This window comes from Drosophila sulfurigaster, chromosome 2R (assembly GCF_023558435.1).
Source record: "Drosophila sulfurigaster albostrigata strain 15112-1811.04 chromosome 2R, ASM2355843v2, whole genome shotgun sequence".
Taxonomy (NCBI): domain Eukaryota; kingdom Metazoa; phylum Arthropoda; class Insecta; order Diptera; family Drosophilidae; genus Drosophila; species Drosophila sulfurigaster.
Window position 1 is genome coordinate 25,793,095 of NC_084882.1, and position 258,550 is coordinate 26,051,644.

The 258,550-nt window shown below is 38.5% G+C and overlaps 3 protein-coding genes and 5 long non-coding RNA genes across 12 annotated transcripts; 3 read left to right on the forward strand and 5 right to left on the reverse strand.

Moving 5' to 3' along the window:
* The first annotated feature begins 13,494 nt into the window (after positions 1–13,494).
* On the forward strand, positions 13,495–14,656 carry LOC133839276 (uncharacterized). The gene is made up of 5 exons (XR_009894086.1): positions 13,495–13,545; positions 13,608–13,843; positions 13,904–14,068; positions 14,139–14,304; positions 14,362–14,656. It is a non-coding gene; the product is annotated as an uncharacterized LOC133839276 (long non-coding RNA).
* Positions 14,657–33,350: 18,694 nt separating this feature from the next.
* On the reverse strand, positions 33,351–34,153 carry LOC133838360 (uncharacterized). The gene is made up of 3 exons (XR_009893938.1): positions 33,953–34,153; positions 33,708–33,875; positions 33,351–33,635 (listed from the first exon to the last, which is right to left on the reverse strand). It is a non-coding gene; the product is annotated as an uncharacterized LOC133838360 (long non-coding RNA).
* A 44,041-nt stretch (positions 34,154–78,194) lies between these two features.
* LOC133835894 (homeotic protein antennapedia) lies at positions 78,195–198,524 on the forward strand. Of its 5 annotated transcripts, none has more exons than XM_062266056.1 (7): positions 78,195–78,819; positions 110,644–110,734; positions 183,934–184,173; positions 184,225–185,024; positions 185,148–185,186; positions 185,301–185,526; positions 196,476–198,524. In XM_062266056.1, exons 4-7 carry the CDS (start codon positions 184,365–184,367, stop codon positions 196,724–196,726), a joined length of 1,176 nt encoding a protein of 391 aa, XP_062122040.1. In that variant the 5' UTR covers positions 78,195–78,819; positions 110,644–110,734; positions 183,934–184,173; positions 184,225–184,364; the 3' UTR covers positions 196,727–198,524. The 5 variants fall into 5 exon arrangements, with proteins under 5 accessions (XP_062122040.1, XP_062122036.1, XP_062122041.1 ...); XM_062266052.1 differs by having other exon boundaries at positions 184,243–185,024; XM_062266054.1 differs by lacking the exon at positions 78,195–78,819 and adding an exon at positions 110,432–110,563 and having other exon boundaries at positions 184,243–185,024.
* Positions 105,197–106,787, reverse strand: LOC133838804 (uncharacterized). The gene is made up of 2 exons (XM_062270030.1): positions 106,491–106,787; positions 105,197–105,945 (listed from the first exon to the last, which is right to left on the reverse strand). The coding sequence occupies exons 1-2, from the start codon at positions 106,707–106,709 to the stop codon at positions 105,862–105,864; spliced, it is 303 nt and encodes a 100-aa protein (XP_062126014.1). The 5' UTR covers positions 106,710–106,787; the 3' UTR covers positions 105,197–105,861.
* LOC133837543 (uncharacterized) lies at positions 116,332–117,392 on the reverse strand. Its single transcript, XR_009893818.1, has 2 exons — positions 117,129–117,392; positions 116,332–117,073 (listed from the first exon to the last, which is right to left on the reverse strand). It is a non-coding gene; the product is annotated as an uncharacterized LOC133837543 (long non-coding RNA).
* Positions 198,525–219,549: 21,025 nt separating the features above from the next.
* Positions 219,550–220,006, reverse strand: LOC133835898 (uncharacterized). The gene is made up of 3 exons (XR_009893654.1): positions 219,921–220,006; positions 219,661–219,858; positions 219,550–219,597 (listed from the first exon to the last, which is right to left on the reverse strand). It is a non-coding gene; the product is annotated as an uncharacterized LOC133835898 (long non-coding RNA).
* Positions 220,007–222,689: 2,683 nt separating this feature from the next.
* On the reverse strand, positions 222,690–223,721 carry LOC133835897 (uncharacterized). Its single transcript, XR_009893653.1, has 4 exons — positions 223,411–223,721; positions 223,199–223,343; positions 222,935–223,135; positions 222,690–222,883 (listed from the first exon to the last, which is right to left on the reverse strand). It is a non-coding gene; the product is annotated as an uncharacterized LOC133835897 (long non-coding RNA).
* Positions 223,722–242,307: 18,586 nt separating this feature from the next.
* Positions 242,308–244,260, forward strand: LOC133835896 (segmentation protein fushi tarazu). Its single transcript, XM_062266058.1, has 2 exons — positions 242,308–243,182; positions 243,287–244,260. The coding sequence occupies exons 1-2, from the start codon at positions 242,351–242,353 to the stop codon at positions 243,838–243,840; spliced, it is 1,386 nt and encodes a 461-aa protein (XP_062122042.1). The 5' UTR covers positions 242,308–242,350; the 3' UTR covers positions 243,841–244,260.
* The last annotated feature ends 14,290 nt before the right edge of the window (positions 244,261–258,550 follow it).

Here is a 258,550-nt window from a genome sequence, read left to right on the forward strand (position 1 = left end):
ACAGATCTGTCTGCCCTACTGTCAGACACGTTTCGTTTTATATTCATTTTATAAGATTGGCATATTCAAAGTATAAAGTATACATAAATTGATTTTGATTTTCAGAGTGAGTTGATTCGTCACTTGCGTGTTTGACATTTTTAACTAATAAAAAACAGCATCTTGTTTTTCAAATTATTGGCAAAGAAGAAGATTTTAGATATAGATCGATACATTTTCTTTTAACTTATAAAATAATTTAAAACAAATTGTCTTCCTGAAATGTGAAGAATATTCGATTAAACCGCTTGCATTTTAATTTGAGCTTGAAGGTTAAAATATACTTTTAAAACGGTTTTAGAAGATGCCTTTATTTTGTATATTAAAATAATAGTTTGGCGATCGGAGTTTTATGGCTTTTATCAGTATTTGAAAAAATATCTAACTTTTTAAACTGTTTTGCTTTGTGTTTTATGATTTGTATGCTAATTCGATTCGTCATAAAAGCGCCCTATAGCTCAATCATATTATCTATAATTTCAATTCAAAAGTTACTTTTTGTATATAGACGCTTTTATAACTTAGGTAACACACGTTCGAAGTTTTATTTGCCCTTATTCAAAAACTCTTCGAAGTAGAATAAATACTAAGATCAAATTTAATTAATATATTCACAAAGGTCAGACCTATCTGTCCTATAGTCAAACACGTTTCGTTTTATATTCATTTTATAAGATTGGCATATTCAATGTACAAAGTAGTCATAGTTTGATTTTGACTTTCAGAGTGAGTTGACTCGTCAAAGCGCGTGTTTAACATTTTGTAAAATGTGCTTAACTAAGTTTGTTTGGTGTTTCATACTAATAACGGCATTTGTAACCATTACTATATGTGCAGATACCGCGGTAAATAAAATAATTTGAACAAAATATAATACTATTTCATACACAAACTATTAAGTACTCTTTTAATATTTTAGATCTGCATTTCACATTTTAAGAACAACACCGAAAAATTGAAAAATTGAAAAATATTCAATTAATGTTTTAATTTGAACTTGAAAGAAAATTGATTCCCTTGTTTTGTATATTGAAATAAATGAGTTTGGAGATCGGAGTTTTATGACTTTGACCAGTATTTTAAAAGCTTTTTTTGCTTAGAGTTTTATGATTTTAATGTTAATTTGAGCCGCCTAAAAACACTTAAGCATGTTATGTATAATTTCAATTTAAAAGTGACGTTTTAAATAGACACTTTTATAAATTAGGTAGCACACGCACGAAGTTTTATTTGTTCTTATTCAAGAAACTCTTCTAAATCGAATAAATACTAAGATCAAATTTAATTAATATATTCACAAAGGTCAGACCTATCTGCCCTACTGTCGGACACGTTTCGTTTTATATTCATTTTATAAGTTTGGCATATTCAAAGTATAAAGTATACATAAATTGATTTTGATTTTCAGAGTGAGTTGATTCGTCACTTGCGTGTTTGACATTTTTAACTAATAAAAACAGCATCTTGTTTTTCAAATTATTGGCAAAGAAGAAGATTTTAGATTAGATCGATACATTTTCTTTTAACTTATAAAATAATTTAAAACAAATTGTCTTCCTGAAATGTGAAGAATATTCAATTAAATTTTAATTTGAGCTTGAAGGTTAAAATATACTTTTAAAACGGTTTTAGAAGATGCCTTTATTTTGTATATTAAAATAATAGTTTGGCGATCGGAGTTTTATGACTTTTATCAGTATTTGAAAAAATATCTAACTTTTAAACTGTTTTGCTTTGTGTTTTATGATTTGTATGCTAATTCGATTCGTCATAAAAGCGCCCTATAGCTCAATCATATTATCTATAATTTCAATTCAAAAGTTACTTTTTGTATATAGACGTTTTATAACTTAGGTAACACACGTTCGAAGTTTTATTTGCCCGCTTATCCGCGTGCGAACCGCTTCGAAGCGTGCGAACCGCTACTAAGATCAAATTTAATTAATATATTCACAAAGGTCAGACCTATCTGTCCTATAGTCAAACACGTTTCGTTTTATATTCATTTTATAAGATTGGCATATTCAATGTACAAAGTAGTCATAGTTTGATTTTGACTTTCAGAGTGAGTTGACTCGTCAAAGCGCGTGTTTAACATTTTGTAAAATGTGCTTAACTAAGTTTGTTTGGTGTTTCATACTAATAACGGCATTTGTAACCATTACTATATGTGCAGATACCGCGGTAAATAAAATAATTTGAACAAAATATAATACTATTTCATACACAAACTATTAAGTACTCTTTTAATATTCTAGATCTGCACTTCACATTTTAAGAACAACACCGAAAAATTGATTTCGAAAAATGATTCAGGTTTGTACTGTCAAACGCTGCAAATACAGTACTAATATTAATAGTGTTCACTAGATCAATTAAATGAATATTGGCCACAGTTGGAGAAACAAGTTGAAATATCCAAGCAGCTGAGAGTGTCTCCAGATTTGGAGGAAATTAAAATGATTTGCTATTGGCTCTTAATTTGGCATTTCCAAAAACACAATTGGTATTGATTTATTTGGATCACGTATGACTGGAGTTGGGAATGAAAATTAAATAACTAATAATAATAATAATAAATAATAATAAATAATAATAATAATAAAATTTAATAATAATAATCCGCCTGCGATCCGCGTGCGAACCGCTTGCGATCCGCTTGCGATCCGCTTGCGATCCGCGTGCGAACCGCTTGCGATCCGCGTGTGATCCGCTTGCGATCCGCGTGCGAACCGCTTGCGATCCGCCTGCGATCCGCGTGCGAACCGCTTGCGATCCGCGTGCGAACCGCTTGCGATCCGCGTGCGAACCGCTTGCGATCCGCGTGCGAACCGCTTGCGATCCGCGTGCGAACCGCTTGCGATCCGCGTGTGATCCGCTTTCGATCCGCCTGCGATCCGCTTTCGATCCGCCTGCGATCCGCGTGCGAACCGCTTGCGATCCGCGTGCGAACCGCTTGCGATCCGCGTGCGAACCGCTTGCGATCCGCGTGCGAACCGCTTGCGATCCGCTTGCGATCCGCCTGTGACCGCGTGCGATCCGCCTGCGATCCGCTTGCGATCCGTGTGGGATCCGCCTGCGATCCGCGTGCGAACCGCTTGCGATCCGCTTGCGATCCGCGTGCGAACCGCTTGCGATCCGCGTATGATCCGCTTGCGATCCGCGTGCGAACCGCTTGCGATCCGCTTGCGATCCGCCTGCGATCCGCGTGCGAACCGCTTGCGATCCGCGTGCGAACCGCTTGCGATCCGCGTGCGAACCGCTTGCGATCCGCGTGCGAACCGCTTGCGATCCGCGTGTGATCCGCGTGCGATCCGCGTGCGATCCGCTTGCAATACGCGTGCGAACCGCTTGCGATCCGCGTGCGAACCGCTTGCGATCCGCGTGTGATCCGCGTGTGACCGCGTGCGATCCGCTTTCGATCCGCCTGCGATCCGCCTGCGATCCGCGTGCGATCCGCCTGCGATCCGCGTGCGAACCGCTTGCGATCCGCGTGCGAACCGCTTGCGATCCGCTTGCGATCCGCTTGCGATCCGCGTGCGAACCGCTTGCGATCCGCGTGCGAACCGCCTGCGATCCGCGTGCGAACCGCTTGCGATCCGCGTGCGAACCGCTTGCGATCCGCTTGCGATCCGCCTGCGATCCGCGTGCGAACCGCTTGCGATCCGCGTGCGAACCGCTTGTGATCCACGTGCGAACCGCTTGCGATCCGCGTGCGAACCGCTTGCGATCCGCGTGTGATCCGCGTGCGATCCGCGTGCGATCCGCTTGCGATCCGCGTGCGATCCGCGTGCGAACCGCTTGCGATCCGCGTGCGAACCGCTTGCGATCCGCGTGCGAACCGCTTGCGATCCGCGTGCGAACCGCTTGCGATCCGCGTGTGATCCGCGTGCGAACCGCTTGCGATCCGCGTGTGATCCGCGTGCGAACCGCTTGCGATCCGCCTGCGATCCGCGTGCGATCCGCCTGCGATCCGCGTGCGATCCGCGTGTGATCCGCGTGCGAACCGCTTGCGATCCGCCTGCGATCCGCTTGCGATCCGCGTGTGACCGCGTGCGATCCGCGTGCGATCCGCCTGCGATCCGCTTGCGATCCGCGTGCGATCCGCCTGCGATCCGTGTGCGATCCGCCTGCGATCATTCAAAGTAGATTCAAAGTATAAAGTATACATAGTTTGATTTTGACTTTCAGAGTGAGTTGACTAGTCAAAGCGCGTGTTTGACATTTTGTAAAATGTGCTTAACTAATAACAAGTTTGTTTGGTGTTTCATACTAATAACGGCATTTGTAACCATTACTATATGTGCAGATACCGCGGTAAATAAAATAATTTGAACAAAATATAATACTATTTCATACACAAACTATTAAGTACTCTTTTAATATTCTAGATCTGCACTTCACATTTTAAGAACAACACCGAAAAATTGATTTCGAAAAATGATTCAGGTTTGTACTGTCAAACGCTGCACATACAGTAATAATATTAAATGTGTTCACTAGATGCATTAAATGAATATTGGCCACAGTTGGTAAAAGAAGTTGAGATATCCAAGCAGCTGAGAGTGTCTCCAGATTTGGAGAAATTAAAATGATCTGCTATTGGCTCTTAAATCGGCATTCCCAAATAATACAATTGGTATAGATTTATTTGGATCACGTATGACTGGAGTTGGGAATGAAAATTAAATAACTAATAATAATAATAATAAATAATAATAAATAATAATAAATAATAATAATAATAAAATTTAATAATAATAATCCGCCTGCGATCCGCGTGCGATCCGCGTGCGAACCGCTTGCGATCCGCGTGTGATCCGCTTGCGATCCGCGTGCGAACCGCTTGCGATCCGCCTGCGATCCGCGTGCGAACCGCTTGCGATCCGCTTGCGATCCGCTTGCGATCCGCGTGCGAACCGCTTGCGATCCGCGTGTGATCCGCTTGCGATCCGCGTGCGAACCGCTTGCGATCCGCCTGCGATCCGCGTGCGAACCGCTTGCGGTCCGCGTGCGAACCGCTTGCGATCCGCGTGCGAACCGCTTGCGATCCGCGTGTGATCCGCGTGTGACCGCGTGCGATACGCTTTCGATCCGCCTGCGATCCGCCTGCGATCCGCGTGCGAACCGCTTGCGATCCGCGTGCGAACCGCTTGCGATCCGCTTGCGATCCGCGTGCGAACCGCTTGCGATCCGCGTGCGAACCGCTTGCGATCCGCGTGCGATCCGCGTGCGAACCGCTTGCGATCCGCGTGCGAACCGCTTGCGATCCGCGTGCGAACCGCTTGCGATCCGCGTGCGAACCGCTTGCGATCCGCGTGTGATCCGCGTGCGAACCGCTTGCGATCCGCGTGTGATCCGCGTGCGAACCGCTTGCGATCCGCGTGTGATCCGCGTGCGAACCGCTTGCGATCCGCCTGCGATCCGCGTGCGAACCGCTTGCGATCCGCTTGCGATCCGCGTGTGACCGCGTGCGATCCGCCTGCGATCCGCTTGCGATCCGCGTGCGATCCGCCTGCGATCCGTGTGCGATCCGCCTGCGATCATTCAAAGTAGATTCAAAGTATAAAGTATACATAGTTTGATTTTGACTTTCAGAGTGAGTTGACTAGTCAAAGCGCGTGTTTGACATTTTGTAAAATGTGCTTAACTAATAACAAGTTTGTTTGGTGTTTCATACTAATAACGGCATTTGTAACCATTACTATATGTGCAGATACCGCGGTAAATAAAATAATTTGAACAAAATATAATACTATTTCATACACAAACTATTAAGTACTCTTTTAATATTCTAGATCTGCACTTCACATTTTAAGAACAACACCGAAAAATTGATTTCGAAAAATGATTCAGGTTTGTACTGTCAAACGCTGCACATACAGTAATAATATTAAATGTGTTCACTAGATGCATTAAATGAATATTGGCCACAGTTGGTAAAAGAAGTTGAGATATCCAAGCAGCTGAGAGTGTCTCCAGATTTGGAGGAAATTAAAAATGATCTGCTATTGGCTCTTAAATCGGCATTCCCAAATAATACAATTGGTATAGATTTATTTGGATCACGTATGACTGGAGTTGGGAATGAAAATTAAATAACTAATAATAATAATAATAAATAATAATAAATAATAATAAATAATAATAATAATAAAATTTAATAATAATAATCCGCCTGCGATCCGCGTGCGATCCGTGTGGGATCCGCCTGCGATCCGCGTGCGAACCGCTTGCGATCCGCTTGCGATCCGCTTGCGATCCGCGTGCGAACCGCTTGCGATCCGCGTGTGATCCGCTTGCGATCCGCGTGCGAACCGCTTGCGATCCGCTTGCGATCCGCCTGCGATCCGCGTGCGAACCGCTTGCGATCCGCGTGCGAACCGCTTGCGATCCGCGTGCGAACCGCTTGCGATCCGCGTGCGAACCGCTTGCGATCCGCGTGTGATCCGCGTGCGATCCGCGTGCGATCCGCTTGCAATACGCGTGCGAACCGCTTGCGATCCGCGTGCGAACCGCATGCGATCCGCGTGCGAACCGCGTGCGATCCGCGTGCGATCCGCCTGCGATCCGCTTGCGATCCGCGTGCGATCCGCGTGCGATCCGCCTGCGATCCGTGTGCGATCCGCCTGCGATCATTCAAAGTAGATTCAAAGTATAAAGTATACATAGTTTGATTTTGACTTTCAGAGTGAGTTGACTAGTCAAAGCGCGTGTTTGACATTTTGTAAAATGTGCTTAACTAATAACAAGTTTGTTTGGTGTTTCATACTAATAACGGCATTTGTAACCATTACTATATGTGCAGATACCGCGGTAAATAAAATAATTTGAACAAAATATAATACTATTTCATACACAAACTATTAAGTACTCTTTTAATATTCTAGATCTGCACTTCACATTTTAAGAACAACACCGAAAAATTGATTTCGAAAAATGATTCAGGTTTGTACTGTCAAACGCTGCACATACAGTAATAATATTAAATGTGTTCACTAGATGCATTAAATGAATATTGGCCACAGTTGGTAAAAGAAGTTGAAAGAGAGCTGAGAGTGTCTCCAGATTTGGAGGAAATTAAAAAAAGATTAAATGTGATCCGCGTGCGATCCGCGTGCGATCCGCGTGCGATCCGCGTGCGATCCGCTTGCGATCCGCCTGCGATCACCTTGCGATCCGCGTGTGATCCGCGTGTGATCCGCGTGCGATCCGCGTGCGATCCGCTTGTGATCCGCGTGCGATCCGCCTGCGATACGCGTGCGATCCGCCTTCGATCCGCTTGCGATCCGCGTGCGATCCGCCTGCGATCCGCTTGCGATCCGCGTGTGATCCGCGTGTGATCCGCGTGCGATCCGCGTGCGAACCGCTTGCGATCCGCGTGCGATCCGCGTGCGAACCGCTTGCAATCCGCGTGCGAACCGCTTGCGATCCGCGTGCGAACCGCTTGCGATCCGCCTGCGATGCGCGTGCGAACCGCCTGCGATCCGCGTGCGATCCGCTTGCAATCCGCTTGCAATCCGCGTGCGATCCGCTTGCAATCCGCGTGTGATCCGCGAGTGATCCGCGTGCGATTCGCGTGCGATCCGCCTGCGATCCGCTTGCGATCCGCGTGCGATTCGCGTGCGATCCGCCTGCGATCCGCTTGCGATTCGCCTGCGATTCGGTTGCGATTCGGTTGCGATTCGGTTGCGATTCCTTGCGATCCGGTTGCGATTCGCTTGCGATTCGCATGCGATACGCATGCGATTCGCCTGCGATTCGGTTGCGATTCGGTTGCGATTCGGTTGCGATTCCTTGCGATCCGGTTGCGATTCGCTTGCGATTCGGTTGCGATTCGCCTGCGATTCGGTTGCGATTCGGTTGCGATTCGGTTGCGATTCGCATGCGATTCGGTTGCGATTCGCCTGCGATTCGGTTGCGATTCGGTTGCCATTCGGTTGCGATTCGGTTGCGATTCGCATGCGATTCGCTTGCGATCCGGTTGCGATTCGCTTGCGATTCGGTTGCGATTCGGGTGCGATTCGGTTGCGATTCGCTTGCGATTCGCATGCGATTCGGTTGCGATTCGCTTGCGATTCGGTTGCGATTCGGTTGCGATTCGCTTGAGATTCGCCTGCGACTCGCCTGCGATTCGCCTGCGATTCGGTTGCGATTCGGTTGCGATTCGCTTGCGATTCGCCTGCGACTCGCCTGCGATTCGCCTGCGATTCGGTTGCGATTCGCTTGCGATTCGCCTGTGATTCGCCTGCGACTCGCCTGCGATTCGCTTGCGATCCGCGTGCGATTCGCTTGTGATCCGCGTGCGATCCGCTTGCAATCCGCGTGCGATCCGCTTGCGATCCGCCTGCGATCCGCTTGCGATCCGCTTGCGATCCGCGTGTGATCCGCGTGCGATTCGCGTGCGATCCGCCTGCGATCCGCTTGCGATTCGCCTGCGATTCGGTTGCGATTCGCATGCGATTCGGTTGCGATTCGCTTGCGATTCGCATGCGATACGCATGCGATTCGCCTGCGATTCGGTTGCGATTCGCATGCGATTCGGTTGCGATTCGCCTGCGATTCGCTTGCGATTCGGTTGCGATTCGGTTGCGATTCGGTTGCGATTCGCTTGCGATCCGGTTGCGATTCGCTTGCGATTCGGTTGCGATTCGCCTGCGATTCGGTTGCGATTCGGTTGCGATTCGCATGCGATTCGGTTGCGATTCGCCTGCGATTCGGTTGCGATTCGGTTGCGATTCGGTTGCGATTCGCATGCGATTCGCTTGCGATCCGGTTGCGATTCGCTTGCGATTCGGTTGCGATTCGGTTGCGATTCGGTTGCGATTCGCTTGCGATTCGCATGCGATTCGGTTGCGATTCGCTTGCGATTCGCTTGCGATTCGGTTGCGATTCGGTTGCGATTCGCATGCGATTCGGTTGCGATTCGCCTGCGATTCGGTTGCGATTCGCTTGCGATTCGGTTGCGATTCGTCTGCGATTCGCCTGCGATTCGGTTGCGATTCGCTTGCGATTCGCCTGTGATTCGCCTGCGACTCGCCTGCGATTCGCTTGCGATCCGCGTGCGATCCGCTTGCGATCCGCGTGCGAACCGCTTGCGATCCGCGTGTGATCCGCTTGCGATCCGCATGCGATCCGCCTGCGATCCGCCTGCGATCATTCAAAGTAGATTCAAAGTATAAAGTATACATAGTTTGATTTTGACTTTCAGAGCGAGTTGACTAGTCAAAGCGCGTGTTTGACATTTTGTAAAATGTGCTTAACTAATAACAAGTTTGTTTGGTGTTTCATACTAATAACGGCATTTGTAACCATTACTATATGTGCAGATACCGCGGTAAATAAAATAATTTGAACAAAATATAATACTATTTCATACACAAACTATTAAGTACTCTTTTAATATTCTAGATCTGCACTTCACATTTTAAGAACAACACCGAAAAATTGATTTCGAAAAATGATTCAGGTTTGTACTGTCAAACGCTGCACATACAGTAATAATATTAAATGTGTTCACTAGATGCATTAAATGAATATTGGCCACAGTTGGTAAAAGAAGTTGAGATATCCAAGCAGCTGAGAGTGTCTCCAGATTTGGAGGAAATTAAAAATGATCTGCTATTGGCTCTTAAATCGGCATTCCCAAATAATACAATTGGTATAGATTTATTTGGATCACGTATGACTGGAGTTGGGAATGAAAATTAAATAACTAATAATAATAATAATAATAATAATAATAATAATAATAATAATAATAATAATAATAATAATAATAATAATAATAATAATAATAATAATAATAATAATAATAATAATAATAATAATAATAATAAATAATAATAAATAATAATAAAAAATAATAATAATAAATAATAATAAAATTTAATAATAATAATCCGCCTGCGATCCGCGTGCGATCCGTGTGGGATCCGCGTGCGAACCGCTTGCGATCCGCTTGCAAACCGCGTGAGAACCGCTTGCGATCCGCCTGCGATCCGCTTGCGATCCGCGTGTGATCCGCGTGTGATCCGCGTGCGATCCGCGTGCGATCCGCTTGCGATCCGCTTGCGATCCGCCTGCGATCCGCTTGCGATTCGCGTGTGATCCGCGTGTGATCCGCGTGCGATCCGCGTGCGATTCGCTTGTGATCCGCGTGTGATCCGCCTGCGATACGCGTGCGAACCGCTTGCGATCCGCGTGTGATCCGCGTGCGATTCGCGTGCGATCCGCCTGCGATCCGCTTGCGATCCGCCTGCGATTCGGTTGCGATTCGGTTGCGATACGCATGCGATTCGCCTGCGATTCGGTTGCGATTCGCATGCGATTCGATTGCGATTCGGTTGCGATTCGCATGCGATTCGGTTGCGATTCGCTTGCGATTCGGTTGCGATTCGCATGCGATTCGGTTGCGATTCGCATGCGATTCGGTTGCGATTCGGTTGCGATTTCGCATGCGATTCGGTTGCGATCCGGTTGCGATTCGCTTGCGATTCGGTTGCGATTCGCATGCGATTCGGTTGCGATCCGGTTGCGATTCGCTTGCGATTCGCTTGCGATTCGGTTGCGATTCGGTTGCGATCCGGTTGCGATTCGCTTGCGATTCGGTTGCGATTCGGTTGCGATTCGCATGCGATTCGCTTGCGATTTGGTTGCGATTCGGTTGCGATTCGCCTGCGATTCGCCTGCGATTCGCCTGCGATTCGCATGCGATTCGATTGCGATTCGGTTGCGATTCGCATGCGATTCGCCTGCGATTCGGTTGCGATTCGCTTGCGATTCGGTTGCGATTCGGTTGCGATTCGCATGCGATTCGGTTGCGATTCGGTTGCGATTCGCATGCGATTCGGTTGCGATCCGGTTGCGATTCGCATGCGATTCGGTTGCGATCCGGTTGCGATTCGCTTGCGATTCGCTTGCGATTCGCTTGCGATTCGCTTGCGATTCGCTTGCGATTCGGTTGCGATTCGGTTGCGATCCGGTTGCGATTCGCTTGCGATTCGCTTGCGATTCGGTTGCGATTCGCCTGCGATTCGGTTGCGATTCGCTTGCGATTCGCCTGCGATTCGCTTGCGATTCGGTTGCGATTCGGTTGCGATTCGCATGCGATTCGGTTGCGATTCGCATGCGATTCGCCTGCGATTCGGTTGCGATACGCATGCGATTCGCCTGCGATACGCATGCGATTCGCCTGCGATTCGGTTGCGATTCGCATGCGATTCGGTTGCGATTCGCCTGCGATCCGGTTGCGATTCGCTTGCGATTCGGTTGCGATTTGGTTGCGATTCGGTTGCGATTCGCCTGCGATTCGCCTGCGATTCGGTTGCGATTCGGTTGCGATTCGCATGCGATTCGGTTGCGATTCGGTTGCGATCCGGTTGCGATTCGCTTGCGATTCGGTTGCGATTCGCATGCGATTCGCCTGCGATTCGGTTGCGATTCGCTTGCGATTCGGTTGCGATTCGGTTGCGATTCGCATGCGATTCGGTTGCGATTCGGTTGCGATTCGCATGCGATTCGGTTGCGATCCGGTTGCGATTCGCTTGCGATTCGGTTGCGATTCGCCTGCGATTCGGTTGCGATTCGCTTGCGATTCGCCTGCGATTCGCTTGCGATTCGCTTGCGATTCGGTTGCGATTCGGTTGCGATTCGCATGCGATTCGGTTGCGATTCGCATGCGATTCGCCTGCGATTCGGTTGCGATACGCATGCGATTCGCCTGCGATTCGCCTGCGATACGCATGCGATTCGCCTGCGATTCGGTTGCGATTCGCATGCGATTCGGTTGCGATTCGCCTGCGATCCGGTTGCGATTCGCTTGCGATTCGGGTGCGATTCGCATGCGATTCGCTTGCGATTCGCCTGCGATTCGCCTGCGATTCGCTTGCGATTCGGTTGCGATTCGGTTGCGATCCGCCTGCGATCCGCCTGCGATTCGCCTGCGATTCGCTTGCGATTCGCCTGCGATTCGCTTGCGATTCGCTTGCGATTCGCTTGCGATTCGCTTGAGATCCGCCTGCGATCCGCCTGCGATCCGCCTGCGATCCGCCTGCGATTCGCCTGCGATCCGCTTGCGATTCGTCTGCGATCCGCTTGCGATCCGCATGCGATTCGCTTGCGATCCGCTTGCGATTCGCCTGCGATCCGCCTGCGATTTCTCGCCCTGCGATTCGCATGCGATTCGCCTGCGATTCGGTTGCGATTCGCATGCGATTCGCCTGCGATTCGGTTGCGATTCGCCTGCGATTCGCCTGCGATCCGCTTGCGATCCGCCTGCGATTCGCCTGCGATCCGCCTGCGATTCGCTTGCGATCCGCTTGCGATTCGCATGCGATTCGGTTGCGATTTTTGAAAAAAAGTTCAAACCTTAGTTATTTAATAATACTTCAATTATTATATTCAAATATTTAAAAAATATAACATGAGTTGTGTTTTCAGACATTTTCTCGCCCTGCGATTTGCATGCGATTCGGTTGCGATTCGCATGCGATTCGGTTGCGATTCGCCTGCGATTCGGTTGCGATTCGCATGCGATTCGGTTGCGATCCGGTTGCGATTCGCTTGCGATTCGGTTGCGATTCGGTTGCGATTCGGTTGCGATTCGGTTGCGATTCGGTTGCGATTCGCATGCGATTCGGTTGCGATTCGCATGCGATTCGCCAGCGATTCGGTTGCGATTCGGTTGCGATTCGCTTGCGATTCGGTTGCGATTCGCATGCGATTCGCCTGCGATTCGCATGCGATTCGCCTGCGATTCGGTTGCGATTCGCTTGCGATTCGCCTGCGATTCGCTTGCGATTCGCATGCGATTCGGTTGCGATTCGCCTGCGATACGCATGCGATTCGCCTGCGATTCGCCTGCGATTCGCCTGCGATACGCATGCGATTCGCCTGCGATTCGGTTGCGATTCGCATGCGATTCGGTTGCGATTCGCCTGCGATCCGGTTGCGATTCGCTTGCGATTCGGTTGCGATTCGGGTGCGATTCGCATGCGATTCGCTTGCGATTCGCCTGCGATTCGCCTGCGATTCGCTTGCGATTCGCATGCGATTCGGTTGCGAATTGGTTGCGATTCGGTTGCGATTCGCTTGCGATCCGTGTGGGATCCGTCTGCGATCCGCGTGCGAACCGCGTGCGATCCGCGTGCGAACCGCTTGCGATCCGCGTGCGATCCGCTTGCGATACGCGTGCGATCCGCCTTCGATCCGCTTGCGATCCGTGTGGGATTCGCCTGCGATCCGCGTGCGAACCGCTTGCGATCCGCTGCGATCCGCGTGCGATCCGCGTGCGATCCGCTTGCGATCCGCGTGCGAACCGCTTGCGATCCGCGTGCGAACCGCTTGCGATCCGCGTGCGAACCGCTTGCGATCCGCGTGCGATCCGCTTGCGATCCGCTTGCGATCCGCGTGTGATCCGCGTGCGATCCGCCTGCGATCCGCTTGCGATCCGCGTGACTGGAGTTGGGAATGAAAATTCTGATATAGATATTCATGTGGAACTTGGTGAGATTAATAACTATTATTAACTGGCGATTCTCTAATAGTTCAAATTCACATTTAAACAGATAAGAGTCCATGGAGAACATCACACAATATAGCAGTCGAACATATTTATAAGGCAGCCGATGTGCTTTACAGAAATTTTAGTGAAACTTGGGTCTCTGTAGGCACAATTACTAATAAACTTATTCCAATTATATGCTTAATTCATTCAATATTGAAGTCGATGTTAATTTCTCAGATCGATTTTCATCACCGCATGATGATTTGCTCAATTATTTCTTTGATTTGCAGCCCATTGGTAAGATACGCATTTGGAAAGTTTTAAAAAAATAAATAACTAAATATTTATGTTATACAGCTCGTTATATGATTCACTATTTGCGTCGTAGAACAAGAAGTCTTGAACTTCAGCAGCATCTTCGTAGTCATCATCACTCTTTGATGGTTGTCTATTTTCTACAAATCAAAAACCTCCTTCTGCAAGTTGTGACAATGGGTGAAGACTATGAGATAAATGTGGAAAGTAAGTTCCAAGGCTATCCAGTATATTCTTTAACATCGTTTAACAATTTTTGTTAAATTTATTCTTTTAGATAAATTGAAAATAAAAAGACTTGTAGCCAACACCAAAAATACTAAATACATCTTAAAGGAATATTTAAAATTTTATGCAAACTTCGATTATAATAAATAAGCGATTTGCCCTTATTATGGGACATGGATAACTAGAGCAAAACTGACGCATTTAATACCAAAGTCGTGAGTATTCTATTTTTAAACTCTTTAAATACAATTAAATTGTTTATTTGCTTATAGCTTCGATTTTAAAATTGCCTCATTCATTAAGCCAATTGTCATTCAAGACATTTTGCAGATATACTACAATAAGGCAAGGAGTATCAAACTTGAACATTTTACGAAATTCTTATTAAATACAGATTTACTTTAATGCTTTTGTTAATATAAGATTTATGACTAGTCTTGTGTGGAAATATCAAGTTCTATATGAAATCAGCTCATAACCAAAATTTGTTGCATACTTTTATGAGAAGCGCAAATGTTTTAAAAGATGCCGAGAAGTAGGCAAAGTTTTTTGTAATTGTTTTGTAAACGTACGAAAAAATAAATACATATGTAAATAAAATAGTAATCCTCATATTTGTGTTGAGGTTTGGTTTATTTTTATATATTTGATACTCCTGTGATGTTAAGGTACTTTAAATTTGCTGTACAGATTCTTCACTTAATAAAAAAAAAATCGCAGGCTCCGCGATTTATTCTTTTTTTATTTATTAATTTAGTTTAAATAATTTTTTAATTATTCAAAATATTTTAAAAACATAACATAAGTTGTGTTTTCAAACATTTTCTTCAAGCAACTTAAAATAGGGGATATTTTTCTTGGTCAATAGAATATCATAGACGCACTTGGACAAAATATTGAAAAAAACCTACTTATTCGCCTCGCGATTTATTCGCGCGCGCGATTCGCCCCGCGGTTTATTCGCGAGCCGCGATTATACTTCAATACTTTAATTATTATATTCAAATATTTTAAAAATATAACATAAGTGTTTTCAAACATTCGCCCGCGATTCGCCCCGCGATTTATTCGCGTGATTTATTCGCGAGCGATTCGCTCGCCATTTTTTCGCATTATTATTTAAATGATATTAGAAAAAAAGTTCAAATGCAAAAACCTTAGTTATTTAATAATACTTCAATTGTGTTTTCAAACATTTTCTCGCCCCGCGATTTATTCGCGCGCGATTCGCCTGCGATTCACCCGCGATTCGCGCGCGATTATTAGTATTTAATAATACTTCAATTATAATATTCAAATATTTTAAAAATATAACATAACATAACATAAATCGCGGGGCGGTTTCGCCCGCGAATAAAACATAACATCCGCAGGCGGATCGCAGGCGGATCGCAGGCGGATCGCAGGCGGATCGCACGCGGATCGCAGGCGGATCGCACGCGGATCACACGCGGATCACACGCGGATCGCAAGCGGATCGCACGCGGATCGCACGCGGATCACACGCGGATCACACGCGGATCACACGCGGATCGCACGCGGATCGCAGGCGGATTATTATTATTAAATTTACTCGCCCTGCGATTATTAGTTATTTAATAACACTTCAATTATTATATTCAAATATTTTAAATCCGCCTTCGATCCGCCTTCGATCCGCCTGCGATCGCGAGTGAATCGCGCGCGAATCGCGGGCGGATCGCAGGCGAGTAAATCGCGGGGCGAGAAAATGTTTGAAAACACAACTTATGTTATATTTTTAAAATATTTGAATATTATAATTGAAGTATTATTAAATAACTAAGGTTTGAACTTTTTTTCAAAAATCATTTAAATAATAATGCGAATAAATCGCGAGCGAATCGCGAATAAATCGCGGGGCGAGAAAATGTTTGAAAACACAATCGCGAGCGAATCGCAAGCGGATCGCGGGTGAATCGCGAGCGAATCGCGGGTGAATCGCAGGCGAATCGCGAATAAATCGCGGGGCGAGAAAATGTTTGAAAACACAATCGTGAGCGAATCGCAGGCGGATCGCGAGCGAATCGCGCGCGATAACAAAATAAAAGTTCGCTATATGCAGAGTGCATATGTAAATGTATGTGTGTGTATTAGAAATGGAGCATAATATTTCTTAAAAAAATACGTATCAATGCTTGCGGCAATTGCTCTGTGATAAGGCCAAATGGCTGTAGAAACCGTGAGTGGTTTTGGCCCTTTCACGGATTAGAATCCATTTTCTGTACCGTCTGTAACACACACTCTCTCTCACACACACATACGCATATTACTGTCCTGTTTAGGTGTAGGTGATATTTTGAAATGGGATAAGGAGACAACAAGTCCGACACACCCGACAAGCGTCACCATCTAACACATTGTGTATGTGTGTGTGTGTGTGTGTGCGCGTTTGTTGGTGTCTGTATGGGTGTGAGTTTGTGTGTGAGTTGGAACATCCATAAGTGTCATGTTCGGTATCCTCATTCATCCTTGGCGTGCACGCACGTTTTTTGCGCCCTTTTTGTTTTATTATGTGCACGAATTTCTATATATGCTCTATATATGTATATACACACACACGCACACACACAACAGTATGTATGTGAGTGTGTGAGAGTGTGCGTGAGTGCGAGCCAAATAAATTCCGTAGCGCTAGAACCAAAGATTTATTATCAAATTAAATTTCTGACACAATTTATTGCTTTATCTCTCGCCAAACATAGTTCTTTTGCCTCTCGGCAGCAGCAGCAGCAGCAGCAGCAACTGCCACCGCATCAGCAACACCAAGAGCAAACACCACCAACAACAGTCGCCAACATACATCCAAAAAATACCCATCCGAAAACCCATACGAAACCCAAAAAACGAAACCCCATGTATTGAGTCCTGTTTCCCGAAAAAACCTTGCCACTTTCAAGTCCATATCCTGCATATCCAGGATACGCTTCCGCTTTTCCATGCTATTTCTCCGGTAAACAAGCAGCGCAAATTTCATTTTACGTACAATTTTTGTGTTGTTTGCTGTTCTTGTTGTTGTTTTTTGTGTTTTGTTTATAAAATTTATAGAGAACAAATTTGGACAATATGCGCGCATTATTCTCGCGTGTTTCCAACATTTATTTGCTGTTGAGAGCAACACACATGGCACACACACATACTGTGAACACAGTTCATAAAATGCGCCGTCGCATTGCGTTTCGCGCTGAAGTCGAGGGAAGAAGGGCGTCATATAAGACCTGCTGCCTCTTTCCTCATAAATATGATTAATTGAGCTTGCCGCATTTTCATAATTAAGCAGCAGCAGCAGCTTCTTACAAAGTGAGAGAAATGCTCCTTACAAAACTGTATAGTTTATTTTCAATTAGGAGTTTGGAAGGATAACACTTAAAGGAATTTATTAAGAATTGAAAATTTGTATTACAATATTTGTAAATTAGTTTATTCTTATGGAAATGAGTCTACCATTTTCTATTAGATTTTAGAATTTAAGCTGGTTTTAGAATGTTCTGACAATTTATATTGTTGTTGTGGAAAAAATATTAAAATTATAATTGTTTTTGGCTATCGAAATTGTATGCAAAGAGTAATACAATAATTTACATTATATTATTGCGCAATGCCATAAAAAGAGAACTTACAAATAGTGTTTTATGAATTTAAGAAGTATGATGCTTGAAATAATTAATTACGGATTGAGAATGTAATTACAAATCTTTGTAAGTTTGATTTTTGTTGGGGAAATGAAAATAGTATTTATATATATATATATATATATATATATATATATATATATATATATATATATATATATATAAACACTATAAAATTATTGTGAAAAAAGAGTAATATGAAAATAATGATTATTTTTATGTATCAAAAATGTATGCAAAAACAAGTAAGAAAGTTACAGTCAAGTGTGCTCGACTGTGAGATACCCGCTACCCAAATTTAATAAAGTTCATAATATTGCGGTATCATTTTCAAAATATACCGAAAATACTAAAAAAGGCTAAAAATATACCAAATGATATGTTTGGTATATCGATATAGTTCACCATTCAAAATATACCATAGACGGCACAATGTACCAGATTGTCGGCCAAAGCAACTCAGACCCCTAGTAAGTAGGCGTTTTTTCCATACAAAACTATTTCTTTAATAACTTCCACAAATTTTATCTGATCGCAACCAAATTTTCAGGAATCATAACTACTATAGTAATTATTGTATAAACCAAAATTCGCAACTTAGCTTTAAAATTAAGCTTGTTATTCGATTTTTTGATTTGCGGGGCGGAAGTGGGCGTGGCAAAAATTTGAAACAAACTTGATCTGCGTGCAAACATAACAAATGCTGTCGAAAAAAAATTATAGCTCTATCTCTTATAGTCTCTGAGATCTAGGTGTTCATACGGACGGACGGACAGACACACAGACGGACAGACGGACAGACGGACAGACGGACAGACGGACATGGTTATATCGTCTCGGGTGTTGACGCTGATCAAGAATATATATACTTTATTGGGTCGGAGATGCCTCCTTCTACCTGTTACATACATTTCCTGCCGGCACAAAGTTATAATACCCTTCTACCCTATGGGTAGCGGGTATAAATATTACATTTTTTGATATCATTGCTCAAAGTCATAGAAAGAGAGTATAAGAAGGATAATGGTTAAAAGCATTCATTTAGGATTAAATCTCATTATTTATCATGATTTAAATTTACTAATAATTTTGTAAATTACAAAATTGATGTAGAATTAAGAGTATCTTTAACATAATTCTTGTTTTACGTTTCCAAAATGTATTTTATTGCACAAAGTCATAAAAGAGCAGATCAGAAATAAATGCTTTTTATACCCGCTACCCATAGGGTAGAAGGGTATTATAACTTTGTGCCGGCAGGAAATGTATGTAACAAGTAGAAGGAGGCATCTCCGACCCTATAAAGTATATATATTCTTGATCAGCGTCAACAACCGAGGCGATCTAGCCATGTCCGTCTGTCCGTCTGTCCGTCCGTCCGTCTGTCCGTCTGTCCGTATGAACACCTAGATCTCAGAGACTATAAGAGATAGAGCTATAATTTTTTTTCGATAGCATTTGTTATGTTTGCACGCAGATCAAGTTTGTTTCAAATTTTTGCCACGCCCACTTCCGCCCCCGCAAATCAAAAAAATCGAATAACAAGCGTAATTTTAAAGCTAAGTTTGTGAATTTTGGTATATATACTAATAACTATAGTAGTTATGATTCCTTAGTTGCGATCAGATAAAAATTGTAGAAGTTATTAAAGAAATACTTTTGTATGGGCAAAAACGCCTACTTACTAGGGGTCTGAGTTGTGCCGTCCATGGTTTTTTGAATGCGGTACTATATCGATATACCACATATACCATTTCGGTATATTTTGTATATATATATTTGCATTATATGTGGTATATTTTGAGAATAATACCGCAAAATATATTGCTTTTAATCAAATTGGGTAGCGGGTATCTCACAGTCGTGTACACTCGACTGTAGCTTTCTTACTTGTTTAAAAATTGATTTGAAGAGTAATACGATATTTGACTATACTTTGCTTATCAATAAAATAAGAAAGCGACTTACATATAATGCATTTGTATGCTCAGCAATAATTAGAAGAAAAAACACACAAATACATATAAATAAATAAAATGAATCTATAAATATCTAGAGAAGAACCTTGAACCTTGAAAATGTGTAGTAGACGACACAGAAGATGCTTGTGTTTCATCGAGTCAGTCGAGCTGCAATTGGGCTCGTTAATTCACGCGTTGAGGGTATAAATTATATAATATGCCCCGGGGCGGGACACCCACTAAATTAAAAATGATATAACGATGCCGCGGGTGGCAAATAAAAGTGCCGTCGCGTCGGTCTCTCTGAAGGCAGTTGAAGTTGCCTAATTAATTTCCATTACAACGTGCCACGAGTTGCAAATTTGCAACGCACGCTGGAGACACACAACAAAGCAGCAAAAGAGAATATAACAAAAAAAAACCGAATTACAAATGAAAAACTCGCGACAAAAATCCAAAAATACATATGTGGGTGTGTGGGAAGAGTGAGGAGGGAAGCTTGAGAGCAAGGTGGGGTGTGGTTGAGAGCATGGCGATTAAATTAAGTGGCGCATTAACAATTGCAGTGGCAGGGAGTTAAACTAAATCATTTTGACGCCACTCGCGTCGCGTCACAATTCACACAAAAAATTCGTGTAGTGAAAAGTTGCAGGCTGCTTTTTTTTTGGGCCAATTTGTCAAGTTGGCAATTGGCCGCACTTTGAAGGGTTGATGGGGGTTGATGCAACAACAACAACAACAACGTGGCAATGGCAGCTTCTTCTTTAGACCAAAACGTGGCACTCAGTAAAATTGGCTCATTTGCATTCGAAATTTAAATTAATGCAAAACCGCTGAAAATGGCAAAGTTGGGCAAAACTTTTACTACCGGCCGCTGGATGCCGCTGCTTGCTGCTCGCCACTTGCCACTTGCCGCAGTTGCCTGTTGGCTACTGCTTTCTGTGTGGCGGTGGCGGTGGCGGTGTCGGTGGCGGTGTGAAGGGACGGCGATCATAAATATTCGCTGGCGCTCGTTAGAATGGACGCGAAAGCGAACGCGACTTCCTTACTAACTACGCACCGCAGGAAAATCAAGTGGGGAAAATGCTGCGGCAGCAGCTGCTAGCGCACCAGCGGAAAATATGTGGCCAGGGCCAGGCGGCAACTTTCTTGCCGCAGTTCCTTATTTCTTATTCCCAGGAGCCGCAACGAACGTCCATGCCCCACCATGCCCCACTGCCACCACCAACAACAACAACAGCAACAGCAACACGAACAAACAGCACAACATTAGGAGCAGGGTGGCAGCATCAGCGACAACGGAAAGAGGGGGGAAAGTGGAGGTTGTGTGTAAGTGTGTGCGTTGAGAGCGCGCGTAGAACATCTTACTCGCTTTTTAAAATGTCCAATAAAAATTGCCGACACATTTCGCCCATATTTCTTCGGAATCCCATATAAATCACGCGCTGTAATCCCTCATGCTATCGCCGCGTCGTCTTTGGCTGCTGCCGCTGTCGACTTTGCCACAGCACCAGCCAGAGACGGGTCTGCGGGTCTTCTGCGACTGAGACTCAGTCCGAGTGATGCTGCTGTGCGGGGGAAAAAGTCAGGGGGAAGCTCTTTGGGTTCGGGTCTGAGTTTGGCAGTTTTGGCAATAAGAAAGTTTTTCTTTTCTTTTGGTATGGTTGGGTCTTTCACTCTCTCTCTCTCTTTCTCTGCATTGGCTTTGTTTAGGTCCCGTGCCTCCTCCATGAAGTTGGCACTGTGAGTGGGTCTCACTTCGTCTCTTCAACTGAGGGTTGCTTTGGGTATGTGTGTGTGTGGGTGTGTTTGTGTGCGTGTGCTCCAAGGCCTCATTATGGAGCCTGCGATTATTTGAAATTGCAAAAGTTTATTCATTGTGGGCGGGCAGGAATGTGTGGCATACGTAAAATTGGAAGATGTATGTGTTCAACACAGATAAATCAATATCAATACATGTGCTGAATTCAGATTTAAATGTGCTACTGTTCTGCTCGAAATTATCAGTGCCATTAAAATGTATTTTTACGCACAGAAGATATATTATATTCTTTTTTTTTTTGAGGGAATATTTAAAAAACAAAATTGCGGCAATTCTTCAAGGATGCAAAAAGGATTTGAATATAAGAATTATGTGAGTTACTTGAAGTATTTTATGTTTGTTAAAGTTACGCAAATTTGCTAGAATTCGAGTTTATAAATTATTAAGAAAACGTCTGTTTTCAATAGTCTTCATAGATATTATTTAATAATATTATAAATTTTTTTTTAATTATTTTACATTTTTTAAAACATATTTTATTCTTTAAAAAATGATGAATATAATACTAAATATAATTTTCAACTATTCAAAATTTTTGAAGAAAATTTTTGAAATTAATTTAAAAATGTAAAAGGATCTGTTAAGTTATATGAAAATTACTTTGTTCCTTACCAAGTTAATTGCAGTAAAATTCGAATGTATTTATTTTATATAGTGTTACTGATATTATTTATTTATATTCGCGTTTTTCACATTAATTTGTTTTTAAATAGTAAAATAATAATTTATTATTTTGTTTACAAAATGTCTTGCCGTATAAATCTATGATTTGAAAAGCATTTCCTTAGCTGGCCTTCTATTGTAAGAGAACAAAGTCGAAGGACATTGTTGGCAATACTTATCCACAAACAATTGACAGGTGAAAATGATTTGAAAAAGCATTGAAAACAATCAGTGACCTTGACCTTAATGGGAAAGTAAGTCGCGTTTGCCATTATCTGACCATTGTCCACGGTCCGATAGAAATTATAGACATTACGCGTTATTGGGTCACAGCCAACACACACACACACTTTTACTTTTACTTTCCGTCTGCTCTCACAGGTAGTTCCATTAATTCGGCCATAAAACAATGTACAATTCTCCAACCCAAAGGCAACTGTCGACCGGAAAGTGTCGCGCAACATTTTGAATGCTCGAGACTCATTGAGGAGGCAATAAAACTGAGATTTTCCCTGCTGCTGAGCTGAGCTGACCGTGCGGTGAGGTCATGCCGAAAATATGCATTACAGACTGCCATGGAAAGGGAGAGAAAGAGAGTGAGAAAGATAGAATGAGAGAGAGAGAGAGAGAGAGAGAGCGAATGCAGGACTGCGCTTTGAACGAGAAGAAGGCGATGCCAACATTTCGATAAGATAAGTGGACGTTGCCAACTAAAATGTCATAAATCTCGGCGCTAAGGATGCCTGTTAAAACGCAGCGAGGAAAGAAAAATCAGAAGAAAGCACAGAAACAAGAAGAGATGCCAAGTGAAAGAGTTGTCGCTGTTGGCTCGCGTCGCTTAGGTGCTTCGACTGCTTTGGGGAAGAAGCTTGGCGGGGTCAGCGACGAGGTCCAAAAATACACTTGACATACACGAGTATCGTGTTGTGTTCGCGTATGTGACACACACACACACACATACACACAAGAGTGCGCTGATTTATTTTCCCGTTTTGCAGCAGATTTCTTGATGCAGTATTCGTAAACTCGTAAGCAGACGGCAGGCGGCAAACAAGATGAATGCGATGAATGGCGACCAGGCGACTCTTGGCCATTGGCATAGCCTTTGAATACCCAAAAAAATACAACGAAACACACTCACACACACACGCACACACACAAAATAAAACTAGATTCCAACAATGTTCGCGCTTCAATTGCACACAGTCGTAATGAGCACAGTTCACATTGTGATACAAATACAATCTCTATAGTGATATAATAAACCTGAAACTATAACATTTTTTATACAAGCATTACACAAATATTTAATTAAATAAATAGATAACATATATAAATAATAGTTGTAGTTTGCTTAAGCTGAAAGGCAAAACTTATGTAAAAAGTACAGAATCCAAAGTTTTAAAATATTTTATATTATTTTTGAAATAAAAAATAAAATAAAAATGAAACAAAAACACTGAAACATAGAATAAGAACCAATATATGTATTTTAAATAATATGTAGAATACAATAAATATATATATATATTATTATATTTTGATTTTTCTGACATAAATGAAAAAAATACAAAGATAAAAAAGCTGAACTATATTTTTGGCAACATAAAAATAAAATATAAATATTATTAGAAGCACTAAAAGTTGTTATACAAAAATTATACTATAAGTGTATACTGCTTATCCTGTAAAAAATAAACTAAACCTAAACTGTTAGGTTAAAACAAAATCAAATTTCAAATAATTTATTAATACTGTTACAATATACATATATCAAAATGTTTAAATAGTTAGATCCCGCTGAAATACAAAACATATGTATGTGGAAAGTGTAGAAATAAAATATGTAATTTAAAATAATTTTTTAAAGTAGAAATTAAAAAATTAAATTTAAAATTAATTTTGATTGCATTTTTATTTTATTATTTTAAAATTAATAAACAAACTTGAAACAATTAAAATGTTTTTTACAACCTTTGTAAATTTACGCTTTAGCTTCTAAAGCATTTTAATTATATTCACTGAATTTCAATTGATGCAGCCTCAGATTATAGAGTTAGACTATAAAAATGTGTTAGCTTATTATATGAAATCGATGGTGTGAGTGTACGTGTAAATGTAAGTGTGAGTGTGTGTGTGTGTTCCACCCTCTATGGAATAGAGCGCAGGCAATGGCGGTAACAAGAAGAAGAAGAATAAGGGCACTCGACAAACGACGCCATGGAAACCCTTAATACCCATCATAGATCAACCATTTTGGTCGTAAATTACATTTGGAAATCTCTAATTTGTTTTGCTCCGAAAGGTGAAATCCTTTCTCAAAATCCCTTTTACTGACTTTTTACTTGTCGCTTTTGTTGTTGATTTCGAAGTGCGGCGAATGTAAGATTAAAGTGAAATGGATTTTGTTTTGATCCAAAGAAAACTAATCAATAAAAAACAAACACAACTTTTTTTCCAACTATGTTTTGCAATAAAGAATATCTTCATTGTGGCACTTGAAAAGTGAATTTAAATATGAATGTCGGCAGAGTGAATTAATTAACAAGCAGCTCACGTTGAATGCAACGAATTAAAAGACAATATCATCAATTATGTTATTACCATGAAAAGGCATTTGGCTGGCAAGGTCTGTTCACCTGTTGAATTCTTTGGCATTGCAGAACTCTGAAGAATTCGCAAAAGGCCTAAACTAAAAGTAAAATTCGCCGACTTTGGCATAATTCACAGTGTGCAATGCGTGTCTCGCATATTGCAGACAAAAATGGAGCCAGCTATGCATAAATAAAGAAGCGGACATGCTAAGGATCGCTGAACATATATCTCAGTATTGTACGATCGTGAGTTATGGGTTGTCACCTGTCTGTCGGTGGCTGTCAAATTGAAAGTGGATTGAACCACGTTGTGTTCGCTGAGTAATCGTAATCTCTTATCGATTGCCGATAAGAATATCAATTAATGTCAATCGCTAACTGACTTTTTGTGTGTCCTGTGTGTCCTGTGGCCGCACACTAAACACCCGATCAAACGCATGTTCCGATCAACCAGATTGTTGATCTCGCAATCTCAGATCACAGATCGTGTGCTGCAAGTTCTTTTTACAGCTTTGCGATTTTAATGAAAATTAATTGCGCCACCAAAGTCGTGTGTTTTGGTCGCATTTAATTGCATTTTACACTCGCAACGCAACGCAACGCAACGAGTTAAGACGATGCCAGACAGCAGCTCGCACCTTCCTTAACTCGACGGCTAATTTATCAAAATGCTAAGAATGTACGCTAAACCCAAAACCCCCGACCAACAACCAACTCTTGTATGTCTGTAGGAACAAGCACATGATTAATTTCTGACAAATGTGCGACACAAAAGAGATGTGACACACCTCGCGGTTGGACCACAAGATGGCTGCACTGGCCACCACAAGCTGCAACTCTTCCCGGCATTTTGATCACTTCTACGAACCACACAACCGAGTTGGTTGTGCCTCTCTCTCTCTCTCTCTTTATCTGTGTGTGACAAACTGGTATCCGTTGCGTCTCCATCGAGCGAGTGACTTGAACCTTGCCTCTGGCATCACGTTGCCTCACACAGACTGCACACGCGCTTCGAAATGATCGATTGCAGCTGCCCCAACAGTGCCACAGTCAGAGTCACAGTCGGAGTCAGAGTTGGAGTCAGAGTCAGAGTCTAAATGAGAGAGAGAGCGAGCGTCACGAGAAGGGAACCCGAGACCTGCGGCGAAGGTTTAACCAGCATACTTACATATATCATTCCCTTATCAACTAGACACAACTTTCGCACTAATTCGTACGCATTTTTTATTTCGAGCAAAGCAAACTGATCTGTCGCAGCCCAAAACAAATATAATAAAACAACAACTTCAATGCCAGTTTATAAAGGAAACATGAAATGGGTTATGAACATGAAATGACGTAAAAGTATTAGTAGAAAAAATACATGACGAAAATTTTTTTAATGTATTTTGTGCTATTTAATAAGTTAATAAGAAATATTTTACAAAACTATTATAAAAGATATTACAATTTTTTATAAAAAATAAAGATACATTTAATTGAAGTATTTTCGGATTTTATCACTAGAATTTAAACACTTCTCTTACAAAAATCAAGAACTCAATTATTTATATGTTAATAAGTCACATTTAAAATAATGGTAAAAATAGTAAACGGATATTTGTCGAATAAATTGTAATGGGAATAACATATTTCCGACATTTTTCTAGCGAATTAATTAAGTCTAAATACAAGAGCACTCACAAAACTCAATTAACAATCATATATGTATACTTCAAATTTTAATAATTCTTAATATGTAAACAAGTTTAATGAAGACTTTTTCCCAGCTAAGTATTGAACTAATAATTTACATTTATAATTTACATTTATTCGTATAAATAAAATAAGCTACTACTAACAAAGATAACAAAAGATATAAGCAACATACATCTAAATGCAAACACCGAAGTAAAATAAATAAAAATGTATAAGAACATTCTTTAATAAACACTTCAAATTTAAATATTAATTTAAACCCTTAAAATGTATTATGCTCAATTAGAAGAGAATAATTTATTATTTGAGCATTTAGGAATTTAAAAAGACATGTGTATTATTATTTGGTTATTATACCAACAGAAAAAAAGAAGGCAACCTGCTATCATTCATGGCACAAACACTAAACGAGACAATAAAGATAAGTCCAAAATGGAGCATATTAAAAAAAAGTGTACGCGAGGTGAGAGCGCAACAAGCGTTCACATATGTCTGAGTAAAATGTGCTGCCTAAAAAGGAAATTCCCAGACAACCAAAAAAACAACTCATATTCATCTGTGTGGGTTTGGAGGGGTGAGTCGTTGGTCAGCGGACGATGGCCGATGGCCGGTTGTGCGGTCAAGTCCCAAGTGGATGTTTGCCTGACCTTTTACCGCTTAATTGTGCAACATTTGCTGGCCGGCAATTATTTGATAAGCGCCTCACATTTGAACAGAGGCAAATAAATTGTCTTGCCGCAAAATAAATTCAAAGAAAACTGGCAAATGTTTAACTTTGGCCTCTGTCCTGGGTAAGTTTTGTTGCAGCCAGTGCACTTTTGGGGTCTCCCACAAGGACAGCCTTAAGGAAACTCGGCATTTTGAGTACATAAATTTAACTCTCTCTCTCGGTTCTGCTCTATTCTATGCTGTTTTGTTTGCAGTCATAAAACTACAAAACAATTTAAAAAATGTTGCAGCAGCAAATTAATGAATGTGCGTCTGCGGCAGCAACCGACTTGGCTGCTTCACTCGTTAAGTCCTGCGAGACTGCGAGAGAAAGTTCTTAAACTTTTCTTTTGCCTTTTTGGCAAAATCTCATTTGACTATTGTTAAGCACAAATCGAATATATGCAATTATTTAAGTTACGAGTTAATTTTGCTGGTGCCAATAAAGTCCGTAGTTGATATTCTACATAACAGACAGCCACATGAACAACTTGGCCATAAAACTTAAAACATGGCCAAATGAGGAACACAAAAAACCACTGAAAAACAAAAGTAAAATAAAAACTACATACAAGATGAAGTTTCTTGGCTCAGAGTGATGTAGTCAACGGAGAAACCCAAAAAGCCAGTCTAACCACAAGAAGTAAAGTTTTCATTTTTGGTCCAAGCGAATGTTGTGGGCACTCGGAGAGCGAAGGATGTAGAGATGTGGGGCGTTGGGTTGTTTTTCATGTGTTGCCCTCTCTTCTCTCTCTCTTCCCACGCTCTCCCTGTTGCCCTTGGCGTGTGACAAACTATCTTAATGGCTTTTCGCAGCTTGGCGGCTGTTAAATGCGAATTTAATTAATTGGACACTTAAGTTAACGACATTTCTTTGCTCGCTTCTTTGACTGACTCCTTCGACTGCACACGGCGACGATTTTGATTAATTGGCCCAAGGAGCACACGCAGACTCCACATGAAGGCGAGCAAGAGCAACAGCAGCAGTAGCCCCAGCAATTGCTACAGAGACAACTCGGTAAACTGAGCCCAGTCAAGGTGTTGGATGCTGCTGCAATTTTACAAATGGCCATTGTCAACTTTCTGTACAAAAAAATAAATATTTACGATATATAACATCAGATTATTTTACCTTACAGTATAGCAAAAAATAATAAAAACAGCAATACATTTTCAGCTCAATTTATACTATTTTGTAATGCTCTCTTTTCATGTACAAAATAAAATAATATATAAATATAAAATATTATGTCAGTAATATTGAACAAATGTATATATCTATATTTAATTTTATTAAAAAAAATATTGTATAAAATACATAAAAAAGAAAATTATTTAGTCAATAGTATAGAATAAAATATATATCCTTATCCAGTGCTATAAACCTAAGTAATATATAATGAAATAAAATAAATTGGTTCATTTCAACATCAAATAAACTATAGTATTTAATGAACATTTACAAATAATATGTATTTACTTTTCAGGGACTAAAATGTGTCACATCTACTTAATTATTATTCTGCTGCAAATTCCAAACTCATTCTCCCTTTCGACTGCGTAAATGATAAATGAGTTCTAATAGTCGCGCTTATTCCTTAATGATTAATAAAGCAATTTTCAAGTTCAAATACAACATAAAGCGCATGTAAAGAGCCCATGGCAACACCTCCACTCATTGCGTACTCTGTGAAATGCAGAATGCAAAACTCTCACTCAGAGCAGCGAAAACGATGTGCTCAAAAAAAATCAACTCGAGTGTAAACTCAAGAGCAAGAGCTCGTAAATTTCGTAAGCGCTGGAAAAGTAAACGCCCATAAACAAAGCAATTTGCCCAGTGCCGCAGAATCAGTTTCTGAATGAAAAGCCACGTGTAGCCATAAATTTGACAGTGCTCTGAACCAGTTCGCAATGCAGCGCGCTCTCCTCTAACAGGTTTCTCATTATGCCAGTGCTGGGTAAGGCCAGCGAGGTGCGAAGGAAAATGCATAAATATTTGCTTGTATTTTGGCAGCTTTTGAATTGTTAGCGGCTTTGTGGCATTTTCCAACACGTGAAATGGGCGGAGACTGATTGGCCGCCTCGCTCACACTGCAGTGTGAGGGCGCCCGCGTTTAATTACTTCCCTTTCTTTCTGCCGCCAACAACACAACTCAAGCATATGCTTGACACAGAAACAGCTGCTCTCTCTCTTTCGCTCTCGCACGCTCGCTCTCTGAGAGAGTGCGCAGTGCCACCCTGTATGTGTGTATGCGTGTGTGTGTGTGCAGGCAGAAGATGAAGTTGCCAGCAATAAACCATTCCCGGCAGCTATAAAGCATTGCAAGCGAGACGGCGCTATGGCGGCGTGTGTGCACAAACGTGATGCAATACGGCAGCTGAGAGAGCCAGCGACATCGTAAATTTGTGCGCGTGTGCGTGATTTATATCGTGCTGCTGCTGCTCTGCCGCTGCGCTGCACTGCTCTGCCGCAGTTGCTGTCGCGTCGCAGCCATCATGGCCGGGCAGAGCGCAGACTGCGACTGCGCTCGTAATTCTCCCGCTTAATGGTTTGTTTACATCATAAATAAATATGGCTGTGCTGCGAGAGCCGAGTCTGCGTGTTGGGAGCATCGCTGCGTTTTGGCGCGCGTTCTCAGCCAGGTTGATGTTGTCTTGTTGTTACCAAATTTTGCAGCAGCTGTGACGTCAGCGTCAACTACTATTGAGCCGAAGTCGAGTTCAAAGCAAAATGATCATCGTTAACAGGTAATTACAATTGATATTGACAACGATAATTGACAATAAACACCTGGTTTCTTATGACAAGAATATCTCAATTCAATAATTTATAGATTAGTGATCAGTTGTAAGATATAGAAGTAAATAATAGTGGGAACAAATTGGAATAATTGGAAAATAATTTATCAATTAATTAGCATAGAATTTTTTTTATAAAAAGACCTAATTAATATAATTTCCACAGAGAGAAAAATTATGTTCTTCGAACTCAAATAAATATGTAAAGTTTGAGAACATTTCAATCTTCCTTAAACATCTTGAAACAAGAATTCCAGAATGAAATATTCTTGTAACAAGATTCCAATCTTAAACTTTAAATTTAATATTAAAACAATCTTTTTTCAGAATAAAATTTTGCTTCAAAAATTCTTCAACCTCCTTAGAAATATAAAAGTTGATAATTTGATTTTATTTCTTTTTAACATTAGAGATAATAATATATATTTATCTAATAACATAAATAATAATAATAGTTGACCATTAAATTCTGGGCTGTAAAGCTGAAAGAACAGAAAGATGATTACTTGAGTTATTACAACAGATTCCATAGCTTAACATATGAATTATAGAATAGTATTAAATATTTACCACAGTTTGATTAGGAAATGTAAAAGATGATGATATCAAATATACTATAACTTATAAAAATGTATTGAGTTGAGCAAAAATATTTAAAGTTTTATACTTATAGATATTTACTTTCAAAGTATGGATCGAAAATGCTGTATTTCTCAATTGAGGAATGTACGCACAGAAGGATTATGAAGTTTTCAGTGCTAAAAATAATTATAATTTACGTCCTTGGCAAATAAAGAATATTCAAGAAATTATAATTATAATATAAATAAAGTAACTAAAAAGACGTTAAATTCCTAAATAGTATCATATAAATAAAGCATTCCCGCAAAGTTCGATTTTTACACTAAAATATTCAAAGGATTCATTGAGATACAGCTGCGTATTTGCTCGCCAGTTGCCGTCGGGGTTGCAGCCGGCGGCGTCTGTGCGTGCAACATTATGGGGCAGAGTATTAACCAATTCGTAGGCTGAGACATGGCCGTCGATGCTGTGAGATATAAGGGAGGTGGGGAAATGGGGAGGTGGGGAGGTGGGGATGAGAAAGGCAGCATACAACCACTTGTGGCGCTTTACTAATTTCACTGCCCTAAAAATGGCACGCTCGATGGTCACACAATTACGGACGTAATAAAGTAATTTGCCGTAATTGCAATCGAGCCGAGGTGCGGCAGCTGCGACAACGCCCAACGTACAACCAAATAACATAGCTGCCTGCCACTGCGAAAAGTTTGTCTTTGAGTTCGCAGGCTGCTTCAATCTTGCCACACAAACCCACACATACACACACACACACACATACACACCCCTTTGAGTCGTCTTTGTTTCTCAAGTTCGCGTTGCCGCCACCTGCTTCATCTTCTTGGATAATGTGTGACAATGTCTTGGGCACTTGCCGCGCACAGAGGGAGATTTTAATTTAGCCAGGATTTACCTGACAACAACAAAAGCTGAGTAGAGAGAGGAAGAGAGAAAGAGATAGAATGAGAGGGAACTCTGTTCCAATTTTGCATAGAAAACTACTTAATTATTGCGCCCAAGCCCAAAGTCGGTTGCGAGTTCGTGTTCGTGTCCGTTTTATCCTTTCAGCAGCCTGTGAATTATGATGTCTTTATGACGCTTTTGTCTGGCCAAACCAACAATGTTGTTAGTGTTAGACTCACACAGTTACAGTCACACTCTCGGTCTCAGTCTCAGTCTCACTCTAAATATCCTCTACAGCTATCCCTGTGGCAATCCTTTGTGTGTTGTTGCTGGGTAATGAGCAAGTTAATTCTTATTATTATGGTTATTATGTGTGCAGCATGACTCTGAGTTACACTTATACTCACTCACTCACTCACATTCGTATTTGTACTAGTCGTAAACATGGCCCGTCCTCAACTTAACGTAACGTAACAAGTGTTGAGCAATCGAAGATGAGCAGCAGAAGCAAATAAACAAACGCCACTTCGTGTTGAGCACATAAAATGAGTCTATAAAAACAAATAGTGGGGCATGTGGCAGCCAAGTGTCGACCCCCTTTGGATAAACAAACGCCGCCTTCGAGCGCCCCCTCAACATATATCGTGTGGCACCTCAAGCAAACCAACAAAACACAAAAAAAAAAAAAAACGAATGAAGTAAAAACATAAACTGGCAGCCATTCGGTCTCCTAATCTCCCAGATCACGCCTGCTGCGAATATTTCTAAATGTTGTTTTGGTTTTTCAAGATTTTCAAACGCTAAACAAATAAACAAATCGTTCGATGTATAAAATTTGATGCTTTTCACATTGTTTAATTATTTATTTTGAAAATAGCGGCTGAATTTTTTAAATCGCATGCAGTTCGAAAGCAAAAAACCATTTAGCATATGGAGAATCTAAAATCGATTGTATTATTGTTAATTGTAGGCAGTTCTTGGAAATATGTTTACACAAAAAAAGTGCCTAACAACACTTGATTAAAGTGTTACATATATTATATATTTTTTATTTACTTGATCCAATGAATTTTGCCAATTGTTCTGCAAAATAAAGTGCGCTTACTATAGTAAATTTAAAATATGTTTTTCTTTTGCAGAGCTAAAAATATGATATATTATTTTTATACAAAATATTCTATACAATTCTCTCTCTCTATTTTTCTTCGCTAATTTGATATGGTAAATGTCTTCCCTGTCAAAGGGCAACTCTTGAAGCAATTCAATAATTATAAATCAATATGAATTCAATAATGGGCGCACACAATTATTATCTATAAATGTAAACTAAACACACACTCAAGCACCAACAAATGGGAAAGCACATTCACAAACGAGCAGCAGAGATAGAGAATTCAAACAATTTTCAAGTGATGCCAACTTAATTAAGTCACTAAATTTATGAGCTCCTTCTGGCTGCCAATGATTATGGACACACGCACACTCACGCACACACACACCCCGATACTTTCAATATCGAATACAAATATGCGCGGGAGCGAACACACAACTCAATTGACACGCGTCCTCTGAAACATTCGCTTTGGGCTCCAAACTCCGCAAATGAAGCCGTTCGTTCCCCCCAAGTGAATGTGAATCTGAATGTGAATGAGAATGTGAATCGTGGATGCTGCTCGCTGCTCGCATTGACGACAATCGACGACGATCGATTTTAACGATTTGTTTTGATATTTTTACGATTATGGGGAATCGTTTGCACAACATAAATAGAACATAAAACTCGCATCACAGTTGCCAGCTGCCAGTTGGAGGAGTTTCGTTTTCCATTCAATTAATAATAAATTAGCTGCAAGTGGCTTTGATGGCGTGTCTGTGTATGTGTGTGTGGAGAAATCTCAATGAATATTTCCCCATTTAACGATGTATGAATTGCACTTTGGTGGCATTATCGCATCGACTTTTAATTGCCCACCGCGGTTCCGGATGCGGATGCGAATGCATGTGGCACTTACCCATCGACCGCATGCTAGGCATCAGCCTCTCAAGTATCCTAAGCTCACTTCGTCCTGCTGTTACACAACTTGAGACTTGCGACCAGCGACTTGCGACTTGCGACTTGAGTTGTGTTGTGTTCCGTTTGCATCATCATAAATCATAACTATACGCCGCCTGCGAAGCGACACAAAAAATACAAAAATGCAAAATTGCATTTGCTTTTAATTTTTTTGTAAATATTTTCACTGTGTGTTGTCCTTGTTGTTTTATGATGCGTTCGTCCTGCGTCCGTCGCATATGCAAAACTACGCACTCCACGTGCATTTTCGCAAGACTCTGCCACACAGCCTCAGGGCTCTGCCTGCCTCTCGAATTCGAGTTGCTCGGCTGCTTGTCCTTAGTGCGGCGACATATCTGGAGCAAAAAAACATAATTTCGGTTCTATATTCCTTTTTTTTTGTTTTGTATGTGTGTTGTTGTTCTTTCCTTACCTTATGCCTGGCGAATATTTTGTCTGCTTTTATGATTTATGACATTCGGCACAGGATGCTTAGACAGCGGCAAGTGTGGCATGCAACACAAACTCAGCATATGAACCACTCACATGCCGTAGGAGAAATGAATATTCAGATCGATACAGCAAGACATGTGTTGCCAATGTCAAACTCTACGGGTTTTCAGCTGAGTTTTTGAAAAAAATTCAATCAATTGCATACAATATTCGCTTTTTAATGAAGTTAAAAAAGTTACTTTAACTACAAATTGTTTTGAATAATTTTATTCTTGTCAATAAACTTCCATTTATGTGTTTAAAAATGTATCTTTATATTTATTTTACATTAGTGATGGACTCTTCATTTCTAAGCTCCCTGTTATAAAAAACTCAAAGATTTCTAGGATTGAATAAAGGTAAGAAATAAATATATCAGAAAGTATTTAATAATAACAGCATTATGTATTTCATTGACTTACAGATATCATTTAATTTAGTACTTTTCATATTTAACATTTTGAATTGTAACTCAAAAATATATTTTAATGTATTTTCTAGTTATTCCCAAAGTTCCATAAATTGTATTTTCATTATGAAATGGATTTCAGAACAAAGAGTTTTGTTTATACTTAGACATCTAAAATATTGGTGTTTCAACAGAGTTGGTTTGATTAAGTAAATTTTAAATCGAAATATATAAAATCTTTTAAATTAAATTATATAATACTAAAACTGTGTCACTCCTATTTTGGAATTGTGACACTTAAACTGAGCTCAATCTTATTTTAGTCTACATTCTAAAGAATTTGCCTAAAGTCACGTTCGGAGTGGCAAGTTGAATGCATTTGTCATATGGAAATAGAAACTGCCAGGCTTGACTCTATTTTTTTTTCGTCTTCGACTCCCCCATTTCAAGATCCATTGCCATATGTCGACAATCAAAACAAAATGGCGTCTATCCGCTGCGGAACATCCGCGTTTTTGGCTGCAGCCGGTACTAAGCACTCAACAGTCGACAGTCCTCCGCCTAAATTCACAATCCAAATCCAATTCGGAGTGCTGCTGTTGATAGATATGCTGGCAACCCAATTTTCTCGCACGATGCTCCAGCGTGTCCTTTTGGCAGGAGGAAGTGTTTGCCTAAGCCAGCGTTCGCTTCGCTGCAGCCATTTTGAGCAGTAGGCGTAACGGCATTCAATTGTGCATGCTGCGAAGCATTTCCCCCAACCTCCAGCTGCTGTTGATAAGACTCGAAAATCGAGCACAAATCGATTGCCAGAGAACGCACTGCGTGTGCAAGATGATAAATGAGTATGTGTTATGCTCCTTTATAGCAGTTGTCAGTTGCAAAGGAATACCAACAATTTTCCATCCTCGTCTCGTTAGTATCAGTCTGAATCCCACTTTCAACTCAATTGGAACGAAGCTATTTACAGATAAAATAACTGCATGTCTCGTCTTATCTAATTTGGAAGAACAACAAAGTCAATACTTAACGATAACATGAATACATTAAATGTTATGCAGCAAATAACTATAAATTATAAGAAAATTAAAAAAAGATAAAAGTATCTCAGCTACTACACAACTACTAACTAGATGACATAACTAAAGTGTCCGTCCATCTTATCGAGTGTATTGCGCTTCATTTCTGCCCCCAAGGTCTCATTCATCTTCTGCTCAATTCAGCAAATCCATCATCTTGGTGTAGGAAACACGCATCATGGGCGTGTCTGCGGTATGACGTTGCTTGATGACTTCATAGTTGTCCGAGAGTTGCTCATCGTTGAAGAAGATTTGATAGTGAATGCGGTAACCAATTAAACAGGTAACCTTGACCTTGATGGCTGCCAAGACGCTGATGCTTAAGCTAATATTCTTCAGAGTGATATTTCCCGCTTTCTATAGCATTCATCTCTCCATTGAGTGAAATGGTTCCGATCAAAATATAATGCGTTGGCCTAAAATTTTAACTGATCATACAAAAATCTTAAAGAAAAGTACTTTCGATTATTCATTATTGGTGTGAAAGTCCAAAAGTATAGTAACAATTAGTGCATCTAATCAAGATTCAAATGTTCGATTGACGCTTCATTGGTCTATTCTTCCTGAGCTTCTTCGTTTATGTTAGAAAGAACCAATCTTAATCGCAGTCTTATCATTAGACTCCTTTATGACAGTGAGGATTACCTAAGAAAGCAGTTAGACATCACATCAATGTTGCTTTGTTTGGCCATATGAATTAAATATTCAATAAATAGTTATTGAATTTGCAACTTAAATTTTTAAATATTTTAGGAATTCAAAAACATGTTATAATGAAGTAAATAATTAAATTTCCCCATTTGTGTAAGTGTCTATGCTCTTAGGCAATTATTGAAAGATGTTAGCATCGTTTTATTTACTTATTCTATTTTATAATAGTGTTTTGAAATGTGAATATAAGATTGCTAATTTTTTGTTGCCTCTAATATTGTAAACATTTCTTTTATCGTGGAAATTTTAGTCATCTAGTTTATAATGGTGACGACCCTCATTGTAAAGTTTATCTTTAACTTTCGTGAGTAGGTAGATACGCCTTTACTATTTTAAATCAACTAAAGTGACTTGATGTAGAATATGGGGGATCTACTTGTGAGGGATGTGCAATATGCAGACTTCTGCGAAACGCTTTTACCGTCATAGTCACACACGGAAACGAAATAAATCGAGAGCGAAATGAATGGCCTCAAAAGGATGAATGGTCAGTTTTTGAAGGCAAGGCATAAAAAACAATACGACAACAACACTAACAACAACAACAACTGCAACGGCAACAACACCAACAACAACAAACTAGCAAGAAATATTGAAACGAAAAATACAACTGACAAAATTTTATTTCGTTTTATTTGCAAAGCGGAGCACTCCATAAATTTTCGGGCGCTCAATATTGTTTCAGATCATAAATCATGGCTGCATTTGCGTACGGACGTACATTTCAAACACACACACACACTCGTACGCACACAAACACATACAGAGAAATGTGAGTGTGCACACATGAGCTGCATTCGAGGTGGAGGAGTTTGGGAACTCCGACGCAGCCTGCGTCTGCATCTGCATTGCCACAGACAGAGACAGACGCAGAGACACAGACACCGACAAAATGTACCTTGTATCTGTCATTGGGTTGCAGATGCAGCGCAAAAAACGACCAAAAGGCCAGCAACAACAACAACAGCAACAAAAACAATAACAACTGGAACAACAACAATAGCAACATGCACTCATAGTGCATTTGTTAAAGTCAATGCCGCTGCACTTGTGCCCATTGCATTCACATTCACATTCACATCCACATTCGCATCTGCATCACATCGAGAGGCTCACACACCTCAGACTCAGTCTCCCTAAGCCAGCGACCCTCGAACAACGTACACTGAGACAACCACAAAATTTAAACAATTTAAGGTCGAAGTTATTGAACATTTTCTGTAGTTGCAACAAATTTGAATACATTTACATAAAGGAATAACACCAAAATTGGCATGGCTTGAAAAGAGTTAAATATCAATCTTTTTATATAGTTAACATATAAGCCAAAATATTGAATACATAGCTTTTACGAGATCAAAAAAATAATATCTTTTTATGTGGCATTTAACGAAAAGAATTAGATATTAAATTTTTCATATTGTTATTAGTTAGAATCTTGACTACATATTTTGTTATAGTTACTATTAAACAAATGAATAAATATTGAATATTATTTAAATCAATAGGCTAACTTTACTTTAACTTAGAGTTCAGAAATGTTGTTTTTACCTTTCAAATTCTTGTAGATGTTTCTCTCTGGCGGCAAAAAACGCAGAAACCTGATTGTAAAAAAACTTAAAAGTTGTAGATGTTAAAGAAAAATTTCATTCTTATATTGTCAATAATTTATTGTATTTAAAAAATTATGCTGTTCTTTTAAATGTATAAACATAAAGCAAGTTAACGAGTTCTATTTTAGATCTTTGATTCCTTTTTTTTACATTAAATCAATTGATTTCTAACATTGTTTATTTAAAAAAAAATTTACTTTATTTTGTTGTTCATTTACATTACTTCTAAAATTACCAATTTTTCAAAGATATATTACAAATTTATGAGTACTAACTTTAGTATATATTTCCGATTAAGTTTATAGTTTACTTTAAGTATAAGAACTGTTTTGCTAGTCTTGGTTGCGCCAGCGAAAACCTAAATAGAAATTTTTTTAAAACTATAAAAGCAAGTTACTTAAGATTAATGTAATTAAAAATGTCATCCATTCACATTTGACCCACTATGCGACTATGCAAATGCAAACTGAAAGCAGTGCGCCATGGGGCAGTTGCAAGGGCAAGGGCAACGGGGGAGGTTGGAGGTTGGCGGTGGGGGTCAGAGAGGCGACCAAACTGAAGTGGTCTGCAAATTCACATTAACGCAAATTCCGTAAGTGAAGTATGTTGCATTTGCCGCACGTAAATTTAAAAAGCGCGGCACAATAACAAAACATTCGCATTCGTTTTCGTTTTCGTATTTGCTTGCAAAACTCGCTCTCGCTTATTTACAGATACAAATACAGTTACAGATGCGACTCTGACTCTGACTGCATTTGGCGTTGGAGTTGGAGTAATTGAAGCAGTCAGCGTCGCAACACTCTCTCCTCTCCTCTCCTCTGCTCTGCTCTCTGTCCCCCTCTTCTCGCTTCATGCCACGTTGCTGCCATGCTGGCTACAGCTGGCAGTTGCATAGGCATTCGCATTTGCACTCGCACACACATATTTGAGATACATAAATCTTGTGGATGAGCGTGCAGCGTGCGGCGTGCAACGCAGCTCCTGGCCTGGGTCTCGCCTGGCCTGCCAAGTGGGCGGCACGAAGTGGAGGTTAGTCCAACAGTACTACACTTCTACTCTGCCACTCGGCTTGTGATTGGGGGTCAGCAGCTGTGCGACAGTTGGCGCGGCCCAAAAATATTGAGAAATCGTCTATGGCATATAACAACGAGAAGATCCTTCAACAGAGAAGGAAAGCGATATAGATTCGCTAAAGGACAGTCCAATAGTTTAAATAACTAAACTAACTAAATAATCCAATGAATACAAAGTTATTTTTCTATTGCTGATGAGTAAGTTTTTCTTCAATGCGTTGTTTTCTTTATTCCGTTCAACGAAGAGATCTGTCCCGCAAATATGTGATCAATCTTTTTTTCTAAAGATTTCATATTTTCGCTTTTTTTTTATTTTAAAATATTCAACTTATATTTTCTCTTCAATTCATAGTTTCTATTTTACAAAATTCATGTAATATTATCAATTTGTATAGTATACATATTTTTTTTAAGGTTTATTCATTAGAGAAGGTGACATTAGTCTTTCCCATTAAAAGTATTTCTTTACTCAAACTTTTAAGTATCAATTTTAGTAATATCAATTAAAAAAGCCTTTCGAATCTAATATTTATGATGAACCTTTTATATTAATTATTTAATATTTTCTGTACCATCAATTATATTTGCTTCTCTAATATCTAATAATTTTCTCTTTTATTTGATATAAAAATATCTTAGAATTTTCATAAATCTATTTTTTTATATATTTTGTATTGAGTGTATTATTTCTCGCAAATTAACAATTTTGTTTCAATTCTACCAAGGGATCAGCCATTCTAATATTGCTTATAGTTATTTTTATCCTATTTTATATAATTTTCTAGTTTGTCTAGATTTTTTTTAAAATTATACATCATGTTTTAGATTTTTTCTTTTAAACGAAGAAACTTCCCATGTTTTTATACCATCAATTATATTTGCTTCTCTAATATCCAATAATTTCCTTTTTTGTTATATAAAAACATCTTTGAATATTTATAAATCTTCTATAAAATCAATCCAATATAGCTAAGCAAAGGAACAATTCAAAAACATTCCAGGAGATCATAAATTTTGCTATGCAAAACTGCAATACACGCCCTTTCAACAACACAACGCGAGGACGATGTCAGGACAAGACAATCCTTTACCTTTAACTGACTACAGATGGCGCTTTAACGCGATGGCAATCCATCTGCGGCACTAATAAAAGATTTCGCTAAATTGATACTGTCGATGGAGTAATTAAACTGCAATTTTTATGAGACATGTCGGACAGAGGCCGTTGCTATCACAGATCGAATAAATTATATTCGCTTGGCTATTGGACCCTCGCACTGCTTTTCGCACACGCACACATCGAGAGAGCAACTGTATGTGTGTGTTTGTGTCTCCTGTGACTGCAGACTGTGTATGTATGTGTTTGTGTTTGTATGTGTGCATTGTTGGCCGTATCCGTTGGCTCATTCGTTTCGACGGTAAATTTTCCGACGCAATTTTGCCACACTCCGGTTCCGGCTGCGTCGCAGTTGCCTTTTCTCTTCCACCTCTTCTTCCACCTTGCAGTTGGTTGCAGTTTTGCTTTTACTTCTGCACTGTTTGTTGTTTTTGGCACGCAAATAAATTTTCAGGAAAAACTGTGCAAACTTTTGAGCCCCTCGTCTGATTGCATTTTAATTTCGCTCGCACAGTTACAGTTGTTCGTTTTCATATTGAATTCGCTTTTGAATTTGGCACGACAACTTGGTGCGACCCTCGCGATTGCCAGCTAATGATTGTCGCCTCCATTTTGATGTCCCTTACGGGTTACTGCTTCCCCTCCCCTCCTCCCTCTGTGCTCAACAATTTTCCTTGACTTGAGTCGAAAGTGTGGCTGGCACACATTCAAATAATTTCAATGCAAATGGCAGCAAGCAGCACAAATAATATAAAAAAAAAAAGTAAAGGAGAAAAGAGAAGATACTCTCTATCCATGAAGTTGTTAATTTTTATGACGTCATTACTCGCCTCGTAAAATCCACTCAACAGTTGGTTGCTCTACTCCAGGAAGCAACAGGCTACCAGTTTCAGTTTCAGTTTCAGTTTTATGAACATGTTGAGCTCAGTAGCAACAGCAACAGCTCAGCGACTGGGACTTGAACTGAAAGCGGGTCTGGAACTGGAAATTGGCGAATCTCGGCAATCGTCGACTCTGACTGACTTCGCAAAAGTTGTGAGCTTTATTTGCAACCGGAATTTTTATTGTTATTGCGCCATTTATGACTTTTACGAGAATTTACTTGGTTTCGGCTCCACTTCTAATTTGGGGTCCATTGTTTTATACGTTGCTTTGCTCACTTGTCACTTTGCAAGTGAATGAATCAAATCTGTCCTTCTACATTTATACTTATTTGTTGACATTTGAATTTGAGCCACAAAAGGTTATAGTTTTTTGTAGTAGGTGTGAAAACTGTCAGCTTATGACCTTGTTGCACCATTAATTGATATTTATAATGGGAATACTACAAATTATTGTTTTATATTTTTTAGCTGAACTCTCTAATTACTAATGTGTATTTATTTGTATATATAATAAAAAGATTAACGAAATAATTTCTGTAAGTCTTATTGCCAAATCAATTTCAACGTTATACTGTATTTATTTTTCAGGCTTTAATGAACAGTATAGATTTATAAATATGTACAACAAGAAAACTGCATTTATTATAACTAATAACTTTTAGCTCAAAATCATAAATAATAAATATTAATTCGATTTTTAATAAATTGTTTTTAATGGGTGAATGGATAAAAAAATAACAAAATTAATGATTTATTTTCTTAATGTACTCTTAAAGTATTAAAAACAATAAATACACATCAAAATAAATATGCACTAAGTTAAATAAATTTAGATTAAACTTATCTATCTTATTTTAGTTCTCATGCCATTAGTAATAATTGTAATTGATATTTGAATTCGTAAGTTCTACAATCAATTAATTTATATTTTATCCAAAAATAAATATAGAATTTATATAACGTAATTGAGACATTTATGTTTGTTGTTAATTAAAATGTATTGTTTAATTTCGGCTTATCTGTTTTGAAGTTACGTTTCATTTTCGTATCTGTCGGAAGATTGAATTTCTGGTAATTTAAAACCTGCACATTAGATGATTGCGAACGAGGTGAAATTGAGGTGGTTTGGCTGTCATTCAATCTTCTTGCTTCCACCCGCTGAGCTGAACATTTATGCGCCATGTTCTACTTATATTTTTATGGCCGCTTCTTGCAACTCAAAACCACAACCACAGCACACACTCACACACACACACATTCACATTGAAATGCACACACTCACATTCACACGTTCTGGAGGCAGACATTCACCTCGAAGCACTCGAAAAGCGAACGAGGAGCATATTTTAAACATGGATTCTTAATTAGTAGCAAATGTATCCCATTTGTTTTTTTACACCTTGGCTTGCCAACGCGATTCACGTACACATGTATACACAGAGGTATAGCCAAACTACGGTCTATGAGCTAGTTAACACCCCCCAAAATGCTACTGTGCCCCCCATTTGTTTCTCTCCACCCGAGGAGCATGTTCACAGGCAGCAAATTAGTCGAGTGGTTGCTTCATCTCCTTTGCGTGCTTCGTGCTCCTTTCCTTTCGTTTGCCATGTCCCCATTCGATGTCGACAGTGCGTCTCATAATGCGCGCTAATTAATCCTGCAAGGATCGGATTTTCCCGACGTAATTATATTTACAGCCGCCATGCGAGCTAAGCAGCAACAACACAGTAGCAACAGCAGCAGCACGAACAATACAGGATGCTCTCATCCTTGGCTTGGGCTTAACAATCGCTTGCCGGTGTGGAGAGCGGAGTGTTGAGGAGGATTTTATGATATACAGCGGCGTTTTGTACTTGGGTCTCGTTGAAATTGGGAGGAGCAGGAGAATGAAGCAGCAATGGTGGCAGCCTGGCAGCAACCTGGCAGCATGACGCAGGAACATGCGAGAAAGGATACACAAGAATATTAAATTAATTTTTAAGTGCGTGCAGAAGACGATGCAAAGACGAGCGAACAAAGCAGCAAAGCAGCAGCACAGCAAAAAATTAATGCGCTTTTCTTGCTTACGTCTATTGTCTGGTGGCAAAGAAAACTTTAAGCATATTTCAGTGCCAAGCTACAGGGTGATCAAAACATAAATAGAACGAATGTAAATTTCATTTGGTAATCTAAGCAAATTGTATTAATAAGAATTATGAGCTAGAAATTTAGAATAATATCTAATTATGAGGTAATTTTATAACTTCTAATTTCTAATTTGAATTTTGAATGATTGGAATTTAAGCACCATTTAAGTAAAGTAAGTAAATTATATTCATAATCTATAAATATTATTTTCAGGCTACAAAAAGATACATAAATAAACATTATTTTTTACAATCTGTTCATTTCATACTTTTAAAGGTTATATCATTTTTATAAGCAAAGTATAAATATGTGATTATAATTTCATTAGTAAAACGAATGAATTATATTCATAATCCCTAGAATGTACTTCAAGCTACAAATATGTAGGTATAAATATATATTTTATTTCTAATAAGCAGTTAATTTGAGAATAGTCTAATTTTGTGAGTAATTTAATAACAATTATAATAAAGCTGAAATAATTCATAAACAAACATTTTTCTAATGCTCATTGAAAAATATTATAAAGAACATAAAATTCTTTAAATCATGTTATTAACCACTGTAAAATGAATCCATTATTATACAAAATAATTCTTAGATTATAATAATCTTTCAATGTGAAAATAATAACCCTGTATATCGTGAAGTTTTTGTCTCACAGATTGTTTCCATGATTTTTATTCTTTTTCGTCGCGAATATAAATAATGAGTACATTTTGTTTATTTAAGTTTGTTATTCCTCTTTTTTGCTTTTCTGCTGTTGCTTTATTGCTTTCCACGCGGGTGGCTAACTGGCAACTGCCAAATGGCAAAGCTGGCAAATGGCTGAGCTGATGATGGGAAGCTCGTGATGTTGTTGCTTACCAGAAGATCCGCCGATATGTTGGCAAATTAGTTACAGCAGTCTCGTAATGAATCCTTTTTGTGCCTTCGCTATTGGCGAACGATGATTAAGTCAGTAAACTAGCCAAAGACTTTTCGACTCTACGCGCGAGTATAGAAAAGTTAAGTGATTACTTTTTGCTCATCCTGGCGTCCTGGCGTAAAGTTCAGCTCGTAAATTTATTAAGCAAAAACTTGGAAAACTTTGTGTTTGGACAATGCATACGCAAGTTTTGTAATTGTATTCATTCAATGAAGTCAACTCTAGTCGACTCTCGACTCGACTTAACTCGAACTCGACTCGGTTGTCCCACTATTTTATGCATTATTCATGAGTCCTTTTGTGAGATGAGAACTCGAACTTAATTGGGACGCTCTGTATGTATGAAGTGTTTCATGGACTGTGAATTTGCCAAGCTGAGATGTGCTGTGTTTGCTCTGATAATCAAGATATATGTTAACAAATTAGTTTGCGATAAGATAGGCTTCGACAATGAAGGCGAAAGAATATTATACTGAATTTAATTCAATTCTATTGCGAACTTTCTTTCTTAAAAGTCTTTTCGCATTCTAAGACTGTTCTTAGCTTATAGTTCTGATAAAACTAAATAAGTTGTTTGGCATTTAACGAGCTATAAATGCCGCAATAGTCGTTGCATTCAACTGACAAAATTACCCAGAGAACGTGGCCAGCAGATTGCAAATGCATCCATAAGATACGAGTACGAAAAGATTCATAAAGAATGCATTGGCATAAAGCACACCTCGCAGCTTAGTGTGGCAATGAATGGATTTATAACTGAGTGCGAACAGGGGCAAAACCCCTTTTGGGTTTAGGAAGGTAAAAGGTGCTGTCGGTTCTCGTATCGCTGATAATGATAATGTGCTCGTCGTCGTCGTGGTCGTCGTCAGTGTCAGCGTCATTGGCGATGCACTGAATGCATCGATGGGATAAGCTGCCCAGTGTCGGTGGCTCAAAGTGCCGCCATTATGCTCATAGAGGCAAGGGCCATTGCAATCGAATACGACTCTATGCAGTGGACTTTACTTCACTTCACTTCACTCCACTCCACTCTGCTTCACTCTAAGAACAACAACTGCAATAACAACGGCAAAGGCAAGCGGCAGCTGCAATGGCACTGGCAAAGACTTTTTGGCTGCGATTCAAGCATTTGGATTCATAAATCAAACATTTATATGCGGCACAGCTTCGGCGTCGTTGCGACTCACATGTGGAGAGCGCATCGCTTTACTTCTCGTTGCTGTTGGTTCTGTTGGTGGTGGAGCAAAAGGGGCACTTGAATGTGATTACGCAGCAAGAGATTGCAGCAGGCTAGCAAAGCTAGCTTCTTGCAAGATGGAAATGGAAATGGAGACGAGACTTTATGCTCCGCACTCGAGTCGTCACACACATAAGCAGACAGTTCGCCCATTCCCTGGTCCTGCTCCTCTTTCCTACACTCTGGCTACACTCTGAGTCATGGCCTGGGTTTTGGGGCATCAAAGGCGTCTCCGACGCGGCATGCACGCTGGAAATGAAGACGATTACTGAAACTGCGACTGCGACGGCGACTGGGATGCGACTGCAATGATGGATATTATTCCTAAGGCGAAAAGTCTTCGCCCAGCGGTGCTTTGCGACACCAAAGCGATTTGCGACGTGATTGATTGCTTCATTGCGGCACAACACGCTGTCCAGGATTTGGCAAGGATTTGCCACATAAATATTACTTATTTTCAACTTAGCACAACATTTCTATATAGACTGCAAAATTCAATTGTGTTTATTAGTTATAATAGAAGTATGTTTCAAGAATTATTTGAAAAGTATTTACTACAAGTTTTCCACCGAAGTATTTCCAAATTCGCTGCTTAGTTGTTTAAATGTTAGAACACTATTCGTAAGCAATAAACCAATATTCAAACAACTAAGAAAGCTTATCTTGGGTGTGATCGATTGTGAGATATCCGTTACTTATCTTAAATAAAAGCAAAACCGCGCAGTATCATTCTTAAAATATACCGAATTAATATACCAAAAATACTAACAAACATGCCGTTTGGTATATTTATATAGTACTGCATGCAAAATTTACCATCGATTGTTAAATATACCAGATAGTCCGCCAAAGCTGCGAAGACAAATTCAAAAGAATTTATAATATTAAATAACTTCTACAATTTTAATCTGATCGCAATCAAATGTTCAGTATTGTACTTACCAAAAATCGGCTCTAGCTTTAAAAGTACGCATGTTATTCGATTTGCAGGGGCGGAATTGCGCGTGTCAAAGTTTTGGAACAAAATTGAAAGCAATAGAAAAAGAATGATAACTCTATCTCTTAATGTCTCTATATCGTTTCGGCTTTTGACGCTTATCAAGAATATATTATATATACTGAATGTTACATACATTTCTTCCAGGCATAAAATTATAATACCCTTCTCCACTGTAATATTCATATTCTAATAGAACTTTTTATTAGCAATATCAAAGAATTATTAGAAAATTATTTGCCTCAAGTTTCTCCTCGAGTATATTCTACTTCGCTGCTTAGTTGTTTAAAGAACAATATTCATAAACAAAACTTTCATTAACTAGAACCCCTAAATATAATTCTTTGTCTTTCTATGTTGAGTGTGGCCTAATAGAGTGGCGACTTTATTGCATGAAAAAAGACTTCAAACTATGCACTACACAAATAAACGCCTTGCTCTAACTTCAGTTCAAAACACAGTTCTTGATCCCAGACACAGCAACATTGCCATGCTGTCTATGCAGCTGCATTGAAATGAGGGCAAAACTTGTAATTTGGATGCGTTCCAATGGATACTCGACAAAAAAAAAAACAAAGTTTTAGCACGCAGACCCACGAAACTCAGACTCAAGTACAAAATAATTCTAGTTTGTCCCTTTTTGGCAGTCTCAGTGTCGTCTTCCTCACTCAACCTCTTATTTGAAATGAATTTCGCCCTTTCAGCTCAATCCACAGTCAATACAAGTGCCCACAAGTACCCGCAAAAAAAAAAAATGGAAAAAATAAAAGAGTGCGACGGAAATGGTAGAAAAATCAAAGGCGCAAAATATATGCGCAAAAATTATATGGAAAACATTGTAATCTTTTCTTTAGTTCGCTGGGGTTTTTTCTATTTCTGCCAACTCGGCGTATTTGTGCTAGTTCTTTTTGTCCCAGGCTAGCTGAAATTTATTTTTTACTTAAAACTTTCTGTTGTAAGCAATGAAAAATGGCAAAACAAACTTTGCTTTGCTTTCAGCATTTGGGCAAAGTGAACTGAATTTTGTTTTTGTTGAAAGTATCGAATTGATTTCAGTTGAGGAAGTTTCGAATTTTCAAATGCAAACGGCTAATTTATGCGAAAGTTCCGCCTTTCAAGCTTTGCTCTCCCCCCAACTACCACAACTTAATTTATTTACTTTCCTTTAATGCTGGCGGCAAACAAAATAAATAAATGCATAGAAAAATATAGGAAAACCAAAGAGCATACCAAATAAATCTGATTTAGAATAACGAAAATATTTCATAATAATTTAATATAACTATCTAACTAATAGCAAAATAGATTGGCTTTTAATTCAGTTAATCATAATTCTTGAATTTAATATTTATTTATTGTGCGAAACAAAAAAGCCCGAAAAAAACACTTTTGTCGAAAAAGTGCATGTGCTCATGCTTAATCCTTTATTAAGCTCGAATAAGTATAATTTATATATTTGTGAAATTTATTGTTTTGCAAATCAAATTATTTGCCAAACTTGAGTCAACAGCAGAACGACGCCACAAATATTATTCATTTGGCCAAACAGAAGCCGGAAAAAAGACCGAAAACCCCAAAGAGGGAGAGAGGGCGAGATCATGCGAGTTCAACTGCAAAAAACAGACGACAATATTTTAATAGTTTAACGCAAAACAATAAATAAAATAAAATCAATTGCCGGACGATGGGGCAGAAGAAATGGGGAGTTTTGTTTGGCTATAAACGCATTCATAGCTCGCTTTCTCACTCTCTCGTTCTCTCGCTTTCTCTGCCAGCTTCTGGGCTGATTGCTGAAACAAAAGGCAAATAACCAAAATCGCAAATAATACGACATGTTATACGACAACAAAAAACAATAGCTTGCAGTATGCAACAACAACAACGACAACAACAACATGAGGAACAGCAATTGCAATTACAACAACAATTGCTGTAGTAGTAGCAATAAAATCGTTTGTTTCCGGCTGCTGGCTATCAAAGCTACTGGAATTTATTTTCGTTTTCGAACAACAAACATAGAAACAGAAACAACAACTGCAAATCGCAAAACCAAAGTGCAAACATTGCTGTTGTAGTTCTTGTTGTGGTTGTTCTTGTTGTTGTTGCTGTTGCTGCTGTCTCTCGATGCTGCTTGACTATTTGCTAAAGTCATTGCGGTGCTTTGGTCCCCTCCTCCCTTCCCCCCGCTCTATACTCTACACAAATTGCCCCCCGAGTCAACAAGCATCCCAGGGGCATGCGGCCGACTCTGCACAATGCCAACGACAGCAACAACCAACAACAGCAACAAGAGCTGCAAAAACAACAACAGAGGCAAGTGCAACAACAAATTTTAGTAATAATATTCACATTTATGGATTTGTAAGTGGTTCCGCATGACTAGCCCCGCATCCTTTCTTTCCCTCTCTCTCTCTCTCTCTCCCTTTGGATTTGTTCTTCCTCTTTGGCTCCTTGGAGTCGGCACACGACTACAGCAGAGCTTGGCTTTTGCTTGTGTAGGGCATTAAAGTTTCAATAAGGTTGGCTCTAATTTGGCTTTGCATTTTAGAGCTGTTGTTTTTGGCCTTCTTGCCATAGATTCTCCAGCATCCTGTGGGTCACTTTGGGCTTACAATTCATAAGTTACTCCGCACAGCTCAATAAACTTTTGTGCCATGGGAAGCTTTGGAGCAAATTGTTATTGACTCTCGACAGTGCTACAAATTTAACTAACCTTTACATCGAGTGAAATATTTGTTAAGAATTTAGTTCATTAGTCAACAGTTCGATGAATTAATAAACTTGATAGCTATTTTAAAAACTGTAAATTTAGACTCTATTATATTGATATAACCGTTACCTTTACCTAACCTTCACATCGAGTTAAATATTTGTTAAGAATTTAGTTCATTAGTCAACAGTTCGATGAATTAATAAACTTGACAGATATTTTAAGCCCGTAAATTTAGACTCTATTATATTGATATACTTTATCTGTGTAAGTTGCTTATACTAAATAGGAAATATAAAATTAAGTTTTAAAATCTTCATAGTTAGCTACCAAAATATTACGTATACGTAATGCAAAGAAGTTACGCATGAAATGCGGAATATTCAAATAATATATGATATATTTGATTGCAACTCTTTAAGCTTTTAAAATTATAAGTATTTTATGCGACAATTGCAATTGAATTGAAAATGGAGTCGATTTCCTGCACAATGTGTCATCCGAGTAGAAAGAAATGCGCATCTCTCACACAAGAATTTATGTGGCGAAATAATTAATTCTGTCAACGGCATTTGCTGCAACAACCGAACAGAACAGAACAGAACACAGAAATTGACGGGATATAAATATGTATAGGAGTGAGTGGAGAACACAACAAAAAAAAAAAGAACAGTGCAGGGAATGGAATCGTTTTTCGATTATGTTAATTTAATTTCCATTGCTTGGGCGACACATGAGTGGAACACATGCCGGCAATATGTCCAATGGCGCGGCGGGAATAAATCCAAATCATGCGATCCAATGATCACATTGTGCCGCAACTTGAGTTATGGCGCCGAGCAAACATTTCCACTCACACTCGCACACACACGAGCTGACAAAGCGATTGGAGAAACAACATCGATGGTTGTTGGCAAATAAACTGCAGATGTGAACAGGACAAATAAACAGAGAGAACAAGCAGCAATACAAAGGCATCCTTTTGATTAAAGCTTGAGAAATTTAAGACAAATGTAGAAATGAATTCCAGTTGTTATACAGAGTGTGCGAAAAATGACAGAAAATTAATATTTATTTAGTACTAAATAGTAAAATATGAATTGAATGTGTTATAAAATACTTTTTGCTTAATTACAATTTATTTAAATAAGATTAAAAATATGTAAAACTATAATAAAATATAAAGGCAATTAAAATCAAAGCAAAAAATAAATATACTTTTAATAGTATTCTTTGATTACAATTTATTGGATGAATACTATGGCTAGTTGATTGTTCTCTGTTCTCTGCCTCTTTAGTCCAACATCTGTGACATATTGGCAGACTGCCTGACCGACTATCTATCGTCTCTGTTCTCTGTTGGCTGACTGAAAATCATGATGAAGCATTTGCGGCGCTCGTCTGTTTTGTGTCTCGGGACGCATACACACGAAAAATTGTCTTTATTTCTGTCTCCGATTTGAATTACGTACGATGCATGCGATTTCTTTTCCAAGAGTGTGTGTGTGTGTGTGTGTGTGTGTGCGTCTTACAATTTTGAATGCTATTTGTTTTATATGCCGTAGACTTTTTTCTTCCAAGTGAAATACGTTTTAATTTATGGGCCTTCTGCGTACATTATAAACTCGTGTATTTTACAAGCACTTGGCAGACTCCACCAGGATATGTTGTATTACAATGAGAATTAAGAATGTTGACGCAAAACCCGAAGAGGGGAGCTTTGAAAATGGAATTGCAGTTTTCTCTTTGATCAGTTGCGTGGATAAAAACTCTGCAGTTTTCATTTGAAATATATATTAAAGATCAAAATGAAATTCGTAAATCAAACAAACGAATTTTAATCTGTGGGAAATAAAGATCTCGAAATGAAGTCAAAGAAGTTACTAAATTCGTTTTAGTCATACTGCCTAACACTTGATACATTCATTATAATAAAATATATATAACGCTATGAATCAATCTTGACTCTGACAAGCGCTAATTAATGCCATTGAGTTTAACCAGACGATGGGAAACTGAATGTGAATGTGAATCTTTGACCAATATCAGGCCACTTGAGTGCGAATCCGTAAACCGAACCCAATGCTACCCTGACGAAAATTGCTTTCCACCATAAATTGCCAAAAGAAATCGAAAGGAAACCGTGAACATCGTAAACAACATTTGCAGTTTTTTCCATTGTTGTTGTTGTAGTTCTTTTTCCCCTTGCTAAAGCAATTTGTAATTTTCCGTATTTCATTCGCATACACTTCATTAACATCCCCTCAGAGCCTGACGTTGGCTGGCCTGGCTGGCTGGCTCCAAGGAAGAAGAGTTTGTGTTTCACTTCGCTTCAATGGCTGCTAACCAGGCTGCTGTCAAGAGGCAGCAACTGGATGTGAGGGGGTGGGATGCATCATTAGAGTCGTTGAGCATAGTCGTGCCTTGAAATTTACGTCCTTTTTTGGCGAAGACCTTCTCTAATTTCTTCAAGGATCCGCTGCCAGCCGCATGTATGTTTGCCTCTCTGTCCTGTGGCTGACTCAGGACTTAGAGCAGCACGGGGGGGAAGTCGGCTCTCTTTCGCATCAGCGACAACGACACAAAAAGTCCTTGGCCAATGACAGACGCTGCCGTAGCTGTGGCAGATCCAAGAGTCAGGAGCTAGGAGTAAGGAGCAAGGAGAGCTGCGGAACAGGGAACCGGGAGCCAAGCCAGGCGCAGGCTGAGACAGGAAAATGTTTTTTCACGATAAAAATGATGGATGACATCATAAATAACGTTGGAGTGCGCCCAAACAGAGGGTTTCCAGTGGTTGTTTATTTCGATATAAATGAAATTCTTCTCTTTTTTTTCGCCTTTTCTGCTGCTTATTTTTGGCCAGCAAACCGAACAAATAAAAACTTTCTGGGGCCCCCAAACAATTTGGCAAGAAAAATACACACACACACACAATCGCTCACACTTAACATACATCTTATACTAGCCAATGCAAATGCCGAACTTTTAATGCCCTAACCCGATACTGTCGTTGCCGTTGCTGCTGCTGCTGCTGTTGATCCCAAAAAGTTCTGCACATAATCAATGGCCATTAATTTGTGGGCGGAGCGTTGTTATTGGGTGGCATTTGTAATCACAGTTCCACTTCCACATTGTATCTGAGATGTTTCCCGTCATAAATATCGAAAATTATTATTAATGTGCCCTGATGTTGCTTAGGCAGCCAGTCAGCAAGTCGAGACATCGTTGACTGAGCTTTTGTAAATTTACCGCACTCGCACAATGGGCATCGAACATAAAAATGCCAAATTTTACAACTTTTCGATTTTTAAAAATTGTTGCTATTATTTCAAAGTAAACTCGATCTTCTAAATTTCTATTTAAATTATTTCAAATTCTGTTTAGAAAATTTAACAAACTTATTGGCAAAATAGGATATTTTGGTACAAAAATTTCACCTAATACTTGTAATTGCCAAATAAAACGTGAATTAAATTCTTCAGGTTATTAATCTTATGTGTTAATCTTTCAAATTACCTTTATGAGCTATATTAATTGATTTAATAAACTATATGACATTATTATGAATATAATTCCAATTCAAATTAACCATTATTCAAATATTCAAATAATATTTAATTTTCATTATATTTTCATATCTTTATCTATATAGCTGATGTCAGCTTATCATCGAGCTTTTTAATGTTAGAATTATTTTGAATCACTGAAATAGTACAATATACTTAAATGTAAATAAAATTATATTTGATTTCAAAATTTTTGGTACTAAATAATGAAGTTTTCTGAAGAATGTTTTCAATGAAATTTAACAATTATAATAATTAATTAGCCTTAGGACTTAACCGCTCTGGATTATCTCATTGTAATTCGTTATTTCAATAAAATAGTAACAATAATTAATAACAATGATCACTTTAAGAATATTCGCTTATAAACTTTTTGGGATTCATTAATTTTTTTCTAAGATGAATAAAATAATTACCAAGAATATGCGTATTTAATTTCAAGTTTAAGCTAATTGAAAATTCCCCCATTGTGCTTTTGCAGTTTGAAGGACAAACTCCAGCCGCACACACGGACATAGATTGTATGAAAGTGAAAGCCTGCCAAGATGTTTGAATGTATGTGTGTGTGTGTGTGTTGGTGCGCTTTAATGATATCCTTATAGCCTGCTAAATTTATGGCAAAGCCGCATAAATTTAGACGCGTTTTTTTCACGCTTTCACTACAAGGCAAAACCTTATCGTATTTTTATTTTAATGGATTTTTTATCTGCCGCTGCTGATGATGACGTTGCCAGCGTCTTTTGGGGCATCAGGCGGAGGACACAAACAAACACACAAACATACACAGGACATGCAAGGAACAGGGATTGAGGGAAAACCGCACTGGCCAAATTGCTGGGCACATTTCTCATTTTATTTAACTGTAACTTGATGCAGGGAAATGGGATTTAATAAGCCAACATTTATTTTAGACATTATTGATGGCGGTTTATTTATCGCGCCGCCTCCCTTTGCCTTTGCCTAGCTTTGGGCTCTCCATTAATGTGACTTTCTCTGCTTGCCCCGCCGTACGCTACTTATGCGGCAAAACTCAAAAGGATTAAGTCACACATAGAGCGAACACAAAGGCACACAGCCCCTCCAAAAAATAAAAAAGATTCACAGACGCCGCACAATGCAAAAAGAGCAGCTCGACATGGTTTTGTGCTTCAGCTCCAAACTCCAACTCCTTTCCCTCGCTCTCTGCACTCTTTCCTCGTGTTGTTCGACGATTATTCAAAATGCAAGTCACAAGATCAAGCTAACGTTTGAATGTGTGTGTGTGTGCTTGAAAATCCTCGCAGCCATGTTGGCGTCAGTGCCACAAGCTCCTCTCGCCTTGCCTCCTCTTTTTGCCTTAGCTTTAGGATTTGCTGCCGCGGCTGCTGCTGCTTTGGCTGTTGCTGCTACACCTACTGCTGCTGCTGTTGCTACTGCTGCAATTGCCGCATGTAAATTCTTAAAGTAGTACTTAGCGCTATTATTTATTATATTCCAACAGTTTCAACACCTCTCAACAAGTAACGAGCCGTCGAAGGGGCGTCGAGGAGATGCTTCCCAGCTCTCAGCTCTCAGCAATAGCTGCACTTTCCTATTGTTGCGCTCTGTTCGCATTGTTGTTAGAGTGCTCCGCTTCCTCCTCCGGCATCTCCTCATGCATCCGTCTTCTGGTTGCTGTTGCTGCAGTTGTTGCTGCCGCTGCTGTTGCTGTTGCTGCAGTCCTCGGCGATGTTGTGCAGAAATTTATGAATATTGCATGGTAATAAAGCGAAGGATTTCATTACTTCTGCGTATGCAACTGTATGTGTGTGTGAGTATCTGTGTGTGTATGTGTGTAGATGTTGTATGTTGTTGGGAGTGCTTCGTTTTTGTGAGTGTTTGAATGATTTGAGTGCCTTTAATATGAATCCCTCTCTGTGTTGTCTACTCACTAAAGAGCTCAAAATGTTAGCTAAGCAATGCAATTGTTTTAAATACTAGAAATTGTGCAAAATATGAATATTTTACATTTAAATATGTATTACCAACTTATCATCCACTTTCTTAGGTTTTTAAAGTATTGTAATCCTTTAAAATTACATTAAATAACATCGTTGATATTCATTCATCGATATACCATATATGGTCTTTGGTATATTTTAGTATTTTTGCGATATATTGTATGGTACATTTTAAGAATTCATCGACATACCAAATATGACCTTACATATATACCTTGCAGTAAATGTATAGTATATTATTCGGTATATTTTAAGAATAATACCGCACTCTGAAAATTTTGAGATATAATACTATTATAAATAGTAAATAATATAATAATTATTATTCCATATATAACGTCGTAAGTATTGGTTTAATTTCAAAATTTGTTTCTTCTTTTCTAAGCTTAGAAATTTATTATTCGCTTTCAGCTTTGCCTTACATTCCGTTTAAAAATACTAATCGTAGTCCGACTGGCATACTCAACAACTGAGAGACACAGATTACGTGATTCACAGTCTGCAGTTATTGGATAGTTCTTTAAATAGAACTCACCTTAATTCAATTACAAATACCATAAAGTATCTATTTTTAAGCCCATTGCGGACACGAAATGCCACCGTCAGACCGCCAGACTGCTAGACAGGCAGAGTTCCATATCAATGGGTGACAAAAGACAAAGACAACGACAACGTATCCGCATCAACTGTGAAAACCACCAAAAGATTTATGCGCCACATAATTCTGAAATGAAGGGAGGCGACAAGCAGACGTTGCGAGTGGTGGCAAGTAGAAGGAGGAGGGAGGGGCGCGACACTTACAACCGCCATAATCATTTCAACAAGAATAATTTAAATAATTATTAAAACGATTGCCAAGCGCTCGTCGACAATTACAAACGCCTCGAATTCAAAAACTTGCGCTACGGCGCGAGGACATTTGCTGTCTGGCAACAGGCTCGTTGGTCGTCCTCATCCTGTGCCCCTTTTGCCACATCCTGTCAGCTGCGCGTCTGGTTGACTTTTGATTGCCTGTAGAGTGCATTCATATATTTTTTTGTATTTATATTTGTGTGGTCGTGTGGTTAAAAATTAATACGCGGAAGGATATGGCAGGCAATTCGTTTTCTGCTTCTGCTGCAGTTCCTGCTCAAATCAAATTGCAGACGAAATTCGGCAAGCGCATTTCATTGGCTCATGAAAAATTTACATTTGAATAGACCACTGAATATTATTTCAAACTGGAATGAGAACGTGAACTGGAAACTGTAACTGGGAGCATCGCAGGACAGCTGGCGCAGCAACAATGCTGCGGCTTGCGAACCGCCAGGAAACTGCGCCAACAATGGCCACTGGAAGTGCGGCTCCGTGAGCATTTATGTGGCGTATTGTTTTAATTTTTCGGCATTACGATTATTTTAAATTATTGTGAATGCCTTCAACATATACTCAAAAAACATGCAGATAAAATTAATTAAAAAAATCAACTTTGTCTGAGTTAAATGTTCATATAAAATAACTTTTTATTTATTGAATTTATTTATTTTTTAATTTTAAAATCACATTATTGATATTCTTAAAGCCACTGAATAATTTCTTTGTAGGAATTTATGCTACGCTTTTTATTCTCTCTATATAAATTTATAATATTATAACAATATTTTGTAAACTCTCAATATTTTTTTATTCATATTTTCGAGGTGATTCTAAGAATAATTTAAAAAATCGATGTATGTTATTTGAAAACTATTGGTCGAATTATTTTGCAACTTTCAATACCTTCAAAAATATTTAAAAATATGGTAGATTTAGCTATGGAAAGAATTTTGAACTTATCACATCAAAAATGTGCCAAACGTTATGTTAGTTATTTTACTATTGGCTGGATTTAATATAAATTAAATTTATTTCATCTCTTCTCAGTACTCATTTTAGCTTCTGTGAATTTTTATTTGTGATATTAGCTAATAATGTATTGAGTCTTAACTAAATATAAAGTCGTTCGTTTAATAATATTAAATTTAGATTATTATTAGTTTTATGCTTTTATTATCATTTATTTAAATTTTTAAATGGATTTTGTATCATATTTTTGCAGTCATGTTTCTACGGCATATTTCAATTTAGATTCTTATTTGTTTTGTGTTTTCTTATTATTTAGTTTAAAAACTAATAAATTATTAATTAGATTTTTCGGTCGCATTCCATAACAATTTTTCAATTTAATAAATAAATATTTCTTTGGTCAACTAGTTTTCATTCGACTTTTGGCTTAAAGATTCCACAAATCCGTTGAAAAATCGCATCGAGCAACACGCATTGCAAACAGTTTTGCAGTTTGTGTCGTGTCACGTTCTGGGACAGATTCAGAGTCACAGCTTGTGGCTGGCGCGTGTTTAGGCCATGTTTCGCCTCCCTTTACCCTCTTTCTACCCAATCCCTCCCCTCCCTTTCCGCACTCCTCGTGTACAGCCCTTTGGCAACCGCTAATGGCGCTCGCGCACTTTTGGCTACTTGCGCTGGAGCATTTTGTCTTCCAAATTAATTTGGTGTCCAGTCCTACTCTGTGGTCCTTTTGCTCACCATCGAGTGCAAAAGGGATAGCAGATAGAAGAACAGGACCAGCATCAGCAGCAGCAGGACATGATTATGTTGAACATTGCAATGCAGTCAGCAGGCAGGCAGGCAGCAGGCGAATCTGTGAGTCAGTGTCCATGTCCGCACTGCGCTGCTTCGATTCAATTAAAAGAAGAACCAGAATGCCAACGAAATTGCGAATGCGAATGCGAATACAAATGGAAATGGTATTGGACAGGCTCTGAATTGGGATTGGGTTAGAGGTGCAACAGAGGAGGTCCGAGGGGAAGTGACAGAGAGAATGATGTCGCCGCTGCACTTAATGCATAAATTCTCTGCTGGACATCGCTCATGATAAATTTGATTATTTGCAGCAATGTTGGCGATTTTCGTGTTTCTTCTGCACTTAATCGATGCAAATATTTCCAGTTTGCAATGCCATGCGATTAATTACGAAATGGACCTGTTATATTTACATAACGATTAATGGGATTTTGTGTCTAAATAATGTATTACAGAAAAGGAATAGAACGAGTTAAATAGTAGTGGAATAAGAATACCAATATATTAAAAGAATAGAAAGTTTTGTTTATTATTATTATAGAGATAGTAAGTAAGGTACATACATATATTCAAAGAATAAAAGTAGTGTAAGAGAAAATAAATGAACATCGATTATAATCTAAGATTGGTACATATAAAATATTTATTTTCATACTTGAAATAAGTTTAACTTTTTCTATGCAAAATAAATTATGTCATAAGACAAAAGGGTTAAAAAGATTTCTGAAACTTTGAAAAGGAATAAAAATAGTTTTTAAACTATTAATTTAAAATCTAAGTAAAGTACTTATAATATATTTATTACGTTTCTTGAAAATTCCTGATATTTTGTTGTTTACTTAAAATAGTTTCAACTGCTTCCATTTCTATTTGTATGCAAAATAAATATGTTCTCCAGAGCAGTTCGAAGGCCAAGTGTGGAGCACATTTGGCAGTTTGCTGTCTGTCGATATAAAAGCCAAATGCTGTTGGCTTTAAATTGTTTAAACATTACGATGCATTGGGGAATTCAATGCAAGTGGCTCGAAAAAGTTTTCACTACCAAAAAAACGAAAAACGCAAAGAGAGAAACGAGAAGGAAAGCCGAAAGAAAGGCGCAACGTGGATGGGCAGTGGCAGTGGCAATGGCAACATCCAATTATTTTTCGATTAGTTTCGCTATCATTCTTCAAAAACAACAACAGCAAACAGCAGCAGTAGGAAGAACAATATGTATTTGGCGCATCTGAAAACCGAAACCTAGAACGAAAACCCAAAACACAAAACTCGAAACTCACCCCTCAGGCTAAGGGTAGAAAGAAAAAAAAGTAACAGGAAGAGGAGAGAATGTATGCGAGTGAGTGTGTGTGTATGGTGGGAGTATCAACAGAGAGCGGCAAAGTCGAATATAAATAAATAAAACATACAAAATGGAAATAAATCTAACTGAAAAGCCATAAAGCATTTTCAGCATTCGCAATTTAATATGTTCGAGGGTATTTTTCTCGCACGTAGCGAAGATGAACAACACCCACCACCACCAATTCCTTCTCGACGACGACGACGTCGCCACCACCACCATCAGCATCAGGAGCGGCAGTTGATGGTATGAGCAGGCATCAGCAGAAGCAGGAGGAGGTGGAGGAGCGGGGGCAGCGCAAGATGGTGCCTGCTGGCATAAGAAGCACGCAGGACGACGAAGGACGAGCAGTACGGCAGCTGGACGAGCAGACAATGGCCGAGGCAACAGCAGCAACAGCAGCAGCAAAAAGAAAAAAAATACAATGTGAAAGCAAGAAAGAAGAGAATCGCATTTGGATTCGGATTCTTAGTTCAAGACGCTGGCAATGTAGATGAAAATGTTGTCTGAGGGGAGGGAGGGGAAAATGGGGTGCCGGAGGGAGGGAAGGAGGGGAGATTCGCGAGCGCGCTAAGTGTGATATATTTCCTAAGATTATATAAAATGTTTTATTTGTTCTTCTTGTTGCTACTTTTCCCTCCAACAGTTGTTGTTGTTGTTGCCAAGCAAATTGCGTGCGCATCAACAGAATGAGAGAGTGGGAGGATGGGGGAAAGATCCATGTGAAAGTGCGAAAAAAGGATATTAGGTGTATATCTATATACATATACATATATATTGTATATGTACATTTAGTTGGAGGAGCGTCGCAACGAGCGAATGAATTATTTCTTACCCTCATCTAAATTCCAGGGCGCTTCGTCTTCTTCTTATTTTTCTTCTTCATCTCCTGCTCTAGGATTTCGTTAAAGTTGTTGTTGTTTTGGGAAAATTGCAAAACTGGAAAGTTTTAGGCATTCGGCGCAACAACAACAACTGAAGACAATATGCTATGTTTTAAACAGTGGACAGAAAAAATGCCATATACAAAAGTACATCTGAGAAATGCTAAAAAAGTTTATAAAAAAATTTCTTTAATTTTAAGCAAAATAAATATATAAAACAAAGAAAATATAAAATAGAGAAGAATTCTTCGGAAACATGCAAGTTAAAAATAAATTAAATTTAATATGATTCACTTTACAATATTTTCAGATTCAAAGTATAAAAATAAAATTCTAAAAAATTATACCTTTAAAATAGAATTAAAAGAAAATTCTACAAAATTCAATTCGAATTAAATGAATCACTACTGATGTATTTATTTAAATTAAAATTAAATTAAAATACTAAGAAAGATAAAATTTAAATAAAGAAATTTTCTGCAATACTTATATAATTATTACTATTAGTTTTAAAATTTGTTGCGTACAAATTAATTAAAATATTCAGCAACTACTCGTATTGTTATTGAATATTAATAGAATTGAAATTTTACATAATAAAATAAAAATTGTATTAAACTTGTTGCAAAAAATTAATGAAGATATGTTTTGAAATATTAGTAGCATAATTCACAATTTTTACCACTGTTCCCTCATTCGTCAATTGTGTCACATTGGGTACGAGAAAGTAGGCAGCATTTGGGCATAGGAATTGAAGCAGAGCGAAATAAAGCTGAAGATGGCACCAGATGTGTCCAAGTTAAATTCTTAAGTGGTCAGGACAGACAAGCACAAATAAATGGCCCAAAATGGGGCGTTTAGAAATTAGTCGAGTATTTTTTTGTTTGTTAATTCTCGATTGACGCGAGCTCAGATGAGACAACAGAAAAAGAGCCTGACTGACGATGGCTAAAAAGAAGCAACAAACAAAAAAAAAAATGGTATAACAATTTTTGCAACTTTATGCCAAGTTAAGTGGGTGATGCCTCTCAACTTGCGCACGCTCACAACTTGGAGGAGAGGGGGAGGTGGCAGCAGAAGGGGATGTGGAGTGGCAAGTGGGAAGTGGGGAGCCGGAGATGGTCTGAAGATGAATGTGCCGCAGCTCTATAAATATGTATGGGATGCTATATATTAAAACCGACTCGACTTGACTCAACTCAACTCAGTTCAGCTCAGCTCGACTCAGCTTTGGAGTTGGGAGTCAACTCGACTCGACTCGTACAGAGCAAAAACTAATTTCGAAAAATGCCAAAAGAAAACGCAGCAAAATGAAAATAAAAGAAAAAGCACAACAACAACAACAACCGAGCTGAGGGCGGCATGAACAAGAAAAGGACATTTGTGCTTGCCTTTGCTACTTTGGCGCACGGATACGCAGGAGTTGGAGGCAATGGCTTGGTTTTGGTTTGGGTTTGGGTTTGGGCTTGGGTTTTGCTTTGGGGGTTGTTGTGGAGCCAAAGTCCTGGAGCCAACACAGACTGACAGGCAGCTGCTGCTGCTGCTGTTGCTACTGCTGCTCCTGGTGGGGTACACGAGGGTAATATAACACAACAAAATGCAATAAAGCATTTTGTGGCAAGTTGAAGATGTGAGCAGCAGATGCTGATTAAAGGTGTGCGGTTCAGGGCAGTGGGTTGTATGTGGGTGGTGGGTGGTTAGGTGGTTGGGCAAAGACACTCGCATATAGATGAGCACTGCAGAGAACAAAAAAAGAAAAAAGAAATGGGAAAACTCATTTGCCGGTAGCAAGAAAAAAGAGGAGGAGGAGAAGGGCGTTTGGGGTTCTTTTGCTCATTTAAATTGCGTGTACATTTGCCGGGCACTTCACACTTGAATACGAAAGTAGATAAAGTAATGTAGGAAACGACTGGAAGTAATTGGCTGCTGCCAGTAATGAACGCACTCACACACTCACACACTCCACCTCCACCTTCGCTTTGTTTTCCCCCCTCACTCTGACTCATTCTCACGCTCTTCATTTCGCTCGCTTCAAGTAGCCAGTTATGCTTAGAATACAATTTCATAATTGACCATAAAATAAATGAGCAGTCGATGGAGCAATGTCAAAGAAATTAAGGAAACTTTCTGAAATTTAGAAATGAGATCAAAATTACAACATCAACATGTTAATTTGATGAATTTTCAAACTAAATTAATTAGAATTATAAAAACTAATTAATTACTAGTACTGACTTGATGTTGAATGTCTTATGAATATCTTTTTTTATATCAATAATAGATCTGTATTCCTACTGTATTTGTCAAATAACATTTTTGAAATAAATTTCTTATTTATTTGTTATTGCATTATATACAGAGCAACTGTTTCTCAAACTATTTTGAAAGTATACTTAATCCACATAATTTTCAAAGAGGCGGAGTGGATTGATTGTTGGAAGAGTTCAATCAAAAAACATGTATTTTGCCAACATAATTCTTGAATCTCTTACACATACTTTACTACAAATTTCACTATTCACAAACACTTTGGATATACACGACAAAGAGAGCGATTAATATATTAATTGCTGGACACTCAATAATACTTGCTTTGCCCTTTGGATTTCTCAAATATGAATAATGCAAAATACCGCGAGGCACATTTGCATTTTCGTCGTATTCACGATTTAAGCATTCACTTTTCAGATTGACAACATAACGTAGTGAAAAGTTGAAACAGTGCAAGTCCGAATGATCAAATCGAATTTTTCTGAATTTATCTTCGTTTCTTTTTTTACCCTTCAGAAAGCGACCGAAGGGCACAACAGTGACAGCTTCATATCGAGTGATTGGCGATTCAAAAAATGACACCAATATGGGGGAGTCTTCATTGCCTTCTTCCTGCCACACTGTATATGAAACTGATTTGGCAACTCTAAGATCCATCCAACGTAAATACAAATCGTTTGTTACTTCACCACTACACAATTGCCTAAACTCCAGTCCCGCGGCATATTGACATTTTCCAGTGCTGTATCCATATCTTAGATGAACTCCTCTGATCAAAATGCTCGAGATTATCAAGAGCTGACAAAGATGATCCATTGCATGTTTTTTTTGCTTCTTATAAATTCAACAAAAAGCGGAAAGTATTTTCAAAACTTTGACAAGAAATTCATTCTACGATAATATAGTATAATATTATAATAATTTTGGGGCAGAACTATAAAGATCTATAAGATCTTTATTAAGTTATTGTATTTACCATATATCAATTTTTTTAATTTTAAATTTATTAAATATTGAGACATCCTTCTAATGCTCCATCATTTAATCAACTTTAGAATTTTTGTGTTCTTGTTTTAAATTCTGCAAAAAAACTGAATATATTTCTAAATTTTTGACAAGTTTTCATTAAAAAATAATAGCAATTCTGTAAACGACTTTTAAGAAATTTATTTTAAATATAGTATTTTAATAGCAAATACTTTGCTGCTTAGTGCCTGAAGTAATTCCAACGAAAAATAAGCATAAAAGGAAGTTGCTTATCCTATATAGATCTCTTTAGGTTATTCCCACTCTGTTTGTCTACTTGGGGCTGCACTTGTTATGTACCACACCGCTCAATAAGTTCCCGGCTTAAGAAGGAAAATCAAATTTTTTTTTTAAAATGTAGTTTTATTCATCAATATATAGTTTCCATCTACGGCTATACGCTCAGTCCAGCGCTTCTCCAACCTTTCATTTTTCTAGAAGGATGAACTCTTGCCCTCAAAATAAGCCTCAGTATCGACAATCACCTCCCCTTATTTGATCAATATCTCTTGCCTTGGAGGTTTTTTTTGAGATACGTAGTAGTTCGAACCTTCGCTCAATTTTAGCATTGTTGCCATAGACTTGTCGCACGGTGCATTATCCTGATGAAACAGCGGTTTCTTTTTTGTCATATGTGGACGCTTTTTCTTGATACCTTGGTCCAGTCGATCGGTTCTATTGCGCTTTAACATGCTTAAACACGTCCCTGATGCATCGATGCGTTGTTGCTTTTGGTCCGGTGCTAACAATCGCGGCACCCACTTTGAGCAGAGCTTCCTCATATCCAAATGTTCATGCATTATCCTAAACGCACTGCCTTCTGATATATTTGAGGCATCAGCTATCTCTTTTAATTTCAATTTGCGGTCGGCCAATACCATTTTTCGGATTTTTGCGATATTTTCTGGAGTAACTGCTGTATTTGGGCGACCGTAACGCTCAGCGCCTTCGGTGACCACAGGATCACGTTTAAATTCATTGCACCAATCCTTAATGGTTGGTTTTCCTGGAAAAGAATCCGGGTAATGCTTATCAATCCAAGTTTTGGCTTCTACCGTATTTTTTCCAATCGAGAAACAGTATTTAATGAGGACACGAAATTCCTTATTTTTCATATTGTAGAAAAACTAAAAATTGATAACTTAAAAGCACGAGGTCTTAGAGTTGTAAAAGAGTTTATGATAATCGACACAACTGATAAAAACTATCGATGTTTGCTTACTACTGCCCCTTATACGTTGGGCCGGGAACTAATTGAGTGGTGTGGTAAGTCCCATTGCCCAGTAGGTGCAATAAAGAGAGTCAAGTTTGCGTTGTGTTGTGCTATGTTGTCGCTACCTGTTTGTAGCTTAACCTGTACTTATCGGATATGTCTTTTAAATATAGCGAAAGCGTCGCGAATCGTGATGAGAATTGACTAAATATATTAGAGAAGAAGAGGATGGAGGGGGGAAGAGAAGAGGGACCCAACATTCAGTTCTTGGCAAGCAAAAGCGTCCTCCCTGTAAAGGCTTTCTATGGTCGCTGCTTAATGACAGTTTCGACAGTTTTGGTTTTGATTGCTGTCGCATAAAAATGGAGTCCGAGATCGACGATGGGACTGCGACTGGGCATGGCGAGGCATGGTAATGTGGTTGTTGACACTAATTATAACTGGAATTGCATGTGGCTCTCAACGTTGGGGCTGTGGCTGTGGCTGGGGCTGGGGCTGGGGCTGGGGCTGGGGCTGGGGCCTGACTTGGGCGTTGCGTTTCCACCTGCAGGCAACTCGGTCAGTTTTTCATTATTTTCATGCTGCATTTAGCTCACGTTTTAATTAAGTCGTTGGCTGTTGTCGTTGCTGTTGCTGTTGCCGGAGTCGAGAGTCGACAGTCGACAGTCGCCAGTTGTCAGAGAGCTGGCGACAACGGGAATCGAGGCATGTGGATGGACTTGGGGCATGTGTGTGCTCATCATTGTTGATGGCATATTACAATGCAATGTGCTCCTGCTTCCATCCCTTCTCCTCCCCTCTCTTTTTCTATGTGTCGCCAAATGCAAAACGAATGCAATTTGCAGTCGTTGCGTCTCCGAGTTGCAGTTGCAGCCTTTGGCATTGTTTTCTTTTTATGGATTTTCACTGGATTTGTGACTTGTGTCCGTTGACACGTAACGTTCAGTTTTTGGAAAATGTTAACACATATTTATCGTTGTTGTTGCTATTGTTTATGCTAATTTGCTTGTTGCTGTTGCTGCTGCTTCTGTTGCCAAATTGCAAAAATGCTTTGGAATTTTTATTGTACTACGCTGTTTGCTTATATAAGACACAACCGAGAGTCTATCTACCTACCCAACCTAAAGATAGAGATACACGGCAACAGATGCCCAGTACTCGAGTCTGAGAGACCTACCGCACACACTCGGCTAGAATTCTGTAAGCTTTGATCTTCTCTGTCTGTGAATTATAAATAAAGATTTCATCATCTAGCGGGCGTTACGCGTTCCGTTGCCATTTACGAGAACGAGAGTGAGAGAGGGGGAATAGATAATTGGATTATATAGGAAGACATTTTGAAATAGATTTTGTAATTTGGAATACCTGACACGCGCCGCAACACAAATGCACTTGAGTCGCGTTGCTGTTTTGCAAATATGACCATCTTGTGTTTGGAATATCAAAAATGAAACAAGCGACAAATAAGGAAACAATTCGAAAAAAAATCATAACATAAAATTATATTCTTTTCCTGGCACATTTTCACTTTTTTTTCTAGAGAATACATATTCATAAATCTTAATGTTTGCTGCCCTTCTACGCATCACTTTTCTCTTTAGTTCTTTGGGGCATTTGTGTGTCATTGTAAAGGCATGTTATTGCCTTCAATTGGTGAGCAATCAGCAAAATGGTAGAATGCATTTGATATTTGGCACAATGGCAAATGCCAAGCGTACTAATTGAGGTTGCATGTTGCGAATGTAAATGAAAATTGGGAATAGTCAGTGGTGCACAAATCAAAGTGGCAATCAGATAGAACTACAGATTGACATCTGTCTGATTTGCATCTATCGAATACGACTTGGGGTAGCTACCAACAGGACATCTCGCCATCGATGTCCTCTCTCTCACACAATCCCCGAAGACTCTTCAGTTGTCGGCCATAAGCGATTAGGTTTGTTGGTCTCCGGGGAAGCAAATAGCAGTGAGGGCTGCGAATGTGTTGATATTTTTTTGGTTGGTAGCTCAAAAACATTTTCGGAATTGAGTGAAACCGATTTCCCACAGGATTCATATATGCCAATCTTTCTCTATCTGCGCGTGTATGTGTGTGTGTGTGTTTTGTATCTCTGCGAAAAGTTTCGCTGTCAGTCAGAGCAAAACAAGTTGGCATTCAGTCTCCGGACTTGTTCTCGATTCACAAACCTCAGGCCAAGACCAACCCACAATACTCGAAATGAAGAAAATGTGGTTTCGGTTACGGTTTTTCACTGTTTTTCTACCCACTCGAAACCCCCCAAAAAACGCCACCCAAAAATCATTCCCCATTCACTCCCCAGCTAGTCAAACTCCTCCCTCTACAAAAGCCAAACGCTTGTTTTTGCTGCTGTGTTGTAGTTGTTGTTGTTGTTTTTCTTTTTATGGAAATTCACGAAAAGTTTTCGTAGGCATTTTGTTTATTTGAGTTTGCTGTGGCGGCTGCTGTGCTGTGTTCTGTTCTGTTCTCTGCTGTTTTGTGGGACGAAGTTTTGTCTTGACTACCATTTGGATGGCCTCTTTCATTGCGGTTCCTGCTTTCTGGCTTTCATTTGCTGATGTTGCTGCCGCTTCTTGTTGTTGTTGTTTATTTTATCATTATCATTGGCAATTTCTTTTAAGTGGTGCCAATCTTTTTTCACTTGTTTTGCCCAACTTCGAGGGGATTACCCTGGCTCTCTGCGTGAGTGTGTGTGTGTGTGCAAATTTATTATAGTCATTTTATTCAATCGACAAATCGGAAGTGATTTTGAATTCATTATAGTGGGTGGACACTCAACTGTCCTTCCTTGCTACATAGTTTTATTTTTTTTCTTCTTTCTTTTTTGTCAGACTTACTTAAAGATTGAGTTGCGAGGAAACTCAATCGGTGATATTTTCAATTGGCGTAGAAGTAAAACTGATTTATAATTTTATTATTTAAATACGGATTATTTAAGTTAATGAAATCAGGAATTGAATATTAGATTAAGTGCTTCCCTTAGATTATCCATAATTATATGTGGCACAGAAATAAATAAATTTCGTGCTTAACACATTTGAAAACACATATATATAATAATATTCAAACAACTAACTGTCTATATCATATCTTTAGTGACTTATTTTCTATTTATAGTTAGCTATTGCTTTAATTTATTATTATTTGATGATGTGCGAATGTTATAAAAATATATTTTTGTCATTAGAATGATGTATAAGAAAAGATATACTTCTACTTAGCCATAAATGTTTCATGCTTTTTATGCCTTTTTTTTGGTTTTCTTTTCATCCTTTTTAATGACCTTTTAACCTCATATTTGATGTGTAACCGCACAAGCAGCTGATAAGCCTTTCAGACCAGGCCAGTTGACTTTGGCTTAAACTTAAAGGCAGCGCCAAATGAGCGCGTTGACCTCATAAATTTCCCACACACACACACACACACACACGAATGCATTGTTTAACTCACAGTTAAGATGCAATGCAGCCAGCAAGCGGCCGGCTTATGGCATTGGCGGGGCATGCAACTTCATGGCACTTTTGGTGGCATGGCATTTCCCAGACACTTGCCACTTGCACTTTCTCTCCGCACGCTTAATGGACAATTAACCTTGATTCCTGACTGCGGTTGTTCTGCGCTCCTGACCTTGCACCACTAATGTCATGCCACAAGGCCGTGCCGCAATCGCACAGCACTTGCCCAACAGGCAATTGCAACAATTATTGCATTTTATAAATGCCAACTGCAGTCCTGCTTCTACGACTACAACTTCAGCTTCGAGTTCTTATGCATTATTGCATACACACGCCAACAACACACACTCGGCGCTGGGTAATTAGTGACCCATCTACTGACCATCGACCACCGCTACCACCACCACTTGCCTCATATAATAATGTTGCACCGCAGTTTGACTGCTGAAATTCCTAATGCTCAACCGTTCCACTTGCCGCATTTTTACTGCCAGCAGTTGCTGGCCATTGGCCTCTTTTGTTCCCCGGCCATATGCTCATTTCAGGTGTGTCTCAAAACAAATCGTTTACTTTCGCTTTTCACGCTCACCTGGCGGCAGCTCAAGGCTACGCACAAAGTCGAAAAAATAATGCATTAAATGCTTGAAGGTTTTTACTTTCTTTTGAATACTGAAACTTTAATTTGACTATTCTTTATTAACACAAAAATTTAAATATTTGTAAAAAGAACTACTTTGAAAAATAAAAAGAAATCTGAACAAATAAGTTCTGTTAATAAACTAGAAAAATATATTAAAAATATATATAATAATATTTGTGACACTTTCACCGAATATCGATAAAAATCGAATAAGAAACGTAATTTTAAACTAACATTTTTGATGCATACAAAAAACTATATTATTTATGATTCCTAAGAATTGCGTTCAGATAAAAGATGTAGAAGATGGTATATTTTGCATACAGCACTATATAAATATACCAAGTATAGCCTTCAGAATATTTTTGTATATTTGTGGTATATTAATGTAGTAAGAATAAGAAGAATAATACGACACTGTTTTGCTTTTGCTCATAGTCTTCCACATTCGATTGTAGCTTTTGTACTCGTTTAAATTGAACACATGGATTTAGTATATAAAATACTGTATAACTTCAACAATCACTTATTAAAAGCACCTCCTACTTGATCTATTGCTGAAATCAACTGCATTCCACCTGTTGTATACTCAATCATTGTATACAATACAATTTAATTGCATAATATTATGAGCTTATTACTTCTAATGAAATTCCCAATAATGCCTGAATACTCCAATACAACAATAGCAGCTAATGTCCGAATTTGAGGCTTAGGATTTTGCGCACAAAGCCAAGATATATGAGGCTCATAATGAAAAATGTAATGAGGGGCATTTATCAAAAATCGTTTGTGTGAGCACAAGAGATATAGCGAGCGAGAGTGCGAGAGCATATACCGAGTATCTTGTATCTTTGTATCTGCAGCGGCACATATAAGAAAAAAAAACCGGAAAAAAAACAAAATAAATAAAAAATGAATATGTATGTATGTGCGAGTATTTGATAATTTTTGTGGTGTATCTTGGCCATGAACATGAATCTTTTTTTTTGGCTCGCAGAAAAGCCAGTCAGCCAACCAAAACAAAACGGAAAAAAAAGAAAAGAGAAGAACAAAAAGCCAAGTCAAAGACGTCGAGTATGCGGCATGGAACTAGGGGATCATCTTCAAGTCTTTCTTTCTTCTTTTTTTTTTTTTGACCGACCGACCGACTGGCCATAAATCTTTGTGTATATTGGACTTTTAGACGATATCAATGAAATTGTATCTCTTTATCCGCATTATTATAATATACGGATGCGAATGCTTTCGCGCCCGCCTGCGAAATGTCCCCCCAGCTCTCTACCACAACAGGGCCAACAGAGCCCCACATGGCCCACCTGCCCCTGCTCCTGCTCCTGCTTCTCTGTGCTCTGTTGTGTTCTGCGCACATTTGCAGATACTTCACGACATTATGAGATATTATTTATATACTTTTTCTTTGGCATTCGCCTCACTGTTCACTCTTGTTTTGGTTGGGCCTTTCTAAATACTTAGTTATGTATATTTCATTATGGGACCCGGCTGGCCAGGACATGCCAAAGAAAGCTTTGGCCTGAGAAATTCTCATTTTGATTGCAGGACAAAAGGCATTTCACGTGCGGGTGCCACAAGATAGATTGCCCCGGCTGCATATTTATGTGCGAAATATCGTTGATACAGCGCACAGCTCCTTATGCTGCGCCACATGGCAAGTTGCTGCCTTCATCTGCCTCTTTCAGTTTTCCACTCCTTTGGCGGCGCATCCTTGAGACGGCTGCCGAAAAATTCCATTAAGCAGCCAAGTTGCTTGGAGTTTACCCTGCAACTATGCAGCATACAAAAGGGGTATCTTTTAGTCAGGCAAACTAAAAAAGAAATTCAAATTTTTATTTTTTATGATATTGACTATTATATCCAGCCAAATATATAATATTTTATTTGTAAATAGTCTCATTATTATCAGAAGATTTTATAAGTTCTAAAACATTATATTAATTATATTGTAGTATTTAAAATGCTCTCAATATATTATCCATTTCAATTTTAAGAATGAGATTTTCAACTTACTTGTTAGCAAAATAAAGAAATAGGTATATATTCGTACTGAAAGTTTTGTCATTTACTTAAACTTAAACTATTTTTGCAGGGTATCACGCAGTTAAGTGCTTTTATCATAAACATTCACTGATGTTGTCTTCCTTTCTTATTTTTTTGGAAAAGCCTCTGTCGCTGGGTCTTGAGGCTCGCTGCGGTTACAGGGACAGCTGGGGATGATGCAGCCACTCAGCCACCCAGCTTCTTTTGGGCCCACTCATTGTCAGTGGCGGCAACAAGAGCAACAACAATTGACGACACCCAGAATCACAAATCATATAGATAAGAGCACACAAAGGAATTTATTTCTATTTTGGCATTTTTCGGTCTCTCATTTTGCTTGTAATTTTTTTTTTCTCTTCTGCTGTCACTGTTGTTGTTGTTTTTGTTGTTTTTGTAGTTGTAGTTGTTGCTGCTGTTGTTGTGTGTGTCCTCCTCCATCGATATTTTCGGCTATTTTCACCCCAAAGTTATTGCGTTTTAGATTTTTTTTCTTCTTTTGCTGAGCTTCCTACCGCCTTGGGCCGCCTTCGAAGTTGGCGAATCCTCACAATGTGGGAGGACCAAGGGGGGCTGGGTTCGTGTCCCGGTTCGGGCTCGGGCACGCACCGGAAGCGCCGATAGCGCCATGTGTCGAGTGCGTGCGTGCGTTGCTCGCGTGCGTGTCCAGGGAGAGGCATTGCGAGAGGGAGTCTCTCGATGTATGTATGTGTGTGTGTCTGGTGGGTGTGCATGCCAGTGGCGCCTTAGGGTGTTGCCACATCGTATTTCACCACCCAGCACAACAGCAGTTCCTCCCCACCACATCCCCCTTCTCTGTCCCGCTGTCTTTGCCCACTCCCATCCATCCAAGTTGTAGGCGTTCCGCTTCTTTCATTTTAATGGCGCACACGCATTTGCTTTCGATACAATAGATACGAACACACACTCACACACACACACACACATCGCTATGGGCGTAGTCGTATTTTATTTTCACTCTTTCTGTGGCTTTAATATTTTTCATAATCATATCATTAGATGCACCCAATGGGCATAGTTTTTGACCCACTCGGGAATTTATTTCCCCGATAAGATAATAATAACACAAATAAATATTAACACGCACACTTGAACAAGGCTGCGTCCAAGATTTTTACACAATTTAAGCCTATCGACCCGAACGAAGAGACACCTTCACCTTACACTTGTTCATGAAGTTACCATGTCAGCTTAAGCTAGTAATAATGAGCATGATAAGACTATGAATTATGTGACCAAGGATGCATACGATGCTGGATCATAACGAACATGAACATAACAGAGTGTTAAGTTCATTTACTAAGTATTATATAAATATTTATAAAATGCAGACTGAATTAACAACATTACTTGTGTAAGACATACTATAGAACGCATTACTTGAAAAAACAAATGTACATTCGGGCTGTTCGCCTTTGAAATCAGTTACCACATGACTTTAAAATACATTACAGCTCAAGGAATAAAAACCAAATAAATAAATTATTTAATTACATTTTATCTTAATAATAAATACATTTGTATTTTTCTTAAGCACTTTTATAAAACTGCACCAAAAATAATAGTATTTTATTCTCATAGTTTTTTTTAAGTCCCATCAAGCCTAAAATATCCCTTTTATTTCTCACAATGATCCCTTCACAACAACAAAGATCTATAAAAGCAAAAGCTGCAAATTGAGAGCATAATTGCCAAGAAAAAATCCTTTTCTCCTCAGTCTGCTCACAACGAAAGAGCTACGCAGATGCGGAATGCAACACCTGCGTATTAAGTCGGTAAATCGGTTTAAAAAGTGATAAAAGAGTCAAAAAAATTGTGAAAAATTCTAATTAGAATAATTTTATTATCCGTTGGTTAGTAAAACATATTTTTTTTGTTGTTTTTTTGATTGTGTGTAAAGTGGAAAGTGCTACATAACCTCACATATAAATTTTCATAGAGCCTTTTATGGCCATGTGAAGTGTAAAGTGATATCAAAAGGTATTGCGTCTCCTTATATCAATATGGCGATGTAATTAAAGGCATATACTCGTAAAACCTTGGTGGCCAAATAAAAATCATTGTGCGCGTTTTTCGTCGAATAATTAATATGAAAAGGCTCGCTTGCATATTTTTGCACATTCACCGTTATATATTGTCTTCTTCTTTGCGATTGTCTTTCTGTTCGTTGCAAGAACAGCTTTGAACCTTGAGCATCGGTAAGTGACGTTCATTTGAGATGATGAAAAGCTCTTATTGTCTGAGCTTTGCAAGCTCGAATTGAGCGAGTGTGTACACTCCTGAGCTTTTACACAATATAATTGCTCGCTACAAATCAGTGTTCACATACAAAATTATAAAAATGGATTTTTAATTTCCACTTTCTTTATATGTATGTGAATTTATGTGAATGTTAGGCAAATCTAATTTTTCGTTTGCGTTTTTATGTTGTATTATGAATTGACATATTGCTTTCAAAGAATAAATATAAATATGTATTATATTCCCAGAAATAATTTATTTGACAAATTTAAACATGAATATTTATTTTAATTACATTCCTTAAAATAATTTACTGCACTCGCCAATATATTTTATTTAGCATTTAATAGAATTGGGTTAAGATTTCTAACAAAAGTTTTTAACTCAAGGATTTATTATTTTGTAAAGCGCACAGTCAATTCATTTCAATTTGTGTCAATTTCAAATGTCGTTATATGAATTGTCACGCCTGGGTGATATGAGATTTGTTTCGAGTTCGAGTGATCCATTTGAATTGTTATGAATGGAAATGTGTGATTCGTGTTATGCCAAAAAGACGAAAAACATCCGCTTCACTTCTATTTGTTGTCGCCTGTCAACTCTGCCAATTTGATGGCTGCATTGTTGGTAATGTAATGCGGCCCAAAACGAACCTAATCAAAATTGTTGACGTTGACGCTAGGCAAAAGCAACGACGCCCACAACCACGCCTACTATATGAATTACTCACACACACACATACACACAGCAATTGATGTTAGCATTAGCTTGGCTCAAAAGACAAATTATGATAAACGACCATTAAAATGTTGTCATATGTTCACATATGTCGACTCTCTGTCTGTTTGTCTGTCTCTGTACTCCTATTCTCATTGTTGTTGGCGGCTACCGTGCGCCGTCAGTTGCCGCTTTATTTATTGACTCACCTGATCAACTTGACTGATTATTCGTATGCATGCACAAGTCGGGGGGCACAAAGCCAACAACAACTGCAAACAATAACAACTTTAACTTCATTCAGAACAATTGCTAAAAAAAAAAGTGAACAGCTAAACATGGAATTGTGAAATACTTTTAACCATATTTGACAAGCAATTAATTAATTAAAGAAACTGATGATTGTCTTCTTTAATTAATTTGTTTTTTTTTTTTAGAAATAATAAAAGTAATTGTATTATGTTTAACTTAGGTACATGTATTCTTAAAAGGAAATTAGATTTTGGCTATTACGATCTAAATATTATTACATTATTTTTAAATATCATTTAAAATAGAAGCTAGTCAATTAGTAACAGCAATAGGAAGAACACGAGTGATTTATTTATCGTATTTATTTAAATTAAATTATTGTATTTATTTAAATTTATATTTAATTTTAATGTATTCGCTTAAAGTAAAGCACTTATAAAAGAAATTCAATGTTGGGTATTAAGAGTACAGCGGAGAATAAAAGTAAATTTTGTTTTCACTTGAAATTTAGCTGAATACAGAGATCAGAGCCATAAGATGAGCAAGGGATTAAGGGGCAGAGGAAGGTGGAAGCAAGAGGATGGAGCTGAAACAGGGACAACTCCACTCGAAGGCAAAATCGAAGCGACATGCGAAACAATTCAAAGTTTCACGTCGTAAATTTGGCGGCGGACTTCATCGATCACTTTTGGGCTGTTGCTGTTGCTCTTGCTGCAGCAGGTTGACTTATTTGCCCGATTGCCGAGCCGAAAGTCGACAACGAGAATGTGGATGTGGACGGGCTGCGGGGCTGAACGAGGTCCCAGAGTCCACCGCCTGAACGGCACGCGCGTCTTGTTTTTCTGAATGTCGCTATATCTGTTATTCTTGTTATTCCTGTTGTTGTGATTGCTGTTGTTGCAGCAGTTTGCTGAAGCGGAAATGGATATGGAGACCGAGGGCGCCCGTTGGCGGCATGTGAAAATATTTTCCAAGGTGAACGCCACACAAAAAGGACAAAATCCAACGCAAAACGAGCCGCAGTCAGAGCCACAGCGACACGATTCCAGCTGAGCCCCTTTTTGCCAGAGCACCTTTTCGATGCGCCCACATCCCTGTGTCCCCCTGTTGCCACCTTCCCCCGCCGTGCTTGCAACCCAATTGAATGATTTAGGAGCGCACAGTTGTCAAAGAGCAGCGATGCGTACGGGTCTACAGCCGTGGACTGTGCGGACTCTGGACCATGGGGCACAGCTTTTGGTCCTGCCAGAGAAGCCTCGACATCCACATTCACATTCGCATTCACATTCACATCCGCATCCACGTGGTTACAACGTTGGTGGGGCGCCAAGCGTGCTTTTAAAACCGATTCATCCGCTCTTCAGATATTTATTGCTTCACATAATTGAGTGTAAAATTGTTCGCAAGAAACTTAAAAACAGCTGCCAAACTCGGAATCCCACAATGAAATTGGGAAACAAATATTATTAAATTACCTCCGCAAATTACAAAAATAAAATTAGTCGAAAAATATATGGGAATTTCCATATACTTTACTATACAATACTCTCATCAATGAAATATTTTAATACAAGAATAGAAAGAAGAATATGATTTGAAGTAAAACATTAATAATATGATTTTTATTTTATGTAATTGTATTAAATCTATGGTGTTTTTGTAGAGTGCATTTATATATAAATGCGCAAAGATACGAATGATAAATAAAAATAAAAATATTCTAAAATACTACTCAAAGTAAGTACTACTCACATGATTATATTTTAATCATGATGTCTATGTTAGTTGAATATTGGTGATCTTTAGGAACTGACCTGGCCTATTATTAATTTCTATGATATTATATAATCACAACTTGCATCTTTTTTGCTTCAAAGTTACGACTCCGTGCAATCTTAAGCATCTTCTTAACTAATCGCAACTTTTTTTGCTTTTCTTAACTATATGATTTCGGGGCATATTAATATACAAAGGTATAATCAATTTCTTCCAATTTTTATATTTCTCGCAGCTACTTCATTTTAACTCATAAAATCTTTTCTGATTTACTGATCGTTCATGTTCACAAATTTTCTTTAGCTTAACTTGAAACTTCTTTTTCTATAGGTGATCATTTAAAACTTGCAAATCTTCTTCCACTTTAAATAATTTATTAATTTTTTTGGGAGTAAAAATATAGTATAATTAACTTAAATAGTATTCAATTGCGCAGTTTATATGCCATATTTCCCCTATATAAAGTCATTCAAATAATACGCTGTTTTAGCCGCTACATTCCTCCTCATGCATAGCTGACGGCAAATGGCCAAATGATTCCAAACACACTGAGCGAAGCCGTCGGACGACCGACAAACGAACGTTGCGACGTCGAAGCTACAGCCACAGCCAACGCAGAAGCCGAAGCCGAAGTCGCAGTCGATGCCGACGTCGAGTCGGTTTGTAGGTCTGCTCGGTGTGTGCTGCGTAAATTTATGTGAGAAATCCCATTGAAAAGAGCAACGCGGCCGCTCACGACACAATAAAGCAAAATAATGGCACATTCGTCACACTTAACGCGGTCGCATGTTGCCGTCCTTGTTGCGCATGCGATGCGATGGTGTGTTGTGCGCTCGCTTGCACGCACACACAGTGAGCGTCAACAGCAACGGCGTCATCCATCTTGGAGGCAAGTTGCTCTCCGGCAGGCGGTCGAGCAAGCGACAGCCGAGAATGGTTTATGAGCGCGCTGCATGCCGCAGCGGCTCCTCCCTGTTTGCCGACGCATTGCCAATTGGTGGCGTCGACAGCGGCAGCATCGACTGCGACAGCGACTGCGGCAGAGGCAGAGGCAGCAGACCAAGGCAGTGCAAAGTTGGCCAACTTTTCGCTTGGAGCTGTTAGTGAGACGAGTTGGGGGCCTTTTTTCCAGCAGCATGTTGCACGTGGTGCGTCCCAGCAGCTGCTTCTCTGCTTCTTCTTCTGCTCCATCATCATCATCTTCTTCTTCCACTGTTCTCTGCTGATCTCATGCTCTCACGCTCTATGCAGCCAACAGCTGTGGCCATCCAAAAAAAAAAAAAAAATAGAGAGCACGAAGCGAGCAGAGAGCAAGAAAGAGAGAGAGATGCTGAACTGGATTCGCTCATTTAGGGTGGTTCTGCGTTAAGTGTGTGCGTGCCTGTGTGTGTGAGTGCGTGTGAGTGTGAGTGTGTGTTGTTTGTGTTTGGTTGAGATTGAACGCCATGATTGTTGTGCCGTCGGCAAATGATGAAGCCCAGATATACGGCAGCCATAATTCTCCCTTGCAAATCGCTCAATTTGGGAAATATGTTTCACAGCCATTTCTACAATTATTATTACTCGCTTCAAGTTTATTTATTTTATGTGAGACTAATCAAATAAGTGTTAAAAATGTTTGGTAAATTTACGGTATTTTATTTTTCAAAATTTAAACTGTTAATAGAAATATATTTTTGTCTACTTATTTAAATATTTGTATACAGCTATTTTTTTTAGGGTTTTTTATATCCAGATTATTAAATTAGTTTTTCATTATATTTATTTTGCTATATATTAGTTAATATGAGTTTTATATGTTTAAAGAAATAAATAATTTATTTCAGAAGAATTTTTCATAGATAAAGAAGGCAGAGAAGCATAAAATAGCATTTAAAAGTGTGGGAATTAGAAATTTTATTTATTTTAATACGAATATCTTTTGCTGGTTAACAATATTGCCTATTTTACTATGGTAACATTTTTGTTATTTAATTTTTATTAAGGTATTATGTTTATTAGGCTTGCAAAATGTCGACAATAACAATTAGAGTTCAAAATGAAAAGTTTAAAAATAAATATTAAAATCCGAAGAAATAATAAACATACCGAAAGCAAAATTCAACTCAAAAATCGCGCATTTTCCAGAGTGCTGCAGCTCAAGGGCAAGTATTGCAGAAGCCGTCGCAAAATGGTCAAGTGGCCGCTGTGCGAATGTGCGGCAGCAAACACAACTGGCAACTAGCAATGGGTAACTGGCTGTGCCACAAGCTGTGGCAAGCTCTCGCCAAACGTAAATTTCGCACTCACTCACTCACTAACTCACACAAACAAGCGCCCGGCTGTGAGCGTAAAATGCGAGCACAGAAGATACATTTTTTTGTTGCTTCGTACTGACTGCAGATACTTTATGGGCAACGCCGACGCCAGACGCTGACGTTAGCGTCGACGTCGCTAGAGCAGCGCAGTAGCAGCAGACTCGTAAATAACGTCGACTGCGCGGTTGCGGTTTTAGTCTCGCTCTCTCTCGAATTCGGTTTCGGTTTCGGTCTCCGTCTCTGCCGCAGTCGCTGTCGGCGCGTGAGTTTCTTATAAGATTATTTATATACTGTTTTTTGGGGGGCGCTGCCAGAGCGCTGACGTTGGCACTGGCTGCGCAGCTGGCGTCAGCTGGCGCGTCGCTTCTGGATTAATAAGGAGTTCTCGCTTGGATTTTCACATGTATATGCTTTGAATTGAATGCTTTATGGGTTTAGTTTGATAGAAGTCGTAAAGAAATCAACATCACACAATACAAAACGCACCCGTGCACTGCAAACCGTGTATGCCACACGTTGCCCGTTGTCGTTGTCGTTGTCGTTGTCGTCGTCGTCGTCGCTGTCGCTGTCGTAGTAGTCGTAGTCGTAGTAGTCGCTCTTGTTCACGTTCTCGTCATAGCTGGTGTTGTTGTTGTTGGTGTTCTTAGCGACGTTTGGGGGCATCATCATCATCATCATTAGCAGCAGCAGCAGCAGCCGCAGCGGCATCTTTTGGTTCTGTTTGTGCCCCAAAACTATTCGGTCGCCTGCGGTCGTCGTGGTCAGCTCGTCGCCCGCCCGCCTGCCTGCCCCAAAAAAAGAAAAAACAAAACAAAAAATAATATAAAATAGAAACCAAAAAAAAAGCAAAACAAATTCGCCACGTACCGGCCAATTGACAGCTCGTAAAAATCGTAAAAATCATAAAAATAATCATAACAATAATCGTAAAAAATTAGAACCGCTAGGCAGTCGCACATTGGCCACAGCCAGACGCAGACTCATAATAAAAGAAGCAACGCAACAAAATATTCGCAGAACTGTGTGGAAGAAACCGCGCGCGCTCTTCTCTCTCGTTTTCTTCTCGCTATCTTGTTCTTTCGGCCAGCGTTTTTTTATGATGTTGACCCACGTTGTAGATACTTAAGAGCCCATCAAAGCCCGTGTCTATGTCTGGCAGGTGTCTCGGCTAAACTCGGTTAACAAAAAAAATTGTGCAATAAGTGAAGTTGGTGATGACTACACTCGTTACACTCAACTACAAATTCAAGCCAAGTTGACGAGTGTATATCAAGTTCATAACATTTCTAGTCTCAAAAGAAAAAAAGCAAGCAATATTTACACAAAAACGTAGCGAACAGCCAAATATTCAACAACAAAAGTGCATAAAGAAAAAGAAAGAAAAAAAAAACAAACAAAGAAGGCAAATCAGAGAAATAAAAGTATAGAAAAAGTTGCAAAATAATTCAAATAAAAGTTTTGTGTGAGAAAGTTTTGCGCACGTTGCACACAGCAAAACTGCAAGTTGAATTCGTAAACCTCAAGGATTTGGCGAGTCAAATTGGATTAAAGCGGTAAGTTTGCCGCTCTTTTTGTGGCACCCAATATTCAACACTTCATAAGTCATAACTGCTGGTGGTGGTGGGCCCTGGACATCAGTCAAACTGCAAACTGTTGACAGGCTTATTAGACATTTGCATAAATTTCGGAGCTCCTACTAGCTACTAGCACATAGCACATAACATAGTTCAGTCCAGTCCTGGAACTGGAACTAGAATCCAGAGTTGGGAGTTGGAGTTGGAGTTGCTGAACTGAAGCTGGCCACGAGTAATGGCCGCTTTGAACTTGGAATCGTTTTGAATTATTGCACATATCCTGGGCAACATAGTTTCACTTCCGCATGCGGCAGCCATTCCACAAACACACACGCACACACAAACATGTATGCACTCACTCACACACACACACACACACAGACGAACTGCCTTAGCATAGAAAATTTATGCGGCCATTGTTGCGGCGCATTGTCCTTGTTGTTGTTGTCCTAGTTGTCTGGCTTCTGCATATTTGTCGCACTCTCTGTCTGTTGTCGCTCTCTCTCTCTCTCTTTCTCTCTCTTTCGCTATGTGTGTCTCTCTCTGAATCTGTTACCATCTCTCTCACTCTCTTTTTTAGTCATGCAGTTGCGCTCAGATTTATTGCATTCCGTATTTAAAATGCAATTTTTTACAATTTTAATAAATATTTATTTGATTCGTTGTTGATTTGTTCAATAAGCTTTAATGAACATTGTCCACATTCAACGGCCTCTTATTTTATTTGCTGTTAACGCATTTGTACTCAACTATATAACGAGTCAGTCCATTTTATTCTACCAATTTTTGTCATCAGATCATATTATTTTCTCATAATTTATCGATTTAATCAGCTGGAAATGTTTCACTGCTGACAAAATCATAAACTCTCTGCTCGTCTCTATCTCTTTCGCTCTGCCTATTTTTGTTTGCTATTTCTCTTTCTGTTTACATTGCAAAAAGTTCATGATTTATGAGTCACAGAGACAGAAGGACACTAGAGAGACCGAACTAAAATTGTACATTGATGCACTTTGTATTGTCAGTAGCTTCGGTCAGATTCATGCTTAAATATGTGCTTTGAAAATATCTAAAAGTATTAAACATTTCTAATGGACTTTCTAATTTTAAAATTATATGAATTTTTTTTAAATTTAACAAATCGATATTTCTGTTTAATGATTCACAATATTTTAATGGCTTTCCGAATTGAAATATTTAAAATTTAATTGAAAAATAATTACTTTATAATCACAATGACACATTTCAATGAAAACACAAATAAAGCAAATACAATTTTTAAACCACATTGAATATCTTTATTTCATTCGAAAGTGAATTAGTTAGAACTTCCCTTTGTCAGTCCGAAGACCTCACAATATTGTGTCTATATTTTTAATCAAATTCACACATTTAGACATGATTTATAAGTTAAATAATCCCCTATAAAAATGGCGACAAAGTCTTTTGTAAAAACATTAATCAACGCCGTTCGCGCGGGAGAAGAAAACCAAAGTTAAGTCGAAAAATCTAAAGCTACAAAAGCGAACGAAATGTTAACGAAACCGATAAATGTATTCACAAAAGCCCAAAACGATTCGAAACAAAGAGCCTCTGAGAAGACAATAAACAAAACTTGTTTAGTTAAAGCAGATGCCGTGCATTTGAAATTAAAATTATTTTCAAAATCAATGATAAATGGCGACATGAAGCGGCTAATTAATCAAATGCAAAAACCTAAAACAGAAACAAAAATAAAATAAAAATGAAATTTCACACACATTAAATACAAATACAAAATGTTACGGTAATTTCCCAAAAACAAAAACAAAAGGTTTATTTTGTTGTTAAGCAACAAAATGGTGGCATAAAATCACGATAAAAGTTTTCTTCTGAAATGCTGTCAAAATTAATTAGATATTTGTATATTAAAAACTTTTCTTTTCTTTTTTTATTTGAGATTACATTTATCTTTCTTATGTTTATCACATAGAAATTCCAAAAAAAGATCTATCTTATTCTCAACACTCAGATTACGTTTAGTTGAATTTAAAAGCTTTGCTTTGCTCTTAAATTTTGCAACTGCTGACAGGACTTCTTTTGCCAATGTTGCAGAAGATGATTTTACTTTATTTTTTTTGCTTTTCTTGGTAAATTCTTTGCCAACGTTTCTCAAGTTCTTTTTTATGCATTCAACCAAAAACGATTTAAGCCAACGAATTTCTAGCGGATTTCCACAGTTGCTTTTCTTCATCCTTATATATTTTTTTGTGTTTTTTTTTGTGGCATGCCACTTGTTGTGGTCTTTTTGCTGTGCTATTTAATTTCTGTGCGGATTTTGATGTAGCTGCAGTAAAAAAGGACTAAACAGCACCCAGTGGCAGTGGCCCGGCATTGGGTGGCAATTTGCTGTGACTGCAGTTTGTTTGGCATTTCTCAGCAGTTCTCTCTCTTTCTCTCGCTCTGTATTAGTATTTGTGTGCGCTCAAGTATGTGTGTGTGCTGTGGGTTTTGCGTTTTTGGAGCTAGCTAGCAGTGAGTGCACTCGAACTGTTTTTGTGGCACCAGTTTGGGAGTTGCAATCGGAGTCGTAGTCAGAATCAGAATCAGAGGCGAGGTTTGAGTTTGAGTTTGGGACACCGAAGCCTCTCAGCCCAGCGGGGTGCTCTCGCAGTGACATTGCGCCGAGCGGGTGACAATGATTTATGGCAAAGAGATACGCGACAACGAACGCAAAAAGTCCGAATACTAAAAAAAATTCAGACAGAGAATAGGAGCACGAGAGAGAGAGTATCAGAGAATGAGAAAGAGAGAGAGGAAGTATTTGCAGTTGTGAGTTTTGAGTTTCTGGCGTAAAATCCAAGTACCTGATCTAATAGTTTGCACTGGCACACCTTTAAGATTGCAAAATTCTCCTTTTTTTATGCACAAAATGTCCTTGAAAATACAACAACAACAACAAGATTCCAGTCGCAGCGGAAAGTGAAAACCTGCTGTGTGGTTTTTCAAAATTTTCATCTTTGTGTCACTTGCAATTTTACTTCGTGCACATGTCATAAAGAATTTCCAGATTTCAAATTATCATTAGGCATTTAGGAAGTCACCTTGCGAAGGCCGCTGAGTTCGTTGTGTCTTCTCACCTTCGCTTCTCAGTTCTCGATTCTCTGTCTCAGGTTATGCAATAGTCATTTTCTACGGCCATAAAAATTAATATGCGTCCTTCGCTGTGGCAATTTGAGGCGCATATCTCAGCAAATGCATCTTTTTTTTTTGTTATTTTGTTCAACTTGCCACAGCATTTGACTTTGAACCGATGCGCTGCCCCTGCTCTTGCCCCTTGCCGAGCACCGGACATGACTTTTGGCTTGACTTCGTCTCCGCGCTCTCCGCCGTCTGCCATTGTCTGTATCTATGTGTGTGTGTTGAAGGTTACCTGTTTTTACAGTTGGCCCTGGTGCTCGTCTTCTACTTCTACTTCTTGTTCTCTTTTTCAATTTTTTGTTGTAGATTTTGAGCGCGAGGCAGCCTGAAATTATTATTTATGAGTTCGCATTGTTGTCGCCGTTTTTGAAAGTGATCTGAATCACAGAGGCAGAGGTCCAGATCGGTCCATCGGTTAGTTGGCTGAAGAAGATAAGCCGAGTTCATTTGTTCATTTTTACTTTCAACTGAAAACGAAATTTTACAATAAATCAATTCATTTGTATGCAGTTCAATGTGTCATTTGGCTATAAATCAATTTGTGACTCTTTAGAACCATGTGATGTTTGCATTATGCAAAGGATTAAGGTAAACGTAGGGTAAAATATGATAAATTTAATATAATAGATACTTTCCAAGAATATATCAAAACAATGCAAATAATTCTCAGTGAAATAAGTTCTAATTTAAACTAATTATAAAATCATTTATTTTAATGACACCGCGATATATTAATACAACATTTTTCTCCTGTAAAATATATTTGCCTTCAATTCCGAAGATCCGTTTAAGATTATATATTAAATTTACGATGCTTTCCGCTTTTACCGCAAACCGATCAAATGACATTACAAAAAGCAAATACAAACACTTCAGAATGGAGAGAATTTTGTGATTTATCTGTGTGAAGAAGTCAATAACTCATAAAAAATTGAACATAAATCTCTGTTAGCATTCGACGGCGTGGCAAAGAGGCAAAGAGCAGCAACATTGTGGCAGAGACTGCAGACTGCACCAATAACAACAACAACAACTACTGTTGCTGCTGCACACAATTGTCTCAATTTTCAGGGGCGGAACCGTTGAGGGATTCATGGGTTGACATGAGCTTGATGACGACATATGTTGCATAACATTTGCATATTGCAACTGCAACTGCGGGAGTTCCAAGGAAGCAGCGTGCGAGAACGCGGGCGATCAACATACAACATACAATGTACAAAACAATTCATTGTCGCAACGGTAGCCGACGGCAAGATGTCCAAACAATGACAAATATGAATATCAATATGGAAATATTCCGGAATTTTTTTTGCTTCCTTTCTTTTTTTAAGCAATTAGTTGCGCTCCATATTCGAGAGCCTTTTTTTGGGTTTTCAAGATGAGTAACTTATGCTAGTTTCAAATGTCGATGAATTTCAAACGCACAAGCCGCGTCCATCTAGAGCAAAACATCAAGAAAAAAGTCATTGTTTAAACAGCACGAGAAATAATAAAAACAAGAATACTCGTAATAAAAAAAAAGAACCCAAAACTGAACTGAATCGAGAAAAGTTGCCGACTAAAAGCGAACCAAATTTGCAAAGATGAAACTGCGAAACGTTGTTCAAAGTTGGGCGGTGAATTTGCAAAAATAAAAGGAAAGAACTTCGGAGAAGTTAAGGCTAGAATATACCCTGCTTTAAATAAAGAAATTCGAAAATGCAAAACTTTTGTATGAAATAGATGTGCTAAAGAAAATTCTATTCATACAAAAAGTATTGAATTAAAAAACGCTATAAATTGATGAGAATTTCCTAAGACTCTTCTCAACTTCCCAAATACAGGGTATTAAAACTAAGCAAAGGCCAAGCAGTGAGGTTTTATATATGTATGTGTGTATGTACATATATGTAGATGTCGACATATCTGGTATCTAAGTATCTGTATCTGTATCTGCATTTGTATATACATATGTATCTCTATCTTCAACTTACTAGCCATGGGCAAGTTGGGCAGTTGCCGTGCTTGTGTGAGTTTCGCATACGAAGTAACGTGAAAAAAAGCTAAAAAAAAAAAAAAAACATGAAATAATTCGTTTTGTTTGCCGTTGCCAGACCGACAAACTACACGAAAATGTCGCTAGCAAAACTCAGGCAGAAACAACGAGTAAACGAACGAAAAAAAAACAGCGAAGAAAAAAAAAACAATGTCACACATGTCAAAGTTGTCGCAGAATGACACAAATGTGGCTCGGATTGTTCACTAGCCAGCAAAGACCGCCCCTCATCCCCTGGGCCTCCATGGGGACCATTCGAGAGCTCTCAGCGTAGTGCTTGGACCCCACTTGGACCCACGTCGTCGTCGTCATTGTCGTCATCATAGCTTCGCTTCGTCTGCTGTCTGCTGTCTGGCGGAATCGGAATCGTGTCAGCTGCAAAACACGAACTTAGAGACCAAGTCCGAAAAACCAGTGACTCGCATTTCGTGGAAATTTCACAATTAAAAAGGCACAAAAATCTTAGGAAAGAGTTAACCGGAATATGAGAAATCGTGTCAACGTCAAACTCCAACATCAAACCACAACTCCAAGCAAAAAAAAACCACAAACCAAAAACCGTCGCTGATCTGATTTTTCTTTGCCGAAACTAGAAGCAAAACGAAACGAAACGAGCTAAAAAAAAAAAGGGAAAAGGGCAAAAGAGATTTACCCATTAAATCAGTAGATAAATGAATCGCTTTTGATTTGGAGTAACAACATTTATGAGCTGATGTGTTTGATGATGTTCTAGAATATTTTATCGACTTCAAAGTTGTTTCACAAGAGTTGTTTGATTGGAGGAAAAAAGGTATTTATTAGCTGTGAATATAGGATTTCATTTAGTGAGTTTCCTCTTGTGTTTTTAATGGGTTAATCACAAAGATAACTTTCTTTATAAATCTTTTATAATACAGTACATTTTATTATTTTATCAATTGGATTTATTACTACTCTAAACTATGTTGCAGTTGCATGACAAACGCCATGTCAAACAGCATCAATATCGGCAACCATAATGCCATTTTCCTTTCCCCTTCCCCTTTGCAAGCCATTGCTTGATTTTGGTGGAGGATGAGTCAATGAGAGAGAGGGAGAGTGTGAGAAAGAAAGAGATGCAGAGATGTTTAGAAACATGGTTGAACAGATGAACAAAAAGAAAAGAGAAAAAACTGAATGCAGTAAAGTGCTGAAAACTATTTGGTAAAATCGAAACTAGCGGGTGAGAGACCCAGAAATCCAATACCACTACAAATTTCAGATCCTCTCATATGTGAACACACACACATACACACACTCATAGCGAGTGAGAGAAGAAGCAGCACAGGGCAATGTCTACATCGACGACGAACAAAAATTAAAGCCCATTAATCATTTTGACTTATTTCTTTCCTTTTTTCGTCTAAAATTAATCTTGATGCCAAGCGTTGCCAGGCAACGCGCGGGCAGCCCGAAGAGAGTGAGAGAGGGAGACATTGTGTGAGCGAGACAGCGAGTGTTGTCGCAAGATGGAGCGAGCGAGAGAGGGAGGGATTTTGTGCTGTTGTTGTTGTTGCACGGACGGATTATAAGGGCAGCGCACTGACAAACACACAAAACAGAAAAAAAAACTGAAAAAAGAAAACACACAAAGAAAAACAAAAATATGAAAGCCAAAAAGATGCGGATGCATAAAGCCAACCCAACTGGGAATCGGCTTCGAAATTTCGCAACCAAAAAATATATTCGACTTGCCTCTGCCTACCCCGTTGTTCCCCCTTCCCCTTCCCCATCCACATTTCGCAGTTGCGTTGCGCGCGCTTCCAGATTAGCGTGCCGCATTCACGTCGACGTCGCCGTCTCTGGCCCATTGTTTGGTCTCCTGCAAATGCCCAAAAATAATTTAAAACAGATTAAACCGTTACGGCTGCCATTTGCACCACATTGCGTCCACGCACACACACACACTCACACACACACGCCCCCTTTTTGAGTGTGTGCGGAGAGACTTAAGCGCGTGGAGGGGTGGCAGGGGCAGGGACACAGGGGACACACACATGGTCGGGCAGTGACATTGCGGCCCCCGCAGACTGAATTTGAATTTGACCAAATGTCTTGCGAAACTGTCGTCCTCATGTCCTTTTCATTTCGCCTTCTGCCCTTTGTGCATATGCTGCAAATTTGCCACTGTCTGGCTGGCAGCAGTAGCAGGGGTTACTTGAGTCGAGTACTATCCAAAAGCGAGGGAGGGTGAGTGGGGTTAGCAATGCCAAGTGGCATACTTAAGGGCGCGTCAGCCTGAGAGACAGAGAGAGAGACAGAGAGTGAAAACAACAGGACGGCCATAAAACCGTTTAAATCAAACGGCTGAACAAATTGGTTTCCTTCGAGTCGAAAGCTTTATGCGTCAGACAAACGATATCCGAACGGATTGGACTCACAGGGGGGGTGGCAAGTTCACTTTAGGGGTTGGCCCAGTTCAATTCAGCCAGACTCATGATGTGCTAAAAAGGTGTGCAAAATACAAAGCAAGCAATTTTATTTGCTGACAAACATTGAAAATAATAATCAGAGACTTAAAAACGGAATAGAGACATTGCAATCGATTTAAAATAATAAATTGAATGCTTATGATATATAAAAATACAAAATAATTTATTTAAATGCAACCTCAATTGTTGTCGAATTTAATTCTCAGTTCCAGTTCATCCTTTTGTAATCAAATTTGTTGTCAATCAGCTTTGATATTTTATATATTCCTCTAACTCCCCTATCGAAGTCAGTTCCAACTAAAAGTGCTAGAAGGCTTTAACAGACTGCTGAAATCTAAAGCCCAATGGCCAAGTTGCAAAACTGATTTGCATGTAAATTGTCTTAGGAAGTGATAAACGATGGTCAGCGTACTCAGCTCAACTGAATGCGGACTTAATAAACTGCTGTCGTCTGCCCCTTTTCTATGAAAATCTAATAAAAAAATATACGTTAAGTTACGTTACGTTCTTATGGATATGCAGATACAACAAGAAACACACACACAGAGAGAGAGAACACACTCGAGAGTTTTGTGACATGACAGAGAAGATGACAAATTGTTGGACTGCGCTGACTGACAGGCGCGACGGCAACAACAACAACAGCAGCAACAGCAACTGCCAGACACTTCAAGTCGCAAGTGCACTGCAATTAGTCAAAGTGGCCCAAGGTATGAATAACAGCAGCTACAACACAAACACAAAACACAAACAACAACAACAACAACTAGACACCCATAGACAAGACATTTTGGCTGCAAAAACCAATAAAAAAAAAAGCTATAAAATTATGAGGAGCCAACGCGGCAATAAAAAAGTGTGATAAAATTTTTGCTTCCAAGTAAAAAGAAAATGCGACGTCGACGACGACGTCGTTGACTCGATGTTGATCCGCCTCTGAGGCTGATGAATGAACCGCAGTTGCCACAGCGGGCACGTAGCTTCACGTGCGACGTGCGTCAACTAGCGGCAATTATGAAGTCCGTGTCCACACCGTGAGGCACTTGCAACACCGCCACCGCCATCGCCGGCGCTCAACCAGACATTGGCACCCAAACATCAGAGTTAGAGAGACAAGACAAGAGAGACCCCAGACCATTTGTGGCAGGTGTTGTGTTGTGCCTGCAACTGGGATCGGTCTGCACTGTGGCTGTCGATTCAGTTCGCTTCGGCTGTCGTTTGAATCAATAAACTCAGATTAGACATCGTCCCAGTCTATCCATCCAGTGTTATCGACCGCTGCAAGTCGTCTGCCAATGCATCCGCAATAAAAAAAGAAGTAGACGAAGCAAAATAAAGTAGTAGCCATTTGCTTCTGCGCATTCCAACTAGCCAAAGCGTCGACTGCAATTATGCAATTGCCAATTGCCAATTGGCAAACTGCATTTGTCCGAATGCTGTCGTCACGTTTTGATTCAACGACGACGATTTCAAGGCAGCCACTGGCGGCGACTGCTTCTTTTTTTTTGCGTGGGTCACTCAGCCGGACACTGCGGGGCCCAGAGACCTCTTGGCCAACATCCAGAGATTATCAATGCTAATAAGCCAATAAAATGTTGGTCGCATTGCCCGTTCTTTCTCTCTCTCTCTCTGTGTTCTGCGTTCTCTGTGTGTGTTGACTTTGTGCTTGGCTGCCTACTCGGAACTCATATCTTCAATCATCTAAATCATCTATGAAATGCTGCGATAACTAAACGTTTCTATCTCGACTTGTTTGCTTGGGGTCCGCAATGCGTGAGCGAAACAAATTACCACAGTGTTGGATAAACTAATAAAGATTACAAAATTCTCAATACAAAATTAGAAAATCGAGTTTAATGCATGTGAAACAATTATGAAAATTTTAAATTGATTTTTTAACATTATCAGAGGGGTGAATAATTTGTATCACATTTTAAAAATTATGTTTACAATTACAAAAATTGAAAACCAAGATTTTTCAAGTTTAGTTGAAGAAACTATTTTAAAAATTTAACAAGTTTAACGAATTTTAAAATTTGTTTACAACTTTCTTAAGCCTTAATATATTTATTGTTTATTTAAAGAACAGATTTTAATCTTTACTTTTTCTCAACATTTATAATAAAAAAAAACTGTTCCACTAAAATACATAAATATCTTAAATATAATGGATTACAAATCTAATTTACTTTCTATTAATTTATTTAACTTATTAATTTACTTAGTTATTTTTTGTTATTATTATTATTTTGTTGTTGCTTTTCCATTGTTAGCTATTATAATCAATAATAATTTTGCAATTATTTACCATGTTGTCAGGTATTTAGGGCTCTGCATTTTTTCCAAATACATTAAACGTGACAACATTTTACGTGCTGAGCTATTCAAGTGAAGTTTAAAGATTTCGTAATCAATCAATTGAAAAAACAGTATATTGTGCGTGAGTGAGATGACAACAATAAAAACTGAATGTCAAGCGAGTAGACGAATGGGAAGGGAGGGGAATTGGTCAGTTGATAGTTACAGGTTGGGGCAGGCCGTCAGAGACATTTCATTTAAATGAGATATGCGATATTTTGGCTGGTGTCTCGCGTTTTTTTTTTTTTGCAGGTCTCTTTCACTGTTTGCGTTGTTAATCTTTCTCTTTTTGATACGATTATTCGTATGTTTCGCGCTGGTCAGGCCAGGCGGCAATAAATCTTGTAATCATAATAATTTGTTTCAATGTTAATGCCTTCAAAATATCTGAAAACTCAATAAATAACAAAACTACATGTTCGTGTGTGCTGTTAATGTCATACCATGAGATACTTCATATATCATTCCGCTTGCTGCTGCTGCTTTGGCTGTTGCATTCGACTGGCAAAACCTGATGTTAGCCCTGCCAGGTAGGTAGGTGACTTGTGCCTCAATTTCTTTTTTTTTTTTAAGTTTTTTTCCTTCCTCTTTTTGTTTTCCGTTGTGTTTTTTTTTTAACTTACTTCGAAGCACCTTTTTGTGTGACGCAACGGGCCAGAAATGCAACGCATAGGGGCTGGGATTGGAGATTGGGGATTTACTTGACTGCAGAACAAATTAATCCAAAATCAGCAAGAGACAAGCAAGAAATGAAGCAAGCAAGCGACGACAACAACATGGGGCATGCAACGGTTGTGGGGGCAACAGACAATGTCGTCGTCGTCGTCGTCGACGTTGCTTTGAGGCGCGGCCTGAGGCAGAGATGAAGCTCAAGTGTGAGGCCGGATGACAACACTTGAGTTTCGATATCGATATCGAGACTCGCCTGCAACACCCAATAACAACAGCGATGACAAGCGCACACACATGTATCTACACACACACATACACACATATTCGTTGCATCCAATGCTGAATAACTCAATTAATTTCTGTCACCTGATTTATCACCTTTCGTGTGTGTTTTCGGTGTACGTCGCAAACAACTTTTAATTTCAATTTTATTTATTTGCATTTACATTTCACATGGGGTATGCACAACTACACAAATAGGTGGCCATCTCTCTTCATCTCCCCCTTCCCCTTCCCTCCTACGGTGCTAATGCAATTGCAATTGAGACATTGCCAAGAATGTTCCCCAATCGCATTCGATTCCAGCCAGAGAATTGGGTTCGTTTTCCAACTCGTTTTCTTTCATTCCTTTTTTTTTTTTTTTGCGGCGAGTGTCGCACTTGAAAATTAAAATGTTTTATCTCTCGGATATGCCGGGGAACATGTTATTAGCGCAGACTCTTGTAATTTGCATAAAAAAAGGAGAACCCAAAGTGCCCTCTGATGCCAGCTATTAAAACATTCCGCTTAACACTTCCTGCGACAAGAGCGAACAAACCTTATAAGCGCTTGCCACAATGGTTGAAATGCTGACTTAACTTTGTCAAATTTTTATGTCATTGAAGTTGACTAAATAAATTATTTATTACTAATATTTTATGGTAACATTTCGAACTTAATGTTTTAGTCTACAAATTTGTTGTACTTAAAACCTATTCAAAATTATGCATTTTTATTTAAAAAGTGAAACTTTTTTATTGAAAAGGTTTTGAAAATGTTTCAGGCATTTTTTTTATTTATACTATATTTTCTAATACGATATTATTTGAAAGACTTTTAGTATCTTAACTTTAGAATTGTTTTCAATTGTTTAAAATATATATGTATATAAATTGGGCACATATTGACTTGTTTTTTTTTTTAACTATTTAGTATTTATTTTTAAAATTCTAATTTTCAAAAGATTTTGTTCTCAGAAAAGTGTTGAAAATAAGTCAAACAACTTTTAGTATTTTCTAATGCTCTTTTATTGAAACAATTTAGTATTTTTCTTCTAAATTGTATACAATTTTAAACAGTTTATTTTAAATATAAATTTTGCGAATTTTATTAACTGTTGATTTGACCCACTGTGCAGCATCAGCCTGTTTTGGATATGTCGGGTCTTTTAGACATCTTCAGCGAACTGAAACTAGTTTCTCAATTAAGCAGCGCAACTCGCAGAAGATTGGCTCAGACACACATACACACACTTAAAAGATGCTTCATGGCTTCAGAGTGTTTGTGAGTTGTGTAGTCATCAAGCACGGACGCACTGCATCCGTCCAATTCGTCAAGGAACAGTTGTTGCACGCCCAGTTTGGGGCGTTGGACGTGCGATTGGCTGCGGCGCGACGTCTGCGTCATTGAGTTGCAGACAGAGAGAGAAGTGATAGAGGCAGGGAAGGAGGAGAAGGAGGGAAAGGAGATGAAGTCGAAGACGCAGTCGCAGATGTCGGATGTCTCGTAGAAAGCATATTTATGGCTGTGGCATGTTATGAATACACCCAAGAGACATTTTTCTTCTTCTCACTCGCGCGTTGCAGTTGCAGCATTGCAGTTGCAGTTGCAAGACGACAAGTTGGAAATAAGACGAAACATTTTTGTTGTTGTTGTTGTTAGTTTGAATGGCGGGCGGGGGCTGAGGCTGGGGCAATGCACTGGGCGCCTGTAAACGAAAAGGAAATCTAAAAATAAGCAAAACAAAAACAGCAACAACAACAATTCAAGGCAAGGCAAAGCAAGGCGTGGCAAGAGGCAAAAGGCAGCCGAACCGAAAAAGAGCGCGTGCAACGTACGGGAAATTCTTGATCAACCATAAATCTTGGCACCCGAGCCATCCATCTATCTCGCTTGGCGCGTTCCGTTCAGCGCCAAAGTTGTTTTCTATGTTGTCTATGCTGCAGCATCCCCCAATGCCTCTCCTCTTGCCCCTCTCCACCACGCAGCCACCCCCTGCCACAGATTTTGTGTGTTGTTTTTCTACAAAAGAGAAAAATTAAAATTTCGAAAATAAAACATTCTTCTTCGTCTGGTTTGTGGCCTTTATCTCTGTTGGCTGTTGGCTGTTGTCTTCTGTTTTTGTTTTATAAAGAAAGCCACACGTAAACAGGCACGTGTGTATTTTATTTTAAGGCATTAACCATGCTGTTTTAATTAAAATCAAGGGAATATAATCATGTTCATTAGAGATCAGTTTGCTGCTAATTAAATTCAACTTAATACCTAGAGATAAATAAAATATTATGGTAACTATTTTAACAAAATGAAAATAAGATTTTTCAAAACAAAATACCTTGATTTATAAAGGTTTATTTAACAAAATGAAATTAAGACTTTTCAATACATAATACCTTGCTTTGTAGAGGTTTATTAATAATCCAATTAAACCATTTTAAACCAAAAATTCTTTCTCCATTGCTTACTTACTTAATATCATTAAGTAATATTAGAAGAATTACATCTAAATAATATTTAACTCAAATCGGATTTAATAACTTCAATATTAAATACCTTGATTGGCAAAGCTTTATTTAATAAACTTATTAAGCAATTACCAGCCAAATTCCATGCTTGGATAAGAGGACAAAAAAAATACAAGTTAGGTTTTAAGGTCGAAATTAAGAACTCAAGTTCGTTTCATGTTTTCGCTCGTAATTAATAAATCATGTCAGCGTCAGACGTCAGGGGAGGGTGGAATTAAATGTGTCAAATGCAAACACGCAGCTCCCAGCAACAACAACAACAACAACAACAGTTCCCCCATCTCCTCAAGTCCCGAACCCAACTCTAAGACGGGAAGAAGTAGCGACGGCTCCGAAAAGGTTCCCGGCCAGGAAATGTCAAGAACGAAGTTAACCGAACACGAAAACAAAACGAGCCAGTTTCATGTTTAGTGGCAACTGAAGGCATTCCAACAACAAAAATGTCGGCTAAGGGGTTAGAATCGGGGTTAGGAGCAAAGCTCGAATGCTTATTTCAACAGGGGGGTGTGGCCTTGCACGCACCTTGCCCCCCAAACAAAAATACAAATAAAATCGCAGCTAACGCCGAAAGTTTTAATAAATTAAATTAAAGCTGCGTGAAAATTGCCTTATATACCTGAAGCCAACGAGTAAATAATATGCTCAAAAAGTATCTGAAAGTATTATATGGATACACACACACACACTCACACACACATATAGTCCAAGTAAATGTGGCGAAAAAACAAACAAGGTGCGAGTGAGATGGCAAATATGTGCGAGTGTTTGGCAAAGGAAATGATAAATGGCGTGGTAATATAAAAATTGGGGGAAAACAGCGGGCGGCAGCTAAAAAAAATAACTGAAAACAGAAAACAAAACAGCAACAAAAACAAACAAGCAAAGTCGCTTGCTGTGCAGCCAAAACAGAAACAACAGCAGAAAGAGAGAAAACAAAAAAAATTAAAAAGAAAAGCAAAGTTGATTTTTCCAACTTTTCTGGTCAGCAGAAAGACACGAAAAAAAAACAAATGAAAAAAATGGGCGCCGCATTCAAAACGAAAAATGGTGTAACAAAAAAAAAAGAATAGAACAGAATTTTGTACTTGGAAACATTTTCGACATTTTCGTTGTCTATTTCCACAGCGCTCTTTCTCTATGTTAGCGGGTTTCTGTTACGCAATGAACTTCCTCCTGAACCCTGAATCCCAAATATTATACCAAAACACACCCAGTGACCCTAATTTTGGTCCTTTGAGAAATGTCGTTGCCACACTCCTCTCTCCCCTCTCGCCACTCGCCTCTCGCCTGTTGTTTTAATTTCATTTATGGCTTCCGTTTTACCCATATTTGGTGACTTTTCCAACGTTTCCCTTAACTTAACTTCGCCTCGAATTCGGGCGAAAACTCTTGGCTCAAGAACACTAACCCCAAAAATGCTGCTTTTGCCTTTTGTGTGATTTTGAGCATTTTATTCAAATGCGCCCAAGAAAGAAAATAACTTGAGAACTCAATTCATTTCATCAAGAACCGTTGCGTCAGAGATTGGCTTGGGGTAGGATAATGATATGTGGGCGTTTAACGGGCATATTTAATATGAACATATTTGACTTGATTAGTTCTTAATACACTTCTGAGCTAGGGAAGGAAGGGATTTTGTTTCTTAATATTATAAGCTGGATTCAATTTGAAAATAATTCCGACATCCTTAGATGGCATTTACATCAATTTGTTCAATGTCTAGTTAATTGAGTTTAAGATAAAAGTGCATAGAAAAGCAAACTTTGAATATAAGAAAGTTCTTAAACAATTATCATAATATATTCATTGTATTCTTTAACTAACTCGATTAATTGCTCAAGGATCTCAGACTGATTTCACTATCTTTTGTTTGAGAATAACTTTGACAAAGTCAGCGTCATCAACAGACAAGAGAGAACAGCGCAAGTCTAATAAATAAGCAATGCGGCCAGCTGGGAGAACACATTGAATCAGATATTCGACATTGGGCCGCATCCTCGGGGCTGTCGAACTTATCTGGGCCATTTTATCAGAGCGAATGCGAATGTGCAACGCATGAATGAATAAATGCCAAATGAAACTCTCTCTCTCTTTCTCTCGCGCTTCGCATATCGACAGGACTCAAACTGGCGCTGTTATCCTTTGCTCGTTTCTAGTTTGTGGTGCGGCTTTGCCACATTTAAATTGCCTGTCGTTGTCTTTGCCTCGCATTTGATAAGAACTGCCGCGTTTGCTGATAAGGCCAAGGATACACAGCGACGCACACGCATACATACAAGCTCAGAACACATGCTTCCTGCCGCGAGGCAAACAGCAGACGCGCAACTGCCACGCGTTTCGCATAGTTTTGCATTGAAACTACAAAACCGACAAAAGGGAGGTTTCAGGACCTCAACAGAGTTCGTCGAGTTCGTGGAGTTCGCCGAGTGCCCTTCGACTTTTGTGTCCTGCTCCGAGGACGTCTGCGATATCTCATTTTTATAATTAAAACACTTGGCAGGACATGTGGCTGCATGGCAGCATTCCACCAGGCATACCAGCAATGCGTCCAACCAAACCATTCCACATCTCCCCCATTCCATCAATCCCTCATGTCGTCCACTACTCCACTTCGACTTCTTCTTCTTCTTCTTCTGCTTCTGCTTAGGGGGTTGAGGGTGATGTTTATCAGCTGTGTGTGGCAATGTGTGGCCCTGCCGCTTGCGGCGCTGTCGCAATACTAACCCGTATCCGTATCCTGGCCAACAATCTAACCAGCTGCCTTCAGGGTAGTTGAACTGTCTACGCCGCTGTGCTAAGGGCTGCAAAGTGAATCCAGGCTAACGAATCATTTGCTCAACAATAAGTTTAATACTTATGCACTCAACAAAATTGTGACAGACTTTGCTCAAAAATTTGAAATGAAATGTATTATGTGGAATTATTATTTTATATAAGAAATTGTTTATTATTTATATATCTATATATGTTCTGAGGATTCAAACTCCAGCTTATCGTTTATCACTCTACACACAAAATACAAATTCAAACACAACGGGTCTTAGTTGCTTTAGCTGATAATTTAGTATATTTTCAACTCTATGGTATATTTTGAATGAACTACATATGAAAGAATGAATTAACTCTATGTACCAAACAAAGCCTTTGGTTCGTTTTTAGTATTTTTGTGATATATTTTAAAATTAATACCACACTGTTTTGCTTTCATTAAATATGGTTAGCGAGCATACTTTACTTTACTCACAATCGAGCATACTTTACTTTCTTACTTGTTGGTTATACTTATTATGTATGAAATAATCTATATTTATACCATTTAATACAAAAATTCCATTTATTTTTTTACATATCAAATTAAATATACCTTTCAATTCTTTTTACCTCTTTAATTTATTCAAAATCAATTTAATTGACTCTCACAAAAAGAATAAATATAATAAATTTCTAAAATATAATTATTCAACTAATTTATATATTTTCTCTCTCTAATTACAGGTAAGTGCTTATGAAAGTGTCTGCATTTAATGAAGCATAGAAAACTCGCTGAGTTGGGACAATAAAATACGCTAAATCTAAAGTCGGCGTTAAATTCATTTGGGTTTTGATTTCAAACCATTTTTTAAAGAGAACTTTTCGCGAGCCATTTGAAAAACCAAAAAAATACTGCCGCTTGTCAGAAAGTTTTATGCACAATTTATGAGTGCAGTTAACGGGTAAGTTTGAGCGCCCCACCGAGGGCAAAAGTCGCGACTACAGTCGAGCTCCACCAAAAGTGCAAGTCCAACACAGCCACAGGCCACAAGCCGCGGACTGCGGACAGCGGACGGCGGGTAACGCGCCACTGGCTGAGTTTATTAATTTAAAAAAGGAAATTCTCGTTTAGTCACCTTTTGATTTAAGTCCACAACATTCGCCAGACGCTTCGCGCTGGCACTAAGCACTAAGGGTAGCTTGTAGTTACACTGCAAAAGGGTTAAATAGGTTGCTAGTTGGAGTTGGACTGCATAGAAATGGCATAAAGGTTGCACCGACAATGCCAGTTATGCACAGTGGAGCAAAGTTACATTTTCTCTTGACTAACTAAAATGAGCCTATTTATTTTGAAGTGCAAAGCTAATAAAATTTATATTGTATTAAATAAAGTTCCATTGCTTTTGTGACACTGTGTCTGGCTGTAAGCTGTATGCAAATATGTAGTCAGAGCACATTCAAAAGCATTCGTATACATATGCACAGTGAAACGAAGATGCACTTTCTCTTGACTAACTAAAATGCGCTTAAAATAATGTTGCACAACTTTTATTTATTTTTAAATGCCAGTTAATAAAATCTCTTTTTTTTATTACATAAAGCATCACAATTATTTGTTTGCAATGTAAAGTTGATTTAAATTTCTGTTGATTACATAAAGTTGCATTGCTTTTGTACCACTGTGCCTGACTGTAGGCTGTATGCAAATAGTCAGCGCACATTCACATGTATTCGTATACGTATTTTTCATTTGTTTCGCATTTCGTTGGCCCTTTCTTTAACCGCTGCGTTGAAATGCATTCGTTTATCGCCAGCGGGAACAGCGGGGGGTGGACTTGGGGAGGGAAGAGGGGTGGGCTCACTTGGGCAGCTTTTGTATTTGGTCATGGTGAGTTCATTCAAACTCATTCACTCACTCGCATCGTTTAAATATGCAAAAGTCCGTTGCCGTTGCCGTTGCACTGCAGAAACAAAAAGCAACTCACTGCAATCCCCAATCCTTCCTCCCCTCCCCTTCCCTTTCCACGCTCCCTTTGTCATCCCCCTGGCTGACAATGGCGACGGGGGCGTTGCACTGCATCGCTGTCTGCGCAGCGCAGCGTAGTTTGGGGGTTTAGGGGCTGAGGGTTGTTCCAACCCCCGCAGATTGCATGCAAATTGGTTAAAGTGTGAATTTATGTGAGAAATATTGTTTGCTCTTGTTATGCGCTCACATACATATCGACACACACACACACTCACTCACACTTACACACACACTCGCATGAGTACTCATGTGTATACTCAGTCAAACACTCAGAGGGGCTCGACAAAATGATTTAAGTTCGTATGCAAATTGGAAGCGACTTTGACTGACATTTGCCGCGTTTGCATTTGAATGGCAATTGGAGCTGCCTTCTCTTCCTTCTCCCCCCTTCTCTTACTCCTTCTTCTTCTCGCTTCGCTGCACTTCAATTCGCTATGCTTCAGCTTGGTTAATTTTCCAGATTGGTATATGTGTACTTTCTATATATATTTGCACAACTTTTGCGTATATGCAATTCGGTTTGCGCTGCACATAAATCTCACATATTTAATGTGCTTTCACATTATTTTCATATTCATATTCGCATATTCAGATGCAGATTCTGATTCTGATTCAGATTCAGATTCGGGGCGCCGGCGTTGCACTCACTGAGCTCAGTTGCAATAAACACTCAATTAACGATTTCAAAATTAATTTTTCATAAATTCGTGTGCATTTCCTCATGTGCCACGATATTTTTAACCTGACCCCGCCTCCGCCATCGGCGCTCGCTTTGCACTTTTGCCTGGCCAAACTAACAGAAATAAAATGAAATAAATGGAAAATTTTACAGGCCAGGTCAGTGGGAGTGTGTGTGTGTGAGTGTGTGAGTTTGTCTCCCCATCGTCCATTTCCCTCTGCAGTCTGTAGCCAGGCACATGGAAAATGCGTTTAATTTATGGCCATGGCCCGCATTTTGCCCTCTTCTCGTCCTTTCTCTGGGCTCCATTTGGATTCTGGCTCTGATTCTACAGCTGCTGCTGTTGCTGCTGCTTCTTTTTTTGCTCCGATACTTCTTTTTTTTTTGAGAGGGAGAACGGAACATCGACAATTCGAGTTCATAGAGCAAGGCAACTGGCGCCACTGCAAAATGCACTTGCTCAACAAATGAATAAAGAATTATTTACATATAGGTTGAAGTGTAAATTGGGTTCATTTTGCAATTGTTTTTACTATTTATGCAAGTTTTTTTGGTACAAACTATTTATCAATTCGAAGAAAAGTATGTTTGAAACGTATACTTAATATTGAAAAAGCTAAAGACGTATACTTGATAACTCATTAAGTAGAAAATGTATAAATGTATAAGTATAAAAATCAGTTAATAAAAATGTTTCACCAACTTATAATTTTATCAATGAGGTTTTTGTCAATACTTTTAAACTAAATTTCGTATTATATGTTCCTTATATTGAATGAAATATTTTATTTTCTATGGTAGTTTTTTATAGAGTTTTTGTTAATAATTTTTGCACTACAAATCGTATTATATCTTCTTTATATTGTTTCTTATTTGTTAAATCGATGCGCTGTGATTTTCTTCTGATCATTTCTTACTTAAACGCAGTCATACTTTAAACTCATTTAACTTTAATCTAATAAAGTATTCTAAATGTTGTTCATTAGCTCTAAAATTCATAATTTTAAATTTAAAATCCATTGAATATATCCGTAATAGACTCAAACATACTCACTTTTAACATTTCTTTTCCTTTTCATTTAAGAAAGTGTTCTAATTTTTGTTTATTAGTGCTCAAAAAGTACTCGTAATTTCAAATTAGCTCCATTGAATATTTCCCTAAATAATGGAGACTTATTCTCCCACTTTCTTCCCCATTCAACTTCCAATTTAAATATAGTCATTCTGTGCAGCATCGCTGCAGAGAATAATGTGAATGTAAACACAGCCAGGGATTGTAAACCGTAAACATTTCAACACTTAACGGCCAACTTGAACTTCACGGCAAATATTTTCCCATTGAATATTCAACATTCAGAAGCCAGACACGAGTCGAAGCCAAGTCCCAGCTCGGGGCGCCACAAATTAAAAATGCAACACAAATTGTGTTTGGCACCTGTGTTCCTCTTCCTCTCTCTCTCTCCCCTCGAAAGTTACTCTAAAACGGAAGTTAAAATACACTCACGAAAAAAAAATAAAAACAGAGGCAACCGAATGAAAAGGTGTTGATAAATGAGCCAAGACAGGCGAAGGTAAACGGAGAATGGGAATTGAATTAGGCAGTCGAAAAAGTATGCAAAGCTTGCCTGGGATCAAACAAAGTGTTTGCAAAATGCAGCCGCTGATTTCATTGTGCCACACAGCAAACAAGACATGCAACCACACAACACTCACTGGCGTGTTGTGGCTGCCTGGTTGCATTTTTAATTAGCACATGGCAACACTTTTGCTCTAACAGGTGCTAAATAGTTGCAGCCCTTCGCTTCATTTGCCAGAGCACGCAATTAAAGTTAGAATTTAAATTTACTTAGGCTGAGGAGATGTTTTGAAACAATAACTGCAAAAACATACCCCTTTAGTGTACGCAACGTGCTGGGTATAATAATCATAATAACAGGCAAGCATCCGCATATATATTCAGCAATTTTCCACTTGATGTTGCAGTCGCAACGCAAAAAAAAAAATGTGTACAAAAACAATGCAACAATGCGATGCAGACACCGGTCGAAATTCCCGCTGTTGACACTGCCCCTTGTGGGACGTGTGTGGAGAGGGGTTAATTGGCACACACACACACACACACACAGAGACACACACGTACACTCATCTATAGCAGCAGTCTCGCAGTCATCCACCCACAGCAACAGCAGCTGCTGCCACAGCCACAGTTGCCACTTGCCACTTGCCACATGCCCCTTGCTCCGCCTTCGATTCTGCCAGACACTCGCTGGCCATTGCCATGCGCATAATAAATAATTGCAACGGCGCGGCGTTGCACTTTCTGCAAGCAAAGCGAAAAACAACGGCAACAACAGCAGCAACAACAACAACAGCAACAACAACGTTGTGTCCTGTTGCCGTGGCAAGCAGAGAATGAAGAGATTTTTATCGGCGATTCTCACTGATTTCATGGCAAATAAATCGCTCATTTTCGCTTAATTGGAAAATTATGGCTTTTTGGCCACGAACAACTCTGAGCGAAAGAGAGAGGCTATACTTAAAAGTGAGACAGCAAGACAGAGAGAGAAAGATAGAGTGAGAGAGAGCGTCACATACTCGAACACATACATAATTGCATTTGCATTTGTAGCTGAATGAACTTTTGCTGGCCATTGCTACTTTTAGATACAAAATGTTGCGCACATTTTAATTGCATTCGAAATTCTGTCAAAAATTACAACAATGTTGCCGTTTAATTAATGCATGAGTGAATTTGGCTACATTTCGGCAAATTTTAGTGGAATTTGAACTAAATTAAAACAAACAAAAAAATACACCTGAAATGAAAAGCTGCAACAAATATTTAATTTAGCAATTAAATAATTATGAAGGTAGCATATATTTTACGACATTTATTTTATATTCGACAAAAAAAATTTAAATATTTGATATGCAGAAAAGAAAAACAAAAAATATTTATATATTTTAAAAACTGATAAAAATATAAATATTTTGATAGCATTTCATTTAACTATCACTTTATTAATACGCATTTATTTAGACTTTTCTGTGCATGTCTAAATTAAAATAAAATTTTAAAAATTATCGACAATTCATATATTGCAACAAGCGGCAACAATTTGTCAATTTAAAATAGATATTGGTGGCAGTTTATTTTGGATCATTTATTTTATAGTTGAAAAAAATAAATATACATATATTTACTATAACTATTTATAAAAGATATTAGTAGTATTTTATTTACCAGTGGGTGAATATTGGAAAAAGAATTCTACATTCTTAAAATTAACATTAACGCGATATATTATATTATATGTGAATATACATTTAAGAAATACATTTACTATTTCTATATACAATATAAAATATTGTGTATATATCTCGCATGTATTTTTGTATTATTTTCTTTAGTATTTTTTTCTCATCCATTCTATTTATGTATGGGAAAAGTTCCAATTTAACATGGTGTCGTCTCAGCGATGATTTATGAACGAACCAAAAAGCTGAAACACTCCGTTGTGTCTCTCACTCTTTCGCTCTCTCTCTCTTTCTATCTATCTCTCTGTGTCTTGCTTTCGCTCTCTCAGGCCACACTCATACATACATACATATGTATGTTTGTATGAGTTCTCTGGGTTTGCTTCTCATTTTCCACCACCGCCGCCGTCGTCGTCGTCATCGTCGTCGCTGCAGCCGTTGCCATTGTCTGACTCTTCTCTGCTTTAGTCCCCTCGGTGCTCTAACCTCTTGCCTCTTACCTCTTACCTATCAGCATCTGTTGGACGCTATCAACGTGGCGGCACTAAGCGGTGTTTTGCATCATGGCCGCCAAAAACCTTATCGATGTTGCCACCGACCCCGTTGCTGATTTGGATTTTTGGGTCTAGCGACGGTGTCGCATTTCAATATCTCTGATTGCAGCACACACATGTGCCAAGGCACTTGAGTCCTGCCTCAATTGGTGGCAGCAACAAAGGACCTCCAAAGAGACTTGTACTCGAGTAATATCAGAAAAATGAAGTTAACCTTTAAAACAAGTTGACTCGCACCTCTATCCAAAAAGAGACCGAGTAAGAGAAAGAAAGAGAGAGAGCGAATTTGTCCTGTATCCTTGTCTGTGTAAAGTCCGCAGTGCCTTGTGTATGTGTGTGTATGTGTGCGTGCATGTGCGACTATGATTAATTACTTTTGCATACATTTACATACAAATTTGTTGCCACATTGTCTGCCTCGAGCGCAGTCTGAGTCCTTCCCGTTATGCCACCCCTTTTCGTCGGGGTTCTTTTTTACACACACACACACATACACTCGCACACACACATCCCCCAGGAGGGTGGGCTGGAAATCCTGCCAGCAGGGTTAATTTCATATGAAATTTTTCATTTTGCGCAAACCAGAACGGAAGGAACTTGATTTGACAAAACTTTTTTCTTTCGTTGCGTTGCTTTTGCGTTTCGTTTCACTTTTTTTTTTGGTCGTAATTTTTACTCGCTGGCCACTCTGATTTTTATGCCTCGGGCCATGTTAATTGCATTTAAATATTTTATAAAATTTGCGTAAAACCAAAATGAGAGCAAATGGCTTGACAGCACGGCATTGTAATTGGTTATATGAAATGGGCGTAGCAAGATGAATGTGTTGTTTTTGGCAGTGCTCGCTGCTCAATGAGACATAATTTATGGATTACGTTTTATTTGTGAAGAGTAGCTGAAAAAGTAGCAGAAATTAAATTTCAAAATATTGACAATTTATTAAGTCCAACACCTCATAATAATATCTCAATTTTTATATACTTTTTGGTACTTATTCTACTATCAAATGTGTTGTAAATAGCAGATAAAAAAACAGCATCAAAACAATTTTAAAATTTAGACAATTTATTACGTTACAAAGCTGACAAAATTATATAATTTTTTATAGCTTTTAAATGTTGTTAAATCTTGAAAATGTTGTTAAAGAGCGTCTCAAATATATCGCTAAAGAAATCTTAATTAACTTAAAATACAAAAAAAGTAAGAAATTTTAAAATTTTATTAAGTAAAACACATGATAATATTATTCCAACTCTTCGTATAATTTTTGTATGTTATATTATCATCAAAAGTAGCTACATGATGGCACCACTGAATTTTAGAAATCTATATTTTTTATTAAGTTCCAATCCTTTCTATATTGCGTCAATTTGTTCAATACAATTTGTAGCCTATTTCATAAACTCTTTCCAAATTAAAAGAAAACTGTAAAAAAATAGAAGCCGCAATTTGCCTTAATTATATTCCGAATAGTTCTTCATTCTCATCTGCCAGATTTTTCATTTTCATATGATTCACATTGCAGTAATTCAAACTATAATTTTTAACAGAGATAAACGTATATAGGAAAAAGTTTCTTTACAGTCGCAGATGTATTTACATATGTATGGTAAACGGGAAAGCAGAAAAAACTAATTTCAGTAATTATAAACTCATATAAATGGTTACATCAAAAATCTCTGTGTTGTGCTGGCTTTAAATTAACACGATTCTTCCACTTTGCTACCCTGCTGAGTTGTGTGTGGAAAAGGATACACACAGGACACACACGTGTCGCAGGCTGAAAAGGGTTCAAATTTCAGGTCTGGGGACTGTCTCTTGGCTACAGGCAAACCAACAGATTGGTGGAAGGAGGTGGGAAGGAGGGGAAGGTGGGGAGTATGAAGCCTCCTGCGGCTGTGGCTAGTCCTTGCAATGGCTCGTAACTCCTGTGCAGCAAGCAGTTTTCCCAGTTTCAGCTCCATCTCCGGTTCCAGCTGTTGTTGTTGTTGATGTTGTTGTTGTTGCTGTTTTATATAATAAATGAGCTTGGTGGGTTAAAGGCGTATTTCTGTCTAGTAAATTAGCAAAATACACGCAGAAGCGACACTCACACACACACACACACACTCTTGCACTCACACACCAGGTTGTGCCACACCCCTTTTTGAGTGCGGCATTCGCCTCCCCTGGAGCGATGAGTCTCTAATGGGCTGCCGTGTGTACTGATTGAGTTCAGCAAATTGGGAGCAGGGCAGTCTACAGCTCATGCAACGAGCCAAACCCACCTTCTACTTCCCTTCCAATGAGTGTTTGTCTATGTGTGTGTATGGAGTGTGTGTGTGGGTGTTTGGGGTTCCCAGTTGTCGGCTTGTTAAGTTTAAATAATGCTTTTTGCCATTTCCTCTATGCCAAGGTCATTCAAAATTCAAACCAAGTGCGCTTACACTCACATTCAAAACATTCACTCACACACACACACACATACACACCAATACATACACTTGTGTGCGCCCCCATTGTTGCCCCCTAAGTTCAACTGGAGTATTTTGAAAGTCTGTCAGACATTGTCTGCAAATTTCTGGCGCGTCATAAGTTAAAGTTAAATGAACTAACTTCATTCACCAGTTTCAACTGAAGTCCAATTCCAACACCTCCACACAAACACTCACACACATACAGAGACACATTTTCACCCACACACTCGCAGAAGGGAGCACAGGCGACATTCGCACAGCTGTCGCACTTGCAATTTATGGCAATTCCAAGACTCAATTGAAGCCGTTGTAGAAATGGAAAATGCTCGAAGCGAAGCCTATAAATAAATTTCGGATTCGTTAGAATCTTTTTGCAGTTGTGAACTTCAAATAAATGCGTATTATTTTCTTACTTTGAATATGAGACATACAAAATTAAAAAAAAATAAAATATTAATATGAGTGACCAAATTATTTTTAAAAGCCTAGAAAAGCCTTCAAGGGTACAAAGATATAAAATAGATTCTTTTTATTTTGTAAAAGATTTTTTTCTAAACTAAGAATAGCTTTCAGATCTCATTAGTTACAATTTAGTATGTGCATATTTTTAATATGAAGTTGGGAAGTAGAAAAATAAATGGATCATAAAATAGTATTAACATTGGTTTTAAGTATTTTATTTCTGGTTAACTTGGTAATTTTTTTTTTTTATGAAATATGCTTTTAAGAATTTAATTAATTTATCAAATAGAACAAACTTAAAACTTCAGTAAAGAACCATTTAATGTCATTCATTTTTTTTCAATATTTTTTCATAAGGTAAAGACTCTCACCAATATTTTATTTAGTAGTAGAAAATGACATATACTTTTACAAATTGAAAACATTTATCAAGTGGAACGAGTTTAAAGCTTCAGTTAGCAATCGTTTAATGACACTGATTGTATTTTCAGTATTTTTCCATAAAATAAATATATTTAACAGTATTTTATTATACTATATAAAATAAAAAAGCGCTGTTTAGTGTTTATGGTATGATTGAATAACTAGTATTATTTATATAACAGTAGTTTTTGTCTTTAATTTATATATCAGATGTTATACATAGATTTCTATATACATATGTAAAAGGTATTTAGGACAAGCTGACCTTGATAGGTGAGACGGATAAACTATCTGCACTAATGATCCCTTTTCGAAGAGAGAAGAGAGAACCATTGGCATGACAAGCTCGCCACTTTGAAGGGCATAAATCAAGATGGTCACAATGATAGGGAATATGTCAGTTTGATATGATCCCACGTTAATGTTGTTCGCTGTTCGTTCGACTTCAGCTTCGGCTAGCCACATAACGGCAATCACTCACGCACTCACACGTTTCACGCGGTGAATGCTGCCATTGTTGCTCAGGTCGACTTATGAATTTAGATTAGATGTGGGGATCAAGATATAACACTATAGTACTTATAGTACACACAGCCACGAATCCGTTTTGCGAGTGTCAAGTTCGCGTCTCTCGTCGTGTCGTTCACAATTTTTCGCTATTGGTATTGCTGGCCATGAGCAGGCGGCGCTCCATTGTGAACAATGTTTGTTTTTCTTGTTGCTGTCGATGTTGTTGTTGTTGGCCATGTAAAGGAATCACTTACAATTACACATACTTGTAGACGGCATCAGCGTTTAGCCAATATTTCGTTTTGGCCAGGGGCAAAAGCTAAAAAAGCTTTTCATCTCGCCCGCTTCGCATGGAGCATGGAGCGAGCGGTAATTCTTATCGCGATCTCGTCGACGACGACGAACTGGACACGATGGAGATTCATGGCATGGCATGGCTCGGCATGGAAACAGTCTGGGCAAACTCTCGGGTCTCTCCGCTCATAGTCACATCATGTCCGACAAGCTAGAAAAGCAACAGCAACAAAAAAAAATTGAAGTCAAGTTTGACGTGTGATGTGTGATGTGCTGCTCGCTGCTCGTTGCTCGCTGCTGTCTGCCACAGTCAAAGCCAAAGCCAAAGCCATGGAGTTGGCTTCGGGGTCGGGGCTGAGCATTGGCGCTTAGACAACAAAAGCTGCGACCTTACCGACACATCGTTCATTTTAATTTGTACAATAACTCAGCCAAAGGCGAAAACCAACAGACAAACAAAAAAAAAAAATAACAAATTACTTATATATATAAATTTCTGTTTGGTTTTTTTTCGGTTCTTTTTTTTTTGCAAAAAATGACAAAAAATAATTACGACAACGACGACGACGGGTAAAACAGAACCGAAGCGCGCAGAGGTTAATTTAAATTTCAAGTCACACCAGTCACAGCAAAAGTACACGAGTTTTGTTGCGTCTCTCTGTCTCTGCCTCTGTGTTGTGCCACACCCCACCGCCTCTGCCGCAGCCCTGCCCACAGAGACCACACTTTCAGATAGTGTCACTAAAAATGACTTACAGGTAGAGTACCGAGTAGTAGTAGCTCCATGTCAGGCCAAAACATCTTTCGGCTTCTCGCCTGCAATTCATCAAAATGCAAATCTCGTTGGCCAACAACTCTTTGGGACACACTCGACTTGACCAAAAAATTGAAGTACGTCGAGTAACCGGCTCGTGATGCGTAGCACTTGGTTCGAGGATTGTCAGCCAACTCCCCCTTTAGCTTCGTTTTATTCATTGCCCCATCTTGAGTCCATTGTCAATGCCCTGACTTGCTGCTGCTGCCGCTTCTGCTGATGATGATGATGATGATTATTGTTTATTAAGTGTCGGCGCGACCATAAAATTAAAGGGAAGTTCATTTTTATTGCCTTACATTTTGCGTCGGTTTCTGTTTCTGTTTCGGTTTCGGTTTTGTTGTCTCTGTTTTTCTGTTTGCATTGTCTTGTATTTTATTTTTGTACATATTTTTTTTTATTTTTTATCATTTATCTCAGATGACTTTGTGTGGTCTCGCTACAACAAATTTTTGAACGCTCACGAGTGTAGTATGTATTTATTTTAGCATCTAGGAAATTATTCATTTGCATGCTGATATATTTTGTGAGCAAGATTTTGAGTCGGCATTTGTTTATTCATAATTTCATTGTGAATTTATCTTATTCTTGTTAAGAATTAAAAATTGCATTGAAGTTGAGTAATTTATTATCTAAATTCGTTGATTTATCGTGTTTATAATTATGCGGAATAAAATTACGCAGCCAAAACAAAATGAATTATCAATTAACTCTATGTAAGAGAATTATTTTTTGTGGGTATCTTCACGTCGATCAATTTACTATTAAAAAACGTACTTTGTAGCAAGGTCTATCGACTCTTAACTTATATATATAAAATCCTTGCGCTTATTTCGTTTGAATTTCCTAACTCCGAAAAAGGACATTTCACCAAACGCCAAATGCCACTGGCGGCCAAATATTGTACTACTTTATAAGTGAAAGCTTTTCGAAAGAAGCACAAAGTGAATGTCCTATTTCACTCGTTGCTTGCAAAGGATAATAAAGAGTGCTTGCGAAAACTGCCGCTAGATGGCGCTTTACGTTACGACGACGCCATCTAGCGTTGAGTGCCCGCAACAACAGTCCAGTGGCTCTCAAAATACGCGTCGATAAAAGACGAAACAACACAAAGCCAACACAATTTGACTTGACTCGATTCTCTATTTATAAACATTGCAAAAAAGAAAAAAAATACTGCGGAGGGCTGCGACTGCGCATGCAAATGCGACTGATTAGCGGTTTCACGCTGTGCATACGATAAATCAAAACAGCGCAGAGCCAAATGAAACGGGCGGCCACCCAGAAGTTGAAGAGTGCCAATTAATTAGGTATTTTAGGCACACAGTGCGAGTTAAGCGCCCAAAAACTATTTTCGCCTTTAATTTTACGATTGAAGCTTTTTACGGGTTTTACGACTCGCGGCCATAAATTGCCTCTGGCCAGGCCGCCCAGCTGAATACGACAAAAATATTTATGGATGTTTTGATGTGAGCGTGAGCTGCTTTGAAATCTTTCTGCAACCCCAGTCCCAATCCCAATCCATCAGGCCAATGGAGTGTCCGTTTATCAAATTACGCAGCAAACGTTGCTGCAAATATTTTCGCGCTTCTCCCATCATTTGTGCGCACAAAGACAAACAAATCAACAAATCGACAAAGTGGCAAAGAGACAAACAGTCAAGCGAAATAGGCAAATATGCATATGAATTTGGATACTATTTTGCGCCTAGGTGGGCCACCTCACCATGGATTGACGCCTGGCATTCCAAGGGTATATTCGGACTCGGATTCTCGTTATCGTATTCGTATTCGTATTCGACGTATACGTGCCCTGGAGCATGTCCGATGTTGAGCGCGTGTGGATTTCTAATGGGAATTTATTGGCATTCGTGTGCTGATTGAAATCACTTTCTTTTTCGACCACTCACAAATCGATGATTGTGATCGACAAGTTCAAGAGCTGAAGATTTGTCAAAATTTATATCTCATTTCCAAATTTTTGGAAATTAATCAAATGTTAATAACATTTAAATAATGCAAAATAAAGTAAAGAATTTAATTTTTAAATTAAAACAAGGAAGAAAGCAACAGTCGAGAGTATGAATATAAACAAATAAGAGGGGTATTAATTTTATACTAAAAAAAAAATGCGGAAAAGAATTTTAGGTATATTGGTACAGTATTACTTGTAAAATATAGTATTTTAGGTATATTGACACAGTAGTATTGATATAGTAGTATAATATACCATAATATGCATAATATACTAGATTGTCAGCCAAATCAACAAAGAACCGTAGTAAATAGGCGTTTTAGCCCATAGAAAACTATTTCCTTAAAACCGCAGATATAAAAATGAAGTCAAATTCAAATAAATGTAATAAAGTAAAATAAAAGTTCTACTACAATTAATGCTAGACTAAGCTCTTTGAAAATACTTCTCACAAATGTGCAGCTCATACTATGTTTTTGCCTTCCGCATCCGCATCTCGATTCGGGGCGAACCATTCACGATCAGTTTGCAATTAACAGCGCCCAAAAGCGATGCCAATGATTGTGGCAGGCTGTGGCCATTGTTAGGCCATGGCCTGGTCGACTTCGAGTTAAAGTTCGAATTCTGTGTCTAAACCAAGTGCATACATGTGTCACTCCGAGCAGACTTTTTGTGCAGCGGCTGTCGCTTTCATATTCCTCGTATACAACAGAGCAAAAGAGGAAACCTTTGAATTTTTGCACAGCAAATGCATTGAAATCGCATTATTAACGCCTTGCAAAGAGTCTCGGCTCGATGGCTGGCTGGCTGTTCGCCTTACCAAATTGGCAGCAACTCGAGTCGAGTCGAGTCGAGTCGAGTTGACTCCAAGACGGGTGTGAAAATAATCTGTTTAACGAGGGAGTCTTACAAAAGACCCAATGCAACCAACACACCAAAGTGGCGAAAGATGCCGCCAGCAAGCAAGCACTTCTGCCACAGCCTCTGCCTCAGCTTCTGCTGCTGCTGTCCACTGCCAATGGCAACAAACAACAAACGAGCAACAATAATGACATTTGGCGCAAATGAATGAGAAGCGCGCTCAAATTTCCACCACAGCTCTCTGCCTCAGACTCTGCCGCAAAAGGATATGACAGCGGCCAACCTGACAGTACCATTGGCAGCAAACAGTCGGATATTGGCATTGGCAACCGAGGCATGAGGCAGGAAGGAGCAGAGTGCAATTTCATGTGCCCCATGAGTTGCAACATGGGTTTGCATTGCCGCCTGGGTCCATATGCCAACTGGGCGCTGACATTAAAAGGTGGGAAAATGTCAACAGTTTTGCAAAAAGAAATCTTTTTGTTTATCGACGCGGGTGTAAAACAGGAAAACAGACTTAAATCGATATCAAAATAATTGCGGCGATAATAGCGGAGTTTCTGAAAAAGCTCATGAGAAAGTTTAAGCAGCTAAATAACAATAATATTATCATAAGAAAATTGATAAAGAAATGTATTCAAAATTGAAAAAGCCTAAACAGAGACTTTCAGAATTATATAAATTATTGATATAAGCTTTATACATTTATTTTGATTTAAATCATTAATTCTAAGTTGTTGATACATCACTTAAAAACTTAGCTTCAGTTTTACCGATGAAAAGCAATAGCTAAACAATGAATAAATTCATGTATGGTCATTTAGATCTGAATATATTATTTTAAAGAAATTTAAAGTACAACAAATAATAGGAAAATTATGTTACAATTGTTTAGCTCAAAAACACACGTTTAATACTTCATAAATTAGTCGTAAATCATAAATAAATTTACCACTGTAAATAAAAACAACCAATAATAAATGGGAATTAAATATTGCTTATTCTTTATTTTACTTTATTCATTTAAATATCAATTTTCGAGGCAGCACTTTTACTCATATGCTGCCACATGAATTTATGAAATGATTCATCTTATCGTGTTGAGCATCTCTGCAGAACTTCAAAGAACTGCCGCTAGAGGGAGATTTCGGCATTTGCATGTTGCGCATGTTTTATTTCGGTTCGTTTCTTAGTTTAAGGGAAATTCGTGTTGCTGCCTTTAAACTGAAAACTAAATCAATTTCCTTTTTGCATTTGCAGATTTCATTTTGGATAGCTGCAATAAAAAAAATTGGATTAGCTTAATTGTGAGCATCGATTTATGGATAGCAAAGCGGCAATAACAAATAAGGTAAGCAGAAAATTGCCTCAAATTGAGATACTACACACACTAGAAACACTCGGGGCACTCGTAATTCGATTAAGGCGATTACAAGTCACAGTGGTGCAAGCATCACGTACATATGTTCATTGCATGCCCCACTGTGGCACTTTGGCAGTCACTTGACATCGGCATTGGCATCCTTCTGCCTGCGCGGCCTATTAATCCTAAGTGCTTCCTGTGATTTTATGCAAATTGAACATATCGCCGTGCAACACAACCAGCTTGGCTCCCATTCTCCCTTCCCCTCCACTCCTCTCTCGCTGGCCATGCTGACAAAGGGGTCGCGCATTCAATGTACAAATGACAGTTGACTGTGACATAAAACAGCGGCTTAAAGCGCTTGTTGCTGCGCTTGGCCAAAAGAAGACGTTAAGTTAAGCAGCAGTTGCATGCCACAAAAGCGAACAACACGACAATTTTCCGTCGACAAAAGACATTTTCATTTATTCATTGATAATGTTTTAAGGCCCTTAAACAACAACATTTCGAACGACCAGAACAACAGCAACAACAAAAACAACAACAACAATAAATGGGAAGCAATGAGAAGCGAAAAACATGCGACAAAACAACATAATTTAAATTTTGCGCATGCATCAGGCACAGCCACAACCAAGAGGCACAGCAACAAGCAACAACGAGCAACCTCGCTACGGTTGCAACATGTTGCTGCAACACGCCAGCCAGCCAGCCAGTAAGCAAGCGAAACACAGTCGCATCGTAATCCGGTAGCTCAGTTCGGTGCTGCGTTTCGAGTCCATTCGATTTGCTTTGAATGAAAATGAAATTATCGCATTATTAACTATGAACCACAGCCAACAGTCTGCTCTGCCCCCTGCGGCAACCAGTGGGTGGAGGTGAAGGTGGAGAGTGGGAGAGGCCGCCAGATGCAGATGCAGACAGAGTCTTGTTAGCCTGGCCAACTCTTAGAACCCGCCTGCTTCAGCTCCGGCATATTTAACAATAAAATGAATTGTTAATTCTCTTGCACTTTTTCCGCAAACTTCTTGTTGTTGTTGTTGCTGTTGTTGGGGCTGTGGTTGGGGGCTGGTGAGTGGACATGCTTGTGGATGGTCTGCGCGAGCAGTTGTAATGCGCAAGTGCCTTTATCTGTGGCACAATCGCGCGCTCAGCTGTGCGGCTGAAGCACTGAGAAACAGTGCAGCAACTGTGGCAGCTGCACAGTGGGTGTTGCTGACAACATTGTGCTTAGAATTTCGCATATATCTGAATAAAAAAATGAACAAGAAAATTGATTAGCATATTTTAAAAATCAATGGTTTTGTTTATAACATGAATTTAAAATTAATATTATATTAATTGCCTTTGAAAAATTTGTATTAATTATAGTAATAACTTCTGAGAAATTTTTATAAATTGTAAGAAAAAAGTTATGTTTACAAAATTCTTTCCAAAACTTTACTATTAAACCAAGTGTTTACATTCAATAAACGCCTAAATTTGAAATCGATTTTTAATGAATATTTATTTATTTCCATACATTAGTATTGAATTTATAAAAACGTAAAAAAACAGTTATTTACTCTCATATATTACAATTGCTTATATAAATTAGTTCATTTTGTATAGACAACACATTTATTTCGTTTTCATTTTCTTTAAAATTAGAAAATGCCTACCTTTTATTTATTTTATTTTGCTTAAAATTTGATGGAAGTTCACATGAGTCTTTGAAATGTTTCTAAAATCAACTCATTATTTTACTCATTGATATTTACTAACAAATTATTTTGAACGAGCAAATCTTGCTATTGACTTTTTATGTATATTGACCTTTTTTTACAAACAATGTTATTTTGATTACTCATTTTCAACTTCGCACCCATTGTACACCTTCAAACAACGTCTGGGTGCACTTCTGGCGGTCTGTTAAAGCAAAATGCCGAACTTGTTTTGGGCCAAAAACGAATGGCCAGAACAATTGTTAACGCGTCCGCCTCAGTCGGCAAGTTGTCCATTCACAATGCCTCTCAGCCTCAGTCGCAGTCGTCAGTCTCAGTCTCAGTCTGAGGCCAGGGTCTGCTCTTGGTCTAAAGCTGTAGCGAAGCTGTTTGTTGGCCACATTAACGCTGAGGCCTTTGGGCCATTCTTTTTTTTATTTTTGGTGTCTTGTGGTGCGCAGCGTCTTTTGCCGAAGTTGCTGGCGGTGCGCAAATGTCTTGTTCCATAGAATTTGAAACGGAAACATCGAACACTTTGTTTTGGTTCTTGTTTCACATTTTACTTCTTTTTTTTTCAGTTGTTGTTATTGTTGGGAAGTCGTTGTTATTTTAGTTGTTGTTGTTGCTGTTGTTGCTGCCGATCGTTTTGCTCAAGCTTCGCGTTTGTAAGCGCGCGCATGCGTAGCACTCGCATTTTGGTCAGTCACGCAACATGGATAGGAGCTGCGACTGTGTCTGGAATTGGGATTGGGTTTGGGTTTGGGTTTGGCGCTTATCCAGTGCACGTTAGCCTCAGCGACTTTAGTCAAAATTAACAAGGCTCAAAACACAGTTTCGAGTGCATGCAAATTCGTTGTCAAAATACATACAACAAAAAAAAACAGAACGCGAAATCGAAGCGAAGTCGCGACTCGAGTCCCAAACTCTCTCAAAACTGAAAACGTCGAAATACCCAATGCAACATTGAAGTCCAGTTAAGCGATAAATGAGTTACTGACGTGTCTGTGCATGTGCATGTGCATGTCCAGCTCAGTCTTGAGTCTCCAGTCTCCAGTATCCAAATCCGATGCCAGCCATCGCTACAGGGCACAGCACAACACAGGCAGGTGCCTCGACCACTAAAGGTTTCAGTTCCCAGTTCTCAGGTTGCTCCGTCTCTGCAGGCTGCAGTTGCTACATTTCAACAGCCTTCAATATCATTTCAAGACATTCTCATATGTAAATTTATGCATCTGCAGCGGGCGGAAGAGAAGTGGGACGAGGTGGGGAGGAGTGCTTGAGGCGAACAGGCTGAAAGATGAAATATGCGTTGGGCTGCAAAAATCTACTAATTGATCAGCGGCTAACATGATTTTTATCTTTTTGAGAACTTAATTATTTTCTGTTCGTCTGTGTTGTTGCAAAAGTGCGACTGTCGACTTCCAATTGGAATCGATACCTCAGAGATACGTGAGACACTGAGACGGAGACCGAGACTAAGACTGAGACTGAGACTGAGACACTGATCAACTGACAGGAGCAGCGTACGCGCCTCGAGGCGATGCAAAGGAATGCGAAGGTTGTTTCGCTTCTCTTACCCCCGCCTTAAATGGTTTATTTATGTGATTTAGTAAAGCTGAGTATAATATAGAAATTAATTGATGCAAGTTCTCTCTTTATAATTATTAATTCAATTGAATTGGTTTTAAAGTTATGTTAATACTAATATTCTTTAAGTATTTGCATATACATATCTTAGTTTAGAGTTGTCTGTACTGAATTATGTTGTGAAAAATTTGCAGCCTCCTAACTCTTACCTCTTGGTTGTACGTTAGTAATCCAGATAGGAAAAAAAGTTTTATGAATATGGATACCAAATTTAAATTTATTTTCATTAATTAAAGATTTATGTGTAAAATATGTTTTATATAATATAATATAAAAGCTTCAGCCTCCTCGCTCTTACCAGACTGCAGGTCAAAACAAATAGATGTATGTGCTTTTCTTCATAAATATTTCTATCAGTGTTGCAAAAAAATGAGTGTATCCGTGACTTAAATCTATTTAGCTTATAAAATTGCTGCCTCCTAGGTCGTACCGTTTGTGCTGTGGGTTGATTCCTAACGACAAACATTTTTATTAATAATGATTCTTCATGAATTTGCCAAATTTTAAAAACTGTTTATTATTACAAAATATTTCTCGCAGTGTTGCAAAAGAATTGGGCCTTACGTGATCGATAGCACGTTCAAAGCAGCTCGCAAAGTGTTTTGGCAAAAAATCATTAGCTTCAAAAGGGTCAGACGTGCAAATGGCCAGAGACACATTTGATTCTTGGCCATGGTTAACATACCTAAAAAAAAGCTCATCCACCTCCCCAGTTGCCTTAGACGATCGAAAGTTTTTATGCTGACGCCACATTTATGTTAATGTAATTGAACTGCAAATAGCTTGAAGTTGCGCGCTTGTGATCAATATGCGAGAAGGCAAAACGATTCCGCCAATTTGGCAATGACATCAAATATTTGATAAAACAACAAAATTAAATACGAAAATTTGAATTTTAATTGCATTTCTGAATATGTTTTCATATTAATAATACTATATGTTAAGTGTAATACGCAATTCTTGTTATTGCTGTCCTCAAGGCTCGTGCTTCTTCGATTGCCGGCAACTTGTTTTGTTTTGGCTTTCCAGTGGCGTAAGAGAGAGCGCCGAACACTTCCAGTGAGAGAGCAGCATGACACAACTACAGAAATTTGGCGGGAAGCCATGCAGCTGTTGCGTGGGAGTGAGACAGCGAACGTGCCAGCGAAGAGCGCATTGGAACGGTAAAACAGGATAAGAGCACAACGAGCGCTCTCTTTGGCAGCAATTGCTCTCTTGTTTAGCGACAGCGCGCAGCTGTTGTGTTGCGAGAGAGCGAGTGCGCTCTCTCTCACGTTGTCGCTGTCGCTCTCGCTCTCACGCTCGTGGCGCGGGGTTGCAGCTGAAAGATGTGCCATGTGTTCGAATGGCTGGCTGCATGGCTGCTGCTGAAAGTGTCTTGAAGATACATTTCCATGGTGGATGATGATGACGAGCACATTTAGCATTCGCCACTCAAAGCCTTCGCATGGCTGGCCGCCCGTTGCCAGGCCGACGCAAACGCTCGCTCTTCAATGGCTGAAGTGCCACACTGAAAAATTGCCGACGGCAAATCATGGCCGCTTTTCTTTGATTTGCTCTCTCTTCTTCGCGTTTCTATTGTTGTCTGTGCGTGTGTGTGTGTGTATGTGTGTGAGTGTGTGCCGGTTTATGGGTTGATCAATGTGATTTGATGTGCAGCCATTATTCATAATGCCCTCTTCAAACTCGCTAGCAAAAGCTGTGATAGGCTACCAGCTGAGCTTTCCCTACGACGTCAGCTGAAGTTTCACTACTCCTTCTGCAACCAGTGCCACAAAATGTCCTTGAACACGTCTTAGTATTGCATATATATTTAATACATAATTTCTAATCACTTTTTAAGATATCGTACAATTGCCGACGGCTGTTTATATATCAAAACTATAATTTAAATCCGTAGAAGAAAATATTTTAATAGAGTGAAAAAAGTAATTTAGAAAACAATTTACCTTAGCTTTTATTTATTATGTTGAATAAATATCATTTTAAACAAGCAGGTTTAACTTTTAATATTACCTTTAAAAATTAAATTGAAGCAATTGCATTTACATAAATGGGAATGAATAAAAATATAACTAACTAAACAATTTTCTTGACAATATTTACTTAAATATTCAATTGCAATTTTATTGTAAACATCTTTAAGTTCTCAACTCCAAATATACCAATGTATGTATTTAATTTGTAATCAGCTTTTTGCAGTTGTCTTCAACTTGCTTTTTTGTTTTGTTTGTCTCAACTTGATGTGCTATCGATTTTTGTATTGAAACCAATAGAATTTTGTCGGCGTCCCCCTATTAAAAAAATGTTCATGTGCTCATCTTCTGCTGTTATTTTGTTGTTTTTGTTTTTTTCTTCTTCCACTTGGTTTTTCTGCTGCCTTCAATTCTTTCTCTTGTTTTTTTTTTTGGTCTTCAGTTTGTTGTTGTTGTTTTGTTTTTGGAGGAATTGGCACTTAAGTTACTCAAGTGGAAAAAAGTTTTTGTTTTTCGTTTACTCGATATAACTACATACACAAAAATATAAGGAACAACAACTCGCAACGCACACAAATACATACATACGTAAACATCATGCCACATTCTGTGCAAGTTTCGTTGGGGTTGCGAGCAGAGTAGATGGTTCAGAGGGGACTGCGGGGAGTGAAATGGGGACGACTGTCAGCTGGATTTCTTCATGGGGGAATTCTTGGATCTCGCTCTCTGTGCGTTATTTCTGTTATTCTTCATGGCATTCCCCTCCCGCTTCTCCCCACCCAAATTCAACGTATCACTTTTGGTCGCTGTTTTGTTTTTCCGATTCAATTGAAGGCTGACAGCCGCAAAAATTTCATTATGAAATTGGATCGTTGTCAATTTATTAAGAGACGCGTTGAGAGAGTGCCTCGGTCTCGCCGCCTTCTAGATGCTTTAGCATTTTTATTAGCAGCAACGACGGCAAACAAAGCCAGACAGCCTTCTACTAAATTTACTGACACCTGTTGTGCATATCTTTTTTTTACGACTCTTCTTTTTTGTTGTTGGTGTTTTTACCTGCCTCATTTGCCGCTACAAATCGCTGCTCACCTTGAGCTGCAAGTAAAGTGAAAACACTTCTTCTACGTCTTCTGCGAAAGATTCCCCAATGCTATGCGCCTCAGTGGCCACCCGGTTGCAAGCTACCCACAAGTTCCACATCCACTTGCCGCAGTTCATAAATTAAAGCTAAAGCCGACATCGCGTCGCTGCCGCCTCCGACTTGAGACTCCGACTCCGAATCCGACTCCGACTTCGTTTGCTAGTGATGTGATAATTGCGGCTTGGCTTACTTTGTTCGCCATTTAATTGTTGTAATTTGTGCGTTTGTTGCCGCTGCTGCTGCTCCGACTTCTGCTGCTGCTGTTGCTGCTATTATTTTATTTTGCTTTCTGCACAGTTTTCGCTTTTCATTTTCCAAGCCAATTTATTCGAGTTTTCGCCTCGAGTTTAGCGAAATTGTTCAACAAATTCTCGCTGGCACGCATTGCTGCATGCAGATACACAAAGTATTTCAAGCTACCCAGATACAACAAAGAAAAAAAAAAACATATATACTATGAATACCCTTTTGAGCCATTGTAGTTTGCGGTGGCAATTGCAATGAATGTTGTTACTTTAGCCTCACTTGCACCTTTACGCTTCGTGGTTTGTGTCTAAGCTTTGACGTGCACTTCCTTTTCATGTTCATGCAGCCGTGACACAAATAAAAAGCACGCAAAAATACAAAAAGAAAAAAAAAGAAAAACTTAAAATAACATTAAAAAAATGTACTACAGCTAAAAGTACAGTAAGTAAAGAGAATCTTGAAAATTATGCCTAAAGGCCATAGCTAATTATGAAAATCTTAAATTAGCCCTGAAATTATTTCTTGTACGCAGCTAACTATTCAATTATTTTTTATGTGAAAGCATATTAAACTTAAGTACTTTATGGTAAGGGAATACTGAATAAAGTCTCAAATACACGAAAGCCTTAAGACATTAAGTTCTTATAGAAAGTTTTACAATTAGGCTTTGCAAATATTCTCAAGCTTAAAGTCAAAGGAACTTAATCTTTCCTTACTTCCCACGACTATGACAGTTGTAGTAGATATAACTGTTCTCTCTTCAGCTCTCATAACAGTTAGTAAACATGTATAAAGATCTGACACACGCACAACTTTCATTGACATTTCCTGTGCCTACAACCCGAGCACTACAACTTGCCCTTTACCTGCCCTTTACAGATGCCACTCTGCCCCGGTTTCTGTGGCATAAACATCAAAACAAAATGCTTTGATAATAATATACATATAGTATGCTACGTAAAACCAAAAAGCGCAAAAGCAAAGCTCAAAAACTAAAGACGACATCATGAAAAGAAACAAAAACAAAACCAAAGACCCCAAAGAAATACAACACATACACAAAAAATCGCGCACAATTCTCGTGTGCTAAATTCCCTGGCGAAGGTTCCAAGAAAAAAAAAAAAAAAAAAAGAAATAAGCGAAGGAAAAAAAATTATTTGTTACCGAGAACATTTAAAGAACCTCGGAGACCGCAAAAGAACTTTGACATTTTCCCTTTTTTTTTGTATTTTTTGTGTGATCAACGTCTCCGCATTCGCAGAGTCCCTCCACACTTCTCCGCCTCGCTTTTGCCACACCCCCTTTTGGGCTGTCATTGTGCCTGAACGTTTTCATGTTTTTTGAGTAGAGAAGTTTTTGGGATTATTTTTGTGCGACTTTTCGGTCATGTGAAGCAAAAATCTAAAGCTAAAACTGAAGTTGAAGTTGAAGCTAAAACTGAAGCTGAAACTGAAGTTGACGCCAAAAGTTGTGTGGTTGACTTTTTGACTCTTTCGTAGAATAACATGGACTTTTGTTTCATCTTTTCGTTGCTCGTTGTGTTATTCTCTTCAGTTGTTGTTGCTAGCTGAGCAGAGCTGTCACCTCCGGGTTTGCATGTCACTGCTAAAGACCCCGAGTGCTCTGTGTTGGCCATTGTTTTTCTCTCTCTCTCTCTCTCTCTCTCTCTCTCTCTCTCTCTCTCTCTCTCTCCCTCTCTCTCTGTGTAGCTTCCCCTCTCACTCGCTTACTCACTAACAGCTGCCATAATCGCGTTAACAACGCTGACCTTCTCAGGATATGTGTGTGTATGTGTGTGTGTGCCGCGCCTACATCACTTGCAGGACATTGAAGCCCTTGACGTTGGCTCCTTATGCCTGCATTTGCGTTTGATTGTGTCCCCTGCGAGGCGCTCGGCAATAAATCAAAGTCGCCAAACTACAGCAAAGTGTCGGATGTCGGAGTTTTGCAAATTACTTGGAAGTGTGCCCCATGGCCATCGTCATTGCCCCTCAGCGGCCCCTGGGAGTCGCTCCACACACACACACACCACATACACATACCCCAAACACACACACACACATGTAGACATCAGCTGACATGCAAGTACGCTAAGCTAAAGTGGATCAACATATGTGGGTGTTATTTTCCTATAGCGATGGTCGCGTGACACGACAAAGATGCGATATTTAATCGCTTACACTTTAAAATTATTGCAAAAAAGATTTCTGGGATTAAAAACCAAAAAAAATACCTATGAATTTGTTAATGTAATCGGAGAAAAATAGTTGTATTAATTACAATGCCTTTTATTCATATTTACAATTTTTAAATCATCAAAAAATAATTTCTGATACATAAAACGTAAAAATTTGATATGAATTTATTAAAATCACCATCAAATACAATGCTTTTTATATATATTTAAAATTGATTAAGCAATTCTTATAAATTGGGCGATATTAAGAAAAAAGAAAATATTTCTGATATAGAAAACGAAAAAGTTCGATAAGATTTTATTAATCCAAACATTTATTATGCATGAATAATGCGATGCATTTAAAACATGTTTTGATTTTATTGATCAGATTATTGTGACAGTTTAAAATGTGAAAATAAAATTGCTTGCATAAAAATATTTTAAGCACTTGCAAATAATTCTAGTTCAATTTCTTTATTTAGTTTAGCAATTAATAATCTGTTAATATTATTAAGAACACAATTTCTGTGTCGTGGTCAGTTCCGGCTTATGACGTGGTATTCCATTCAAATTGCCATTTATAATTTGTGCGATAAATCTCTGAAGATTGCTAATTACAATACGGGTGCCAATGAATTGAGCGATAATGAAGTCTATGTATATATTGTATTATTCACAAATATAAATGCTACTAAATAAAAAAAAAAATATAGCACATATTGTTATTGTAAAGATATCTTAACCGAGGAGTTTTCCCAGTTCAATTGGATTAATTGCGTGTTGCTGATAAGCCCAAGCGATTTGTAACACAACATACATATATTCAAAACAATATAATAATTATTAATTATAACTAGGGAGTTGCGATTAAACGTTATCCAGCGAAATTTAATTATAGCAATAGTTCAAGGAGTGAGTTGGAAGTTGGAGTGCTTATTAAACTTTGATTTTGATAGCGTAGAAGCAGAGGGAGAGGGATGGAGAGTGGGGAGCTGGGGTCGCCATCCGTTAAATTAAACTAATCAGTCGCTCGGCTGGCGATTATTGGGCAGGCGCCTCAAGTACAAATACGACAAGAGCCAACAATAAGTAAATAAATCAAATAAATCAACAACAAGAAGAAGAAAAAAAAGAAGCAGCAGAAGCCGAATAACAACAACAAAAACTGGCGACGTAGTCAAGTGATTTGGATAAGTTAAAAGCCAAAGCGTGGGCTGTTTGAGGATTTGGATTGTGGACGGGGCAGGGGGGATGGGGGGACAACTGCCCGGCGAATGTTTGACATTTCTCCAAAGGCCATAAATCAGTCAGGAAGCGTGACATGATTTCTGTGCGCCTTTGTGCTCATAATTAGAAAATTAGTTGGAAACTGAATACGGCTCAAAAATTTTAGAGAGAGAGAGAAAGAGAAAAGAGGGCAGCTTGAAGTGGGTTAAAGTTAAAAGCAACGCTAAGTGCTAAGTATCTAGGAGATGCAGTTGTAGTTTGGAGTCTGACTGACACTGCTGTTGTTGTTGTTGTGCCACTGACGGTGTCGGTGGCAGCTACTTTGACAGACTATTATGCGGGAAAAGGTTTCTTTCACTTTCATGGGGATGCGATGGCACAACGGGCAAAGATGTTCGGCGCTCGGCTGCGGAACTGTCATTTCCGTTTTACTTGTAAAATGAACATGGAAGTATTCGAGGCAGCCGACAAAGTGGCGTACGTACGACGGACAGACCCAAAACCAGACCAACACCGAAGTCGAAACCAAAACCATGAGCAGGAGCTAAAGCTGAAGCTGTAGCTGAAGCAGGAGCAGCTGACGCTGACTTGTTATATACACTAAACCGAGACGGAGACAGCGACTGAGACTGCGACGGAGACGGAGATGGAGACGGAGACCGAGACAGGCAAACGGAAGGATGAACCAAACAGGCAGACAGACAGACAGACAGAGACTGAGAGACAAACAGACACACAAGGGGGGCGGACTGAGAAGTGAGGGACAGGCCTTGATGCTCAAACTGGAACTGAAAACGTGGGACGGACAGCATTGCGTTTAACGTTTTTCGCAAAAGTTTCACAGTTTCGTGTGTTTTCGCAGCACTCTCGTCTCTAAAGGAAATTGCCAGCAAACAAGAGTCAGTAGCGTTGACTCTCCAGGATGATGTGAGAACGGGGACGAGATAAAAGGGAGAGCAACGCAGCCAGCCAAGCATTGCACGCCGGAGCTCTCTTCCCCCCTCCTCCCCCCGTTGGACTGAAGGTAACAACGCAAGAAAATGCCAGGCAACAAGACAGGCAGAACTGACGTAAAAAGATTTCTGTCTGCTGTCCTGGGGAAAGAGACTGGATGAGAGAGGAGAGGGGATGGGGAAGAGGCTCCCCTTTTATTTTTGGTAATCATCATGAAGTGTTTGCGCATTTGCCAAATAATAAATGTATCTTTAAACGCTGTGTGGCTGTGTATTCGATGGGTTGTTTATATTATTTACTCGTTGCGATACCTGGTCGAAGGTTGTGCAAATTAAATGAAAAACGAAAGCCAAATAAATGAAATGAATTCAACTGAAATGATGTTGAACGTGCAACAATGCCGCTTAGATGAAAAGGAATTTACTTATCAGCGAATTCTTCAAATTAACCAACTCAATATCAACACAATTTATTTAAAAATATTTATTTACAATAATAAAACTCATATTCATTGAAATCTAAATCAATAGAATTACAGCTAAATATAATTTTTGAATTTCCGGAATTCTTTCTTACTGGAATTATTCGCATTCTCTGAATTATACTTTAAATATTTCTGTGTTGAATGTATTACGAATCGCACATGGTTTATAAGATTAGCCTGCAAGTGAGTGAAACAATTTTGTATGAATAAGAAGCCCGCATAATTTAGCCAGCAATTGAAACCACATTTTAAAACACAATCAATTCCATTCCATGAATTGCAAATGCGCCTTATCACCAACTTTGATATCGGAAATAGGTTTTTATCTGCAATTTAAAAATACATATTTTGCGAAAAATGTTTTTTCGCATTTAAAATGCGATTGAAATATGTGTTGTTCTAAGCAGAGAGTAATTTAATGTAATGTGTCGCATTTAAGCCTGAATTGCATCCTCTAGGGGGGAGAGTTGGAATTCCTTGGTCTGCATTTGACACATATCCGAAAAGCTGAAGTTTTTCACTTGCAACAGCAGAATTTTGTATGGAGGAAGGAAAAACTATTAAAATTTGTAAATTTTAATGAAAAATCTTTGCCAGCCAGCAGCCACTTCAAAAGGCTGGCAGAGACAGCTTCAGCTCCCCTTTTCCCTTCCCCTTCCCATCTCTAGGCTGTTTCCCTCCACTCTCTGTAGCTTGTAGCTTGTGGCACCGGTGACATGAATGCTGACAACGTGTCTTAGTTTGCACAAAACGAGGCACACACACACACACACACATACACATAGAATGCAGGACATGGATGCTGCCTCACACAGACACAGACACACAGATACAAGAAAACACAGCGGGCGCCAGTTGTTGACTCCCATGCTGTGTTTGTGTGTGTTGGTGTGTGTGTGTGTGTCGACACTTTTGCCAGGCATGTCATGTAACAGGAATTTTAATTTAATTACGCTTTTGCAGGCAGCCTGAAGTTGCCTTCCCAAAAAACAAGCAAGAGCCAGCATCGAGATTGAGGCGCAGCCTCTGAGCGCTAAAATAAATATGCACATTAATAGATTAGCCGGCAACGCAGGCCCAAGAAAAACATTGATAAGAAATCAATAAAGTCAGCCTTGGCATAAATCATTTGCCCATTTTGCGCCAATCAGCGTGCTTATCACCCCAAAATCAGCACAAAACACCAAACTTCTCCCCCCTCCTCGGTTGTGCAATTTCAATATTCATAATTTTTGAGTTGAAAGAATTTGGCTTGCAGGCAAAACGGCGACGACATTAAAATCAATAAATGAAATTCCTCCGCAGGCTCTAAAAATAAAAAACCTTTTTTACAGGTAATTTTCCGGCGCTTTTATTTGCTATTGTCATATCAATAGACTTAGCTGGCTGGTGGAGTTGCCTCCCCCTCACACACACTGTCTCTCTCTCTCTCTCTCTCCCTCTCCACACTTCGATTTTGTGCTCTTTCTGTGGCACAAGGCCGTCGTGAGTTCGTGCCAAAAAATAATTTCCTACTCGCAGAGACGCGAGGCGACTTTGCTGCACTTATTGTTGTTATCAACGCCTGAAATATGGCATTTTAATTTTATTAGCTGCCTTACTGCCGGACACACACAAACACACACACACACAGAGACAAATACACTCGCACAGAGAACGCAATGCGATGTGCTGATGGCATTGGCGTTGACAACGTTGGGCAACTTGGCACAGTGGAGCAAAATTAATTATTTAACTTGAATAATTTAGAGTAGAAATTAAAGTGGAGCATTGCATTACATGATTTGTGCTTAATAATATAAATTCTTTGACATTCTGGGAACACTTTAAGATACGGTTTTGTTTCCTTATCAAAAATTTAATTATTTACAATCCTTAAATACATTTTTTTGGAAAGTCTTCATAAATAAAGAGTTTTATTCAAGATTTGGCTTACATTATATTTTTTATTTATTTGTTTGAACACTGCAAATAAGTTTCTTCAAATATACAAAAATGGAACATCCTTATTAAATAACATCCTTATTAAATATATTATATTATTAATATTAAGTATTTATTTGATAAAAAAAATGTTTAAAATACATTAAAGTGTTTTTTTGTACTTTAAAATTATTTTAGAAACTTTAACTGTGCTTCAAATATGAAATACAAAAATATTTTAGATATACTTTTTCTATTCAAAACATATTATTGAAAAATCAGTCTCTATTTATTTATCTTGTGCAAATGATATCAACATTCCATTGGCTCCCATTGTGCGATTTATTTATTGTTGTTTTGAGGGCTGTGTGTGTGTGTGTGTGTGTTGCCTGCAACAGCCTGTGGCTGCGGCCGCCAGCTGAGAGTCGCCGGTGGCAACTGCGCATGCTGCGTAAGTTGCGAGGAGTTGTTGCTGAGTCGAGTTGAGTTCAGTTGAGAGTTAAGAGAAACTTATTCTTTATGGGGCGACCATCGAAGAGCCATCAAGTAACAGTTTAGCGTCCTAGAAATTAAGTCGTTGCTTTTGTTGTTTTGTGTCTGGGGGGGGAAGGCAGCCAACGAAAATGCTTATTGCCCCATAATGTTGCGTTATTATGTTGCCAACTGGCAGGCAGCAGCCAGGCAAATGCTGTAGGAGCTCTCAGCAATGAAAACGCTTCGCTCTTAAGCTGCCCAATAATTTATTGTGTGCTGTGCTCTTGCAGCTTTTGGCCTGTTCACGCTTCGCTTTTGTTGTCATTTGCCTTTTGTTAAGTATTTCGGTTCGAGCGTTTTTCGCTCCTCGTGAAGCGTTTTCACTGAACACGACATAAAAAAAGACATACATCTTATATACATTTTGTGGCTCCTCTGGCGGCAAGCTAGTTGGCAAATTGGCGGCACTGCGTGCGGGGCAGTATCAAGTGCGATTCTCGTTTGCCGTTTCAACAATTTTCGCAATAAAGAAACACTTAAAAGAAAAAGAAAACATTGAATTTTCCTCTGCGCCATGAAAATTTTATTTGCTCGTAATTTGCCGGCGGTAAAATACTTGCCCATCTTCACTGTGTGATCATTGATCGTTGGATGAGCTGACATCGGTTTTGATGCTGCCCCTGCTGCTGCCACAGCCACAGCCACTGGGAGGGCAACATCGAACAGCATCGAAGCGAACATGTGCCCCATAAAGCAAATGAAATTGTTGTGCACAATCATTTTGGAAAAACGCAAACTGCGCCTTCGAACCAAACGCAAAAAGTTTCACACGTAACAAAATATTATTATTATATTCCACATTTCCTTGAGTGCATTTCGGTTTCAACTCTCGACATTTTGAAAGAGGAACTTTCAAATCTTCAGGTAATACTCTCTCCATCATAACAAACAAACCTAAAAAAAAGAAAGATCTCTGCACTGTTTTGAAGACTGACAAAAGTTTTGCGAAAAGGCTTTTGCGGTGAAGTTGTCCACGTTTCGTTCGGTTATGTTTCGACTTCATTAAAGTTGGCCAACTTTGAACTTTGCCACTTGCTTGTTGTGTGTATTGGCTGCAGCAGTAGCAGCTGCTCACCAACAAATATTTGGACTACTTTACAACTTTTTCCCCGTCCGTGGCCAATGACAAACTGTCGAAATGTTTTGTTGACTCATTGTAACAAAATTAAAACCAGTTTTGCACTTGCACTGCAACTTTTATGATGTGCACGAAAAACAGAAGTATATCAAATGGAACATGACTTTCTGTTTGAAAGAAACTTTTTAAAATGACTTAAATATATTATAATTTTTTACATTAATAAATTTTAAATGGATGTGTATATGATAAATTTGATGTATTAGATAAATTTCATTTCTGAATGTATTTATAATCCAGACACGTTTAAGAATTCAATTTCAATGATGCTCGCAAATATTTAAAATGTTCAGATTGCGTTTGGCATCTGGAATCTGTAACATTTGTCGCATTTCTTTAACATTTTTACCTGCCAAATGTCCATGCCACAGACTCTCTTCTGTCCTTCCGTCCCTGGGCTCTGTCCTGGCGCCCCGCATGCCCGCAAAATGTAATGCATTTCATTGCCGCAACAATAATAAAATGTGTAACGCATGAGATGAAAAGCAGCGCAGGGAAATAAAAATAAAAATGGAAATGCGAAATGCGAAATAACAGAAAAAGGAAGCAAAAACAGCCAACGCAAAAATTTTAAACATGGCGCGAACATAATGTCCTGTGTCCTTGCCGCTCTTCCCTTCAGTCTGCCCTCAGCTTTCTGTTTTTTTTGTTGCTTTCAGTTCTGTTCTGTTGTATTCTCTTTTTTTTTTTGCATTGCCTTGCGAATTTCCCTTCTGCTGCTGCCGCTGCTGTTGTTGTGAAAAATCGAACATTGATTTATGGCGTGTGTGTGGCGAGGCAAAAAGTGTGGCCCCTTTGTGGAGGAAGAGGTGACAGCCAACGCAGAGGGAACGGGAAAGCAAAGGTACTTCGAGAAGCGAGCCTGATGACGATGATGCTGATGAGCTGGAATTGTTTTTGATATGTCGCACACACTCACACACACACACACATGCAGGTCGGCAGCCCTTCCCCTCACACACACAGTTGCAATTATTATATGTGACTCACTCACACACACACACACACGCAGTTGATAGGCCACGTTGTTCCTCATTTTGCATTCATCGGCCATGCATTTACAACAACAACAATACAACAGCGAAAAAAATTGTAAATGCAATTCGTAGGGCATAAATTTAAAAAACGCGTGTCACATGTCGATTTTCGATTGTTCGCAAATTAATATATAAAATACGCGCTTCGAACTGCGAACTGCAAAATGTTTGCGGCTGCTTTTTGCGGTTCGCTTTTTTGTGCATTTTGCTTTTGTTGCACGTCGCTTATTGTAGTTCGAAATGTGGCATGTAATGCATCGATTTGTACCTGGCTTTACTTTAAGCTGACTGCATATGAATTTGATAAGCTCACAATTCAATTGAATTGATTACACAATACACAAGACTTGCATGCCAAAAGTAAAGAACTTTCTGACAATTTATTGCAAGATTTATATTATAGAAATAAACGAAAATTGAATTTACTTTAATGAGTTTGCATAGAATAAATTTCAGCTTTTGTAACTTGCCAACTTTCAGAGAAGGATTTTAAAAAAAGATTTAATTCGATTGATAAAACTTTTAAAAAAGTATCTACTATTCAGAAAGATTATATTCTATTCTATTTAACTATAATGTGATTATAGGAACTTGTTAAAATACAAAATTTCTTTTAATTTTTCTAATAATTCTTATGATATGGAATTTCCATTAAATATTCAACTTAAGCTTGTAAAAATTTGTTTTAACTTTCATGTTCTTCTTTAATCATTTCCAACTCCACTTCACTGAGTTTCAAATCAAATTTACTAAAAGTAGATCTTCAACTTCTAATAAATGATCAACTATAAGATGATTGAAATATTCTAATTAAAAAATATCTACAAACTTTTTCTAACTTCTTATACAATGTTTACGGTTTCCAACTTCAACTTTCAAATCAAATTTACTAAAAGTAGATCAGCAATAATAAGAAAAAATATTGTGCTAGTCAATTCTCTAGACTTTTTAAATGGCCTTTTACACATATTTCATTGCTTAACTCTTGTGCATCTTTTATCGATAGTTATTGCTAATGACAACCGTTTACAGCTGCCAGGCCTAGGAAAACAGTTCAATTAGAAGACTCAGCCATGGACTTGTTTCGAGTTGAGCCTCTGGCGGTGTCTTCGCAATGCATTTGGCAAATGAATTCATTTATTTTCGCAGTGCGATGAATCAGCTGCGACTTGCCAATTGAGTATTTCTTTATGATTCTTTTTATTTTTCGTATTTTCTGTTTCGCTTTTTTTTTTTATTACGATGGAGGCGGTGCTGAGGAACTGAGGGGGCGTGCTGTGGCTGCTAAGCTAAATGTGAAATGCAGAAAACGCCAACAAAATCGACAAACGATGCTGCGCCCTCTCGAAACTGCGGCTGTGGATTAAGTTGTGAATCGTGATCCGGCGACTGTGACTGTGAGTGGATGAGCCACAAGCTGAAGTTGCAGTTGCCAGTTGAAGCTGAAGCTGAAGCTGGTGAAGCGGTTTTAGTTCTTGGTCTGGCTTTGGCCTGCCCGCGGTGATTAATCCATGAACTCTGCGCTCAAGCTGATTTTCAAAGCCAGATACTCACCAGAGAGCTTTTTCGCAACAGATGCAACACAGAGACGCGCCTTCCACCTGGACTTTGAGAGACCTCGTGGTTGTCGTAGCCATCGTTGTCGGGGAGCAGGCGATATTTAACCCATGATTACAATGTTTGTACATTTTCGGTGTGTCTTTCCCTTTCAGGCAACGTCTTCTGTCGACTGCCCCAACCTTCTGCCTGCTGTCTTCCTGCCATTTTGTTTTCACCTTGCGGCCAATTTGTACGAGAAACTGTTCAGACTCTGCGACTCGACAGCGCACAAAATGAAGCTAAATTGGCCCTGGCCACTGCAGCTGTTGCTGTTGCTCTGACTGTTACTCTGGCTATTGCAGTTGCAGCACGTCCTGGACGTGGACTGTGGCATATGCGGATGTTTGGGGGCATCATCATCATTTGGGGCTCCGCACGCCTGGTAGTTGAGCAATTTATTATTGCCGCAAATTGATTTTTATCTACGCTTAATCGATTGTTGTGCACGTATGTGCCTAGGCTCCCCCTCCGTCCCGCCCCCTCTCTTTTACACCCCTTCTTCCCCGATGGAGGATTAAGGAAATTATTTATGTTAGTTCACACGTTGTTTTACACGTAATTTATTAACAGCGTTTTCTAGCGCAAACGATGTGACCTTGGGGCCAAATGGGCATCGATTATGCCGCCGTGTTAGAAATTGTCGGCCTAGGTATCGGCATCGTTGTTGTTGTCTGCGTGTCTGTCTGGGTGTGAAGGTGATTTACAATGGCTTTGCCAACTACCAAACTAGCTCTGGCTGCACACACACTCACTTCACTACAACCCGCATGATCCCCTCCAATTGTGCTTTGTTTTTTTTTGTTCACCTTAGATATTTATGACAGAGAAATGAGCGCCAATTGCCGCAATTACCGGCGCGTGTTTGGCCAGCGGTTATTTTTGCGGATCGGCGAGTTCTGATTTCTCGCATTTTCAGCTAAAAATATGCCGGCCCCAAAGCGTTGCAGCCACAAGACTTATGGCATTCCTTAGCGACACTTGTAAGCACCGGATTATTTAATATCAACTGATTGCGAAATGATTGTGAATTACCCGCACACTGCACCTCAGCATTGTAGATTTTATAAGCAAAATACAAATAATCTAGATACTGCAATACTGCCTATTTTGCAACAGATAAAAAATAATATAACAAAATTTTGATTTGACACAAAATTAATTCTCTGAAAAATCTAAAAATAAAATTCAAATTCAAATCAATATATAATATATAAAGAGTAATTAAAATATTTCTGCACATTAAAGAACTTATTCCAATTTTACGAGATTAAAATAATTTGGTCATAAAACAATAAATATAAATTTTAATATTAATAATAAACCAAGTAAGAAAGCTAAGTGTATTCGAGTTTGAGATTATCGCTACCCATTTTGAATAAGCTAAACATAATAATATACTAAATATGTTCTTCGGTATATTTGTAGTATTTTTGGGTACATTATTTGGTATATATTAAGAATAATACCGCTCTTCTTAATATATACCAAATAATATATCTAAAATACTACGAATATACCGAAGAACATATTTGGTATATTATTCGAAATATACCATAAAGGTGAAAATATAACAGATTACCAGTCAAAGTAGCTAAAACCCAATTGTAGTAGGAAAGTATTTCTTAAATAACTATGTGTTTATATAAAAAGATATTTAAAATTGTTAGAAAAAAAAATATATATAGTGCCCAAGAACTTACTATAGAACTTATTTCTTTCCAAATTCTTCCCTGCTCCATATGGTATTTTAAAGCTATAGCCACACGAAATATTTGCACATTGAAACAAATATCGTTGGTCAGTTGAAGCGGATGGAGAAAAGGGCGAAAAAAGTCGACATGTACTTTTATCAGAAAGTAATAATTCATTACACACTTTTTTACCACCTCTCTGCTCTGCACTCCCCTCTATCACTCTCTTTCTCTCTCTCTCTCTCACTATGCTTGTATTTTACGCCTTAAACCATCAGCAGCGATGTGAGGACAGAGCAGCATCGGATGTGCTGCATTTACCGCATTCGACATGACCCTGCCTCCCCAACCCCCAAACCCGTCGCTTGTTCCTGTTTCCCTTATCCTTGTGTGTGCACTTAACTCGCTTGTTGTAATAGCGAACGTGAAATGGGAACGGGAGCGGGAACGGGAATGGGAACAGGAATGGTCAGTTGATTGTTTCTTGTAGCTTGCGTGTTGCGAGCAGCGACGAGACGAGCAGAGACGAGACAGGAATAGAGGGAGATGTGTTCATCAGCGGTAACATGAGACTGGCAGCTTTTAACGGTAACAGAAGTAACTGTTTGTGATAAGGTCGCAGTCGCAGTCACAGTTTTGTTGGTTCGTGGCACGCACCTAGGAAAAAAAAGCCATATGTGGAGTTGGGATAAGCCAGGTTCGCTAGAGCTCAATTAACTAATTGTACACAAAGGACTGCAATCAAGTTTTAGCCCGAGCAGTGAGAGAGAGAGAAGAGAGAGAGAGAGAGAGAGAGAACCCAAAGGACTTGTGAATAATATTCATTAATTGCGTAGCCAGTTAACGGAGCAGGCAAAAAGGGGTTGGGCTCGACATCATCATGTCGCTTGATGGATAAGATTTCAGGCAAACTGGCAAAACTCAAAATGAAATGGGTAGAAAAAGGAGCAGCTATAGCTACAGCTACAGCTACAGGATCAGGACCACGATGGCAGCATTTCATGGAAGGCAGGCAAGCAAGCTGAAAGCGAGGGCCATAAATCAATGTAACTGTCAACGTCATCGGCATCAGCAGAGCGTCAATATTAGCAACAGCAGCGACGACGACGACGACGACGTCGAGGACGATGAACAACCCCCGAAGTATGCAGCAGTAATCAGAGCTCTCGCCTGGCCACGCCCCTTAACTCATGCGCCCAGAAAGAGAGAAAACGAGGCAAATGTTTTAGTTGGAGTTTCATTTTGCATAGGCAACACTTTTTCCCCAGCGATGACGATGACGTCAGCAAACATTGAATAAGTAAATTGTTTCAAACTGTCAACTAATACACACACACTGGTACACTCACACTCATGTGTGTGTATGTGTATATTTTCATATGTTGAAATGATTTCCTTGCTTACACTTCGAATGCAGACAGGACAGGATATTACTTGCTGGCTGCGAGGGAAATTAGATCTTCCAACTGCGTCTTAAACATGCGACAACATCTCCACCATCCAGACTCAATCTTCTCTAAAAGAACTCTCTCACATACATCTGCACATTCACACACACACATACAATCACACGCACATATACTCACACATAGTTTACTGCTTAGCTGGTTAAGTGGGAAAATCAGAAGTTCAAGTCCCCGGAGGCGTTTGGCGCCAGCAAATACATGTAACACTTAATTGGAATGATTTCGTCTGTGAAATATGATTTCAGTTTTCATCTTTAGAAAGAGCCAAGAAACTGAACGAGAGAGTGAGAAAAAGATAGTGGGGTATATGGAGTGTGTGAGAACTAGCCAGTAAGAAGATGAAATTCTGGGCATAGCAAAGGGGAAATTAAATGTACATAAATGTGATTTAATGCGGGGCATTCCTTAGGGTTCATTGCGTACAACTAATTTCGATATAGAATTATGAACAAATAATGCAAATAATGAAAATACTGTTTAAAATATAGAAACAGTCTCAAGCAATGATAATTATAAGCAAACTATGAAAATATAATATATTTATATTTTTATTAAATGATTGTCGGTTTTACGGAAATCGTTTAAAATTTAACAGCCATTTAAATAAAAATGAAAATAATTAGAAAACTCTTTAAAATGTAATGGCTATTGAAACAAAAAAATGAAAATAAAGAAAAAATGCAGTAGTTTCCACACCATTAATATAAAATTTTTATTTTTATAAATGGAAATATTCTTCGTTACAAACAATAAAGAGTTTTTAAAATTATTATGGTTATATTTCACACTATTTCTTATTATTAGAAATTAATTTAAAACCTAGCGTAGATTGATTAGCGCTGGCTGCTTTGGTCTTTCTAGTGATCTTCTCACAATTTATCAATTTTAAATAAGCCGAAAAGGTTTCAATATTTTATGATCATTATAATATCTACTCATTTGCTTTGAATTTATTCTTAAGCTGTCTTTCTATATTCTTCCCACCATGTCAAAATCATGAATTTGCATATTTTAAGCTTATTTAAAGATGTCTTATTGAAATGTCTTAACTAATTTGTTAAGCACATGCCTTGCAAATGAAACTAATTTACTGATTCTCTTGTTTCTTCTCTCTATCTTTGCAGGTAAGCACGCAAAATAGTCTCGCACACACCTGTAATAGCACTTTTGGCATACAAAAATATTCCTGCAACTGAGCCAATTTAAAGGTAAGAGCCACTTGGCTCTGGATGCATTTCAAATGCCTTAAATGCGCATGCAGCATTCCTGCAGTCGCCTGTATCTGATTTCTGTCAACATTAAAATTGCAGACTTGACAATGCACAGCAAAAGCAACAGCCACAGCCAAAGGCATCAGCATCAGCAGCTAACTAAGTAACCTTATAGATACTCGCATAGACTGACTGACAGACAGACTGTAGAGCGGGGGGGAATAAACAGTGTTCTGTGTTGTTTAGTTAGTGCATGTATCGCTCAAAGTGTATTCGCAGGCGATAACACAAAAGGCTAAAACGCCACAAAATGGCCAAGCGGAGAGTAGGAGATGGAGGCATGCAACACAGAGTCGTAGTGAGTGGCAACAGAGATTATAAATTGAAATTGAGTTCATAAAACACGAATCAGCAAAACGTTTAACATCTTTATTTCTGCGAAATGGCACAGACGGCACAAAGATGCAGCCACAAGAGTGGCAGAGTCAGAGACAGAGGCAACCACAAGAGTCAGCATCGGTCGTGGCATTGCCAGCAGCAGCGGCAGTTGAAGCCCAAGGTGCGAGTTCGAATGCAATCAAACAAGCGTAAGTCAATTGCACAACTATGCTGGATGCTGTGTGTGCCTCTTGCAGCATGCTGCATGCCTCATGCCTCATGCCTCATGCTGCAGCCAACTAGCCCAAGTAAATAGACAGACAGATGTACGCGAGTTGCAAGCTGCCAAGCAGGCGATGCGTCGCAATGTCGACCGACGCATAGCACAGTGGAATAAATCATATAAATTTTGGAAATGTTTAAGGACTATTTTCAAATTATTTTCTCTTACTTATTCAACTATAAAATGGACAAACTTAGAGTACCAGAAGTAACTAAGTTTGTATTGCATTTCAAATCATTTCTACCATGAATTTTTATGCCCCAATTCCACTCTTCAATCCCATTGTCTTGGGCTGTGAGCACAGCAATGTGGAATGTGCACGCGTTGAATTTCTTGTAGACGTGCGATAAAAATTTGCGACATTGCAACAGTTTGGCGAACGTGCGAGGTGCGAGTTTGCCACTAGCTTCAACTCTGCAACTTCAACAAAAGTCGAAGTCTGCATGGAGCTTTGCCAGCTGGCGATGGCGTCGCATCGCATAGATCGGAGCACAGGCGCACTCAATGCCAGAGCTCTTAGCATAAGCCGCGCACAAAGCCAGATGACATGCCGATATACTGTTAATCTGCGTGAATAAAAATGTAAATGAATTGAAGATTGCGCCGCCATCGGAGTCGGAGTCAGTGTTGGAGTCAGTGTCAGGGGCATCATCGATGAAGTTTGCCGGCATTATGAGCTATGGTCGTGAGCTAAACAGAGCCGAGCCGAGGCCACTTAGGTGCCTACAAAACTGCCTGGACAAGTGACAAGCCAGATTAGGTGCTTGCTGGCTGGCTGGCTGTGCGACAACGTTTAATAAGCTCTGACGTTGGAGACTCTCTCGACTCTCTTTTGGATGATGCTCAGCTGCAGCTTAACACAAATGTTGATTGAACATTTTGGCCAATGGCAAGGCAAAATTTCCGAGTGTGTCTTTCTGTGTGCGCCAGTCAGTGGTAATAAAGTGTAGACAAGTTTAGCACCAAGTGAGCTGCTGCAGCAAGCTGGCAGACAAACTAAGCCAAAGTCGAAGTCGAAGTCGAAGTCGATGTCGAAGACTCAGTTGAAACTCCACGTATCGACAATATATATTAGCAGCAGCCTGAGAAAGCTAACGGCCAAGTTGTTGTCTGTTGTTGTTTTGTTTGTGGATGGTCACAAACATGTTGCAAGTCCAAGCCAGCTATACGAAAGCCAAAATACAAAAAGGCAAAAGACCTGCTGCAAAGACAGTGACAGAGAAGGGGATAGAAATGGTTGAAGGAAAGTTTGAATAGGAAATATTATTAGATAAATATATATAGTTAATGCTGCTTAAAATTTGAACTTCAAGATACTTTCCAAATCTGCAGACAAATTGTGAAATGATGGCTTAACATATTTCAATAAAATTCGGACTAGAATTTTAACTTAAAGATACTTTTCAAACGAATCCATTGTATACTAATTGTTAGTTCCAACGCTTGCAGAAAAATTTTAAAATTATTGGGAATTGTACGATGCATTTTTTTTGATTTTGAATGTATCTTAAAGAAACTTATAATACTCATTCCATTTGCAGACAAATTGTTAAATTATAGAAAAATATATAATAATAAATTTCGATTTAAAATGTATCTTAAAGATACTCTTTAAATACATACAATATACACTTACAGCTAAGTCAAGAGCCCCAAATATACGCTCCCCTTTCTGATACACGCCTCTGGCTAAAAAACCATTCAATAGTTCCCCTTCGCTTCAGTTCACAGCTATAGTGATTGCTTCCTTTGAGTAAAGTGTTTGTCGATAAACCATAGCAAATGTGAGGGATGTTTTTTCGTAGAGCTAAGCATGAGGATGAGCTTCAGCTTGAGGTTGAGGTTGAGTAAATGGCGAACGTGCGCGATTGACCAAAGCGCATATAATAAAAATTAAATCGCACAAAATAAAAATGTTCAAGTGGCGAGTCGGAAGGCACGAAACCAGGAAAAAAAATGAAGATGAAGCTGCGAGCTGTTGAAGCTGAAGCTGAAAAAGAAAAAAGAAACGCAAAAAGAGAATGAAATGAGAAAAAATAAAATCGAGTCACGAACATTGAAATATGTGTCCACAGCTGATGAGGAGGACATGGACATGGCGCATTGGCAGACACCGACACCGAGAGCTCTTCTACATCGACATCGACACCGGCACCGGCACCGCCTGATAAATGCGTGGAAAATGCAACAGCTGCCAGAGTTGGATAACAGCAGGCGCTGAACTGAGCTGAGCTGAGCTACAACTGAAAGGAGAGCGGAGAAAGGCAGCGTGAAGCGCTGCTCTGTTGGTAAACAAATCATTTGAAAGGATTTTCACACACAATCTATCTTCGTTCCATTGGCCTCGACAGCTTCACTGGCTGTCTGCCTTGGGAGATGCCAAAACAGCGGCTCAAGAAATTTGTCAGTGCACTGCAGGCAACGGAGCAATGGAAAATTGTTTATGCAAGTATATAGGAAGTGAAACCTGTTTGCATGCCAAAGGCAAGCCAGTCGAATCCTTTTTTGCGGCGCACGCAGCTCAAGCGAAAGTGTCAAGCAGCAGGATGGCAAAACAGGACAATGGCGGCAGCGTGTGGATTAGTCCTTCCTTGGCACCGGCTGCTGTGGAAAGAGAAAGTTGCATTGTTGTGCGCGTATCCATCTGAATAGCCAAAACATTGGACCTCCCGAGTATCCTACTACTACCAGAAAAAGGTCAACAGCGAACTTATACAACCGATTCAAACAATCGGGATTAGTTACAGCTACACAAGGACACAAATAGGAGCACACACACAGTGCATTTGCATGGCCTGAGAAACATTGCTAAGGACACCCATAACATTATGCAATGCTTGTGTCCTTGTGCCTAAGTCAAGCCAAGGTCACGAAAAGTGCAAGCATTATTTTGCAGGACCTTCGAATCGCCTTCAATGCGGTTGACAAAGTGTAGCAAGGTCAATGTTCGATTTACCTACAACAGTTGCAGGTCCTCGAGAAATGGTTATTAGCTCAATCATTAGTTTTATGACTCGACGCGGCGCTGTGACAATTTTTATGCGTAATCAATTTATGTAATGGAATTTTTAAAAATTACCTAATTTCGATGCTGTTCATTTTGCGCATTTGCTGTGCATATGTTACGGAATATTAGCACATTTATCTTTGCATTTTTTTGGGTTTATGCAGATGAGAAATATGTATTTCATATGCTGATATTTGTAGTATCCTTGAGGTTTAGCAATATTGAATATAAATATTATATTTAAATTAGGAGTTATATACAAGGATGCTTACTTGAAATTTATCAGTATTGAATTAAGAAGTTATATTATATTAATGTAAATTTTATTAGCCTTTATCTATTAATATTTAAGTCATTCTGTAGAAGGTTTAGTCTTCGAGTCTTCGCACTTCTTAAAACATTGAAATAAATTTGTGAAGTGCATTAAAGTCAATTTTATATAGTATTATTTATTATTATATATTTAGCTTCATTTTATAATTATTTTTTATATTGGCTTATCTTTTAAATATTTTTATGCTTTGTAAATTTATTTTCTATTTATCTGCCACAAAACAATTTTAATTCCCATTTTATGAAATACAATAATTTTCCGCTTTTCATAAATTCCGGAACACTTTAGAAATATTCAGAAATCCGTCCATAAGTTTGTGTTTGCATCAACTATTTAAAGCGTTTTGCAGAAAGCTCATAAGGGTTGTTCGCCTGCTTGTGCCAATTTTGCTGTTGTAATTTACACAAAATTAAATTCAAAGTGTCCTCGTCGAGTGTCCTTTGGCTGAAAGGCAAACAAATGAAAAAATTCCAGTGCAACGTTTGAAGTTTATTGGCCATAAATAAGAGATGGTCGAAGCGGACGGAGGAAGGAGGACGCTGAGGACAGGCGACAGCGATTGACAATTTGATTAAAAAACCGAGTCGAACGGGCAAATGGTAAATGAAATGCATAGAACAAGGATAACGACAAGGATGCGTTTTCGCATTAAAGTGAAAGTTTACTCTGCACAATTTAATGCCAACAAATAGCAATGCCAATTGGCAGCCATCCGCTCTGAGTAATTGTTGCTAATGAAAACGAGGACTCTGCGTCAGGATTGGAAGGACGAGGCTTGAGGGCAAAGCGAGGAGAGGCGAGGCGAGGCGCATTTAAGTGGCTAATTTCGCTGGGGCCAATTGTCAACGCAACGCACAGGAATGCGCACTATGCGAGTCAGAGAGGGGAAGAGAAAGAGAGGAGGGGGGCTAACTGCCACAAGGGGGGAGAGAGGGTGACAAATGAAATTGCAGGCAATGCACAAAATGCAAATGAAATGTGCAATTGTCTCTCCCCCAGTTTAAAGGGACAATTGCGAATGTGTGAACATCCTGCTGCGTGTGTGTGTGTGTGTGTGTGTGAGTGAAATGTAATGCGTGTGCGTGTGCGTGTCCTGTCTGGCGTTTGCACTGCTTTACAAATTTCGCATTTATTGCCAGTGACAAAATATGATACGAAAATTAATATTATTGATTAAATAATTGAAATTGGCGTGCCAGCGACACACAATGAATTATTACTGCATCCACTTTACTCCCCCCCTTCACACTCCTTGCCACAGCATAAGCAACAGCAACAACGACAACACAAATGTCGCATTGCATTTGTAATGCATTTGCTTGCGCATTTGTATTTGTATTTGTATTTGTATTTGTATTCATATGCATATTCGAATGCGTTGACATTTTGATCTTTTGTCATTTTGAACGCTGCAAAATGCATTCAAATTAATTTGAAAGCTTAACACAATGTTTTTGTAGCATTTATTAAACGTTTAATGCATTGCAATAAACAAAAGACAATTTTATTCCCTATAAATATTTAGTGTACAGTTGATGAAACTATGAAATTAATCAATACCATTTTATCTGATGACTTTATTGTTGAAATAATATATTGTTTGTCAAATTTATTTATTTAAAAAATTCAGATATAATTCAAATTAACAGCAGCGTATTTCTTAAACAAAATATACTATGCAATTAATTGCAAGTAATATTTGAATATTATTTTATATCACTCACAAAAACTGTTATGAAAATGTAAAACACTTTCTGAAAATGGTAAATTAATATTTTGAAGTAATATTTGTATATTATTTTGTGATATTCACTGTAGTGAGTAAGGATCATGTATTAGAAAATATTCTCTTGCTCAAAATAATATTCTGGTGTTCAAAATATGAAACTAATAATAGGAAATATTTCAATATTAATTATGTGTTTGTAATTAAAAATATATTATGGTGATACAAATTGCAATTATAGCAATTGTGGTAAATTTATGTATAATACAGAATTCAATTTGTAAAAATATTTGTTTCCCATTATATTATTCTTTTATTTAAAAACATTTTATGTGACATATTGTTTTATACATTTTAAAAATAATCTGTAGCTAAAAGTCTGCAAATGCAATTTTTAAATATATTTCATAGATTGAAATACCTATACAAAAAATAACCAGAGCACCTGAAAATGGTATGCTATTATTTATTTTATTCAATTTCCACACACAACAATGCAATAACTTCACATGTAAGACTTTAAGCTCCTCCCACTTTTGGTTTTGCCTTTCTCTCTCTGTCTCTCTCTCTCTTTCTATTGTCTGTGCTTCCGTCTCTATTATATTGTGTGTGTCTCCGTCTCATGGCTGCCGTCGTTTGCTTCAGTTCAGTTTTAATAAAATATTTCATAATTCCTGCGCAGTTTTGCTATTGACACTTTCTGATGGCATCCTTCGTGTATCCTGCGCGTTGCGTTCTCCTGCTGTGCCGGCAAACGCGTAGGTGAAAGTTCATCCCCCTTCCCCTCCCTGGGAACAGCAACAACCTTTAAACAACACCCGCGGATCCCCCATCTTCAATTCCGTAGGCAAACCCATCAACAATGCCAGCAGCAGACGACGATGTGGAAGTAGAGAACGAAGGAGTGAAGGAAAAGGAACGGAAAGACAAGGCGGAGGGAGGTTGTGGGGGTTGGGACTGGGTTGCAGCCTCGGTGGTTGAATTGATTTCAACGTTGATGGCGTTGACACAAAAAGCTTTTACGGCGCCCTCTGCGGTCGCGTACCGTTGACCACCTACGGCGCATCCGCATCCTGTGGCAGCCTCCTGCTCCTCTGTTGCTGTTGTTGTTGTTGGTCCTGCCGGGGAAGCTGCTGGCTGGAATGATTTACATACAAAGTGAACATGGCCAGAGCCTGAAGCGACGCTGTGTGCATGGCCTTTCAGTTTTTGGGTTGTGTGTGTTTGTGCATTTTGCTGGTGCTTCTTCTGCTTCTGCTCGTCCTGCCATGAAGGAAGTCCTGCGGCGGCCAGCTCCAAAAAGGGCGGAAATTAAAGTTGTGACACGTTTAACCAAAGCGCTACTTCGAGTGTGAGCCTCACACACATATATTTTGTTTGTATTTTTTTTTTTTTTTTGGTAATTCCTTCAATTTTTCCCACACTTGGCATGCAAAGTGTTAAAGTTTTCCCATTTTTGTTGCTCCACTCAACGAAATTGCAACCACCATTCATTGTTGTTGTTGTTGTTGTTGTTGTTGCTACCTTTCGCTCGAGCGCACACAAAGGATGCGACCGGCGGCTGCTCGTCCTGCTTCTCTGCACATTTGTTGCTGCCTTCCAGCTGCGTTCGCATTCCCTTTTTAACCAGCCGCCAGTTGCCAGTTGCCAGTTGCCCAATTGCCAGTTGCCAGTTGCTCGTTTGCCAGTTGCCGCCGCCGCCAACAACACCAACTGATTCGTTTGGCACTGCCCCTATGCTTGCACCACTCACTGTAGCCCCTCCTCACTTTTGTCCAAGCCCTTTGTCCAGTTGATTTGGCCTCGAAACCATTTACGCCTCTCTCAGCTCCGTCTACATCTCAGTCTCTATCTCTGACTCCGTCTACGGCTTTGCCTTTTGGACATCGCAGCATGCCGTGTCCTTCGGCAACAGTCATGTCAAAAAATATCCGCCCGTGTCTGCATCCAATTCAGGCGATAGGTTTATTATTAATACTTTTTTTGATGCTCCCCCAAAACTCAAACCCCTTGGCGTTTAATATCAGTTGAGATATTCTTTCAAAAGGAAATTGTGTTTAAGAGTGGGAAATAAAGAAAAATTAGTAATATCTTTATCTTAACATGGATGGAACAATATAGAAAACTACTTTATTTTATATATAACATATTTTTATAGGATTTTTGGTATATTTTATTACCATTTTGCACTTTGTGATTCACTATTTTCTTTAGTATATTGGTATATTTTTAAAATTGTATTTAAATATTTAATGAAATTACAAATTTAGGTATTTAAATAAATAAATAAAAAATAAAATAAAATATACCAAAATACAAAGATAAGAGGAAATAACATTGTATTGTTAAGTTTCTGCTATTAATATTATATTAAAATGTTTACTTAATTTATATCAAAACCTAAACTTCCTCATACCTCATTTCTGGTGACAACAAAGCTTACATTGTCATCGACTTATTTCAACACAGCCTTCCACTTATTTTTAAACACTTTTTAATGATGCCCCAATCTTGTGTAATGCCCCACTTCAAATTGTTATTGCTTTTCAATTAGCCGTAACACAATTAAAACTTCATTTAATGCGTGTTTTCCCATCCTTGCATATGTTGCTTATAGAGTTGACCTAACCCAAGCTCGTAAAATCAAGCCAGAAACCCCAGAGCACATAAAATACATATAAAAAGGCGTTAAATAATTATTTACTTAGCCAGTTGGTAGCATAAAATCATTTGGCACACTTCTTGTTTATGTTTTTTTTATAGTATTCCGTTTAGCACATGTGGAAAGTGTTTCAGAAGTTGGGAAGTTAGGATTCGAGAGTATTTGGTCGCGTACATCTCATAAATATGTGCCATAAAAGCAACACTCATATGAAGAACTGAAAGAGATAGAGAAAGAGATTGAAAGGAACAAAGCTTGGCAAAGCGAGAGAGCGGAGAGAAAGAGAGATAAATGTCGACAAAACGATTTGTATCTAATTTTATGAGGTCATAAAAAGCAATCATTTCGCCATTTGCCACAGACCAGACCCCAAACCTAAACTCAAACCCAGACCGCAGCTGGCTGCCATGCCCATAAAATGTGGCCCAGCCCAGTTCAGAGTCACAGTCGCAGTCACAGTCACAGTCAGAGTCTAAGTCAGAAGCAGAAGCAGAGCAGAGATCTCTGGCTGTTGAAAAGGTTCTAATGCGGCGGCAGTTAAATGGATTTTATGAGCCCTGAGCTTGGTTAAGTGAATTACATGAATTGGCTGCTTATTGGCTTTTAATTGCCGTCTGAAGACGTCTGAGAGGGGCTTGAGAGGGTGGGGCTTTTGGTGGGGCAGCCATTGGATTGCCATGGCCGAGTGTTGAGTCGAGTCGAGTTGAGTCCGGGGGTCAGATGGCGGAAGTGTGGCCAGCTTTTCATTTCCGCAGGTCAGTGGCGAATGATCAAAAATGTGCTGCAGATAAGCGTGTCACATAATTAATTGGCTACAATGAAAATTTCAACTAATTAGCACACACACAAAAAAAAAAAAAACAAAAGGAAAACCAAAAACAAACATTCCGAAAGCGGGGGAGGAAGCACAAAACTTGACGGTTCAACTGCGTTTAAATTCGAGATGGCAGCGTGATTACTTCTTGACAATAGTCTTAAAAGCACGCACGACTCACGACAAGTATTTTAAACATTGAAAAAGTCATTTTAAAATGTGCCATATTCCATGTATTTATATTTTTAGAGTTTTAAACAATTCTACGAATATTGTTTTGTATTTGTTGCGCTTAATACTTTGCTTAAAATGAGTTTAAGCGTGCTCCACTCACGACTCACACTCATCTCTAGTGTCGTCTCAATTTGGGGGGTCACTGGGAACGTGCATGAAATAAAAATGCGCAGTAAAATTAAATTTAATGAGTTCATAAAGTAATAAACACAGAGCCACAGTCAAAGCCAAAACATTTCAAGGTTCTGTGCACATAAGTTGCCCAGCTAAGGGCAGACATGGGTTAAGAGCAGCAACAGCAACAGCGGCAACAACTACAACAACAATACTTTCATCTGAAATCAATTTTGATAATTATTAAAAATTAGATACATATGTTTCGGCGCCATCGCTGCAGCTGCGTATGTTATATAGAGAGGAAGGAAGAGAGCGGAGGGAATACATGCCACAAAGGCAGGGGAGGAATGTGTGGCAAGAGCTTCATGAATGAAAAGTCATGTTGCAGGCAAAACAGATGCCGATCACACAGTGCACCTTTATCAGAGGCTGAGCGCCCCAAGCCAACAGCGGCATCCGGGGTTTCGTTGGGATTCGTATTCCGATACGAATTCGGGTCCAGCTCCTCAATTTGGGCCCATAAATCAATCGATGCGTCGCCCAAGTTCCAAACTTAACCCAAAAAAAAAAGAAATACAGTGTGAGAATGCGTGTGTGTGCTTTCGTTGTTTTAGTTTCTCAAAAAAAAAACAACACACAAAAAATGTTGCAAAACATTTAGAAATGTCTTTTAGATATTTTTTCTGTTAAACAGCAGCATCACTTTTCAGTTTTCATTTATTTTTGAGTTTTCCCCGAGTGTGACACTTGCGAGTGCTAAAACTGTCAAGTCGCCTGTCTTGTCATAATTAAAAAAGGAAAATTTTTAAACAAATTTCGTATCCATAAATAATCGTCTTTGTTTAGTTAGAAGATAGCGAATGAAATCCATTTGGCAGAAGGCGTTGACGGCTGATTTGGCAGACACACGAAAGTACATAAATCCTCAAAGCTTGTCTTCTTCTATTTTTCCACCGAAAAAAAAAGCAAACATTAAAAACTCAGTGTGACAAATAATAGCTTTGTTTAATTTATGCAGCCTTTTTAAATACCACCAACATTTTATTTTGTATGCATATTATTTTTTGAAAATCTTCAAATTGTTTGCTCAATCCGAATTGACAGGGAAATGTGTTAACAAAGCAGATATAAGAAATAAAGAACTTGCTTAAAATAACTAGACTATTTTATTTGGTAATTGAAAGCACTTATTGAATATTAAGTGGAACCTAAAAATATTGTAATGCGGATATAAATAATATAATCCAATTAAAACGCATTTAAAAATTATATTTGTTTAACTTTGGAGATTGATTGAAGCAATCTTAAACTGCGAGTGTTCATGACAATACGTATTAAGTTTTTCGCTTGAATTCCATTATTCATACACGCACATAATCACATCAAAAAATAAAGAATGCAATTTGTGAATTGCCTAAGAATTCCGGCACGCATTTCACATTCAAAGTATGCAGGATATGGAAACGAAAATATTCGCGTACTTTTACCCAGAATTACAGAACACACACATTTTGAGTAATGATCTAGTTAGTAATTTCACATTTCTGGATTATGAATGGCTCTTGTAATTAGCAGAAGGAGCACTACAAGATGCTTATCGCATTTGGCCGACAATAAAACTCGATTTGAGACTGAACGTGGAGTAAACACACATATAATGAACACCCCAGTCAGTTGTTTGTTGTTGTTGGTGTTGTTTATTTTAATTACGAATATATTTTTAAATGCTAACATGGCATACAAAATGGAAATGAGAAATGCTTGCACGCACATGTCATGTCAACTAGAAACGCATAAAATTTTTATTTATTTTGTTTTTCTTTTATTTTTTGTGTGTTGTTTTGATGTTTGTTGTATTTTATGCAGAACACGCAAAACCAACAACAAAGAAATCAACACGAGCCGAACCAAAAATTGAACACAAGCTGACCAAAAACAAAAAAATAACAAACACAAGTAATACTTATAAGACAAAAGGTCCAAACGCCAAAATAGAAACGAAACAAACAAATGAAGTACATGGATTTAAGCGCCGTCTGAACGTTTTGAAAGTCGTCTCGTTGCCAAATACAATACCCAGTGTGCAAGTGATTACTAGTTATTATTGTTATTAGTGGGAGAGACAGGAATAATGCCAGTCCAACTGAAATCTGTGTTTAGTCCTCCTCCCTCTCTCCCCTAGGTCTTAAAGCAAATCAAAGTACCGAAAAAAGCCAACGCTCGACTTGAATGAAAGGTGCAATTTTTATGATTTATCGCCGTTATTATTATGAAAGCCGCAAAGAGAGCTCGAAACGAAAGCAAACCGAACCAAAGAATTTCACAGCGTTAAATTATTCAAAAACGAAATAGGAACGTGGGTCGCCATCGCCATCGTCATCGCCAACATCATAAGGTAGCCAACGTCTGTAATTTTCTAAGCCAATGCCATCTCACTCTGTTTTTATGTTTTTGGGGGCTGGAAACTTGGCCCGCGGCGCTGTGTAGAACAGAACAGGGGAAAAAAAAAACATTGCAGCGTTGCTTGGAAGCCAAACCAAGTCAGGTTAGGGAACGAAGGGTCTTCGTCTTCATACGAAACACACCAAAAACAAAAGGAAATTAAAATCCAAGTGGAAGTGGCTGAAGATGGCGCGCCAAAAACATTAACATGTGCAGCAGTTCACACGATATATTCACCCACACACACGCACACTCACACTCACACAAACTCACATACTGTAGCACACTGACAGGTGCCAAGACATTGAACATTGACTGGCAAGAACTTTGGTACTTATTCATAAGGATAAGAATCTGCCCACTTTCATTCATTTAATCAATAAGCGTTTAAGCGTGAAACGAGTTGAGTAACTGTAATTTGCTGTGCCTATCACAAATCTATCGATAATTTAGCCACAATTTGCGCCAGTTGTTATCGCCACAGCCGTCTTGCCACCTCCTCCCCCTCTCTCACGTCTTAACTCGTTGCATATATTGTGTGTATAAGTAATGTTGTCGGCTCGATAAGCCAATTTAGTTGCATGGCCAACGATCAAAACTGACCAGTTCAAGACAAGCTCTCCCCTCTCTCTCTCTCTCTCTATCTTGGTGCTTCCCCCACTGTGCGCACTGTGCGCCGACAGCGACAGGCAACGGCAACTTCAAATTGCAACGCCGGTGGTGCTGCCAAACGAAAAAAACAACTCCAAACGGCATTGATTCACTATGGGACAATAATAGATATTACAATAAAGACAATATATATATATATATAAATTATAATTTAATCGTAAAATTAATAAAAGAAAAAAGAGAAGACATTGTTTAAGAAAATTCAAAAATGGCAAGCTAGTTTCGAAAATATAATAAACGAGATATTTCCGAAAAAAATCATATTTTATTATAGAAATATTATTAATTCTTGAAATCTGAAAATGAAAATATATATTAATTATAAATAAATATTAATTTTCAAAACGAAAACTAAAGTGAACACTGGAGCATGCCTGATAGATAATGAATACATTTTGTACTTATTATATCATTATTTAAAATATGCTAATTTTTTTGTATTAATCAATAGTTTGTTTTGGATTTCATTGGATACATTTTCTTCCTCTCACACTCTACTAAATAACCTAATGAACTTAACTTGATTAAAATTTAATTTTATACTAAAGACAACGATTTTTAAAAGGTAGTTTCATTCGTTACAAGAAATTTTCAAAAATTTAAATGAATAATATTATAGTTCGTTGTAGAAATCATTTACACATATAGTATTTTGATACTTATATAGTATTTTTTACTCATATAGTATTTTGTTACTCATTTAGTTTTATTAAGCATATAGTATTCTGTATTTTGTTTACCAACTTAACTTTGTTGCTCCACTGTGTGTCCTCGCTATTAGATGGATGCATGACGCATGACGGAGACTGGCTAAAGCCGGGCCAGACACCAACACACAACTGACACACACACACACACATGTATATACACATAGATACACACACACACACACATGAGAAGATAGAAACACGCAAAGCACATGCAGAGCATTTGACTGACAAGCACTGCGAATGAGTTAGAGAGCTGTGCAAAGTGCGTGTGCCTGAGTGTGCGAATGTGTGTGTGTGAGTGTGGATATGGTAATGTGAGTATCTAACTTTGGCCACTTCAGACAGGTTGAGACACACGCGTAAAAACTACACAAATTGACGGGGCAATCGCTTAGCGGGGGCGCAGAAACTGCGAGAGTGAAAGAGAACGAATCACAGTCAAAGCTGAAGTTGGAGTTGGAGTTCGAGTTGGTGCTGTAGGCCGCTAATCGCTTCAGCTGCAGCCCAGGGCACACGGACAGACAGACAGACGGACAGACAGAAGGAGAGACAGTGAGGCAGTCGAACGACTGAGCAAAACTGACCAACTGCACAGATCATAGACGGCAGATAGCAGGACAAGCTATGGCGATGGAGATGAAGCTAGTGGAGGGAGAAGAGAAGAGAAGAGGGGGAGCAAATGTTCATGTCCATCCGGCTGCTTTGGTCGTCTGGCTGGTTGGCCACGTTCTGCCAATTCCAGGCAATTCTGCAGTCAAAGCGTTCGTATTTTGATTGATTTTAAATGATTATGGTTGACATTGATTTATGTGCGCCTCATGCATATATTGGGCCACAAGATGGCGATGGCGATGGCTACAGCGACGCGACGGCGACGGCGACGAAGATGGAGCCAAAGCTGTTGTTGTTTGGTGTTGGGCCAGCAGCAGGCGACTGACTCTCTACTCTCTCGCATGTGAAAGGTGCCCAACGCCAGTTCAACTGATTCGCACGCACCCGAAAGACCTCGGATGAAATCTCCGGGACAGAGGACAATAACAACATTGATGCCGATTTGGCTTAGAGAAGCCTTAGAAAGGCTGAAATGCAGAGAGACCTATTCAAAGCACGTTCCTGACCTAATATAAGTAAAAACGCCCACAAAATTACCACAAGCTGCGAACTTTTTTTCTCCTTTGCTTGATTATGGGTTTCATATGGTCCACACACACACATATACATATATATTTGTTGGTCATCTTTGGAGCAGACGGTCAGCCAGCTTTCTTTGCCTCTCTTATATTTTTGTTGAATTTTTGCCAATCGTTTTTTTGGGCCTCTATTTTGGCATTTTGGCAGCTTTGCGCCCTCATTCCGGTTTTGCCTTTTCGATTTGATTTTAATGAATCGATTTGAACTGTGTGTGCTCATAAGTTCCGGGAAGCGACTAAATTGGATTACCATGTTGCCTCTCTGTCCTCTGTGATTGGTTTAGCTGTGGAATGGAATCTGAACATGCAATAAACATGCAGGAAACCCTTCAAATAGTTCTTCGACAACGACTGCAGAAATAGCCAATTATTTACATAGTTATGTTATGCATTTAAATCATAAGTGAAACTGTCAGTTAAAGGTACTTTTTTGTGTTGTGTTGTTGTTCGTAACCGCTCCTTATTATTCCCATGAGTCACTCAAGCTGTCCATAGCCATAGACGGAGCTAAATATGAAAGCCAAAAGCAGCAAAACCTTGATTGAGAATTGCGTCACTTCATGTCACAGTCGTGTCACAATCAAATCAAATTGAAAATCGCGAAAAACTGTAACAACTTCATTCGCAATGAGCGATATAAATTTGACTTGAAGGTGCGTAGCTTACAAAGAAAAATGTCATAATATATATAGTATTCCATATATGTTATATAGAGTGTGTACTGAGTACTGAACCGGTCTCCTGGTCAGCTAACAAAGCATCGAATACGGACGAGCAAAAAAGCCGACAACAACGCAACAGGTTACCGAGAGCCAACGAGCCAAACAATCCCATCTCAGAGACCCCTCAGACGAATGAGATGAGGGGGTGATGGTGGTGGTGGCCACTACTTCTGTTGCTGGTACAACATATATCATAAATACGCATAACTCGTGCGCAAAAACGTCAGACGAATAAGGCAAAAAAATGCCACGCAACAATGCGCGGGGCCCAAAAGCTGCATTAAATTCATTAGCTGAGACTGAGACACAGAGACTCAGACTGAGTCTGAGACTCAGACATAAACTGAGATGTGGAGTTGAAGCTGAAGTGGAAGTTGAAGTTGCAGTCTAAAAGGTGTCCCAGTGTCCACAGCGAGTACTCGACTCGCACTCACAACGCCACTGAGCGACGACGACTGATGTGAGGCACACGAACATGCATCAACTTCACTCGTTCAGCTCACTTGGGCTGGCAAAAGAGAACTGAGGGCAGAGGCAAACTGACAACAATGGGTAACCTGGGAGCAATTGCTGCGGTGGCCTGGCATTTGGATCAGCGATTGAGTTATAACCCAGTCGGAGACCCAACTGTCCGATCGTGCCACATGGACATGCGACATTGTTGTAAGTGCACACAGATCAGATCAGCGCTGCCACAACGTTGCACCAATTCCGCAGCCACATCCAATTGCAAGTCTTGACTTCAATTTCAATTGCGCGACCGCGGCACCTGATGAAGATGTCGAGATCAATGATCGCGGCGAGTTCATAAATTTGTTTTATGAAGTGCGAGCGACATTTGTAACGAATGCTCAACGATGCTCGATTACAGACACGTATTCGCTTGGTATTCGTAATTGTATTCATTGTGTTCGGTTCTGTTTTGCTGATGCTGATGTATGTTATCAACGAATCCTTTTGATTTCGGTTGAAGACTTGTAGATGTCACTGTTAGAAGTTAATTATTGAATCTAAATTTCAAAGAAACAATTCTGCATTTTTTTTATCATTTCTTTTCAAAGTTTAAGTAATGAATGATTATTTTTTCAACTTTTTAATAGCAATGTATATATCTCTTATTAATGGAATTCTTAATATTGTTAACTGCCTTAAATTCTTTTCCAATTCTTAAATCAACTTTTCAATTGAATTCCCTAATCCAAAATTCTTCGCCGCACAAACAAAACATGCATCATACGTGTGTGGAAACTTTGTCAGCAACAGATTTCCAATTGCTGCCAGCAATTCATTAGAAAATGCACAGCAACAACAGCAACAACAACAACAAAATAAACTGAAAAAATCAACAAAAATGCTGCCATTAACTTTTTGGCTAAAAATCGAAATCGAAAATGTTTGCAAACATTTTTGTGTGCACTTTGCTTCTTTTTTTTTTTGTTCGGCCAACTCGCATTTTACTTCGATACGGCGAGACGGCGACATTGTGTGTTGTCCCCTCAACAGTTTTCCCAGAATTTCCTCTCAGCTTTTTCTGCTGCTTTCTACGGGAACAAACGGAAACAACCCACGCGATGCTGCTGGCGTTGCTGCCGGCCGGAGTGAAAATAATCGAATTACTTTCAACAGAATAATTTCTAATTGAAAAATATTGTAACTCATGTATGGGAGAGTGGCCAGCCGAAAAGGACGAGCTGCAGACAAATCCTGGAAGCCAAGCAGCCAAAACAATTCCCAGTCTCTGTTTCAGAGTTGCCTCGACTTGACTCGATTTGATTTTGCTGGGCAACGACATTGTTGTCATCTCTCTAGCTTGCAACTTTTATCATGAGCTTTTCATTTATAATATTGTTTTTACTTAAAGAGACTGACTTGAGGGGAAAGGCTGAAACCCTCTCGAAAAAGGAAAGTGCTCGTAATTCAATTTCCTTGGCGCACGTGTTTAGTGTGACGAATTTTTAAGTGCATTTTACTTCATTACATAAATTCTTCTTTCTACTATGTTGTTCTAATCAAATATTTATCTCTTTCTTTCTTTCCAGGTACGTTTCGAGAATTCGATTTAATGTAAGTGATAAATATTTCGAACTTCATCTAGTAGCTGCTCTTGACGCCCATTTTCTGATCTATTCTTAGTCTATTATTTAAAAATATAAAGCAACTTAATACGTATTCAACTCATCGCAATGGTTCTCAAGCGTAACCAATTAAACTTTTGTAAGACAAACGAAACACAACCCAAAAAAATGAAAGAAAAATACCCAACCCAAAAAAAGCAGGCCTACAAATTATTCATGAATAATTTTTCGAAATATTTTTTTTTGGGTATCCGCCTGCAAATTGTGTTTCAACACATTTTCAACGTGGAGAGCAGAAAAAATGTGAAACAAAGGAATTACCTTAAAAATGGAAAACTTTAACAGACGCAGACAGACAGACAAACAGACAGACGCATTCGCATTTTACATTTTCATTTCCATTTCCACTTCGATTTCCACTGCGTGCGCTTTCGACTTGAGTGCGTCGCGAGTCAACAATTAACATTTTCCATTTTCCGGTTGCCAGGTTTTTTGTTGTTGTTGTTCTTGTTGTTGCTCCATTGCTGCTGCTGCTTTTGTTGTTGTTACTGCGTCTTGGCACCTTTGTCTACTGCCTGGCAGGATATTTATGAATATTAATCAGCGTGCATGTCGCGGAAATGAACGCAAAAGTTTTCGCCTCTCTTTCGCCCCCACACAGCATTTGCATTTGCATAACATCCCCGAAAACTACAAGTTCTGGGGCTCTAACGCTGTGGTGTCGTGGCAGCCATTTTGAAGCCCATTTTGAAAGCAATCAATCCGAGAGGCAGCCACTGTCCTTGCACAGGACACGCGCCATGCTGGAAAAAAATAGAAAATCACTCTGAGTGACAGTTCGTCAGTTTGGCTCTAGCTCCGGCATGATTTTAGACACTTTTTCCTGCCCTTGCCGGCGCATAATGACAGCACCCCGTCTCACACACACACACACACACACACGCACGCACACTCATCCGTCATTGTCCAGGGGTGTTTTTTTTGGTGTGTGTTATGTTGCTCGGCACTCGCAGTCGAAAGTGTCCAAAAACGCAGTGCAAAGACAGCTTAAGGCAACGCAGTCCTTGCAAATGTATCTGTAACACTATCTGCTGTATCTCCAAAATGTATCTGTATCTGTAGCTGTATCTGCATCTGTGTTGCTTGCTGTCCAGTTCGTCCAATGCTATTTTTTCTTGCTATTTCACCCTCCAATCGCTCGTAGAACATATTCGACAAACACACACAAGACAAAAAAAAAAACCGGAACACGTTTCTAAAATTGAAATTCTTTTTTCGGCACTCAACAACAAGAGCTCGAGCAACGTGAAAGGCAACGGCAACGTGTAAGTGTAATCATGCCATGTACAGTTTTTGTATCCGTTCGCTGTGTGTTCGCTTAGATTGGAACATGTGCGTTGCCAACACCAGGCACAAGCGCAGGACAACAACATCGCTTGTCCTGCCGTGCAACCGACAACCGACTGGCATCCCCTACACCTCTGACTCCCCTCTCTTCCTCCCTCCTTCTCGAATGTCGATGCCAGTGTCGAGCCTAGAGCTGCGTGTCCTTTTCTGGGTTTTACTCGTTCCTTGCTCCCTTTGAACAGAATGTCGAAATTGATATTCGTTAGAAAGAAAACATTTCAATTTTCACTTTGCTGTTTCAAGTGGCTTGAAGGCGTGTTCTCTCTCATCCCATCGTGAACAAAATGAAACCATTTTTTTTGTTCCAGTTGTTGTCTGGCATTTTCATTTCCATTGAAATTGTTATTGATATGCTGTGAACAATTAGATCATTAAATGCCAACAGGTGTGATTTATAGTGCACGATAATGACACTTAATTGCAAGCAATTAATTGCATTTATTTTTCAGTTCACAACTCAGCAAATGAGTGCATAACATATTTTTGAAAGGGAATTCATTTACGAATAAATATAGGTAAATATTAAGTATTAATTATTGAGATTAAAAAAGGAGAGAGTTTGACAAAAGCTATGAATGTTTAATTTGCTAAGGAATTTAAAGGGTGAATGGATTTATTTCCTTATAAAAATTATCACTAGACAACACTAAATAATAAGCATGTTTTTCATGAAAATTAGTTTAGTAGAAAAGATTTCAATTAAACTATCCATCCAACAAATTTCATTTCGTTTTCAAAATTAAATATGTTTAGTACAATTTTCTCTCAATATTACACCTTCTACAAATTTCAGTTCATTTCACTCTTAAGAATAATTAAATGTAGTAAAATATATTATAAACTTTTGAAATGCATTAAGTTTCGTAGCACTTCACTTTCAACAATAAACAAATTTCCCTTTTTTATTTTAACCATTATATATCCAATTCTATTTTCCATTTACTCTTATGTATTTTAAATATTATTTGTATTCCCTACTTGAAAATTGATTTGTGTGGTAATTGGCATCTCAAATGTTTGTTGTTTACTTTTATGCATTCCAAATATTAGTTTTCTTTGTTATATTCATTACTTGAAAATCACTTTTTGGCATCCCAAATGTTTTTCATGCAACACAATTCAGTTGGAATCTTGTTGAAAGCCATCATTCATCTCCTGTGCCCTCGAGTGCAGTTCAATGATGTTTTTTGTGCCTCACAACAATTCTATTAGCGTTAATTAATATTCAGTCACTCGGTGGCAGCAGCAGCAACAACAACAATGAGTGGAACCACAAAACAGCAACCACGTTGCGACCAGGACGTTGCTGCCACATACTCCTCGAACATAGCCATAGTCATAGCCAGTGGCAACTCTTTGGGAGAATGGCAACACCCACACACACACACTCTCTTCGGGGGTAAGCCGTGATGTGTGTCTGCTACAGTACTCGAGTGTATGCCCCACAGCAGTCTGTGGCAGCCGCATGATGCCTGCCGCCTGCTGCTTTTGCCTCAGTCCCTCGATGTTGTTGTTGTCGTTGTCGTTGCCTGGTGATGATTACAATGATGGCCGTTGGTTTCCTTTTTGCCTTTTGCTTATTTTCGGCTCTTGTTGTGAGCTTTTGTTTTGTGGATCTGGATCTGCCACAGACTCTCTCGCTCTGGATGTGGCAGTGGCATCGGCGTCAGCTTCAGCTTCAGCTTCAGTCTCAGCGTCAACGTCGACAACGGCCTCGGCCTTTTCGCTTTTTGGTTGATAATTTTTTGTTGTTGCTGTTCTTTTTTTTTGGTATTTTTTTGAGTGTGCTATGTGTTGTTTGTTAGGTTTCGCTTGGCTTTTGTTTCGTCATGTGTGCATTTCATTTCATTTGATTTCCTATGGCGGTGGCAGCAACAACAGCAGCAACAGCAACAGCGACGCAGTGCGCCCATGTTTGTTCTTTTGACAGGCAGTCAACCCGTCGTCATTTCATTTGTTCAGCAGCGCGCACTCAGCCATGTTCGCCCCGCTACCCAGCCAGCCACCACCACCACCGCAGAGGCAGCGGCAGCACCACCGCACCACCCGTTAGCTGAGAGAGCTGAGAGCTCCAGAGTCACCGTCAGAGGCAGAGCAAAACGCCGTTTCCTTTCCCTTTTCAGTTTCATTTCCCGTGTGCCTGCCTGCTGACTGCCTCTGACTGCCTGCCACAGCCAGCCTGTCAGTCTAACCGAGAGCAAGAAAGAGAGAGCACTACTCTGGGTGTGTGTGTGAGAGAGAGCGAGAGAGGGGAAGCGACGTCCGCTGGCCCGCTGTCCGGCCATTTTGATTTATGTGCGTTTCATTTCGTCGTTCAATACTCATATGCGGAATGTGGAATGTGTGCGGATATGGGAGTTTGGAATATCTTTCAGCCTGCTGCCTGCTGCCTTCTCCCTTCCCGCCTGCCCTCCTGCCACACATCCCTTGCCCGCATCTCAGGCTTTTTGGACGAGAGAGCGAATGCGCCCATTAGCTGTGCATGGGAGGTTCTAATTTCGAGTCTAGTGGCTGCTGTTGTTGCTGCTGCTGTTGCTGCCAGGACATGCGCCACGTTACGATTTCTGATTTTCGTCTTTGTCAGCTTTGTGTGGCCAGAAGACACGGGACACGGGACACGGGTCGACCATGAGGAGTAAAGGGGGAACAAGGGTATCGGAGGACAGTGCAACCGCCCTCGTTTTTTGACTGGCATTTTTGGTGCGTAAGTTGAAATTTCAATTCAACGGATTTGGCCGGCAATTGTTTTTGATACATTCTCCATACATTGGACATTGTCCGTGTGCGATTTGATTTTCCATTCCATGGAGGGGAGCTAATGACGCCCCGCGTCAATGTCACTTAAACTGAAACTGTAACAGAAGCAGCAGCAACACAATCAGCGAGGGAGCAGAAAAGGGAATAGGAACAGGAGTGGGAGTGGCATCAAAAGGGAAGTGAATGCAATCAAGAGAATTGCCTAGCCTAATGGATGTTAAATGTGCTTGAAACAGATGCCCAAATAAATTAAATTAACAGCGATATTTCGCACAAAATGGCAGCACTTTTCACAGATTGCCAATTGCGAAAAGTGCAGCAAATAAATAATTTAGCTCGGCTTGATATAAGGGTAAACATTATTAACAAAACTTTAAATATTTGAAAACTATAAAATTCAATAACAAAAATACTATACACTCATGTATTTTACTATCATCATTTAAAAAAAAATTTCATAATATTAAATATAACCTGTATATCAAAAATCCCAAACATAAGCATTTAAATTTACCTATTTAAATAAATGTTAAACCCGTGTATTTATTTATAAGTAGCAAAAAGAATAGACAATTTTTTCTCTAAGAGGTGTACAACATTTTAAAAATTTTTTTAAAAATGAGCAATCATTTTTTTAAATTTTTTTTTGAGTCTTGCTTAAATCTTAATTTAACTTCGAATTTATTTTTGTTCAAACATTTTTTTAAAATGAATTATAATTTTTTTGAACTTTTTTTTTATCTTATTAAAATCTTTAGAATTCAATTATAAATTTATATTTATCAGTTGCTTGTGTGCAGCTGCTAGTCTTAGGACTTGCTCATAATCGATTAAGCTGACAACTGCAACAACTACAACAAGAACAACAACAACTGTTGCTGTTGCTCTTGTCGCGTTGCGAATGAATTAAATAAAGTTATCAACGTTGTTTTTTTGTGCTGTTGTTGTTTTGCTGCTGCCTTAGTCAAATAAAAAGCAGAATTTAAGATTTATGGCTTCACGCAATTAGCGCTAAAATGTATGCAAAGGGATATTGAAATAAAAAAAAAATGAATACACAAAAAAAACCAACAACTGCAGTTTGCTAAGTAAAATCGCCCCAGGAATAGAACTGAGTTGAGCTGAGACCGAGACAGGACCTTTAGCATAATGAAGCCATTCACGTGGCCCGGCGGCTGACCGAGCCGCAAACATCGGGAATCGAGAGCGACGACGACGACGACGACACTCTCGATGACTTCCACGTTTCCACGCTTTTCACTTTCAATTGTAGCTCAACTTTTTACTATTTCATGAGCTCTTTATCGCTGGCTCTCTCGCTTCCACACTGTCGCCGTGTCTCTCTCTTTCACTCGCTCTTAACAATTGCGCCGCCAAAAGCAATAAATCTTGTTGAACCAAAACCAAAAAAGCAAAAAAACAGAAACAACAAAAATTTCGTGTTTGTTGCGTGCGCTTTTGGAGACGTCGACGTCGCCGTCGCCGTTGTTGGCGTCAGCGTCGGCATATTTGTATTTCATATGCATGGCGGTAATTTTTGTGATTATGTTGTTGTTGTTGTTGCTGCTGTGCCACAACTCAAATTCAAGTTCAGCCTGTTTCCCACAAAAACACAAAAAGAGAATCCGAAAGGGTTTTGCGGCAGCAAATTCAGAGTTGGGTCGCCAACTCCGCCCTGTGCAACCCCCTTTTTACCAAATGGCCAGCACCGAAATTGAATATATTTTAGAATTATTATATATTCATGACCACAATTATCGGCATAATATCAAAAGGCGCTCATACCACTATGTGACTATGTGACATTTTTTGAATTTCTATTATTTATTCACTGTTTCAATTCCGATTCAATCTGAATATGAATCTGAATCTCAATTTCAATTTAAAACTTTTTTTTTATTATCCGTGTGCACGATTATCGCTTATCAATTGCAGTCGCTCTAAGTTGAGGATAGCATATGTATTTATTAGCTTTTAATTTGCCTCAATGTGCACCTAATTTATGCATTTTGATTCATTTTCTTTTTTTTGCTGTCAAATGCTTTAACTGCAATTATTTCGTTATTACTTCATTTGTGTGCTTAACAACATGCAGCCAAAAAGTTTGCAGCGCGCGCTCAACATGCTGGCAACATGTTGCCAACGCACAAGCAACACGCCTGCTGGGTAAATGTTGCGAAGGCTACAATGCTCGTCATGCAATAATGAAGAAGTTACGACTTCTCGTAGAAATAAAGAAATAAATAATAATAGTAGTTTTATTTATTTTTCGATGATAATGAATATAAGAATGTTATTTCAAAATAAATATTAAATTATTGCAATTAATTAAATTAGAAATCAGTTCAATGATTGGAAATATGAATTTTACATTTTTCAAATATTTTCGCAATTATCTAGTTATAATCTAATTTAATCTGACTTTCAATATTTTATATTTAATAGAGAGTCTTTCCGAAATTAAAATTGATACTTATTTATTTTTAATTTTATTTATGTCCAATTTCATTTTTAATTCTATAATGTTTACATTAACAAGCCTTTTTAATGTTAACATTTTCTCATTCAATCATTTACACTATTTTGAAGACTCAATTATATTTTAAATTTGCTTAAATTTTATGTGAAACTATTAAAGTAGTATAATTACTTATTTAATTTATATTAAATCCAATTTTAAAAGTTTAAGTTGTTACAGTATTATTTATATTTCTTTCCAACGAAAGAGTTCCAATTTGTTGCTATTTCGATGGCCCGCAGTGTGCTGCGAGTTCCGTTGCCCAAAAACAATGCCGCCATTTATCATTTTCTGTGTTGCCGGCTCGCTCATTCGCCAGTCAACAGCCAGCCAGAGGCCAGAGTCGCGCTCTCAGTCTGTCGAGTTTGTCGAGGGAACGACAACAACACAGAGCAGGCAACACGTTTCGCGTGCAACATGTTGCCGTGTATCCATCCATAAGTTGTGTGTTGTTTCGAATGAATGCGAAAGATACATGTTTACGAGCGTTTTACGGTTAGTTGTGAATGAATGAACGTGCCAAATAGACGTGTTGCCGCCGCTACTCGCAACTCGGTTGCTCGTTCTCGCGAACTTCATTCCAAAAAACTGACGTAAAAATTTTTTATCGTACCGAACAAAAGAATTCAAATCAAATACCAATAAAGGAAAAATCAATTTATATTTGCGCAATTTTCAAGAACTTTTTCGGGTTGTGTGTACTGTGTGTTTTAATCGTTTTAAATATCGCTAATAAGTCGAATTTGTGCAACGCTGAATTTTTGGCGCTAAATGATGGAGGGCAACGTGTGGAACCGAATGAGTAAAAACTGTGCGCGAAAATGACATGGAAAATACGTAGAAAATCGTATGTGGACTGACAAAAGCAGCCGCAATCAAAAAAAAGAAAAAAGGAGAATAATACAAATAATTCAATTTAATTGATTGTGTTCGTATTCGTAGTTTTGTTGTTGTATTATTTAATTCGAAACAATTGTTGCAATAACAATTGCGCCCAATTGCCTTATCAGCAGCAGCAGCAGCCCGAAAACTGAACTCGCTCTTACACTTCGTTCTGCGGGGGCTGAGATGTCACCGGCAGTGGGACAACGACATCAACAACATCAACTTCAGCAACAGCATCGACTCTTGACAATTTTTGGCGCTGGCTCAGCAAAAGCAAAACACCGAACTCAAAAAAAACGCAAACCTGAGAGTGAGACTGAGCTCTGAACGCAACTGATAAGCAACGTATGCTGATAAGCAGGCCAGACTGAAGCAGGCACAAGGAAAAGAGAAGGAGACACGAGACACAAAAGAGAGAGAGAGAGAGAAAGAGAGTTTCGCCGAATTGATTTTGACCGTGCATAATATACAATATATTTGTTGTTTATGGGTAGAAAACGCAAGTCGACCCGTCAACATCGAAATTATTTGCGTTTGCGTCTTCTCGTCCTTTCGTTTATCGTTCTGATTGCCATCGTTGTGGCGCGAGTTTTGTTCATTTTGCTTTTGTATCGTTTGCAAAATTTCAAGAAATTCAAAAAAGTTCATCTCCCAATTCGACAACCAAAACAACAACAACAACAACAACAACAATTCAATAACAACAAGAACAGCAACGGAAACACAATCCAAAAACTCAACATCAAAACATTCGCAACGTTTCATTTGGTGATTTTTCTATATGTACATATTGATTGTGTGTATGTGTGTGTATAGTATATAAATTGTGCTTAGTTATCGTTTATAAATTCACCAAAAAATTGTGATTGTCGATTTTGTAAATAAACCAACAACAACAACAACATCAAATATAAATTATATATATAAAGTAATCAACAATAAACGTAATTCGGAATCGGTTAATTTAAGTGTAAATCTCTAATAAAACGTCGACGTTTTTAAAAAGAAAATTGTGATATTAAATATATGTAATTAGACATACGCGAGAGTCTTAAGAAATCACGTCGATTTGTATATATGAATATATAGCCCGAGCGTATATATATATTTAACTAAAAAACAAAGAACATAAATATTTACGCACTTCACTAAGCTGAGCAGAGTACACAACAAAATATATATCTATACATATATATATAAATATAAATATATAGAAATATACACACTTATATATTTTGGGCACCGATTTTTACACAACCAAGACAACAACAACAACAAGCGGAAGACACGAATTATATCGAAAAAGACACGAAAACAATCACAGAACTAAGGTAAATATTTTCGTATTGTAAGATGATATTTAAAAATATAAGTAAATATGAAAATAGAAACATTGTTAGTAAATACATCTATAATGTTAAAAATGTGTTTAAACATATTACGAAAATTATTAAAATATATTACGAACATAAATTATTTATATACCTAAAAAAAGTCATATTTTTAGCTCGAGCGAAAACAATACCCCATTTATTTAATTGTGTTAAACTTTTTAACAAATTAGAATAAAATTCCAATAGGTTTGCCATTGTAAATTCATGTTGAGAATCATGAACTTTTTCGATAGTTATTTTCTTAATCCCGTAATTCAAATGAAATGCATTTTCTCATGCATTTTCTCACAACAGAAATACCTATTTTTTCTCGTCATTCTAATCAAGAGAGTTTTTCTAGAATCAATTATTTAATTAAATTTGCATAAACGCGTGTCGATAATACAAAATAATCACAGCAAAAACTCGCTCCCCCATCTAAGCTATCAGATTTGCCTCATAATTGATGAGAAGGAAAGCGAGATTGGAAGCAAAAAGTAAAAAATAAAGTAGAGAAGTGAAGCGAAGTGAAGTGTAGTGAGCCGACTGATGTTATTCATGGCTAGTTGCGATTTAATTAGATCATTAAAACAGTTCATAAATCTTTTCGAAGTTGCCAGACAAACAAAGCGACACAGACACGTTTTACAAAACAAATTAGCTTGTAATCGGTAATCGCAAATCGTAGAATCGCAAAACGCGAAACGCGATTTACGATTTGCGATTTACGAATCTCGCATTGCAAAAATTGTAATGCGGCGAGTTAAACGCTTGTGTGGTTCAATAATCAAACAAGTTGTTCTAAGTAAATGGCAGCATAGTGACACAAAATGATGACCACTGTAAGCGAAAGAGAGATAGAGAGAGAGAGGGAGAGCGTAAATACAGAGAGAGATAGCAAGAGAGAGACAACAATTTACAAGCATATGAAATAATTAGCGCATAGAGATGAAACGATTCAAATGCTGAACAGATAAGAGAATCAACTGGCTGCCAACAGTGCTGCATATAAATGTGAATACTCACACAGTACTCAGTACTCACATTCATGCACTCACACTCACACAGATACAAGCATACGCTTCGTTCACTGTTGCCGAATGCCATAAATCATTTCTCGCTCATATTTTTAAGTTTTTCTGCTGTTGAATCTATTGAGTGCCGTTGCACATGAATATGTTTACCCACAGCCAACTCAATGAGTATGCCAGCGAGTATGAGTGTATTCACATGTGTGTGTGTGTGCATAATAATAATGATGTGCCACGACATGGCGTCAAGTATTTATGCAACAATAACAATTACATTAAACGCCAACTGCATTTGCGAATAAACTTGCAAAATTACACGTATTTATTTGTTTAACATTGCTTACTAATGAAAGCGTTTATCTGAAGATAATAATGGTCTAATATATATACAGTTATTGTATAGTATACATAGATAAGGAAATTAGTAGAAATTTCAGAGATAAAATAAATACTATTTTAATAAAATATATATATATAATTTTACGTTTTTACAAATGAATTAACTGAATAAATTTGTAAATTCGAAAAATAAATAATCTGATGAAATGATCAGTTTTAAGTAAAACACGTATTATTTAATAATCTGTAAGCTGCCACAAATTAAAGTGAAATCATTGCATAACATTTTCATATAATTTTCCATTTTATTTGCACTTTCATTGAGCAAACATTTTCGAGCAGGCTTGGGAGAAGGTTTCATTGTATTTATATAGTAAATATAACTAGCAGCGGCAATCATTTCACCGAGTACAGAAGCTCAACCAAGGCTGGTCAGAGGCAGCAAAAAAAAAAAAGAAAAAAAAAAAAACAGAAAAGCAAAAACGCTGAAAACTGTTTGGCAAAACTAAACCAGGCTCACAACCTCCAGACGTGTGGTCAACAAAGGGGGGAGGGGACAGGACAAAAGGGGGGAGGCAGCCCATGGGCAAATGGACGAGTGGACAGGCGACCCAGTCAAGTCAGGCAGCCTCTTTTGTTGCTGTCCTATAGTTGTTCTTGTTGCTGTTGCTGTTTGCTGTTATTGTTGTCTATCGGTTTCATAAGTTCTATGAATAAATTTCCATAAATGTGTTTATTTTTTTTTTGCTTTTTTGTTGTTGCTGCCGTCGCAGTCGCAGCTGGTTGAGAGGTAAAAACTCGTAACTAAACACTGAACACACACTCGCTCTGAGTTGAGTACTATTAACCGACGGACGGATGCGATGCAACAAAACGCGGCCCATGCAAAATGTGCAATGCAGAAAACAATTTTCAATATCACAAGCATCAAGTGACTAAAATTGTTGTTGTCGTTGTCGTTGTTGTTGCGCGTGTGTTGGAAGCGACAGTTTGACTGACATTTTTCTAGCATATCGTTTACATATTCGTTAGACGCAGTTGCTGTTGCTGTTATAGTTGCTGCTGCTGCCGTTGCTTGTTGCTGGCGTTGTTCAACATGCTGTTATATTGAATAACATACGCAAACTCGGCCCAAGCTGAGCTTCCGAACTGCAGCCTGTCAGACAGTGTTTGTATTTGTGTGTAGGTGTCCTGGCTCCCATGTGACTCCTGTCACTGCCAGTTTCTGTTGCACTGCACTGCTGTGTGTCTTATTAAAAATTAATTTGCCAGCCACTCAGTGCTCAGTGCTCTTTGGGCTCAGCTGTAAATGCAGTCAAAGCACACACACACACAGACAATCCGATGTGCATCACACTAATTGCTTTATAATGAAGCTGTCATTGTCACCTGTCGCCGATAATCTCTAACAAAATATGCCGACACACACACAGTATGTGAATTGTTTTTAGAGATTCTGGAATGATGCTCAATTCACTCACTCACTCATCGAAGTGCAAGCACAATTCCAATGTTATCGATCACTTATGCAAAATTGAAGGCAAAATCGACATCGACATTTGCATAAGGCGACGATCGATTGCAGAGTCCGATAATAACAGACAGACAGACAGACAGACAGACAAGACAAGCAAAAACTCGTGCAACATTCATGAATCTATTAATACGGAATGATTCGGTTTCAGTCTCTGCGATTGCGATGCCGATTTCGATTACGATTAATCTGCCATTAATTTCAATTTCTTTTGCGGCGAGCAAGCAATAGAAATGTCACAGCGCTTAATCAAAGCAGCTTGGGAAGATTTTTTGCAGCTGAGTTGTGATTTTTTTTTTTCTTACCCACTTTTTTTTTTTTTTGGGAGTCAACTAGTTCCCATTGGCAATGAATTGGTCTCAATGCGAACTGTGTCACCTGGGTCTTTAGGCGACTCGTCGCAGACTCATTAATTAGCGACTGATTAACCCAATGATGGCACAATAGATTTGTCAAATTTAACATTGGTATAAATAATCTGGATCTCGAACAACTCGAATAGATGTCTCTGTCCCTGCATACCTTGTAAATTTATGCAAAAGTCAAGCATGAAACTAATTATCTGCAGAAAACAAACATTCAACTAGACTTTTATAGTTGATGCGTCCTATTTTCAGTTTTATTTTGCATGTATCAAATTAATCTAAAGCGCTTCAAGTGTCAACATCAACAATAGAAATATATAACTGAGAAGTTTATAGATTAATTTGAAGTGCAGTTTGAAGAGTAGAAATATAATGGAAAAAATATAAAATTAAATGATAAATGCTGCTAACATTTTTAAGTCTGGCTTAGACCTTTTCTTTAAGCCTTCACTTCAGCTGGCCTGTTGTCTGTTTTCGAGTCAGTTTTTGGGTCAATTCTGTGCCGACAACTGTCGCATTTTTGTGCTGTTGCCGCTGGTGTTGCCATTAACATTAATGTGGTCGCTATTGTTGGAAAGAAAATACACATGGTCAATGGGCTTGGACACAACTATTGGGGACATTAAGGTAGTAATAGGGAAGAAGGGGCTAAGGGACTCTGAAGAACAATGCCAAAAGGGCCAACAATAGCCAGGAAAGAAGCAACGTTAATGATGACACGCGCTGCTGCTGCTGCTAGACCAGTCTGAAGATGGCTAAAAGATGCACAACGGCAACAAATTAACATACAAGTAAGAGTACAAGGAGAGCGTTGAGCCGCCAACGCAGAGTCAACTTAATGTTGTTGCTGTTGTGGCTGCTGTTGTTGTCGGTACAAATAAGGCGAGCACACAATGCAATGCGAGTCGCTGTTGCAGCTCAGCTTGTGGCAGCGACTTACCGGGGGGGGATTAACTCAATTGCACTCGAATGTCAACCATTCAGTTTTGCCGACGGCAACAAGTTGCCAACTAGCAGCAAATAACTTAATTAGCCAAGAGTGCTATTGTTGCTGTTCCACTTGAAAGTTGTTGCTGTTGCTGTTGCAGTTGCAGTCAATGTTGTAGTTGCTGTGTTATTAATGGGCCATTAGCCACTCGGCAGCAGACAGCTCTACTGGAGTCGAGGTAGTGGCAAGGATAAGGCGTAGGAACTGTCCCAAGTCAATGCAATTAGCAGCAAGTTACTGAACTGATTCGATTTCAATTACTATTGCGGCAGTAATTTAAAACATAAATCACTTCTTTAGAAATACTTTAAATGCATTTAAAATTAACTTTTTTCAATCATTTTTAAATTATTTTATTCTTCATCTTGATTTCATTTGAAGCTTTATCTTGTTTATAACTTAAATGTTTTTAACTTATCTTATCCTCTCAAGATTTTATAGATCCAGATCTTTCTTTAAGATTTATTTTTATATCTCGTTGTCAATTGCTACGCTTTGTTCACCCACTTTTATATCAATTTCAACCCAATTTTCAGCGCCATCTTTTTTATGTAGCCACAGCCACATTTCCCCCCTCTTGCCTTTGTCAACCCTTTGGGGCAGCCCCAGTTTCAAGGCTTTTGTTTTAATTCAGAATCAGCTTTTTAGTGTCGCATAATTGTCGTTTTCCTTTGAACTGCAGCGCCTGCAATTTGCTTATCGCCAGCGATCGCAATTGCCAATGGGGAGAGCTTCACTTGGTACCACATGCCGTATACTTATTGTTCATTGTTGTTGTTGTTGGCTGGCGTTGTCTTCTGCTGTCGCATTGTCACAGTGTCGCTCTGCCGTGTGGCTCGAGTACATTTCAATTAATTAACATTCAGCTGCACATGCGCAACAAAGTCATCGGTAGCTTTGGCTTTGGCTTTGCGCTTCGACTTCGGCTTCAGTCTCTGTTTCTGTCTCTGTCTCTGTCTCCGTCTCAGTCTGTGTCTCGAGCAGCGATTGCTGACTCAAAAGCGGATACCGAAAATTGCTGATTGCGCCAGATAAACTCATTTACAGCGGTTAAATGCCACCGGCGGCGCACATTGCCAACACTTTCGGGCGGTCGAGCGTCGACTTGAACGTGGACGTGGACGTAAACTTGGATGAGGCGGCGTCTATTGCGCATTGCAAATGAAGCGAGCGGAGCTTACTCGTTACACATGCACTTTCAACTAGAGATGGTCGCATGTCGTGACACGACAGCAACTTGATTTTCACCATAAAAGTCAAATAATGTACATATTTACGCTTACCTAACCTTTAAAATTCTCGGCTTATCTTTGCTATCTCTAGTTGAGTTTACTCATTACATATGCACTTTCAATTAGAGATGGTCGCATGTCGTGACACGACAGTGACGTAACTTTTACCATAAATGTCAGTTGCATATTCTTATAAAATAATATATCTATAATTGGTTTGCAATTTTAAGTTAATCTTACCTTTAAATTTCTCTGCTTATCTTTACTATTTCGAGTTCAGCTTACTCCTTACTTTCAACTAAAGATGGTCGCATGTCGTGACACGAAAATAAAGTAACCTTTGCAATAAATATCCTTAACGTATTCTTCAAAAATAATGTATTTATAAAAGCAGCAATAACGTCTGAAATTTGTTTAATAATGTATTTATAAAAGCTGCAATTACGTTTCCAATTTTCTGACTTATTTTTGTTATCAATATGCGCCCATCTCTAACTCCTCGCTGTGGCCAAGTGAAGCTTGTGATTGACAACAGTGATTCGCTGTCGATGGCTATCGCTGCACACGTTTCCAGTCCGTTCTCTGGCTGGCTGGCTCCTTTGTGGCCTCAATAATGTTTTGGTGGACTTGATGTTCGTGTCGGACTCTGTAAATTGTCATGTTGTTTGCAGGCAAGATGCCTATCGCCACGTCACGTTACAAATTTTATGGCAAGCGACATTAGAAAAATTATTGTAATTAGCTCGACAAAAGTACAAGCCAACTAGCCATGTAAGCCACATCCATATGAGGGAGTTACAAATTGAGGCGTGGCAGATGCAGAGAGAGTTACAAGTTGGTCGCAGTTGGTCGTGGCTGGCGCTTAATCCTCAACGCAAACAGCCAACGGCGCCAATATTCCACACACACACACAGCGACAGACACAATCGCAATCGCATACGAGGACATATGCCAACGGCAGATTATGAAAGGCAACCCCGTGTGCAAAGTGTAAAGTGTAAAATGTCTTAATGATAAACAAACAGAAAGTTTTGCGGCACCCCGTGACTGGTTAGGATTCAAAAAAGCAGAGAAGGAGGAAAATTCATATTGATGGAGGTTTCGCGCTGGCTAAAGTTGTGAATCTCTGGCCAAATATCTATGTGTGGCAGCTGAGCGCAAAACACAGAGAAGCGTACGTTTTGAATGCCATGCGTCGCTTCGATTTTGCACACGTGGCGTATACGTAATATTTACTAGAATACGCACTGTGGGTATAAAAATGATAAACAAAACTGTGTTCATTAAAAATTGAATTTAAATTACAATTTACTAAGAAAATATACAATATTAAGCATACGCCTAGTAGACCAATAGAAAGTCAAAGTAGTCTTTTATTTCAGTATTGTTTATTTTTGCTTATGCATTTCATTTGCCATAAGTTTGCACCACTGTGCGTAGTCATCGTTCGGTCGGTTGCTATTTGGAAATTTATTCACAATTCTTTATAGACGAGCTCCTTTCCCTTCGCACTCTTTCTCTTGCTGCCCAGCCGCTTGGTTACATTGAAATTGCATGTTAGCACGCAAAGGTTGCTGTTGCTGTTGTTATACTAAGTTGCTGTTGATGTTGTTGCTGCTGTTGTTGTTGTTGTTGCTGCTGATGGCGGTGTTGTTGCCACTGTTGTTGGTGTAATGTCTTCTTATTATGCTGCGACACTGTTGCGGTTTACTATATACGATGAAAAAAAAACAAAATCTAGCGGTGGTTAGGGTGCTGTTAGCTGCGGTGGCGATGGTTGGTGGTGAACGCTCGTTGGTTATTGGTAAATAAACCGTCTAAGCGCGCAAAATTTGTTTGAGGTGAACAGGGGGGAACAAGAGAAACACACACAAGTAGTATACTCGCATATAAATAAAATATGGTTCGGTATCAGTTGGTAGGGATCGTGTATGCGGCTAATGCTAATAACATGCAATTTCCACCAGCAACAACACGCATGCATGCCACACACACGCACGTCGAGCGCCGAGAGCTTTTCCAGCGACAGGCCAAAAAAAGGAAGCAGGTGAAAAGTATTCGATTTGCATGAACACCAACGGCAAAAGGCAGCAAGCAGCAAGCGGTAAGCGGCAAGCGGCAAAGCGAAACTTGCAACAAAACTCGCCACCAAGTTGCCACCAACCGGCGACGTCTCTCGCAACTCTGGCAACCCGCAGTGCCACCAGAGGCGAAGGTGTTGAAAATTAGTAACTGTCTGCATGCCCCCAATCCTAATACCAATCCTCAATCCCCAATCCCCAGTCCCAATTCCAATCCTCTGCTGCCCAGACGGTGCCAGCCACCAAATAAACCAAGCAACCAACGAACCTAGAGCCACAGCTGTCGATGGGAAAGTTGAGTTATCGATTGCCGCTCAAGAGGGAGATTTAAAGAAGCCTTAAGAACTGCTGACATTTCATTAGTCATACTCTTCTGTATACAATATAATAGTAAATTCAGTTTAGTTGTGTTTAGTTGTTATGATTGAAGGAATAATATGACACATAGTTTGTTAAAATTTATGTAACAATACTTTATTAGCTTGGATTAAAATATTTTTGAAATTTGTTTATATATTACAAATATTTGGTTTGGGTTTAGAATTTGGGAAATATTACAAAGAACAAAGTTATCTAAAAATATTTCTATATTGTTTGAATTTGTAAAGAATTAATAATTGAACTGAGAATGCCTTTATAAAAACTTTATGTAATTTTAGGGTGGTTTGAAGAGAATACTTTTTAAAGACTGATATATTTCCAAATACATTTTAAATAGTTTTCTAACGAAAAGTTACACAAAATTCTCTTTTAATAGTGAAAATTTAAATATTTAGATCCTTCAAATTCTAAACAGTTACAATTAATTATAATGTTTATAATCATTTTGTGACTTCCCATTTTATCTAGTTCAAGCCAAATTCACACACTTTTAAGACCTCTTATTTAACTGTTATCTTTATTTCTTTATTTGTAACTCCCACACTATATGTAAATTCTTGCACAGTGTCTCTCTCTGATGCTGTTCTGTATCAATATAATTCCATTTGCTTCGAAAACTAATCTTAAATATGCCAACAACAATTCACTTAATCATCATCTCAGCTCGCAGATCAGCTAAGAACTCAGCGCTGAAATAATTTCATTTCATTTGAATGCCAGGCAGAATATTTTTGTTAAGAGCTTGGGAAACGAGCAACTTTTTTGTGACGACAACTTTACAATGTGAGCAAAACGAGCAGAGTAACAACAACAACGACAAAAGCAACAACAACAACAACAACTACGGACTGACAAAACAGACAGAAGAGACGGACACAGGGACAAACATGAATAAAATTTGCGTAAAAGTGGACAACGAGCAAATAAACAGCAACAACAGCAACAAGAGGAAGCGAAACGGAATAGAGCGAGAGTAATACAAACAAGAGGAAGAGTGTGAGAGCGAGAGGGAAATACTTATATCTGAATTGGAGACAGCGCTTGGACTTTGGGATACTTGTAAATGTAGATGTGCATGCGAATGTGAATGTGAATGTGAATGTGACTGTGGATGCTTAATAAAATAATGCGACAGAAGGAACGGCAAACGGCAAACGACAATGCCAATGATAATGATGTTGATGATGATGATGATGCTAATAATCATGACGATCGTGTGTGTGCATCTGTTACTCTTTCTCTCTGTGTGTGTGTGTGTGTGTGTGAGTAAATTTGCGTGTGTGTGGCGCAGAGTGAATTAATGGCTTAATTGAAAAATTTGTTCTCACCATGAGAGTTTCTTTATGTGTTCGTCGCCAACGTTGCGACATTTTTACTCGACAAATTGAGCGACTTTTCATAGAGCTGCATGCAGCTTGCCAAGAAGTGATGGCAACTCTATTGCAAATATTTATATTTTAAGTTCGCTGTAGAAATTATTTTATTTAAGTGGTTTCTGTTGAGCTGTCTTTAAAATCAACTTTCTTATTATGCAAAAGGGAAGATTGCAACTCTACATCCTTGCCACCTATTTACTAGAGAAATTAAGCGAAATATTGGTGGCAACTCTATGGCAATTAGTTAAATTTAAAGTTCTCTATCGAATGATTATATTCCGGGTTAAATGCATTTAATATACTAAAGAAACCAATTTAATGTGTCTCCTTTCTGTATTTCAATTATTCAATCATGTAAAAGCAAAGGTGACAACTCTGCTTCTTTCCAAAAAGTTTCCTAGACAAATTAAACTATTCTTAACTTCATCGTTATTATGTATTCTTAATGTTGTATAAAAAATTCCTAATCATTTCCTTCTCAAATGCATCAAATGTACAGATGCAACAAAAAATTTAATTGGGTTTCGTTCAGCTGTCATGGAAATCAACATTTTTATCATTTAAAATCGAAGGATGGCAACTCTGCTCCTTTCATTTGAGTTTAACACCTTTTTTTTGCCCACTTGCTGAATTCTCACCATCAAATTAGCATTTTTGCCATCGATTTTTAATGCATTTATTAAAAGGCAAAAGGCAAACAGAGATGGAGATGGAGTGGAAGAAAAAAACAAGTTTGACCAACTGTTGCCCATCTCGGAGAAGCTGCGAAACTTGGTCTTGGGTTCTTCTTGGGCTGGGACGAACGTTGCGTTCGTTCCACTGGGGCACTAATCAATTTCATATCAATTTGTAAATTTGCAATAATTACGATAATTAGCTGCGAGTATCTGACGATTCCGATGACGATGCAACGAGCAACGTACCTGAATCGAAAGAATCGTTGGCAGAATCTCGACAAGAGGACAGCGACAGCGGACCTGAAATGCATTCAAAGAATGCGTCGAGGTGATAATGAGATTTTTCAATTCAATAAAACATCAGAGCGAACGTTGCCAATTTTGGGGCTGCATGAATATTTCATTCAATTTACACTTGGTCAGCAGACTTCTTTCGCCTGTCTTTGGCAACTTTGGTCGATTCCCGATTCAGCTAATTAAGTAATTTTTTTTCTCTCGCCACTCGCTTTGCCATTTGCCAAGTCTTGTTATTTGTGCTGTTAGTGTTGCTGTTTTTTTGCGCCTTGGCTTTTATGGCTGTTTAATCAACACTCTCTGTGAAGTTGTGAAGTTGAAGTTGAAGTTGGCTGCCAGCTAACTTGAATGGAATTGGTTAGCAGCAGTGTGTTTGCTGTGTTGTGTTCGGGCTCGCGTTCTGCAGTTGACTTTTTCTTAATTGCTTCTTACAGCCGATTAAGTGCTTCAGAGCCGGGCCAATTGAAATGCAATCGAGCTTGAAATTGTGTACAACGGGAAACTGTGAATGACATCGAACATGAGCAAGCGACAATTATGTTTAATTGATTACAGACTCTGACTACATCTTGACTTAAGACAAATTATTAATGAATTATAGTTAATAATTAATATTTAAGCATTAATAATACGGACTGTTTTACTAATTTTTATTAACAATTCTTTTTCTCTCCTTTCAGGTAAATATCTTCACAACAATATTTGAAAACACTTGAAGTAAGCGATAAAAATAACAATGCCATTAAAATGCAATCCGCAATGCAAAGTCTCTTGCTTTGAATAGAGTAATTAAAAGTAAGTGTGCATTCTACTGCAAGGAAAGCGGGAAAAACTTCAATACGAAAAGAAAAACCACCCTATTGGCAACACACACACACACAAAACACATCGATATAGATAGGCAAACGCATGAGGAAAAACTTACCCCACATGGTCGGGGTTGTTTTTCCGATTTGCGCCTTGTGGATGGAAAATAAAGAGGGAAAATGAAAATCCACCCGTCGCTGTGGCTATGGCTGCGATTACGTTACGTTTTGTTTTAATGCCATTTTTAGTTTTTCATCCATATGGTCAGATGGAAAGAAAGGAGAAAAGGAGCTTGGCCAGCTGGACGAGAAGCTTATCGCTTGCTGGCCACTGGCCAGGGTTGCCAACAGCTTCTTGGCTGCTTGTTGCGTTCGTTCCGCATTTATCGCAGCCTACACACAAACACATACACACGCACACACACACATGGCTGAGTACTCCCGTGGGCATACAAACTAAATCTCAGTATCTGTATCTAATGTGGGGACAACTCAGTGTGGCCATGGCCATCGAGCATATTGTATCTACAAGTAGTCAATGTTGCCGTTGTTGTTGCTGCCACTGCCGAAAAGCGATAGCCAAATTGCAGTTGAAATGTTTTTATCGATTAAACAGCTGCGTTTCGCATTTGATGGGGGGCAGCACAGAAATTCAGAGGAAGGGGAGTGTTAAGCGGTGCTATGAATTCAGCTATGATTTCAGCTATGATTTCAGTATTCGATTTGGGCTCGAATAAAGCTGGCTAGGTGACTGGCAAATGAGTCTAATCAGTAGCTGCCAATAATATTGCGGAATGTGAAACCATTCAGATTTAAGTTGGATACGAGTACGAGAATTATGGGAAATTGAATTGTAGATATTTCAAAGTCATTAATAACTTAGGTGCAAAGTTTAGACAGCTATAATTAACAGTTCTCATAATTTCTGAGATTTTTATTTATGTATTTTATGACTCTTTGGAACAAAATTTCAAGAAAAATTCATAATTTTCAGTTGCGGAGATTTAAATAAATATCTTAAGAACTATAATTAACATAATATCTGAGATCATTACTTATTTTGCTTAATTGAAATAAATCAAGCGAAAAATTATATTTTCCAGTCCCAAAAATTTATAGCTTTATCTTAATCTTTGTTCCGATTTTCTAAATATACAAACACGGAAGCTTTAGACAAATATATTTATTAATCACAGTTCTGATAATATCTATGAATTATTTTGAATGTTATTCCTTACTGGGAAAATATCACAAATTCCTTTATATTTACTATAGCTTTTCATTACGAATTTATTTCATTTTGCATTCAATTTTAAAACTTCAATATTATCTCCGAGAAGAAAAATAACAAACTAACGTATTCAACAAGATATTTTTTAAATGTAGTGAATATATTTATGACACAGTTGAAGCAAAAATATCTTAACGATTTCCAAAATTACTTTTAATTTAATAATAATACTTTCATTTTAAAAAAGTATTCTTAACAAAATTTCAAATTATTCATATTAATTTAGAGTTGTCCAAAGTTTTATCTCCAATATTCGCACACAATTTTCACACACTATTTTCCAACTTCGTTTAACATTATTATCACATTCAAACATGCGCTATTAAATGCCTTTTAATTATGCAATCATAATGATAACTGCATTTGGCGCGTTGCATTTAAATGACAATTTAATTAGGTTTAATTAATTTGTGGCTGCAGTTTTGGGCAAATATTATAATGTGTAGATTTGCAGTTGGCTTTCAGTACAAACATAGTTCTCGGCCATTTGTAATAATTAAACTAAACAGTGACAGGGGCAGCGGGGGGAGTGGTGTCAAGGGATGGATGGAAGGGAGAGGCCAAGCTGAGGTGAGGTGAGGTGAATGAAATTTTTTTAATTAGCAGCGAATGCCAACGGCAACCGTTGCCAGGCGTCGCTTTGCGGCATTGTGGCATTGTTGCAACACGTGCACAGTCCAAAAAATCCTAAACGAGGCGTGGCCCGAGGACGATGGCGCCTGCCTCCCCTACTCCTCTTCCCTGCAGGCCAAAGCCTGTTTGGTGAAATCCCCAATGGGACGCGTGTATTTCGGCTTCAGCTTTTTGCTGCTGTTCTGTGAATTAACCGCGCGCGCGGCAAACAGCGAAAACTACTTTGGCAAGGTGTCAGCTGCGCATTAGGCACAGCTCTTCGCCCCTTTCCCCCCCTTTTCACCCGCTTCTGCTGCTGTTGCTGCTGATGCGAATTCCCTGATTCCCGACGCCTGTTAATGGGCGTGTTTGGGCCACAACTCTGCTTGGCTGGCTGGCTGGCAGCTCGTCATGTTGCCAACTAATTTCATGAAAGTTGACATAGAAGCACATGTGAAATCAGGCAGACCTGAACGAACGCCTGCGGGGGGAGTCAAGGGGAGGGGAGCGCTCTTTTTTCTGAAGGGGGGGCGGGTGGCCACAACAATGCCCAATGGAATTGTTTCATTTGTTGTTGTGTTCGTTTTGTCGTGTTGTGTGTTGTGTTGTGTTATGTTGTTTGTGCTGTTTTTGTGGCGTTGACTAAATTAACATTGACGTGTGCGTTGTTGTTGCCGCCGCTGCCACTGCCACTGCAAGTTGCCACATGTGGCATTTCGGTGCTAGGTTTTCCTTTTTTTTGTATGTTGGCTTTTGCCACAAAGCCAACCAAATGAAATATTCACACATTTTCCATTTTATATTTTGACTTGTAGTTGTCGCTCCATTTCAAACCTAACTCCTCATTCCCCGCCCACTTTCCTCCCCGCCTTGTGTGTTGAAGTTTTACGGCCGTTTGCATATGAATTTAGCATTTTGTGTGTGCTTTTTGTGTGCAACATATATAATTATCATATCATGCAGCACAAAACTCTGCGCTGGCGGTAAGAGAATCAGTCTCCGGAGAGCAATGAGTGCGTCCTCTAAAAGGGATTTGGGGCCAGGTCGAGGCTCTGCCACATTAGCATAGATAGAAGTGAGTGAATGGCTTCGTTAAACACACAGACACTCTGTAGTATTATAAGTGAAGATAAGATAAGACAAAGAGTACTATGCTATTTAGTTAGTTAAATGCTAATTGTTAATTAGCTATCATTTAGTTTTGCACTTACAAAAGTGTTATAACACTAAAGAGTAGTATCAGAGACGTTATTATTATTGTTATTGTCACTCATTACACATTATTTTAGTCTTAGTATTCTTGCCACACTAAATACATTTAAAAACTAAATATTGCAGTTCAGTAAATATGCATTTGCATTTTTGGAAATTTGTATTAGCAAATGTAAAATATTTATGGAGAAATTTATAGCTAAATTTTTCCTTTTCAATATAGTTGTTAAGTCCCTAAATATTAGCCTCATATTTTGAAACTTTTTTCTTAAACTTTAACTAAGAAAAGAAAGAAATCTCTAAAATCTTAAATTATTTAGCAACCTCAACTAACTTTACTTGAACATCTCTAAAATCTCAAATTCATTTAACTATACTTCTCAACTTCAACTAACTTCACTTGAACTTCTTCTCAAATTATAGTATATAAACTTATAGAATAAATATAATATGCTTAAATTATTTCCTTCAACTCCAAACAAACTTAACTTGAAAAGTCTTCTAATCAAATTATACAATATGCACTTTAAAAGCAGTTCTTAATATCTTAGCATAAAATTATTAAACTTCAGCTAGCTTCATTCGAACTTTTCTAAATCATATACTATACTAAATTCACTTTTATTTTTATAAACTATTTAATTAAACTGTTTTCTTGAACACCAACTAACTTCCCTCGAAAAGCGCTCTCCACCACATTTTTATCAATTAAACAAAATTCCACAATGCATTCAACAGGTTTCAGCTTGAATATCAAAATTTTCTTTTTAGGCGTGAATTCAATTGGCGCCAGAGCAATTTGAAAATTTGTTTGTGGGTCAATGCAGCAGAAATCAATTAAAAACTTGTTTAGCCGCAGTGCCAACGAAATGCACAGATATAGATACACAGATACAGATATGTGTATACGCATAAAGATATATTTATGAAGTGTGCAGTTAAATTGCGAATTAGCTAGGCACACTTTACTTTGCTATGATGTCTTTATTCTTTCACACAATTCACTTAAGAGAAACGCATCATGATGCTAAAGATGCAGCTACAGATACATTTAGATGTAGTTTGCAGATACTTTTGCTGCAACTGATTTCTCAGTCAAGTTCAGTTTGCAATTTGTTTTTTTTTGGCGCGCATTTGATTTGCATTGTTGTTGGTGTTGCCGTTGTTGCAAGTGTGGCAAGTGTGGCAAGTGTTGCTGGTCTTGCTCCCGAGGCATTTCACGCTGCGCTGCATTTTCTTTTTGTCGTTTGGCAGCCGACGGCGCCGACAACGAGACGGAGACGAAGACGAAGAGGGGGATGGAGAGATGGGAGACGGAGCCAACGAGCCATTGCTAGACGGAAAGACAAACTGACAGCGAGTCGGACAGACAGGCGGGGATAAGTGCCGCAGAGTGAGGGGGAGGAAGCGCGCAGACAAAAGCCAAGTCAACTCAAGTCGTGTCACGGAAAGGAAGAGAACGGGGGACGGGAGACGGGGGAGGAAGAACAACTGCGACTGGGGCGGTCGCGTTTTCCATTTCGTTGAAGTGGAAAATATTTTGTAAATATTTTCATGTGTTTTTTTTGTTTCGGTTGTTCTTTCTTTCCTTTTGCTTTTCTTTGATTTTCCGTTGCTGCCTCCGCAGTTGTTATTTCTGTAAAGCTGTGAGTTTATTTTCTCTACAGTCCCCCCCGCTCTTGACTCTCCTCCAATGCCATGCCCACACACACACACACGAACACACGCACACACATTCGCCGCCCCCTCGTGAGCTTGTTGTGTTTTGTATTTTTACAAATATTTTGTGTAATCTTTAAAGCAGACAATGATGACAGCGACGACGATGGCGGCATTTTGTGTCACATCCTGAAAAGTATTCTCTCATTTCTGCTGCTGCCAAAGTATTTAAGCACGTGCGCACAGTGGGGCAAAACACAGACACATCGCACATCCCTTTCAGCAAACTCGTGTCTTAACGCTAAAATGAACTCATATTTCGCGACAGCGTTGTTAGTCAGCAATTCACTGTGTGTGCTCAACATTCAGCATTCAGTATTCAGTATTCAGAGTTTAGCCACGGGTCCCAAAGTCACTGAGCCTGTCATGACATTCACTGGCTCTGTCTCCAGCTCCAGTTTCCAGCTACAGCTTCAGCTTCAGCTTCTAGCGCTGGGCGATTCTCTCAGTTTTTTTTTTCTGTGTTTTTGTTTTAGCATTTTTGCAACTTGGCTTTGCTCATATTCTGAATAAACCGACACTGGCAAAGAAGCAAAACGAAAGAAACAAAAAAAAGGCAGCATGGCAAAAAAAAATTGTATATAGAACAAAAGTTTTGCTCATGGCCTGTCGCTGTCAGAGAAGTGTCAGGCGGCAAGTTGAATAGGACAGGGATAGAGAGACAGAGACAGGAAGAAGAGAGAGGGGACGAGGGCAGAGTCAGTGAGACATGCGATGGGAAATGGAAATGAAATGGTCGATGAGGCCAAACAAGAGAGAACGAGAGGTTTGAGCAAGAGGGGGAAATCTCAACGATTTGAATAAGTAAATAAGCATCTATATGGAGCAGCGACATTTTGTGGAAGTGGCAAGGCAAGGCAAGGCAAAAGCAAAAGCAACGCAGAGGCAAGCACATGGCTGCAGATGACGATGACATTGTTAATAGGGCTAAAGATGGACATGAAAGTTGTGTGAATTATAAAATACCCTGCAGACATGCCGAGGGAGAAAAGTTGACGCGCAGCTTTTAAAGTGGGAATATAAAAAAATATTCAAATGCAATAAAAATATGCTCAACAATTGAGAGAGAATTTCCTATTCAATAAACGTACTTAAACTTAAACCACTTCATAATATTCTTATTCTTATATTATTTTTATGTGAATTCCCATATATAGTGCACAAAATAAACTAAAAGGAAATTCGATGGCAAAATAAGTCAAATGCTGGATGAAATTTCACAATCAATCATCAAGATTAAAACTACTTAATACTTTCATATATTTTTGCGCAACTTTTATAAATTTCTGTAAAGAGAATATAACATTTGAAACATAAACTTAAAATAGCAAATCAAATCAAGCGTTCGAGGAAGTTTTACTTTCAATCAATGAATTTGAATTCAAGTATTTTCAATAGTTTCCTTATGCTGTAGTATAATATTTAACGTAATTTCTAAGTAAGTTAAAAAAATAAAATAAAATAAACTAAAAATAGACCCTAAATAAACAACTAAAATGTTGCTCATCTTACAGGAAGTAGCTCAAATTACTTTCAATCAGCACAATTAATGCTACTTAAAAACATCCCATGCGCTTTATTTTTATGTGTTTGATTGATCTACTTTTCGGGGCAATTAAATTGAAAGACGCTCACCATAAACTACAGATTCTTCGATAATGAATTAATTGCTGTGTGTTAAGTTCATGAAAAACATATGACTTTTGACTGCAGCATTACGTGTTTGACTTGAAGTCGAATCTATGTTGGCGATAATCGCAGTCACTGGCTGACAATTAGGCAAGCGAATGAAAATGACAAACGTGTCCACTTAGTTAGGCCCTAAAAAGACATTTGCCGCCATCACGTAGACAAGGTTAATTACTCTATTTTGGTGAACGTCGTCTGTCCGAAATTTCACGGGTCGAAGTCGGTATCTCAGGTATTCTATGAGCACCTGCAGGTCATCCAGAGTTCGAGGCCTTGACTTCACTGTGGAACTGTGTCTTACGCAATTCTCTTTTGTCTCTTTTGTTGGGAATGAAACTATGTAGAATTGCATATCTTTGGTTTGATTCTTATGCAATGCCAACTTTCACCTTATATCCCGCTGATTCTCTCTGCCCGACTCTATGGGGAGTCCTAGGCAGGTTTCTAACGGTGATTGCTTTGCTATCGCTATTCACTGTTTGTTTAGTACAATTTCAACTGGCGATTCTTAAAGGTGAAACAGATTTAAAGGAAGCTAACAACGATTTGTAGAGCAGTTCTTATTATATATTTTGCATATACCAAGACTCATAAAATTGTGAATAATATTTTTATATTTTTTCTTTAAAATTTTCGTTAAAATTATATTTAACTATAACAAAATGTCAACGTGTTGAAATCCCTTAAAAAGGCAGCAAAAATAAAGCGTAACCATAAAGCGAAAGTTGAAAATTCTTTTCGCATGTTATTTTTTTCTACACGGTTTCAACTTTAACCTTTTGCACACTGTGTGTGTCTAGCAGCAACATTTCTTCAGCTTGACAAATTTCAACATGATTTCAAAGCAGAGCTCATTAATTGCAACCATTAAAAATGTGTTATTTATGCTTTTGCGACAAGTAAAACAAGAAAAGCGAAGCGAAAAACTTAAATTATCTTCACTTTCATTTGCGCAATAAAATGAAATTTAATTAACACTTAAAAGTTGCTCGACACAACGAAAAAAAAAAAAAAAAAAAAACTTGCAAATTGTTGACAACATTTAAAGTAAAGTTTCTTTGTCGTTTTGGACACGGTGGTCAACGGTGGACACTGTGGACACAGTGGACACTCGGTGGTTCGGTGGTGCACACGAAATTATAATTTTCACACGCAATCGCGCAACTGTCTTGAAAATTGTGGAGACAACATGCGAACGGAGCGTTGGGGGCAAGTACTTTGGAATGGTTGCAACGAACGCACTTAACAATTCAATTGCGGAACAATAATGCAAGAAAAGGGGAGGGGAATGGAGGAGTAAAGGGTACTTCAAGTTGCGCTCTCATTAAAAACAAAGAAAAGAAAAGCAGCAGCAAAAACAAAACAACACAGACGACAAGCGATTGCATTTGCACTTAACAAGAGCTGCAACAAAACGTCGATAAAGTCTGCAACAGATCTGCTTTCCCCTTCGCTCCCCTCTTCTGCTACCTTCCAGTGGCGTGCGTGAGTTGCAGCTGCGTGCGTGAGTGCGTGTTTCGCAGACGGACAGACAGACAGACAGAGTCTCTGATTCCGACTGCGACTCCAACTGCGTTTGTGTCCGTGTCTGGCAATGCGCATGCGTGCATTGAGTTTACGCATTGCGCCTTGTAATGAAGGCATTGCTCATTACAACACTGATGGAGGACAGTGCAACAGCAACAGCAGCAACATCAACAACAAGCCAGAACCAGTGCGTTGGCCATGTTGTTGCCAATCAATTTCCAATAGGCAACGGCGCATTTTTGCCTGCCAATCACATACAACAACCAACTTGATCTTGCCCCTGGCGCGTTATCACAACGGGGCAATGGGGCCCAAAAAGATTGATCGATCGATCGATCGTTGGTTGCTGCGATCGATCGATGCGATGCGATGGACAAGTGCCATGTTGCGATGCATGATTCGATATGATCACAAAATGAAATTTATGTATTGTGTGTTCTCTCTGCGCTGTGTTGATTGTCAACTCTTTAGGCATAATTACAGCAAATGGCTGATCGATGGAGCGCTGCCCCTGTGGCACAATCATTACGATCATCATCATTATGATCATTAGCAATGCAGTGCACTTTTAATTGCACGCACTCACATATTATTGTTCGGCCAAAGTTGGCCAAAGTCCGAGTTGGAGTCATGTCAATTGTCCTGGGAATACCGCTGATGCAGTCTCTGCCGGCGCAAATGTGTCAATTAGATTTATTATCAGTCTCTACCGCTCTCTCTCTCTCTCTCTCTCTCTCTCTCTGCGTCTCTTTCTCGTTCTTTGGTTGCAGGTGCTGCATACTGTGCCATGTCCATTAGTGAATGCTAAATAGCACCAATTAAATGTAAGAAATGCGTCTCTTGTTTGCCTCTAAATTTAGCCAAGTGCACAACTTCCTCAAGCCTGCTCTTTCTCTTTCTCTCGCTCGCTTCTCTGTCTTTTGCTCCCCTCAATGCTGTCAATAGCCAATTTCCAATTCAAATGCAAAACTTTATTTATGAACCGGCAATCGTCAAGCGGCTGACATTTTTATTATCAGCAGCGAAGAGCGCGCGCGCCCAAAAAAAAAAATATAAAACGAGAACTGAACAGAGTCGTGCCAGCTGTTGTTGGCCACGTTAACTGACTGGCAGACGTTTCCCTTTCTGCCTCCGCTGCTGCTGCTGCTCTGCACCTTCATTGATAGCCAGACTAGCCAAGCGTTGCCGTTTGGGCCGCGTTGACAAGCTCAATTTCCAATCGCAATAAAACGCAGCACTCGAAAAAAGATAAATGTGAGAAAAATGCAGGCCTCGCTGAGTCCAGTTTCCCCCTTGTCTCTCCTTCTCCCTCTCCTTCTCCTTCTTCTTCTTCTGCCTCTTACGTTATTCGTCTTTATGCAACACCGTCGCTAAATCGCGTGGGCTTATCCTCAGCACCAGGCCAAGAGACCATCAGACACTACACACACAGCACACAGAATACAGTCAAGAGCAGTCCAGGAGAAGAACCTGCGTTTGCTCGACCGCTTCAAGTGCTGAAATTTATAGTGGTAATAAAATTTTATTTGCTCCTTTAGTTGATGGCACAATAAACTCTTGTGGCATTCGCCCTGAGCACGTGCTTCAACTTGCCCAGCTTATTTATTTCATGTTCTCTCTCGTTTTTGTTCTCCCTTCTGCTTTGTTTTTGTCTTTTTTAGTTTTTTATTATATTTTATGTCTTTCATTTAACTACTGCTTACTATGTTACATGTTGTCGCCGAGTATTTTTGGGTAATATTACAAGGTCATTTGTTTAGCGGTTTGTAAGAGTTAAAATGGGCATTATCATAAACATAAAGATGTGTTTAATTTGAATGAAGACGTTTTCAGATATTGACTATTCTACTGAGTTATTAGTGAAAACGTTTATATGATTAATTATGAATGTCAGGAAATAGTTCAAACAATACTTATTTAGTTAACTTATTTAAAGTTAAATCTAAACAGTTTAACTATATTATTAAAAATTTTTTTTTTTTTGAATAATAATGAATGACAACATATACTATTTTGTATTTCATTTATTGAATTATAATATAGGGCAACTAAAGTCATACAATAGTTGTAATAGAAGTATTTAAAATGACATTAAAGGATTTCAAGACAGCTTATTATTTCGATAAGATCAGAAAAAGTTTTAATAGAAATATTTATAATGAGTTTTTCTATATTCCAAATATTATTTTAATTTAAATGTTGTTTTTGTAGTTTAATTTATTAACTACAAAAAAATGTTACTCATTTATTATGCAATTTTAATTAGTAACATCTTTTTGTACACTTCCAGAATTTCTAGTTTTTTTTTTCGTTATAATCCGCATGTAGGAAAGTTAAGTTTCACAGTCACTCTGTCGTGGCTTAGTCAGCCCAATTAGTTATTATTTAAATAAAATGCAAAACATTAATTTAGGCAGCCGAGCAGAACGTTTTCAACTCCGTTTGTTCTCTTCGCTTTCCCACTCATCCCTCACTCCATCCCTCTTTTGGTAACTGAACTAAGAGATAACTCGCGTTAACTACCTTTTGTAAGTTTACCGTTGCCTTGGCTCTCAGATGATGCCGACAACAACCACAACAACAACAACGAACGGTTGATGGGAGACGCCTTCTCATGGCCGCTATGCAAAACTATGAGACAGAAGAAGCAGAGCAGCGTCGACACCGACGCAATCGTAAATCAAAATGGCTGCAGTTGATGCCTGAAGAATGAAATCATTCATTTTCATTTTCGTTTTCGTTTCCATTCCGTCACCACACAGCGCATGCGTGTGAGTGAAACGTATCTCTGCCTCTGTATGTGTGCATGTGTGTAAGTGTGTTGATGTGTGTACTGATTAACTGCATTGCTGAGCTCTTCTTACTGCTGCTGCCGCCGCTGCTGCTGTTTGTCGCCTTTGATGGATTGGCTGCCATTTCCATAGTGCTCTCATTGCAGTTGCTGTTCTTCCTGTCTTGTTGTTGCTACTACTTCTGCATGCGCTGCTCTCAAATTAGCTGTCGACGTTGAGTGCGGGGGCGAAGGCGAAGGCGGGCAAACGTCGTTGTCGTTGACGACTTAAACAGGTAACGGGACTGCCCATATGCCATGCGCATTCCCATACATGAGTGAGCGTGCGTTTGTGTGAAAGTGGGCTGGGCTTGAAACTATGGTTGCTGTCTTGGCTAATTGCACGAGCAATTGCACCGTGGGTTGAGACTTATGAGAATGTATACAATTAATGCACATACAAAGTAACAAGTGAACTTAAAGAATAATAATGAATAATTTTTAAATAACACTGCCAAAAAGTGTTAAATCATTTTTAATAATGAATGAATTGATTGTCCAATCATCATATATTAGATAAAATTATTCAGAAATTAACAGTAAATCAATTTATTGAGCACCATTGCAATTCGATTTCCATTCCATTTTATTAACTACAAATATTTAATTAAAATCTTTTGCCCACAAAAATTTTTTTAAATTCAATTGCGACAAGTTGTTAAGCGACCAGTGTTTCCGTCTATTTTCTTCATCCGCAAATATGAAGTAGTTTCCCATAAAGCTGCCAGAGGTCGCTGCGTGCTACTCAAATCGAAAGCGACATCTGTCAAAACTGATATGAGTTGTTTCACAACGCCACCGCTAGAGGGCTCAGTACATGCAAGCCTAAAAGTATGCAATATGTAAACGAATGTAAGACTTCAAAATTCGTAGCCTAAGACAAAGGAGCACAAAATCAACAAATAAAATTAAATTAAGAAATGCCAGACAATAATTATTGAAGCCTTTTTTTTTTTTTATAAATTTAAGGTGCTCATAATTGAACTTAATGCAACCAAGATTCAATTAAAGCTTAGTGTATGATATTTCTTTGGGTGGCAAATCTTTTATTGCAAATCAAATTTTAGCATTTGTTCGCTTGAATAAATCACATCAGACAAACATAAATCATAAAGTAAACACACACACTCACACCCGCTTGTAGCCGCAACAATAAGTGCCATGGCAGAGCAACAACAACAACAACAAGAATAACGGGAACAACAGCACAAAACACACATCAGACATTATTATCATCTCGCTTGTGCTTGAGTGAGTTTCTTTACCACCCCGCCCCCTCCACGGCTGCGTGCAAGGTCCAACCGCCATGGCCAAGGCTGCTGTCTCGTCTGCAATTCCGCCTCTCCTCCCAACCCCTTCCCCCTCCCTGTGTTTGCTGCCCACTCCAGAACATGTCTGATAACCACCTACATATCGTATACTCGTTTTATGGCCATCTCTCTATAGGCAGAGCGAGCCACCGATTTTACCCGCATCCGTTTGGAGTTGGAAGGGAGGTTTGGGGAGTTTTGGCCTTTTCGTCCGACGCAGCTTCCTTCCGCCTGGCATTGTCCTTTCGCGCCGAGCATCAGCGGGAAATGTGTAATTGAAAGGGAAGCTTTGGCAACGGCGGCATTGGCGGCACAAGAAATTATTTCGTTAACAAAAGCGAAATAACCGAGAATGCCTCACACACACACACACACACAGACAATACAAATACATGCAACGGAGAATGCCAATGGGGAAAAGTCGAGGGAAAAAGGCGGAAAAATATGCAAGCAGTGCTTGTCGCTGAAATATTTTAAAGTTTTACATTTTCTCTCTCTCTTTTTGCCATTCTGCAAAGTTGCAAAAGTTTCATTTCCGACAACAAGTTACCGTTAGTTAGTTTTTCGGCAGGGTTGTCACCACCAACACAGCACAAACAGAGAGGGAGATAGAGGAAGAGGAAGAGGAATGAGAATGAGAGATGCTTGCATACTATATGCATGGCATGTAACGTGTGTCTCTGTCTGTCTCAATGTGTGTGTGTTTGTGCCTGTCTCTGTCTGTCTACATTGTTCGAGTTTTGATTTATGAGGTCAGAGACTCGTGATAATGAGCCAGGAAATTAAATCACTTTGACCGGAAGGATGCCAGGTCAAAAGGGGATAACACAATTGATTTCATATTCATAAATTCAACGAATGTTGTCAGCATGTCAGCCAACCAATGAATGACATTTCTGTTACGCTGCAAAGCACAATCAAATTCTACATGCTGTGTATTCAGGAAATACCACAAAGAAAATATTTATATTAAAAAAGTATGAGAGATTTTTATAAATATGTTTTGTATTCGAAATTTGAAGTTTTAGAGCATTAAAACTAATGAAAGCATTGGAGAACCTTTATAATTTTATGTTTTAAATTTTGTTCATTAAATTTGATTTGCTATTCTAATGCAAACTTAAATAATAAGGATATCTATTATATTATTTAAGAACTACGCTCCTCTAAATTCGTTGCATTCTCATCTCTGATTCTCCACTATATGATTTTCGATAATTTTGGGAAATTGTCAAAGCGTAACATAAACAATTTATCAGCGAAAGTCTTGCCACAGATCGTTGCAGCACATGTTGCTATCAACAGAAAGCACATGTTGCCTTCGCCTTTTGTGGGGCATTTTCAAACGAAACTTCAAAGCGCAAAGAACAACAAATCAAAACGAGAAATTATTAACTAAAACGCACAAATTTGCATTTATTTATTTGCAGAGTTTCAAAATCAAAATTGAAAAATACCAACTAGAGGTTAAGGCTACTTAAGGATCATAAGGAACAACTGCAACTGCGAAAGCAACGGATTTTCTACCAAAACGGAGGAACAGCGAAAACAAAAACAGAAAAACTAATTTTATACCTCACACACACACAACAAACTCCCCAAACACACACACACACACTAAATTTAAGGCGCAACTGTACATTGTACTTAAGTGTTCAAAGGATATTTAGGTGAGTAAAACAATAAATAACTCATAAATAAATACTTAATTGATTTGATAGTTTACTTTTTATATTTAGGAGAAAGTAGCTAAAAGCACACAGAGTCGAGTCACAGTCACTAGCAACTAAGTCACGTTCACGGTCAGAGTTACAGTTACAGTCAAGGGGCAACAAGGGGAAGAAAACAAACGGATAACAAAATGACGATGAGTACAAATAACTGCGAAAGCATGACGTCATATTTCACCAACTCGTATATGGGAGCGGATATGCACCATGGCCACTATCCGGGCAACGGCGTCACCGATCTCGATGCACAGCAGATGCATCACTACAGCCAGAATCCAAATCAGCAGGGCAATATGCCCTACCCGCGCTTCCCGCCCTACGATCGCATGCCCTACTACAATGGTCAGGGCATGGATCAGCAACAGCAGCAGCAGCAACACCAAGGGTATTCACGTCCCGATAGTCCTTCCAGTCAGGTGGGCGGTGTGATGCCGCAGGCGCAGACAAACGGACAACTGGTGTCAGTTGCCCAACAGCAGCAGCAACAACAATCCCAGCAGCAACAGTCACAACAGCAGCAGCAGCAGCAACAGGCGGCGCAGCAACATCAACAGCAGCAGCAGCAGCAACAACATCCTCAGGTGACGCAACAACAAGTGACACATCCGCAACAGCAGCAGCAACAACAACAGCAGCCCGTCGTCTATGCCAGTTGCAAGCTGCAAGCAGCAGTCGGTGGCCTCGGTCTGGTGCAAGAAGGTGGCTCACCGCCGCTGGTGGATCAAATGGGTGGACATCATATGAATGCACAAATGTCGCTGCCCCATCACATGGGACATCCGCAGGCGCAGGTAAGCTAGCACTTCAATTCTTCCACCTTTATTACTAATAAAATGGTTGCAAGCTTTGAGCCCCGCAAATAACATTCTAAAATCGCTTCATTCTTCCATCTCTCTCCCTACCAAACAATGCAGTTGGGTTACACTGATGTTGGCGTTCCCGATGTAACAGAGGTAAGCACAAAGTTCGGCACTAAATCCTCATGCTTATTATTTCTCCATTGAGTTTGGTGTTGGTTAAAATTAGTCAGATTCAATACTCATTCGGGAAACTCCTCGTTTTTTTAGGTGCATCAGAACCATCACAACATGGGCATGTATGGACAACAGCAGACGGGTGTGCCGCCCGTGGTGGTGTCGCCACCGCAGGGCATGATGCATCCGGGTGCCGGGCAAGGACCGCCGCAGATGCATCAGGGACATCCAGGACAACATACGCCGCCATCCCAAAATCCGAGTTCGCAATCTTCAGGGATGCCGTCACCACTGTATCCCTGGATGCGAAGTCAGTTTGGTAAGTGTCAAGGAAAGTGATCGACAATTCCACGAAACGTATTAAGTGGAATTTTTCTTCTTCTTATAGTAGTGGGTTGCTGTAGTTAGAACGTTGAACGTAGTCTTAAACTAGTCGTAGTCTTGCATACCAACAAAACAAAAAAACAAGAACACAACAAAACAAAATAAGAAAAACAACAACAATGCAATTAACCAAAAATTATTATTGGATAACTGACAAAATCTTATTTACAATTTTTAAATTCTCTCAATCGATCGAAAATATTTAGTGACTTCTGCTCAGCATTGATCTTTTCGTTGAAACTCGTTTGAACTGCTTGCGAGCTACACCCGTGTTAAACTGCTTCACGAAGCAGCACATCTACAACTGCTTGTTCATTCGTTCAGTTGCACTGCTTGCGATTGTGAAGCGCGCAATTCAAAGGAATTGCCTGTAGAATTGAAATGAAGCAAGTTTGAAGTAACTAAAAATAATAAAAACACATTTTTGATAAAACTAAATATATTTAATAATATAAATATTATAAAAATACAGTTAAATTCAACAAGAATTTTATTAACATTATGAATTTAATTGAGCAACTTCTCCTTCCAATGAAATTTAGAATATCTGAAATCTTTAATTCAATCAAAACAAATGCTAAAATCAATTTCTATCATTGAAAATACTTGCCATTGCAAAATTGACTGTTTCGGCAGCATGCGAAACATTTGCTGACCTTGACACGTCCGAGTAATTTCACTTTATTGCCTTGGCCAATCGGTCACATTAGTCGTAATCCATCTGCAATGAGGACAAAAAACACCGGTTCGACGTATACCTGACATTTTAGCCAAATTTGCAAATTTCCCAAAACGAAATCGATGAATAGACAACGGGAATAGAAAGGCTGAGACAAGATGTCACGCAGTGTGAAAGAGGTCGAAAGAGGTGCCCAATAGAGGGACCGAGTCACAGAAGGCGGTTTTGCAAATAATGCAAATTGACAATAGACGTGTGTGTGTGTGTGTGTTGTGTTTGAAAATGAAAGGAAAATCGGAGCGTAACTAATTCACAGACAATTTAGGATCGCTTGAGACAGCAGACAAGAGTCAAGCGGTCAGCAGGATGCGTGTGAGTTGCATAAGTGGAATTTGAATTTGTTTTTCTTCAACATAGAAATCACTTTCGTTTTTCGCATGCGGCACAGAAAGTGAAGCCAGCACACGCAGTTTCCTTTTAAGCTGCCTCATTACCAAATGGCCTGCTCAATGTTTAGCCCACAACGAGGCATAGTCTTAGCAGTCTGGGCTTTTTTTTCTCTACTTCTGTAGCTACTTTTGCCTGCTGCTTTTCTTCTACACTGTAGTGTTTTTTTGTATTTTTTTGCCAACGCCAGATTGAGATGTAAAGCAGAATTGATGAGCGCCATTAGTTACACGTTATGTGCAATGGATGCCATCAATTTATTAATCTCCAGAACACGCCGCGGCCGCTCCACTCCATTCATGGGCCCGACCTGGCCGGACTTGAAGCTGGCCAAAAGCCCAACCACTGTGTCGCGTCGTCTTAATCCCGCAGCTTCGGCTTCGACTCCTGCGCCTACAAAAAAAAACAAAAAAAAACAGAAAAACAGAATCTCGCCAGGGCAAGCAACGTTGCGGTGACACGAAGTTCGTTTTTTTGTATTAAAGAAATGAAGGAGCGACAACAACAGAGCCAAGATCTGAGACCCCAAGAGAGTCGAGACTCAGAGTCAGAGTCGAGAGTCCGACTCTGGCGTCTCCCGCGGAGGGTGCGGCCATAGATTCGGACTTCGAGTGTCTCTGTTGGTCTGTAAGTCTGTGGCACAACATGATCTCGAGCTTAAGTTACCATGATTAAATGCATACGAGTTTATTTCTGCTTAGGTTTTTGCATTCAACGTTTTTTTTCGCCTTTGCCTCTTGTTGTGCAACCAATAAAAATAGCTGACACAGTGGGTCGAAAATTAAAAATTACTTAACTGCGACCAACAATTGACAACTTAATCGAATTTTGTTATTAGAAAAATCAGCACGAAGTGTTAAACTATTCGCTTGCAATAATTAAGCAATCTAGTGCATAAAATGATTTAAATTGATCGATTTGCGATTGGAAATAATAACTTATCGCTAGCTGCTACATGAAATGGGATGGTGAATAAAGGTTTATGGGTGTTACCATAGCAACTGTGATTATTTCTGATCTACTCTGCGCTCTCCCATTGAAACTTCAATTTGCAGCTCTTACATCAAAATTGCGACTACTTAGCCAAATCTATAATTTCGACTTCGCCACTCTCTATAATATGCTTTCACACTACTTGTGATGTATCTGCAAGATATCTTCTCTCGGAGGCAATAACAAATTTCCTTACTCGCCTCCACTGTGGATTGCTTTGACGCCTCGTCATATTTCACCCGGGCATTAGGCAAATGACTAAAGAGTGCCGATCGTGACTGGCGTCCTGTGGCAAGGGGCTGGCGCATTGTCGCCGCCACAAAGCGCACTTTCAATTAAGTTGTTACTCATGAGCAGCACGAACAAAAAAACGAGAGAGAGAAAAAAAGCCAAGCTAAAAAAGACATAATAACATGCAGCCAGATAGGGCGGGCAGCCCAATGCCAAGCCCAAGCCCAAGCCCAAGACCGAGCACAAGTTCAAGTCCAAGTCCAAGTCCAAGTGCAGAGCTCCTTGCGGCAAGAGTTGCCTGTTGGCAGTCGCCTTCTAGTGTTGGCTGTGTGTTAATGTTGTTTTGATATTGTATTGGTGTTGGCAAAGTTTTCAGTTTGGTTTTTGATAATTTGCTCATAAGCAGCAAAAACTTGCGAGCCCCTGACTGCCATTTACCTCCTCCTTCTCTTTATTCCCATTTCCATTCCCATTCCCGTTCTCATCGTCATCCTTTATCCTGCTGCCTCCTCTGCCTTTGTCGCTCGGCGTTGGGTCATAAATTTAAGCGACAGTCAACAAATTCTTGCAACAAGTGTCTGCTGCTGCTGTTGTTGCTGCTCTTGGCCAGCATCCTTTAGTTAGTCTATCGCTACATATGCAGACTACAGTGAAAGAGTTTTATTTTTGACCTTGTTGCGCCTCGATGTTTATCTAAATGTGGGTAAATTTCCACCGACCAAGTATTTCCGTGTTTGAGGTTGTTTTTTATACATAAATGAAAATAAAGTCGCTAAATAGAAGCTAAACAAGCTGTCAAATATATATTTTTGATGTGTGTGAATAAATGTGGTAGTATTAGTGTAAGTTTGGCATAAAAGCTTTTAATACGCTGTGTTTCAATATAGGCAAAGCTTTGAGCTTTTAAGCTGACGTGTCCGTGTGACGTGTATGTGAAATTAAGTTATTGAAATACTGATTTGATGTAGTTCGTAATAATCAATTTATATTGTAAAATAAATTGTTACAAAGCTTTTCGATTCAATCAATTTATATTGATTTGTTGTAGTTAAAAGTAATCAATTTATATTCTAAAATAAATTGTCGAATTACAAAGCTTTTCGATTCACAACTCATCATCATTTATTGCTTGAATAAATTGCAATTGAATCAGCGATAACTGCCCATCTACTTATCGCATATTTATGCAGTAAAAACTACAACAAACTCCACTCAAATCGAAATGAATTTTATTGTGTATTGCGCATCTCTTCTCGCTTGTTTGTGTGGCAAACAACTCTTCAATTCTTTCGAGTATGAAAAGTGCACTTCATTGTGCGCATTATGTGCGACAGCTTCCCAAAATCCCCTCCCTCGGAAAATCCCCCGCATCAACCTTAAATACAACCCCGCGTCATTCAGTGTCAGAGGGCGCAACACAATGAAAAGAACTTCTCTAGCCAAAAAGTTGCACATTGAACGTTGTCTGGGTGCAAAAGTTTTTTACGGCTCCATGGCTTGGCTCCGCCGTAAAACGTTGATCCCCGGCCATCATCCGTTGGCAGTTCGCTGTCCGTTCGTCGTTCGCTCCTCGCTGCCACTTGGCGTTGGCTTTAGCAAACTTTTGCACTCCCCTCCTTCTCCTCTTCTACGCTCGCGGGTTGCGACTTTGTTTGTCTGTTGGCACTGCACTTAATGTGCCTTCCAGCGGCGAGTCCTGGCGCTGGAGTTTTGCTAACTTGAGGATTTGCGCGCAAACTACTTTTCGATGGCAGCAGCGCTCGAGACATTTGAGACAACAACTACTTAGGCAGGCGATTGCCATGGCTTAGTGTGTGTTTTGCCAGCCAACGACGATGCTTCAATGCTTGGAAGATGTGCCAACAGTATCTGCCACCTTCCGTGGCAAGCAATTTAAGCGTGCGGATCAAATGATAATTTGCCAAATGCGTGAAGATTTTTTTGAAAAGCATCAAACGGAAAAAAAATAGAAAAACGGAAACTGAGAAAAGCAAAAACCGAAACCACACACACACACACACACACTTACACAGTCTGTGCCACCTCCATCAACAAACGCTGGCAGCTGCTGGCCAATGTGACACGGGCTGTCAAAATGAAAGCGACAACGACAACTGAGCGTCGAGTGGACAACAACAACAACAACAACAACAGCAGCAAGAGCAACAAAAATGACACAGGAACTTTTGGGATTTCCATGTGCGGCCAAAAAAAAAGTTTAATAAAGCGCAGCAAATGCGAAAAGGAAATTTCGCTTTTATTTTTCTCCGTTGTTTGCCATCCTCCTCCTCCTCCATCCCCTTCTGTCACTTTGGTGGCCAGCATAGCGCAGAGAGAAAAGTCTAAAAAATAATGGCAACAGCTCGCCAAAGGTCCACCGGGTATTGCCCTAAGGCATCAGGCATCCACAACACAACTTGCCTCAAATTGTGGGTGTAGTAAGAATGTTGTTGTTGTCGTTGTTGTTGTTGCTTTTGCTTTTGCCATTCATTTCGCTCAATCGCAACGCTGTTTTTGGATTTCGCTTCCCATTTCTTTTTTTTTTTTTTTTTTTTTTGCTGTTTGTTGGTTTTGTTTTTATTTTGGGATTTGGCCAACCTTTTTGACAAATTACGAATATTATTCATGCAGCAATGAAGTGAGGAAGCTCTCTCTCGTGGTTCTGTTCCAACAACTGTCCAGATCCCCAGCTGGATTCCCAATGCCTCGTTTCTTTAATCAAAAGTTTCGCATTACAATACAACATGACCACAAATAGTTTTGGGCAATTGTTGAGAACAAAACAGTATTCCAACTGCAGCAGATTATAATTGGATAATTACACAAATTAATTGACATTTTAATAACTATATCAACAAGGTGTCAGTTAACTAAAATCTAATCAGGTTTTTTGCTACGCTGATTGATTAGAAATCTAAATGCAAAAAAAAGAACAATGATTAGTTATTAGTATGAAATTTATAGTTAAAAAAATGTTATTAGAACAATCGATTACAACTAAAATTCAAATTAATTATTGCTCAAAAAAGTTAATGAAAAAATGTGAAAATCTAAAAATATGCTTTTAGCTTAATTTAGTTAAACTAATTATTACCGAAAAAAGAAAAATATGAAAATTAATCTTTCTCAAATTGATATGTTGAAAATATTAGATTTCTAAAATCGAATTATTTATAATTACAGTTTAGTATTGAAATCTACTTACACATTAGTTTACTTTGAGATACTTTTTCCGCGATTATAACTGAGTAGCGATTTGATCGGCGAGGTTCTCATCAATGTCAGGGCACATGTTTCATGATTTCGCTGGCTTCAATGGCCGCCATGCTGGAACAGGCGCTCAGCTGTCTCCGTTCACTTGACCAGCAGTCAGACAGAGACAACGCGCTAGGGAGAGAGAGATGGAAGTTTTCTGAATTTTTGGTCTGACTAGGGATATATGATGTACCCGACTGCCTGACTGCCTGCCTGAATGTTTGTCCGCCCCCGGCTTCGTTCTCTCTCTCGCTCTCTTTCTCTCTCTCTCTCTCTCCTTCGTTCTCTAGCTGGTTTGGTGTCCGTTCCCGTCTCGCATAGCATGTTTTAGTCAGCTGTCAAATATTTTGACATGGGTAGCCATGCAGCCAGCAGCCAAGCGAATGCCTGAATCTCAATTCCAATACTCGTACATTCAAAATGGGGAACATAGAAAAAAACACACGAACTAAGCAAGTGAGAATCACTAAAAAGAAGGGCACAACTAGCAGATACCCTAAGAGAGATATTAACAACTTTCAAATTTAAATTTAGTAATTCCATAATTTAAAGTTAATCTTATTAAAAACGCAAACTTGTACAAAAATTATTACTTATGCCAAACCGAAATACCCCACTTCCCTTTGCAGGGTATCGACGTACTCAGAATTGAGTTGAGCCGCATAGTTTTTTTTTCGGCTTTGCCTTTGTTTAAGCGATAACTAAATAAAGTTTAAAGCCCCCCGTTATCCAAGCCCTGCTCACTTTTCCCCTCTTCCCTCACAATCGCTGCACATGTGCATGCGTCTCTAATGAACGCATTCATAAGTCAGGTTCCATACCATATCCCAGTTTGGTTTCCTTTTTCTGTCCTTTATGCGCATTTTAGATGTGTCTGTGTGTTTTTTTCTCTCTGCATTTTTGTTGTATGTTTTATTTCTGTCAACTTTTGTCGATTTTTAACCCTCTTAAGTGCTTAACAAGTCCCAAATTAAAAAGTCGCAGCATCTCCTGAGATTCTCTGGTCAGCAACAGCAGCAAGAGTAACAGCGGAAAAAAAGGGAAAAACAAAATTAAAAATGTTATAAATGTGCTGCTGGTCAATGGTAATTTTTAATTGTTGCCGCTACCTCTGACAGTGCAACCAGTTTCGCTTCATCTTTCGATACCCTGTACAAAGTGAAAAGCGAGCAAAAGGTTGGCAAACTTTAAATAAAGAAAATAAACAACATTTTGATAGGAGTGAGTTTTAAAATTTTATTAAATTATATTTAGACATTTTAATAAACTACAATATTGAAGTCAGGTTTATAGGGTATTGCTCACTTTTAGTTGCTGTTACTTTTATATTTTTTATTTAATTAAAATTGAAGAAATTGCAGCTTGAAAATAAATTAAAAACCCACCTATTCAAATCGCCACTTCCATTTTTTGGGTGTGTGCTTGAAAAATGGAAAGTTTTTCCTGCAGGTGGAATATGTCCAAAATGCTGTTCAGATATGTTGGGGAATGAAAAGTCACATTGAGGCTGTGCTAATTGGCAAGTATGTCAGCAAAGTGTTGTCGCTGTTTACCGTTTATTTAGCACAAAGTCATTGGCTGACTTGACGCTTTTCGCAGCCACAGAACGGAGAACGAATGACATCACAACACCACCTCTCGAATGCCACACACGTTGCTGTCTTCTTAGTACTTATATCTCTCTCTCCCTCTGTTACTTGCTGTCTCTGTCGGGCAAAAATTTATCAACTCGCGGGCATAAATAATAATAATTTGCCAGCATTTGTTGCAGCGGCGCGCGTTTGTCTGTAATTTCCGCAATTAAAAAAACATTTACTCGCATTTGATGTGTGCTTTTTACCTTTTTCTTTATATGGTGTTTTTTCTGTTTTTTTTTTTACAATTTTACTTTGTTGTTTATCTACACAGTTTTGCGTATTTTATTTATTCTTTTGCCATGACATGCAAGTTTGACAAGTAAACAGGCAACCGACCACCGGCGACGTTGGCGACTTTGAAGCCTTAACCTGGCCAACGAGTTAAAGGTTGCAAAGTGAAGAGTTGCAACTGCCAAGTTGCAGTTGTGGCAAGTGTTTAGACTTCTAAGGTTACTGCGTGTGTAGGTCAAGGAAATTGGTTGGAGGACTTTATATACTATTTTTAAATTCTAAGGAGAATTTTATCTTCATTTCTTAATTAAGTTACAAATAAAGAAAAGTTTAAGATGCTCAAAAATTTATAGAATTTCATTTCAATAATTAAAAAAAATTCTTAACTAATTATATCCATATTTCATTTCAAAAATGCTTCCAATGAATGAAATTTCACATTCGAAGTTATTAATGTCTTTTGAATTAAGGCCTAAATAAAATAGAGCATAGGATAATATAAGAATTTAGAGATTTTCATTTCAATACTTTAAGAAAAATGTACTTTATCAATTATAAAATTTCATATTCGAAATTATTAATTTCGATTCCCTTGTTTGCAATCAAAGGTTTAAAGTCCAACCATTCTTCTCAAAATCGAATTCTAATTTCTCTGCGTAATTTTTTTTAGCTAATAATTTTGTTGTTTGCAACTTGAATGAATTTTTATAAAATGTAGCCGTAATTATTTTAATGATTTCCTTTAAACGTTGCCTCAACGCGATACCAACTCTGGCTCGCACTCACACTCACACTTGCACAATAATAGTAATGTAATTGGAGGTGGAGGGAGAGCGAAAAAGCGGGAGCGGGAGAGAAAAAAAAATGGAATAAAATCCATTATGGAGCAAGAAGAGTAATATACGAGTAAAATGGTTAAAATGGTGGCCTAATCGCAATTTAATTACAATACGCTTTCATATCAAAAAGCATTAATGCCAGACAGCCAACCAAGCAACCAACCAACCACTCAACCACTCAGCCAACCAACCGACCATTCAAGCATTCAACCATTCCAACATTCAAGCATTCCATCCATCCATCCATCCATTCGACAGACCGGTAGTTCAGCTGGCCAGTAGTTAGGCGTTTGGGGCGTGGCATTTTGAGAACTGCGCCACATTCGGCGCCTCCAACTCCAAACTCAGACATGGAGTGCGTAATATTTGTATCGCTGCTCCTTTTTGATATTAATTGTTTCACCTTTATTATATTTTTGTACTTGATACGCCGACCAAAACTCAACTCAACTCCTTTCCCTCGTCGACTTTCCTGCCAAGCGCCATTAATGCGTTTATAATAATTTTTCAGTACACAATTTTAGTTGCCTCGCTCTATAAAAAAAGTAAAGTAAAGGAAAAACGAAATAAAAATCAAGCAAACAAGAATACAACGAAAAATTTCATTTTGTGGCCTTTTGAGTGATGGCCACATGAAATGTGCAAAGGCATCATTAAAAACTAATTTCAGCCGCCAAGAAGTGAGGCGCGCCCGCTCTTAAATTGCCAAAGACCAAGCGATAGGCCTCCCTTCCCCCCTCTCAACCACTTTCTTGGACTGCCTCTCATCAACTTTTGAGCCAAGAAGGTGTTTTTATCAATTAAAATAAGCATTTATTTGCCTTGCATGAGAGTTCAGTTCTTGAGCTTGAGCATCTGAGCTGAGTTTCTGACCGTGTGCTGCTAATTACTCCTTTTTTTTGTGTTTTCTGCATAGCTTCCGTTCGGGAAATGTAATACGCTGAATGTGAGTGAGGCACGACATTGAAAAAAGAAATTGACAGGCAAATATTTGGCAATAATATTAGTGTAGTTCATTCTTAAAGCCAGTTGCTCTAGCGGAGAAAGTGCTTCTAGGCTGTAGTCATAAAGAGTCTCTTAATCCCCCATCTAATACGCGACCCACTGACGCTGGGGGGCAACCACAGGCAGAAGGGTAAAAAAAATAAAACACGCACGCTTTTTACCACAAATCTCTCAAGTTTTTTTTTCTTTACTGCTGCTGCGGCGACTCGTCTAACTGATGATGATTAAATGCGAACGCCTTGGGTTATAGACATGGCATCAGTCGTGTCATTTAAAAGAAGGTAGCTGACGCTGCTGCCTCTGTCTTCTCTCTCCCTCTCTTGTTGGCTGACCCTCTCTCTCTGTCTCACTCTTTGCTATGAATCGGATTCGCGCGCATTAATGGCCGCGGCGCACACAAAAAGCGCTTATGATGTAATGACCTCCAGCTAAAGATGAGAAGCGAAGTAAAAAAAAACAACACACGAGGCGAGTTGAGCAAGACAAATGCTGAAGATGTTATTAAAAAATAGTTAAGGCGAACCAAAGTCGAACGCCGCCCCCGTTTTAGCTTCGACTTTTGGCTGCTCTCCAGTTGATTTCCAACTCCATTTTCATTTCCCTTTCCGCTGCCCGTTACCGAGTTGAGGGTGGCGCAACTTCATGGCCAAAAAAACCGAGGAAAAAACCCCACCCAGCATTCTCTCACGCTAGCTGACCATTGGGGGACACCGCATTGACAATTATATTAGCTGGCGTATTATATTTGACATATTTTGTGTGGCATGAGTTTTGCTTTCGGTTTTTTTCTCTCTTTCTCTCTTTGTCATTACCAAAATTATAATTATAGTAAGTGTCATTAGGCGCCCTGAACTCATTTCGAGGCGCAGTAATTATGCCGAATTATTTTACAGTTACCGAGTACTCCAGCTACTGAACAAAAAACAAAAAACAAAAACAGAAAACTTGATTCGAGTGCCTCGATGATACTCTCAGTCACGGCCAGGCATCTTGGTAATTAGTTATCCAGCCCCTTGCAAGTCAATGTCCCTCTTCCTCACCTGTCCCACACTCTTTCTTTACTTCTCTTTTTTTTATTTTGTGAAATCTCCCCAACCTTAATCCCAAAGACACCGCGCCACTATCGTCAGAGAGAGAGAGGAGGCCTGTTGGGATCTTGACAAGTACAAATCTCTGAATTCGGTAAGGTCGTCTTTTAATCAGGTTCGGACGCTGCATGCGTCTCGCTTCATGTGGTTTTTTCGTCTTTCCAGACTCTGAATCAGACTGGAGCTGGAGATTCGAATAGGGTCTAGAACAAAGCCCGCAGCTATTGAGATACATTTTGTATTTGTAGCTGCATTTCGAATCTCACTTTGTTGTTGTTGTTATTCATGTTGTTATTGTATGCACCGTATTTATTGTTGTTGTAGTAGTAGTTGTTGTTTGGCTTTTGGTATTTTTTTGTTATTGTATATTATTTACATTGTGCGTTGATTTTAATTGTGAACTTTTCTCTTCTCTTTCCAAATTTTAATGTCATTTGCTCTTTTGGGGGGGGAACCTTTGATCATCTTGGAACCAACAGAGCGCAAACGTGGCCGCCAGACCTACACACGCTATCAGACGCTGGAGCTGGAGAAGGAGTTCCATTTCAACCGCTATTTGACTCGTCGGCGGCGCATCGAGATCGCGCATGCGCTTTGCCTCACCGAGCGCCAGATCAAGATCTGGTTCCAGAATCGACGCATGAAATGGAAGAAGGAGAACAAGACGAAGGGCGAGCCGGGCTCCGGTGGCGAAGGCGATGAAATAACGCCACCGAATAGTCCACAGTAGGAGCAGGAAGAGGAAACGCTGCAGGAGTAGTCCAAGTCCAAGTCCACGTCCCAAGTCCCGAGTCCAAATCCAAATCCAGCAAACAACACAGCAACAAAAACTAAATGCAATTTCAAACTAAATACAATTTACAAAAATATTCTGAATTTATGAATTTGTTTTGAACTATCGAAGAGGACTAAATACTAAATACGTTGATGTACACACACAATACACTACACTAAACTACACTCTACTACAACTTAGTTAATTGTTATTATTTTCATATTATTATTTAATTTTTACAAAATGCAAATGGAGAAAGCGTAATAAGTTAAATAAACGTAAAAAACAAAAACACAAATACAATTAAAGCGTAAAACTCAACAAAACCAACTCATGTGACCTCAGAATTAAATAAGCTATATGTACATATATATATGTGTGTGTATCCATGTGTGTGTGTGTGTGCGTCCACACACATACACATGTGCATATAGACAGATATGTGTATTAAACTAATGCATAATAATAACTATAATAATACAATTAAAGTATAATAATAATAACTATATATATGAAACATATATACGAGTAAATACTATATACGATATATATATATATATACACAATATATATGTATACATGATAACATTAGATCTATGCGTCCTAAGTGTAAAGCATACTTTAATGATTAATGTACGAGTACGATTAATTTATACGGTATATACAACAACAAACAACACGGCAAAAGCAAAATGAAGAAGAAAAACGATAACTACATAAACCTTAACATACAATGCTATAATATATATACGTATATATAATATGGTTTACTAACTAAATTGAATGTTTGTAGCGAAAAGAAAAGAAAAAAAACCAATTGCTATACCCATGCAATATGCAGATTAGCGTGTTTTATGTTTGCTAGAAATACAAAATGGAATTAAATGGAGGAGGGGAAAAGTAACGACCACACTACATAAAATACAAATCGAAGCAGAATACTAGAAACCTAAACCTAAACAATAAGTGCTAAATGTCGCAGAATTAGACAAAAGAGATACCAAAACCGCTAAGAAAGTGGATAAACAAATAAAACAAACACACACACACATATATGAGATAAACCAAAAGGATAACAGAAAAGAAAAAAGAGAAGAGAACTCGAGAAGTTCTTTATAAATATTTCGGCTAGCCGAATTCACAAGATTCTTCCCAGGCTTTGAATTTATAATAAAAAGGGATCTATCAAAGGAAGAACTTCTCGTTTCTTTTCGTATTACTTATACATATACATATATATTATTTCTTGTGCAATTTTCGTTTGTTTCCAACATAAATATATATATATTTTTTTTAATTTTCTCATTTTTGTAAAATTACGAAAAATTGCAAAACACTTGAATTAGGTCGTAAATGGATATAAAGTATACCGACAAAAACCAATTGGCAACATTATACATGAAAAAATTTAAAGAGTTAAACAAAACCAAAAAACACAAAAATTATATATTGTTAATGAAATGTACACGCTGTTTTGAAAAGAAAATGAAAAACAAAAAACAAATACTTAAGAAAATGAAATAATCCATGTAAAGTAGAAAAATAAAAAAAAACAAAAATAAAAATAAAACAGAAAATATACTATGCATACTCGTATATTCGAAATGCATTTCTGAATGCAGGCGACTCGATGGGCCGCCTACTCTTAAGCCTATAAACAACTATATTGAATGTATGTACGTAACTCAACTCAATTTCTACATTTTTCACAAAAACAAAAAAAAAATACAAAAAAAAAACCAAACACAGACAACTTAACAGAAAACCGAAAAAAGCGAGAAATGTAGAAATCCATATACCAAAGTTATAAAGAAAGAAAAAAGAAAAGAAATGAAAAAAAAGCATCATATGTTTATATGTAGATACTATATATGTATTTAAAACCTACGTAATATTATGCGTGTAACTTGTAGAGATCGTTTCGTTTTGTAAATTCCCCCAGAATTCAAAAACAATAGCAAAAACAAAACCGAAAAAAACAAAACCCCAAAAATACTAGAGAGACAACATTTGTGATTGCAAAGACAGAGAGAGAGAGAGAACATGTGAAAATTGTGGAAATGTACGGCAGACCAAGCGCCGAGTGTGGTATTCACTGGGATCGATTGGCAAAAATAAATCTTAACTCAATCCAGATACGTAACTTTCGGCCTCATTCTGTAAGAAACTAAAAACTTAAGTTTCAATTAACAAAAAAGAAAAACAAAAAACCCCAAAAAAATGAAGAAATTATATTATTGTAGAAATTCACAGAAAACAAAAATTTTAATGCATTCAGATAAAGAGATATATATATTCGCGATATATATATAGAAATCACACACATACACATTTCACACGGCGAAATTGAAATGCAAAATTAAAATGAAATGAAATGTGGAAGCTAATTAATTTGTTGTAAATAAAACTTAAATTTTAGTGTAAACAAGATGATGGTGAAGATGAAGAGGATGGAAGATAGAAGATAGAAGAGCTGCAAAATGCAAAAAACAAACAGAAAAGCATAAAAATTATAATTAAATTACAAATGAGATTTTGTTTTTATTTGTAATATTTATAATAAAATATAGTATTTAAAAATTCAATCATCTGCCGAGTTTCCTATATGTTGGGTGGGTTCTACATTTTCAGATTTCAGTTCGTGTTTATTTAAGGTGCGTTTATATGTTCATATTTCCTATATACAAACAACTAATATAAATTTATTTTTCAGATATTCACATGCAGAAGATCACAGATGTCAGAGGTAAGCAAAAGTGATTTCTTGTCGGATTCATGCGAATAACATGTTTGACTTTCTGACTTCTTTTTTTTGTATTTTGCAGAGATCTCCAAGACATGGGGGAAAGAGTGAGCAAACAAGCCATTTGGAAAACGATCTTATTAATCTGACATCATAATAAGTCATTAATCAAGTGGCATTAACAAAACACTGACCAATGACCACCTGAAACTGAGGCCAGACCCAGACACGACTCTCAGTTCACCATTCTCCACAGCAGCAGCAGCAGCAGGAGCACATGACACCATTACCATTACCATCATACACAACTTGGAGAGTGGAGAGCGGAGTGGTGAAGAGTGGAGCGTACTTGATCTCGGGGCAGCAGCTTTAACAAATTGAATTCGCATTGTTCGCATAATCACTGACCATTTGTAATCGGTGCACAAAATGTGATCACGTTTATGTCACAAAATCAAATTAATAATTTTTATTTTTTTGCCAAGACTTTTCTCTGAATTGAGACACAAAATATGCTCGTTGATCTGATCGTCTGGCACTTGTAAACAGGCGCGAAAAAAATGCTTGGAAATGTCTTCGTTTTCCTATTCCCTTTCTCCGTCCCCGTTCGTCTTTCGGTTGCGCCTCAATGGCCACTTAAAGTACATTTTATGTACAAGTATTCTGAATATCATAGAAATCCACTCGAAATAGTTCTTGAGCAGCTGCCAATTTCCATCCAAGTCATTCGACAGCCAACGCGGATGCGCATTCCGTTCTCTTACCCGGAGCATGTTTTATCCACCATCTTTGAATCGGATCCCAGAGACATTCCCATTCTCATTCCCCATTCCACATTGAGTTTATAAGATTTTCTGCAAGAGCGCATCAAGTTTTGAGTTTCTTATTTGTTTTTCGGTCTGTTGAAATTAATTAAAAACGTTCTTGTTTGCCTTTGCTTAAATAAACTACCTCAAATAGAATTTTAATTAAATTCGTTACCTAGGCCAACTAAAAGCCCCATTTCTTTAGGTGTGATGATCATTTGTCTATGCTATATTACTCATATATCGATATAGACATCTTTAAGATATTTTTTATCTAATTACACTAATGAAGTGCAAATTATATAAATTATGATTGCATTAAAATTGCGCTGGCAAATAATCATACTAAATGAAGGATTACGTATTCAGAAAATTAAATGCACACTGAAATTGTAGATTTAATGATTGACCGTTATAATTATTAAGAAAATGAAGTGCAAATTATTAAAATTATTTTTGCTTTCATATTTCGCTGGTTAAATAATAAATTAGGGAAGAATTCTGTATTTCAAAATTCAAGATTGTTAAGAAACAATGTACAACAGATTTTTATTTAAATTATATAAAATGCATATAAGAATATTAAGTTTAAAGATAACATTGCTATACTGAACTACATCAAAATGACAATCTAAACTAATTGCAATACCGAAAATAATGTGGAACGAGGAAAGAAGTCTAAAATTTAAAAATGGAAGATTGTTGAAAAAAGAATTTTTAAGAAAAGATCTTTATTACATTTGTGTTTGAATTGAATAACATACATATATAATTGAATATGAAGTTGTAAATTATTATTGATATACTAAATATTTATATTATTTACAATCGTAACTAATTGCAATATCAAAAAAACATAAACTTTTTGAAATACACAAATTCCTTTAATTCATATACCTAAGTTAAACTTAGCGCTAGCTGCAAATTACTGAAATTTTTAAACACGCAAATATGTGTAATATTTAAAAAGATCCGTCGCTGTTTGTCATTGGCCAATCCGTGGCAGAGACGCGTGAACTGGGAATGCACAACAGTTGGACACAAACAGCTGAAAAAAACCATCAATAATGTGTTCTAAGGAATTAAGACAACAAACTGAGAGACTTGAATAAATCATTAATTACGTACAAATTGAAATAGGCAGAAACATGAACGCCACTACAACGAGAAACAAAGCAAGATGTCAGAAATCCATCCGAGGTACTCGTCATGATGATGATGAGAGCGCCTAGACACCAGAGACAAGTGCAGGTTCATTTCGACGATACCAAGTTCAAGCCCTCGTCCAAAGACGAACTCAAACACCGAGCCCGCTTCACACAATCCATCAATCGATCGACGATCCATCAAGGCGATATTGAGACTGCACACCCGCTGCCCCGCGTCTAGGGCCAAATGATAAATTTAAAAATGGCCAAAGAGATAAATCATTGAATACGATAATTAGCAGTTGCAGACGAAAAACAAACGATAAAAATTGGAAAAGAAACAACAACAACGAAAAAACAATACACAAATTGAGTTGTATTATACAAATCTATTAAAGTGTTTTGGTGCTTTAAAGCAAGCGATGGGCATTAATGGTCAATGCCAAAACGCAGTTCAATTGCCATGGCGAAAAAAAAAAGTGAAAAGGCAATCGCTGGAAAATTGCACTAGTCACTCTGGTCGCAGTACACGGTTATCGCATCTACTCGCATATCCTTGATGGCAATCACACAAATGAGCCTCTAATAGAATATTAACTCCCAGAAAGCATCGATGGCAGCCGCAGCAGGTAAACCTCAACTTTGAGTTGGCCCAGAACCAGTTCTCTGAATGTTCGAAACCGAAAAAACAGAAAAGCATGCTCGAAATCCGGTTTGAGCCGCACTTCGAATACCGCCACTCACACACTCACACTTGCATGTCCAGCTAGTTCAGTCGATATCGAATTTCGAAGATCTCGCCGGCACCAATACCAATGCAATGTGCTCACTAATACATTGACAACACTGCGAGAGAGAGAGCGTGAGCTCTGCTTCTTCGATAGCAGCTACGATGGTCGCTTTCGAAATTCAGTTAGTTTTCGAACTCGGTCCACTGCAGACCATCGTCAGCAGTGGCCACGGGAACAGCGCATGCGCTACACAAAATCCCACTCAAAAGCGAGAACGACATGCAAGTCATTGACGACTATCGCCTACTCACTCGCACTCGCACCCGCATGCGCACTTGCTGGCGACACTGACTCCGCCCACCACATTCGAAATACTTGACTGATTTTCAATATGGCCGCCATGGCTGCAGCGTATTGTTGTTGTTGCTTTCGCTGCTGCTTCTTCTGCCGACGCTGCTGCTGCTGCTGCTGCTCGCTTGACTGCCATATGCGACATGCGTAGGCACCAGCAATGGGCTCCTACACATGCTTCGGATATCGTTGACTGCCGGCGGCGGTTCAAACGATTTTATTTTAAAATAAAATACTATTTAAATTAAATATTTAATATATTCTAAATATTTGAAAGTTGCGGAAAATGTGATTCATTTTATTTTCTTTTAATTTAATATATAATTATTGAAAAAAAAGTACAAGGCAATGTTTTTAATGATTCTTGATAAGAAAATATAATGAAATGATTACAAATTCAATTTCAATCAAAACAATTAAAACATTTTTTATAATATAATTTGATTTTGAATACAATATTAAGTTAATAAAATTATTTTTACGATAATAGAATAATAAAAATTAAAAAATACATGAAAAAATTATTATTTTTTATTATAATACATTAATAAATAATAAATAAATACATTAAAAAAATCATAGAACAAAATAATTCTTATTATTATTTTAATTTATATTTCCTTGCTTATATTGTATTTTTTAACTACAAAGAAAGTTATTGAAACCAGTTCAATTTATTAAGAACTAATGACCAATAGATATATTGGTATATGCATAGCAGCAAATGAGTTGATAAAGTCTTACCAAATATCTATTTAATATCAGTTTGATAATCAAAGCAAATATCAATCAAGAAACCATTTAGGCAGTTGTCAAAAATCAGATACTTAAGAGCATCTTAATCTTGTGTCGGGTTATTGCTAGCCATTGAAATGAAGTAATTTGAAGACAAGCTGGGAAAATATTGTCACAACATTCCCAGTAATTACCCAGTAGGACCCAAAAAAAAAAGAGAACACAACGACGACGACAACTGCTCAGTGGCGCTAATGATCGAATCATTTCGGATAATGTGCCCAAAGACGGGGGCAAAGGGAGTGTGGACTGTGTTTTCGTTGTTAACTGTGGCAAGCAGTAAGTGTGACCATAAGGAAACCTCAAGAAACCAAAAGACCAAAACTCCGTGGCAAAAGTCAAACTGAAAATTGAGCTGCAGATGTAAGTAAATCAAATAAAATCACGTGTCATTTGTCTCGGCGATTCATTGAAAGATAAGATACCGTCTGGATACTGAGCCCAGACTGCAACTGCTCCGATATGAGTGTACAAGTGTTGGTCATAACTTTGGGGCAGGTTAGTTAGCTCACACATCACACCAGAGATTGGAGAGAGAGGGAGAAGAAGACTGACGCTGAGTCTGAGACTGGGCTATCAATCAACGCTTTACTAAATTTAATATGCGGTTAAAAGTGCTAATGACGTTGGTCTGGCAATCGTTTAAGCCTGGCTACCCATATACGGCTTCTTCTCGTCCTGTTCCTGCTACTACTACAACTACAGCTTATACGCCCACACGGACGGAGGAACAGACGGACGGACAGCAGGACAGACAGACGTGGCAGTACATAAAGTTTAATGAGAAACCACTTAACACTTTCAGAGCTTTTTACGTTTTGCTGTCATTAGAATGATTTTTGCCACTAACTACGATGCTCAACTGCTCGGTTTTGCCCCCCTGCCAACCCTGTCCTCTCACCATCGCTTGATCTCTGCCTGCGGCCAGTGCACGTTTCCTTCCGAGTCGTCGTCGTCGACGTCGTCGTCATCAGCTCAGGCCGCTGTTGCCGTTGCCGCTGCCGTTGTCGTCATTATCCGGCCATGTTCGCAATATTGCACTCTCTGCCCCGCCCATGGGGCATCAAACCTGGCAGTGCCACCGTCCGCCCGCATGCCACAAAAGTGTGCTGCTCCAGGGCAACGACAGTGCTTGCTGCACACAGTGTTCCGCATTGGCGAAGGCGTCGAACTCCAAGGAGAGCTCAGCTCGCGCGTGTATTTCCAAAACAAATCGGCAACAATTTCATTAAATGAGTATCATATTAAATTTAATGATGCAGCCGTATTTCAGTTTTCGTTTCGTTTCGTTCTGTTATTTTTTTTTTTGCTTTTTTTTCGTACACACCGACACTTTTTGTTCTAGCCCGACAACGTCCTGGAGCAGGATGGGAGCGAGGGAACATGAACGGGATCACTGAGGCCACATTCAACGGTAGCTGGCAGCAAATCTTCAGCAAGTGCCAACTGCCAGATGCAGAGAGATACACGACGAGAGAGTCACAACTTGAGCCAGGGCACTGAAATTGAAGTGTGATGCACACTTGTCAGTTTGGAATTTCTATTCGAAAAGTTATCCATATTCCACATCGCCTAGACCGAGTGTCGCTTCTCCTCTGTCTCGCTCTCTTTCTCTAGCTCTCTCGCTCTGTACTCGATGAGGTCGCTGGCGAGTGACTGATTGACAGCGTTGTGCTCAGCGATTATGGATTGTAATACATCTTCAAAGTTCTTGTATCTCACGGATGTTTATCTTTCTCGACACTGTGTTGCCCTATATTGACTTTTAATTAACGCCTGCCGGAGAATGTTTCAATTTGAGACGCCAAATTGAACACCTCAGCAAGGAGATGGGCAATTAGGTAAGAAAAGTAAATAAATTAAATAAGAAATTGAAAAGGAAATATAATAAATAGAATTTGTAAATATTATAAACATTTAAGAAATATACATTTAATTTTAATTTCTGAGAAATCGTAGTTAGCGAGAATAACAAGTGGAAGAAAACAAATCCCTGAAACTAATGTCAGCTGGAAGGATGCGAGCAAATGCAGGTGCTCTGACATTATAGGGTTGCCTTCATTGACCTTTGTCAAATGACTCGCTGTGGGATAGAAGAAGGTCAGTCACAACCTGCTTTTAAAAGTCAAATGCCAAGAGAAAAGGATATGTCGTTTAATCCACTTAAATAACGTAAACAATTGTCATAAATAAACTGCTTATAAGGCATAATTTAGCTAATGTCTTTATATACTATACTATAGAAATGAGGTAGATAGTTAAACCGACAGCCAGCTAATAGAATCAGCAAATGTTGTTCTAATTTGTGTTTGTTTAATTTAATGGACACTTTCAGCAAAAGAGTGAAACAATTTTCTTAAAAAAAAAAGCAAGCAACAGAAGAAAAACAATAATGGAACTGGCCATGAGTGAAACAGAGTGAGAATTGAGAGGACAAGGAAACAGGAGTAATGCGTAAGCTCAGCCAAGTCCATTACCAGAGCCAGGCATCGATTGATGGCTGCTCAACAATGGCTGGGGGAAATTAACCAATTTATCTTTGTTTTCTACACACACACACACACACACAACAAGAAACATGAAACAAGAAAAGGAAAAAACTAAAAGTCTGGAGAAAGGAAAAAGTTTATAATAAAAAGCAAACGCTGAGGCGAACCAAACAACAATCGCACGACACAAAAAAAAAGGAGAGAGGGAGCGAGAAAGAGAGCTCCGCCAAGTTGCTTTTGGCTGCGTAGGAGACATCAACAACGACGTCGACAATGGCGGAACCAGAAGGAGCCCAAAAAAATAAAAAGAAAAACTAAGAAAAACACCCAGTAGAAACAACAGGCGGGGCTGGAGCTGTCCTGAAAGGATTCAGCCATTATATTTGAAAGCATCAGGGTGAAAGCAGAGACAGGGAACTGGAGGGGGAGAATTGGGAGAGAGCTTGTCGCCAACGTGTGACACATTTCTGCTTTTAAGGAGGATTGCATTTGTTACGCGTGCGTTGCTCCGTTACGGTTCAACGGCAATCGATCAAGGGTAAACATTTCGGTTGCCAGTGAAAGGGCTCGAAATTTAGTCAGTTTGAGTGAGTGCACTCATATATTACGAGTAGCTGTCGCTGTCGCTGTCTCTTGTCACTGCTGCTATTCGCTTTTTGCATTTGCTGCCGTGCCACATGCGTGAATGCGGCAGCACACGCATTCCAGCCTGTGTGAATGCAAATGGAGCGATCTCCAGCGGTGCCACGCAATGTTGCATGAAATTTGCCGAGTGACCCAGGCACACGCTTTCACTTTCACTTTTGTTTTCCCAGAAGCTGCCCTGTTTAGGTTTAGGTAGCTGCTGCCGCTGTGGCATTAGGCTAATGTTATTAGGTCGACTCTGTTACGAGGCCATGCCTCATTTTGTTGCAGATGTGCTGACAGGCAGAGTTGTTCGCCTTTGCGTGTATGCAACCGGAATATTACGTGTCGCACTTCAAATTTCCTTGCATCCTTTTAGCAAACGTTGAATTTGTAATGTACCATTTGCCTCTTACTCCGTCATATCCTCGTATCCTGGCCGCCTTGTTGTCCTTTTGCCTTTTGCCGAGCTGCTGTTGACACACAACACACATGCTAAACAGTGCCACACGCCCACACATGGATGCTGCTGCTGCTGCTGCCACAGTTACCACTTCTTCTTTGCACTCACAACATTCCAAATGACTTTGGCATGGCTCACCGCTCTCTGTGCATCGAAAGCGACGCGAAGCTAAGGCAAAAGCTAAGCTGGAGCTGAGCTGAGCAACAGCTCAGGAAATTAAAAGCCATAAATCTTGGTCCCTCATAAGTTTACTACTGTGTCCTCGGGGTGCGCAACCGGCCGCGAGCTTTTTTTTTACACTCTGACGGAATTGAATCTCAGCTGGCGCAACAACAGCAAAAATAACGTCGTTTGCTTTTTAATATCATAAGTGAGTCGCTGGCATGCAACATGTGGTTAACTCCAGGTGAGATCGGAAATAAGTTTAAGTTACAGGAAATAGCAAAGTTCTCTATTTTGCTTTATTGGAAATTCCTCTTTAATGGAGAGCTTACTTTCTTAATTCTTCAATGAAAAATACATTTCATTATAAAAATATATATTTTCTAGTTTAAAGATATTTTATCAAAAGTTTCGTTCCATTTAATTTTCACTTTTTTCTTAATTCACAATAATTACATTATAAAGAAATATTTTATTTTTTTAAAATATTTTCATTTGAATATTCGAATTAAATTACTTTTTAATGACTTAAAATTAATTAATGTACTATGAAATACGTATTTAAATACGTATTTTAAATGTTTCAAGAATGTACATTTAGAAAACTTATAATTTTATTTGTCCCTTATGCATTACTTTTATTTTTTTTTCGTTTTTCTGAATTTGTTTTTAAATCACAGAATATAGTCAAGTTTCATTTTATTTCAATTAATATTGAGCTTACTTTATAAAGTTTTAAATTCAAAAATAAAATAATAATGAGATTAAAATATATTTACTAGTTTGAAAATATTTTTATAATTGTAAATTTTTTTTTAAATATGCATTATCTGAATTCCTTTTTCATTGTGTGTTTCTTTCTTTTAGTCTGCACGTAATATAATTTACTCTCTAATATTGTTGGCAATTTATCAACTCAATATTGAAATAATGTTCTTTATAATGTAAAATCTCACGACTCAAAAATTCTAGTAGTTCGCTACAATTATGCTAAATGACTTTTATGCTAGCTTTACGTTCGTAACCTTGGGCAAAAACATCTTTAATAATGAATACTTACATGTTTACCCATATTTTATACCACTAAAATCGTATCTAATAACGCTATCTTTTAATTTTGCATTTGACCCCCTGATACAGCAAGATTAAAGAAGAAGACACACAGCGGCAGAAGAGTTTGATGGAGTTCGCAATGGTGCCAGCAATTTGGTGCCAGCGGCCATCATCATCATTAGAAACTGCGAAAAATCCTCCAAATACGACACAACTCAAACTCTGCGTGGCCATCGGTGGCCTTAAGTCGTTTTTGATGTACGCTAGCAAAACGCCACGCAAAGGCAAAACTCTAAACGTCAGGCAAGGGGCAGAGGTGAGGGGAGACATGGGGAAGAAGACAGAGACTGAGGCAATCAACGAAACGCGCTGCGATCTACCGCATAAGGGGAGACGGGTTTGTAGCGAAATCGAGAAACGCAACAACATTTATTATACACGCACTTTTGCGGCATCATTCGATGATCTGCAGGTGCCGATTAAGGCACCGACTCCGACTCCGTCTTGGACTCCGACACAAAGTTTTGTGGCAACGGCTGCGGCAGGTAATGCAACTTTAATTGTTGATCAGTCGTTAATTGTGGCAAATTACTTGTACGGGTGAAATTGCAAAACAGACACCAAACTGACCAAAAAAAGGAATTCTTTAATTGGGGTAATTAATGGCGACGCTTTTGTGGCCTACACTTGAAAGATTTGCACTAATCTATCTGGCAATCTGGTAAAAACTGCAAAAGGGAAAAATATGTGCACACAAGGTATAGACTTAACATTTATTAAGTGTAAGATTGATCCTTCATGTTTCAGTCTTCCGGTTTTTGAAACATACATTTATAATTTACACGTCTATCTATGAAATGTTAGCTTGAAATGCAAATGAACAATAGAATTGAATGTTACTTAATGAGTGGTATGGAAAATTTGCTAGCCAATCTTTTAGTAACTGCAAGAAAGTAAAAATATTTCTGTTCAAATAAAATACAGCTCTCTTTTTCAATTATTAAATTGAATGTCAAAGTTTTAGATTCATTCCAAATATACATAAAAGTAAAGTAATTGTTAAATCTCTTCATAGGAAATCAGAAGTCTAATTATCTATAATTAAATTCTACTAAAAATCCATGTGTGCTTGGCAAAATTGCTTTAAAGACAATATTTAAAATTGTCAATAATTGCATTAATTGACATAACTGTCGCACCTGTTTCTAAGAGATAGTATTAAAAACAAGTGTTCGGAAGATAGAAGCATCTCAGATGCTGCGGAGACTTCTGACAATATTTTTCTCAAGCGTCGATTAAAGTGAAATGCAGAAAGCGTCAAAATCGCAGCTATTTTACGCCAATATCCTGGATCACAAAATATCGAAAATGATATACAATTTACGAAAAACAATTTCATTTTATGTTGGGTTATCAAATTAATTCGCTTTTAGCATTAAATTATATGAGTGGCGAATCGTTTGACAGGCCATGTCCACTAGTCATATCAAAGCCATGCAAAAAGTGAGCGTATTCGTGACCATGCAACATGTTGCAAGTTGCCACAGAGGCACGGAGTCACTGTGCCATTCTGCCTTGCGCCACGGAACCTCAATTATGGATGCTCTCCAGGAGGAGCCAAGTTGTGTCGAGCTCCTTGCAACTGGGCGTTTGTCCGGCACTCTGAATTTTAAAAGCTCATTAATATTTCAACGCATATTTAGATGAGAGGCTACTGCACAGGTGTGTGTGCGTGTGAGTGTGTGTAAGTGTGTGTGTGTGATTAACAAGAATGGTTGCAATTACAGGAAATTGCTTCCTTGCGCCTTCCTTCCGCTTAAGTGTGTGCGAGTAAGTTTATTATGCGGCTGCACTTTTTATTTAATCACAAATTTGATGCATGCAAAATGAAGATATTGCTTGCCTCAATCAACGGCCCCTCTTCCACCCCCCACCCAACCACTCTTCAGCACTCTCCGACTTTTTACAGGTGGGGGAAACTGCTGCTCATTTTGCAATCACTTTAAAAGCCATAATAAGGGTGAAATTTTAATGACTTCATTGCGAGCTGTCCAGCGCCCGAAGTATAGACAGCCGACGGCAACCAAGTAATACATATATGTAATATAATATACTCTATATCTATATATATATATATATATATTGTGGCTGCCTTTTGTGGCTGTTGACATTGCCCCATTACTCTTCGATGGGCAGTGTCCCGGAGTCCATTTAGTGCGTGTTGCGCTTAATTCGCATGGAGTTGCGCTTGTTTTACAGTATAATTAAAAGAATTTTATTTTAAGTGGCTTACAATTTTCGTTGGCACAGAGCAACTGTTCAACTGGTCAAGTGGCAGTTTGTGGCAGAGTGCTGCAGTTTACAGCGCCATCTTGTCATGCAACCAACACACACACATTCAGAATGCTGTCGCACAATCAAAGAAAGAAATGCCTGCGCTTATCTTGGATGCCATTAAGGTAGCCTCATCTATTGACAGGTAGAAAATTTATCGACTGCATTCACGTTCGGCACCCATTGCAGAGCGGGACAGAGGTCAAAACTGGTTCTCAGCTGATCGCCTACTGTGAGGTCAATGGCTGACTTTTTATATTTTGTGATTTGGGTTTCGTTGTTTTTGTTCGAGTTTAATTACAAGCGCTTAGCAAGAATGTGCATCTGCATGATTTGAATAAAAGGTTTGCTTAATTTGTGTAACCTTCCGAAAAGGAAATTATTTAAATCAAAAGAACGTAATAGGCTGCTCATGTTTGAAACTAAATCAAGGTCTACGAACTCTTTTATCAAGTCTTTTAAAATTACATAAATGTAAACACATTTTAATTGCAGAAATAATATAATTTAAAAATACAAACTTATTATAAAAGTTTAAAATATTATTAAATAAGAAGAAAATAAAATGCAAATAAATAAATTCAACGTCAGCATAATAATAAGATAGCAATCTCAAATGATGAGCTTTTAATATTTCAAAGAGTATCGTTCGATCATCAATTATTCTCGTAATATTTCAAACTTCTTCCTCTCACTAATTAATTAATTTCTATTATTATTTTTATTATATTATTTCCCACTCAATAAAAATAAATGTAAAACACTGAATCATCTAGTGGGGCGCAGTTGCGTTTAATAAAATGTTCCCGAACTAATTGAGAGTAATTATTATCACCATAATTAAAAGCGAATTAAATTTAAGCACAAGACTCACACTAATGCATATTTATTGATAATTACAATAATTATGCAAATGTGCAACATTTTCACGCAACACATTGCCAGCCAACTTTCAGCTTCTCTCCATTCCCATTCCCCAAAAACCCCTTTTTATTTAACGATATATATTTACCTTTACACAAAGTGAATGCACTTGACGAACTGACTGACTGATTGACGAACTGAACGGGCTGACTGCTCATTGTGAGTTCCTCAGTCAAACTGTAGAAATTAGCAGAAGGCAAAAGCGAATGCAAAAGTCAAACTGCAAATTGGTTGGAAAGGGCATGCAAATTAAATTGTTCAATAACGAACCTTACAGACCTTGAGTTCATTTGCATAGAAATATATGAAAATGTTGCTAGATCGACGATGAGTATACCCTGTAAATGAAATTACTAGAATTTCATAAAATTATTTAAAATACCTTATAAGAAAACAGTTAAAATTGCCTCCAAGGGATATAGGTTTACATTTTCTACGATAACTTATAATTAAATGACTTTAATTTCAAATTCAAAAGGATGGAGTTATTGATGGTATTAAGACTATATTAATATTCGTGTATTTCGTTAGTGGAAATACATGTTTCTAGATTTTTCTAGGCAAACTTTCAATTTAATAAATGTATTTTACATATATAAAAATTTTAGTTATATATTATTATTTTCGTGTACATCTTCAGTTGCCTTAAGTTCCAGCTCACCCTCTTTGCTCTACACTTTAGTACAGGGTATTTTAAAGCGTAAAATAAACGAGTTTAATTCGCAACAAGCTCTTACCTAAGACATATTGAGTCTCCAGGTAGTTAACTCTCTATACGAGAGTCCACAGTTAATCCAGTGAAGCGTAAACAACACGCAACATGTGCTTTAAACTCAATACTTTTGAGAAAAAAATATACTCTCTCTTTCTTTCTCTATCGTCTACTGCTCGTCCTTGACATTTTCCGGATGTGTTACGCGTATGCAAATATTTGCGCTACAATTGTTCGGCAATCCTTTGTAATCCTTGCCATGCCATCGTCCAGGGCAAGTCAATTGTCATCGATGACCGTCATAAAACTTCTCCGACCCCTCCCGAATGCACGGGGTGTCTGTTTGTTTTGTGTTTTGACTCCCGACTCTCTGACTTCCTGACTTTCTGACTTTTGAGCGTTTATCCTTTTTTGCCGATTCTCGTTGCTCTTGATTTATGACATCCGACTTTGGCGGCCGGTTAACTCCGTTGGCCATGTGTATTGCATTTGCTCAACAAACAGTTTCAGTTTCGATTTCCATCTTGACACAATCAGTTCATCAACTGAAATGTGCTGCTGCCGAGTGAGTAAATATTCTTTAAGAACTTTGCGTAGTATTAGTTGTTTTAGAAATAATATTTCTGTATTCATTCATATGATGAATGAGAACGCAGAGTAATTTGTCTGTGCGTGTGTGTGTTCATGGTAATCGATTTCAATTTCATTATAATACTCTTCAAATTGAATATGTGAGGTCAAAACAATCATCTGGCCGCAAGTACGATTACAACTACACAACAACAGCCATTTAATTATTTTTCATAACCATAAACGAATTCTGCTAATGGAAGTTTCGTTCATTTTAATCGACTTTGAGTAGCGCGTGACGATGATCGATTTCAGTGGCAGGAGCAGCCGAAGCAGCAGCAGCAGAAAAGAAGAAACCACTGACAGGATGATCGCTTTGCCAATCGAGTTGGCCACTGCAAGAGTCACCCTCTTCTCCACTCCCCTCTATCATTCCCCTATCTTGTGCAGCGTTCGACACACCTGTTTGCTCCACAAAGGCCGTGACTGCCCCATCGTTTCAATGGATTATTAATGATTGCCAATCGATCGTGCAGCGATCGCGCGAATGCGCCTATAAAAATAGCCACATACCATTTTGTCTGGTAGCCACCGTTCCGACCTCGTTCTCTGCACCTCCTCCCTCTCCTTCTCCTTCTCCACCTCCATCTCCTCGATCTCCGATCCACAATCTGACGGAGAGACGGCACGAGGCGTTTAGCGTTAACGTTAACTCAATCGACCTGTCATTTGCGTTTCAGTTGGCTCCTCGCATAATTGCCACCGTCACTTGAAGCTGTTCCCTGGCACATCATTTATCAAACGTAGCAACCCAGCAGCCAAAATGCCGCGTTCTGGCTATTTTTAGTTAGACTTCTTAAATAGTTGAAGTTTGAAACTCCATCGCCTTAGTTCTAGTCCAAATTGTGCACTTAGAGAAAATTTTAAGAGTTTAGTCTGAATGTTTATATTTAACTTTAAAACGAAAAATCGTTTTGCATTTTTTAAAATTTTAATTATTAAAAAATTATAAATTAATAATCTTTAATTTGAGAACTTATAAATTTTAAAACAATAAGAATTCTACAGTGAACAATTTTAATAGTATTTTAGTCTACCATATCCATTTTATTATCAAAACAACTAAATTGAAGATAAAGTTCTCGTTTTATTTTTAATTTTGAATTCATTATATATTTTTTGTATTTATTTTTCAATTTTGAATTCATTATATAAAATTTGCTCAAATTTTATATTTTTAGAAATCATTTGTGTTATTTATACATTGAAGAAATATTCTCTTAAACTAAATTTTAATTTGCTTAAGTTTTTTCACTTTCTGTTTTAGTGTTTAGTTAGATTAATTTCTTGTATTTAAATTGTTATCAATCTAACTCAATTTAGAAAATATTATTAATTGGTTTTAACCATTTACTTTTACCATAAACTTTTCAACGATTATTTTTGCGAGTGTGTTAACTGAATTTGCATTGACTGTTGTATTCGAAACCATTTATCAACATTTACTAGAAATTAATTACCACTCGTTCGGTTCTGTCTTTAATTCGATTTGTATGCGATATCTTTGGGTGTGAAACCACGTTTCGAGACGATTAATCATGTGCGCAGGCAGCACCATCGAAATCGAAATCGATCAAACAATCGCAACGTATTCTTCGTTTCAGTGTTGGGTATTAGTAATCGACTCACTCGGCTTGTCGACATGAAGTCTAGTAAAGCGCAGTGCAGGAAGGATGCGTGTTGTCTCTGGCATTGCAGACACGGCGGTTCCAACTTCAACTCCAACTCCAACGCCCTCTTTTGGTTAGCCAAATGGGTGGCCTCTGCCCACGCCTCTGTCCCCTCTTCTGTGCCAACTCTTTGTGGCTCTGTCATCGGCACACTTTTCAATTGTTTATGTTTTGGTTTTTTCGGGTTGTTGTTTTTAATTTTCGGCCATGCGTTTCAAGAACAGAAACAGAACTTCATTAATTTCCCCTAACATGCTGGCCAGTTACCCAAACTTCGGACACAGTCCTCGAGCCTCGGCTGGACGCACGTTTAGCACATCTTTTCAAGGCATTCATAAGGCATTCATTAATTCAATTCCAGCAATTCCGTCTCTTCGCATTCTGTTATTAATGATGTTCAACAAAACGGCTCCTTGTTGTTTTTGTTTTGGTTAATTTTCTTTGCTGGATGGTTCCTTTTGGGCCCTGTGCCCATCGATGACACTCGCTGCCCGCGCTGTTGATTTGCGGTTGATTCCTGTTTATTTCACAGTTGTAATACATGCTCATTGGGCTCAGGTACTTTCCTTTTGCCTCCTGCTCTGTTATTTTCCAATTCAACCTCAGTTAATGCTGTCTTATCATTACGGAATGTTGAATGATGTCGAGTGTTTGTTTTGACATCGAATGTTCTTAGGTGCTTGTTATTATTAAACATTTAAGCAAGTGATTAATGATTTTCCAACTTCACTGCACCGCCCTCTCAACTGTATATTGACCTGTATAGTGTTTTGATGAGGAGTCTTGAGGATAATGGTATTTTTAAAGAGCGTAAACTGCCCTTGAACAGTTTAGATTAATATAGAAATTAATGCAGAAAGGCGTGCAGGGAGAATTGTACATTTATTTTCAATAGATTGAAAAATGTGTTTTTTATTTAAAGCAGTTCCAATATTAGCATATTGAGAAAAGCGTGCACACGTTGCTTAGTCAGCTAATCAACTAAACCCCAGCCAATAAACGCACCCCCCAAAAAAACAATGGAGGCGCTTGACATGAATGCAAATATGTTTGTGAATCGAAAACACTTAACGCAAACACATTTAGTGATTCCCTTCAACTCGATTCGCATACATGCGGGCGAGCTTGAGGGGAGCGAGAGAGCAAGTGCCCTTAGGGAAACGCCAGCCAGAAGCCAATTCTAATTCCGAGAAAATGCTTTTCATAAAAAAATGAGGGAAACAACGAAAATATTTGACATCAAATTCGTCAAACTCATGCGTTCTCAGCCGCCTTCCGTGTGTTGTGTGGGAGCTGTGGGCGTTGTAGTAGGCGAGGGCTGACTTTGCTGGCAAGTGACTTTAAGCATAGCCCACAGAAAACAAAACAAGAAACAGAACAGAAACGCAGCCAGGACTTTCTTGTCCTTGCCTTGGCAAAGACAGGCAGACTGTCGTCTGGACGGACGGTCGGACAGGCGGCGCACTCGCTCCTGCCATTTGAGGCTGAAATGGAAAACGAAAATGTCTGACATTGACAAATGTCATCCGTCATTGCGAACACAAGATTGATATAGATTGGAATGTGACACAAAAATACGCACAACTTCCACCACCACCATCGCTATCACCACCACCACCATCGCCATCGCCATGAGCCACCAGCCCCTGTAGCAAGCAAAGACACAATGGCGGCTTCCCATAGCCCCTGCCCTGCCCTTTTCCTCGCCGTTTCCCTTTGCCTTTCCTCTGTGATCCCATACGACGCACAATTGTGCGTAGCTGGCGATGGCACAAGATGACGACCGCTGATGAAAAACGTCGTCGACGTCGTCGCTGTCGTCGTCATCGTCGACGTCTGTCCGTCAAGTCACCCTTGTTTCACTTTCTGCCAAAAAAAAACAACAACACAAAAACCAACAATGGATTCCTTTTCAGGGATGAAAGCTGCATTTTTTCACGCTTTGTTTTTTGGGTTGCTTCAAGAGTTTCTTATTATCTTAACTACTGGGAATTTCTCATGAGCACGTAAAAAAATAGTTTGAAGATCGGTAAATTAATAAAGAAATGTATTTGGAGAATGCAAAGTTGATTAACGTAAAGATAGTTCACAGAATATATGACATTCAAGCATTTAATTTGTGTGAAACACCTGTTTTTATTTGGAATTTAAGAGCCTTGAAGCAATAACTGTGAAAGCAAGAGCGAAATACGGAACAAAAAATAAGATAATCAAATATGAAATAAATAGAATAAAAAAAGGCATCATACAATAAATCTCTTTCCAAAAATAAATTAAATTCAAGAACTAATTGTATTATAGATTGTATTAGAGATGGAAAATAATATTTTTAATATATTAGTTTATTATTTATTATAATTTAAGTATTCCATGTAATACTCGAGAAAATTACAAGGCTCTAATTTGTGTGTGACATCTGTTATTTTTGAAAATTTTAAAAGTCTTGAAACTATAGATTGAGGAGTAAATTTAATTATAGAAAAAATATGGAATAAGTTAAATATGAAATCGCACCATGCAATAAAAAGTAAAATAAACATATTGTGACAACAAAAGTAAGTTAAATTTTAATAAAAAAATTAGTTTTCAATTTAATAATAAATATTACTCAAATCACTTGTTCGCTTTAGATCAAATGCAGATCGATCCTTTCACAACAACTTTTCAAACTTCCCCTCGATGAGAATAGCGGTTTTTGTGTGTGTGTTCGCGGGCGTGTGTGTGTGTGTGTGCGAGTATTTCCTTTTGTAGCTCAAAGTTTTATGTGCGTGGCACATAATAATGGTGGATTTTCTTTGTTTGACGTTAATTTTTTATTCTTGTTGCTTTTGTCTCAGCTTCTTGTGCTACGTTGTTGCCCTGCTCGCGAGCTGCACTTAAGTTTATTAGAAAGAACAAAGCAAAGCTCTATAGGTGGGGATGATGGCAGGATGGGGTAGGAGGAGGGATAGGAGGCAAATGGAGGCATCCCGCTAAGAACGTTAAAATTTGATAAATTAATGCTTGCATTAATCTTGTGCTGCAACAATTTTTACAATTTGCATTCTGCTGCTGACAACGCGTTAGCATAAAAGTGGGGAAAAGGACAAAATCTACTTTTCCAGATTGCAACCGAAAATAGTTTGGGCAAATGAAAGCAATGTCTCCCTCGTTGCAAGTTACGAGTTCGTATAGCAAAAGTTTGAATCAACTTTTTCAACCGTGCTGAGCGCTCCCCGAATAATAATCAAGTGTTAATTATTTTATGGTTCTCAAAAGTTAAAGTTTCATCAAGCTCGCACCGCAAATCATCATTCGAGATACGCATCGATTTGCTGTTGTTGCTCTTCTCGTCTCATCTCGTTGCTCTGTGTTGGTTGGCAACTTGAAGCGTGGGAGCAACTGCTCATTTCCTTTTGGCAACTGTAATGAAACTTCCGCAACTCCTTGCTGTTTGGCTGTGTGGCAGAGTCCAGGCAGCTGGAAAACTAATGCGCTGCCATCAGTTGACGATGGCATTCAGATTAAGCTGCTGGCAATGAATGAACTCGATGCGGTGATAAAAACATTTATCAAACAAAAAGACGAATAATCATTCGTGCCAAGCCACGCGGCACGATTGCTGCTACAGGCATTACCCTTTCCTATTCCTCAAGATGGAGCTTCGAGCACGAAGAAGGGGGGGGGGAGAAATATCTTGGACTGGGTTTGAGGTAGAGTCTCAGAGACTGTGTCAATGACTTAAGCGCACGTGATTAAATAATTTGTATGCCACTTAAAAATCAATTACATTGCTATTTTAAGGATCGCATTAAGCATAGCAAAATAAATAAATAATAAAGAGAGGAAATGAAATTCTAAGCGCCATATGTTCGAAATTAATAATAAATATTTTACTAGACTTAAACTAAATTAAATATATATTAAAAGTTACGTCAGTGCGATTATCAAATTGCACTTAAAAAGTAAACTAAGCGCTCCATAAAACAATTCCGAAAAGAAGACATTATTTTAAATATTATTAATGCTTTGTCTAGAGGATTATACGCCTCATGTTAACAAATCGTGTTGTCTCCAAACATGGATTACTCACGAACACATCGACATACCTAGTGTTAAGCAAAAGCAACAATAAGAACGACTCACAATCGGACACATCCGAAACCGAAACCGAGACCTTTCACGAACAAGACAAAATACATAATTCGGAACAAGATCTTCGCTTTAGCTTGTCATTAGAGAAGGCGAACGGGAACGGGAACAGGAATGTTGGGGTCTTGAGAATGCGAGAGTCGAATATATATATGCTGGGCTCCAGTGACAATGGTTATTAATCAGTTTCCGATAATGCAGCTGAGCGAGACAAGAGTTTTGAATAAAAACACTCGCAGACTACTCGCCGCGCCCCCGCCACAACAACAGCATCGCCTTCTTCACTGAGTGTCGTCTCGCCATTGTCGATGATCTCAGAGAATCAGACACGACGTCGAAGTATACGTAATACACATAGATGAGTGCGAGTACGAGTATGAACGAGATGTGTCGCAGTCACACTTTTGCTGTTAATTAAACGTGGCGACTGCACGCCTGTGCCTCATGCCTCATGCCCCATATCTATGTGGAGGTAAATGGTTAGGTAGTTGCTGCTGCAATCTTCCTTGAATGCCGGATTCATGATAAGTGGCATGCGGTATGTGTGAGAGACCGAGACCGTCGAACTATTCATAGAACGGCTGCCATTGGACCTTGCCATCGTTGCCGGCTCTTCCGGCAACTGATTAATTGCACCCAGCGACGCACTTTTGACGCCTAAGTGGCAAGAACTTGAACGATCTGGTTGCAAGTTGCAGCAGGTCCGAGAATCGAATTGAACACCAAACATCGTTTTAAAGATAATTCAATTGAATTCCTAAACAATAAAGATACTTAATAGTTAACTCACTTCCTTAATTCAGAATAGAAAAAAGGTTTGAAATTACTTATAAAAAGAAAGAAAAAAGTAACAGGAAATATGTATTTATTTAATAATAGTAAAATTTATACAAAGTTTATATTAGTATAAAATACGAATATTTAAACATTATTAGCATCACACAATTGTAGAAATAAGTAACGTCTAACGAAAGGTTATTCATATTTTATAAACATTTAATTGGCTCAGTCAATTTCAGTAACTTCAGATCCAGGAATTAATGTCTTTTTTCTTTGAAAGCTAAGAAAATATTTATTTTATATAATATAATTATCTATAATGAAATAGACATATGCACTTTACCTTAAACGAATAGATTTGATCACTTCTTTTCTCAAGATAGTTATAACAAATAGAAGTACACCTTGTAGAGAAAGTATTGGCTCAGCACAGTATAAAGTTGAGTTATTAAAAATTCCGGTAATTACAAAAATGGTAAACAATTTGTCGAGAATAGAAGAAGCACCTGTAAAAATAAATAACCGGAAGAAAAAGAGGAAGCTGAAAGAAGAAATGAGAGTTTACTATTGGAAAAAAAAATAACACTTTATTAACATAGTTACTTGGCTTTATTCTTTATCTGATCTTTAATATCGGTCCTATTGAATTCACGAGCATTCCGAGCATTTTCCAAATAAATATGTCTTCCCGTCATAATCGCTAGTATTACATTAATCAATATTAAAATTATTGCTGGCCCATGCACGAATATAATTGCACTCCAGTCATATGCTAGAGATAAAACAAATTATTTCATAATAGTACAGATCGTAATTATTAATACTTACTAATTAAATAGCAACTTAGCAAATTGGTTTTTGTTTGCCATTGATTTGATCGACCAATTGAAAAAAGTTCATCAACTGTAAATGAAATTATTACTAAGCCACTCGAAAATAACCAGACAAACTTATTGAGTTTCGGAAAGCCTGCTTTCCACGTTCCATATGTGCTAAGCAATTTCCATATGTTATAGTTTATGGTCAGGAGCCAAGCATACGTGGCAAGAACAAAAAAGTAACTGAATAAAACTAAGAAAAATGATTAGGTTTTTAGGTCTCAGTTTACTACTGATTAAACATACTTATTAAAACACATAAAAGTTCCGGTAGAATTATTCCTAAATGCAAATACAATACATCAATCGATCGCAATGTGAATGTGATTGTTTTACAAATCATATAACGACTGCAGCATTTGTTGTGAACCGAATCATTTCGTGGCAAGTATGAAAATAAATATATACCAACACTTAGCAGCATAAAGAAAACCGATATACCGCGTGCTATAAGAAATTATATAATTTAATTATAATACATAATTGTGTAGTTAAAATAATGCTTACTATAAACATTAACCACATTTGTCGATACTCCACAAATATGAGGTTCAATGACGTAATGTGGCACATTCTCAACTCTCGTCAACTTTAGACAGTAATCCGACTTGTTCATAGTTACTCCTGACACTAATATTACAAACTCTTCATTCTATAAAAAAAAAATAAAATTCATAATTCAATTACCTACAAAAAAAGACTTAATAGTTATTTGCTCTTACCTCCACTCTCCATTGAAAGGAACTCAATGTACCTTTAAAGCTAAAATATCTTTCACAATGAGTTTTAAAGTTATCTTTTATCACAAATTTAAAGTCCAAGTAATTATTTCTCTCATTTTCATCAATCATATTTATCAATGCAACAAACGCGGTTTTTTTATCAATGCACATTTTCTTGTTCACAGCTAATAACTTTTCTGGATTGAAGCAAATATCGTCAAGAGATAATCTTTCAAATTGACTTTTATCGATGGTATAAAAATATTCACAATCATCTTGGATCGCAGCAAACGTAGTTCCAAAAATGTTAAGTATAATAAAAGCACAATTTAATTTTCTCATTTTTATATTTATGGAAAATAAATATGATTAAAATTATATCTTGATCTTCGCAAGTAAAATTAATTTAAATGTTCCGTGTACTTTGAATATCCAACGAGAACTGAAAAGTCGAAGTTGAATAAAGTTTTCAAGCATATACGAAACATATGTGTACAATAATTTCTTATCAATTAAACTATAAAAGCTAAATATTAATACAACTACAGCGGAAACTAAACCACAAACAAGTTTCATTGGTATTGTAATGAATGTTTAGCAACGATTGTTAATATTGTTTTACAACTTTATATAAATACGGGCAATTGATGAAGTTGTATATTTCATTTCATGAATAACTTCAATATAATTCATACAGAAATAGTTATAATTTTAACATTCTGATTAAGAGGTATAACAAAAAAGCCACAAACGCCTAAGTGGCAAGAACTTGAACGATCTGGTTGGAAGTTGCAGCAGGTCCGCGAATCGAACTGAACACCAAACATCGTTTTAAAGACAATTCAATTGAATTCCTAAACAATAAAGATACTGGATAGTTAACTCACTTCCTTAATTCAGAATAGAAGAAAGGTTTGAAATTACTTATAAAAAGAAAGAAAAAAGTAACAGGAAATATGTATTCATTTAATATTAGTAAAAATTTCTACAAAGTTTACATGAGTATAAAATAGGAATATTTAAACATTATTAGCATCACACAATTGTAGAAATAAGCAACGTATAACAAAGGTTAATTCATATTTTATAAAACATTTAATTGGCCTAGTCAATTTCAGTAACTTCAGATCCAGGAATTAATGTCTTTTTGCTTTGAATGCTAACAAAAATATGTATTATATATAATATTATTATTTATATTGAAATGGACACTTGCACTTTACCTTAAACGAATAGATTTGATCACTTCTTTTCTCAAGATAGTTATAACAAATAGAAGTACACCTTGTAGAGAAAGTATTGGCTCAGCACAGTATAAAGTTGAGTTATCAAAAATTCCGGTAATTATAAAAATGGTAAACAATTTGTCGAGAATAGAAGAAGCACCTGTAAAAAGAAATAATCGAAAGAAAAAGAGGAAGCTGAAAGAAGAAATGAGAGTTTACTATTTGCAGAAAAACTAACACGTTATTAACATAGTTACTTGGCTTTATTCTTTATCTGATCTTTAATCTCAGTCCTATTGAATTCACGAGCATTCCGAGCATTTTCCAAAGAAATATGTCTTCCCGTCATAATCGCAAGTATTACATTAATTAATATTAAAATTATTGTTGGCCCATGCAGGAATATAATTGCACTCCAGTCATATGCTATAGATAAAAACAAATCATTAGATATTGGTACAGATCGAAAGTATTAATTATAGTATTATTATTATTACTAATTAAATAGCAACTTAGCAAACTGGTTTTTGTTTGCCATTGATTTGATCGACCAATTGAAAACAGTCCGTCAACTGCAAATGATATTATTACTAAGCCACTCGTAAATAACCAGACAAATTTATTGAGTTTCGGAAAGCCTGCATTCCACGTCCCATATGTACTAAGCAATTTCCATATGTTATAGTTTATGGTCAGGAGCCATACATATGTGGCAAGAACATAAAAGTAACTGAAGAAAACTAAGAAAAATGATTAAGTCGAGTAATTACTTTTCCACAGATTAAACATACATATTAAAACGCATACAAGTTCCGATGGAATTATTCCTAAATGCAAATAAAATATATCAATGGATCGCAATGTGAATGTGGTTGTTTTACAAATCATATAGCGACTACAGCATTTGTTGTGAGCCGAATCATTTCGTGGCAAATACGAGAATAAATATATACCAACACTGAGCATCATAAAGAAAACCGATATAGCCCGTGCTATAGGAAATTATATAATTAAATTACAATAAATAAATATAGTGTAGTTAATGTAATACTTACTATAAACATTAACCACATTTGTCGATACTCCACATATATGAGGTTCAATGACATAATGTGGCACATTCTCAACTCTCGTTAACTTAAGGCAGTAATCCGACTTGTTCATAGTTACTCCTGGCACTAATATTACAAGCTCTTCATTCTATACAATTTTTTAATTAATAATTCTATTCCATACAATAGAAGACTTAATAGTTATTTGCACTTACCTCTAATCCCCATTGAAAGGAACTCAATGTACCTTTAAAGCTAAAATATCTTTCACAATGAGTTTCAAAATTATCTTTTATCACAAAATCAGACTCCAAGTAATAATTTCTTTCATTTGCATCAATCATATTTATCAATGCAACAAACGCGTTATTTTTATCAATGCACATTTTCTCATTCACAGCTAATAACTTTTCTGGATTGAAGCAAATATCGTCAAGAGATAATCTTTCAAATTGACTTTTATCGATGGTATAAAAATATTCACAATCATCTTGGTTCGCAGCAAACGTAGTTCCGAAAATGTTAAGTATAATAAAAGCACAATTTAATTTTCTCATTTTTATATTTATGGAAAATAAATATGATTAAAATTATATCTTGATCTTCGCAAGTAAAATTAATTTAAATGTTCCGTGTACTTTGAATATCCAACGAGAACTGAAAAGTCGAAGTTGAATAAAGTTTTCAAGCATATACGAAACATATGTGTACAATACTTTCCTTTCAATTAAACTATAAAAGCTAAATATTAATAAAACTACAGCGGAAACTAAACCACAAACAAGTTTCATTGGTATTGTAATGAATGTTTAGCAACGATTGTTAATATTGTTTTACAACTTTATATAAATACGGGCAATTGATGAAGTTGTATATTTCATTTCATGAATAACTTCAATATAACTCATACAGAAATAGTTATAATTTTAACATTCTGATTAAGAGGTATAACAAAAAGCCACAAACTGAATCTACAAATGTTCTAACTTACAGGGTAACAATAAAATGAAAATAAGAAGAAAAAAAAGAGATTCACAAAAATGTTCGCTCGCTGGCGGCTTCTACAGAATTTTCGGTTGCTCGTCATGTCCATCGAGTGATTTGATGAATTGCTGTCATTAATCTATGACGTACGCAACTACCAAAGGAAATGCCATCATCATCAAAAGCAGCCCAGGCAGCAGCAGCATCAGCATCAGCAGCCGGGCTCGAGCTCGGACTCAGTCTCCGGCTGAGATCCGGGCGCAAGCAGCAGAGGCCCGCAGGGAGCCAGAACCAGATCCAGGGTAAACAGAGAAAAGGCAGTCGAGAGGTGGTTGGGGTCGCATAGCATTGGGAAAACAATGCGCAACCCAATCCGAGCGAGCGAGGCGCAGTTTTGGGGTGGTGGGTGAAATGTAACATTTGGGAATTTCAGATGGTTTCGCTTTCATTTTGCAATTTAAAGCTGTGGCCTCTGCTGAATACAATCCGAGAAAAAAAATGGTATAAATTGGAACGAGCTTCAAGCGAAAGCAAACATTATAGATATGTTAAGGGAGTTCAAATTAAATTAAATAGTATCGCCAGAAACTTAACTTCGATTAACAAGTGCTTGAAATACCTTTTGTTTTTATTGAAATACAATAAAATTGTATACAAGAAAATTGTAAATATTCAATTCAATAAAAGTAAAGCAAATTCTTAAAAACTATTTATCATTTCAATAATTTATACAACTCTGTCACGCCCTCGGCATCAATTTGTTGATGCCACTTTTACCAGCGTGCGTGGGGGAGGACGAGGAGGAGGAGGCGTCTACTATATGTGTTATGCATATATTTTTACATTTCTACATAAATGCATTTCATGTTTACATTTTTCCAGTGACAAGTGTCTGAATCACGCTGCAACGGGATGACATATTGAGGCAGGGGAAGCCAGCGACACTCACCCGACAATCGATTAATCAGCGAAAAATAATAAGAAACATCTTCCACTGGCAAAGAGATGCGGCACCAAGGCAAAAAGCCATCGGGAACTGGCTTCGACTGTGTCTCCGTCTCTGGATCTGAATCTGAATCTGAATGCGAGAGGATGAGAAGATGGAGATGCTGAACTAACTCTGCTCGAATGCGGAACTTGTGCTGGATACAAAAAATGAGCGACTTCAACGTTTTGGCAGCCAAATAAATACGAAACATCAGAGGACACACGACGACGAACAGACAGACAGAATTTCATATGCTTAGATGGGCGACCAAATGACAAAATTCTAAAATCGCGATCGTTTTACTTCTCTCTCATTCTTCTTCTGTTATTTTCATTTACATAGATTCTCATTTTGATAATTAACACAATTCGACTGACTGAACGCCCAAGTCTGTATGGGAAAAGAACTAAAAGCGAAGAGTGAAAAGCTAAAAGATACCCTGCAATGAGAATCCATTTATATAACTATTTAAATTTAAATAAAATAAAGAATGAATCTAATTATTAACGATGCAATGCGAAAATAAAATATGCATTTATATATAAATGTATAAAGTATTTAATCATGCCCCCTTTTTCCCTCCATCGATTATACAGAGTATTCGAAATAAGCGTATATCAAAATGATTTGAAATGTCGCGCGGAATAAAGACAACAATGAAATGTCAAAGCCAAATGACTGACCAAACTCATTACAACGAAACTTCAAATTGCCCAATTAATCTAATTTTCAGTTTATTGTTGTTAATGTTGTTGCTGCTGTTGTTATTGTTATTGCTTGCTTGTTCTTTTTTCCATTTTTGGTTTTTGTTTTGTTTTTTGTATTTCAATGTCAATGAGTTGAGCGCGTCGTCATCAGTTGTTTCATTCAAATCATTTCTTTCGTTTTTTTGGATGTCGATGTTTCTCGTTGTGTTATTTCTCACACAATTCTCACATAATAGAAAATTGTGTACGTCATTTGTTAGCCTTTTCCTTTCATTCGACTGAACAGCAAATGAAAATGTCAGAAATGCCTCAACTTGAGGCAATTCGTTAAAATCTAAGTTTTGGGATGGGCCATAGCATAAATATTAATTTCCAGAATGTTGATTTAAGGGGGAAACATCTTTAGTTAATCTATTTTAATGTAAAAACCTCTTCACAAATATATTTAATAAATTTATTTTTAATAAATTGTCTAGTTAATATCCTGTTTGATTTCTTCAAACATCAAAATCAAAATGGTTGCAGATGTTGCGCCATTGCCATGGCTGAAATGTCATTCAAAGCAGCAAATGGCAAAACGCAGCCACTGCTTCTTGGGTCTGCCTTTGATCTCAGCAACTGAATCTGCACACTGGGAGCACTTGTGTATCTGTATCTGCAACTGTATCTGTATCTCTGTGTGTGTAGTTGTGCATTTGTATCTACGTCGCGTCGTCGGCATTATTAATTTGCGCCTGTTTGCGTTGCATTCAACATGGGGAGCTGTTTGGAATGAATTTTTATACGCCTTTGGCTGGCGCATGTGTTGCGGTTGCAACTGCTGCACCTCGTTCCCCGCGGTGATCTTCCACCCATGACGTTTCATTTCATTTTCATATACCCGGCAGCCAAAGAGTGCAAAGGTGTTACAAAGTAATGGCAGGCAAAAATGATTGTAAAAGGTAAAAGATGACAAGGTTGAATCATTTACCTTACTTATTTTAACAGCACTATAGTTAAGATTATTTTTCAAGGTTTGTCAAATGTAAAAGATGACAAGGTTGAATCATTTACCTTACTTATTTTAACAACACTATAGTTAAGTTTATTCTTTAGCAGTGTACTTCGGGTATTTCATAGTCGGGCACACTCGTCCGTTGCGACTGCTGCTGTTTCATATATTTGACATATTGCCGACATTGATAGCAAGAGACGTTGCAATGAAATTTGTTGTGCTCGTCAACGAGAGCCGCGGCCATCACTCAAAACCCCAGCCACTGCTTACGTGTGTGTTTGTTTGTTGCATGCTTTAAGATTACATTCAGACGTTGCCACCCTAAAACGTATGAGACTCCCCCCATTCTGCCATTGCTGATTATCACGAGAAGTTAAGTGATCACGCCAACATTTATTGTATCTGAAGACTTCGTAATTGGCATCCAAACTAATGTGTGGGTTGAGTTGTGTCATATAAAGTCAAACTATATGTTCCGGATATTAGTTAATTAAAATGCCAGTATAGTATAGAAACTGTATGAATGAAAATTATTCCTATAAGATCACTTTCTTAGCTACACTTTATTTTGATTCGCTACTAGCTACCCATAGCGTAAAAGGCTTTCATAGGTTTGTACTACATCAATACACCAAATACGGCCTTTAGTACATTTTAGTATTTTTGTGGTATATTAATTTGGTATATTTCAAAATTAAACAGCACTGCTTTGCTTGTCTTCCTCGAGCACACTCGACTGTAACTTTTTAATATGTTTAAATTTACAACATTAACTATAATAGTATAAAAAAAAACTAGCGTCAAAACTATTAGTATCAATATTTTTGTTTTAAATAATATAAAACATTCAATATATTATACCGACTACTATTTTTAGCTACTGCTTCCTACAAATTTGTTATATTTTCTGCCTTTTTGCCATTCGACTTCCACTTCAAGGACCAACAAAAGTTCTATGCTTGAAAGTCATTCTGTTAGATGTGTGGAATGGCTGTAATTACGTGTATTTTGGGCAAAGTCGAAGTCGGCATTTTCACTTTTCGATTACACAAATAACTAAGTAATTTCCTCGTTGAGGCAGCCACGCATAAAATGCAATTTTTCACTTTCCCTTTTTACACAGCGGCAACTTCAAACCATTCCAACAATTGACCAAAGGTTTCGCAACAACAGCGACTAAGGGAGTAAGGAAAGAGAGAGAAAAAGAAAGAAAGAGAGAGAGAGTTGGAGGTGGTGGCCCATCGAACACTAATTACAAAGCAACATCAAAATAATTATGGCCACTTCGGGCATAATAACTAAAGAATTTATACCTGCCAGTGACCGGTAGTTTGACGAGAGATTTGCTCAAATTGCTTTCACATTAAAAACACTCGCACACAAAACATTTCACCCACCATCGTCACCGTCACCGCCACCGCCACTACCAAGAGCAACCTGTCTGGCCAGTGGTGATATGGTTCTATTCCTAAAGTTATCCGAGATCGGCCTACCTGGCTGACGGCGTTTGCAATTAATACCTTTCACTCTGGCACGTTTGATGTGGCCCTGTCAGCCTACGAGAGCTCAGACTAAAGTCCGATGGGCAACAGTGGCTGACCGGCGGTCATTTGTTTATGTCAACGCTCGGACGCTTTGATGCTGCACGGATTAGAAAGTAATCAGTGCCGATAAGAAGCGTCGAGTGTCTCTGGAGACTGAGTTGCCAGTGGGTGAGTGGGTAGGTGGACGGTGTGGAGGTTGAAAACTGCGTCGACGTTCGCAATTTAAATTAGAGTGGTGCGACTGTGTCTCTCCATCATTGCAGCCATTCCTGCCCAGTCCAGAGGCTGTTCAGAGCTGGGCATTGGGCATTTTGCAGTTCGGTTACAAATGTCCATTGGGACTTTGCTAATCTGTCATTCGCCATGATGTGCTCCTGAAGGCGGCCTTTCGTTTTGGGGGTTGTACACAGCCCAGCTGCCCACTGTTGCCCCGTCACACACATGTGCACACACACACAGGCATAGAGTAGACACACCCAACAACACCCACACACCCTCTCTCAACCTCTCTCCCCGCCCTGGCTTGCCGAGAGAGAGATACACCAACTGGCAATGAAAAAGGACGAGTGTTCATATAAATGACCAAAATGCCACGCATTGACCCACACAGTGCCCAAAAAACCTCATCCGACCCTTCCCCTTTTGTCGCTCCCCTTCGCCTTCGCGCCCCCTGGCATCGACGACATGCCAGATAAAATGTTTCAATGTCCAATCGAGCTATTTGTCAAAATACTCGCTTCGCACCGGATGGACATTGGCAGCGCCATCGCCATCGACGTGGACTTGGACTTCAACATGGATGTGGACTTGGACATGGACATGCACATTTTGTTTATACCACCAGGATGAAATGTGTTGGACTTTGGCTCATTGTTGTTATCGGTTTGGGGCATGAAATTCGTGCAGATCCGATCGCAAGACTCGTATTAAATGAATGAGAATAAGCAGCGGACAATTTGATTCGCTCTTTAAACAAATAACTTAATTTCTAGATTTTTTAAAAATTTAAAAAGAATTTTTATTTTTCAATAGGATGCAAGAAATAGGTACAAAATTTCATAATTTAATTTTGTTGTCTTCTTTGTTTTATTTTTAATTGATATATATGAGAAATATGATTATGTAAATGTACTTTTGTGCTAAAATTGTTTCTATATTTCATGTAACATTTAATTCTATTGTAGCCGCCATTTAGCTGACCATGAAGTACATGAGAATTTTTGAGTAAAAAACCCAGAGATACATGGCGCAATTTTGTATTGTCGAAATGTTGGGCAATTTAATATATGAATACATTTTAATTACACGCTTCGCTTGATAGGCTAGGCAAATTGTGGTGGCATTTTAGATTTGTTCCACGCATCGCTTCGTGAATAAAATATAATGAAAATTTCAACGCCAATGATGGCCAACGTCGCTCTGACAGCACTGACGGAATGCTGTCTGTCAGACTGACTGACAATCCGACAATCCGACAGTCGAAATAGTCAGGGGGACAGGGAGTAAAGATGGCGGGATGGAAGAGAGGCGAAGAGAAGAGTGGAAGAGCAACTGACACAAGGCGCAGCCGGCTGTCAGGCAGTTGAACAGTTCGTCTGTTTCGTCTGTTGGTCTGGCTGCCTGCAGCGTGCACACTCCGAGTATCCTTTTCGCCTTGTTTCAGTGCCTCCCTTATGGGCGTGCATGATAAATGGCGACAAATTCGTCAATGTCAAAATCAGACTGTTACAAACAGCGCTGCGACGGCAGCAGCGATGCGATGCCAGCGCCACTGCGCAATGTTGCGTAGAGGTATACGAGTCGAGAGAGAGCCCTGAAACTGGCTCCAGGACGCGCGATGTTCAGGAACATCACAAGTTGTTTCACAATAATAACAGTTATAGCACAACAAGAGCTCGACGAATTTCCATAAAAATTGCGCAAGCATTAATGCAAATTTCTAGCTCGACTTTTTCACAGTTTTCACTTATGCTAATTCGCATATTTAGTGTATTAATTTATACAAATGTATCGCACACCCATTGGCTTTATGGGAAATTATTGAGTGGAAATTATGTTGACTAATTGCTCGCCATTAATTAGTTTGGCCAGAAGAATACGCATAAGGCATGTTCAGCTACTGGCCAGAATTGAATTTGTTATGGTTCATTGCCACCTTCGGATACGAATTTTCTATCATCAAATATTGGAACAAATTTTTGTATTTATCGGAAAATCGGATCGCAAAGAAAATAATACAAGTTTCATCGGAAAATATTATAAACATGTTTAAATTTCAAGCATTTCGAACATCAGTTATTAAACTAAAATCAATATGCCTATTGAAAATGGAATTCTTCACGAGTTTTTTTTCCTGGAACTGAGCAACCTGTAAAACCAGTTAATTCTTAGGGACTTTCTTATGGGTTACATGCAAACGAGCCAAATATTAATTGTCTTGTCAACTTTAATTTTTCCCTTTCATTTTGTGGAGACTTACATTTAACAGCTCAATTAATTTGGGGCCAGTCGCGCTCTTCGGACGGGCTCATGTGAGCCCAGAGATCGAGCCCAGACTCTGATTTGAGTTATGCGATCCATTGACATTATCTGCGGCGCGCTCGCATGTGACAAGCGGCAACTGATTCATTTCACGATCCCAACCTGGCTGGGCACCGAGTGAGTGTAAGGAGAAGACTATCGGTTTTCGGTGCTGATAAAGATCTCAAAAGGATCTTGCTGACTGTTTTGGTTAGTTGTTTCGAATGGTTGGCAACAAATGGCCACCATTACAGGCCGACAACTTTTAGTTGTGGTGAAAACGACTTTAAGTCAGTTTTAAATTGAATAATATTAATTCGCCTGATACAGCGTGTGATCGCGGTCATAAATCAATTAATTAGTTTAGCTCTTGTATTAAATGCGATATCTCTCTGTGTGTGTGTGTGCTGTCAGTGTTGTCGCCATTGCAATAAACGTCTGCCATACCTTGATTCGATTGCCAGACAGAGATAGATGGCGAGACAGAGAGAGACAACGAGTGCGACAAGTCGTCTAACAGAATTATAATTGTCTAAGGAAGGGCGTAGACATAAAATGCAAACACAAACAGCAAAGCAACAGTAATTAATGATATAAAAAAGGCAGGAAACGTTGCTTTGCGGCACTTTTATTACATTTGTATACCCAGCAAAGCAACTTCAATCAAAACAGGTATGATGTACGAAATCGAAATCAAAAAATTATTAAATCTGCACAGAAAATATGAATGAAGAGTTTAGTATTTGAATCAAGGGTATATCCAAGCCTCATACTCTATGTTGTTTTATACCTTTTTGTTGTGTTTTGTTTTTTTTTAATGGCCAGAGAACAAATAAAAGAAAAATGTCGTTCTGATTGACGAATTGCGTGCGTATAATTGTATCTTCCAGATACTTTGTTTACTTGCGCCATATTCGTTCGCTCAAAGTGTGGCTTTCGTTTGGTTTCCTCCGCTGCCTCAAGCTTTAATTGAGCCACAACTGTAGATACGCGCACACAAGTTTTGTGGCTCACGCGAGCCCAAACAAAATGTCGGATATCTTTGAAGCTATTCACAATGATAAACACAATGTTCATCATATTTGTATCTCTGTAAGTATACATTTCTATGTGTATAGTGAGCAGAGCGTGTAGCTGAGAAAACTCATTCATGTGTTGTAATTGGGAGCAAACCCCAGAGAACTGATTGTTTGAAGACCATTGAATCATTCATTTCAATGGTTTCCTATATATATGAATTGTATTTTTATAGCAGTACCAAAAATATCTTGTGGCTCTTTCATAACTAAACATCAATAATTAAACTAGTTATTAATAACTGCTTTATATAGTATTATTTAAAATTTTGATTGCAATTTCCGAAACTAAGCTTCTGAAATTTATTTCCTTTTATTTGGATGCCAACATTTGAGAATATTATAAGTATATATTTTTATTTTAATATTTGTAAAGCATTTTATTTAAAATATATTTTAAATCACTCACTTAACGGCTGTGTACTGTATTCCTGTTGAAGCAGTGCACAGCACTAGCAAGCAGTTGCAGAGAAGTTGAACTGCTTGGTGCTGAAAATGTTCTCTGCATTTCCTGTGGTTCTTGTCTCGGCTGAAATGTGAATATGCTTATAAAAGTGGAAAAACAGTGAAAGCGGAAAATGTGTATTCCAACGGGAATCTGAAATCCAACTTGCAAATATTTTGCAAATTAGAATAAAATTGTTTTCAATCTTTTCCGCTAGATGGCGTACTTACGACACCATTTGAGTCTAGATCCGTAAAAGAAATGCCAAAAAAAAAAGAAAACAGAATCAACAAACAGTCGATGTGCTACTCAAAGTGGTCGGCACATGTTTTCGGCGGTCTCTTTGACGAGTTGCGGCATAAAGACTGCTACTGCTGCTGCTGCTGTTGCCAGTGGGGATGGTGCTCCACTCTTGGTTCTGCCTCTGCCCTTAAATCATTTTATGCTGCGCTGATTTTAGGTACATATGTTTGATTAAAAATTAAAATTATCATTTACGGCCCATTTAAACTAAACCGACCAGAGATTTTTCGCATGTCGTTCTCATTTTCGAAATAACAAAATCTTTTGCAGTCACAGCAACAAAATTCAAATATATATGTGAAAATAGAGAATGACATTCTGTTGTTGAGCTACCTATTGTATAAATAATGTGTGTTGATGTGCACTTGTTTGTGGTTTTATTTATTTTTACATTTCGCAAACTAATTTTAATACATTCATTTAATGAGAAAAAATCTGCGGAACGTGAATGAGTTTGTGTGTAAAGTGTTGCTCTGTTTCCGACATGTTTCATTTATAAATAATTTAAATACATTTAAAGTAAAAAAAACGAAACAATTTTTTTTAGAACTTCAACTACATCTAATCATTTTTCCATTTCCATCCTCGACTGCCTTTGTTTCCTAATTTTCAAGTTATCCTCGCCGCTGGACCTCCTATCCTATTTCTTTTCGCAGAACCAGCGAAAAGTTTCACAAAAAAAGAAGAACACTGAGACAGTTTTCAAACTACATTCCTTGGTCCAGACCTTGACTACCATAAAGTCAGTTTTCTACAAAAATCGTAGCAGCCCAAAAATATGAAACAAAAAAGAGCATACAAAAAAATGTTTCAGTTCTAGTTTAATTTTGAGAAAACCTCTGTGAGAGAAAGAAAAAAAATGGTAATAGTGTAGCAGAAAATATGCGCACAATAAAAAATATATTCAAAAAAAGAGAAAGAAAAAAATATGGATTTTAAAACGAATTTGCTTTGTGTCGCGCATTTTTGCTATTGTTAAAAAATCGAGCATTTTTTTCACTGGCGACTTAATTTTTTTCCTCAGATTTTCCATTTAAAATGCGCGGAAAACAAAAGTTTTTACGGATTTATGAGTTTATCGTTTTACGACCGTCTCAGTCCCAATAAAACTTTATTGAGCTGCCTGACGGTCAGCGACGTGCTCGAGTTTCCGACCGTCGACCTTATTTAGTAGCCGTGGAAACTGTAGCAGAGAGCACCCAGAGCGATGCATCTCGCGATCCTTGAGTATCCTTGGTTGGCACTGAACTCGGTGCAGATCTGCGAATCGTTGAGCTCAAGGACGTGCCCGGTTATGCAAGTCTATGCAACGGCTTGCATAATAAATGCAAATATTACGCTTAAGCCGCCCGCCGAACCCAAAATGCTCTAGTTCTCCATTGTTCCATTGTTATCGTCATATATTGTTGTAGTTCAACCAGCAACGCCCACAAGCCGAGTCAATAGATCGGCACTCGCAGGTCACTTCACTCTTCTTACACAATATTCGACAATATGCGCTCAAATCCGGGGATTAGCTCGAGTTAGCTCGAGTCTTCCGATAAACAATTATTCCTGTCGCCGTTGCTCTAATTTAAATTGCCGGAGTGCGCGTTCGTCTTCATTGGCTGCTTAAACATTTCCTAAAAACTTACCCAGTTTTTGCCACAAACTCCATTGTTTACATTTATATTGTTTATGACAGTGCAGAAAGTTCTGCGAATTTTTATTACCACTCATTTTGCTCTAGATATTTAAATAGTTCTCATTTACTTTTACGAAATGTCAGTACGGGGTGTTCTGAAAAATAAGCAAAAAGTGAGCTGAACTCTTGTGAGAAAATCAGATTCTTGGAAAAAGAAAAAGGCTAAGTTCAGTTAAATTTAATGAATTTCGACAAAGCTACAGTTTACCTTAATATCAAACTTTAAATTTTTATAAATTACCAGCGTTCTGAAGTCCTAAAACTCTTTTGTAAAAATATATTTTTCAGTGAAGAAAACTTAAAAAAAAGCTAAGAAAATTTAGAGAAATTTTAAATGAATTAGGAAAGTAAATTTTAAGTTTTAAAATAATAGTTTTTTTTATAAAAAAAAATTAAATATTTTGTCTATAAATCTAAAAAATTATTGTGTATATAAAAATGTTTAATACTTGGGCTTAAAGTGAACTAAAGAAGTTCTTTGTTTGTTTATAAAGTTTTTGTTAATATAAAAAAGTACCTTAAAAATTGTTTTCATTTGCTATTAAAAAAATGAAAAACTAATATTTTATTTTGTGTTAAAGAATTGTAGTACTACAATAAATGTAAAGTTTGCAGCAGTTTAATTTTAACAGGAAAAACAAGACACATAAAAATAGTTAAGAAGTTAATGAATGAAATAATATTGTGTAATTTTTTTAGTTTTTCGAGACAAGGAAATATGCATCAATTACAAATCTTTATGTAATGTTATTAATTAAAAATACAAATAATATACATACATATATCTAATTTTTCATCATTTAAAAAAAACTGCACATTTATTTAAAGTAAATTTCTAAGCTGCATTAAATGATCAATTTGTTGTGCTTGAATCTAAATTGTAATCCTTAAACAGAATGATTGGAACTTACTCCCTCAACTCGGAGGTGAGGCGGGAGCGGGCGTAAAATTTGTTTAGAGTAAACACAGAAACAGAATCCCTTTCGCTGCCATCGACTGGTGAATCAAGGACTACCTGAAAGTGGCAAAGCGACGCGTGTGTCTCGCATTAAAATGATGTCTTGTTGACGGACTCTGAAGGACACAACTCGCGCGACTCGACTCGACTGTTTATGGAATGTAAATGCACCGTGTCATGGGTCCTTAAACGTCTTAATTGCGCACGTATCCTTCGCCAGAGACAAGCAATTGGTTTCCAAGGCGGAAATATTATTGCCACGTCATAAAACTATAAAACTGTCCGCAGGGGTCGCGACGCTATATATCGCCGTATTCTCAGCCTGAACTGCACTGCACTCAACTGAACTGAACTGTGTGCCGAGTAGAGTTCTGTAGGACATGGAATCTGCAAGGAGACTGAAACTTTCAATCGCCATCAACGAATTCGCTGAATTCCATCTTGCGCACGACTTCGATTCCCGGGCGCACGACTCCTCAAAGAAATAGCATTGAAAATTTACAGCGAACTCTTCGGTGGCCCATAGTTTCATCCTTCCATTGTTAGCGCGAACAATCCTTATTAGCTGTTGATAGAGAACCATTTAAGATACCCATAATGAGCAGCTATGGAAAGTCCCAGAGATGGAAAATTTTTAATGACAGACATCAAGTATCAAACTCTACGTAATCGTAATCGTTTATAATCCCAAGAAATTTAAAATATATTCCATAATGAAACAACTCGTTTTGCTAATATTTTTTTATATACATTAAGTCAGATAGTTAATAAAACATATACACTTATATATATCCATTCTTGCTCAGCGTCAACAGCCGAGACGATCTTGCATACATCAGCTCATTTTATACTGCGAATTAAAGGAATGTGTTATCATAAGAAATAAATTAAATTTTTGACAATTTTTTAAGTTTGCACGCGTAAAACCATAGATATTTAAATTTTAAATCGAATAACAAGCCTAATTTAAAGAGAGTTAAAATTGTGTATTAATATCGTTATAATTTTGTATTGGCAAAAACGCCTTTAAAAGGGTCTATTGCTTTGCCGACAATCTGGCAAATTGTCAATCTATTTAATGAATGGTGTAGTATACCAAACATAATTTGGTTTATTTTTAGTATTTATTCAAGTATTTTCGGTATATTTTGAAAAGTATAAATATTTTGCCTATACTAAAAGGACCCACAGTCAGCAACTACAAACTTGTTTTCTATAAATTTTAAAACCACACACACTCTTCTTAATAATTCTAACCGAAAGCCACGTCATACATATACAAAATTTAACATATAATGCTAAATTTATATAATCCAAAATTGCTACTTCAAGTAAAATTTGCATACATCAGCTCATTTTAAATAAAAAGTAAATTTAATGATAAGAAATTAATTCAGTTTTAGAAAATTTTACGAGTCGAAAACATAAATACTTAAATTTTAAATTGTTATATATCCATTTGAAGAAGGGTAGAAAGAAAGAAAGGTATGATTTAAAAATATATCTTTAATAAACATCATATTACATTACTATTTTAAAATAATCATAATTGTTTAAATTTATTTTTATCAATAAAAGCATAAATACTTTACACTGGTGAGAAATTATGTATTAAGATTGTTAAATATATGCATTTGATATATCTGTATATTACAGTTTAAATGAAATACCCATAATAAATTATTTACGAATTTATTTCATCAATATTTAAAATACAAATTTAATAAAAGGTGAATTTAGTTTAAAAATATGGGTATTAAAATATTTGTGATGAACGTTGAATAATAATTTTGTTAAAAATAGTTTAACAACGTTTTTGGAAAATATTAATATTTGTAAAGTTACCAAACTGTTATATTTATTCAACCTAATTTTCGAACCTTAAAGTTTAAGATCACAGAACTACCGCCAGAAGGTGTTAACGTCTTTGATCGTTTGTAGCATTATTAGCGCACTAGCTGTAAATGCATGATCATAATTCTCAATGCAATGACTTCAAAAAGGACCTCATTATGAAGAATGCGAAACAATGCGAATAAGTGTGACAGAAGCAATTAATGCGCTAAGGAAATGTCAACACGAGAGCAAACACACACAACACAACACAAACAGACACACACTCGGGAGGTTGCAGGCAGGATGACATTGAGCAACGATGTCCTAACGACAGCCAAAGAATGAGAACAGAAGCCGACAAACGGCGACGACGACAACATTGATGGCCCAAGGACGAAGGCGACGCGTGACGCATTGAGATTTGTTTGTACACATCGTGAAAAGGAGCACAGCGAGTCGCTCAGAGTTTGCCTTGACTTCGATTGGTCCATGGTGTAGGATTATCCAAGGACATCCAGCTCACCCACGCTGGCTTCTCCTCCGACTGATCATTGAAATTCGATGTGACCTCGAGAAGACTTTTTGCAGCCAGCGCTACTACGATCAAGGACAGTGAAATTGGACGCTCTGCGAATGAGGCATGCCAAATGCGAAGTACAGAGACAAAGTCAGTCCAAGGCAAACGAGTAGCCAATGCTGCAAATTGCTTCATCTGAGCATGGAGCGTCTTGCCAAGTGGCAATTGCTAACACCTGGAGTGCCTGGATGCGAAGAGAGATTAATAATATCAGCAGCAAGGCAGCAAATGTCTTACTAAAGACGTCTGTATTTTAATTGTTGAATCAAACAAATTTTGAATAATTGAGCACAATACTGTAGAGTGAAACCAAAGGAGGGTATTCTCAATTCACGGCACGATATGTAGCAGATGAGAATAAATATAACTAAAGTATAATATTTTAAATGTAATTTAGAAATTGAAGTTTAAAATTGAAGTTTAAAATAGTTCAGAAAAATATATATATCTTACTCAAGTGAAGTATATTTTCAGAATAATTGAGAGAGGTGTTCATCAACTTCTATCTTCTCAACTACAGGGTATTTGAAAGTCGAGTCGACTACTCTTTGGATTGCCTCTTTTGTTTTTCCATTCATTTTGGCATTTTTCACAAATTAACCGTCGATTGAGGCCATCAATTTGATTGTATTTTATCGGGTTAGGATTGTTACAAGATTCGACTTCTCCAATCTCGCATCTTCGCTATAGTTGGGGCCAAGAAAGAGTCATGCTGTGCCCGATGGGCTGTTCGTGTTAGACCCGCTGACGCTTCTGCTAGATACTATATATAAATCTGACTAAACTTTACATCGCACATACGCATACATCGACAAGTTGTTTGTTGTTTTCTTGTTGATAATTTTTCTCAGCTATTTTCATTTTATACGCAGCTTGAGACCTGTTGTTGATGCCTGTTTCGGTCTGATAATGAGTGTCGATCCAACTGATTGTTGTTGTTGCCGCACAATTAACATTTGGGGACGGCGTAATGAGCAATGCTATCTACAACTCCCAGAGGAGATCACAACTTCAAAGACAAAGCAACCACAGCGTGTGACCCTCGGCCAAGTAAACGAACCCCAACAAAAACAAATAAACAAACAACAAATCGACCATTCGAGAGAGTATCTTAAGTGATACTTATGTAACCAGGGAAACACACATTTCAAATGCCAATTTGTATCATCAAGTGCAATCCTTTGAAGTTTTAGAAATATTAATGCAAGAAATGCTCACCTAAGAATTTACAACTTTCGTTTGATTCCTGATATTAACTGAAAATTGTTGCACTCTTAATGAATTCGAAATTAATTGAGCTATGGACGAGCATAATTATCAAGTTATATTTTCAAATATTTCTTTGTTCATTTTCTTGAGGAACTTTACGATATGGTAAAGAGATATTTTTTTCGACACGATATTCCACTTTGTTTTCCATGTGTAAAAATATGAATCATTCATATTCAACAGCTAAATTGTCACTTTTTCGTAATCCTCGACAGTTGACTATGTTTCTATCTTATTCCTCGGAGAGCAGCTGATAATAATTCGACTATATCGTTGGCTATTAACACACTCGCCTACTTCAGGCGCGTGCCTGTTTTACCTTCCGTCGCATTGATAAATACTTCTCGAGTCCGTCTGTCCAGTTGTGCATTTCAGATTTCGCATTGGAGAAAGAAAGAACTCAAAGTCCTCTGGTAGAGTTTACCCTCATGAAAGTGGCAAAAATGTGCAAAAGGAAAGGGGGATGTAGCGAGTATGTAGAATACAATGGGATGGTCCCGATTCGCTGTCAAGGTAATTTATTAATTCGGCAATAAAAACGTTGCACAAACGTCCCCTTCCCCGTTCCCTGTCCCCTGTCCTGCCTTGCAACGGGGTGTGTTGTGGTCGAACACTCGCATGTGGGCCTTACAACTCAATTAAACTGCGACTCTCAGTCCGCTTCAGTATCACACTCGGGATCGGAATTGGGATCGGGATCAGATTCGGAAACAGTGACTGGCTACAACAAAATTTGGCTGGCTGCTTTTATTATCTGCGTGTTTATTCCGAGTATTTCGTTGGGATTATGCAATAAGTTAAGTGATAAAAGTCAATTGCCCAGAAATGGAATGCTCAGCGACTGCGGTGGACACAATTTAAACTGCACCTGATATGATGTATTGCATTAAATCATTTGTTATTTACGAGTATGTGAAATATGACGTTTTTAACGCTTTGTTTGATTGAATTGTCAAATAAAAAGATCAGTGTTTTGTAAACGAAGAGGTACAATTGTTTATATTAGTTTTTATTGTTTATTGCAGAAATTATATTGGTAAAACTTGTAGAAGTTTCACAATAACATATTACTTCATGAATGACACAAGTATGATCAAGAATTCCTTTAAAGTTATTTAATTATCCGAATTGTATCATTATATTTGAAGGTATTTTTTATCATTCAATTTCAATGCAGAAGCAAGTAATAAAGCTTTCTTGCTTCACAAAAAATACCGCAAAATATACTAAAATATTCCCAAGACCATATAGTTGATCTACTGCATTCGAAATTTACCATAGAGGTCAAAATATACCAGATTTTCAGCCAAAGCAGCTGAAACTCTAATGCAGTAAGCGTTATTTTGCCATACTAATGTATTTTTTAAATAGCTTAAAATTCATAAAATGAATTATAATACATAGAAAAATATGTTATATCTAATATTTATAATTTAGATTATTTCTTCTCATCCAAAGTTATAATTTTATTATCAAAATATGGAAAGATATATAAGTGTTCTTTTATTATCTTAATAATATTGTAAAAGTAATCAAAGTGCTTAAAATATATAGAAAAGTATTTTTAATACTACTTCTACAATTTTCCTCGACAGAATTGTTTTTCATATAATTTATACAGATAAAAACCGACTAACGATTATAAACGACACTCACAAGCTGTTCGTTTGCTATTTAATTTCTTAAAAGATGAAAAATATCGTAGAGATTTGAAAATTTTATATGTAACAAAACAACTTAAATAAATTAAAAAGTATTGCCAAATTTGCTTCCTCCATATGCTTGAGACCAACTGTCGATTTCAAAGTGCAGTTTATCGATATGCTCACATGAGTGTATTTATAACAATGTCCTGTACGGCGAAAGTGGGTTGTCCTGGGTCGTGGGTCGCCGATGCCGTCGCTCGGCAGCGGGCTGTCAAACTGAAAAACGCCATAAATTTTGTGTCGCCTGTCACCGAACGTGCGCCTTGCCACAGCAACAACAACAATGAGCGGAAATGCTGGAGCAGCAGAAAGGAGCAGGGGAGGTAGCCGGAGGTAGCCGCACAATTGGCACATGCACAAACTGAACACATATGCCAGGGTATCTATAGAAATCGAGGGTGTCTCTGAGTACTCGTTGTTGTTATTGTTGCAGGGGATTCGGGGTGGGCAGCAGATCCAAATCGGGGGTGGCTAACGATTTACTATTGACTATTGACTCTCAGAGGTTGGCGATTCCGATAAGCGGATAACTTAGAGAGAGTCGCGAGTCGTGCCTTTTGGCCAGTCAATTTAGTAGAGCGGCTTACGGGTCAGCTATGCAAATACAAAGTAGAGCACAACAACGCAAACGAGTGCCACTTGCCACATGCCACATGCCAGCAGCGAAAACCTTTCGCAAGCAAACAAAAAGCGCAACACGCGACGCAACAATGAGCCGAGCAAACGGAGCACGCGCAATATTATCCTTTCGCAGCCTTTACCAATATCCTCGCGGCGATGTTGCAATAACTGCATCGATGCATAAGCCTTGTATCAAGCCCTTGCTTTGCTCCTTTCTGAGACTCTAGCGAATACGTCGGCGTTTCCTGGAACAACTGGGAGAAATTTTTAAGGAATTTGCTGCTGCTGTTGCTGCTGCTGCTGCAAAGGAAAAGCCTTTTGTGCCAAGCGTTTTAGCAAACAGTTTGCAGTTTACAGTTCTGTTTATGTCTTTATGATTATTGCAATTAGAGGAATGCAGCGATATGCAATCGCTCTCTCTCTCTCTCTAGCTGCAGCAAGGACTCGACTTAATTACGTGGCCTGTGGGACGTCCAGCCTACGCACGTCTCGAACGTCTTCAAGGCCTCAAGGACGCAGGGGAAATGTGCGGATAACTTGTAGCGCAAACTCGCGATGATAATTGGGCGCGATGGGTAGGTAATAAGCAGCACAGCAGGTAGGCCACGTACGGATAACTTTCGCATATTTGAGGACGAAACGGATAAACTACCCCTGCGAGTCATAAATCTGGCCAAGGTCCTGTTTCGATTTGCAGGGGAAGTGCGAGGCACAGCATGTGTCAAAGCGTCATGCGCAGGGATATTTATGCGCTATAACGACGACGACGACGAGCGTGTGCCAAGCATCAGTGCAGCGCAGCAGAGAAGCGGACTGCGTCGAGGACTATATATTAGACAGGATCTGTGAGGAGAGCAGCTCATTCGCAAACGCAACAGCGTCGCGCACACAACTCGCAAAGTTTTGTCCTGAAAACTGAAAATAGACACATCAATTTATAGAGATGGCAGCCACAAACAGTCATTACTACGCCGACAGCATGTACAACATGTATCCCGGCAGTCTGCCACCCAGCACATACTACGAGAACAGTCACAGCAACAACACTGGCTACTATCAGAGCAACTCGTATGCCAGCTATCAGACGAACAGCTATCCACAGTACAGCCAGGAGAGCTGCTACTACTCCAGCTACCAAGAACTGATGCCACAGTCCGCTCCAGCTCCCGCTTCCATTGTGCCTCAGTATCAAGCTGCAGCAGTTGAGACACCATCAACGGTCATCAGCTCGGCTGCATCCTCTCCAGCTGCCAAGCCAGCAAAGCGCAAGGCCACCGAGATGGCTGCTGACATCATTTCCGCAGTCGAAGAACGTCCCAGCACATTGCGTGCTCTGCTCACGAATCCCGCCAAGAAGTTGAAGTACACACCTGACTATTTCTACACCACATTCGAGCAGGTGAAGAAGGAGTCCTCCTCGAAGAGCAACAGCAGCTCCTCCGGCGAGCTATCGCCCTGCTATGAGCAGGACTACGCGGCAGTGCCAACGCCATCCACACAGCAGACGCACATGTCGCCACAGCGCAGCAGCAGCGAGCAGGATGTCGACTATCTGGACGTGTACTCGCCACCGCCAGCGCCTTGCAAGCAGGCCACACCCGCTGCACCCGCCACGCCCGCTTCGTTGGTTGGCATCAGCACGCCACCCCAATCGCCGGCCGAGAAGGCTGTCAATCAACAGCAGCAGCAAAATGAGATCAATCATCGCATTGTGACAGCTGGCGCAGTCAGCAATGAATTCAATTGGTCGCACATCGAGGAGACACTCGCATCAGGTAGGCATCGCTTTCTCCCTCTCTCTCTCTCTTTCCAACACTCTCTCTTGCTTCCCTTTGAACTTTAACTAATAATCAATTTTATTTATTCTTTGTTTCTTCAGATTGCAAAGACTCCAAACGCACTCGCCAAACTTACTCTCGCTACCAAACTTTAGAGTTGGAGAAAGAATTCCACTTCAATCGCTACATCACACGTCGTCGTCGTGTCGACATTGCTCATGCGCTCAGTCTGACCGAGCGTCAGATCAAAATCTGGTTCCAGAATCGTCGCATGAAGTCCAAGAAGGATCGCACTCTGGCCGCTTCCCCTGAGCACTGCACGAGTGCAGCTTACAGTTCGCTGTTGCCACCGCTGGATGCGAGCAGCACAAGCGTATCCTTGCCACAATTGCAAGCACAGACGCAGTCGAGCATGCCGTATGCAGCGTATCCCACGTATTTGGCCAGCTCACAGCAGAGCTATGATTACCCACAGCAGTCGTCGCCGACATCCCTAGCGCTGTCGCTGCCACCACCACCGCCACCGACGCACTTTGGGCAGCAGTACGATGCACACACACAGTACACACCGCAATATCATCAGCAGGCCCAGCAACCACAGCCGTGCAGCTACCAGCAGCAGGAACATTCGCTCTATCATCTGCCTCTGCCTTAAACACGCACACACACCGAAGCGTAGCAAACTCGCAACACACACACTCACACTGAGACTCACTCTCGACCATTTGCCGGTGACACGCAAATGGCTAACGAGATGCTGAGCAGCCGAAAAACTGTCGAGCAGTGCCGAGCAAAGTGCGTGCACTCCCTATGGTGCCCAAGACACATGGGCAAAAGGACGAGTGCGCGTTTAGCTCAGAAGCAGGCGACTTCTTGCAGCGACAACTACAACAAAAACAGCAGAGGAAAAACTTATCTCTGGTGTTTAACCCAGTGGCTGGCCATCATGGGTTCTCCCCCGTTGCCTCAGTTGCCTGGAGAGCTCGATTATCACGAGCCTCGAATGTGGCCGGGCATCGATAATAGCCTCAAAACTCAACTTGGAGACTGAAAACATGTTTTTGTTAAACTGAAAGCGAACGTCTTTCTATTGTACTATATCATTTGTATCATTTGCATATCGATTATACTATATTAATAATATTTATTGAAATACATATATAGAGTTCTAGTTCTTTAATCAAAATTACAATGTTGTTGTTTTATTTTTTGTCAGGAGGGTAATACTCGTAGAAATTATAGTTATGGGAAGACAAATTGTTAAGATATTGAAGAAACCATATTTTTAATCAGCTTCAATAATGGAATGATGAAATAAAGGTCAAGTGGGTTATTAAATTGACAGCCTGAAAACCAAAATCAATTAAATAAATGTAGAAGTTAATAGATTCTCGATCAAAATGAACTGTTATATTAAACTAACCTGCCTAAACGATCGAAAGAATTGCTGTTACTGACTTAATAAGAACTTTCATTGAATATACTTTTATTTACGCAAATATATTATATATACTTTTTTCTAAGACAACATTACATAATTTAAACAAATTATATTGAAAATTTATCTTCAGGTGCTTATTTTTTAGACATCCGATGCATTTTTATTAGAAAAAAGGTATCCAAGACTTGCATCCAAATAAATCTAAATTAAAAATAATATATCAATTTATCACTTACTTGAATTTTGGATCATTAGGAATGCAACCACCCAAAAAAGAATACTCGACTAAGCCAAAAGACAAACGTTTTGATATCAAACTCTAAATTCGAGCAGCTGCAACTCGTTGCTCCCCTCGATTCAATTTTCCCTCTTGATCTCGGCCCCTGACCGTTGAATTTTCTATAAAATGCACTATTTTCGCAATGGAAAAACGTCACATTTTGGTTGAGTTTTGGGTTCTCTACCCACCACCACCACCATCAACAAAAAGGAAAAAGGAACAGCAGCCTTGCCGCCTTTCGCTGTTTGCTCATCTATTGAACTGAGACATTGATTGGTCATTTTTCATTCGCTCTCCATGACAGTTATCGGTAACGCAACCGAGAAACCATGTGCCACGTACCATTTTGCCAGACGGCATTTATTCGACTCATTAGATCAAAGTGGACACTGGACAGCAGCCGGCAGTGAATGAAGAAACCTTTGAGGTTTAATTGAACTTTCAAAATATAATGAATGTTTCACCAGGTTTATTCAAAAGTTTTCATTTAACCTAAAATTTTGAAGTTGTTTATTTCAGCTTAAATATTATGTGAAGGAAAACTCATTACTGATTTTGTTTATCAATAAATAAATAGGTTTTGTATTTAACAGAACAATTTAGTTGCTTCTCTAATTACTTTGTTGAAAACAAAATCGAGTGTTGAAATCAATGCAAACTATTTTTTCTAAGAAAAATATGAATATGAATAATTTATTATTATAATTAGTTATTATAAACTTAAACATTGATATAATGTATATTTTTATTTGCTATGCTTTGCCAATTTACCAAGCATATTTAAAAAGTGTATAAATAGAAAATTTCTTAAATTCAATTTTCAATCTTTGTAATCATAATAAATGTGTTAAAATAATATATAAAAATTAATTTTAAAAAAAAATGTTTAATTTTATTTAGTATTCTCTCTAAAAGTTGTAAAAATTCTGACATGATCATTTAGTTTCTCTAAGATTTCGCAATAATGCCTAAGTAAGATTTTCCAGTTAAAAAAGGTCGAAAAGGATTTAACAACCCAAATTTTTGGCTAACATTAGCGTTAACTCCTTTTATGTATATATCGTTTTTTTTAGCTCTTTCTTAGAGTTATTTTTGTTGAGTTTTTGGTTTTTTACAACTTCTTGTTGAGTGGTAAAAAATATGCGTGCAAGTTGCGAAAGAGTTACGTTAACTCGTCGAGGTCCTTCGAGGAATTTAAGCGGTTTTTATTATCAATTCGTTTTTAATGAAAACCCAAAGGTCGCTCTTAACTCATTCGCGAACCATAAAAACGTTCTGTCGAACGGATTGGCAAAGGATGCGAAAATGGAAAGTGATGGCTAATGGAAGATTCGCGGAAAAGTTCATTGTGGGCGTTAGCATCTGAGGATATTGAGGATGCGCGAGTCAAGGTTGGAAAGTCAATCCTTTAGCGTAATCCTTTAAATAGTCAAAATAAAGCCCGCCTTTGTCAACAATATTTGTGCAGAACTGTCTATTCACTCCTTTTGCACATCTCTCTCTCGATTCGCACTACGAATAGGCGTTCTATTGTGTCCACTTAGCCCAAACAAGGTACCTGCCCCTGTCTCGACCTCAGACTCAGTCTCAGTCGCAGTCGCTGCCTGCGAATAACGATCGTAAAATTATCCTTTCGCAAACACGAGCAGCGAACAGTGAACAGAACCCTTGCAATTTCGCAAAAGGACATTCGTCTACCGGGCGAAGGAGTTACAAAGTCATAAAAACAAAACACCTTTGTCTCGGGCATTGTCGGTTGGCGAATTATCCTTTCTGCACCGCTGCCTCAGATGCATCCTTAATCCGCGCATCCGCAGCATGTTTACAACCAATCCGCCCACGACGACAGATTCGCAAATGACAACCGTCTAAAGTGTCATGATGAGCGAAAGAGAAAGCACGAAAAAGACGGAAAGAGAAGGAAATAGTTTGAGAGGAGGAAAGGAAACTCTTAACTGGAAAGGATTAAATTACATTATCCTTATGTTTAAGATAAACACAAACAGCAGAACATTCCCCATTAACTTTCACGCTAATGCTGAAACTGGGTGGAACCAAGTCAACTTTAATATGTCAACACAACAAGCTTAAGGACAAGTTAATCCTTGTACACAATTTGAAGGATTTTAAAGTAGAATGTAATTGTTATTTGTTTTTCATGTAAATAGGAATAAAGATTTAGTAAAAGGTAAAAATAGAGTAGGATTTTGATTGAATGACAAATTTTAGAATAAGAGAATTATCTTTTTTTTAAATGGAAATTGTGTTTCAAAACTATTTTTATTGAATGAAAACTATGTTTCAGAACTATACGAAGTTCTAGAATTAGTTACTTGTGATTAATGATAAAGCATTTCTTGAGTGAGGAGTTTTTCGCACGACTATAAAAAGTAGTTAAAATAATAAATGTCAATTTCATTTTTACTCTTTTTCTTTATAATATTTCTTACAAATATATTATTTGGAATATTTTGAAAGAAAGTATATTGTTTTATTAATATATTTACTGTTCAATTTTCACTTTCCTACCTCAAACTAATTTTTAGAAATGTATTATTTTTTTTAGCAGTTTATCCGAATTCAATACATACTCAATATTTTCTGAATCCTTCGGAAATGAATGCAATTTTTAAATAATAATTTAACATAAGTTTAAGTTTCTTGCTTTATTTCAGCACAAAATTGGGTGTGTCTCGAGGTGTTATCTGTGATGATCTTTATTATTTGTGTCCAGTAGATTTCCCATTCCCACAGTCCATGCTAATTTTTAGTTAGATCAACAGCGCAACAGGTTTCTTTGCCGAAGCGCATAAGGCACAAGCAGCAACTGAGAATCAGAGGCAGAGTTTTGATTATCGGGAGAGATTGAGCCAAGCGTGTGCTTGTGAGATCGCAGTGAGGTCACGGCTGCGGCCCTTTGTTGTGATTAGCTCTCTTTCATCGCTATATTTATGGCGCTCCAAAAGCAATTAATTGTGACCCAAATCAACAATTTCCGAATGGTTGGCAACACTTTCGTGTCGCGCTCTCTGAGCCCGATCTAATGGCCCGGCAAATGCTTTCGATCGCCACCACAAGCAAAACGGCAACGCAGCCGAGCGACGACGATCGATGATCGAGGGAGCGAAGAGAGTGAAGAGAGTGGAGAACGTGTGAGCAGGCGGTGGTAATAGCGGTGGTGGCGCTGACTACACATGAGTTATGGCCACAACGGACAAATGTCGCTTTAAATGCTCCATTGGCATGCATAAATTTTGGGTTACAAGCCACAACGTCGTCGTCGTCGTCATCGTTGTCGTTCCACAGAATCCCAGTCTCTCGCTCTCTGGCCAGAGATGAAATCAGCGCCAAAAGGCGGCTAGATCAGTGCGCCAAAGCCAAAAGCCGCCAACTACGATACGATACGACTAGATCCCCCAACTAGCCAAAATAAAAAAAAACATTAATATGTTAATGCGCAGATCAGGCTATGGAGGGAGTTATAGAGGGGGAATACTGGACGGTGGCTCCGACAACGACAACCGCCACCGTCTGCGGCGATTTATGAGTTCAGCAAATGCTTTATGGTGTGTCGCTTTGACTAATTTATCTGGCAAGGCGTCGACTTGAGGGCAAGAGGATGAGAGGCACGAGGGAGCGGGAGACGGCGACTTTGCTGGGCCACAAATTTATTGTTAATTTATGATTAAGCTGATTGTGTTCGAGAAAAAAAAGGTTTCTATTCCTTCTATTTCATATCTTTTTCATCCTTCGCAGGCATTGCACATAATATTCCACATAATTATTGCTTTGTTGCCTGTTTTTGCAAACAATCTTGTTTACTCACAAATAAATCTTCTATTCATATATTATGACGGTTAGACAAATATTAAAAATATAAAAAGACTCCTAATTTGTTGTTTTGCTTGAATGAACTATTTCATAAACCACAAAAAGTCACACAGTTAATTTCAGTCACCAAACTTGATGGCTTCAACAATGAACATTGATTAAGTAGTTTCTTTGAAGACCTAAAAATTAACTGACCTGCGCTGTGTTTATCAAGATTGTGCAGAATTTATTATGATTCTAAACATGTTTGCGCAATTATTATCTTTTCAAACATCCATGATATTATTATTATATTCTATATAAAATAAATGCTGACTTTTAGCAACGAATAGATAAGTGCAATATAGTGAATGAGAAAATAGTAGTCTCTTTTCTTATGTATAATTTGGCCGAAATTGAGAAGTGTAGCTTAATTTTCTTCATAGTATTTTATATAAATTAAAGTTAAAACAAGTAAGAAAGCTAAGATCGAGTGTGCTCGACTGCTACCCATTTTGAATAAAAGCAAAATATTGCGGTATTTTTCAAAATATACCAAAATACTAAAAATATACTAAGTGGTATATTTTGGTATATCGATATAGTACCGCAATCAAAATATACCATAGACGGCACAATATACCAGATTGTCAGCCAAAGCAACTAAGACCACTTGTAAGTAGGTGATTTTGCTCATACAAAAGTATTTCTTTAATAACTTCCACAATTTTTAGCTGATCGCAACCAAGTTTTCAGGAATCATAACTACTATAGCTATTATTGTATATACCAAAATTCGCAGCTCTAGCTTTACGCTTGTTATTCGATTTGTTTGATTTGCGGGGGCGGAAGTGGGTATGGCAAAAATTTGAAACAAACTTGATCTGCGTGCAAACATAACAAATGCTGTCGAAAAAAATTATATCTCTATCTCTTATAGTCTCTGAGATCTAGGTGTTCATACGGACGGACGGACAGACACACAGACGGATGGACGGACTTGGCTAGATCGTCTCGGCTGTTGACGCTGATCAAGAATATATATACTTTATGGGGTCGGAGATGCCTCGTTCTACCTGTTACATACATGTTCTGCCGGCACAAAGTTATAATACCCTTCTACCCTATGGGTAGCGGGTATAAAAAATATGTATATATATTCTTAACAATGTAATATGTTGATATTAATTTCTTTTCTAAACTATCTCTATTTGACTCTCTAATACCTCACTTAAAGCACATCAATGCCAATTCCTACTACTCTTCCAGAGTATCTCTTATTTCATTATGCCCAACTGCACTGCAGTTCACTTGTTTTCTTTTACGAATTTCGGAATTGCCTGCAATATGCGTTTTGTGTTTTGCGTTTTGTTCGTGTAAAACATTTTGACCCGAGCTGGGGGTTATTAAAAGGCATAATTGAATTTCTTGCAAACAGTTGTTTGTTTGTGAAAGATGTGGCTTGAACATGCAAAATGCTTCAACAAGGAAAGAGAACGAGGAACGAGGAATGAGGGGACAAGGGGAGCTAAGCCCATGGATCCGGCTGGCGCTGAAATTTTGAAAGTATGAAAAAAGCAATTAAAACTGAAATAATGAATTCTTTCTTTTGCAGTTTGCCATGTTTTCTGTCCGCGCAGTCAGTTGTCTGTCTCAGGGTTTGTGCTCGGCTTACGGTTGGAGCATGCTCTGGTTGGCTGACTTGGGTGAAGGGATCAGCATTGGAGTTGGAATCAACCTCGTAGCGGAGCTGAGCTGAGCTGATTAGCATGAGGCGTAACAGTTTTTAATTGCAGCCACATTTGACGGCGCGTCGCAATATGCCAAAAACGAGCACTTATCTTGCCATCAGAAAGTTGAAAAACTTTTACTCCCCCTCTCCCAACCACCACACGGAAACCCTAAATTTTTTGTGGGTTTTTGGTTTTTTTTTTTTTAATAACAATCATCAAAGTTGTTGCACAAATGTTTTTTATTTTGTGTCTGTCGTGCGCGGTGATTAGCTGACGAAAGAAATGAATAAAAATGTTATACTACTGGATGTTTTATAAATGTCAGTCGGAAAGGTTGAGGTTGAGGTTTGGTAATATAAAAAGTCATGGCTAAACAAAACAATAAATCCTTTCAATAATAATATCATTCATTTATTCTACACTCTTTCCAAGATACTCACATATCAACGATTTTTACACATTTCAAATTATATTTGACCTATTTTTGGGTGAGCATGTTTTTCCGTCAATTAGGCACACACACACACATATGCATATGTGTATCTTTGTATCTCTTTGGGCATAGGTGTGTGTGAGCGTCGGGTCATTAATTTTGATCATGCCCAAATATGTGTCAGGCAGCAAGTTGCCACCCAGCCAGTTCGTCGCCCAGCCACGTCAAAACTTCCATTTACAATCAACCCAGTCACAGCCTATGCCTTTTGCCGGCTGCATACAATATTCAAATTAGGCAAGGCGCCATTTCCCAACCCCCAAGCAGCAACCATACCAGAAATTCCCCTTCCCTTTTGCATTTGCCTTTTGCCTTCCGGAAAGCAGAGTTGTGTCCGCCTCAGCTGGTTTTGGGGGGCTAAGCGGAGGGCTCGGCACATGTGCCAAAGTGTGTGTGTGGCGGAATTTTCTAATTTATTTTTTAGCAAATGGTTCAAGGCCCTTCATGTTTCACATTTCAAGTTCGAGTTTTGCCGGCGCCAAACAAATTGTTAATGGATATTCACGCGTTTCGAATTATTGATTTTCAGACACTTCAAGAACTTTCGGCTCGTTCCTTTCCCCCGCGTCTCTCCACACACAATTGACAGTTGAATTGCACAAATTGAGGCTGTGACGATTAATGGCCAAGGTCGCTGCCAAGTTTGACAGCTTGTTGTGTGGCACAAAGCCTGAAAGGTTTGGTTAACTTGAATTATTTTTAGAATTCTATTTAAATCCCACTCAGTTTAACTTTAACACGTTGTGAGAGGAAACTATCCTTAAAGTGTTGATGCAGCGACATCTAGCAGCGTTAAATGGCAACCTGGAAAATAGTTTATTCAATTCCAGTTGGACTTTTCCGCATGCAATTTTCACGATTTTCCAATTGGTTGCGATTGCAAATGGAAGTGTGCCATTTTCTCTGGACACAAACCAAGCTGAATGCAATGAATTTTCCAGCTGAATGGTAATGCAGTGCATCGCGCACTGCTTGCCGGGAGAGAGTACAACGCGTATACGTGCACGGTATGCACTGCTTGCTTTAGATGGTTAGAAACATCATTTGGATGAAAAGCAAGTTAACTTAAAATTTAACAAATTAATATTACTCATAAATTAATAAACGAAATTGATAATGAATTATAAAAGCAAAAAATTTTAAAATTGAAAAACATAGTCGATGAAGACGTTTTGTTCTGATTGACTCTGAAATGTTTAGATAAACAAAGGTGATTGGAGAATTAAAAAAATATATATTATTTGCTATTGTTTGTAATTAGGGAAAATATAATTTATGAAGCAATTGGATTTTTACCGCTTACTAAAAAATATGTAGCTGATTCATCATATCAAATTTGCAATACACTCATTTCTTTGTAGCCAATCATAAGACAGCAATAGTGATATTTTTATATTGCTGAGTTATGATTGGTTAGAGAGATATATCTATTATTATCTACATATTTTATTTCATTTTATATTTTTAAATATGAGTTTAATATTAATATTTTAAAATAGTCTGCTACACTTTAATATAAAGGTGTTTCTTGTATTCTACATTAAAGAAGTAACATTTCTTCGATACAAAATGTATTCAAAAAGAAAAATATAAGAAACAGTTAAATATTTCGATTCGCAAAATAACACTTTATTTGCTGTGGCATTTCAAGACTTGAGCCTTTTACGGAAATTTCAATTTACAACTGAACCTGTCCCCGAAATTGTCCTGGTGACCGTGACTAAAGTATTTTGCTGCAAATGTCCTTATTCAGATGCGAATTTAAAGGCTAAAGTCACAATCACATGCGTTTAATGCGGCCTTGATGAGGTGAACTAATTAAAGCGGCGCTGATTAGCAGCGGCAGAACTACGACAAACACTAGCTGCAAAGGCAGTCGGGAACTGTCCAAAGCGAGGCACATGCAGAGTTAAACCATGTACAAGTGAATGCCACATTGTTCACACGCATAATGTGGGCAAAAGGATTTGGCGGCGCGCCGCAGGACGATAATGAACACAAATGAGCTGAGCGAAAGGAGTTTTTGCCAACGCTCACGAAATGGCAAACATTTGCCAAAAACCAAACATACTATTCCATACCATATAGAGAGTAGAACAATGGCAGAATTTGCCGGCGGACCTGTTGGTCCTGTTTTGCTTCGACTCATCTTGCAGCAGAAGGACACGACCTTGGCGCAATGGTTTCAAGAGCAAAGCCAGCCAGTCAGTCAGTCAGCCAGGCATTTATAGAATTTGGCTGTATATCTTTTGTTGCAATCTGATTGATTGCTGTCATGCGGATGCCAGGGTTCTTAGGGGATAAGAGTATGAGAGAAATTTAGGGGCTGCAAAACAGCTGCCAAATGGCTTCCTTACACTGCACTCAGCGACGCCATTTTAAATTTCCTCATTTAATCTTTATTTTTGCTGTAGAATTTAATACTTTAAAGTGTCCCTTTTGCCAGCATCTGGAGGTGGAGCCACTTTCCTTTTTGCTCTTGCAAATTAATCAACAGCATAAGTACACAGCCAGCCTGTGGCCCAGGACATGCGCAACAGTCCTTCGTCACTTCGCAGCAGCAGCCAAAGTGAGAAGGATATAGCCGGGGAGCTTTCACAGCAAAAGCTTTGCTATCTGGCTGGCCACATGCTGCACACATAGAGTGTGTGTATATAACATAAGGAATTGTATGTGATGCCACAAGCAAATCAAAATGGCGTTTTCAAAGTACTTCGACTCCAACTCCGATTCCGATTCTGACTTTGACTCAGACTCTGTTCAGACTCTAATGATGGAATCAGGCAGTGTGTCGCGTGTCGCTTTAGCTCAGCTGTTGTCCTTGCAACAACAACAAGAACAACAACAACAACTGCGCCTAATGACACCTCAACCAAACCGCGCTCCAACTGTCTCCGTTTCTCTTCCTCCAGCTCTGCTTTTGGTCGCCATCTTGACGGCTAAGTAGCTCATCGGCTGACAGCTGAGACGCGTTTATCATAATCAAATGTGGATGGACTCTTGGCTGCTGCCACAGACAGCGACGCTGATGCTGACACTGACACTGGGGCACTTGCAGCAAATAATAAAGCAACGAGGGAAAAAAATCAGAAAATTAATTTAAATTGCCTTTTGATGTAAATGCATCTTTCAATGCATCGCCGACTGCAACCAGCAGCAACTACACTTGGCAAAAGTAAAAGCATTCTTAGTTAAATCATTTTAAGAATGCAATTCCATTCCATTTACATTTATAACAGACACAGCGAAATGATTTTGCTACGGGATAACAGCAAGAAATAAATTGTAAAGTTAAGTGGAAATATTTTAAAATTCAAATATGTTCTCATGGAAAGCTTTTCGTGTTCAATGTAATGAAGCAAGTTGTTGAAAACATATATTATATATATATTATTTCAATGTTATGAATGAAGCTGTTGCATTTTAATTATATTTGCAATTAAATATTATATATTATATCAGCAACAGACTAACAAATAATCAGGTAATTTGCATTGAAGTACCATGTAATAATGAAAAGGTTTTTATGCTATAACAAAAAAAAAAATAGCGCAGCATGTAACTAAAAAATATTTATCAGAAGGGGAAGAATAATGAGAAAGTCTTCTGTAGATGCAACTACAACATATAGGAATGCAGTCTTTATTTTTAAATTTATATTTTAAATGAAATTTTACAAATATATTCGCAAAATTTATATTGAAAGACTTTGTAATAATAAAACGACTTTTAGAATCTTCTGATCTAAATAGAACTATATTATATATTTATATTTTAGATTAAATTGCAATTCTCTACTCCCCAGACTCCTTTACTATTTTCTATCGATTCTTTGGGTTTCGTTAAGTGTATTGCAGAGGACTGGGGAGTATGTGCTCCAGATTTGTCTTTCAGTTATCGTTTGCTCTAAGTAGCTGCAACTTTAACGTTGTGTGTTTGTCCTAAATGGCGTACATTTATCAAATGCCACTAGTAGCTACCGCTCCCCTTCCTACTCCCCATCTACTGCTCTTACTCCTCCCTCTTCTGACAGTGTCTTGTTGCAGCCTGTCTTAGCTGGTCCGACGAGTGCGTGAAGAACTCAAATGGCAAGGTATTAACGAATTGTCGTGAGCTGCCGAGGATGTGGCATTGGAATTGACCATTTTTCTTGGGTCGATGGCACTCACTGGCACTGGGTTTAATTGAAAACTGCTACAGTTCCGTTGCACAGTTGTAAAGTTGCATGCTGCACGTTGAACACAGTTCTATGCCCACATTTAATTTGAAAATTCCTCTAGTTTTTTGTTGCCCATACAGCAGCGAAAACAAAACTACAAACGCTGCTGATTGTTTCATATTAAAAGCGTGTGTGCAACAACAAGAACAGCAGCAGCAACAGTAACAGCAACAACATCAAAAACAACTGCAACAGCAACAGCAACAGCATCAATATTAACAACATGCGAGCGATGATGAAAAATCGCCTGCAACATGTTGGATGCTGCTGGGCAGAGGCTGCATTTCTCTCTTCTCTCCTTCCCTCCAACCTCATCCCCATTCCCGTTCCCATTCCCATTCCCAATGCCATCCATATACACATCGCCTACTATGACTACGGCTTTGGCTCCGGCTCCGACTGCCCGCTGGCAGCTCCGACATCAACTCCAATTACAGAAGTACACGCAGGCGTCTCTCTTATGATTCCTAGTTTTTCTTTTAATTTTCTCTTTTTTTACATTTTTAATATGGGTTCCCTCATGTCGTGCGGGCTGCATAAAAAACCTACAAAAACTAAATCAATGCTTGAGTGTTTGGCACCATCTTGAAAAATAAGAAAATTCAGCAACAATTTAACTAAAGCTTGTTTAATAAAAAATATAAATATCCAAATTTATGATTGCATTTATATAGGGAAATATAATTTATATAAATTGTTATTCAAATTTATGAGTAACGATTTGAGATACAAAAATAGTTGTATTTATTTGTTTTACATCAATATTTGATACAGACAAATAATTTAAATGCACACAGAAATTTTTCTGAAATGTATTAATTGCACTTAATATAATTATTCATTCAATAAAAATAGCTTACATATTCTTTGGATTCTATGAATCATGTAAGTATGCAAATCCAACATTTTTGCAAATATATTATCTATTTTTACAGACGAAGTTGTAAGTTAATAAAATAGATTGCATATATTAGAAAACTTGATTATTTTGACATAAAATTTTGTAATACATATTTTATAGAAATACTTTACTCTGCCAGCACTTTGCAATTAAGGATAAATGAATACATGAGTTTTATTGAATTTACTTTAACAAAATGCATTCAATGATTTAATTAAAGTACTATATTTTAAAGCAACACTTGCAACACACTTATTTGCTACGTGTTATAAAAAATGAATCTATTTAAACACAAATGTGAGTGTCTCAAAAGATGATTATTTATATTTGAGCGCCTTGTCTCTCGCTCGATTGGAATTTGGTAGCAAAAGCAAAATTGATTTTTAATTAAGGCATTTAGCCAAACAAGTGGAAACCGAGAGAGTCCAAGTCGGAGAGACCAACCCAAAAGCCGTAACCTGAAACCGAATGAATCATAAGATGCCGGCGATGTCACCAGGCAATGTGATCAATAAATTTAAATTCACTTTGAGATTCAGATTGAGATTCCGATGTTGATAGCGATGATACCCCAATGGCGTTGAATCGATGCCGATTCAAAGTCGGAGTGCAAACGAGCTCATTTTAAAGAGATGCAAACAAAAACCGAATCGTGAGACTTTGGGGCAAGGTAAAATCCAGAATACAGAAATACAGAAATACAAAACCCATTTGTCGCTGGCTGGGCTGGGCTGAGCTGACTTTCTGTTTACAGTGCATGCTGTAAAGTTTCGAACGCAGCCAATAAAAATGGAAATGATGGCGCACACAGAACGAAACGTTTATAAAATAATAATGCGAAATAATAATGTGACGGTGATTTAGCGGAACAGCGCCACGATTGAATACAAATAAAGTGCCTGCAAAACTGGGCGGAGTGGAGCGGAGCGGGGTGGTGCGGTGGAAATAGGGCTGCTTGGGGAGGGAGATTGCGTGTCGGGGACTTGGGGGACGCACTAATCTAGGATGATTTCAGCCTAATCTGGAGCAAAAAACAACACAGCATCTGGGTCCAAAGGGAGCGGGAGCGCTTCTGCTGACGCTGCTTCTGCTGTTGACGCTCACGTTGAAGTTGACGTTGACGTTGAGTGGCAGGCAATCATCTGCCTCGTCCAGCGTCCAACTACCTGTTTCTCTGCTGTTGTTTCTCTTTGCCAGCTGAGGCAACTCCGTGTGGAGCCACCGCCGTTGTCGTCGTGGTCGTCGTCGTCGTCGCCGCCATAGGCCGTTGGTCCAGGCCATGCGGCACCCCCTGAAGCATAAATCAAAGCTGGAGGCGTGGCCTAACTGAAGTGTGAGCGAGCGCGAATGATTTTCGAACATGCGCACATAGCGTGCGTCTCGCTTGTGCGCACAGCGAGCAACCCGAATGATTTACAGTTTTCGAAGACATGCACACACACACACACACACACAGGCACACTCGCGACACACACTCACTTCGACTCGGACTCCACAACGAAAGGCTCGACGCTGTCAAACGTGAATCGAACGTGGCGCACTCAAGTACGCCAGCTGCGCGCTCGGTAACCGGTTGATTATTAAACTAACTGACTGCTGACTTTCCCACTGGAAATATTCGTGTAGTTCGTATAGCGCGAGGTGTAACGTAACGTTATAATATCCAACTGGGTACTGGATATATTGGGTGGGTTCCATCAATCAGACAGCCCCACTTGGTCCCTCTTAGGCGACGGCAATACGCAAAACAAAGCTCATAGTGTTATGGAAGTGTAATTGAAATTATATACATATATTTCACAAACAGGCCTGAGGATATATGCAATAAAAGAATATCTTAAAATTCGATTTGGCTTCATCTCGTCATGAAGCTGTGAAGCTTTAATAATGCCAATGCAATTGGTAAAAGTTACGACAATTGAGTAAACTAATCAAATCAAAACAAGTGTTACAAAGTGCTTACAAATATATATTTCTTGTGTGTGCTGCAAAAAACAACAAATACAAAAATCGCATTAACAACAACATTTTGGATTGGATTTCAATACGAGTAGTAAAATATAGGTAAGTTCATCAAAGTATTTCTTAAAGCAACCACTAAATGGGGTCTTGAAAAGTTACTGCAATTTATAAAGGCAATTAGCAAACGAGTTTCTAGCTAATCTCTTTTTAAATATCTTACACAAATAAATATTCGCTGAATCGCTCCATAAATCTTCAGAAATTTAGAATACATATTAGCAGATTGGTCTTTAAATATGTAGATTAAAACTAAAGTTTTAACACCTTGGGAAATTATTTTGTTTTTGTTTTGACTGTTTAAACTTTAAAACTAAAGTAAACTTTCTCGCTGTTATCAAACTTTATCGACTACACACACACATAAACACAGAGGAACACACTGATGTGCGAAGGCATGTAAGTTTTGGTCCCGTATTCGAAATTCGAATTCGTATTGTGCTCGTATCGAGCGATCCCAGTTCGTCGT

What these genes read in the sequence shown, in the direction of transcription:
- LOC133835896 (XM_062266058.1), top strand. Translation starts at nt 242,351, where the DNA reads ATGGCAGCCACAAACAGTCATTACTACGCCGACAGCATGTACAACATG. An exon ending in CGAGGAGACACTCGCATCAG is followed by an intron (nt 243,183 to 243,286) that starts GTAGGCATCGCT and finishes TTGTTTCTTCAG; the next exon opens with ATTGCAAAGACTCCAAACGC.
- LOC133838804 (XM_062270030.1), bottom strand. Translation starts at nt 106,709, where the DNA reads ATGAATAAAACGAAGCTAAAGGGGGAGTTGGCTGACAATCCTCGAACC. An exon ending in TACTACTCGGTACTCTACCT is followed by an intron (nt 105,946 to 106,490) that starts GTAAGTCATTTT and finishes TTGCTTTTCTAG; the next exon opens with CTTGTCGGACATGATGTGAC.
- LOC133835894 (XM_062266056.1), top strand. Translation starts at nt 184,365, where the DNA reads ATGACGATGAGTACAAATAACTGCGAAAGCATGACGTCATATTTCACC. An exon ending in TGGGACATCCGCAGGCGCAG is followed by an intron (nt 185,025 to 185,147) that starts GTAAGCTAGCAC and finishes CAAACAATGCAG; the next exon opens with TTGGGTTACACTGATGTTGG. An exon ending in GCGTTCCCGATGTAACAGAG is followed by an intron (nt 185,187 to 185,300) that starts GTAAGCACAAAG and finishes TCGTTTTTTTAG; the next exon opens with GTGCATCAGAACCATCACAA.